General features: G+C 44.6%; 7 protein-coding genes and 1 long non-coding RNA gene across 21 annotated transcripts; 5 read left to right on the plus strand and 3 right to left on the minus strand.

The window, feature by feature from the left end:
• The first annotated feature begins 519 nt into the window (after positions 1 to 519).
• BOC (BOC cell adhesion associated, oncogene regulated) lies at positions 520 to 82932 on the plus strand. Of its 8 annotated transcripts, none has more exons than XM_043511932.1 (20): positions 520 to 1009; positions 5863 to 5969; positions 46401 to 46557; positions 47821 to 48099; positions 61158 to 61304; positions 62017 to 62160; positions 62691 to 62984; positions 64388 to 64660; positions 65285 to 65574; positions 70406 to 70574; positions 71707 to 71817; positions 73187 to 73393; positions 73979 to 74160; positions 75417 to 75522; positions 75853 to 75975; positions 77538 to 77759; positions 78110 to 78318; positions 79020 to 79093; positions 80337 to 80530; positions 82198 to 82932. In XM_043511932.1, the coding sequence occupies exons 3-20, from the start codon at positions 46473 to 46475 to the stop codon at positions 82380 to 82382; spliced, it is 3294 nt and encodes a 1097-aa protein (XP_043367867.1). In that variant the 5' UTR covers positions 520 to 1009; positions 5863 to 5969; positions 46401 to 46472; the 3' UTR covers positions 82383 to 82932. The 8 variants fall into 8 exon arrangements, with proteins under 8 accessions (XP_043367867.1, XP_043367873.1, XP_043367881.1 ...); XM_043511942.1 differs by lacking the exon at positions 520 to 1009 and adding an exon at positions 1145 to 1265; XM_043511938.1 differs by lacking the exon at positions 5863 to 5969.
• CFAP44 (cilia and flagella associated protein 44) lies at positions 82920 to 160814 on the minus strand. 2 transcript variants are annotated; one of them, XM_038412824.2, is made up of 38 exons: positions 160750 to 160814; positions 159481 to 159600; positions 156949 to 157101; positions 152386 to 152541; positions 150881 to 151006; positions 147086 to 147211; positions 145946 to 146114; positions 144478 to 144640; positions 143034 to 143136; positions 142532 to 142748; positions 139163 to 139277; positions 138651 to 138815; positions 137106 to 137261; positions 136637 to 136684; positions 135536 to 135635; positions 134133 to 134227; positions 127551 to 127760; positions 126950 to 127060; positions 120104 to 120256; positions 118051 to 118272; positions 117323 to 117468; positions 115884 to 116154; positions 113164 to 113219; positions 110969 to 111131; positions 110165 to 110295; positions 108807 to 109000; positions 108148 to 108328; positions 106662 to 106839; positions 100632 to 101135; positions 99751 to 99954; positions 98452 to 98647; positions 96201 to 96311; positions 93366 to 93496; positions 90068 to 90184; positions 88840 to 89041; positions 87910 to 88070; positions 86669 to 86803; positions 82920 to 86096 (listed from the first exon to the last, which is right to left on the minus strand). In XM_038412824.2, the coding sequence occupies exons 1-38, from the start codon at positions 160778 to 160780 to the stop codon at positions 85914 to 85916; spliced, it is 6003 nt and encodes a 2000-aa protein (XP_038268752.1). In that variant the 5' UTR covers positions 160781 to 160814; the 3' UTR covers positions 82920 to 85913. The 2 variants fall into 2 exon arrangements, with proteins under 2 accessions (XP_038268752.1, XP_038268774.1); XM_038412846.2 differs by lacking the exon at positions 152386 to 152541.
• A 5416-nt stretch (positions 160815 to 166230) lies between these two features.
• Positions 166231 to 184733, plus strand: ILDR1 (immunoglobulin like domain containing receptor 1). Its single transcript, XM_038409568.2, has 8 exons — positions 166231 to 166515; positions 171613 to 171783; positions 173197 to 173346; positions 174253 to 174372; positions 174522 to 174668; positions 178797 to 178928; positions 180706 to 181535; positions 182580 to 184733. Exons 1-8 carry the CDS (start codon positions 166461 to 166463, stop codon positions 182619 to 182621), a joined length of 1647 nt encoding a protein of 548 aa, XP_038265496.1. The 5' UTR covers positions 166231 to 166460; the 3' UTR covers positions 182622 to 184733.
• Positions 181450 to 187238, minus strand: LOC122459554. Its single transcript, XR_006280324.1, has 3 exons — positions 187204 to 187238; positions 184724 to 184882; positions 181450 to 181584 (listed from the first exon to the last, which is right to left on the minus strand). It is a non-coding gene; the product is annotated as an uncharacterized LOC122459554 (long non-coding RNA).
• Positions 187239 to 190287: 3049 nt separating this feature from the next.
• LOC119853527 (apovitellenin-1-like) lies at positions 190288 to 195079 on the plus strand. Its single transcript, XM_043505885.1, has 4 exons — positions 190288 to 190300; positions 191188 to 191277; positions 191755 to 191917; positions 194689 to 195079. Exons 1-4 carry the CDS (start codon positions 190288 to 190290, stop codon positions 194795 to 194797), a joined length of 375 nt encoding a protein of 124 aa, XP_043361820.1. The 3' UTR covers positions 194798 to 195079.
• A 17543-nt stretch (positions 195080 to 212622) lies between these two features.
• Positions 212623 to 216590, minus strand: GPR15 (G protein-coupled receptor 15). The gene is made up of 2 exons (XM_038387144.2): positions 215331 to 216590; positions 212623 to 212919 (listed from the first exon to the last, which is right to left on the minus strand). The coding sequence occupies exon 1, from the start codon at positions 216587 to 216589 to the stop codon at positions 215375 to 215377; it is 1215 nt and encodes a 404-aa protein (XP_038243072.2). The 5' UTR covers position 216590; the 3' UTR covers positions 212623 to 212919; positions 215331 to 215374.
• Positions 216591 to 222182: 5592 nt separating this feature from the next.
• Positions 222183 to 231678, plus strand: CLDND1 (claudin domain containing 1). 5 transcript variants are annotated; one of them, XM_038387145.2, is made up of 6 exons: positions 222183 to 222375; positions 223746 to 223824; positions 227918 to 228213; positions 229832 to 229939; positions 230394 to 230531; positions 230648 to 231678. In XM_038387145.2, exons 3-6 carry the CDS (start codon positions 227934 to 227936, stop codon positions 230866 to 230868), a joined length of 747 nt encoding a protein of 248 aa, XP_038243073.1. In that variant the 5' UTR covers positions 222183 to 222375; positions 223746 to 223824; positions 227918 to 227933; the 3' UTR covers positions 230869 to 231678. The 5 variants fall into 5 exon arrangements, with proteins under 5 accessions (XP_038243073.1, XP_038243074.1, XP_038243075.1 ...); XM_038387147.2 differs by having other exon boundaries at positions 222223 to 222375; positions 223770 to 223824; XM_043511976.1 differs by having other exon boundaries at positions 222274 to 222375; positions 227921 to 228213.
• A 19859-nt stretch (positions 231679 to 251537) lies between these two features.
• On the plus strand, positions 251538 to 275618 carry LOC119861142 (phospholipase A2-like). 2 transcript variants are annotated; one of them, XM_043511986.1, is made up of 4 exons: positions 251538 to 252033; positions 258707 to 258872; positions 272703 to 272809; positions 275386 to 275618. In XM_043511986.1, the coding sequence occupies exons 1-4, from the start codon at positions 251799 to 251801 to the stop codon at positions 275532 to 275534; spliced, it is 657 nt and encodes a 218-aa protein (XP_043367921.1). In that variant the 5' UTR covers positions 251538 to 251798; the 3' UTR covers positions 275535 to 275618. The 2 variants fall into 2 exon arrangements, with proteins under 2 accessions (XP_043367921.1, XP_038271700.1); XM_038415772.2 differs by lacking the exon at positions 251538 to 252033 and adding an exon at positions 254818 to 255219.
• Positions 275619 to 287291: the final 11673 nt, after the last annotated feature.

Raw genomic sequence — 287291 nt, forward strand, 5'->3', positions numbered from 1 at the left:
TAAACATCTATCCTTTACAGCTGATATATCTTAGTTTTGTAATGACACAAACTTTCCCCAACTGCTCTTCAGTCTAGCCATCATACAGTGTAGGATACAATACCACTACATGTGCAATCTGGAGCAGCGTATAATAAAGAAAAATAGGGCCACTGGTTGGTTTTTCACGCAACACACACACTTTTTCCATCAGCGAGGCTGTAAGTTCCAAGAGAGAGCTTCTTTCCTGCCTAAAGGTTCAGTGTTGTGTGTAAAGAAAAAAGTCACTTTGCTGCAACAGCTCCAGTCTCTAACTCCCCCCCCCCCCATGATGAATAGGGGGTCACTAAGGACCGCCACATACCAAGTCCTCAAGACAAGGGGTGGTGGAGGGACCCTCCTTCTTTTGCCAAACTTTTCAGCTCAACTTTCCCAGCTTCCGCTGCTCTGGGGACGGGGGGGGAAGAGCACCAGGGCTGCTGCTTTGTGCGTGTGAGTCTTTAAATTCACCCCAAGTGCTGAGAGATGGGACAGAGAGACTCTATCTGATGACCATTATTAGTATTTGGGGAGACTATTGTTTGTTACCTTCCTTTGGGGAGTTATTTCCCCCTCTCTGACGTCTTGCTCCTCCTCCTTTCCCTCCTCCTACTAAGGGGGAGGGGGGAATGGGAGGCTCCAGAAGAGCCGCAGGACTGGTAGCAAAAGAAGGGAATTGTTTGAGAGTTCAGTCATCCAAAAAACCTTCTTCCATGTGGCTGCCCTGATTCCAATGTCCCTTTCTTCCTCTTGCAACAACTACCTTCTCCTCCTCCTTCTCTGAGTCCTGCAGAATCCCTCCGCCCCTAAAATTATCCCTAAAATCAACCACCACGAAAAGAAAGTAAGTCCAAAAATCAAAAACCCCAGACCCTTTTGCTGAGTTCCAGATCCGGCCTGGAACTTCCCAGCCCCTGGACATTAGCCTCTTTGTTGCTTCTCATTTTGTGTATCTTTGTGTTTCTCCTTCCTGCTCCATCAGAGATCTCCGGTGAGTGAAACAGCTGGGGGTGGGGTGGGGAGGTTAAAAAAAGTTTGCTTTGGAGAGAGAGAGAGAGAGACGTTCTGGGGGGTTGTGGGCTTTCCCCCCCCCCTTAAGCTCCTACGTGTAGGAGCCGCAAATCTTTCGGAGTTTGGGAGGGTTGTTTGCTGGATGCTTTTAGGGGAAATCTCTGTGTTTTTTAATGCAATAAAAATAGCAAGAGAAGAACAGTTTCCCCAGCGATTCCCTCGTCCCCCTTTCCATGGTGAGTTTTGTTTTTCACCGGGCAGGTGGGATTTGGGGGCTTGTTTATTTCACTCTGTCTGTTTCTCGGCATTAATGGAGGGCCCTGCACGCACTCTGTGGGTACTGCAGCTCCAATGCCCAAAACTTCCCCAAAGATCAACTCAAATGCTCCCTTCCCCAGGCAACAAGAGACAGGAGGGGGATAAAGACGATTTAAGAAATAGATTTCTTTACCTCCCCCCCACCCCATCTTTCATTAAAAAAAAATAGTGGATTTGTTTTTTAAAATGATGGGAGTTTGCAGAACAGACAACTAATGCAAAGGCATCTTGGCTTGTGATTATGTGGAGGGGTTCCTGTTGCAGAGAGAAGCGTGGGTGGGTTTTCTGTGAGTAAAATGTTTGTTCGCTGCCTGCATTTTCTTGTGCAATTGTATATTTTAGTCCTTATGCGAAGGTGATCAGTGAAATAGATGGAGGGGGTGTTAAAGGAGAGTTGGGGGGGAATCGCCTTCCGCTGTGGTGATGTGGGACTTGATATGTGGTGGCTGTTATGCCTGTGTATCTTGGTATTTGACTGTAACTTTGGCAGGTCCTTGTAACATCGCCTTTAAATAGAAAATGCACTGATTATTTAGGGGAGGGAAGGGTTCAGGATTTATAGCTGCATTCAAATTACTTTTTTAATTAAGAATTTTGAAGAACTTGCTAATAATATAACATAATAATAATAATAATAGACTAAGCAAGCACCTTTCTTGATAGCCCCCCCCCAAAGGGTAAAACTTATTTAACACAAACATTTTATTTTTGACTAAAACTTTTGCCTGTAGAAGGACCACAGTTCCCCAAGTATATTTCAGTGAAGTTGTGGAAGAGGTATTTCAGGATCTAGTCAAGTTGGTATTTTGTTTTGTTTTTTTTAATGAAACTCTATTGCCTCTACACATTCTGGTTTATGTGAACAGGAGAGTGAGATTCTATATATACAGACTGGGTGTGTGTCTGTGTTCACATACAATTTCTTGCATATCTTAAATTGTTTGATTTACTTGGTGACCAATTCTCTTAATTTCTGCACAGCTACCAAGCAGCACTGTGCGATGTTGTTTTGATATGTCCGTCTGCAGCCTGTCAACCTTCATTTTCCATGGTTTAAAAAACTTCTTCATGGAAAATTATTAAGAGTCTGAGGGTTTTTTGTGTTGGTGGTGGGTTTTATTTTGTGTTTGTTTGTTTGAAAGTAGGGTTTTATTTTGGTTTTCCTATCCTTTTGGACTTTCTCAGTCTGCCTGGATTTGGAAGAGAGAAAATTTGTTACACACACACACACACACACACACACACACACACACACACACACACACACACACACACACACACACACACACACACACACACACACACACACACACACACACACACACACACACACACCCTTTAGGGTGGGTTACATATTGAGGTTTATGGCTCTGGGAAAGGTTTCAGGAGAAATACTGTGGGGGTTGCAAATGACGGGTGTTTTGTTTTTTAAATGACCTAAATAACTGAATGTAAATAGCTCCCCTTGCTAATAGGAAGCACCCTTGAGTCTGTTGAGGAAGATGTAATTTAGGGAGAATTATGATTTTCCCATAGAATGGATGGATTTATGTGTGGCAAGAAATCAGTGGAGTTTTGCTTCCCTCACAATCAAAAGGTCTAATCCTCCAGGTCTAAAGCAGGCTAAACTCCCAATGGGTGTTTTCTGTTAGGGCTGAAATCAGACCTAGTGCTACCCTCCTTGCTGATGGAGTTCTACTTAGGAAAAATAGGGCATGTTCACATGAGGGAAGCACAAAATGCTAATGTACAAAATTGAGGACCAAGTTCATTTCACCCTCTCAAAAATAACTCGCCTTTTGAGAGAGATCTCAGTGAAAACTGTAAAGATGGCAGCATCCACACATTGCCCTCTCTTCTGCACTAGGCGTAAAGAGGATACATTACAGGTGGCTGTGGCTGCTAAATTCTAGGATGTACATTCTCATGGTCTCTCTCTACTTCCTTAGGGATCGGAAAGCACCGCTTTTCCTCATCTGTTTGTTACTGTGATGTGCTGGGTCATCTACCTGACACAAAACAGCACTGTTTCACCTCGCTAAATGGGACGTTTAAGTATTCAGAGTTTTTCTAGCCCCTTGGGTGTCAGACCCTCTCAGCTTTTCCTTTCCTGGGGGTTGTTTGGCCAAAGAACAGCTGAATAATTGCCCAACTCCCCTTGCCTCCTGAAATTCCTTGCACTCCTCCCTCCCCACCCCAAACCCTCCAAGCTTCACTATATTAACCATGGAGCTCCGATCCAGGGGTGCAACTCCCATTCACCTATGTTACTGAGTGTGGCAAAATTCAACCTTAAGGATCTAACTTAAGTCCCCCAAAACAAGGAAAGCTGCAGCTAAGGTTGTAAACCCATGGAATCCTCTGAGCCCACTTCAGAGAATGGTGCAAAGAAGTAAAGCTCTTTCCCAGCCTATGAGGGTGTGAGATCAGTCTGACAGCAGTCAGAAAACTCAGTTTGTGGAGCTCCTTGTTTTTCTCAGTGATACTGGATCAAATGTGCTTGGTTTCCAAGTCAACAGATTACTTTACTTTTCTAACTGCCAGTGCCACCTGGGTTCTTCCTGCATCTCTCACCCTGAAGAGTGAGGAAGGCTGACAGTTGGATTAGTGCTCACAGAAGAGATTCCTGCTCACACTGTTGTGGCTGTCTTAGGGAACAGTAGAACTAGGGGCTGAAGGATAATCTTCAGGTTAAAGCACAGGGCTGGGATCAGGAGACTTGGGTTCTATTCCTGGCTGACAGAGACTTCCGGTGTGATTTTTGAGGTATGATCCTTCATCCCTCTTTGCCTCAATTTCCCCATTATTAAAATTGGTCTATTACTGACCTAACTCATGAATGGAAAGCACTATAGAATTGCAAATATGATTAATAATATTGACACTTCAGGGCCAACAAATATAAACCCTTGTTTCTCTTGGTAAAGCGAGGCTAGACATTGGATGCATATAGTGATATCCTCACCCCAGTTCTGCTCCCTGTATGGTGGGTAAAAGAGCTGAAGCAGCATAAAGGGGATGTAAAAGGATTCCCTTGTCACAGGATCTGAGGAAGACTGCCACAGACTGCTCTCTGAGGCCCCCTGGCAAGCCTTGAGGGGCATGTGTAACAAGGGCATGTTTGGGGACAGCTATAGGCAGCAAGGATAGGGTGCTGTAACTTAGACAGGCCTGCAGGTGTGTCCAGGTTACAGTGGGGGCCATGGGATGGCAGAGGACTGGGAGGAAGCCACCTTAGTTTCCTGTCCACCTGGGCAGTGAGTGCTGCTTTGCACCATTAAGAGGCGTAGCACAGAATCTCACCCCTAGGAGTAGTTGTGTTGAAGAGGCTGAGCTAGTTTCCTGACTACAACCATAGTTGAGGCACATGAACCTTCAAGATGACTTCAAGGTGACTAATAACAAAACATTTAGTTTAACCTTCGGGCCAAAGGAAAAAGGCAAAGCAGCTAAACCATATGTTTAAAGCCACCCTCCCGTTATTGCACGCTGATGGCCAGATTGTAATGCATAACTGAGCAGCTGAAGACCGAGGAACGTCTCTGGATTTAGGCTGGTGTAACAGATAGCCCCAAGACATTGGACCTACCGCAGACAATGCGGGTTCATCGTTGGCCTTGCTCTGCTCCCATGAGAGTCAGTGGGAATTTTGACTTGAGTGAAAGAAGAGTTAGGCCAACTCTGAGTGGTTTTGAAAATACCACCTCGGACATGTTCTAGGAGAGGTTTGCGAGGTAGAGCTTGTTGAGGTCATTTGTTCAGATCCATCATGTTAAATGCCTGATTTTGCTGGCTTGTAGTTGGTGCGTTATGGTCAGGGGATTGCCAATCTTTTGGCTCAGGTGATTCCCATCCTGGGTGGAGCTTGTTCAGATTTAAAGCTCCTTCAGAAACGTTAGCTGGAAATCCTGTTGCATGTGCGTGTTGCAGTAACCAGCCATTGTGCTTTGGTGATTATAGTGCTGAGTCAGCCCATTGCTTGTGGAATCGCCGTTCTGAAGATGCATCAGTTTGGCATGGTTATAAATAGGCTCGGAAAGATCAGATTTTTTTATCTGTAAATGTCGATTTTCCTGTGCACTCCAAAACTGCTGAAAACACATTTCTGACAACCATGATCAAAATTTACAGATAAGCAAAGTAACAAAAATGTGGCTTGAGAACTGGTTCAAATTTGATTTAAAGGATATTGACTTTGTATTTTGACATGGGGTGTTTTAACGAGTTTAAAGCTTTAACTTTATGAATCTCAATGTCTATTATTGTTAAATAATTATCCGACTCTTCCCCCCCGCCCACAAATTCCCTCAACTGTGAACTTTTAAACAGATAAAAATAGAAAAAAATGCATAAAAATAAACATCAACATCTGTCAAAATTGTAAAGAAATAAAATTCAGCTTCTGCCAAGTGTAGTTATAATGAAGCCTGACTTAAAGGCGACTGTTTCTCTTAGTCAGAACAAACCCCCAAAGACTTTGCAGGTGTTTTAACACCGGTTTGTTTCTGTCCTAAGGACTCTGGTTGGGACGTTCTCTTCAGTTATCCTGGTGGAGTCTTGTGGTCACAATCAGGCAGCACACGCGGTGCTAGTATTCACCAGAGTGACAGTGCAGCACAGGGGTCAGTGAGGGTGCCTAGCAGCATGTGACTGGCAGCGTGGGTGTGGAGTTCTGGTGGATACTGGGAAGGTGCCAAGCAGAGCTGTCCCTTGGGGAGGGCAAATCGGGGCAACTGCTCCAGGCCCCACGCTTTGGGGGCCCCCGTGGACTGCTGTGGTTGGTCCCAGAAGAAACGAATCCGTCACTTCTGCCTTGGGCCCCGCACTCCTAGGGACAGCCCTGGTGCCAAGGTTCATTAGGATGGGGTGAAGCATTCTCCTAGTCTCTTTGCTTCTCAGTATCCCTAGGTGGGGAGGTGATGGTCAGAGCCATGCTGATCACCTGCAAGTACCCCCTACATCAGTACTCCTTGACATTGAGCAACTGTTTGATTAGGAATGGTGAGGTGGAGCTGTGTTGAGCACAGAGCTCTTCTGTACTCACAGTGCCTACTGCCACCTCCACAGAGACAGAGTTTAAGGTTTGGTGGGAGTGCAGTGTGGAAGACATTAACTTACCCTTGCATTTCCTACTTCTCATAGATTGACCATTAGTCACCCACCAGGTTCCAGAAGCAAATGAAGTGGCGGTAGGCAACCTTCATTCTGCATTTACTATGGGGTTTTGGCAGATGAATGTAAAATGACCCAATCCCAGGTCCCAGTGAAGTTGATGGCAAGATGGTTGTTGACTTCAGTAGGCTCATATAAGTTTTGGATAAACATTCTGAAATTTCGGTGGCTATTCAGGCCTTCTGGATCTGTAACAATGGGCTGGGGGACTTTCACTGAGCTATATATATAGCAGGATCCATGCAGTGAGTTACTGTGGGAATCTGGGCTGCTATGATATTGTGTGGCAAGCCAGGGTGTGAAACTCGCCATGTGGGCAAGTCCAAATATTTGTGTTTAAAGGCTTTTCAGTACTTGCCTACTTTTATACATGCCATGGGCATGCAGAGCTCTACAGATAACTAAGAAATGACACATCCCTGCTCAGAGGGTCTTAGATACTAACTCAGCTGGAACCAGGAAGCAAAGAAGTACAAAAATGTAAAAACAAGTTTTAACTACAACAAATGTAGCCATGTTTATTTTTAAACACCACCCCTCAAAATAAAGTGAGCATCAGATGGCGTTTTGGAGGATGGGTTGGATTACTTTTAGTTGACTTCTTAATTTTATTTTTATTCACATTATGACAGTGCAAATTGTTGTTTTTCCTGTAAAAGAGATGGCATTCCATACGCAGTTTAAAGGCTTAGTTGTCCTTGACAGTCACATTTGTAAGCTCTTTGGGGGAAGAACTGCCTGTCCTGAGTTTGTACCACCCTAGCACAGTGGGGTCCTGTCTTGAGTCTGGAACTCCTAGTTGCTACCATAATAGACAATAACTGTCCTGAGTAAGAGGTGTTTCAGAACTGCTTGCCCACAGCAGGAACTAAGGGATCTTGTTTCAGGGAGTATGTGGGAGCTGCAAAAATACTGCACCCCATTATTAGGCAGAGTGCCAGTGCCAAGAAAGAGACAGACCTGGACCCTGCTCTCTTCTCAACTGGTTCAGAGCAGCTTTCAGCTGGTGGGATGTGGGAGGAGATCAGTCCCTGAGCTCCTCTCAGACGTGAGGATTGTGATTGTGCTTTGTCGTTGTGTAGTGATCACAGGCTTCTTGGGCTTAATCCAAACCTCACTGTATCCTCCTAGTGTCTGACTTCTGTGGTGTCAAGGCAATATGGGCTGCAGTAGGTATACGCAGACTGTTGTAAAAGTTCAGTCAGGGATTGAAAGTAAATCACCTTCCTCCCACTTAGTCTGTCTGCCCTCCAGGAGTTCAGCTATTTGCCTATAACAGCCAGTAAGTCTGTCACCCAAAGCTCACTGGTGGGAATTCCATTTTGGCAACCCAAGGTCCCATCCAGCAAAGGGATCCGCAGGGTAAGGGTCTTGGTGCGTGTGGATCCTTTTGCCGGGTGGTGAAATATATTTATTGGATTCAGGGCCAAGGATTCTAAACTGATTTTAGGCACGGGTCTGCATGTCATGGCAGTCCCCAGTCGCTCTAATGACACAAATATGGGAGAGTGAGACGGCTATCCCTTTAAGAACTCTAGCATTAACTTTCTAACCTCAGACCAGAAGCCTTTAGGTTATTTTTATTTCTCCAAGCCACTTCAAATTGCCTGAAATTAGAGGCTTTCCGCAATGGAGGGTTGGTGCCATCTGAAAGCTGGCAGGCCAAACTGTCAGGTGAGATAGAGCCCTCTGAGCCATTGCATAATGGTAAACAAGGCCCCATATATATTAAGGAAATTTATGCAGGTGTAACTCCAGCAATGTAGTCACACTGGTATGACCCCCTGACCTAGGTGCATTGCACTGGCCCAAAGCAGGGTTTACCCTGGTACAGCTTAATCCAGTGAGGCACTAAAATAAACTGCACCAGCATCGCTCCTGCTTTTCGTTGCTGCAGTGTGTCTAATTACGGGTCCACACTGATGTAGCTTCCTTAATGTAGACAGGGTCTAAAGCTGATTCAAAACAAGATAGGCACTGCCCTCCTGCCCTGCACTGAGGAGTGCTGAGATGAAGGGTGGCCTGGGGGAGACCCAGGTTTAATCCCCTGTTCTACCAGACATCCGGTGTGACCTTGGGCAAGTCAGTCTGCCTCTCGGTGCCTCGGTTCCCCATCTGTAAAAATGCACTTGCCTACCTCACAGGGGCATGGTGAGGATAAATTCAGTAAAGATTGTGAGGTGTTATGATTCTGGAGGCCACAGATAGGAACCGCAATTGGTTTAGGATGGAAATGTAGCATGCCTCTTCAAGCATGGCAATGTGGCGAAAGGCTTGTACTGGGTGGACGGGATGCTTTCTGGGGGCTCTGTGCAGTGCTTTGAGATTTGGAGAACAGTCTGGTGACCTGTTATAGAAGACCTGTTAGCTGAGTGAAAAGAAAAGGAGTACCGGTGGCACCTTAGAGACTAACAAATTTATTAGAGCATAAGCTTTTGTGAGCTACAGTGTGACTGTCAGGGAGTATAGTGTCAGTAGCAGCACTGCAACAGATTTATGGCTCTAGCCAATGGTGGTACAGAGAGACCACTGTAATCTTATGTTCCAGGCAGCGTGCATCTCCACAAGCAAAATGACTCCCACCTTTTCCCTCCTCTCCTCACTTCTAGTTTTATGAAGACAGCCCCCTCCCCCGCATGCGATTGAAAATTTGACCTTATCTTCAAAGAAGCCCTCTGATGTCACACTTTGAAAGTGGAGAAAGAGGAGGCAAGAGAGAGACCATCACATCCACTAGGAGCCCAGTTGCCAGCAAAAATGTCTGAGAACAGTCTGATGTTTAACAGTTCATGTTTAAAATCCAAAGCCTAGATTAAGTCCATGCAGAGGCCTTCTCCCCAGAGAGCACACTGGCAATACTCCATGTAGCAAGGGTTTTCTCTCGCACACAAGTGGACAGTTATTTGGAAGCCAGGAGTATTTTGAATGATGACTAATATTTTTACATTCATCTGGGGCCTTTCATCCAGGAGAGCTCCAAACTATAGATAATGCATAGAGGGTTCTCTTCACTCCACCCCTTCCAATCAAAGCCACTCAGCTCTGGGGTGGGAGGATGGCACTCAGTCAGTTTTTGGCATGGCTGCATGGCTCTGGGTGGTATGGGCACATTTTGGCCAGCTGCTATCTGAGCCTGCCGTCACTAGCAAGCACTTCCTTTGGGCCCCAGGCAACTGGCACAGGAGTTTAAGGAAAGCTGTTAGGTCAACAAGTCTGAGCTGTGTCAGGCCAAGAGGGTGGGACTGAGTTCCAAAGCTGAAGCATTCTCTTGAAAATCGCTCTGGGTGGGATTTTCTGAAGCAACGAAGTGATTTAACATAAGGCCTGTTGAAAGTCAGTGGGCCATATGCTCCTAAGTCACTAAGGTGCTTTTCAAAATCCAAATAACTCCCCTTCCTTTAAAATCAGGGCCTTGTTTTCTTGAGTGCCCTCGCTGATCCTGTGTGGTGGTGTCATCCAGGGAGCAGGGTGGTTTCTCACATAGCTGGGTTTCCACCCTGTTAAGGTTCAAACCGTCTAGCTCCAAACCACCACCTTAAGCCATACCTGGAAACTACTTGGAAACGGACTATGAAGCATCAATGTGATGTGATCTCTGTGCGAGGCCCGGCTTACTATGTAGGGTGTGCCAATCTGCGTGATCCCATGGTGTAGTTCCAAGGAGAGAGTGTTGCATTAGTCTAAACCTGACAGGTCAAAGGCCTGGATTTCTGTGGTAAAGATGACGATCTCTGAGAAGAACAGTTGCACCCTTCTCAACAACAAGCACAGATGAAAGAAAGCAATCTTGGCCATCTGTGTGTACATATGTGGCCCACATCATCCTAATAACTAAGTTCCTCACAAACATTGAGCTATGATGTCTTGCATTTCTAAGGATCTCTCCATCTAAGAATCGCACTGTGCTTTACTAACTAATGAATTTAGCCTCACATCATCCCTTTTTCCTCTCGGCCTTATCTTGTAGTACTGGGGACTACTCATGTGCATGCCAAACAGAGGCCAGAAATCCTCTATAGACAGTAAATTGCACTTACACACAATACTACAGATTGTGTTGGCTCTGGCTTCCACTTAAATCAATATCAAAACTCCCAGTTATTTCATTAGGAGCAGGTACAAGCCTTAAGTATACAACAGAGAGTAGTAATGAAAACGTGCTGGCCTCACTTAAATTGGCAGTTGACATGCATTTAAGGAAGTCTATGCTGCTTGCTGGAGGGGCGGGAGATAGCTGGAGGGTAAACAGAATGGCATTTATACACATACCGTGTTTGAGATTGCAGAACCAAGTGGTAAGTCATATTTATTATGCACCTTTGGCCACCTCACCTGCACTCTGCCCACCAATCCATTTCTGCTGGGACTGCTTTCGATATCCCAATCCCCTGAGATATTTCAAAGAGCCACTGTTTACAAAAATACTAACCAAACAAGCGCACACACATTTTACCAGACCAAAAAAATGTGAGCATAACCCGGTTTGATAGTAGAAGGGTTAAGCCAAGAGGAGGTTTGTTAATGTGACTCTCTAGATGAGAGCCTGAGAAGAGCCTCTTGCTCCCCTTTTACTCTAAATCCTAAATTATTATTTGTATTTCTGTAGCACCTAGAGGAATCAGCCAAGTTAAATTGGAAAAGATGGGGATCAATATGAAATTGAAAGGTGGATAAGGAATTGGTTAAAGGGGAGACTACAGCAGGTCCTACTGAAAGGTGAACTGTCAGGCTGAGGGAGGTTACCAGTGGAGTTCCTCAGGGATCAGTTTTGGGACCAAGCTTATTTAATCATTTTATTACTGACCTTGCACAAAAAGTGGGAGTGTGCTAATAAAAGTTGCGGATGATACAAAGCTGGGAGGTATTGCCAATCTAGAGAGAGACCGGGATATCATACAGGAAGATTTGGATGACCTTGTAAACTGAAGTAATAGTAATAGGATGAAATTTAATAGTGAGAAGTGTAAGGTTATGTATTTAGGGATTAATAACAAGAATTTTAGTTATAAGCTGGGGACACATCAATTAGAAGTAACAGAGGAGGAGAAGGACCTTGGAGTATTGATTGATCATAGGATGACTATGAGCCGCCAATGTGACATGGCCGTGAAAAAAGCTATTGCGGTCTTAGGATGCATCAGGCGAGGTATTTCCATAGAGATAAGGGGGTTTTAGTACCATTATACAAGGCACTGGTGAGACCTCACCTGGAATACTGTGTGCAGTTCTGGTCTCCCATGTTTAAGAAGGATGAACTCAAACTGGAACAGGTACAGAGAAGGGTTATTAGGATGATTCAAGGAATGGAAAGCCTGTCTTATGACAGGAGACTCAAGGAGCTTGGCTTGTTTAGCCTAACTAAAAAAAGGTTGAGGGGAGATATGATTGCTCTCTCTAAATATATCAGAGGGATAAATACTGGAGAGGGAGAGGAATTATTTAAGCTCAGTACCAATGTGGACACAAGAACAAATGGATATAAACTGGTCATTGGGAAGTTTAGACTTGAAATTAGATGAAGGTTTCTAACCATCAGAGGAGTGAAGTTTTGGAATAGCCTTCCAAGGGAAGCAGTGGGGGCAAAAGACCTTTAAGATTAAACTCGCTAAATTTATGGAGGAGATGGTATGATGGGATAACATGATTTTGGCAATTAATTGATCTTTAACTATTCATGGTAAATAGGCCCAATGGCCTGTGATGGGATGCTAGATGAGGTGGGATCTGAGTTACTACAGAGAATTCTTTCCTGGGTATCTGGCTGGTGAATCTTGCCCATATGTTCAGGGTTTAGCTGATCGCCATATTTGGGGTTGGGAAGGAATTTTCCTCCAGGGCAGATTGGAAGAGGCCCTGGAGGTTTTTCGCCTTCCTCTGTAGCATGGTGCATGGGTCACTTGCTGGAGGAGTCTCTGCTCCTTGAAGTCTTTAAACCACGATTTGAGGACTTCAATTGCTCACACATAGGTGAGTGGTTTTTCTCAGGAGTGGGTGGGTGAGATTCTGTGGCCTGCGTTGTGCAGGAGGTCAGACTAGATGATTATAATGGTCCCTTCTGACCTTAATGTCTATGAATCTACATATCTAAGTTCTGAGCCATATTGTTCTAGGTGCTGTACATACGCATAGTGAGAGAGAGAGTCCCTGCTTCAAAGAGCTTGCATTCTAAATGGAGAAGACAGGCAAAGGATGGGAGGGAAAATCAAGCGAAGTGACTGCCCCAAAGTCACCCAGCAGCTCAGTGCCAAAACGCAGAGTAGAACCCACATCTCCTGACTCCCAGCCCAGTGCTCTATCCATTGGCCCACACTATCTTTCTGAGGAGGATGTCACAGCTGAACACTTGGGTTTTATTTTAGCTAGAGAGGTAGAGAAGAAAAAGGGGTGTTGTAAGGCTAAATTCAGCAGATGCAGGCATACTTGCACTAGTTTGGATTGAGCTAACTCGCTAAAAATGTCAGTGTAGCCGTGGTGGGATGGGCTAATTATCGCATATGTGCCTTTGGAGCCAGACAGGATTCTACTTGGGCAGCTAGCCCATGCCGCCATAGGTACACTGCTATTTTTAGCAAGCTAGCTTGATTGAAGCTAGCTTGGGTACGTCTACACAAGCTGCACCCGCCCCGCCCAATTGCTATGTAGACGCATCCGTAGAGTTGTCTATGGTGCCTACCACTGCAGTGTCGAAGCGCCTGTCAGCCTAAAGAAAGTTGAAGGGAGCTCCACTGTGATCTTGGGGAAAGGGCAGGTGAAAGGAAAAGTGCAAGGCCAGCCTAGGGGAAGGGAAAGAACCAGTTCTATATAAGGGAACAAGCTAACAGGAGAGAATTAGCTGAGGTATGGTGACTTACAAGCTGGAGAGTAGCTTGCTATGGCTGCTGCTAGTTGTGGGCCCCTTAGCTGTGCTGTGGACTCAGCCAGTGGAGGGCAGCATCACTTGCATGTATCCATATAGTCAGTACAGGAGTATTTGGTGTTGCAGGGAAGTAAGGGAGGGGTCAGGAAGATGGTGGTTTGAGGTGCATCATGGGAGGAATGGAATGATAAAGAGCAACTCATCATTCTGAGCGCTTTGAGGGATAATTAGACCTGTGGGGGGAGAGAGAGAGTTATGAAGGGACCTCACAAAACTGGGTGAGTGGGCAACAAAATGGCAGATGAAATTCAATATTGATAAATGTGAAGTAATGCACATTGGAAAACATAATCCCAATTGCATATAAAATGATGGGGTCTAAATTAGCTGTTACTGCTCAAGAAAGAGATCTTAGAGTCATTGTGGATAGTTCTCTGAAAACATCCGCTCAATGTGGAGTGGCAGTCAAAAAAGTGAACAGACTGCTAGGAACCATTAGGAAAGGGACAGATAATAAGACAGAAAATATTATAAAGCTGCCATATAAATCCATGATAAGCCTACACTTCGAATACTACGTGCAGTTCTGGTTGCTCTATTGCAAAAAAGATATATTAGAATTGGAAAAAGTACAGAGAAGGGCAACAAAAATGATGAGGGGTATGGAACAACTTCCATATGAGGAGAGTTTTAAAAATACTGCAACTGATCAGCTTAGAAAAGAGACAATTAAGGGGGGATATGATAGACATCTATAAAATCATGAATGGTGTGGAGAAAGTGAATACGGAAGTGTTCTTTATCTCTTCACGTAACACGAGAACCAGGGGTCACCCAATGAAATTAATAGGCAGTAGGCTTAAAACAAGCATAAGGAAGTACTTCTTCACCCAATGCAGTCAGCCTATGGACTTGTTGTCAGGGGATGTTGTGAAGGCCAAAAGTATAACTGGGATCAAAAAAGAAGGAGATACATGTTCATAGAGGATAGGCCCATCAATGGCTATTAGCGAGGAGGGTCAGGGATGCAACCCATGATCTGGTTGCACCTAATCCTCTGACTACCAGAAAGTGGGACTGGATGACAGGATGGATCACTTGATGATTGCCCTGTTCTGTTCATGCCCTCTGAAGCATCTGGCAATGGCCATTGTCAGAGACTGGATAGTGGGGTAGATGGGCCATTGGTCTGACTCACTATGGCCATTCTTACTTACCTTAGCATCATCCTTTATGCCCTTCTATTTTTCCACTTTCCAAACCCAGGTTGCATTCAGTGTACCAAACAGATTTCTGAAACACCAACCTAGCTGGACCAAAACAAAGTGGAAATGTTGACTCGGTTGCTGGGGTGGGATGTAAGGAGAGGTCATATATGGAGATGTTTGGAAAATTAGGTCCCCCTTATTCATCAAGAAAATAACTTACCTCTCTCCCAACACAGGTGTATGTGCATGCACACACACAGACACCCCTACCCCTCTCAATTTACCAGCAAAACTTGTCTCAGGATCATTGATGAAAAAGATTGTGGAGGGAGGAGAACAAGATGTTATACTCAAGGAGTAGGTGTGCTTTCTCCCTGAGGGCTGACGAGCTTATGATCAGAACCAGTTGGGTTTTCTCCCTGCCCAATTTTTTTATCTGAACTCCCCATGTTAGGACCTCATGCCATAATTACTGTTGCAAGAGCTAAGAGGGACTCATTGTGGCTCATTCCTTGTTCTCCTGTTAACAGTGCTCCTGAATAGTCTGAGGGAGTCAGTCAAGAACGACCCAAGGTGTTTCCTCCCAGGTCTAAACATACTACCTCAAAAGTGCTCCCAGCCATCCTTGGCCTGGGGACAAGAGACCAATCCTGACATGCAAAGGCTGGTTCCATTGTACAGCAGATGACGGGGGATTGCCTTTATTCCCTGGAATTGAAAGCAGAGGGTAATTCTGGTGAATGGTTATTCTTAGGAGATTTTGGCCCCATCCAGACATGAACATAAACCCCTTCCAGATTTGATTCAAAGGTGTGTGGAGGGGTTAAGGAGGTGTCAATTTGAATCTTGGGATTTGAATCCAAGCCTTTGGTTATGGTTTTTGACCCATCTCTAAAATTAAACGTAGGCAGGGAAATGACTCGCCAGGAGGCAAATTCACACGTGGCATAAGCAAATGCAGCTCTGCTGAAGTCAGCGCATGTACATGGTCTGGATTTGGCCCAAGAAGTTTATCTGTCAGTCTAATCAGTTGGCTGCTACATGTCAGTGCTGCCATTGCTTTACTGAAGAAGTTGGTGTAATAGCATCAGAAGGGGCGAGAGTATCCTAGGTAACATGACAAGGACTGTATTGGTCAGAGAAGGGACTAGGGACTGTGGCTACAGCATGACATGTCTTCTTCTGAAACTATTGGATCAGCCCTATAGCTTTTGGCGGCTCCCACGAAAAATAAGTGATAGTGAGAAGCAGGGAAGGGAAGATGACGAAGTATGTGTGGAAGCCTTATGCTCTGGATGCTATATAAAAAAGAGACAGACTTCACCTGGGCAGGAGGCGGGGAGCGAGGGAAATTATTACGGTTTCATTATTGGATTTGTTGCAGAAATGTTGTAAGGTGTGTTTTGCACCTCTGTCATACCTTATATTTGTGTAGCTTATCTTTTTCATTATTGGGCACTAAAGCACTATAAAAATCATAATGTATAGGAAGAGTTCGCTGCAGCTGTTTAACTACCCAGAGCAATGCCGTAATGCCATTTCCTCCCATTTTAATATTGCATTGACTTACATTGTAAGCTTTTTCGGAAAGGGACTGTCATTTTGTTCTGTGCTGGTACAGTGCCTGGTATGATGGGGACTTGGTCCATGACTGGGGCTCCTAGGTGCTACGCTAATACAAATAATGCATAATAATTTTGTTGCAAAGATCTCTAGCATTTTACAAACTATTAGATAGGCGAGAGCTTCTCCATAGTTAAGAGTGAGACTGGATTTGCTTCCCTCCCTGCTTAAAATCCTCAAAACACTCTTTTCCTTTTTGCTTCAAATTTTGCAGGAATGGTCTGTGACAAGTGGACACTGTTTGGTGTAAATTGGAGGTGATGTGATTCTAAGAGTCTTGGCCTGAAACCTGACTGGAAGGGGGCCTGAGATAGTGGCAGCCGCTAAGTAGATGGAGTGGGGACAAGTTTTGGGTTAGCTGGCATAGAAATAAGAGAGTAAAACTGGATGGGAGTTTGCATATATGGTTTGCATACACTGATAGTTTATTTTTCTAGTGGTAATTGGGGCTACTGAATATGTGGCCGATGTCCCTCCTCAAAGAAGTTATTGACATCCTCTATAAGTATTTAAGTTGTAAGCTCCTTGGAGCAGAGACTGTCTTTTATTGTATGTTGGTACACCACCTAACACTATGAGGCCTTGGCCCTTGTTGGGGTCTCACTACTACTAGAGTAGTACAAATATAATAGGAATACCAGATGCTCTTGACTCTCCTTCATTAGCCAGATAGAGTAAGAAGAGCTCCGTGTAAGCCTGAAAGCTTGTCTCTTTACCGACAGAAGTTGGTACAATAAAAGATATTGCCTCACCCACCTTGTACCTCAGAGAGCGTAAGGATCAGTCGGATAGGTGGGGGTTTCCTGTAGTGTTCCTCAGAGTTCCTCATATGTGAGTGAGATAATATCTGAGAGGGATCCTATTTTCTCAGGCCTCTGCTTGGCCAGTGATTCTAGAGATGCCATCTTGGATGGGGACGCACTTATCCATTAAGTAGGCTTGATGGTATCATGCAGTAAGAGCTGCTCTGTGGCATCATAGGAAGGCATTCTATGTTGAGAAAAGAATGCATGATCCTAAAGGGTTCACGCTCCTTCTATGATGTAGGAGAAGTAGACCCTCTGTGCATATTCTATGGCCAGGGCGTACGTAGGCTTGTAAGAATTTCTTGTCAGAGGATATATGTGTGTCTTCAGACACTGGTATTTTATTCTTTCCTGCTTCACTGTTGCAGGTTATCCAAGAACCAGTGGTCAGTGATTGATAGTATGCCACTGAGGGCTTGTCTTCACATACAGTGCTACAGTGGTGCAACTTAAATGAAGATGCTACTACACCAATAGGAAAGCTTCTCCGGTCAGCATAGATAATCCTCAAGAGGCTGTAGCTATGTCGACAGAAGAAGCTCTCTCACTGACATAGCGTTATCTACACACGGGGATAAGTCAATATAAATGCGTCACACAGGGGGTGTGGATTTTTCACACCCCCGAGTAACATAGTTATACCAATATAGGTCTGTAGTAAAGACCTGGTCTGAGTCTTCTGTTCTTTGGCCTCTTGGTTGGGGAGAGTTTTCTTTAAGGATTTCTTACTATTTAATTGTTCAGTGACTTTTCACCCAGGCACTAGAGCTGGACACCTCTTCCATTTGTCCAAAGGGTCAAAACAATCACCTCCCAGTATCCTGAAAATGAATTCCTATGAATGGATTTACAAGACAAGAGGAGCGTACTTCCTGAGAATTGTGGGCCAGCTGATGAATTTGGGGATAGGTGAGATTACTCTTGTCTGAAGTAACTTGGTCATGAGTTTTGTTCCCTTTTTGGTTGATTTGTGGGGGATAGGTGAGCATGAAGGAGAGGGAAGCCCAAAGTTATTAGTGATGGGCTCTTAGGGGTGAGTGAGGTAAAAAGGGGCCCCATCCTGGTAAAATGAGAGAGCCTCATGGAAGCAGGCACTGACTGTTGCTCTATGGTTTTGCAGTGTGGCCCTGTTCTCAATAGATCCTGAGGCATTACTGTAATAAAAATGATTAAAAAGCTAGGTAGCAACACCTTTCTGAATGGATTTCCTTCTTATCCGCCACTGGGCAAAGAGCAGGCCAGATGAGCTGTGGGATCACCTTCCATATCAGACCCTGCCAGATGGGGAATTATTAGTTAAATTGGAGAAGATGGGGATCAATATGAACATTGAAAGGTGGATAAGGAATTGGTTAAAGGGGAGACTACAACGGGTCCTACTGAAAGGTGAACTATCAGGCTGGAGGGAGGTTACCAGTGGAGTTCCTCAAGGATCAGTTTTGGGACCAATCTTATTTAATCATTTTATTATTGACCTCAGCACAAAAAGTGGGAGTGTGCTAATAAAAGTTGCAGATGATACAAAGCTGGGAGGTACTGCCAATTTGGAGAAGGACCGGGATATCATATAGGAGGGTCTGGATGACCTTGTAAACTGGAGTAATACTAATAGGATGAAATTTAATAGTGAGAAGTGTAAGGTTATGCATTCAGAGATTAATAACAAGAATTTTAGTTATAAGCTGGGGACGCATCAATTAGAAATGACGGAGGAGGAGAAGGACCTTGGAGTATTGGTTGATCATAGGATGACTATGAGCTGCCAATGTGATATGGCTGTGAAAAAAGCTAATGCGGTCTTAGGATGCATCAGGAGAGGTACTTCCAGTAGGGATAAGGAGGTTTTAGTACCGTTATACAAGGCACTGGTGAGACCTCACCTGGAATACTGTGTGCAGTTCTGGTTTCCCATGTTTAAGAAGGATGAATTCAAACTGGAACAGGTACGGAGAAGAGCTACTAGGATGATCCGAGGAATGGAAAACTTGTCTTATGAAAGGAGACTCAAGGAGCTTGGCTTGTTTAGCCTAACTAAAAGAAGGTTGAGGGGAGATATGATTGCTCTCTCTAAATAATCAGAGGGATAAATACTGGAGAGGGAGAGGAATTATTTAAGCTTAGTACCCATGTGGACACAAGAACAAATGGATATAAACTGGTCATTGGGAAGTTTAGACTTGAAATTAGATGAAGGTTTCTAACCATCAGAGGATTGAAGTTTTGGAATAGCCTTTCAAGGGAAGCAGTGGGGGCAAAAGATCTATCTGGCTTTAAGATTAAATTCAGTAAGTTTATGGAGGAGATGCTATGATGGGATAACGTGATTTTGGTAATTAATTGATCTTTAAATATTCATGGTAAATAGGCCTAATGGCCTGCGATGGGATGTTAGATAGGTGGGATCTGAGTTACCCAGGAAAGAATTTTCTGTAGTATCTGGCTGGTGAATCTTGCCCATATGCTCAGGGTTTAGCTGATCGCCATATTTGGGGTCGGGAAGGAATTTTCCTCCAGGGCAGATTGGAAGAGGCCCTGGAGGTTTTTCACCTTCCTCTGTAGCATGGGGCACGGGTCACTTGCTGGAGATTCTCTGCTCCTTGAAGTCTTTAAATCACGATTTGAGGACTTCAATAGCTCACACATAGGTGAGGTTTTTCAAAGGAGTGGGTGGGTGAGATTTTGTGGCCTGCATTGTGCAGGGGGTCAGACTAGATGATCATAATGACCTTAGTATCTATGAATCTATGAGGCAGATGTTGTCCTTGCAGCATCGACATCTGAAACATTACATTAAAAAAAGTGGGGGATATGGTTGGTAGGGGGCACTGAGTCGTAAATCCTTTCCAGCTGCCCTGGAAACTAGTCATTAAAATCTATAGGGGACCTTGTGGTGGTGAGGGGCTACCTAAGGGGAGAGGGGGAAGATCGTGGGATGAGGAAGGGGAGTGGTGGTTTGGAGATGGGATTGAGGGATCAGTTTTGGGGTAGGGAAGGAAGGCCTGGGTAGGCTTTGGTTCAGGGAGGAAGGTGTAGTCTGTGTTGGAGAGGGAGAAGGGAAGGTCTTTGGGTGGAGACCAGGATGGCTCTGGAGCTGTCATAAGGGTTTGGGGAGAGGCAGAGCTGTTGACCATGTCTTAGGCTTCCCAAGCAGCACTGGCACTAGATTTCTTCCTTCCTCAGCTGGCCCCAGTCTTCTGGAAGAGAGAGAATTTGGTGCCTATATACTGGAGAGATGTGATGGGTGCCTTTATAAATACCTCAGATAGAGAGAGTGACAGAATGTGGGGTGGTCTTCCTTCTCTCCAAGTACACCAGAGTGAGGGGCATGCTGGCGTATGAGGAGAAAAATGAAATTCCTATCATGGAGGGAACAAAACACCATTCCCGCCCCTGGCTCAGATTTCTCTGGATTCAGCATTGACAAACATTCTTAATTAGACGGTTTTTGTTCTTTGAGAGTTTTCTGTGTCTCCTCTGGGAGATAGAAGAGCCAGTCTGTACACTGACTGTCACATGCAGCTTCTCCACAGATTGTGTATATTCCTCCTGCCTCATGGTGCATCTGCACCAGGACTCTTTGCACCATTGCCTTAGCACTGGTGCAGTTCCTCCATTGGTAGCAATGGCAGACGCACTAGCGTAGGCAGGGCACTTGTGTTTGATCAGTATGTCATCCAACCCTATGTAGACAAGGACTTAGATAACAGCCATTAGTTTGGTGCCACAGCAGTGAGAGGGACTGTAGTATCCCAGGATATTGAGGTTGTGGCATCCTAGGACACTGGGATTAAATGGGGATCTGGCATCTTTGGCCACAAGGGCTAAGTCAAGGGGGAAGGGCATCATTAGGACACACACAGATGGGGGCTGCACACCTCCATATCACAGATTCCTAAAGCCTTGCAAGATGATGAGACAGACTCCAAATTGAGTGTGGTAGAAAGAAATCTGGAAAATGGCTGCTCTAGCTGGCTGGCCAAGAGTTAGCCATGCCTGTGAACTGCATGCTTCGTTGGTGCATCACTGCAATGCCACAAGTTGTTTTTGCTAGTGGTAACAGAAAGGGCTAGGGGAGGGAAGCACAGGGAGAGCTGACTTCTTAATACTCCTGACTCGTCCTTGGTCTGTGGGGAAACTCAGCCATCTTATTTTCAGCCTCAGGAATGATCAGCAGAGACAATGGTCTGTGTTCCTAGGAGTGGGGGGTCAGCATAAAGCGGGGGTGCTGATGTGGTCATCCTCCTGCACTATAGAATCTAGAGGTAAACAGAGAGAGAGAGAGATGGAACTCAAAGCAATAAGATGCTGCTGTTGTTGATAGGGTGACCCAGCATGGACCTGGGAGTGAAAGCAGCTGGGTTCTGGCTGTGGGAAGAGGAGGATCGTCTGGATAATGTACAGTCTCCTGTGGCCCATTTGATCCAGGCTTCAAGATAACATGAGATACTCAGGAAAATCTCCTCTCCCCACCATTTCCTCCCATGGCTAATGGATAATCAAGACACAGTTTTAATACCCTTCTTTTCCCCTTGCCCCACACGTGCATGTATTTTTTGTGTGTATTCTCTTGGCAGGAGCTAAAAAACACAAGAGGAGTTTGGACCAAGATGTTGGGCAGCAAGAGGCTTTGTTCTGAGCCCTGAAAAAAATGGGGGAGAGTGGATGTCACTTCCCCGATGGGGACCTTGCCAAAGTTGTTCTTGCTTGGAAAGGCAATGTATAGTTTTGAGGTTGTCTCGGAATTAACACTTGGTCATCCAAAGTAAGAGTCACTCGGCTTCTCCATCTCTACAAATGGCAATAATGCTACTTCCCTGCAGTTTTATAAAATGTCTGTAAAGAACCCTTATATACCCCCTGCCCTCCAAGCATCTCAAAATAATAATATTTTGAATAACTAGACAGAGCCACATAAAGCACTGCACAGTCTCCAGCTTATTAGGACAGCAGTTCCCATACTGTGGCCAGCAGAGCACTAGCTGGTGGCTTGGGGAGGGCTGGCTGGTCAGATGGTGCTGACAACAACTCTCTGTTTTCAGCTGCTGCTATGAGCCCCAGGCTCTTCATTGCAACCCTGTCAAAACAAAGACAAAACACTTAGGGAAGTTTGGATACATTGTTAACGGTCTTGAGTCAGATGTACCACCTGGCACATAAGTCATTGCTGTAGCTGCTACAGGGATGTTGCACAATCACAGGCTTTAGGGGGGAGTTATCCATGAGGCGCGCTCTCTATTAAGATGTATGCTATGCCATGAAGAGTTGGAGTATCCTGCCTGTGTTAGGAAGTCATAGCAGCTCGTGCACTTCCTAATTTAAAAAGAGTGATTGAGCTCTGGTGTTGGGCTATTTGTTTACATGGGGAACCCCCTCCTTGATCTGGATGGGATTCTCCCTAGGAAAACCATCCCATCTCCCTTAGAACTCAGATCTTTGGGGGACCCATGTTGCATACATAAAATATGTTAAAGTCCTTTTGTGTAAACTCAGGCAGAGTCTCCATTCACTGTGACAAATCTGGGACGCCCCCCTTACAGAAACCAGCAGCTTCTCGGACTGCAGAGCCTGCCAGCTCTCAAAACTCCCACAATCCCTTTGTTCCCTTACAGGGAAAACAGCTTCCTTAATCCCCTGCATGTACATCCAGAACATAAACACAATCCCCAGCCCCAAAGAAGGTGTCACTGACCTCAAGCTGGAGACTGTAAACTCCTTCCCCTCCCCTCTGATTTCTACTGCAGCATGTGAAATTTAACCTCTTGTGCTGATGGAAACCTGCCACACACAAGCCAAGGCAATGAGTTGTGGCTGCTGCAGCGTGATGGACAGTGACTAACATAGGAATGTCGCCTTGAACGCTGGCATTGACATACACCTTGTGTTCTGAATGCTTCTTTCTAATCAGCTGGAGGTAGGATTTACTAAACCTGGGTCCTGGTGGATCAAAAATGCAGCGCTCCAAAACTCATTCTTTGGGAAGGAAGAGCAAGGGGAAGGTAGAGGCATGATCCAGTGGGCAAGGCACTGAACTGGGAGTCAGATCTGGGCTTCTTGTCCTGCCTCTGCCATTCACCTGCTGTGTGACCTTGGGCAAATCACTTCATCTGTTAGTATCTGGTTCCTCTCCTGTCCTTTGTCTGCTGCTTACTTAGATTGAAAGCTCATTGGAGCAGGGACCATCTCTCTCTGTGTTTGTATAATGCTAATACAATGGGGCCCTGATCTCATTTGGGGCCTTTAGGCACTACTGGACTACAGCTAATTTAATAGGTAACATCCACAGTTAAAGGCGGTGTGTTGCAAAAGCTATTTATTGTGGTGGTGTCCCAACGGAGCATTTCAAGCATGAAGCCTAGATCAGATTATTCATGCCACCTCCCTAGGGAGGTAGTTTTAGAGCACACTGGCTGTGGGAAATTCCCACTGCACCCACAAGTGGACAGACACCCCCTTTCCTGTCTGAGCTGTTTATATGTTTGGTTGTAGAGATTCTATACTTGCTGAAAAGACCTTGCAGGCACAGGTTGCCACCTGGGCAGCTAGTTATGGCTGTGTCACCCATTCCTTAGCGTATAAGCACGGATGTGATATGACTGGTTGGGGGAGCTGATCATGTGACATTTGCAAATGGTACCATGTTGCCGTTACAGCTCCACTGTTTGCATCACTCTTGGCAGCTGGATGTCTCTCTGTTTGTTTGACAAACACTTTCTCTGGAGTCTGTGATTACCAGCAGTTTAGTCTGACAAATCCTTGTTAAATTGTCTCCTCCTTCATTGTCTATAATTCTCCCCCCCCTTCTGTCCCTGTTAACCAAAATATTTTGAGTGCTCAGAAAAATTATTTCTCTCCATTGTAATCAGCCTGCCTCTCCTTGCTTGATTCATTCAGTGAGGCTGCAACCCCAGAATGCTGACAGTTAGGATTCTTCAGATTTACTAATCCAGAAATCCTGGGGCTTCAGGGAACCAGTAAATACAATAATGCTGAGAATCTGAGAATCTCAAAGCGCTTGACTGATGTTCAGCCTCGCAGAACTCATTAGGTTGTTCTTTATTATTATCCCCATTTTACAGGAGCAGAAGCTGAGGTAGAGGGAGGAAAAGTAATTTGCATAAAATCACACAAGAAATCTGAGAGAACCAGGAATAAAATCCAGCCATCCTGACTCCCAATCCCCTGCTCTGATCACTAGGAAACATTCCCTTCTTGTCTTGAGAGAGAAATAAAATACCTTAGAAAGAAGGGGTGCCAGATGCAGTTTTTAAAATGCCATCTCATGAGTAATTGTAATGGCATTTTGGCATTACTGTAAACTCAATCCTGAAAACTAGGGTTGTGGAATTACTCCAAGGTCACTGCATTCCCCAGTCATGATCCAGTGTTCATAACTATCATCCTTCCCATGAATCATGTTAAGTGACCTCTTGTTTTCAGCCCTGCAGTATTTTGGAGCCGTGCTGGGGGAGAAGAGCCCGAGAAGAAAAAGCACATGTCATGGATATTAACTAGCAAGGAACAAAATTCTCTCCTGGGGCGGGCCCGGATAGATTCTGGCATTCTGCTCCCCCTCTACGAGGATGATGGGAACATTTTGTACCAAGACCGAATAGAACATCTCTGGCTTTGCTACCATCCCCAAACGCAGCTGAGAACCTTTTGAGGTATCTTGGGGCCAAGTTATGGTTTGGGGTGGAAACCACATGGAATTTAGCCATTTCACGTGGTTTCTACTGCAAACTAGGCAAACTACAAGGGTTTCAGTTCGGTTTCACCACAAGATTATTTGCGGGGAGGGGGGAAATATGGAAGAGAGACCATGCGAATCCTTTGTGGAGCCAAAACTGATGCAAAGTTAAATCGTCGCTGGAGTGCCAGGCGGCGTGGGCCAGGCAGCGCAGATGGACGCTGACCCCAGCCCCACCCCTTCTGCCCAAGGCCCTGCCCCTTCTGGGGGAGGGGGGCAGAGCAGCCCCATACCAATAAGAGCTCAATTTTACTTTCACCCCTGAGGAGAGGGACCGAAACCTAAGCCCGCCTGAACCTCGCCACCCGGGTGCGGGGCCAAAGCCAAAGCCTCACCACCCCAGGCAGGGGGAGGGAGTGGGGACAAAGTCAAAGCCCAAGGCTTCAGCCCCGGGTGGGGGACCTGTAACCTGAGCCCCGCCACCCAGGCCTGAAGCCATCGGGCTTTGGCCCCGGGTGGTGGGGCTCAGGCTTCGGCCCCAGACCCGAGCAAGATATGGGGACCCACAGTTTGAGAACCGCTGGGCTAGGATTATCACCTTTTGAAATGCAAAAAAATCAGCAGCCAACCCCCAACCACAGAGCAACCCACTCCCCCTTCAACAGCCACTAGGGAGAGAACGCATATAGATAACATTGATAACATCACGGTATCTCCTCACTCTGTCTGACTCAAGCCCTCTTTCATACAGATGTGTGGTGTGCTTGCGTGTTGGTGGGCAGACAGCTGCTACATTTTCAACAGTTTTGATCTGCTATCGTTTAAACTGTGGAAGTGGGAACATTGCAGCATCTTTAGCTGGACCCAGAAACTTTTAACATTAGATGTCCCAGTGTATTGTGATGATGATGCAAATCTTTAGACCCACGTAAAAAAAACCCTGGCAGATTGCATTATTTTTCAGGCAACTGGCAAATCCATAAAAAAACCAGCCAGGTTGGTCAAATAGAGGGTTGCCAGGTGTCTGGCAGGTGTCCGATCGCTGGCACAGCAGGGCTAAGCCTAGGTTCAGGCTAGGCCAGTGCCTAGATTCAAGTGAGATCAGGGAAGCTCCGGCCAATGGGAGCTGCAGGGGTGGTGCCTGCAGGCACAGGCATCGCGCACCAAGGAGAGCCACCTGGAGAGCAACCCTGTGCTTAGAAACTAAACATGACGGCCACTTCTGGGAGCCGCGTGGAGCCAGGGCAGGCAGGGAGCCTGCCTTAGTCCCACTGCGTCGCTGAGCGGGAGCTGCCTGAGGTAAGCGCTGCCCGGCTGGAGCCTGAATCCCCACCCTGGCCCCAGGTCAAAACCCCTTCCCACACCGTAACTCCCTCCCAGAGCCCATACCCTAACTCCCTGCCCCAGCCCTGAGCCCTCTCCCACACCCCTACCCCAGCCCTGAACCCACTCCCGGACTCCAAACCCCTCATCCCCAGCCCAGAGCCCTTCCCACACCTCATATCCCTCATCCCCAGCCCAGAGCCCCCTCCCGTACCCTGAACCCCTCATTTCTATCCCCACCCCAGAGCCTGCACTCCCAGCCGGAGCCCTCACCCCTCCCACACTCCAATCCCCTGCCCCAGCCCAGTGAAAATGAGTGAGGGTGGGGAAGAGCAAGCGATGGAAGGAGGGAGAACGGAGTGAGTGGGGGACGGGGCCTTGGGGAAGGGGTGGGGCAAGGGTGGTCGGTTTTGTGCAAGTAGAAATTTGCAATCCCTAGTCAAATACCAGCCAAGTGGTAACCCTAGCATAGGCCCATCTCTGCTGGAGGCATAGATCCAGCCATTTGTGTCCATATGTACATGTCCCTGCATGCGCTGGGGCTCTAGAATGCAGTAAAATCCTTCCAAGTCCCCCCTTCCTCGCTCTTCTCCTGTCCTGCTTGCTTCATTCCTTTTGTAAAGAGCTCTGCCAAACCACGGGTTTGTTTTCTGTGCACGTGCAGCTCTTGCCAGCTCCATTGCACTGGAGAGGGGAAAAAAGCAGGGGCTGGTAGGGAGAGAAACTGAGAGCAGGCTGCTGCTTTCCAAACTCTTATTTGTTTAAAGCTTAAAATTGTTTGAGAGAGCTTTTGGAGCGAAGGGGAAGTGGCAGGAGAGGCAGGGAATGAAGAAAGTAAACTGGCTGTCAAGGAAAGCAAACTTTCCAGCTGGAACTGTTGCCTGATGCTTATTGTGTGAAGACTGGGGAGAAGCAGCGCATTTACAGTCTTGCTCCTTGGATCTGTCCAGACAGCATGCAAGTGTAAAGAGAGAAGAGGGGGGAAAGCTAGGAGCCAGGGACTGAGTCATGTGGGACATCCTGTTAAGTGAGCTGTAGCTCACGAAAGCTTATGCTCTAATAAATTTGTTAGTCTCTAAGGTGCCACCAGTACTCCTTTTCTTTTTGCGAATACAGACTAACACGGCTGCTACTCTGAAACCTGTCATTCTCTGTAAGCTGTCTGAGGCAGAAACTGTGTGTGTGAGTGTGTGCATGTGTGTGCACACGCGGTTGGCCAGCCCTGGCATCCTCATGCTAGTTAGAAACCCTGGATGATACAGTAATGGTGAATATTAAAGAATAGTATTGTCCAGAGGTGCTTTTATGACCAATAATGTTTAGTAGATGTGCTTGTTAAGACAAAGGGCAAATCTCACATTCTGGGGCCCTTGCCCAAAGTCACACAGCAAGTCAATGGCAGAAGAGGGAGTAGGTTTCCTGATTTCTATTCTAGTGTCCCAGTCCTGGCCCAGACCATCTCCCAGACATTATGAAGGTATTTGCCATGTGGGTTCAGCACTATAGAATTGGTTAGCGTTATTTGTGGGAGGGAAGATTTAACTTCATCTATCGTAATATTTACTTGAGGAATCAGCGACTGGCAACGAGACACTGAACTTGGTTTGAATGTATATGGCAGGAAAGGATGTTGGATTTGACTGTCTGTAAGATACTTACATGGCCCCCACACCCTTAGTACTTCCCATTCTTTAATGTGTCTATCCTCACAACACCACTGTGAGGAGGACAATGTTGCTATTTCCATTTCTCATATCAGGAGCTGAGACACGGAGAGACTAAGTTACTTGGCCAAGGTCACACAGGCAGTCTGGGACAGAGCAGGGAATTGAACCCAGGTTTCTGGAGCTCCAGGCTACCACCCTAACGACTGGATCATGCTTCTTCTCAGATGAGTGGTTGGATCCAGTATGTCAAATCCTACAGTATGTTTCTCAAAGTTACCATCCCTTCAGGCCTGTATCTGAACAGGTAAAGATGGAAGGGCCTGCGAACTATAGCTATTTACAGATGTCCCCTTGACTGAATCAGTAAAGGCAAACTGTGACAGGAGATAACGTGGGTGTGGCCCACATTGGACTCCAGAACTCCATAAAGCAGCCCAGGGGTCATCAATAGAAGGAAGCGTCATAGGTTGCATCCGTGTGCCACCACTCGCTATCGGCCCCCATCCCTCACTGGCAACAGAAGAGGAGGTGGCTACTTGTGGCCTGATGGCACACACAACCCCCCAGCAGCTTCAGACCCAGGTCTTGTGGAGGGATAAAGCCCAAAGTCAGGGAGCAGCCTTGCTAGTGTTTGTGAACATTGATGTAGTGTTTGTGAGCAGATGTGGTGACAATGCTCCCCGTGAAACTGGACAGCTGCTCTCCTAGTCAGTCTGTTGACCTGCCCTTCCAATGTGACTATCACTAAGGTTCTCACCCTGCCCTTGTTTCAGCTGCTATCCTGAGTGGGTGATTGTCTTCAGGGGAGCCTGAGCTGAGCTATGAATAGCTCTGCGACTAAGGAAAAGGCTGCCCACATTTGAGTCAGTCTTCACCTGATCATTGGTGAGCGGGAAATCTATCACCCTCTTCTGAGAACTCGCTGTCACCTCCAGCCCTTGGAGCTTCACCTTAGGACCATCGCTCACAGTGCCTTGTGGAGCAGGCTGCCATGGCAGGCCATGAAGTTCTAGATTTTTAAGGCCAGAAGTGTCTATTATATCACCGGGACTGACCTCCTGCATAAGACAGACTATAGAACTTTCTCCAGTTATTCCTGTATTAAGTCTAGTAGTCTATGGGTTAGCTTGGTCCTAGCCCATTCAGGGGGTTAGAGCACAGCGATGGCATTCTGCAAGTAAGCCAGAATTGGATCAGGAGCCGGGGAAGAGGCCAAAGCACTGACTTCAGGCAATAATTTTTCTCTTCTCTGTTGGTCTCTGGCACTGACAGAGCTACATCCCATAGGGCTCTTTCCCTTGAATGTTACTGACGTACCATTTCAGTGGGAAACTGAGCATAGTAGAGAGTCAGACAAGCTCCGTTTCTGCCCACAATTTTTTCAGGTTTTCTCAATTTAAAAAAAAAAAAGTGATTTAGTGCTGCTGAAAAGCATTTGCCTGATAGCCTTTGGAGATTGAAATCCTCTATTTATTCCCAAACAAAAACAATCATTAAAAGTGATCTGCAAAGGAAAATAAATTTGGGGGTTATGCTCTTTTTTTGCTTCTTTATGATATATTCTGAAGGGTTTATTTTTCTCCCCACAAAAAGTTGTGCTTCATATTCAAAATTCTTGCCTAACCTTAGTTTTTCCCTGGAAGACTCAATACACGAGTAGGTTTATGACTAGAACTGTGTGAATAACCATTTTTTTTTTTCAGTTTAGTGCTGAACCAAAAGAATAAAATATTTCACTTTGGTAAAGCCCAAAATGAAAAATGTCCATTTTTTGGTGGTGGGCAAAATGAAAGGGTGAAAATATTTAATTTCAATTTCAAGGGTTTCTTTTAAAATGTTTGTTTTTAAATAAAATTAGTCAAACTCAAAAACAAAAAATATCTTTCTAAAACAAAAAGTCAAAATGTTTAGATATTTCCAACTGTTTTTCTAACAGAAACAGTTTGCCAAAATAGACCTGAATTCGCAAATTGCAGATTTGTGTAGACCCAAACATTTTTTTGTGAAAAAGGTTTTGCACAGGTCTATTTATAACATCACAAATACTAAGAAAATGAAAACTAAGCAACTAAACAAAGACGGATTTCTGGTCAGAATGGTCATATTTTGATAATATCTATTTAATTCAAATGCCTGATAAACCTCTGTGAGGAAAGATCTCATTGTTAAAGATTAAATATTGCTGCACCTTCCAGAGAGAACTCCCAGTCCACATCTCTGGTCCCCTAGGAGAAAACAGGGAAGACTAGAAATATCAGGAATGTCAAATCTCATGTTTTTAAAAAACAAAACAAACAAAACCCCACCACCATCACTCAAACCAAACTCCATGCGTGTCTCTGTGAGAGCATGTACATGCATGCTTGGGCGTGCTCACACAGTTTATTTGGAACAAACCTTCCAGGCTTTCTCTAGTACATCATAAAGAAGCAAAAACGACACTCCCTCAAACCCCCCCCCCCCCCCCCCCCCCGCCGTTCACCTTAAAAACTTAACAGCGGACCACTTTTGGGACTGACCTCACACTGCACAGGTTGAATAAAATAGCATCTGAGCTACAGGTCAATGATGGAGAGAGTGCAAACTACTGGCAGTTTTCCCTGTACAGTATGTGATGGGGGATGCCTCCAAAGCCAGTCAGCTGGTGATTAAACTTTGTATTGATTGTACCAGCAAGTCTTTTGTCCTGTCTGCATTGTGCACCCTTTCGGATTTGATGTTAACTGGGTTAAACTAGCCTCAGACTCGTGGATTGGAATTTCTGGGCCTGCTTCCACTGAAGCCAAGGCAAAGGTCACCTTGACTTCAGATGCATCCAATGAAGTGAGCTGTAGCTCACGAAAGCTTATGCTCTAATAAATTTGTTAGTCTCTAAGGTGCCACAAGTACTCCTTTTCTTGACTTCAGTGGCAGCAAGATCAAACCCTTTTTATAATCTCCTAGAAATGTTACTGCAGGAAATCTCTGGTGGGCCATTGGATTACAAAAGTTTGGTCAATTCTCTCTAGATCAAATAACTAACTCTAGAAGGGACTCCTATGCTGACTGTGTGATGTACTTGGTAAGATTGTATATTTTAAAAAAGCTGAAATATTTAAAAACATCTGTCCAAGTTTTTTTTCTGCTTTGTGGAACAACCTATTTCCTCACTGAGACAGAAAGACACTGGTTTATCACTTGCAAATTCTTTGTTTTGCCTGTAGCTATTTCCTGGTGTGACCTTTGTTTTCATTATATTCTTGCTGCCAACTCTATGCTGTCTCAGAACTACAGTTAAAAAATTACCACCAAGACTGTCAAAAATAGGACTCTAAAGTTATGCTCCTTAATCCATATTTTGGCATCTGAATAAGTGGCCTGATTTTCAAAAGCATGAATAACTGTCATCTCTGTGTAAGCGGGGAGATAGTCCTGCTATTGTGGGGAACTTTCCTGGTTTCTGCACTACCCTGGTGAAGTAGGCTAGCGAAAGGATCTGAATCCTTGCTCCCACTTCCTTTACCCAGTGGCCTCCCTGCCCTTGAGGACTCTCCTTCCACTCTCCTGTCTGGCAGAGTCCTCGTAACCCCGACAAGGCTGGGCCCAGGATTCCTAGGGGGCTCGACCCCCAACCCTGCTGTGGTCACCTAGGACAGGGGCTAGGGTGTCCCCACTCCGGGGGACTCTCTCTGCACTGGGCACTTCTCTGACCCACTGACCATTACATACAAGTTAAAGCAAATGCAAGTTATTTAATCAACAGTTAATTTTAAAAAGAATAAGGAAAAATGGGAAAGGTTAAAGGGAAACATCACCCCGCTCTGTGGCAGGGAACATCAAACAGTGTCTCTGGAATGTCAGGGCAGTTCACAGGCTGTTCCTTGTAAGTCCCAGGCCTTCTTCTCAGGCCCTGGCTGTGCTGCAGGGATGCTGTGGGTTGGACACCTGCTCTGGTGGTGGCCACATGCTCTAGGTGTCAGGGCCCTTCTTCCCAGCGTTGCCCCCGCCCTGTCAGGGTTACTAATCCCCCTCCGAGTCTTGTCTGCAGAGCCTCTTGGCTGAGGCGTCTCCCTGTGCTGGGCCCACTGCCCAGGGTGTCCCCTCGCGCTCCCCAGCCACTCACAACACCGGGCCCCGGACTGCTCCAACCCCAGCTCCAGCTCCACTCTGCCTCAGCACAGCTGCTGCTCTGCCTCCAGCTCCCTGGGCTGCTTCTCTGGCCCCTCTGGCTCTGGTTGCTGCAGCTCTGCTCCCAGGACAGGTCTGGTCTGCAGGCTGCTTCTGTGATTCTGATTCCAGCACTGACCTGCTTCCTGGGCTGCTTTTCTGGCCCCTCTGGCTCTGGTTGCTGCAGCTCTGCTCCCAGAGCAAGTCTGCTTTCTCGGGGCTGTGCCTCTGGCTGTGGGGCTGCAGCTCTGCTCCCAGGACAGGGTCTGCTCTCTCTGGGCTGCTTTTCTGGTCCCTCTGGATCTGGCACAGCTTTGCCCCCCAGCTCAGCTTGGGCCCCTGATTTCTCCTTAGCTCGGCCCCACTCTGTCTGACTCAGACAATTCCAGCTCAAAGGGAGGTGGACAGGACCCCCCGGCCTCCTGACTCCCTGATTAGCCTGCCTGCCCTGTCGTTCATGCTGACCTGGAGTATTGGCTTCTCCCCATTGTTCCTGGGGACTGTCAGTCTCAGGGTCCTGATTTACCATCAACCCCCCTTTTAGTACTGGGAGCTAGCAACTAAAACAGCCCCACTGAATGTTAGTGAGGGGGAACAGTCCCCTTACAATTGAATCTGAGCGCACTGCACAATAAACTGTTTTGAGAACAAGCAGTTCTGTAATCAGAGTCAGAGATGGTAGTTATTGACAGCTGTCCGGTACTCCGACCTCCATGTTCGACATTTCTAAAGTATTTCCATGTGTTGATTAACTGGCTGTATTAGTTTGTGGTAGTGGAGTCTTTGGTTTTGTGGTTAATAATTTTTATTTGCATTTGTATTTTTGTTTTTTTAAAGAGAGGAAATTGTATCAGTAGCTATTGGAGTGAGTGGATACTGTGAAATATATTGTCAATGTGTACTGTAATCCTGACCCATATAACATGACTGAGACGTGGAAGAAAAGATCAATCTCTTCCCAGCTTTCCGTCACATCCTTATTACGCTATGCAATCCTCCTCCTTTGGAAGACTGTAAAGCAGTCAGCAGCCCATTCCATGACTATTGAATCTAGACCAGGTTTTAGGAAAGGCCGGTGTGGTGACACTAGGTATCTGTCAGGTTTCAGAGTAGCAGCCGTGTTAGTCTGTATTCGCAAAAAAGAAAAGGAGGACTTGTGGCAGAGACTAACCAATTTATTTGAGCATAAGCTTTCGTGAGCTACAGCTCATTTCATCGGATGTGTATTCACCAGGTATCTGTCAGTCTGGGACAGCTTCAAAAAAGAATCACCTTTTCAGTCAGCACAATGGGGTCCTGCCTCTTTATTGCCTCACACCCTAGTGACTGGTGTGAGGCCTTTCTGGGCAGGAGGGTTTTCTTGGGGCTCTTTTGGGGATATGCATCAGATGGGGAAGGCAATGAGAAAACAGCACTGTCTGATCATTGCTGCTTGAACCTCTCTAGCAGTCAGGGCAAAACACAGCATAGTGGGACCTGCCAAACACCATCTCCAACGTCCATCCCTCCTTAAACCCCTCTTCTCTGTTTTTCTCCCTTTCTGCCTCCCCAGCTCCCACCGCCTCTGAAACCCTTGGTCTTTTGCCCAGCATTGTTTCCTTTGCGTCTGCCTAGCCTGTCTCCTTTCAGGCCTTCCTCCTGCCCAACAGGCAATTACAGCCCCGGCCCCAGACTTCAAATGTTGTTTTTTGTTAGGAAAGGATGAGAATGAAAAACAAACTCAGCGCCCGGAGTAACGTACCCAAGCCACAGGCACATCTGTGTCTTGGGGACTCCCGGCAGAGGAGCATCCGCTCTTCCTCTGCTCCTCTCTCTGGCTGATATTCTGTCAGTTGGTTTGGCTCAGTAAGAAAACCCCAGGGTTCAGGGCTGGGTTAAACCTAATTGGGGCCTAGACTCAAACAAGCCAAAGCTCCTTCCATCCCCTCCTCCTGACCAATTGTGGAACCGTTGGCTCCCTGGCTTGCCAACGCTACAGACTCTTCCCCAGTCGTCCTGATGAATTCCAACATGCTGGCAGTGCCCCGTCTGTTCAGTGGATCTTTTGGTTCAAATTGTGTGGATCCATAGGTCCCCCTTCCAGGCCAGGGCCCCGATCCTGCCATATTCCACACTGCTTGTCTGGGATACAATTATTTTTGCCTTCTCTTTTAAACCAGTTGAGGATTGTTGCTTTTTTGTGTATGGTTTGATTACTTGTTCTTCTTCCTACAGTAGAAGGCTGTGATTGTGTGCTACTGCTCCAGGAGGTGCCGTTCACCTAGCCACTGCCCGGGGGATAGGGGACAAAGATGGCTTTAAAGTTACCTTTGCCCTCTTCTGATTCTGGGCTGGTTGGGGACCAAAATGGCCACTGACATAACTTGGATAGCCCAGGAAGCTTCTCTGCATTACAGCAGCCCTGCTTAAACTGTTTGTGGGTAGCTGTGCCACCCAGGATCTCTATTGTGCTACATGTTCTGGGCCTGCCCTGGTATGCCCCCTACTCCAGCATGCTTGAGGCTGGCGAGCGGCCTGTGCAGGCTGGCCTTGGGCTGATCATGCAATGCCTACACTGAGGGAATCCTCCTTTAGCTAGTTAGGAGGCCAGAGCAGAAGAAAAAATCCCTCCTGAAATTGTTTACCACTGTTGCAGTCTGAAGAAAAGGAGTACCCGTGGCACCTTAGAGACTAACAAATTTATTAGAGCATAAGCTTTCGTGAGCTACAGCTCACTTCATCGGATGCAAGTGAGCTGTAGCTCACGAAAGCTTATGCTCTAATAAATTTGTTAGTCTCTAAGGTGCCACGGGTACTCCTTTTCTTTTTGCGAATACAGACTAACACGGCTGCTACTCTGAAACCTGTTGCAGTCTGTCACTCTCCTCTCACTAAGTGTGTCTGCCTCACCTGCCCATGCTCCCCCTCCCGTCCCTCTCTCTCTCTCTCTCTCTCTCTTTTCTCCCTTTGACTACCACGTCCCCCTGTGGAGACAGAGCAGGAGAACTGAATAGTGGAGAGAGAAGGAGAGACGTGGAATGCAGTGAATTGAGGGTGTTTAAGTTAAACAAAAACAAAGACACATGTCACTGATTAGTTGTGGCCTGTCATCTAGGAGTAGGGTGCCACTTGTTTGCCCTGCAGGTCAAAAAATACTGCAGCGGGATTTGAAAGGAGGAGATGGGTGAGTAACTTCATGAATCCAGTAATGTAACACATCCTAAAGTGAGAATAATCCCTGTAAATTACACTATAAACACTTTGGGGGCAGGGATCGGCTTTTACTATGTGTTTGTACAGCACCTAGCAGAACCGGGCCCCGACCCTGACTGTGGCTTTTGAGTAATACTATAATGCAAATAGCAGATCAACTAGTATTCTGGGGTGGCAGAAGGTAGGATGCTGGACTAGATGGGCCAATGGTCTGATCCAATACAGTAAATCCCTTGCTTCTAAAATCAATGTATTAACCCATGGTATTCTGACACTGTTTTTTGCATCTCCACATCACACTGTTGTCCATGTGCGACTCTGTCCCCTGTATGTCTCACATCTCAATACTCTGTGCAGATGCAATGTTTTGTTGCAGAGTCCAAAATAAATTGAACCATGTAACTGTTCAGTGAGCTGAGTTTGCAGCATCCGTGGGACAAACCCACAAAGAACAGGCTGGGGGAAAGAGGCTATCTCATGGTCTGCCAAATAGGTAGCAAATCTCCATGAGCAGAACAGTGACGTCGCTGTTGGTTTTACAGGCTGATCCGTCTCTGTTCTCCGAAAGCTTGTTTGGGGTGCAGGGCAGGTTGAGTTGCAAAGCAGAGGACTGCTGCTTGGAATCTCACAGGATGATACTATTAAGAGGTGTGAAAGGTTCATTGGCTCTTTGAGATTGTCCCTTATGCAACTGCTGGAAATGTCCTGTCTCTCTGGGGACTGTCAGGTATTAAAGTGACACTAGAGTGGCTGTTAACCAAAAGGCTGGAATTTCTGCAGATAGATCAAGGAGGAAAGGGCTAGAGAAGATGGTGAGGGAAATCCTCTAAAGCCTGTTGGCAGCTTTCCTTGGTGGGAGTTGAATTTAGGAGGGTTGTTTGGTTAGGTGTTTCGATCCCTGCCTAAGTGGCTCAGAGAAGGAGCAGGAAGAGGGCAGCAGTTCTGAGCTTGACCCCGGCACAGCTTCTGCTTTCTTGGAGCATTTTATTTCTGAAGAGGTTTCGTAGCTCAGTCTGCCTAGGCCTTTTCAGCAATCAGGGCTGCGCTCAGCAGACAAGGGCCGAGCCACTTGGGGAAAGATGGCTCCACCAGAAGGACCCCAAAGCCACCTCTACGCCAACTTGGGCTGGATGTTTGCCCGAAGAGCGGGCTTGGGTTCCTCTTGACAGCTGGCCCACTTTATGCTTATTCGTTGCTTTCTTCTCCTTCGTCTTCAACCACCTCTCTTCTCCCCCAACCCAAAACTCCAGCCCTTCTCTGAGCCCCCAGCCTCTCCAGATTAGAGCTCTCCAGGGACTTCGGCCTTTTGAAAGGAAGAAAGAAAGAAAAAAGGGAGGGGGGAAGGAAGAAAGAGGGGGAACAGAAGAATGAAAACCGACCCAAGGGGCAATAGTCCCTCGAGCCATCTCACTGCATTACAATGAATGTGGACTCTATTAAGCTCCGTTCTGCCTGTTAGTGTTTCCCAGGGCAACACAGCTCCCATATGGCAAGCATGCAGCAGATTAGGGTAAGCCTCTAGGCCTCATTGAAGGCCTGAGGCTTGACTGGCAGTTGAACCCCCTCCCCGCTTCTCCTCACACTTGACACTGCCTGTGTTTATCTAAAGCAAAAGGGGGGGAAGGGGCATTTGGAAGGTTATTGTCCTGGGCAATGAGAGATAGGAGAGGAGAAGGGCTGAGGCAGGCAGGGATGGAGAAATGGATGTTGGTGGGGGGCGGGAGATGAGGTGCAGTAGAAGGGGGCTAGGAAAGCGAGGGGGGGGGGGATAAGGAAGGCCTCATAAATATTCAAGAGGGGTGTTGAATGGGGAGAGGAGAAATAAAGCAGATGGAATTCGTGTTAAAGAACAGCCACAATCACCCTCCAAAAGCAAGAAAAGAAAAGCGCACGGTCTTAAAGGAGCGTAGGGAGTGGCGTTTATCCAATTAGCAGGGTTGTCAAATTGAATTTATACAGAATGGAAGGGGGAGTTGGGGGGGGAAATTAAGTGTGTGGGATGCGGGAGTGGGGTGATATAGCGAAGAAAAGATGCGAGTTTTCTTTTTTCTTTACACTTTGACAAGGAGGTTTTATCCTTTAAAGGGCTGAAGCCATTGTCGGGGGGGCAGAGGGTAGAGAAACTCAGACGATTAGCGTTTGGTGCAAGACTCCTTTTTGGGGAAGGGCGATGGAATAAGGAAGGTTACAGAAAGAGGCACAAGTCTGGGATGTGACAGGAAAATTCAGACATCCCTTTTGCTTGCCTTGTATATTTGTAATGAATTTAGGGCTGGTTAAAGGTGTTGGGTTTTGGCAGCATGGAGAACCAAAGTCCTCTATGCACAGGACAGGTACACCACATGGCAAGCTTCCCTCACATAGTGCCCCCTATCCATCCATCCCAAATCAGAAGGACCACTTCTCAGTTGAGCGGGAGTCCAGATTCCATAGCCAATTCAGCCCTTGCTGTGCTGCTGAAACTGCTTAGAAGGCGGCTTACTGGCATTGCTGACAGCTGCTCGCTAGAAAACGATACTCATTTCACATAGGCCACCAAAGAGCTGTCAGATATGACTGATATTCTCTCACTAGTGACCTAAGCCAAACTAGCAATGGAATGCTTTCTATCCCATTCCTATCTTTGAGCCATCCAATCTCTCTATAGTGGTACCATGGGCTCTAGTAGAATAGAGTTCTGAGTAGCAATAGCCTCCTATTAGAGGAAGATGAAATGGCTTATAACAGTGGTTATGTATTTGGTTTTGTTTTGTTTGTGTAACAGTTCTGCTCTAAGTATGTGGGTTATTTTCCATTGTGGGCCTACTTAATTCTTTCTGGGGGGTACTTCTGCCTCTGTACTCAAAGCCACTTTAAGCAAATTTCTGGTCTCTCCCTGCAAAGTCTTCTGATACACCCCCTCGCAAGTATGATCCACCACTTCCAAGGCAGACTTGCTACCTTGCAAAACAGTGATGCTGTGCTCACCCCAAATTATGTTCAGGATGCTTTAACCATCTGAACACCGAGGATGAGTTTAATCTGATATTTCTGTGCTTCCATTGTTCCTCCTTGACTGAGATCACTGGGCCAGAGTCTGGTCTCAGGAACAGCCAGCAAGAGCCATAAAGTTTTAGAGACTGAGTGTTCCTTTTTTCATTTTTTCCTTCCTGCCCTCCCTCCAAAAAAAATCATTTTAAATTTTTTTAGGAGAAAGGAAAAACAAAACAAAACAAAACGTGGATATTCAGTACAAAAAATGGCATTAATTGAAGGTCACGGAGTTAATCATTCCAAAGTCAGAGAATGCCAATGTTAAGATGAAAGCACAATCTTAATTCTGTCTCTATATGCCCATATGCATTATGATGTAGTATTGAGAATTAGTAAGGACTGTAATACAAATATCACACAAATATTTGTCTACTACTTTAGATACACCAGTCAGTTTCCCCCCTCCCACAACCCAGGTTCTCCCTAAATAGAGTCCACTGAGTGTGCAGCTACTGTTAAATGTTACTGTTAAATTTTGTCACCACTACAGCTATCTCACTCTTGAAACTTCTCCAGGAGAGTGAGCGTACTAACACTGTGACTTCCCCAACAATGTCAAGCTCTAAAATTAACCCTGTTTAGACTCTCTGTTGTGGGGGCAAGTGGTAGCTTACCTCCTAATGCTACTTAATATTTCAGTTTCAAACTAGCATGGCCTAGTATAGAGTGGTTTGAGATCTACAGAAGAAAAGTACTATATAAGTGCTGCATGTTTGTTTATTACGTGTGTAATAGTAGTGACTAGTGGGGTCCCAACTGAAATCAGGGCCCCATTGTGCTAGGCACTGTACAATGTAAGAGACAATCCCTGCTGGATAGAGCTTACAGTCTAAATAGACAAAACGGACAACAGATTAGAGAGAAAATATCCCTATTTTACGGATGGGGAACAGAGGCAGAGAGAGATTCAGTGACTTGCCCAAGGCCCAGAAGGTGTCTGTGGGAGTGCCTGGAATTGAACCAGATCTCTGGAGGTGCCCAGTTCAGTGCCTTAACCACAAAACAATCCTTCTCTTCCAGATATAATTATTTCTCCCCTCCTCTGTATCCAAGAAGTAACCCACTGTCTAGCAGCCTGGAACAACCAAAAATTTAGTCCTTAGCACAGCAGCTGTGCTGCTATCGCATTTTAAGTGTAGACAAGCCCTAAGTTTTTATCTGGATCTAGAGCCAAATGTCCCTACTGTTTGAAGCCTGGATATTCAATAGGGATGGTCTCTCAGAAATCCAGTGTGCACAGATTGGTACATCTGACCTGATGCTGACAATGCAAACTGGCCTCCTGCCTCAACTTCCTTGTAAATGTCACCAAATAACAGAAGAAATGGATGGTTTACTCTCTTGGACTGTCAGTGTCATTAACTCCTCTGGCCCCTCTCAGCCAGTGGTGGCCCCTACTATGTGGGAAAAGAGCACATGGCAAATTTATGTGTGCGTCCCTACTAAAGTGTGGTCTGGGGCACAGCTGTTCTGAGGTGGTAGATACAAGGATCCTGGGGCAGGAGTCCTGGTTTTCATATTCAGCTTCAGCTCTGACATGCTGGGCAGTCAGTGCAGCTAGGATTTTTAAAGGCAGCTCGGCACAGCAGCTTGTCGTCAAGGGCAGACAGCTTGGACCTTCAACACACACACAAAATAGTTATTTTATTTTTATTTTTTTAGATGATTCCATCTAACTACCAATCACAGTGAGGCATCCATGTTTTCTTATCTGACAGCTGCCCTGAGATCCAGATTATCCTTGGAGAAGTCCCTTAATACTCTTTCCTTGGCCTGCCCATTCCTCCCTCCGTTTTAGTATATCTGGTACCCATACCACTGTAGGCCAATGGGAGATGGCTTAGCATTGTGCTAGCCCTGATCTCAGCTCAGGTTGTGCTGGAGGATATAGGGAGAGCAAGAAATAATTTAAAAAATAACAGTAATACTTGGCACTGCTGTTGCACTTTTTCTCCTCAGAACTAAAGCTCTTTAAGAAGGTGGTGGTATCCCTATTTTATAGATGTGGAAACTGAGGCACAGACAGGCACAGTCGCTTGACTAAGGTCACTGAATGAGGCAATGGCAGGGGAACAGAACCAAAGCATCTTCATTCCCAGTCCTGTGCTCTAATCACTGAATCACAAGGCCAGCCCATGCTAATGCAGTCCATAGTCCAAGAGATGTGGGGGAAAAGAGGGATGTCAGAGACAGGGTACGCTCTCCTGAGATTCAGCATTTTTCCTCCTGGTCCGTTCTGGCTTTTCATTTTTCCTTCCTCACAGGCCATTCCCCCTCCCCTGGAGCTGTAAAGGGCATGTTGATGCCCAAGGGTAGAAAGGGGCTGTTTTCCATTTGGGACCCTCATAAATTACAGGCAGTGTGGTAGTAACAGGAATTGTTAGGCTGGCCCTCGTTAAGCAGGAGGGGGCCTAGGTCTATGGGCAGCATTTCCTCAGTAAAACCTTCAGCTTCTAATCAGCAAACACTTCTGTTGCTGCCTGTGTTTAATGCAAAGTGTGCTGGCCCTCGCTCCATCTCCTCCTCACATCTCTCTTCTGTCTCCTACTCTCTTCCCTCCCCTCCCAACCTCATTCTCTCTTGCCCCCCTGCCCCCATCCACTCCACCCCCAGTGCAGTGTGTGTGGCAGGGAACTAGGCTGACAGCTTTTTCACCCCACACATCTGATGCAGCCCTTGTTAATCTCACTATGCTAATGGCCCAGTTCTTTGATTTACTGGGCTGTCTGAAAGGGACTTGGTACCTTCACTGCACTGACAGGAAATTGTTATTTTAACCTGACAGGAAATAATTAAGAAAGAAAGAAAGAAAGAAAAAGGTCTTTTTTCTTTTTTTTTCTCTCAAGGCCCCCCCCCCGGCCCCCTGACTTTAACCCTTTCTTTCCCAGGACAGTTGGTGAGTGTGAAGTTTTGATAGTGTAGGGCTCACATCTTGATGGAAGGAAAAGGGATGTTTCTCAGTGTAGCTGCCTTCAGGGGAGGAGAAGAGGAAGTTAGCGACATTTTGAGTAAGGTCCCGCTACACATATGGGTAGAAAGGTGGAAATCGTTCCCGTGGGACAGCAGTCCTATCAGCGCCTAATGCTAGGGGAAACATGTACTAGGCATGCAACCTCTGGGCATGCAACAGAAATCTAGCTGGGAGACGGGGACGTTTCAGGGATTGAGCTGCTCCATTCTGCATCTTTCCCCTTCCCAGATACAAAGAAAGCCAGGTTGGTTACTGGAACGCTATTGAGATAGAAGTCAATCTACTTTCTTAAAATTCTTGCCTGTGTTACTGCCACCACCTTAGGACTAGAATTTTCATTTGATATGTTGGGAGCTGAGTGCTTTCGACAATCTGGCTCTGATTGTGAGTGCGACTGAACATATGAAAATCTGGCCCTGGATATTAACTGTTCTTTCCGTTTTAATTATTTCTTTCATTTTCCCCCCATTTATGCTGCGTGTTTACTTTTTACACTTGGCTCCCAGCTATGAAAGGAAAGGTCATTATTTAGTGCCACGACTCTGACTGGGGGCTTGGGGAAGTACCACACCCTTACTGTGTTAAATGTCCTGCTCTTCTCTTTCCACCAACAGCACCATTTAATCCATCAAGTGCCAAATGAATGGATCAGTCTCAATTTTCTGCCACCTGTTGCCCTTCACCTTTCTTCCAATGTTGGCAATCAGTTTTGTAATTGTGTGCACATGGATGGTCCTAGCTGGGAAGGGTGCATTGCACATCTCTGCTTGTTGCCTCAGTGAAAAGCCTCTGGCAAGGGGGTTATGGAGGCCTGCAGGGAGGTCCTTCCCTGCAGCACATACTCCAAGAAGCACCTCTTTTTTCCTTCCAGTATTCATTCCTCTCTCTGCCAAAGCCATCCACATGGGCAGTGAAACTGAGCTAGTCTGTTTCACTCGGTGTAGGCTTCCAGCACTGCAGGGGAAAACTTAAATCCAACCCACCAAAATTGTATTGATTATTTTGTTTTAATTTCCTGAAAACGTTTCTGTTCTTGTTAGATCTTATAAAACAACAACCCACATTTTAGGCCTAAGCTACCTGACAGATCTTGTCTACGCTAGTATAATTAGTACCTGTACTTTAGCAACTTCCAGCAATAGCACAGCTGCATCACTGATGACAGAGGCATAAGCACTTGCCTAGAAGGGGCTCAGGCATGTGTATTGCCATGCTTTGAGCAGGTTTGGAGATAGCACCTCCTTAGTCCTGTCTACACTAGGGGTTTGGCATCAGTACAGCAGCAATGTTGTTTGCATTTATTGACATAAGGATATTACTTTTTCTAGTGTAGATGCACCTTAAGGCAATAATTAGAGGTTTACAGTGCAGCAGTTGCATGGGTGAGTAGGTGATACTCTTGGCAGGAAGAGTTTCTGGGCCAGTTGTTAATCCTCGGCTGTGGGAGCATGGGAGGATAAGGAGGATGGGAAATAGTCAGTATCCTTTTCTAACTAGTATCCTATGGAAGCTTCCCATGTGTAATGGAATTGGGTCTTATCCTCTGTATGGTGCAGTCACTAAGAGTGACTTTACCTCATCTCTCTGCAAAGCACCTATCACTGTGGTATCATATTGTACATATCAATTTATTATGCATGTCTTAATTAGATCCTTTTGGTCTCTCTCACCAATCTGAGACTGGCTTTTGCTTTTTCCCTACCTTCTTTCATTCCTCTTCCCTCTTGCCATTTTCATCTGCCTCAATTACTTATTCTGTGTAGGTTCTTATGTGGCCCCCACTGCTGCAGTAGCTGAGCATCTCACAGTCTGTATTGCATTTATCTTCACAACGCCCCTCTGAGGTAGGGAGTACCATTACCTCCATTGTACAGATGGTGAAATAGGGCTGAGAGAAACTAAGTGACTTGCCCAAGGCCACTTAGGAAATCTGGGACAGAACAGGGAATTGAATCTGTGGGTACTAGCTACTGGATGCCCTTGCTACTGGATCATCCTTCCTTTCTCAGCTTCATTGTAAGCTGATCATGGTATAGAAGTGAGATAGAAGTGAGATTGAGTAAATCTTGGTGTAAATATAGTCCAGCGTGTCTCTGTCTGCACTCCTCTGGGAAGGGCCTGCACAGCTGGCATGGAGAATCCATAGCTCATAGAGAATCCCCACACTGCTAGGGACTGAACCTGGCCTCTTTTGCTGCATTGTCACTGTGGAGTGCAGCTGTCTTTGAGAGCCTCAGCTATAGTGAGGTAGTCCCTGAGGCAGGCCCTGCAGGCCGTAGCTCATGTATGGCTTTGTAGATTAGGACCAGGGCTTTCAATTCAACCTGGAAGTGAAGAGGATGCCAGCAGAGCGAGTGGAGCACTGAAGTGATGTGCTCACAATGATCGTGCTAAATGGGTTGTAGCTTCTGTGTGATGCTCCTGCTCACACCCAAATAAAGAAAGATGTAGTTGTCTTTCCTGGAGATAACAAAGGCCTGGATCACAGCGGTATGGTCCTTGTTGGACAGAGAAGGGCACAATCTCCTGATCAGCCTGGCGTATCCTCCCCACCACTGCAATCTGCGGGTGATCACACATGTTCAATAGATCTCAGAACTATAGCTGGCATATTCCTGAAGTTACAGATAATGAAATCTTTTGATAAAATAAAAGTGAGTGGGAATTTGTGTAATAGTTGAAGGGCTTAAATCTGCCATGAGCCACTTGAGGGCAATGTGAACACACTCACTTGGGCTGGGCTGGCAGTGTGTCCTGTGTAGAGCAGTGCTTCTCAACCTTTTTGATACCAGGGACTGGTTTGCTGCCTTTATAAACTGTGTCAGAGAGATCTGAGGGACTGGTGTCAGACCACAGACAGGTCATTGAGAAACACTGCTGTAGACAGTTTAGAGGACATTGTGGGACAGACAAAGTGAGCATGTTATTATATAGATACTGATAAATAAGGGGGCTGATTCTCATTTATGCTAAGCCCTCTTCTCACAAATCTGGTAATGTAAACAAGCCTGAAAGTGGGTGTAAATTATTTTTAATATAAATGTTGTTATATTTACATTTACTTTAAGGACTCTTTATATTGCGGGAGTGACAAAAAGGAACTGTAGCGAAAATGAGAATCTGGCCTGATATATTTATACACTAAATTAATTCAGAGTGATCCCATAGCATGCTACACACTATCACTTCACCCACTTCTGAAAAGCAGCCACTCTGAGGTGGAATTTGGCAGCTGTTTAACAACATACCTCAACACTGCACAATAGTTTAAGATAGGAATTGAAAAAGAATGTCATCTACTCATGGAACTTATCCAGTTGGAAGGCATCCATATATTCCATTTGCTATGTATTTATTTATGATATGTGAACTGGAGGAAAGAAGCCTGAATTGGCTTGTAGAGGTTGAATTCATCAATGGCAAGATCTACAGAAAAGCCCTTTCTTTTGAATTGCCTGAAGAATACCTTCTACCTCAGCCCTTACCCACTTCCTAACCCCCTCCCGCCAAGCATGGCATATACAAATACACACCCAGCACTTCCTGGCATGTAAGCACCCTGGAGTGTGAAATCTCCAGTCCTAACTCAGGAACCCCCTTTGTTAGAGATCTGATATTGCCAGGCCTCACGCCTGAAGCGTTCATGGTATAATTTTTTTTTCTTTTCCCTTTAACTGAAATGGACATAGAAAGGTACTGTGCCAGCTGTGTGTGCTAAGCTCAGCATAGGCTGCAGGAGTGATGACTGTGGTGTAAAAGCCTAGGGGGATAGCACTGCTTTGCAGAATCCAGACACCAGGAGGATGCTAGTAGCAATTCGCCAGCTGATAATGCGGCTCTTCAGATGGCCAAAAAATGTGGATTTCTTTGGTACTAATCGTCTCCTTTGTTGGCCTCCATGGTCTAGTCCGTCTTTGGCTTCTCCTCTGACATCTCAAACAAGGGGACCAGCCAGCCAGCTAGTGCCAGTAATTAATCCTTCTAAGTAGCACAGCCCAGCTGGCCATTTCCTGCACTACAAATAGTACTCAAACCTCTTGCACGTATCCCCACATAATACAGGAGGAATGTCTCCTTTCCTTAAATCCTTTGCCTTTGGTTGCAGGTGATCCTGACTTGACATGCAAAGTTTCCCTGAGCAGAGCTGGGTGGAATGCTGTTGGCAACAAAACCTGAAGCCACCCTACACTGCTTATCGGGGGCTCATTCCAAATTCAGATTAGGTTCATCACAAGGGTGTCTGAAGTTTGTGACTCTTGCAAGCAGTGCTGCGATGTTCTGAATCCAAATTGCATGAAGTTTGCTGGGATGCAAACATAGCCGGCACTCCGAGCTGTTAGGTCCAACTTTTCTCCTTTCAGCGTTGGATTCCTTCAAACCTAAAACGTGCATCAAATGGGGAAATGTCTGTGAATTGGAGCTGGAGACATAGATCCAGGGATGACATAAAAATTTCTCCACGTAGCCTGTGATAAATGCCATTTCCAAGGAGACTGTGTGGGCCCCTTCACTGATTTTTCCCAGCATTTAAACCAAAATGCTGTCTTATAACCACAGCCAAGGAGGGAGGCAATAGCATCTGGCAAACAAACTTCTTAAGCAGCACTTAGCTGGAAATGTTTGCTTTGCTCCTGAAAGAGGTATCTTGTACACTGATAGCCTAGCACAGTGTTCAGTGGGTGTAATTTGACCTGGGGAGTGTGTAGTGTGTAGCCATATACAGAGAGCTGAGGATGTCCTCCCTAGGGAGATTTTGTATATACCCGAGACTTGATGCAGTGGCTGACCGGCTGTGTGACTTTGGACAGGTCACTTAGGGCCAGGCTTACAGAAGTGCTGAACATGCACTTTTGCAGTTGGAGTCAATGGGAGCCGCTGATCGGTTTACCCCTGAAAATTATACCCTTAATCTTCCTGTGCCAGAGTTTCTCTCTCTAGGAAACAAGGGTGATAATACCCAGGGCTTTTGTGAAGCTTCATTAATGGTTGTATAGCTCTTTGAGTGACTCCTCTGGTGGAAAGTGCTAGAGAAGTATGATGGTTCATAGGCCCCTTATGCCACTACTGCTCCCGTAAGGAGGGTAGGTGGTACTGGAGCAACATAAGGCATTGGCTTGCACCCTTCTTCCTATAAAGAGTCCCTTTAGGGAGGCAATGAAACCAGAGGTGCCTACAATATCCTCCACTTCCCAGGGAGGGGAGTTGGAAAAGGAGGCACCACACATATACCTACCTCTGTCCATCCGCTCGGGCCTTCAGTCTCAGCCATTGCTGGGGTTTGTGGGCTCCTCTGTTGAAACTGGGGAAGGCTGGTTGAGGAAAAAGCATCTGAGAATCATGTTTGATCATCTCCCTCCTGTCTTCCGCAGGAAGCCACAGGCCCTGAGGCGGCTTATGGGAACGCCGCCTGGGTCCTTCTGCCCCAGGCTGTGCTGCACAGGATGACAATGACCCCGGGACGGAAGAGACCAACGGCTGCCGTCACCTGCCTCATCCTAGCAGCTGCTGGTTGCTTTGCTAATTTGGGTGAGTTTACTCCTTACCCATTTTTCTACTCTGCCTTGAAATAACTGCAGGCCCTTAAGGTCTCGAAGGAATGGACCCTGCTTCCATCTCAAAGGGATCCGCCCCACCCCATCCTAAAGGGACAATCTTCCCATGCCCTCCCCACATACAGGCTGCAGGGGGCGTTATTGACCCCACTGCTTCATTAATGCGACGAACAACGCCCACCCCTGAAGGGAACCCCACTTCCGCTCACCTGGTCCAACAATCCATCCCCCTTTTGGGGTGATTATAGTATCCACAGTCCAGATAGCCACTCCCACACAACCTGCTCCTTCTTGCCGTTCCTTGATAGTTGGTGGCAGTGGAGAAGCATGTCACGGGCTGGGGAGGGTCTCCAGCACTCAAGAAGTTGTGTGACAACTGAGAGCTCCAGGCTGCCTTTCCTTCTGGAAAACTGCCCTAGTGCAGGGGAGGGTTAAGAAAGGACCCTTGAGATCAGCGGGCTCCAGTTCCGCACTTGCCGAATGCACAGTGCGCCGTGGATTCCTGCTGCCTGACTGTTTACTGCCAACATAGGATCCAGCAAAAAGGAGATAAACCGTGCAGTTCAGTGTACTGCCCACAGCTCAAGCCACATCAAAACGAGAGGAGAGGGATCAGGAGTTGCATGTCTGTAGCTGAGCCAGGGTGAGTGGCTGTCTGCAAGGGACAGCATGTTTCATGAGCAGGCAAAATTTTGGTGGCTCTGGCCCCAGTGTAGTCTTTAATCTACCTTTGCTCCAATGCCTGGACAAGCCTAGCCTGCCTCCTGCATGCTTTGGACACCAAGTTCCTCTGGGTCCTTCTCCTAGAAGCTAAGCAGCTCTCTAGGAGCTCAGGTTTTTCAAGTGGTCTGTTATCCCTAAGCAGAAGAGCTTCTCCGTCTCATTCTTAGCCACTGCAGCAGCCTCCCAGTAGTGACTTAGAGATGAGGGTCTGAACCAGAACTCTGAATAACCCAGAGGTTTTGAGAGCAGAATTATAGCCCCAGCTTTATGATGGACCAAACCAAATCCCTGGATCCAAATACACACTTAAGCTTTGGGGTGTCCAAAATCCAGAGCTGGACTTTCCAGCTTGGGCCTCTCTCAACTTGAGACTGAGTCATTGTACAGTTCCAAGAATTGCTCTGCGTGGGGAGAGTGGCACGGGGTATGTAGTGTGACAGTGGAGGAGATCTCCCTCTGCTCTTCTGTATGCTGATGCTCATGTGGAGATCTTGTCCTTGCCTCCACCATGCAGGTGAATCTCTTCAGGTCACTGTCCAACCTGCTTCCGCCGTCCAAAAGTATGGGGGCTTGGTGAGCCTGGGGTGTGTGGTACAGCCCCCGAAAGTCAACGTTACCTGGAGGCTGAATGGGAAGGAGCTGGTGAGGTCGGATGAGGCGCTGGGGATCCGCATTGAGCTGGGGAAGCTCATCATTATGGCTCTCAACAATCACACTGTGGGCCGGTACCAGTGCATCGCCCGCATGCCGGAGGGAGTTGTTGCCAGCGTCCCAGCCACAGTGACTTTAGCCAGTGAGTAGCTTTTGTTTTCTCCCACCCCACTACTCTGCATTTGATCCCTCTCATTGGTTGGGCCTCTGTTTGGGGGCTTGGCAGCCTCTGAGACACAGTGGAGCAGGCTGCTCCCATGGTGCCACCAGGCACCCCTGCTCATGCTGGGATCCACAGTCTGATCCCAGGCTTCCGGAATAGTCCCTTGGCCTGGGCTGTTTTGTAGCATATTTGACACAGAGGCCTGCCGTATTCTACTTTAGCGATAGGCAAAGTGATCCTTGTATGTGATAGACTGCAAGCTCGTATCATGATACCTTCTAAGAGTAACTGCATAAACCAATGAATAACGTAATATTTCCCTGTACCTATGTCTGCACTTGAGATTGAGTGATTTATTTTTCTCCATCTGCCTGGTTCTCTTGCTGTGTCTCACGGTATCACTCTTAGGCTTTTCTAAGGCACCTAGGTATCATCATGGCATCTGACTTCTTGGTTGAGACTATATCAACAAAAAATCTCCTGGAATCTCTCTCTCTCCACCCTGTGGTGACAGGGTGAGTACAGCTACGGGCTACGTTATGGGACACTGCAAGCCACATCACCTCCTGGACTGTGTAACCTACTGGTCAGTGTGTGTTACCTGTCTCTTCCTGTCCCCAATCCACAGAGGAGGAGTCTGTTAAAGCTTTCACCTATGGAGCTGTGCTCTTTAGCGCAAGCTGCAGTAGCCCTGCTTTTTCAGCAGGAGCTCCCCAGTTCAATTCCTGGAGTTTTGGCCATCACAGCTGCACCACGGATCAGTGTTTTGGTTGGTCACATGGAAGGTTTCTCTTAAGCCCCCCTATTATGAAGCTCTCTAAAAAGCAGTCCCTTACGGTGTCATATGGAAGAGTTAAGATCACCCACGGAAGGAGGGGTAAAGGAGAAGAGAAAGGAAGGGGAGCGGTAAATAACCAATACAACCCCAACAAATGCTCAGGAGAACTGAAGAGAGGCTTTGGGATTGCCTCCTTCAGATTAAAAGGAAACCCTGCTATTCCATGCCAGAGAGAGGAAGGGCTCAGAGGGGTGCTCTTGTATTGTTTAGAGAGAGGCGGTGTTTGCATACAGCCAACAGGGGTAGGGAGCCGGGCTCTTCTTTGAGCTCCTCTCATGTTGTGGGGGAAGTACATTCATTTATTTGGGGGCATGATCATACTCGGATGCGTCTTGTATCAAGGCTTGTCTCTCTAAGCGGAGGTGTTTCGAGGTGCCGTTGTTGACATCAGAGTGTCTAATATGTTGGGGTGTGCTTTCCTTTCCAGGGGGCGTTTCTGACTCACGTTGCAGTGTTATTTGTATGGAGGGTCGGCTCTTGTATCATGGATGCTTGGGTTGGGGAGACCTGAGATCCCGGAGCCTCATTAATTTTGGTCCATGTGTCACGCTGTGGGGCTGCGCTAGTACTTCAGGGTATATCTCCTCTCCGGGGGCTACCCTCATATTTGAGTGTGTCTTGTAGGAAAAAGATTCATAGACTCCAAGGCCAGAAGGGACTGTTGTGATCATTTAGTCCGACCTCCTGCATAATACAGGCCAGAGAACTTCCTCCACATAATTCCCACAGCGGATCTCTTAGAAAAACTTGGAAACTTGACTTAAAAATTGGTCAGTGTTGGAAATCACTCAAAATGAACCCTGGTAAATGTGATGGGGGGCACATCTCTGACAGGGGTTCTTGTTTCAAACTGGGTTCTACACTCAAGTCAGAGGGTGTGCTGAGTTATGGGTGCATCTCGACTGGGGCAGCACACTCAGTTTGGGTACATCCTTGGCAGTGGAGGCATTCACGTTGGCATCATGAAGCCCTCTCCATAACTCCAAATCCCTTGGCCCCACCCCCTAGCCTGGAGCCTTCTACTGCAGCCCAGAGCCCACACCCCCAACCAGAGCCTGCATTGCCCCTGCACCCCAACCCCCTGTCTCAGCCCAGTGAAAGTGAGTGAGTGTGGGGGAGAGTGAGCCACCAAGAGAGGGGGAATGTAGTGAGCAGGGGGCGGGGTCTCAGTGAAAGAGTGAGACTAGGGCATTCAGTTTTGTGCAATTAGAAAGTTGGCAACCCTAACTGAGGTGGGGACATGGTCTTCTTGAGATGCTGATGCTGGGGAGAGGGGTGTTCAGAGGTAGCACTTCTGACAGGGCATGTCTACGAGGAGAATGCCATTATCCGTAATAGCCAATGGACAGAGCTCCTTCCTAAACTCCCTCAGATGGTCCTCGGAGGAGGTAGGGAGGGAGCTGGGGAAGGGGATATGTCTAAGAAATTGAAGGAGCGAAGATGTTTGTGCAAAACGGGGGCTGGCTTTGTGTTAAAGCCAAGAACTATTGGCTTGTCATCAAGACATTAATCAAAAGTGAAATGTTTAGGTCGGGCTGGGTAGGAGGAGAAGGAGAGGGAGAGTGGAGTGGACCAGCAGCTCTTGCTCTCAGAGGCTGGATGGGAGGGGGCTGTCACTGGGTTGAAGCCATCGGGGGATTTGGCCTGGGCTTTGCACTTAGATTAAGTTTCGGAGAGCGCATTCCAGAGCAGAATGGGGGCTGTGTTTTGCCGGTGGGCTCGCCCAGGAGGGGAGCGGAGAGGTGGATGGGATTACCAAGGGCATGGCTTTCATTTAGGAGGGATAAGGAGACCAGTGCATGCACGCTCCTTAGTACGGTTGTTTGCTTTCAGGCCTCTCTTAAATGTCGTTGCTTGGACAAAGCCATCGTTGTTCAGTTTACCTGGGTGCTGCCCTCCCCCTCCGGCTCTGGTGACTGAGGAGAGACAGGCTGTGATCGAGCTGCTAGTGTGCAGGAAGTCCCCACCATCCTCCCTGAGACAGACTCCAGCTATAATCAAATCCAGTGCTGTAGTGGGGCCCCAGAAATTGATTCAGGCCCATGTATACTCCATCCGTGCCCTCACCCCCACCAAGCCAGAGAGAACTTGGGGTGAATTGTTATGCCTGGGGCTTCCAATTAGCACGGGCCTACCAGTGTGACTGAATATTAATAACAACATTTACAAGGCCTGACACAAGGTGTAGAGATCAGGTAGATAAATGGTCCTTGGCCTGGGCCACTGAGCTGGTATCAAGGAAGGGGGAAGATGAGACCTCCCCATCACCTCAAGTGTCTTGCCGCTGAGAGGAGCTAGGAGGATCAGATGGGTTGCAGAAGGAGGTTGAGGGCTTAATGGGCTTTGTTCCCACCACTAGGGGGATGGTTATTAATGCCATTGAATGGGTCTTGTGACCTGAAGGAGAAGGTGGGTTAAATAAGTGAGGGACAGTAACCCATTGTGAAGCCCTCTGTGCTACATGGTTTGTCCCCTGAGAACTCATGTCTTCTTCCCACACCGTCAAGTTTCAGTACCTTTCAGGGTAGCTGCTGGGCCCCGCTGAATCATTCTCTGGGGCACCTGGCATTGGCCACTGTGGGAAGACAAGATACTGGGCTACATGGACCTTTGATCTGGCCCAGTATGGCCGTTCTTATGTTCTTAGCCATGTGCCAAGATGGTAAGTGGGCAGCTCCCACCATGATCCCTGCTGTCTTTGGGGAGAGAGCGCCATGAGAGTGGACAGAGTGAATCCCACTGCGGGGCAGAGAGAAGCTGGGGAGCCCTGGAACAGATCCCACCTTGGGAAGAGCCCCAAATGGGAGAGGGAGAAGATGGAACTGAGGGTGGGACATGAGTGAGACAAGCAAGGAGCAGCATTTCTCGGGGTATGTGATTGATTGGCATTCCTGAGCCGATCTGTGATCAGCCTAACTCAGAGGACTGATTGAGACTAGCAGTTAATTCCGGCAGTAGAGTTAAACCTGGCTATAGTTTATAGCCCCCAGGAAGGGAGAGATTTGTGGAGGGGATGGAGGTGGAGTTCTTAAAGCAACAGAACAAGGATCACTTCGCCAGTGTTCAGCTCAAGTCTTCAGACATGGTACAGAAGATTTCTTGGTGTATGTGGCTAGGATGCTAGAAGGGTAACTTACTGGAACTGGAGTGGGCCCCTGTCTCTCCCGCCCCTCCCCAACAGCAGCCCAGTGTATAGGACAGATGGTAATGACCTTGATCACTTCCATCCTAAGATGCATTGGAGCAGGACATCTAGAGAGGTTCCATATCCAATTCCCAGTCCCTTAGACTGTTCTGGATCCTAGCCCTTTGCTGAGAGTGATTGGAATCCAGGGAAGTCTAAATGGGGCAGTGCATGGTCACAGGGGCTGAAGGATGGAATGAAACTCTGTAAAGGCTACCTGACTTTAAAATATATGGTACAGCACTGGGCATATGGATATAATCTGTTGCTTCTCTTTGCCATCACTCCCAGCTCCCCTTCCAAGCCCCTTTTTCTAGTAATCTCCTAAGAACGAAGTGCACTCTTCACTAAGTGGGTGTGACTTCCATGGAATGCTTTGGGAGGGACGACAACAGTGGTAAAAGTTGCATGTTGCTGAAGTTTAGTCATCAGGGACCCTATCCTGCAAAAGACTTTAAGCACATGTTGAACTTTAAGCGTGCAAGTAACCCTGTGGAAGCCAATGGGATTGCTTGCATGCTTTAACTGAAACCTGCTTTGCTGGATGAGAGTGAGTGGATGGAACTGGCCAAGCAATGGAACATGCACTCTTAAGCAGGTACACAAAATGAGCATAACTTACACAAAAAGACTGATGAGGGGGATGTAGCAGGAAAAGCCACTAACACAAAGGTCAAAGACAGTACTTCTGTAAGCTAGAGCAGCTCGTGGGGACTTCAACTGGAGTTGCACCTATTCATGCCGGGACTGAATTTGATCCCACTGAATACCAAATGGAGGTGAGTGGCAATTACATTCCCGTTGAATGCCTAGTCAGAATCCTCCTTCCTCCCTACCCCCCGAACAAGCACTTGTGGGAGGAGAGGAATATACTAAACTGGGTTTTCTCCATGTCAATCACCTGGTTGCAATGGAAGAGGAGATAAAGGGGTGCATACATATTGGAAACACTCTAGGACCTGAGAGGGTCATTCCTTCATGCCCTTTCAGCTTCTAGAAACGAAAGTAGCAGAGCAGCCCTCAGCTTTGGCTAAACACACGGGAGCAAGCCTGGTGTTGTTGCAAAGTGCCAGTGGGCAATGACCCCTGCTCTGGGGCATGTTTGGGGTCCCTTAGGAATTTGCAGCTGTCTTCTAAAGAGAAACTCATTCATTTTCCTTCTGCCTGGGCCTCTCAGCTGATGACTCCCCTGACACAATGGAGGGGGAATTTCATCTCCATCTTGAAAAAGCATTTGCTCGCTTGGCTCGCCTCCGCCAAAGGCCTCTGGCTACAAGGCCAGGGGTGGTGTGGGGCGGGGGGGAATGAAAACACAGGTGGCGCTTCCTGAGTCAATCACCAGAAGGGAGGCATGTTGGTCATGATATGGCACGGAAACAAGCTTGGAATGTGGTGGTGTGGGGGGGGGCGTGGGGACATGATAGGACGTTAGCATACGACGAGGGGTGCGTGCATGAGGAGCTGTTTGAAGGGGATCTGACCGCTGCTGCTGGGAGGCTTGGGGGGGGACTGTGAGAGGACAGACATGCATGAAGGAGGTGGGGAGAATGGGATTGTGCGCATCTCTCCGTGGCACTCGGAGAGGGCTGCATCTGTTACTCCTCAAGGGGAGGAGACCGACAACTGGGACGTGGCTTAGTGCAGGCGGAGAGCTCTAACCCCATGGGGCTCTGGCAGCCAAAATGAGGATTAGTGAGGAATAACTACCCCCTTGCTTTGTGCTGGAGGATTCTCAGACCTTGCCATTTCCTATTCTCAGAGGCCCTACTTCCCTCAGTGATTCTTCTCCACCCCGGCGTGAAGGCAGTAGGGAAGGCTTAAGCCCTTGGGGCCTGTACTTTTTAGTTCCATATGGTCTCCCACTTGGGTCTGATACGATCTGATCTGTCTAGTCCATGTACTTACCTGGCCCCCTTGCTGTAGTACCCAAGGGCCTTAGTTCCTCCAAACGAGGGCTCTCCTACTAGTCCTAGGATGATTCTTTGCCCTGCCCATCGCCGTGCCAGCAGGGGCATGAACACACAGGCACAGACAGAGGCTGCCTTTCTCTGTCCACAGCCCACCCTAAAGAGAACAAGAGCTAACCCCATTTTTCTTAAAACGGTGGCTTCAGCACAGTTGGAGCTCAGCCATCCCCAGTGCCCTCCATCTGATGGTCTCAAAGCTCTTCACGGACAGTGATGAATTGGGCTATCGCAGCTCCCCAGTGAATTTAAGGTTAAGGTCCCAATGGGAAACCACAGTGAGTAGGGACATAGAGAAGTGGTAGGGTCTAGCATGGGATTTGGGGATAGGGAAGGCAGGTAGGAGCTGGCCGGATGTGGGGAGTAGAGCCAAATACAGATTGTCAGTGAGTGTGGGAGAGAAGCTGTCGCCCGCAGCTTCTGCTGGTCTCAAAATTCCCCATCTCGTCTGCCTGCAGAAAGGAGTCCTTGGGGTCCCTCCAGCTCACGTGATACCCCCACCGGGCCAGGCCAGATAGGTGCAGTAGTACTGGCACTATCTTTGCATCAGCACCTTAGCCTAGATATGACCACACTGCCCCTCTGTTTGCCAGACCTGTTTGTATGTAGGTTGTGAGTGCACTTGGGTGCAAACATGCCCCAGGGGGGCAGGTTTGAACTCCAGAGGCCTGGGTGGAAGCCATTTACAAATACAACTAAACATTATTTGTGGGGTATGGTCATTTACGGGAACAATCTGGCATTAAACTTTTGAATAACTGATAGTCAAAATAATATATTCTGTGTCCTGTACTTTTAAGTTCCTTATCTTTCCCTTCTCTTCCTCTCTTGGTGCCTCTCTCCTTTCTCTGCTTGCCATAGCTCCCCACCGCCTCCCCATCACTGCTTTTGGCTCTCTCCACTTCCGCCCACTTCCTCACCCTCAGCTCCCCCGGAGACCAGGCTGGTGGGCTGAGAGATGCAGGGAGGAAGGAGGGGTGGATGCCCCTCTTCCCTGGACTGGCAGACTAGCTGCTGTGATATCAAAGGGTCGTATTCCTGGAGGTCTGGGGGTGGAGGGCCCCACTGACGCTTGCCCGTCTCACCGGCTTTTGGCTTTGCACTCTCCTGTGTGACGGAGATATTATCCCCAATTTACAGCTGGGGGAAAATGAAGCACAGAAAAGCAAAGCAACTCATTGAAGGCCACGTACCGAGTGGGTAGCACAAGCAACCATAAACCCCAGGAGCCCCAACTCTGAGATCTATGTGTTAACCTCAAGACCATCCTATGACAGGTCCTCCCCCTGGGGTGCCACCTAGAACTGGGGTACCACTGAGCTCTCTGACCCACCAGCTTGGGCTCCATCTCTCACTGTGCTGCTGTGACAAGCTGCAGACCCGCTCCTGGTCGTACACTTCCACAGCATTCACCCAGGTAGGGACACACCCAGCTGCAGTTACATGCAGGCTCTCTAACCAGCCACTGCATGAATCAATAATGGAAGGGCTACAGCCAAGTTAACTCTCAGCTCCCCAGGCATGCACCCCCTCTGAAGTATAAAGCCAGAATTATACTGTCTGCACTGCACAGGGATTTGTACAGTGTAAGATCATAGAGTCGTGCATCCCCGCCCTTCTTCATTGTTGTACTAGAAAGGCTAGCTGTGGGCGTCACCCAGAGTAAGAACGATTGAAATACAGAGATATAGTCAATATTCCTAACTTTAGATACAAAAATGATACATGCATACAAACAGGATAATCCTAGTCAGCAACTCATAACTTTTCCAATGACACCTCACATGACCTGTCTTGTACAAAATGCATCATCATTATGCCCTAATCATATCATCATAATATCACTGAAGAATATGGGGTGCAGTGTCCTACTTGCCCATCTCACCGGCCTTTGGCTTTGCACCCTCCTGTGCGGCAGCGAGATATTATCCCTGCTTTATAGATGAGGGCAAATAAAGCATAGAAAAGCAAAGCGACTCATTGAAGGCTGCATACTGAGTGGGTGGCACAAGCAACCATAAACCCCAGGAGTCCCAACTCTGAGATCTAGGTGTTAACCTCAGGACCATCCTTCCCCTCTATACACTCAGCTCAGTGTCTGAAACGCTGTCTCTAATTGCAGGAATCTCGTTGTTATTTTCCATGTCCTAAAGAACTATGTTCACTGGTGAGCTGCTCTGCATCTGAGGTGTTGGTCTCTTTCTTTCTCCAAGCTCACTGGCTCCTAGGCCTCTCCGCTCTTCTGGGTCTCTGTGTTCATATAAACCCCTGGCAGCACTGCTGGAGCCTGGGCCTTGGCTCAGAGATCGTAATTTGGCCGTGATTAATTCAGACCACCAGGGTGCACGTTAATTTTCCTGATGCTCGTTTATATTTTGATGATCAGAGAAGTATGTGTGATATGGATAGGCAGACTTCTGCTTCTCTCCTTTTCTCCACCCCCTTCTGTTTGTGTCTCTTCCAGTTTAATCCCTTGATCAAATGTCAGAGGAGAAAACACCCAGCACCCTTCCCCTCCCCCAGGGTAACATTCATTATCAGAGGAACAGAATGAGCTGCATGTTAAGAGTTAACCTTCATCTGGCTTTAATACTCAGTGGAAACATGGCTCCCCTTCTCCACTTGTCCTAAAGGATTAATCACGTTTCTGAAGTTCACTCTTATTCCTGCTTTTTATTATTTTTAATTGAATGATGCCAAGAAATTCTTGAAGTCTTGAGCACATTCGCTACAAATCATTGTTATGACATTACTAAACCTCTCCTTGTCTTTTCAACCTTCTCCCTCCCTGCTTCTCGAATCTGGGCACTAGAACCGTCTCCAAACAACACGCCTGACAACTAATACGTTTGGGAGGGTTTTTCAGTACATTGCCAAGGGAGCTGGTTTTTATTTAAAATTAAGAAGAATCTTGCTTTAATCAGAAAGTCTGTTTTGAGACATTTCATGTCACTTTTCCAGGACTGTGGGTGGGAGAACCTTGGAGCCAGAGTTGTCTTTGCTGTTGGAGAGCTGGTATAAATCCCAGAGAATGAAAACACATTTTTCTACTCTCCCGGTCTGCCAAGGGAAGGTCATGTGTAGTCTGCGATCCACGAGCTCTTCTGATCCCTGCTCTCTGAGCTGCTGAGGCTGTGCGGGCCTTGGATTTGTATTGGTTCCAAGGAAGAAAATAATTGTTTGTGATAATGGCACAGTGCTGCACAAAGTCGTGGTGGTGTAGGTCATACTGTGTTGCTGTTACATAATGCTTTGAAGAGGCAATGTGGTCTCATTTCAGTGCAGGGTCATGCCACTCTGAAGAAGTGTGTCAATGCTAGGTCATGCTATGGAAGATGCAACTTTAAGTATTGTTGCAATGTCATAGCATATTGCTGCAAGGTGCTCAAGATGCAGGGTCCTCAAAACACAGTGCCATTACCTGCTTGACCTAGTGTCCCAATGCAAAGACGTGGCATCACCCCACAGCAGGTGCTGCAACCAAATTCCTGAAATAAATGTTCATCTCTTTTTAACATTCTTGTGAGCTGGGCTTGCAGGACTCGGGAAACACTTGCAAATGTTTGCTAGAAGAGCCATGTTCTAGTTTACTTGCAGTTGGTCAGAGCATGGATTGATTTCATCCACACTGTCTGGTCAAACTGTTACCAGGAACCAGGGTAGCTAGCACTTTGTTTAAAGCACTTTCAAACAGATTGGTTTCCAAATTGCTTTAAGGACTATAGTAGATGCATCTCCCTGCCCTATAAGTGAGTTGAGATGCACTGGCTCTCAATGCTACTGTGTTGTAGTGCACATATAGGCTTACAGGAGCATACCCACTAGGAATGGGTTTGGAAATAGGTCTCCTCGGTTTACTTTTGTTTATCTTCTAGTCTTTGATGATGTGGGTTTGACAATCCTGCCACTACCAATCTGGGACTGGAATTGTCTTAGACTCAGCTGCATTGCTGCTCTCAGCTTCTGAGTGGCTGGCATAGACCTGAAGCGCTACCTGACTCAGGCCATTTCACCTTGGTATCTGCTCTAAGTCTTCTGAGTAGTATTAAAAAATAGAGAGAGAGAGATACTTTCCTGCTTTCCATCCCCACCCCCAATGGGAGCAAAGTGTAGATGGTTCATACTGAGTTCATCTGAGTCCTAATGTCTTGTTACAGAGACATTTCCATGGTGAGGCAATGGCCCAGCTGGTGTGTCTCTGAGGTCACTGAGCTTTTCCAGGAAGGGTCAGCTGTGCAGGGTGGTGGAGGAGCAGGTTCTGATGAGAAGGGGTCAGTCAGCTCATAAAGACTAGCAGAGAGTCATTGCAATGTTTCCATTATGGCCTCTAACTCTTTGCCTCATGTGGAGCTGGTTGAGAAGTGCAGCTGGAAGAATGTAGACAGCAGGGGAGAAGGAAGGTGGAGGACTGTACTGGCGGGTGGGGCGGGAAGGGGGGCCTGAATAGCTCTGTCAAAACATTCTCTCCTAATGGATTTCTCAAATGTACCAGCAGGCAGGTGTCACGTCAAATGCCTTCCCTTTTGAAACCTGATCTATTCCTCTTGGTCTGGTACTCTCATTCTCTCTTAAAGGCATCCTCTGTTGAGTTTTTTTAGCCCCCAGGAATGTGGTGTATGTTCAGGGCATGGTGTGGGTAACTGGTTCAGCAGACGAAGGAACTTGGCCAAAATCCGGTTCTTAGCCAGTCTTGAGAGCCTTTCTCCTTCTCCGGTATCTTTAAAACTGATTTTGATTTTTATGTGAATAGTTGCATGTAGAGACCAATTTCATTCTGTTTTTTCTGTGACCCCCCCATCCCCTCCAACATCTCCCCAAACAAACTGGGGATGGGGGAACCTTAGGAAACAATAATAATCTAGTGGTAAGCCAGCCTGTGGCTGTCGAGCATTTGACTCGTGCAAGAATTCCCTGCACGGAGATGCTTAGTATTCAGGCAATCAAAGAGTTTGAAGAGGTGGTTGTGGTCACAAAAGTGGACTCTGAAAAGGACTTTTTCCTTCCTGTTCCATATTAATTCTTCTCCATTTGCTTCCAGATCAAATCTTTCAAGTCTGCGAGTTGAAATAAGATCTTTTTTCCCCCTCTACCTCCAAAGTTTGCCTTCTAAATCTCTTGAATCTATCTATCTACTCCTATGCTCTCATCTGTCTAAACCAGTGGTTCTCAATCAGGGGTACGTAGAGGTCTTCCAAGGGGGTACATCAACTTATCCAGATATTTGCCTAGTTTTATAATAGGCTACATAAAAAGCTCTAGCAAAGACAGTATAAACTAAAATTTAATACAGACAATGACTTGTTTACACTGTTCTATATACTATACACTGAAATGTGAGTACAATATTTATATTCTAATTGATTTATAACTATATGGTAAAAATGAGAACATAAGCAATTTCTCAGTAACAATGTGCTGTGATGCTTTTGTATTTTTATGTCTGATTTTGTAAGCAAGTAGTTTTTAAGTGAGATGAAACATGGGGGTACCCAAGACAAATCAGACTCCTGAAAGGGACACAGAAATCTGGAAAGGCTGAGAGTCACTGGTCTAATCCATCTGTTTGGGATGTATAGCATGAGAGGATGCATAGCATTCATCACCATATTATCCAGAGGCTGAATAGTTAGTTTAGATCCACAAAGCATTGTCCATAGTAACCTTCACACTTGATCCTGCTCTTTGCCTTTCCCTGGTGTCAGCTAAGAAAGCTCTGCCCACTCCCACCCCCGCTTTGGTGCACACCAGCTGTCCAGAGATGGCAATGTCACTGAGGACATGTGAGATGAGAGAGAACCCAGAACCCAACTTGAGTCTTTCACAGTTGTACAATTCTTCCCTCAGATGCACCCCAGCAAGTTCCTAGTGAAGTCAGTAGGAGTAGTGAATGCATAATTAGAGGTAGAACTGAATCCAGAGGAGGAAGATCCGGGCAGCAAATATTTTTACCCATTTCCAGCACCTTCCATCAGAGGATCTCAAAACACCTCACAGACATTAATGAATTAATCCTCATAGCCCCCACATTTTCTAGTTCAAGACCGTCCCCTCCACTTATGAGAAGGGGATGTCATTTTCTAACCGTATTTGAGGTGTTCAGGTGAAGTCAAAGGGTCATGATGATGTAATCCTCTCTTCTGTATTACCCAGCCTTTGAACCCTGTCCGCACAGGCTCGGCTCACAATCTTTGTGGTAGCTTTTGGGCAGCAGGGCTACAGTTATGTTTGAAATGGCACTTACCTTTCAAATCTCAATTTTCAGTTGCTCAGTAAGTTACCTTTTAGGGCTGGGATTTCTCATGTTCATACACAACCCAGGAGCAGTTTATTTGCAAAGTTTCTTGATGAGCCCTTTTTGGAGCCAGTAGATGATAGAAAGGAGCGGCGTTCTGACACCAGCCCAGTTCCCCTCATCACTGAGGGCACCCCTTCAGTACCATCCATTGCCAAGATGCACTAATCTGGGTCCTGACTCCAAACCTGAGGTGGTAAAGGTCAGACAACAGGAAGATGATACTCTTCACACCAAAAACAAGATCCAGAGCGTGACTAGCTTTGTGCATTCATAGAATATCAGAGTTGGAAGAGACCTCAGGAGGTCATCTAGTCCAACCCCCTGCTCAAAGCAGGACCAATCCACAATTTTTGCCCCAGATCCCTAAATGGCCCCCTCAAGGATTGAACTCGCAACCCTGGGTTTAGCAGGCCAATGCTCAAACCACTGAGCTATCCCGCCCAGCCAACCTAATTTGTATGGACATGGAAGACCTGCTCCATGGGGGTGTCAGGAAGCCGAATCAATATTTGTAAAGCTCTTTGAAGTTCTAGGATAGAAGGTCCCAGTATTAACTATATGCATTGTCTTGTTCCCCATTGTGTGCTTTAGTCCATCTTTGGAATCTAGCTGAATTACAAGTTTACATACTGAATATACCTCAGGTTATTGGTTTTGTTTGTTTGGTTGGTTGGTTTTTGGTTTTTTTTACTACTTTCCATTAACTCCTGAATTTCCCACTCCAGTGCTAACTTACTGTTACTGTCCTCTTAACAGAGATCAAAGACTTCAAATTTGATGGCCAGCATGTGATTGAAGTGGATGAAGGAAACACCGCTGTGATTGCATGTGACCTGCCTGAAAGCCACCCCAAAGCCCAGGTGCGCTACAGTGTGAAACAGGAGTGGCTGGAGGCCTCCAGAGGTGAGCTGCATTCAGGGAGGGAAGGGTCCCTCTTCTCTCTTTGCTACCCAGTACTTCTGTCCCACCAAGCTCTGTCACATCTCCATATCCACTGGCTCTGCCTTTACCCTTCCCTCTAGTTCTCCAGTCTTGCAGAGAATAAGCCCTCTCTGCCCACTGCCTGATGTATGTCTCCCCCACAGCTGCTCCTTTCTGAGCTGATGCCTAGTCTCTCTGATGACCCCAGGCAGCTGTGCCTGCGGGAGCCATGCTCAACAACAATTTGCAAACAGAAAAAGGAGGGGGCATGAGTTGAATAAATCCTAAGTTTAATTTTGTTAAAATTAATTATTCGCCCATGTGACTAAAGATGGGTTAGAACCAAAGCCCCGGCTCTGAACCCCTATGAACTCTTGGGAAGTTTTGAAATCCAGGTCTGAATGTTGCCACTTAAGCCCATTTGTACTTGTGACCATTTAACTTCACCAGAAGGTCCATTCATCTCCCTCCTACCCAAATCAATTCTCTCCTTATCCCAATTCTGAGACTGAATCAGCTTATTTCCAGGAGAACCCTGCCTGTGATGTTGATGTATCCAGCTCTCTTTCCCTCCTCTTTGCCTACCTTCTCCCTTTCCTTTGCCCAGGCACGTTTGAAACCTACTCCTGAGATGTTATCTGGCTGGTAGAATAGCTCCTCACAGAGAAAGGTCCTTTCTCCTTTTCCCTTACAGACAACTACCTGATCATGCCATCTGGGAACCTTCAGATAGTCAATGCCAGCCAGGAGGATGAAGGAACGTACAAATGTGCTGCCTACAACCCCGTGACTCAGGAAGTGAAAACCTCTGTCTCCAGTGACAGACTCCGTGTGCGACGTAAGATGCCTCCCTTTAAACGTTTTGGGTTCCTGGCCTCCAACCCATCCCTCTTTGCATGTGCGACGTTATCTTTGGCACCTCTTGACTGTTGAGTGTTTACTTGTGCAGCCCCCATGTTCTATTATTGTAGCTTTATGTACGGACTACCAGTATTCGCTCCTGGAAAACTTCCCTTGCAGCAGATGGTGGGAGGCTGTAGTTTTCACGGTAGAAGGTCGAGAGGTCTGTTCTCTGTGCTGCACATGCATGCGCATGTGGCTGCCCTGTGGAATTGTTACACCCTCTGAGGAGCATGTAGACCTGGGAGCAAGGCTCTGAACTCCACTGCTTGACTGGGTCCTCTGCACATTGGTCCCGTAAGAACTACCAAGTTTCTCAGCCTGTATGGTGTGTCCATCTGTCCTATTGTCTGGAGGAAGCAAGCATTCTTGGGGTGCCGCTGCCCCAGGTCAGTGCTTTGTACAAGGCACTGTTCCCATTTGTAGGAGCTGCAGTGTCTGATTCTTTTTCTTCTCCCACCTCACCAGGCTCCACAGCAGAGGCGGCGCGGATAATCTACCCCCCGGAGGCTCAGACCATCATCGTCACCAAAGGTCAAAGCCTCATACTGGAATGTGTGGCTAGCGGGATCCCGCCTCCCCGGGTCACCTGGGCCAAGAACGGCTCCAGTATTTCTGGCTACAACAAGACCCGCTTCCTGCTCAGCAACCTACTGATCGACGCCACCAGTGAGGAAGACTCTGGCACCTACAGCTGCATGGCTGACAATGGGGTGGGCGAGGCTGGAGCCGTGTTCATATTCTATAACGTTCAGGTGTTTGGTGAGTACTGCTGCAGCTTTCCTCCCATCTCCCCAGACAGAGTCTGAGCTTTCTCCCAGCACCTGTTTCAGGGAGAAATATCTGCCCCACCACTCTCCCACTTCCCTGGTCCTTCTTGCATGAACAGAGAGCAGCCAAGTCCGATGTTTGAAGGTGCAAACAATTCAATGATTATTGGGGTGAACTTCCAGCAAGCTTAAATCCAAGTTCCTTTTTTCTTATTTTGAATCCCAACTTACTTCCTGTTTGCCCCTAATTGATATAGTAATATTCTTAGCTATACCTTAACCAATCATTCTACTGAAATAAACCTAGGGTTGTGAGTTCAATCCTTGAGGGGGCCATTTAGGGATCTGGGGCAAAAATTGGGGATTGTGCCTGCTTTGAGCAGGGGGTTGGACTAGATGATCTCCTGAGGTCCCTTCCAACCCTGATATTCTATGATTAAGAAATTTACCTAACCAATCCTAACATATTGTAACATGATTAGCTAGCCAATTGTATCCCATCACCTTAATTAGTGTACACCCAGCAAAATTAATTATACAGCAGACAGAGACAATCACAGAACCAGACAGAGACCATGCAAATAAACAATAGCAAAGTGGGAACTATAATACAAAACAATACAGAAGTAAGGATTTCACAACTACATCTATAAAGACATAAGGGTTTCCCAATTGTGACTATTAATAAGTGAGTTCTTACCAGACAGAAAACTATCAAACTAAATTTCCTTTTACATCTTCTAGGCTCTTCCCTTTCTCTGGAGGTGATAGATCGGATCATCTTCCTAACAGCCCCATATTGACTAGTTTGGAATGTGAGGATGTGACCGGTCGCTTCCCAGCCTCTGTTGCTTAGCCAAAGGTCTTAACCTAAGAACAGGGCCTCAGACTGTCACAGTGAGAGAAGGCCCTTACACAGGTTCTTTCTTGTATACCTCTATTACTAGCTAAATGATAAACATATACCTAAATTCTTAAAGTATAGGCTTTTACAGACAGGCCTGAATATCTATAGCCTAACAGGCATTAGCTGGGACTTGAACAGGTTTGGTTTGAGCCAGCTGTATTTCATCCAAGCGCTGGTCTCCTGTAGGCATTAGGACATCCTTGTAGTGGCACTGGGGAAAAATGGGATACACAGCTGTGTCTCATTGACATACTATTGACACTGGACATGTGGCATCTCCCCACCTCGCTGAGTGGTCTCCTGTGGAGACTGGAGAGGAGGGGTGACAGGGTGGATCCCTGGGGGACCCCATCAAGGAGGAGGACTTTTCTTGGTTGAGGCTTAGTTTTCCAACCCCTCTCTACTTGAAGTGAATGACCAGTCATGGTAGTGCTGTGCTGTCTGCTAGAGCTAAAGCAAGTTGTTGTTTCATGGTTTTTGCTCAACAGAACCTCCCGAGGTCACCATGGAGCTGTCCCAGCAGATCATCCCCTGGGGTCAGAGTGCAAAGTTCACCTGTGAGGTGCGAGGGAACCCCCAGCCCTCAGTCATGTGGCTGCGCAATGCCGTGCCTCTCTCCTCCAACCACCGGTTCCGGCTGTCCCATAAGGCTCTGCGAGTGATGAGTGTGGGGCCTGAGGATGATGGGATATATCAGTGCGTGGCAGAGAATGAAGTTGGCAGTGCACAAGCCATGGTGCACCTGAGGACTGCCCAGCCTGGTGAGTCTTCAGTAGAGTTCACAAGTTACCTTTCCACAGACATCGGTGCTTTAATTCAAGGGACTAACGTACAAATAAGTCACTGGAGTATGAAAGGGCTGATACCTCCTTTCTTTCCTGCTTGTGTTTCAGCTGTCCTGCTCTTCTAGTAGCTTACCTCCAAATTGCTAGGGCACCCCCAGCTGGCTCCTCACCCTAGGATCTCCATGTCTCCTGGTAGGAGCTGGCTATGTTACAACAAGTGCCACTTGTCTCCGAGTTTTATCATCACAGGAAGGTGTGGGGCCTCACCGGGCCTATATGTGGTAAGAGGTACTACAGAGCTATAGAAAGCTGCCCTCTCTGCAATCAGCCCCGGTATCCATGTGCCCCATTGTTATTGTGGGAGAGATGGACGGGTATGTTATAGATATATGTGATGGAGAACGTCGTTCAGACAGAGTGAAATGGATGCAGCAGCCTAACAGCTCTTGAGAAGCTTGGCTATGGTTCCTCTAAGGTTCATGGCACCAGGGCTAGCAGTAGGATTGAGGTAGCTTCTTACTATCTCTGCATTTACTGGTGATATAAAATGGCATTTGTTCTGTCTGTCCCCACTCCCTCCACCCCCAATTCATATTTCAGGAACAACTATGAAGCCATGGCGAGACTCCAGGTCAGGCTCAGCTCAGTCCCCCACGCCGCCGTCCAGCGACAAGGCTCTGAAGGAGAAAGCCATGCTGCAAAGGCCTAAGCCTACTGCACTGGAAGCATCTCTCCAGTGCGTGACTAACAGAGGGCCGGTGTCTCCGGCCGAGGCTCCCATCATTCTCAGTTCTCCCAGGACGTCCAAGACGGACTGCTACGAGCTGGTGTGGAGACCACGACATGACGGCAGGGCCCCCATCCTTTACTACACTGTGAAGCATCGCAAGGTACCCCCACGCATGCTGCTTCCGTGTTTCCATCGCTGACGTTCTGTAGGTGAATTTGTGACTGCGCTGAGCAGTTACCTAACAGTGCATTCCAAGTGCACCCACTCACCCCATGGGGACAGTCACTCACCCTTGCAATCAGATGCGCCTTAGCTGCAACATTTGGTTTCTTCCTGCTTTTGTTGCTGGGATGTCCTAGGTTTCTGAAACTAAGTCTCTAGGGAAGAGCGCACATTGACTCGCTCCGTAATGTCCTGTGTCTGGGCCAAATCACCCAATGACAACCGACTGCAAAGCCAGAAAGCACTCCTCTGCCACTCCTTGGTGCTATGGTAACATAAACAATAAATAATAATTTAAAGGTACAGAATGCAGGCAACAAAATTACAGTTCCTTTTCATTTGCAAAGCCCAACAATGGTAAATGCATCCACCCCATTCCCCCACTAACTAAATGGTGTTTTCCAACAAATAGCAAGGCTGGGACCTGATGTGCAGGATTGCTATGCTGACAGGTACGGTAGCTGTCCTAATAATCCTAAATCTTCAGGGAAAGTCCCAAACTACCTGTTTTTCTAAGCTTTCTCCTGAAAGCCAATACATGACAAGATGGTGAGTACACTACCTACTTGGTGGTGTGGAGTGAGCTGTTATTGCTCTGGTAACTATCCTTGCTTTGTTTCAGGGATTAACCCCTTGTAACATCACAAAATGTCTTTGACCAAACAAATCACTCATGATGCTCCTCCTGGTGTGAATCATTGCTGGGACTTTCAGACGGATAGGCCAGAGAAAAATTTCCACCGCTTGCACCCTGGAATGTTGTTTTAACACATCAGGTTATAAGTGTTAATTAATATTCAGAATGATGAACCTCAAATTTTCATCCTGAAACACAACTCCTGTTCAAAATGCAAATATACATGTTCCTTATGTTTGTGTGAGTTTAACTCTGGGCCATAAATTTCGATAGTGCCCACTGGGCTAAGGTGCTTCATTTTTGGGGGGAGGTGTCAAAAACTGCAGAGCCCAAAATCCGGCAGCCACTTGGAAATGTTGGGATACTGTCAAGATAAAAATTCTCCCCCCCCCCCCTTTTTTTAATCAAAAAATTCCTTGCTAGTTTTAATAAGTTAGAATGTTGGGGGTATTGTTTTGTAATTTACGGCTGCTAGTCATTTACTTGTTGAATTTCCTTCATCGCAGACAGAAAACCAATATAGATTTCAGGTTCTAAGACGCTCCAATTCTGATGTATTTGGAGGAATTCAGAATTTCAATTACATATATATTTAAAATGTGTCTATTTTCCCAGAAAATGCTTAATTTCATGAAACCATTTCTAGTATAAGACTTTATAACCCCTGAGAACATCCTTGCTTTTTCCTAAACAAAGCTGAAATCTGGGGCTTGGGGCTTTAACCATGTCTCTTTAAACAGCCATTTAAAATAAAGACGTGAGATTTCGGCATAAGATCTAAGAGAGAAAGGAGATAAAACTACTGGATCATTGAGTCTTTCCATCTGCAAGGGCAAGATGCAGCCCCCAAATAGCATATCATGGAATGAAACCAATTCTGCATGTGATCTTAGCTTATGGGCTGTAGTTTGTTCTTGTTTTGTTTGTTTTTTCAGTGCTTTACCTGGAAGGTCATTAGGGCAGAGAAGGTTGCCAAGGGTCACTGCAGTCTGCACTAACACATTTTCAGTGTAGTCCAAATTCTCAGTTGGAGACTCTTCCTTGTGCCTCTTAGGTCTCTACATATGGGGATGAGCCCCATTAACCCTTACTTTGCTGTCATTTCTATGACTGCCAACACAAGGGATGTTTAGAATTAGGTTTTATAAAGATCCAGATTAAATTAAAACTAATATGAATAGAAATATTTGTTTCAGAGTAGCAGCCGTGTTAGTCTGTATTCGCAAAAAGAAAAGGAGTACCGGTCTCTAAGGTGCCACCGGTACTCCTTTTCTTTTTGAGAAATATTTGTGTGTATGTGGTGGTGCATGGGAGGAGTTATTTCAATTTTAAAAAATTGTGTATATGAGAGAGAGAGAGCACAAGATCTACTATGTTGGAAATCCATATACGTCAGAGCGGCACTAACCTAGGATCTGATTCTCAGCCATTCTGAATACTTGCAGTTCCCATTGACTTCAACTGGAATTGTGTGTGCTGAGTGCCTTTGAAATCAGGCCCCTTATGGTATGAGAGTGAAACTGACCAGTCAGCTGAAGGAAGTGCAAAAAAGGAAATAAACAGCACAAATTGTGAAAAGCAAATAAGATTGTAAAGGTTCTTTCTGTTGTGCTAACTTCAGCTGCTATTAATGATACAGAGACTTTTACAAACAGTATGCGATTTATATCCACCCACGTTTCTCCACTCTATAGACACGGGAGCAACTACTCTACTGTTCTACAGCTTAAGGGAAGTCAGCTCCTACCCCATCATTTATCTCTGTTTTTAATATTCTTCTTTACACCCCCCCGCAGCTCCTGCTTTCTTGAATGTAATAGTCCTGAGGGACCTCTCCCTGGCTTCGCATTACCACAGACTTTGTAATAAAAATAAAACAGGGTAGACGTTAATCCATCAGTGTCAAACGCTCAGGGAAGATAAATTACATTGCAGAGGCTTGGCATTTCCGTTTCATCACATTGCCTGCACTGCTACTGCTCCTCTCCATACACGGTCACTGAAGTGTCCCACCTGCTTGCCTGCACAATATTATCCTTGCAGTTGCAGGTTCCCCTTTTTTGGTTGGGAGGAAGGAAAAGAGAAAGACCCCATTCTCTCTCTCGTATGCGGCATCTAGACCTGTCTGTTCAATTACACTGAAAGATGAAGCAGTGTTAAAAAACCCTTTGGAGGCCATGACCATATGCTGCATATTCCATGAAGTACGCTATGTTGAACAAATATTAAGGTTGCATGGTTAAGTTCTCAAAAGTCAGGAAATACCAGAGATCAGGCCACAACCTTAACTCTGCCCCCTTGTTCCTACATGTCTCCTCCGTTCAGTGTTAAACTAGAGGGTCACATAAACTCATGTAATGCAATATAGCTTTAAATAGCACTGACTCTCTTTGCCATGTTCTAGGCAGTGTGAGAATGTCTCTCCTTAGCCATTGGCTGGGTGTTTCCAAGAAGCCTAAGGGAGTTAGGCACCCAACTCCCATTGAATTTCATTTGACAAAGCCCAGCCTTAAAATCTCCTTGTGCAGACAGTTTTGTTTTGTATCACTGGAGCTGACCCAGCTCTCTGATGTTCTCTTCCTTGTTGATGCATCAGAGAGGCCATCAGCTACAGTGTATGCAGCACTGGGAGGTGGATTTAAAATCCCACTTCTCCTGCTGAGGGTATTGCATTGTATAACACCGAGTCCTTGTTAATGGGCACTCCCTTCCTGCACTAGCAGGACAGGTCATTTTAAGGGTCCAAGGACTGTAATTGTTACTCATTATGTGCCTAGCTAACAGGGGGTACTCAGCATTTCACACACTGTAAGGGGAAATTATTGCATGGTATTTGATTTTCCCTGAATTTCTTGATGACTGAGTAACAGATGTAAAGAGCTACACCCTGATATTTGGTATCTGAAGGCTGATGGCCATTGGGTAATGGCTTGTTGACACTAAACAGAATGGATTGCCATCTGCAAACTGATAGCTATGCACTCTAGCCTGCAGGGGCAGATCAGCCAAAAAGAAAATCTAGGCAACTTGCACAGCAGGGAACATGATTGTGGGTAAAATCCTACTTTGAAAAGTGATGTAGGCACTTAGGAGCCTAAATCTCAGAGAAAGTAAATGGGACCTAGGCTCCTAATTCACTTAGGCACTTTTGGAAATTGTATCCTTTGTGTTTCAGTGGGAACCTTCCCACAGCAAATATAAATGGCACTGGTTATGTTTGTCCAGACACACAGAGCAACCAGCCCTTCTAATCAGAATGACCGTTGTTTTATCTTAAGTGAAACATCAAAAGGAGAAAGAACAAAAGTGAGAGAGCACAGTGTGTGTGTGTGTGTGTGCGCGCGCACACAGAGGTGCGGTCTGACAGCTTGCTGAATTGAACACAAAATGGTAGACAGAAGAGTCCTTGGAGATTTAAACATGCAGTACTTGGGACAGAAATGCATAACCATTACACAGCTAAATACCCTGCAGCATCTATTAAGGTGGGGTGAGACTAGAGCAGTGGTTCTCAACCAGGGGGATGTGTACCCCAGGGCATACACAGAGGTCTTCCAGGAGGTACATCAGCTCATCTAGATATGTGCCTAGTTTTACAACAGGCTACCTAAAAAGCACTAGTGAAGTCAATACCAACTCAAATTTCATACAGACAAAATGAGGAAGTAAGCAATTTCTCAGTAACAGTGTTGTGACACTTTTTTTTTTTTATTTTTAATCAAGTAGTTTTTGAGTGAGGTGAAACTTGGGGATACGCAAGACAAATTAGACTCCTGTAAGGGGTATAGTAGTCTGGAAAGGTTGAGATCTCCTGGACTAGAGGGTGGATAAGCTGTGGTAGGGTCAGAAGAGCATCCTGAGACTTGGAGGCTTATCCTAGACATATTTGAACCTCTGGGCTTTGCAAAATTGGGCTGGAAAATCGCACTCCTTTACAGAAAGCCAAACAATGGCTGGGAGAGACAAGTGAGACAAACTTTTTTTCAAACTTTCCATGCTTCATTGCAAGTTTTAGCCAAATGTTCAAGTTCATCCTAAAAGTAAACCAAAGCCAGCATCCCTCTTCCCCTCTCCCTCCCGCACCCTCCCCCGGCCAGGCCAGTGATCTCTGTGCTTGTTCTTTGTTCTTCAGCAGATTATGAACTCTTCAGCCAACTGGACGGTCAGGGACATCCCTGCGACTCAGCACCGCCTGACTCTGAGCAGACTGGATCCTGGCAGCTTGTATGAGGTGGAGATGGCAGCTTATAACTGTGCAGGGGAGGGACAGACGGCCATGGTGACCTTCAGGACTGGTAAAGGTCAAATCTTTCCCTAGATGCTTTGGTTTAACTCCCTGAGGTCCCATCTCCCAGCCCTTGATAGCAGGCACCATTCTGGAGTTAGCCTCTCTACCTTGTACCCTGCAGGTGACTTTTAGCCACGTGCTGTGTTTTGGTTCAGTGCCTGTCAGGTGGAAAGGCAGCTGCCCCCACATTCAGAGTCACTGCCCATTACAGGAGAAAATAGGCAGGGTGGTAGACGGTGTGCTGACAGGACAGGATGGGCGAAATCAGGATTCCTGGGTTCCATTCCTACTTCTGCCAGTCACTGGCTGGGTGACCTCAGCAAAGTCAGTTCCCCTCTCTGTGGCCCAGGTAGGCATCTCTCTACCAATGGTTACCAACTTCTGAGGTTCAGCTAGTGTGGGAAATGGTGATGGATTTTTCAGGAAGAATTTAAAAATGTTTTTAAAAGGCAAAAAATGTAGCTGAACATTTGTAAAGAATCACTTGGGCTTCACAACACCTCTGGGCCTACAGCCTGTTCATCAATGCTTAAGGCCCTACTTCATTTGCGATATTGCAGAAATTGCAGGTCCCGCAATATTAGGCTTCCACTGCAGTTTTGATTGTAATTAGCTTACTTTGCACAGTCCACAATTTTGCATACATTTTGATGTTTGCAACATACACATTTCCCCATTAGTACAGTAGAACCCCATTTATTCGAGCTGATAGCGGATGGGGCTCGGGCTGTCAGCCCTACACATTAATGTCCGTAATATAATTGCAGCAAAGTGTCTGGTTATTTAAAAAAAAAATAAAAAACTAGCAGGCATAACATCATAATTGAGTGTTTATACTGTTCCAGCAAATTTATCTTAAACAAATAGGTCTTTTCTAGCTTTTCCAAGTTACCACAATTAACGAAGGTCCGTTATCACTTTTCTGTGATTTTCCATGCCTTGCCTTGCAACTCAGCCACAATTATTTGACAATCATCCCTCAATACAAGTAGGACCTTATCAATGCTGTGAAATCCTTGGGTTCTGTAAGTGAAAAGTGCTACTATTCCCATGTAGTGGCTGCGAATTTCCAATGGGAAATAAACACCAGTGGATAACCGTCCATCACGCCTCATCTTCTCTGACGTCATTTCTCTCTTGGCTAGGCCGACGACCAAAACCCGACATTGTCGCCAGTAAAGAGCAGCAGATCCAAAGGGACGACCCAGGCACTAGCACTCAGAGCAGCAACCAATTGGACAACAGCCGCCTCTCCCGTAAGGCCCTGCCTGAGTGGGGAGGGGGGAGTGCCACAAGTGTTGTGGGGATCCAAGGCCAGGCTACATCGGGATCAGAGTCAGTCCATGGGTAACATTAAGCTTAGTTTATGGGGATTTTTTTGCTCATTACTAGTCAAGCATAGAGCATGTGTGTCACCCACAGAACTGCACATTTGTTCCCTTTTCCGATCCCCAAGGAGACCATCGGACATCTACCCTGCTCTTTAACTGAATTTCATGCTTGTGAAGGGTGTAGTATTCCCAGCCAGGGAGACTACAAGTCACAGAACCAGTGCAACATGGTGAAGGGATCACATACATTTTCCACATTCCACAATGCCCTGGAGGGACCCCTTCCAAGGACAAGCAGGGAGTACCGGCTTTGTAGCCTGTGAGGTTCTTGGCCTCTCAACTGAGCCTGCTAACAGGGGGATGTTTAATGCCAACTCTAGGGATGGTTTTGTGCAGGGCTGGGCCTTGGCATTTTGTTGCAGACAGGGAACATCAATATGAACCCAGCCCAGCTTGTCCTGTTCATCATGTCCCATCCCATGTTTGACATGGGTATTGTTTATTGGGGCCGTTACCCTTCCTATGAAGTTCTCTCTTAATTGTCTGTTTTCCCCTTTGTATTCATTCTTCTTCTCGTTCCCCTTCCTTCACTCCTGTTTTCTTTCCATGTCCTGCATATCCGCCCATCTTTTCCGCCCACTATTTTGATGGTTTTCCCTCAAACTTTTTTTCCCATCATGTATAATTTTTCCATGTTTCTCTGTTGTCTCATTTCACTTTCTCTCTCTCTCTCTCAATCAGTTGCTGTATCTGTCTCTACCATCTTTCTTATCACTCAGTGCCTCTGCATACCCCGTCAATCAAACTCTCTTCTCTATATCTATCCTGACACATGCACACACCCTTCTCCCCAACACACAGCCCGTTTCCCTCTCTAGGCTCACAGGTGTACAAGACCTCTGCCCCACCTGGACTACACACATTTGCTTGACGCTGAGATGGTCCTTCTCCTGGGTGGGAGCCATTGACTGAAAGGTGCTCTTTCCTGACATGAAAGAGAGAAATTCTTAGCTGCGTCCACAGGTTGAGTGTGCTCAGAGCCAGCTGAGCCCTTATCAGTGGCTTTGTTGGAAGTGGTGGAGCAGTACATGAGGGAGTTGCAAGCAGAAGGTAGAAGGAACTCACTGAGTTTTCGGGGAGCAGCAGGGAGTAGGAGTAGATTGGGATTGGTAGCACAAGGATGAGGGAAAGAGAGGGGGTCAATCAAACTGGTACCTCTGATTCACCCTAAATTTGCTTTAGAGAAGGAGAGGCAGAGAGAGAGGCGTTTCATGGTCTACCCTGCTCCTCACAGCTCCCGAGGCACCAGACCGTCCTACCATCTCCACAGCGTCGGAGACTTCTGTCTACGTGACCTGGATCCCCCGCGGGAATGGAGGGTTCCCCATCCAGTCTTTCCGAGTGGAGTACAAGAAACTGAAAAAGTTAGGAGACTGGGTGCTGGCCACCAGCGACATCCCCCCCTCTCGGCTCTCAGTGGAAATCACAGGCCTGGAGAAAGGTAGGATATGTGCTCCTCTCCCCGGTCTTTCTGTGGGACATGACAAATTGTCCTGCTCCGATACGGTGGTTCCCATCTATTACGCCATGCTCAGTGCTGTGGCGTTTGAGCACCTTCAAGACTTCCTGGAGAAAGTCTTCCCAGTCCTTTCTTTGGACACGTGGGGAACTCTTCAAATGTTGCCCTGAATCCTGCTGCTGGCATGCAGAGATCGAAGCGGGTCTGGGCTTCTTTGAGATGGGAGGGGGATGGTCTTCTCCCAGCTGTTTCCTGTCAAGGTGGTGGAATTTCACAACTGTGGCCTGTGGACCATCCAGACAGCTTCCTGGAGAGAAAAAGTGGCCTTGGTCTGGGACACAATTAAACTCAGGCCATTAGTTTCTTTGATGTCAAGGGCTGGGAGCCCCTTCTTCGCAACATCTCTCCGTGCCATCCAGTAGGGTGGTGTGGGGCTGAGCTGACTGGAAGAGAGAGAGAGAGACAGACACCGCTTTCCTCTTTTAGGTGCCATGCTGGCTATTGGGCTTGCAGGAGGCACCAATCCTCTCTTAATGCCATTGTTTCCAACCCATCTTTCCCACCTAGGCACCTCCTATAAGTTCCGCGTCCGAGCACTGAACATACTTGGGGAGAGCGACCCCAGCACTGCATCTAAGCCATATGTTGTGTCGGGATACAGTAACAGAGTGTACGAGCGCCCCGTCACCGGGCCTTACATCACCTTCACCGATGCCATCAACGAGACCACCATCATGCTGAAGTGGATGGTGAGGGAGGGAATCTGTGTCTGCAGGGAGGGAGGGATGGGCACTGATTGGGTGGCTTAGAAGTTAACATCTCAGGTGGCTATCAGATCTCACCAACTACAGCAGGCTAGGCGTCCTCAGTACTTGGGTGGGGAAACTCCAGTCATCTAGGAAGTCCTGCTGGCGATGCATTAGAATACTCTTCTTCCTCGGTACCAGTACCGACGCAGTAACCCGCATGGTGCTAGGGGATGTGCACCTAGACATGCGGTCCTCCAGGGGGGATGTGATGCTGGGGCCATGACCATTTTGCTCAATAGATTCGCGGAAGTGGGGTTGGTAAGCTTGCTTCTCTAGCCTAATTCCTGTTTGATTGATTAATGCCTCCTTAAATTTCCCTGCTGTTTCAATGGGATACACTGTTCATCTTCACTTCCTGTGCTCATCTATTGGGTGGCATTGCTGGGTGCTGCTAAACAGCCTCTACGCTCTGCCCCAGAGGTGGCTTCTTCTCAATTTTGGGTGGGATCCTTCAGGCTCATGGATGCTGTCGAAAGGGCCGTTATTTATTAATCGATATGCATGAATTAACAAGGGCCGAGGATGGCATCCTCCTTTCCTACCTGCACAGATCTAAGGGCTTCCACTAGCCCAGGGTGAGCCATAGAGATGCTTTCCCCACTTCCCAGCCAGCATCTTCTGGCCACAAATCCCCATGGGGGCTTCTTGGCAGCGTTTCCACTGTGGGCTGCTTTTCCTTTAAACATGGAGAATCATATCTGAAGGGGGCTGGATGAGAGCAAGGAAGGTGAGGTCTCACCCAGCTCTGTGATGAAATATCTTGGGGAAAGCCAGAAGGAGCTGATGGCTAGTGGCTGTGCTGTCAGCCAGTGGGGTGAGGAGGAGAGGTCGGTCGCTCTGTGTCTCTCTCCTGTATGTGGCATGTGACCACTGGATCATTACACGATGCAGCTTGTACAGGACATCTGAGCCTTAGTAGGGTAAAAACAAAGGCCATGGCCAGGCGCATCACTGTTGGGACTGGGGGGTGGGTCTGCTGTTCCTGGCAAATCTGATGGCATCCCAGCTGTTACCCAGGCCCCCACGGAAGGGCAGCAGGTTGGGATACAATAGCAGGCTCTCTTAGGCCTCCTAGAGAAGCCCCTATTCAAGGGCAGCATGGGGAGATGGTAACATCTCTGCGGCTCCTCTCCGGCGAGAAGTGGTTTGATCAGCATGGACACCTCTAAACATTGCCTTCCCCTTCATCTCTGCAGTACATCCCAGCCAGCAACAACAACACCCCCATCCATGGCTTTTACATCTACTATCGCCCCACTGACAGCGACAATGACAGCGATTACAAGAAGGACATGGTGGAAGGTAAGAGGCGCAGTGCGACTGGCTCCAGCTGCCGTGTGCTGAGTGGTTTCTCCATTGAGAACGTCTGTTGGCAAGAAGGAGCAGCTATCGCGATGCCTAGGAGCCATGTCTGCCCAGGCATAGCTCAGCTGAGGCTCTGTCCAGCGCGACAAGGCGAGGTGGCAATGGGAAGCCTGTGTCTGGCGTACCCCTTTGCCCTTGCTGGGGTGCAGAGACAGGATTAGTGAGTCCGAATTTGCCAGTGGCCTTTGGGCAAAGGCAGTGAGGCTTCGCTTGAGTTCCGGGGCAGGGAGCTAACGGAGCCGTGTGTTCGTTCCCCCCACCCCTCAGGGGACCGATACTGGCACTCCATCAGCCACCTGCAGCCAGAGACCTCCTACGACATTAAAATGCAGTGCTTCAACGAGGGCGGCGAGAGCGAGTTCAGCAACGTGATGATCTGCGAAACCAAAGGTATCCGGCACCTCTGGGTGGGTCGGCAGCCGCCTGCTGCCCCCTCATTCTCTTTTCGCAAAGCATGGGGGTGATTCGACGCCTGGCCCAGAGGAGCCAACAGTCTGGATTAAAGATAAGGGGCGGAAATGAGGAAGGGCAGGGTTTGCAGTGATGCCATCACGCTGGTATTAGGTCTGTGCACAGTTCAGTGGGTTCTGCCCCATTGGGCTGGGCACTGTACACACATGCCAGGAAGAGACAGTCCCCACCCCTAATCTGGGTTAACGGCGAGATGTAAGAGGTGAATGAAACAAACAAGCAGGGGTTTAGGGGGGCTAGGAAGCGGTCAGGAGAATAACAGCACGACTTCTGGTCAGAGCAAACTAACTCACTTGGCGTGGGCCCTGTGGAGGAAGCCTTCAGCTTTCAGGAGGATCTTCATTGTGGGGAGGGTAGAGGCTCAAGAGAACAGAGTAGCGAGAGGGGGCACCATGCACAGAGAAAGCTGATCAATCAGGCAGCTAGGCTGGTGTCGGTGGTAGGGCTGGCACACGGTGAGAGGAAAGACTGGCCAAACAGAGAGGAGTTGTGTAGGATGTGCAATGTGAGGACAAGAGGGTTGCACCTAGGTGCAGTGGAGAAAGCAGGGCCAATGGAGAGAGTCCAAGAGGTGGCTCTTGTGTGCCATGTCTGAGGAAGCAGAATTTAGGGGCTCGTTTTGGAGGGGCTGGAGAGGGGCAATATAGGTGCCAGGGAGGAGGCTGCAGTGATGAAGCTGGGAGATGATCGAGGCCTGGAAGAGATTTTGCTGTCAGGTTAGAGGAAAGGGGCTGGCCTTTTAAATGGCTGGTGTGCAGAAAATGGCAGGATTTGAATGCAGCTTGGATGTGAGAGGGGAGGAGCCAAAGATAATGCCCCGATTGTGGAGCCGAGTGCAGAGAGGCTGGTGGTGGTGAGTGACACAGAACATGGGGAGTGGAGAGGGTTCAGGGGGAAAGTCCAGCTTCACTGTTGGCTATATTAGCTTTGAGTTGCTGGTGAGACATGGAGGAGGAATTGTCAGAAGAGACAGGCTGAGCTGCAGGATTGGATGGAGGGAAGCAGCTCAGGAGTGGAAAGGTAGCTGTGTGACTCATCTTCACACTTAGCAGTTGAAGCCATGTAAGTGGATGAGGTTGCTGAGGGAAAGGGTGTCGTGGGAGAAGAGAAGGAGACCAAGGGCTGAGCCCTGGGAGACCTCTCTGCAGAGCAGGAAAGTGATAATTACCTCTGCCTCCCTTAAAATTCCCCTGCAGCTCTTACTGAACACAGGAGTCCCCTTCGCTTCCTGTCCTGAGCTGCTGGGTAGTGTTTTGGGGTGATGGTAAATGGCTGCCCTGTTCTATCCCAGCAGCAGCAGCTACATTTCCATGTAATATGATTATTATAACGATCAGTAAGGAAGGGCTCTACCCACCAAGCCACGTGGACCTAGAGAGCCGGTGGTTCTGTGAATCATACACAGTATGTGCAGCCCCCCTTTAGCTGCCTGTTGTCTTGGGTGACATGTCCGCTTCTAACTCCCTGTCTTTCTGTTGCAGCTCGCAAGTCTCTTGGGCTGCCTGGGCGCCTTCCGCCCTCAACGGTGCCCCCACAGCAGCATCCAGCGCTTAGTGGTGGGCACAGCGGGCTGGGGACTGGTGCCATGGTGGCCCGCTCCAGTGATCTGCCCTACCTGATCGTAGGGGTAGTGCTGGGCTCTATCGTCCTCATCATCGTGGCCTTCATCCCCTTATGTCTGTGGAGAGCCTGGTCCAAGCAGAGTAAGTGGCTTCACTCTGAAGAGGAGAGAGGGTGCTTGTTAGGGGCTGGCGTCCCGATAGAATAGCTGGGTGCAAAGATCCTGGCTATATTGGGGGGCAAAGTCCCCGTGAAAGCTTATGCAGGTAGAGGCCCAAGCTTTCTCCCTTGTCCAGTTTGTCAAGCCAATAAAGAGTCCTGAATTTTGGAGTCCATCAGGCAGAGCCCCCCCTCCAGTGGAAGGGCTGGATCATTGTCCCACCTGACAGGCGTGTTAGCAGGTGGTACAGCCCAGTGTGCCCACAGGATCCTTGCAAACAACCATCAGTATTTAGTCTTCTTTCTCAGCTGCCTTTTTCTTCTCCCTCTTCAGAACAAACCATAGACCTGGGCTTCACTGGAACGAGGCTGCTGGTGTCCTCCTGCCAGTACACCATGGTGCCCCTGCGAGGGGTCCCCATTCCTCGAGCCAACGGGCAGCCCTATGCCAACAGTGTGCACCTGAACGGCAGCTGCCCCTCAGGTGGGACAGGCTACCCGAGCACAAAGTCCCGAGACTACAGTCCAGATGAAGTTCAGCAGGTACCTTCTCCCCCTGTGTTAACAACCAACATGTTGGGAGCTGGATGATGGGGGTGTTTCAGTTAAGCCCGGTCTGGCCCATTGGCTACTTGGGTTAGAACTCGCTCTGAGATTTCTATCTCCAGTCACTCCCTCTCCAGAGCTGGGGTACAGGTTGGGGGAGCAGTTTGCCAGGCACAGTGCCCAGTTAAAGGAGGCAAAGGAGGTTGGGAAGGGAAGTCCAGTTCTAGTTAACTTTGGATGGAAACACTAGGCCCCTGTGCCACAGATCCTGAGTCATGGGCAGAAGGGGAATAGGGAGGATCTTCATAGCTCCAGTGATTAGACAGAGGGGCCCCTTGAAAGGCCGGCTGGAGAAGTTAGCAAGAGATCCTGACTTCCTATCAATAAGAGCTCCTGGCCCAAACCTTGGCAGGGCATGCTGGGATTGTACAGGGGCTAAGATATAGGAGACCCCAGTCCACTAGTGCTGTTACAGAAATGTCGTTATCTGATGGTTCCGTGCCCAGTGTGAAATGAGTTTGTTGGTGCTCAGTCCAGTTCGCAGCAACAATTCTGCCCTCTCCCATCGAGAGGCAGGTTCATCACTGGCTGCCTCCATTGCATTGGTTCTGGAGTCCAGACCAGCATCCACCTCTTAAATCTGGCTTGGATTCTTGCTCTTCTAAGATGCTTTTTCCTCTTTCTCCTTCCAACCACAGGATGAGACCAACACCTTACTGCAGGGGAGGGTGCTGCAAAATGGGACTGTCCAAGGACACTATCAAACCTCCAGGTAAGCTCTGGATCATGGGACTCCAATGAGGGTTGTGCAGACAGGATATGCAGACATGGGACTTAGCAATGGAAAAGAGCTAGTTAGGTCAACTTCTCTGACATGCAGGATCGTTCCCACAGCCTATCCTCCAGGGATCTCTCCAGTCTAGTTTTAAAGTCCCACACCCTTCTCCTACCACCCTTCCCTTGGGAGACTAGTCCACACCCTAAAACATCTCACTGCCTAGGATTTTTTCCAGTCTAAATTTTCTCTCTCTGAATTCCATCTCATCCCTCCTAGAATGTAGAGTTGGCTGGCCTCATTTTGGAGATGACCAAGACCCACTTCTCCCCCTTTTTTGTGTCCTGAATGGGGATGGAGACTCAGACAGGTTAACAGGATTAATGCTCACATCCTCAGTGTTGATGAACTCCCTCAAAAGATGCCATCAGTCCAGTTCTAGGCTCACTGTAGCAATGCAGTTCACTGCTCAGATGTCAGATTATGGTTTCTATCACCCGTGACACTCCCTGTTCCTGCCATCTCCTCTCAACACCCCTGTTGACCAGGCTGTGACCAGAGCAGATTCGAAGACTCCAGGTTTTACATTAAAGTTAGAACCGGTTGCGAATGATTTTCTGAGGGAAAATTCCATGTCTGCAAAAATTAAAAATTTCCCCTTGTTTCTGGAATATTTCGATTTTGCGTTAGAATTCTTTTTTGTCTCAATTGGTGATGACATTTTTTTCAAAAATTTAAATTTTTTTGTGGGAGGGAAATTCAGTTCTTCCATCCAGCTCTAATAAACCCACTCCCCCACAAACACGCCCTGAAGTAGAAGGACAGACTGCACTCAACGTATCTGAAACCAGACATTGGGCCTGCCAGCCCTTGAGCTCACACTATTGTTTTGAGTTGTGTCTTTAGCCAGATGTTGGTTTATCAGATAAGGGTGTGTATCTCTGCCTAGTCTTTTTGATGTTTCATGAGCATCTCAATTCCCACCCCCTAACACACACACATTCTTCCCCCATTTGGGAGTCCTCACTTTGTTATTGCATGACGCTGATATTGTATTGAAACGCAGCCATATGGAAGGTGACATTCAATACAAGTCCGCTGTCCACCAAAAGGGAATCCTCTCGTAGCCCCTTCAGTTGGTTGGAATGCACCAATCACCATGTCCCTCTAACAGACTTCTGGGAAGGAGTACTTAGAGATGGGTACAGACAGTACCAACCCTTATCTGTCTTTCTATCAGGCTCTCTGATGCTAGACCAGAAGACAGTTCCTTCCTCTGTAGCCTCCCAGATGACTCCACCAATCAGCTGCTCCAGCCGCATGATGATTGCTGCCATCTTCAAGAACAACTTGTTGGCCTATATCACCCAGTGACGGGAAGCAAGATAGGAGGCCCCAGTCTGGAAGCCCTGCGAGATCCCACGTTCCACAGAGGTCAGTGGGCAGGAGAGCTCAATGCTTGGTGCTGCTATACGTGTTTAGGTTGATCTTGAAAGAAAAGTATCAGTCTGGGAAGACTTTTCCAAGGCTCTTGGAGGGCAGGGCTGAAGGCAACCTATCATTTTTAATGCTCAGCACTATTTTGCTAGAGCAGTATTTGAATGTCACAAAGGGCATAAAAACATAAGAACGGCCATACTGGGTCAGGCCAATGGTCCAGCTAGCCCAGTACCATGTCTTCCAACAGTGGCCAATGCCAGGTGCTTCGGAGGGAATGAACAGAACTGGGTAATTATCGAGTCATCCATCTTGTCATCCACTCCCAGCTTCTTAGGGACACCCATTCATGGATGTAACCTTCACAAACTTATCTAAATCTTTTTTGAACCCATTTATGGTTTTGGCCTTCTCAACATCCCCTGGCAACAAGTTCCACAAGTTGACTGTGCGTTGTGTGAAGTACCCCCTTTTGTTTATTTTTAACCCGATGCCTATTAATTTCATTGGGTGACCCAGTTTTGTGAGATCCCTTTGTAACTCTTTGCAAGTCTATTTTGGACTTAACTATCTTGAATAATTTTGTATCATCTGCAAATTTTGCCACCTCACTGGTTACCCCTTTTTCCAGATAATTTATGAATATGTTGAACAGCACTGGTCCCAGTACAGATCCCTGGGGGGCATCACTATTTACCTCTCACCATTCTGAAAACTGACCATTTATTCCTACCTTTTGTTTCCTGTCTTTTAACCAGTTACTGGTCCATGAGAGCACCTTCCCTCTTATCCCATGACAACTTACTTTGCTTAAGAGCCTTTGGTGAGGCACCTTGTCAAAGGCTTTCTGAAAATCTAAGTAAACTGGATCACCCTCGTCCACATGTTTGTTGACCCTCTCAAGAATTCTAGTAGATTGGTGAGGCAAATTGGTGAGCTGTGTTGACTCTTTCCCCAACAAATCGTGTTCATCTATCTGTCTGATAACTCTGTTCTTTACTATAGTTTCAACCAATTTGCCTGCTACTAAAGTTAGGATTACTGGCCTGTAATTTCCAGGATCACACAGCAACGTGAGGGGGCCAGAATAGCAGGTAGAGACCATAAAACTGGCCCAGCATACTGGAGGATGGGGCATTTATTTAGCGGAATAGGGGTTCCTAGCACTCGCTGATTCTCATTGCTCTGAGACCTTACACCCAGGGAACTACCTGGTCTGCACCATGGCAGGTACCTAACCTGGCTGGAGATGTACCTGAGACATGTACTCGGCCACTGCGGTGCCTTAATCCTTCCAGTGCTTGCACTTGCTAGACTGTCAGTCAAATAAGTACATGGGAAGACACACAAGTTCACAGTTCATGAAAGGTTAGAGTGATCCATTCCGAAGGGGGCTGATCCACTAAACAATTCTTCCTGGTGAGGGAAACAGGTCAGTCAGTGTCAGGTGCCTGGTGGAGGAAACAGGTCAGTCAGTGTCGGGTGCCACAGCTATCCGCATAGCAACTGTGTTGAGAACCAAGCACCACATCACTTTCTCTTTGCCAATAGGAGCCGTTGTTAGAAGGTGGTTTGGAGGTAGCAGCTCTCCTGGCACGTTCATGCGCTGGTCAAAGCTTTGTTTTCTTTGGTTGTAATTGATTCTTGCTCCCTTCTCTTCTCAGGTACCCCTTGCTGCCTTGGCCTGGTGCCAGTCGAAGAAGTAGAGAGGCTAGATTGCTGCCAGCTCAGAGGAGAACGGTGTCCCCAGAACACAGCCATCACTTGTTTGGGGCAGGACCCAAGGAAGCATCTGCGCAGCAGCCCTCCAAGGCACATGCCCTTTGAGACTCCTCCTCCCACCAGTTAGAGACAAAGCTGCCTTTGCAAAAGACTATTGTTCTAAAGAGAGAGAGACTGGGTATTTATTTTTGTATAACAGCCTTATTTATATATTTATGCACTTGTATATAGATGTATATGTGCCTTTTATAATGCTATTGAGACAGAGGGGAGCCTGTGCAAGGTAACAAGGAGGAGACAAGAAACTGGGGCATCTGCCAGCGATGGCATCAGGCTGTTTATCAGAACACAGCCCAGGAAAGACAGCCTTCTGCTCAACACAAGCACAAAAGACATCACAGGACATTGGGCCAAGCACAGCTGCGAAGAGGAGACTGGTCTAAGGTATTTTTTTTGCAGCAGGGACTAGGTGAAAGATGAGTGCAGAAAAGAGGGTCCCTTTTTCTCTCCCAGCTGGAAGGGATCTCCTGGCGACATGCCCCTCAGCATGGATCGAAATCGTATACAATACATATTGGCATTAACAACCCTTCACATACACGCCATCTGTAGTAGCGTATCTGCAAAGACAAACCCCTGCTTTAACAGCTAAAATAAAGGCTTTCGTCTTCTCTGTGGTCTGCTGTACACTAAATACTCCTATGCTGAGCCCAGTCTCCTTCCTTGACAAGAGCAGGGGAGGGGAGATGTTTTCCATGAGTTACTGCTTTACACAGGGCCTCCAGCTGGTTCCTCTAAATCCAGGAGTCGGCAGAAGAGGTGAGGCCCAGTCTGGCTCCAGGTGAAACCCGGACAGAATGCCCATTGAGGGAACAAGGTCGGACCTTTGAAGGAGCTGGAGAGGTGGGGGTTCTATCTCCATCTTTGTGAACAGAGCTGCACAGAAAAATGTATCTTTTGTGCAGACTCTCCCTGTTTTCTTTTTCATTTTCCTTATTCCAAAAGCCTTTAGCATCTGTGTCCGTAGGTAAAGATGCCCTTTTGAATGGTAGCTGAAGGTGCTCGGCCCTGTCCAGGAGAAGGCCTATAGGCCACAAGCAGACAGTACAAGAAACACTAGTTGTATTGTTATGGGTGCAACTGCACTACACTTGCCCAACTGGGATCTTTGCTGTTCTTCATTTCTGCTCACTGGCTCCAACTGCTTTACGTTATTTAGGACTGAAGCTTCCCACGCTCTGTTCTGTCATGCTGTTGCTTTGCTTCTCCTCCAACCTGAGAGTGGTTTGCAAGTTTAATCCTGGTTCAATTTACACAAAACACCTCACAAAGAACAACCTGGGACAACCGCAAAAGGGGCAGAAAGCCCGGGAGGGTTGATTGGTTGATTGAGTTTAGTTGGTTCAAAAAGGGCTCTGGACCACTAACGTCTAGGACTGGGCTACACCTGCCTTAGAATGAAACCTAACCACTTGATGACCAAGGCAATGAGATAGCAGGAGTGCGGTAGTCCATAGTTAAAGAATGACCAGATTCCAGGAGAAGGGAAAGGAAGAAGAAAACAATGACACATCCAGCCTAATTCTCCTCTAACAGGCTGGACCAAGTCCATAGTTACCCCAATGTCAAACCAGCATAAGAACAGACTGAGGCCTATCGCTGCTAAAAACACACCAGGTGCACTTTTCCCTAACACTGACTTCAGTACCTCAGTTCATTGCAGTGTCTTATTTCTACTGAGCCGAGGCAAATAGCAAAGTCTGTGATTTAGTCATGGCCTTCCCTAATTTGGGCAACATTTAACCCTTCAGACCCTGAAGAAGTTCATCCACAGTGTACAGCATACTTGTCTTGGGCTCCTCCAAATACCTTATTCCCCCCTTTCACAATGTGTCCTCCCCCCACCCCCGCAGAGTGGGCAGGAGAGCATCTGTGGTATTGGGCTAGCCTACTCTTCAGCAGACAGCCGGTGGAACATGCTTCTCTCGGAATACGTGCCCAGTTGCTCTTTGACAGGACATACTACATCACAAGTTGCAACTTTAAGAAACCCATTAACTACACCTAAGTACCAAAGATAGAGCTGAGGAGTGCAATTTCCAGTGGGTAGATCTCACACATCAAAAATTGCTCCCATTTGAACAAGGGCTAAGAGCACATCCAGCATTTGTTCAATGCAAATCACTGTAGCACATCACTAACACTGTTCAATGATTGTATCTGGAGCACTACCTAGCCTCTTCTATTGCCAAGACTATGATAAAGATTTAAAACAAGAGGAATGAATGTGAGTTGGGACTCCATTTTTACCCTCTTTCTTACCCCCTCCTTTTCCTTTATTACCTGTATGTACTATTATTTAAAATTTGCACCCAACCAACAGTGTTCTGACTGCCCAAGATGACCAGCCTCCAGTGCATTCTTAATGTCTTTCTTTCTTTGCAGGTTAACAAGGGTTACCCTTTGTAACTAGTCCTAGCTGTCAGGGCACCCACTATCAAACCAAAACAAAACTTTAAGGAAATCTTTTTAGCCTTGCATTGCCAGCTATGATACTAATATAGGATACCAGAAGGCTGCTTAGTCCACCACCCTAAAGCATAACAAGATCCAATGGCTGACAACTGAAGTCAGGGAAATTCTCTATCGCTTTAACTCCAGATTGGATGGCTTTCTAAATGCTATGCGCCAGTTCAACCACAAGTGCTTGAGTTTGATGCAAGGATCAGCGGGTGACATTTTATGCCCTGTGTTATGCAGGAGGTCAGACTAACGGTAACAATTTCAAAAGCCACCTTAGTGACTTAAGCATTTAGACGCCTAAGTCACTTTTGAACATTTTATCCTACATAATCATAATGGTCCCTTTTGGCCTTAAAAAAAATCTGTGTGTATACTAGCCTCCAAACACTCCAACCTACTTACAAACTTTTATTATCTACAGTATGATGCCAGCTTCAAAACTGACTTTACATATTTAAAATCCATGTAACTCCTTCCCATTCTTTATGCATATTATCCTATAAGGGTATGTTGGTTAATTAATAGAGTTAAGAATTAGCCATGACACTCAGCAGAAGAAGATACAAAATGGACCATGTTTCAAGAGACATAAAAAGGAAGATCTACCCTGCTCACTGGAAGACAAGGAAGTGAATAGGTGACAGCAAGATACTGGGCCCTTGATTAGTCTGGGGCAAATGAGCTGTGCACAACTGTACCCCAAGGCAGGTCTGACTGCTATGAAGAATAGCTTGTAAAAGCCATGGGAGCATAGAATGGGTCCTTATTGCAGAAGTGCAGACTTTGCTTAAAGGGTCCATAAGACTGCATCTAATCAGGATGTAAACACAGCCATTTGCTGCAGCTCACCAGATGCAGCCTGTGATGCTCTAGCTGGCTCTGAATGGAAGTTCAAAAGGGAGCATTGCATACTGGGATCTGCAGTGTTTACAGTCCCTCTGTATTAATGATGCCCTATGGATGACTGGCAATATGGAACCCCATGGGAGAGTGCAAACAGGAACAAACCTTTGGCCCAAACTTTGACATCCTGCATGTTATTGGGACTGGTGCTGGTTGCAGACCGGGCCTCTCGCTGACATATGCCCATCACCAGGGAAATGTCTAACACATGAGGCTAGTGACAGAGGGAACTTTAGTTTAGTATCTTGGTATCAGGTGGAGGCTGAGGTGGTGGGAAGATGCGCCCATCTTTTCTGCTTAAGAGTGTGATTTCCTCCTTGAGTACTTCTGCCTCCTGGGCCTGGAGTTGGACCAGTGTAATCAGCCTCTTTCTCTCCTGGATCTCAGCTTTCCGGGGGCCTTGGAATTCTGCTCCCTGTAGGAAGAATGAAACAGAGCTCCCTTTAAGCACCGGGGAAGGCATGGCTTCACTTCAGCTGGGAAAGCAAAGCCTTCCCCTCACCAACCCAGGCTTAGGACAGGTTTACACCTTCTCCACTCACATCTGACGACCACTCGGTAAGTGACAGTTAATTCAGTGCTGGGCCTTGGAGCAGGCACCACAGATAGCACGGGGGAAAGAACACATGTCATTTCACTCAGATCACTCTGGACAATGGACTGGGGTGGACTTGCTGAGAGGAAAATCCCATCCAGTCTCCTTCGATCAGAAATATGGTGGTTGCATTGCAGTGGTAAAAGGATGGCACGGCCTTAACAAAGGGAAATCTGGGCATGGCCTGTTCCAGCAGGCATATGGATGAATGCCACCCTGCTGCAATACAAATTGGAGTTGCTGCTCAACTTTTACCATGAGCATCATTACTCCAGATCACTAAATGCTGATGGCAGTACCAGGAATTATAAAGGTGTCCTAGTGGGAACAGACAAATGCCTGTTACTAAACTGTCATGACCAAGGCTTAGGCAGAGCATCAGGAAAGTTTACCAAGTTATTCTGCAGTGCGTCCAGCTTCATTTCAAGTCCCTGCTTTTCAACACAGAAGCTGTTCAGCTGCTGCAGCTTGCTGGTGTTCTCTTTCATCAGCATCATCAGCCGTTGCCGCAGCTCAAAAATCTTCTCCTGGGATGGAGGAAAGTTGAAGGAAACCCTCTTCTTTTTTTAAGTGGTAAATACCATAATATTTGCAAGGAGTAGATGTTTCATAATGAACCTGCTCCCACTGAAGTCAATGGCAAAACTCCCTGGGCCAGATCCAGATCCGAGTTACACCGATGTAAACTCAGAGAAACTCCAGTGAAATGTAGTGAATTACCCCTATCACATCTGAGCCCAAATTCTTGCCCAAAGACAGTTTTGCCATTGATTTCTTTAGAAGGAGGTGACAGGAAGATACAATGTATCAAAAATACATATGTAGGCTTGGATGTTTTATTGGGCACTTCTGGGAGAAACAACAACATTCTGGTCAAATACCTTACAATTAAAAGCAGACAAGAGTGTGTATGTTTATATGGGAGGTTTTCCATGTCTCTTGGCCTTTGCAATCACTCTTAAATTTGTTGCACATGTTCCCTATGGTTTTCATATTTTTTAAATGACATAAATAACACCTGGGTATTCTAACAATAACTGGAAGGCGGTTGCAGTTTACAAAGTAATCGCTGGGTCTCGGGCTGAATAAATGCTTAGATGTAGAGGGCAAGCTCTTAGTAGCAAGTAGGCTGAGGAGTTTATTAGCCCAGGAGATGGTTGGGGACTTATTAGGAAGTATTTTTTTAATTATTTGTATTCCTGTACCACCCAGGAACCCCAGGCATACACCAGAACACAAAGACTGTACCTACCTAAAGCACTTATGAGCTAAATTCAATATTACAGCTGTGATTTTCAAAGGAAACTTAGGGTATTAGGTTCTGAATATCAATTGAAAGTCAATGGGAAGGACACCCTAGAAATACCTTAGAAAGACAGAAACTGAACTCAGGAAAATAGTGACTATATGTCCTGATTCTCCAGTACAAAACAGCAAGTGTAACAGCAGTTTGGGGCAGAAGCAGAAAGGATTTGGGGATATGGGAGGGAATAGGGTGTGGTGAAAAGGGGGAAGAGAAGTTGAGAACCCCCACTGAAGAGACTTTTATGCAGCTATTCAGTTTCTAGGCAAGTGACTTCCTTGTAAATGCAGCTGTATCACTGGCCTGGGGACCTCTGTCCCTGCTCCTTACCTCCCACCTTTTGAGTTCCTGGGCTTGTATGTGCTCTTTCTCCATCATTTTTATCTTTAGCTCTTCCAGGTTTGTGTTAACAGAGAGTGTCTGCAGGGCTTCCAGGTCCACCACCCGGCCAAACTTCATCAGCATCAGTTGATTACAGTTCTCTTCCAGTCCTAACAGAACAGTCATCACATTTAACATATGTATTCGGAAACCTTTTTCATAGGTGAATAATAAGAGCTAGCATATCTGTGGGGATGTAGTTGCCTAGTGGATAGAGCAGGGTGGACTGGAACTCAGGAGACCTGGGTTTAGTTCCCAGCTTTGCTAGTAGCTGATCTTGAGCGAGTCACATCAATGATACAGATTCCTTCCCTTTGTAAAGTGCTTTGAGATCTACTGATGAAAAGAGCTAGATATTATTATTATTATTATGGCTTATTTCATCTGAGGGCCTCAAAGCATTTTAAATACATGTAAAGCCTCAAAAAAAACCCTACATGATAAGTATATGTTTTTAAACAGAGGAGGAAACTGGCATAAAGAGGTTAAAGTGCTTTCCTGAGGACCACAGGATTCAGAGTGAGAGGCTGGAATAGTAGCCAGGAGTCCTGATGCTCTAACCAGCACTTCTTCGTATCATTCATTATCAATGTATATCATTGAAAAGCCACTGATGCTCTGAGAAACAGTTCTACCGCTTATTTCTGCTGTGTGGTCATTATGACATCAGCACCATCTCCACAGTAGCCCACTGGGATATCGGTGTCGGTGCAGGAAGCAGAGGTGAGAAAGGCAGCTATTGAATTAATTCACAGCCAGCAATGCGTATACATTAAGCACAGATGCATGCAAGATGAGATGCCCATCCCTATAAGGTGGAAAGAGACCTAAAATGCCATACACACAGCAGATAAGACCAAACTGTGCTTAGGAACTCACGCTGGATCCTTATCTCTATCTCCCTCCTGTCCCGGAGGAGCTCCTTATGCTGCTGCCGGGCCCGCTTGTAGAGCTCCCTCTGATCCAACTTCTCATGCTGCAGGACCATGATCCTTTGCTGCAGATACTCCAAGGACTGGTTGGTAAATACCAACGTCTGGGACAGGTCAGTGGGTAACTCCCCATTTACCATGTACTCCACCTGCCAGAAATAGTCACAGACAAGGCTGATGACTGCATGTTACTGGCGTTGGGAACTCAAGTCAGCGGTCTGGTTGGCGGACAAGTGATTATGGCACAGCCATTGTGTGAGGACAGCATGCTGTTTTAAACACAACTGGCAGAGTACAGCCTAAGGAAAGCCCATTCCCAACAAGGCAGACCCCAGCATGATCAGAGCCTGCTTATAGCCCTGCATGGACTCCAACACAGATGCTCGCTCAGGTTTCCACCTTTGGCAATTGGAATGGAGCTGGGAGGCAATTCTTTACCCAGCTGCCGGCACGCTCCAGCAGCCTGGGGTCTGCAGAGCTATAAGGCCAGTTCTGACACATTTCTGTCCTTCATTTCTGACCAAAGAGCTATTTTAATGAAGGAAGAGAAAGCAGGCAGGGGAAGCAGGGACTGCCCCAAAGGCACCTGGGCGAGAGCCAGCAGGGCCTGTCCTATTTTTTCAGTGGCCTCTGCGTAAACCTCCAAGCATGACACAAAATAAAGTAACAGCAAAAAAGCACCCAACCCAGAGGAAAAAGTAACACTGTGTCGAGTTTGTCTCCCTGCTTTCAAATCACCTCTGCTGGGACAACATCTGTGAATTAATACATTGTGCCCAATCTGCCAGTCTTTACTTGCACAAAACTCCCATTGTCTTCAATGAGAATTTTGCCCACATGAAGACTCCAAGATCAAGCCCTTAGCAGACTTCTGACCACAAACCTACACCAGACTTGACATGGTCACTCAGCATGTCTGGGCTGTCTGGCCTTACTACTCAGCGTATTCCTTTAGTGGTCCAGCAGGAGAGGGGCAAACAATTCTACTTTAACAACAACTAGATATTCCAAGTCAGGCCAGGGTCCCATAACGCTGAGAAGAAAAACTGCAAGCAATGAACTGTGGAACGATGAGACTAATACTGCTACTGTCACAACCTGGCCTATTTTCCATCTGCTTGGAATTGTCTTGCTGCTGCTAAACCAAATGCAGCGCGCACACACTCTTGCATCACCTGATGTAGCTTCAGAGGCACTACAACATGTAGCTCATTCAGTCTCTGCTGTTTCTCCCGTTGAAAGGCCTCCAGTTCCCCCTCAGCTGTGTCCAAGCTGGCTTCCACCACTTTCACCTGCAGAGATGCAAGCCACATACTGATGTGAGGACTTCATAATTTGGACCTAAACCAGCCACCATGGCAATGGTGATCGAGGGCTGCTCTGGGACTGGCTAGAAGTAGGGTCCCAATTCATCAAATTTGTACTGTTTGGTTACATGTTAAAGTGAAGGCAACTTTTGTCTAGTTTAAAGGTAATGTGATATGGAAGGGCCACACTATTTTGTTCTGTCTTGTTATCTGTAGTGAACTTCCCTGCCCAGTAATAGGATCATCTCCTTTCTAAAGTGAGGTTCTATGCTGACTGTATTGATGCAAAGGTGGCTTTCTTACACCGTAAATCCCCTTCACTGTGCATATCAGAGTGACATAAGAACGGCCATACTGGGTCAGACCAAAGGTCCACCTAGGCCAGTATCCTATCTTCCGACAGTGACCAATGCCAGGTGCCCTGGAGGGAATGAACAGAACCGGTAATCATCAAGTAATCCATTCCTTGTTGTCCATTCCCAGCTTCTGGCAAACAGGGGCTAGGGACACCATCCCTGCCCATCCTGGCTAATAGCCATTGATGGACCTATGTTCCATGAACTTATCTAGTTCCTTTTTGAACCCTGTTATATTCTTGGCCTTCACAACATCCTCTGGCAAGGAGTTCCACAGGTTGACTGTGTGCATTTGAAAAAATATTTCCTTTTGTTTGTTTTAAACCTGCTGCCTATAAATTTCATTTGGTGACCCCTAGTTCTTGTGTTATGAGAAGAAGTAAACAACACTTCCTTATTTACTTTCTCTACACCAGTCATAATTTTATAGACCTCAGTCATATCCCCCCCAGTCATCTCTTTTCAAAGCTGAAAAGTCCAAGTCTTATTAATCTCTCCTCATATGGCAGCCGTTCCATACCCCTAATCATTTTTGTTGCCATTTTCTGAACGTTTTCCAATTCCAATAATCTTTTTTGAGATGGGGCGACCACATCAGCAAGCAGTATTCAAGATGTGGGCATACCATGGATTTATATAGAGGCAATATGATATTTTCTGTCTTATTATCTATCCCTTTCATAATGATTCCCAACATTCTGTTCTCTTTTTTACTGCCGCTGCACACTGAGCGAATGTTTTCGGAGAACTATCCACAATGACCCCAAGATCTCTTTCTTGTGTGGTAACAGCTAATTTAGACCCCATCATTTCATATATATAGTTAGGATTATGTTTTCCAATGTGCATTACTTTGCATTTATCAACACTGAATTTCATCTGCCATTTTGTTGCCCAGTCACCCGGTTTTGAGAGATCCTTTTGTAGCTCTTCGCAGTCTGCCTGAGACTTAACTATCTTGAGTAGTTTTGTATCATCTCTAAATTTTTCCACCTCACTGTTTGCCCCTTTTTCCAGATCATTTATGAATATGTTGAATAGGACTCGGCCCAGTACAGAACCCTGGGGGACACCCCTATTTACCTCTTGCCATTCTGAAAACTGACCATTTATTCCTACCCTTTGTTTCCTATCTTTTAACCAGTTACCAATCTATGACAGGACCTTCTCTCCTATCCTATGACTGCTTACTTTGCTTAAGAGCCTTTGCTGAGGGACCCTGTCAAAGGCTTTCTGAAAATGTAAATACATTATATCCACTGGATCCCCCTTGTCCACATGCTTCTTGAGCCTCTCAAAGAATTCTAGTAGACTGGTGAGGCATGATTTCCCTTTACAAAAATCATGTTGACTCTTCCCCAACAAATTATTTTCAGCTGTGTGTCTGACAATTTTGTTCTTTTCTGTAGTTTCAACCAGTTTGCCCAGTACTGAAGTCAAACTTACCGGCCTATAATTACCGGGGTCACCTCTGGAGCCCTTTTTTAAAAATTGGTGTCACATTACCTATCTTCCAGTCATTTGGTACAGAAGCTGATTTAAATGATAGGTTACAGACCTACAGTTAGTAGTTTTGCAATGTCACATTTGAGTTCTTTAGAACTCTTGGCTGAATACCATCTACCCACTTTAGTGACTAAAATAATAAGCTTTTACTTCAATTAGTCCTGCAGAGTCCACAAGCTAGGGGAAGGGGGCTGGATTCTATTCTGGCTCATGCATCATCAACAACCTTGTTCTAGTAAATTCTGCTTTGAGGATGTTGATGCAATGTGAGAAGAAAAGAAAGAACCCAGCTTGATTCTCAGATCCCAGGGTGAATGTGTGGTGTTGAGATTAGAAAAATCTTTATCAAACAAACATACAAACTCATACTGAGCACACTGGATTGGGTATCCTTGAGACACAGTAAAAATGGACCCTTACACAATGCTGTTTTTTGCAGAGTAGTTTTTCAAAACAGAATCTCACTTTAAATTAAAAAAAAAAACATGTTTTTGAATTAATAAAAAAATAAACTCCCAGATGAAAAAAGAGCCCAAGAGCTCAGAATGAGTTAATGTTAAAAGATTAAATCAAAAAGATTGCAAATTACATTTAAATAAATTTAAGGGTGTGGGATTTTTTTTTAAATAATATTTCAACAAAGCTGAGGTTTATTTGTTAGTTACTATTGTGATGGGTGTTCTAGAAATACCTAAGATGGGGGAAAAATGTTGAATGATGCAGCAAAGTGATCCATATCCTCAGCTGCTATAAATCAGTGTAGCTCTACTGACTTCAATGGAGCTATGCTGATTTTCACACTCTGAGAATCTGACCTGATATCTTTACACTGGGACCAAACACTAAGGGAAGATGCATAAATTATATAGTTTCAGATGTATCATGCAGTCAAGCTATAAAACAGAGACAGCAAATAACTGCTGCAAGAAATTTCATTTCTCAACAGTGATGCGTTTTAGCTCAAGTGCATTACATGTCACTTCACCCGCCACTCACACAATGGAATATCGCAGCTGTGTAGCACAGCAACACTACATACCACTTTATGACAGGATGTGAAGATCAGTGTATCAAATTGCTATTAAAAGGAGAATTTATCTGGGCAGAATGTAATCAGCCTCATTGCAATTTTGCCAGGTCTTTGCCCAAAAATCATGCCAAAAGTGCCAGTGTATCTTCGATGACTTTGAGAAGTTAGGCCCTTGGTTTTAAGTCTCAATGAAAAGATAACAACTCGAGTACCATGCCTTTCCCATCCACACATAGCAAATGAGCCTTGCTGGGAAGTTGAGAGCCTACTGTACCTTTTTAGCCAAGGCATCATATTCCTTTTTGAGATTATCAATAACTTTCTTCTCCTCCATTAAGGCTTCCTCAATGTCTAGCCGCTTCTCCCGGAGCTGAAGAGTGTTTTCGAAGAGTCCCTCATCACAGTCTGAGAAGGAAGGTAGCTTGGAATTAAACCCGAGGGGTGGCAGCTTTGGTTTAGTTTTGATTTCACTATATTTATAGGTGGGACTAGTAGCCCCACCTAAGATTGCCTGACATTTCCCATTATAAGACCCGGTTTTCAGTTTCTATAACATTGCCAAGCTTTAACTCTTTTGGGCTGAAATTTTCCATCCCAGGAGCCTGCCTCATGCTGACTCATTTGGGAGAATTTCAGATGCAATGCTTCAGCCATTTCCAGGAACAAGACTAGGGAAAAAATCTTGTTTTGCTATGTTAAATTCTGGAAGTCTTTTTTTTTTTTTTAAAAAAAGATTATCTAGCACCCCCTTGCATTGAGCAAGAACCTGGAATTTGATATGGGGTGACCTTTGTGTCAGGGATCTAAATTCCCCAAAGATTCCATTTGTACTGAGCATGCACCAGCCCTGGGCTAAAAGCAGGGCCTTCCCTGCAATTGCATCTAAGGACTGCTGTGAGCCATTCCAGGTCTCAGCACCAGAACTAAGAGCAAGAAGCCTATCTCTCTTGTGTTTTCAATGATCTCCCGCACCAGGCTGAGGCAGCATGAGATAGGAAGCTGTCTGATTTGAACAGAGGGGACAAGAGCTGGATCTGCAGGGAGAGATGGGGAGTACATTGGGACAAGCAACCTGGGAGGGGGAAACTGGGGCTGGCTGGGCTAAGAGATGGATCTGGGAGCCAGCAGGGAAGTGGAGGGGGGAACTGAGATTAGATGAGGAGTGGGGGGATACTGGTAGTGGATGGGCAAGAAGACTAGAACAGAGAACCAGTTGGGTGGAGAAAGGAGTGGGGAGGGAAAAGAGATCTGACAAGGAGCCAGGGTGCATAGGGAGAACAGGGACTGGCTGGGCAAAGAGACATGGACAAGGAATTGATGGGAAGAGGGCGATCACCTAATATTGGACAAGGAACACAAGAAGGGAGATTGGGACCTGGAGTCACTGGGAATGGGGAATATGGATGGATTGGGGAGAGAGACAAATCAGAAGGGGAGCCAAGAGGTGGGAACGGGAACTGGAACTGGCTGGGCAAGAAGACGGGGGACAAAGAGATGAGAGTTGCGGGGAGGGGACTGGGAATGGCTAAGGAGAGTGGGACCGAGATGGGGTGATAAGGAGTCCATACTATCAGCTGAGTGTGTCAATTAAAACACTGCGCATGTGTGAAAGACAGCAGACTTCACTTCAAGTCAAGTAAATGTACAAGACAAACCCCAATAAGAACACAAGCAATTAAAGATAAAAACGCAAATTCGATTATCTACCTTCTCCTTGCATCAATAATTTGTATTTTGCAGAAGATTTTAACTGTCTATCAGGATTCTCCTCCCACCACAGTATAGAAGGAAAGAATATGGATAACAATACAGTTATCAAACTGACAAAAAACAGTTATAAAAATAGGGCAAGGCAATTTGCTAATCAATTCTAATTAAATCAGAAATAAACCAGCCTGAAAAGCAGCCTTTTAAATGGTCATAAAAATACACCAGGCCAAGCTCAAACATTTACTAAACATTTACTAAACTAATGGTTTTACTCACTCAACAAAATAAGTTACTTGCCTTTGCTGACTGGGTGGGTATGATTTTACAAAGGTGCTGAACAGACAAGTTTAAAAATAAATAAAATCTTTAATCTTTACTGGTAAATCCAAGAAATATGGCTGGCGATGAGCAATTATGGCCTCTAGATGGCAACAAAGAAGTTAATTTACACTCCAAATTAGGGACCATTCAGGATTTCCATGGGACGAAGGCAAATCATAGCAAAAAAAGTTTATTCTTCGTGTTTCCATGGTAGGAGCGTATATTACAGGCTCCAGTTCCACCCCTCAGAGAAAAAACAGTCAGGGAATGGGAAATAGTCCTTCACTCAACAATTAATTCATTGCACTTTGTATTGTACATTTAGCTGACTTGTGTGTGATGATCATCACCACACTCCTCTGCAATAAGTATTATACTACAGAGGGGAAAAGACTCTCAATGAGTGTCTACTACGTAGGGTCTCTCACTAGGTTAGTGGCAGAAATGGGAAGAGAACCCAGATCTCCTGGTATGTTGTCCCCCGTCCATAAGTATTTCAGTGTTGGCAACAGATACATAATGTTTTGAAAAAGAAACCTACAGTATTGAGTTTTTTGTTCCTTTTTTTTCACAAATAAAAAATTGGAAACAAATACCAGTGCAGCCCCACTGGCTCTCACCAGATCTTGTTTAAAGTTAGTTCCCTTTTAGATTTTTAAGAATTAGATTTTTCCTCCACTTACCTTCTCCCCAGAGATGATAATTGAGGTCCCCTAGGCTATATGTCATTGCACTGCAGCTATTATAGGTCGATGAAGCAAGGGAATACTGAAATGTTTATCTATGTTTATCTATTGCAAATGGTTGCTACTCCTCTTTACAAATAACCAATTGCTATTTAACACACAGGCCAGATTCTGTCGTGCTTACTTACATTGAGTAGTACTCTTCTCCATAGTGGTCCCATCTGCATCACTGAGATTACTTAAGGACCAAGGTGCTACTCAACAAGGGAGGGGAAGAGTCTGGGCCATAATAATATTATTAAACCTAAGAAAAAAATCCTGTTTTTGAATTTAAATTCACAGTGTTATCCATAAAGCTAAACAAGTAGAGAGCACCAAAATGGCTCACTTACTCTTTGGGCAAACAGAGTCATCAAAGACTTCATCTTCAGATCCTGAATCTTCTTCATCGCTCTCCAAGCTAGACTCATCATCACTCTCTTCATCACTATTCTCCTCTTCATCTGGAAAAGGAAAGCAGTATTGTTAGCACTCAGAAAACCCTGGTTCTAATCTGTGACAGGCCTGCTGGCTGTACAGCATGCCAATGGAACCCTAATGAGCAATACCATACTATTGGCTTTCAAAAGCTAAATACATCATTTAAAGAGCACCACCGATGGAAACAGTGCTTTACCAAGCACTGAGACCATAGTCCTACAACTGACAGCAGATGGCCAAACTGCTGCACCTGCACAAAGCCCTGTTGAAGTCACAAAGGCTCAGCAGTCCACCCAGACACTGCCAATTTCAAGATCAGGGCTTCAGATCCATTCCAGGCCCTGAAGAGTTTGTAGTCTAAGAATGACACAGCAAATAAACCCTTCAAAGTAACTGGAAAGAGCTAGTTTCCCAGAAAGGTGGAAATTATATATTTTGAACAAGACAAAATGGTAACTGGCTACTGCTCAAGGATTCTAGTTTCCCTGTTAGATACATTGATCTCACTAGCATAAGCCCAGACTGGTACAGTATCTCTCATTTATATACAGAATCTTACCTATACAAAAAGTTGTCCTATTAAAGAAATGTATACTGAGTTGAAAGCATTCAGCGGAAGTTAATTAATGCTGGCATTTACACACAGCAGGTATCAGGCAAGAGAAAAGGTGACAGTATCTTGTATTATAGGGTTATAGTAGGGACCCTAGAATTATAGATGAAGATGGATTTTCATTCTTATAAACTATTTAAGGATGCTTAAAATCTTTTGTAAAATGACTCTTTGGACTGAATTTTCTTATACTTGTACACAACCCATGAGTGAATTTTTGGGAAACTGGTAAAATGTCATTTGGCTGGTTATTTTTGAGTATCAGAAGACAAAGAAAAAACTATTCTGTTGTAAAAAATGTCAGGTTGGTTTCTTTGCACTCAGATCAGTGACTCAAATAGTTTTATTTTTGAAGTTCATACCTGCCATGGAAAGGTCACTTACAGCAATAGGTGTTCTTCTGGTATGTTATTTTTGCAGATCCCCTACTTATGAGATGGGAGAACAGTGTCCATTGAGTCTGAGTGAACACATCCCCCAACAATTCAAATGTTCTGAAAGAGGTTAGCAAAGGGACATGTGGGCCCAACCACCTTCAGTCCCTTCCACTAATTCAATGAATCCACAGGACAAAGAAGTGGGGAAAGGAATTAACAGATATTGGTACATGCACAGTTAAATAAAGGTACCTTCTTTCTTTCTTTTTTGCATTCCTTAATGTATATATCCTTTTTTTAATGTATTATAGTTATTCTGAATTGAAACCTTGGGGTTCAGTCATCTTGTGGGTTACCATTCTGCTGAGGAAATTAACTAACTAAAAAGGTGAACTGAGTGTTGTTATTGCCTACATTTGCTGCCAGTTCATACTGTATATGATCACCTCCTAGAAACCAAATGCCAAATCAAAGATAAAGAAGAAATATTTCAGATCAATAGTACTGTCTAGTATTAAACAGTTCTGAACCTATCTGCTGAGGAAAATCCAATAGACTGAGTTCTTGGAATTGATTATTAATTGATTAATGGATGATTACAGGTTGGGTCTATGATTACTAGGGTTGCCCACTCTCCAGGATTGTCTGGAGTCTCCAGGAATTAAAACTTAATCTTTAATTAAAGATTGTCATGTGATGAAACCTCCAGGAAAACATCCAATCGGTATTGGAGACCCTAATGATTACTCATTAGTCAACGGATAGATTGAAAGGGAAATTTAGTGTACGCAGACGCCAAACTGACAGCTGTCCACAGATCAGGTACAGCATAGGCAGCAGCTGTATAAAACTCCCTTTTTCCAATCAACACCTACATGCCACAACACTGATTTGAAGGAACCAAATTTTAAGGTCTTTTGACATTACACATACAATTGTGCAAGGGATGCGGTTACAACACTATTATCCCTCATGATGGTTACAGAACAGTTTGGTCTTGTAGTATAGATTGGACCTAATCATATGTTTTGTTTATGACCTGGAACCAGGTTAAAGCCTCATATCTGCCCAGGGCTTCAGCCAAGTTTTGGGATACAGTTCAGTGCCATCTCTACATTACAAGGCTGAATTGTGTAAACAAATACATAACCCTAGAGAAACAATGTATCCAACCTCTGTCTCTTTCCACATCTTTCTTCTTGACACGCTTGATCTTCTTCTTCAGGACCTTAGTGAGGAAGCTGGCAAATTTGTTGTTCTCTCCAAGGGATGCTTGGAAAGTGGCATAAAGTGCCTTCTCGCATTCCTGAAGCTTTGCAATCTCATATTTTTTATCCTCCATCTGTGAGAGGTAGTTGTCTAATTTCCACTAAAAAAACAAAAACAAAATGTTTGTAATGTAAAATGTAAAACAACTCAGTACATTAGACTGATAGAGAGCTGTAAAGCATTAGCCTTTTACACTGTTGTCAGCACCTGTTAGATCTTTTTAGCATATATGTAAAGGCAGCAATTCCTAGTAGTGAGAAAGGGATTGGAGGTCGGGCTCTCTGATTTCTACTCCCAATTCTCTGCCAATCACTTGCTATGTGATGCTGGACAAATCACTTCCCTTCTCTGTGCTTCAGTTTCATCATCAGTAAAATGAGGATAATGATACTGACCCACTTTATAGTGAAACCCACTATATAAATGCTAATTATTATAATTTATGCATTTCAGTTGTTGAATTAAGAACAATTTATCTGTCTAAAGAGAGAGACAGACAGACAGACTTGTTGAAATTGGTAGCTTGAAATTTGATTCACTTTTTTTTCCTTCTTCCTTAATCTGGGCCCCAATCTAGCAAAGCACATAAACATCTGTTTAATTTAAAGAACATGGTTCCACTGAATTCAGTTCTTCACTGTTAACCAAGTTCCAACTGCAGAGGCAAATTCTCTGTGAAGTTACACTTGTGTTACCCATTTGAAAAAGGAAAGGGTGACACAGATGTAACCCTGGGCAGAATTTGGCCTGAAGAATCTGTTACTGAAGAGCCAGAAAGATCCCAGCTTGAATCTCAGATCCCAGGATGAGTTAGTAGGCCTTGGAGTTTGCAAAATCACCTTTATATTTGTAAAGAAAGCAAATCTGATCTGGCGTCACTGAGAATCAATAAAGGTGGAGCTCCATGATGCTATTTTTACAGTCACCTTCCAAAGGAGAACTGCATATTTTAAAGTAGGCTATAGATTTTAATTTCACACTTCCAATGGTTTATAAAAATACAAGCATGAAGGGAAAGAAGAATCCATATTTAAAGTTAAAAGGACTGCCCTTATATTATCACCAAATGTTTCTTAGAATTCAGCACTAAGAAGTTGGCTGGTGCATAAGGACAGCAGAATGACATTCCTGCCTTTTTTTGGGATGTTTATTTCCAGGCCCACCAGTTGCAGTAGTAACAAATCAGATGCGTATCCTACATACTTGCATCTCTTCCACCTCATTGGTGAGGCTGTTGACACACTCCTGGAGAGTGTCCTCATGTTTCTCAAAGTTTTTAAGGAGAAGCAGCTCCTCAAACCACGTGATGTGACGTAGGTCAGCACACTTCATCTGTGTGTCCAGCTTCAGCTTCTGGTGCCGCAGGAGGTGGAGCTCAGCATCAAAGGTGACCACCAGTTCATTGATCTGGAATGTGGGAAGGGGCAGAAGTGGAGTGGGAAAAAAAATCATGAAATGAATCTAAATATGCAAGGCAAGAGACAGGAGCAAAAAAGAAACATCTCCTGCCTGTTAAACCAACAACTTGCCAGCAACATTTATTATGAGCTACTTTGGTATTCAGGATAACATTAATCCCTGGGAATGTTTTTGATATCCATGGAGCAAATATAAGAATCAACAGAAATTCCACAGATGTTTCAATGCCTCCCATCATCCCCAATTAATCACTTTTCTATGCTGGCCTACACTTCCATGTAATCTCCTGCCTGCTGCAGCGGTAGACTCATGTTACTGACCTCCACCTCATCCACCCTCTTGCAGAATATCTGCCAACTTCTTCCTTAGGCAGGTACAACAGTTTCAGCATCAGTATCTGCCAAAACTAGATTAATCACAGGTTTTCTTTCAGAGTCAAGGTAATACCCACAATGGTGTTCTAGTGCTCTCTCTGAAGTTTAACGCACCAGCTGCACAGTTTGTTCTAGTGGACCCTCCTGGACTTCCAGAAGGCAATGCAAAAGCCAAAAGATGCCACAGCATCAGTGGGACAGATGTAAAGAGAGGTCTGTGAACTGGTTTTGTTTTGGGCATGGTAGGGGCAGTCCCCTGAAAACTTGAAAAGTTCCCTTTTATTCTCCTACCCTCTTGATCAAGGTCTCCTGAAGGTAAATGTTTCTGATCTTCTCCTGTTTTAAAATTTCCAGTTCCATTTCCGTTGGCTCTGCCTTTTCAATCTCAAAAACCTTTGGTTGCATTGGGGTGACTGAGGATCCTATTCTCATTGATCTCACACTTGAGGCTCTTGAGGAGGAGTCTATTTCTTTTAGAGAAGGTGCATGAAGGAACTTTCCCCCAAACACTGTAAATGATGCATTCTCTTCCACCTGCTCAGAGAGCCTCTGCTTGTTCTCCTCCTCTTGTTTGAACTTCAAGAGAATATTATTGTCATACTGGAATTTTTTTTCTGGAGTCTCCTCCAGGTGTAACTGAGGGATCGGGGGAATAGGAAGTTGTTCAGATGCATCCAAGGCTGATTTTATGGATTTCAGTTCTTGGACCAGGCAGATGATCTCTTCAATAACAGCCACCTTGAGGTCCCTAAGGGAGATGATCCATTTGTTCATGGTCAATTTCTTTTCATGGACCTGCAAAGAGGAGGAATTTTAGTGTGACTTGCCAAGGACACTTCTACAGCATAAAATCTTCTCTGACACAGGACTCTGATCAGTGGTTTGTCTAACTTAAACAATCCTGAAGGGTTTAAATGCTTAACACAATAGATAAAGAGAGGTTACTTATCAATAATTGTTGTTCTTCAAGTGTGTCACCTCTGCATATTCACACTTATGGGATTAGCACGTCCTGGCACTAAACTGTGGAATCTTTCTAGTGAGAAGGATCTGTTGGGGCCACGCACACTCTTTCCCTTGCAGAAGATTCCGTGGGTATCAAAGGAGGAGTGGGGCCCCAACCACACTTCAGTTCCTTCCAGAGGCGGCAGAAGTTCACTTTGAATGGGGGCAGGGTGTAGGCAAAGTGTGGGGACAGCAGAACAGAAGGAGGAAATTGGGGTCTCTCTCTCACCAGCAATAACTGCTCCTGGTCCTGGTCCTATCACCCCATTTCTACATGCTTCCAGGCCTTATCCCAGGTGCCACAACAGCTGTTCCAGTCTCTCTTGGTCCTGGTCTCATCTCCGCCCCCAGCAGCTGCAGAGCCCAACCCAGCCTGAGCAGCTGCACAGTTTACGAAATGCTAATCTATGTTTCTGCAGAGGCAGAAATATAAATCAGCTCCCACAATATTTCAGTTGCAGGGGAACTAGCCCCCACCACTATCCTGGTTCTACAGCTCTTGGTTTCTTCCCTTATTTCAGAATGCTTGATCTGAGAAGAGGGTTAGGTGGACAGGGAATGTAAACATGCAGAGGCACCACTCTGAAAGAACAATACTTACAAGTAAGCAACCTCCTTTCTTCTTTGAGTGGCCTCTGTATATTCCCACTCATCAGAGATTAGCGAGATTAACAAATTAAGTTTTCCCACAGGCATCCTCACTACATGAGCACTCAGGTTCAAGTACATTTAAAACAATTTTAGGCATCTGTGCCTGAAACAAAGTTACCTGCTAAATTCACCAGAGGATGAAAACCCAAAATCTTCCTAACATTGCAGCAGAACAGGTTCCAGGACTAAAGCATAAGACTAGAAGTAGCATCAAAGGGTCCAATCTAATTATAACCAAGACCTTTGGTGCCAAGGCAGGGTGATCCCAGGAGTGGCTGCCAAAATTTCTCTCTCTCTCTCTGTATTGCTTCCCTGAAGTTTGGAGGATGTTAATGTGCAGTTGAGTCAATAACAGCCTTGGACATTTTCAAAGTCAGAGCATCAGCATCAGATTAGAAGTCTTAGTTATTTTCAGAGACAACAGTGGTATAGCACTGAATGAGACTCAGTAGGTACCAGAGCTATCTCAGTCTGGGCCTGGGAAGGCGTTTCCAAGGTTTCAGAGTACAGAGAATGTCTCTCCACTCTAGGACATCTCTGTTAGGGAACCCAAAGGAAGGGGTCAGGACCCAATAAAGGGAGTTTGAGGTCCTACTCAGAACCCCAGCCTGGAAACATGGACTGTTCTACTGATTTTATCTGGAGGAATTCCCACACAAAGAATGCCAGAGCATCATCTGATTATCCTGGAGATCTGGGTATTGCTGACCCTAGGTACTAATCTACTTTGACAAGTGGCTTACCCAAGAAAATGGTGCTCAATCCTTGCCACCAAGCTATACTGGCTCAGTTGGATCTATGTATCCTAAGCCACTTGAGTTGGGTGCAAAATCACTTCAACTAAGGTTGACTTTAGCACCAGGTACATTGTACACCAAGCCACTTAAAGCAAGTGGCTCACCAGTGTCAACTGCACTGGATCCTCAGCACTAGACCTGGTCAACTCAGAAGGATCCAGAGATCTAACACCTCTTATACTGGCGCTTGACCACTTCAGGCATGCAGTACACCAGCTAACAGTGCTTAGCACCAGCCTCAGATGACCCAGAGGGGAGAACATAAATGCCATGTACAGTGGGCACCAGACTACATCATCAAGTGGTTCACCAGGATCCATGATACTGGATCCTAAGCACTTTTTTGGTTAACTGAGATGAATCTATTGATGTCCATGGTGTTAGAACCTTGGTGCTCAACTAGATTGACCTGAAAGGACCTGGGAACCTCAGCAAAATGGTGATGATGCCAGGATGTCAGCGCTGAATTCAGTTGATCCAGATGCACTGATAATTCTGGAACCTTGGCTCCAATAGGACCCAGGGACTGCAGGATCACATTGACACACTGAGGACCTAAGTGCCAGATTAGCTCAGCCTGGAGGAATATGGGGTCCTCCGCATCAGGCTCACTCACTGGGAAAAGATCAGGGAGATGGATGCCACTTAAAGAGGTCACAGAGCCACTTAGGCTAGCAGACGTATAAAATTGATGCTGGACTTACACATTACCAGACTTAGTCAACTGGGCCTGCGGAGTTTCCCCGATCAGCAGGGGTATGTGAGGAAGCCCTCCTATCCCTGTAGGCCACACAGACAATTCCCAGGCCTGACAGGTACTGTTTTTTCTTGAAAAGAAAGGCCGACATGCACGAGCTGAAATTGTGGAAAAGCAGCATCGCTTACCCCATAACCTCAGCCATGCAGAACACAGTGCCATCCACAGCCTCAGAAACAACTCTGACATCATAATCAAAAAGGCTGACAAAGGAGGTGCTGTCGTCATCATGAATAGGTCGGAGTATGAACAAGAGGCTACTAGGCAGCTCTCCAACACCACTTTCTACAAGCCATTACCCTCTGATCCCACTGAGAGTTACCAAAAGAAACTACAGCATTTGCTCAAGAAACTCCCTGAAAAAGCACAAGAACAAATCCGCACAGACACAACCCTGGAGCCCCAACCTAGGGTATTCTATCTGCTACCCAAGATCCATAAACCTGGAAATCCTGGACGCCCCATCATCTCAGGCATTGGCACCCTGACAGCAGGATTGTCTGGCTATGTAGACTCCCTCCTCAGGCCCTTTGTTACCAGCACTCCCAGCTATCTTCGAGACACCACTGACTTCCTGAGGAAACTACAGTCCATTGGTGATCTTCCTAAAAACACCATCCTAGCCACTATGGATGCAGAAGCCCTCTACACCAACATTCCACACAAAGATGGACTACAAGCCGTCAGGAACAGTATCCCCGATACTGTCACGGCTAACCTGGTGGCTGAACTTTGTGACTTTGTCCTCACCCATAACTATTTCACATTTGGTGACAATGTATACCTTCAAATCAGCGGCACTGCGATGGGTACCCGCATGGCCCCACAGTATGCCAACATTTTTATGGCTGACTTAGAACAACGCTTCCTCAGCTCTCGTCCCCTAATGCCCCTACTCTACTTGCGCTACATTGATGACATCTTCATCATCTGGACCCATGGAAAAGAAGCTCTTGAGGAATTCCACCATGATTTCAACAATTTCCATCCCACCATCAACCTCAGCCTGGACCAGTCCACACAAGAGATCCACTTCCTGGACACTACAGTGCTAATAAGCGATGGTCACATAAACACCACCCTATATCGGAAACCTACTGACCGCTATTCCTACCTACATGCCTCTAGCTTTCATCCAGATCATACCACTCGATCCATTGTCTACAGCCAAGCGCTACGATATAACCGCATTTGCTCCAATCCCTCAGACAGAGACAAACACCTACAAGATCTCTATCATGCATTCCTACAACCACAATACCCACCTGCTGAAGTGAAGAAACAGATTGACAGAGCCAGAAGAGTACCCAGAAGTCACCTACTACAGGACAGGCCCAACAAAGAAAACAACAGAACGCCACTAGCCATCACCTTCAGCCCCCAACTAAAACCTCTCCAACGCATCATCAAGGATCTACAACCTATCCTGAAGGACGACCCATCACTCTCACAGATCTTGGGAGACAGACCAGTCCTTGCTTACAGACAGCCCCCCAATCTGAAGCAAATACTCACCAGCAACCACACACCACACAACAGAACCACTAACCCAGGAACCTATCCTTGCAACAAAGCCCGTTGCCAACTCTGTCCACATATCTATTCAGGGGATACCATCATAGGGCCTAATCACATCAGCCACACTATCAGAGGCTCGTTCACCTGTGCATCTACCAATGTGATATATGCCATCATGTGCCAGCAATGCCCCTCTGCCATGTACATTGGCCAAACTGGACAGTCTCTACGTAAAAGAATGAATGGACACAAATCAGACATCAAGAATTATAACATTCAAAAACCAGTTGGAGAACACTTCAATCTCTCTGGTCACTCGATCACAGACCTAAGAGTGGCTATCCTTCAACAAAAAAGCTTCAAAAACAGACTCCAACGAGAGACTGCTGAATTGGAATTAATTTGCAAACTGGATACAATTAACTTAGGCTTGAATAGAGACTGGGAATGGATGAGTCATTACACAAAGTAAAACTATTTCCCCATGGTATTTCTCCCTCCCACCCCACCCCCCACTGTTCCTCTGATATTCTTGTTAACTGCTGGAATTAGCCTACCTTGCTTGTCACCATGAAAGGTTTTCCTCCTTTCCCCCCCCCGCTGCTGGTGATGGCTTATCTTAAGTGATCACTCTCCTTACAGTGTGTATGATAAACCCATTGTTTCATGTTCTCTGTGTGTGTGTGTGTATATAAATCTCTCCTCTGTTTTTTCCACCAAATGCATCCGATGAAGTGAGCTGTAGCTCACGAAAGCTTATGCTCAAATAAATTTGTTAGTCTCTAAGGTGCCACAAGTACTCCTTTTCTTTTTGCGAATACAGACTAACACGGCTGCTACTCTGAAACCTGTTTTTTCTTGGTTCTTTTAACTTAAGAAGCATGTTTTGACTAACTGCCAGTCTAACTAATTAAAATGAAAAAGCCCCCAAAGGGCAGAAGAAAAGGAAAGAAACTGATGAGGAAAGCCTTGAGAACACTGCATGTGCTCCATGCTCACTGCACCTTCAGCAATTAAAAGGAACTGAAGGGCAGGTGGGGCCACACCCATTTTATACCCTCAGAATTTTCCACACGGATGGGAGGGGTGAATAGCCCTAATGGACCATGCTTACTAGAAAGATTCCACAGCTCCATTGCAGGAGGCACTAATCCCACAAATGTCAATATGCAGATGCCACATAAAGAAGAACTGTTAATTCTGTTTTTATAATGGTGCAACATGGTGGGGGAGGGGGTTAGGTCACTGAGTTTCTGGAGAAAGTTTATTAACCTCTGCATGGTAGTGTTTTTGGAATTATGCAAAAGATTGATGTTTCTATTAAAGGGCGGGGGAAAATCAATTCTCCTGCTTAATATATCTGCTTGGTCAATGAGGGCCATTTGAGGATTATTCTAATGGGTATGGATTGATGTAACCTTGGGCTAGATGAAAAACAAAAGCTTGGCAAAATGACCACCAATGTGCAGTTAAAATTGACACCACACATGGTCTGTCCTTAGCAGTCCTCTATCGTGTCACTTTCAAAACATTTTGCAATTGCTCATTTTCTAGATAAAATTTTTTTCCAAAAAGGGGAATCCATTTACATACCGCCACCTCTAACGACCTAAGCTGCACCTTCTTCTTCTCTGCGTTCATACGCATGTGCTCCGGGATCTTGTAGTTTGTGGCTGTCTTCAGTTTGAAATCCCCCATGTTTTCCTGAGCCTCTTTGATGTCCTGAACATCCTTGGGGTTCTCATAGTTGTCACTGGGTTTGCTCTTGTATCTGCCAAACACCAAAACCAAGCTGAAATTCTAAGGCTTCCCAAATCTCCCACCTCTGTGCTTACCTTACCCATTGATAATGCCTGCTTTGTGCAACAAGGCTTAGTAGGAGAGGCAGGTGTCAGTGGAAGACTAAGCACTACTTACAAGGAAATATCAGTTGTTTGGAAGAGTTTATCTATGTGTTTAGCGGGAATGTCAGAAAGTGATCCATACCTGGGGACGAATGTCTCCTTCAGTTTTGAAGAGAAAAACAAACATGCATAGGAAGATGTGATTTTTAAAAACTAAACAAATACATGATGTAGCTCTGCCATTAAAGGACAGATTCAAATAAAACCCTTGAATGAGGCTCTGGGCTCGGAGAAGACCCTTGTATAGCAGTGAGCAACAAATAGCATTCTATAAAGCCGATTTCAGCTGACAAAACACCAAACGAAGAGGAGACTGCACCACCATCTGTAGTGCCTCCTCTGATTCAATACCTCAAGCCATGTTAAGACCCAAGGAAAGGGTAGGGCAGGAGAGGGGATAGGAGTTACATGACTAATTCCACTGATGTGCATAGCACATGCTGCTGACTTTCTCAGAGAGGTGGTTCGCAAAGTTCTGCTTGGCTGCAGCATAGAGTACAGGGCCTGATTGTACAGTTCTTATCCAGTCAAATTCTCATTGACTTCAAGACTTTCTTTCTGCCTCCATTACTGGCTCCATTCATGCCAATAAGCTATACATTAAGTTTGAAGAGATTCCTGTTTTCCATGCATTTTGAAAGACTCTTGTCATTTTCCATTTTAAGAGCAGAACCAGCAGGGAAAGGAAAGGGACAGGGTGACATGTATGTACACACATGCTAACATAATGTTTATGATGTTAGTGCAAGTGGCTCACCCACACTATCGCTGCTCAAGGGGTTAATCAAGGGCTGACCCAGAAGTCTTGGTGGCCCCTAGCCAAGATGTAATTGGATACCTCCAATAAGTACTCCCTGCTTCCTTTTCCATCACCTCCCCACCTGTTTGAGCAACCTACCTGGTCATTGATTGTGTCATTTAGCCCTCCTCATTGATATTGCTTTAAAAGAGGAGCCGTGGCAGCCAGCACAAAAAATTCTAAGGTTCACTTGAGATTCAAGGGCACCTGCTGTCCATAACTGACATTTGGAGCTAATTAGTTTTTAAACTGCCCCCTTAGAATAATAGGGAATTATACAAAAATATAACAGTAGCATGTAAGAGCTAAGTACAATTATTTGACCACAGACAAAGGCAGGACAGTGGAAAGATGCACTTTGTGATTCAGGACTTACAGTTCATCCCACTCCTTCCTTCTTTGCATAATCTTAGCTTTGGCCCTGTCTGCTTTCTCCATAATTTTTCTAACTTGTTCAAGTCGGTTTCCACCAAAACGTCCTATAGCACCTTGCAGCTGCGGCCTTTTCTTCAGCTTGTCAGCTTCCATCTCCTCTTCAGTAACTCCAGCAGCCTGACCTAAAAAGAATGAAGTGGGTGTGTAAGCATTAGGTATTTTTATGTGACCTAAAAGCAAGTCAAGGCTACTGTAAGCCATACTGGGCCAGCTCCTCAGCTGGTAAAAATCAGCATAGCTGCAGTCAATGGTTCTTCGCTCATGCCATATTATCAATCAGTGAAAAAAACTAATGCTGTGCAACCTTGTCTCCCCTTTGGGGTGATGGGTTTTTGCCAACATTGACTAGAATGTGGAAAACATCTGGTTCTAAACGGCACAGGGTAACCGTTGACTGAGAATGCAATGTGGTGACGGAAACAGAACATGAAGATAACTCTGTGACCAGCTTCTATTGCCAAGTTTCTTTGCTTAAAAGTGATGTGATATACTGCAGTCTCTTCCATTCAAGCTCAAGAAAATAAACAAGGTGAAATGAAGGTTGGAAAGCACATTATGGTAAACAGAATGGCAGCATTTAGGCCTTTGCATATGTCTTACTTGTCTCTTTCTGGCTTTCTCGCCTTTGCTCTGCTTCTTTTCCTAATTTGCTTGTTCTCCTTTTCCCTGTTTGACTTTGTTTTCTGGCTTTGTAGTACCTCTCAGAGATTGCCAGGAGCCTATATGTAGAGATTTGATGATTACTTCCTATAGCATGAACGACCACTGTGTCAAATTCCAATGTGTCCCGAAACCTAAGGAAACAAAATAGAGAACATTCATTATTGTCTGATTTCTGCAGTAGCAGTATATGAAATATTTTCTTTCTAGCCTATATTGCTGTCCCCAGAAGGCTTAAACAATGCATTATACTAATTAAACATATTACACAGTCATAGTATCTGCAAACATAAAACAACAGGTATCAGTGCTATGACAGAAGTACTGTCCACTGACATCATGAAATCTAGAAATGGACCTGCTCAAGAGTGGGCAGGGAGGAATAGCTCAGTGGTTTCAGCATTGGCCTGCTAAATCCAGGGTTGTGAGTTCAATCCTTGAGGGGGCCATTTAGGAATCTGGGACAAAAATGGGAGATTGGTCCTGCTTTGAGCAGGGGGTTGGACTAGATGACCTCCTGAGGTCCCTTCCAAACCTGATATTCTATGATTCTATGTCAACAATACCTCATCCACCAAAATGGTGTCTAAGGCATCTGACAGATCTAGTTGAACCAACATAGATAGTTGATCTTTGTCGAAAACCAGAAAAATCACTTAGCAGAGCAATCTCTATATCAAATTCAGGCCTAAAACTAGACTGGACAGGGTGAAGGAAATCTGAGGAGTCCAGGAATCAACAGAATTTTATCACTACAGCATTCTTCCCCACAAAAGGAGATTCCCAATAGGGTTTTAATTGGTGAGATTCCTCACATCAGGAGATGGTTTATTGAGCAGTGGTCAAACAATCTGTTCTTAAGTAATGCTGGTACACTGTCCTCCTAAAAGGAGACAAGAACCATCTCTTCCATAGCAAGCTCAGTTTGTCCCCAGCTGCACTTCACCACACATGAAGGACATGGGTTCACTACACAGTTTATTCCTCAAAGTTCCACCAGCACTTCTAGAACCCCAGCAAATGTCACTGGCTGAAACTCAAACAGAGCTGTTCCCCCAAAACCTGGCTCTGATGCCATGGAGGTGGATAGCACAGTCCTGATTCAGTAATAACCTGATTTGCATATCAGTGCTTCCCTAACCTGTGTATGTTTCAGACCAAATGAGAATACAGTCACAAACAGGACATAGATACACTTTAGTTTATGAAGAAAATGTTCCTTTGTTCCTCAAGGCAGATGGAACTTAGTTAATGAAAGATCTCAAAATGGAGGAGGGTGAAAGAAAGGCAGTCCTTACCGACTCTGCAATTTCTGCAGCCCAATGCGGTGCTTCTCCTGATCCCAGGCCAACTCTTTCTGCACTAGTTGGATTCTCTGTGCTGTCTGCCTATCCATCTCCTCACGGATTCTGTGGTCCATCTCAAATTCCTGCAGATAGATGGGAAACTGTGTCATGGCATGCTGAATGCTAGGCTATGACAGTAGCAGTGGTTAGGTTTAAGACATATTTTTGTTCAGACATAGGAGTTGATGTGTATCGACCCAACTGCTCACTCCAGCAGCTGTTCACCACAGTGGAGAGAACCACGTTCTTCCAAAACTCTTCTCTAATGTCACCCAGCACTAGGCTCCTGGCATATTAAAATATATACATACACAAACACCCCTTCTTCCAATCCATCTGAAATTGAAAATCAATGAACTTCAATGCTTCTCCATAGCAGGAATCAAACACAGTGTGCAAGGGCAAATCAAGGCAAATCAGTACTTCCACCCCTTGCTAGCTTTACTACTTTCACTCTCTTCAGGGTGGTTCTCTATCATATTTACATTCCCTTCACGGTAGCCTTTAAAAAGTGACAGGAAGTCAGCAGCATTGCTGCTTGGTCTATAGGTCTTACAGGTACTTCTGAGGCACTAACTTCTGCAGCACACTCAGAAATGCCAGTACCATGGGGAAGCAGTTTATTTAAGGAGCTGGAGTGGGAAGATGGGTTGGTCATATTTTGATTTTAACACACTAAACACAGCTCATTTTAAAGTGGCAGCCTAATACAGAGATACACCAATCTCTGGACCTATACACCAATCTGATGTGTACCTCTCTGTGTAGCTGCATGTGCTTTGGCAGCTCCATGTTCCTTTGAAGCAGGTGATGAAACTCATGCCTAAGGATGATCAGCTCTTGCCTCTTTTTGTATTTTTTGTCCTCTGCTGCCTTCATTATCTGGTCATATTCCTTTTTTTGCTTGGCATTCTCAAGACTGGAAATGCATGAAAAAGGAAGCGGCATTATCTGGATGGTGGCAGGGAGGAGAGAGAGGAGACACAATAGTGTAGCCTTCTAGCCAGGAACAAACATGGATCATAATTCTGCCCTCACTGATACTCATGCAGCTCCCCTGAAATCAATGAGGCTAAAGAAAAGTAGAATGAAACATTAGACTGTAAGCTTTTGGGTGAAGGGATTATATGTTTGTACAGTGCCTAGCACCAGGGATCTCTGGTTTAATAGGCCTCTGTCAGGGTTCCTTCCCCACTCTGAACTCTAGGGTACAGATGTGGGGACCCGCATGAAAGACCCCCTAAGCGTATTCTTACCAACTTAGCAACTTAAAAACTTCCCCAAGGTATAAACTTTGCCTTGTCCTTGAACAGTATGCTGCCACCACCAAGCATTTTAAACAAAGAACAGGGAAAGAGACCACTTGGAGACGTTTTCCCCCCAAAATATCCCCCCAAGCCCTACACCCCATTTCCTGGGGAAGGCTTGAGAATAATATCCTAACCAATTTGTTACAAAATCATCAAAGACCCAAACCCCTGGATCTTGGAACAATGGAATAATCAGTCAGATTCTTAAAAGAAGGATTTTATTTAAAAAAAAAAAAAGAAAGGTAAATATCATCTCTGTAAAATCAGGATGGCAAATACTTTACAGGGTAATCAGATTCAAAACACAGAGGATCCCCCTCTGAGCAAAATCTTAAAGTTACAGAAAACAAGAATAAACCTCCCGCTTAACACAGGGAAAATTCACATAAAACAAAAGATAAACTAATCCGCCTTGCCCGGCTTACCTATACTGTTTGCAATATTGGAGACTTGGATTAGGATGGGTTGGAGAAGATGGGTTTCTGTCTGGCCTCTCTCAGTCCCAAGAGAGAACAACCCATGTAAACAAAGAGCACAAACAAAAACCTTCCCCTTCCCCAAGATTTGAAAGTATCTTGTCCCCTGGTCCTTTGGGTCAGGTGCCAGCCAGGTTAGCTGAGCTTCTTAACCCTTTATAGGTAACAGGATGTTGCCTCTGGCCAGGAGGGATTTTATAGCACTGTGTACAAAAAGGTGGCTACCCTTCTCTTTATATTTATGACAGCCCCTATGTACTATCAGAACATATTGTGACAAGATCGGGCCAGATGGCTATAGGAGAGTAATAGAAGGCAGATATATTAGCCCCAGGCTAAGTAGGTCCCTTTTCCCTGGTTAAGGTAACAGGGAAGGTTCCAGAACAATCAGGAACCTTCTGGAGACAATTAAGACAGGCTGATTAGAACACCTGCAGCCAATCAAGAAGCTGCTAGAATCAATTAAGGCAGGCTAATCAGGGCACCTGGGTTTTAAAAAGGAGCTCACTTCAGTTTGTGGTGTGTGTGTGAGGAGCTGGGAGCAAGAGGCACTAGGAGCTCAGAGTGAGAACACGGACTGTTGGAGGACTGAGGTGTACAAGCATTATCAGATACCAGGAGGAAGGTCCTATGTGAGGATAAAGAAAGTGTTGGGAGGCGGCCATGGGGAAGTAGTCCAGGGAGTTGTAGCTGTGGCACAGCTGTTCCAGGAGGCACTTCCACAGGCCCTTGGGCTGGAATCAGGAGTAGAGGGCAGGCCTGGGTTCCCCCCAAATCCTCCCAACTCCTGGTCAAACACAGGAGTCGTCGACCTGGACTGTGGGTTCAGAAAAACGGCCAAGCTGAGGGCTGCTGTGAAGCTCCAAGGCGAGCAAATCCGCCAATAAGCGCAAGACCCACCAAGATAGAGCAGGAAGTTTGTCACAATATACGTTAAATAATGATGTCAGAACATCATGCTAAAAAAAACAGGTGGATGAGATGGATGTCTGCATAAAGGCTGCACAGGCATCGAAGGCCCCGTGTGTCTTGAGACAATGGCCCAACTTTCGAGTGAGCTACTGCCTTCTTTAAAAAGGCAAAACAGCTGGGCCACATGACCTCCATATGGAGGCAGAGCTACCAGCAAGCGCGGCCTTTCTCACTTTCATCAAGCATGCCTTACCTGTAGACACTGGGATCCTCAATATCTTCTGCAGTTTTCTCCTTTTCAAGATCTACCTTTGAAGCAAAAATATAACCTTTTTGTAAACAAGGAATGACACTCAATGGCTCATGAGGCTGTTCCACAAATTAAGGAAGAACCCCACACTGCTCCTCACAAATCAAGTGATGTTTGTAAAGCCAGTTGAAACCTTCATGATGAATGACACTACAGGGTCACTAAATATCAGGTTCTAATGGTTCCTCAGGCAAAAAGGGGCAACTGCAATAGTTACCAATGAACACACAGGGCCAAAATGATCCATGATGTAACAATTAACTTCAGTGAATTTGAGTTTGGCCCACTATGAATCCCATTTATGTCTAAAGGTAGCGACAAAATTTGAAAACTCTTCCATGTGACTAAAACTAGAATAGACACTCCCTGAAGAGTTACTTTGATAAGAAATAGCACTTTTAAGATGGACATAAAACAATGCTGTCAACCTAGACTATGGAAATGATGTTATAAAGATCATTAGAGCCCTGCAAATCCGCGGGTATCCACTTTATATCCGTGGACCATTTCTGCAGATAGCAGCGTGGATGCAGATCCAAATTTTGTATCCGCGCAGGGCTCTGACGGTAAGAGCCAGGCGGTCAGCTGTGAGAAACCACAAAATGGATCCTCCACCTGCCCTGGGGAACAGGGACACTGGATGGGGGGCTGCTCAAGCCCCCCATCCAGGGCAGGTGGAGGTTCCGCCATGGCTCCCCATAGCTGCCCACCTGGCTCTTACTGTGGCCAGGCTGCGGCTCCCAGCTGCAACTCCCTCCCAGGTGGAGCCGGGTTGGGAAGAGCCGTGTTGGCAGCTGTGGGGAGCCTGGGTCTCTCCACCTGCCCTGGGTAGAGGGACTGGGGGGCAGGGACACTGGGCGGGGGGAACTGGGAAGCAGTGGCACTAAGTGGGGAGGTTTGGCTCAGGGGCTGGAGGGCAGGGACGTGGGCCAGGGTTTGCTTGGGCTCCCCGCCCAGGGCAGGTGGAGGGTCTGCTGCAGCTCTGCACAGCTGCCTGCCCAGCTGTTATCATGGCTGGGCTGCCGCCTTGCCTAGAGTCGGGTTGGGGAGAACCGCACTGGCAGCTGTGGGGAGCCTGGGTCCCTCCATCTGCCCTGGGCAGGGTACTGGGATACTGGGTGTGGGGCTGCTCAGGCCCCCCCACCCAGGGCATAGTCCACAGCAGCTCCCCACAGCTGCTAACGTGGCTCTCCCCAACCTGGCTCCAGCTGGGCAGGGGACAGCTCAGAGCCGCAGCATGGCCACGGTAATAGCCGGGCGGGCAGCTGTGGGGAGCCGTGACAGACTCTCTACCTGCCCTGGGTGGGGGGCCCAAGCAGCCCCCAGGCAGCTCCACAGGTCTGCTCCCTTCCCCCAGCCAGGCCAGCGTAGAGTCCAGCCAGGGAGCTGTGGGGAGCCACAGCAGACCCTCCTCCTGCCTGCGGTGCAAGGGTATGGGGGGCTGAAAGCAGCCCCCGGTTGTGTCCCTGCCCCCAGGCTCCTCACCCGGCCAAGTACAGGTGGAGAGTTCACGACTCTCTGCGGGCTTCCCACAGCTGCCCATGCGGCTCTCCTGACCGGGCTCCAGCAGGGGGGATGCCTTGGAGCCTCAGCCTGGCCCCGAGTGTAGAGCCCTGTAAATCTGCAGATATCTGCAGCTATCTGCATGCGCGGATGTGGATATCCACAGATAATTTTTGTGGATAGCAGATTGGATGCAGATACACATTTGTGTATCCGCACAGGACTCTAGAGATCATCAGATTTTTACAAAAATATTTTAAAGTTCAATCTACTCAAAAAATGATTCTGTCGAGATAGCACTTTTTTACTGAACAGACCTCCCTTTCTTTTGAAGTCAGATCTGGTTACTTCAGTGACTCATTAAGCTTTTATTAATTCCTTCTTTACTTACAAATTGAGCAACTATGGTACAGAAGCCACTAATAAAAAATAAATATAGTGCCTTTATGGTACCATATTTTAAGTCTCTATTCAGAGTAGAACTGCACTTTAATAAAAAGAAGCACAGAATAGAGAAAATCTGTCAAGTCTTTGTTGTTCTCAACACACAAACACGAGGTGATGATTAACTAAGGTGTGCCATAAGAAAAGGAGTACTTGTGGCACCTTAGAGACTAACAAATTTATTAGAGCATAAGCTTTCGTGAGCTACAGCTCACTTCATCGGATGCATTGTAGCTCACGAAAGCTTATGCTCTAATAAATTTGTTAGTCTCTAAGGTGCCACAAGTACTCCTTTTCTTTTTGCGAATACAGAATAACACGGCTGCTACTCTGAAACCTAAGGTATGCCATGTACATCAACAGAATAAACAGACCTTACTTACACTTTTAGAGGGAAGAAAAAAAGCATTGAGAGGAGAAAGAGAAGGAGCAATACAGACATAAAGACTATTATTACATTAGCAGACATTTTGCATGGGCTCAGATTCGCAAATTGCTTTGAAAACCCTCAGTTTTTGCCATGAATGACCCACAATGTGAAAAGCCTGGGTGTTTTTTGCACAGAAGCCGTAACAGGCCCAGCAATACTCAGCACTAGGGGGTACTCTGGTATTCATAGATTTAGACATGTCCTGGAGAATGAATTGTAATGCTTTTACCTATGCACCAGAACACAATACAGAAGAATTAAGGAATGTCTTCATTCAATCACTTACTCTTGGAGAGGGCACTTTCACTTTTAGCTCTCTTTGAATGTCCTCTGGAGACAGGATATTGAAGGTAAAGATGTTGCTATCTGCTCCACAGGTAACCAGGAACCGGTCATCATAACTAGAGTAGATCGCCTGGATTTGGCCATAATCATTGTCATGCATGTTGAAGGACCAGTATCCATTCATCACGTCTGCTGACAGGTCTTTGTCCTGGAGAGGATAAACTCGGACTGCTCCATCCTTCATCCCACAGAACATCAACAGCTTGCTGGTGCTGTAAAGCGAACAAAAGCTAAACAATTCCAGGTACTGATCTAGAACAGTTAAAGTTGCAACAGCAAAGAGCCAATGACACTTGTGAACAAAAGCTAAATTAACACAATGGGTGAAATTCATCCAAGTATGAAGGGCTGGAGCAAGGTTCTTTCACCCATACCACTTATGTCCTGCACAAGAGATGAAGGCTGTTGGCAAACTAAGTGACCGCACAAGAGTGTCTATGCACATTCTGTACATCATGGAACAGGCTTCGGAATTGGGTCATGGGGTGGCAGAGAAAATCAATATGGAGTAGACAAGGTATGGGCTGGGGAGGGCTTTGGATCTGGATTTGCATGGCTCCATTGGGCTCCAACATCCTGCACAACAGGTGCAGATTGGTTATTGCCCACAGCCTGGATTAGCAGCTAAAGAGGGGTTGCACGACTGCCACACAACCTGGTTCGGGGTTGGGAGGTGACTTTCACCTCCCCATACTCCACCCAATAGAAGGAGAGAAGAAGACAGATGTAAATTACAGTTTTTATAACCTAAAACGGCTTTCTTGGGGTCAGATCAGGCCTGGTCTCATGGGGTGGGGAGAGCACAAGGAGCTCTCCACTACACTTGTGCAGTCCACATAATGTCCAGTTCAAGCTGCTGGCCTGGCACAATGAAAGTGTGAGGATTGCTCCCTCCATACTCTCCTGGGGAGCAAAGAGCACCCTAAAGGGGGTGAGGGATGGAAGGAGGTAAGGCCATGACTCCATCCCCCTACCCACTGGCCAAGTAAGCACCGAAATAGTGGACTGCACCCCCATAGGAAGTAGCAGCATCCCAGGGCTTCCCCTGGGGAGAATTTCCCAATCCAGGGCTGTGTCTTAAAGGCACAATTGAGCTTTGAATGCTCAAAAAAGTGGGCATTTTCAACATGAACATTTTTGAAAAGAAATAATAATGTATTTTACACAGCTGTGCTCACAAATCCTACCAATCAGGAATCCTAAGGCAGGTAACCAACTAACACTAGGTACCAGGGAATAGAGCAGAACTCTTCTTGAACTCTTGCACATGGATATTGATCCACACAAGGAAAGAAACAGCAGAATATACCATGATATCTCCAAAGTCCAGTTCATCAGTTTAGTACAAAACAGTAAGTCATAGTGCATAAGCACTTTTACCAGAAAGAGATCCTTTGGATTGGGTTGTCATCTGTATTCTCCATAGGAATCACCTCAAAGGGCTCATCTTGCCTGCTTTCAGGGGATATTTCATGATGAATCGGGGAAAATGCACAGTGGTAGAGGTACCCAGAGTCATAGCCACCCTAAAGAAGAAAAGGGCCATGAAGAAGACATGAAGAAAGGATGCTGATGCAGGTGTCCAGGAAAATGCAGTTTCATGAATGATTGCTCTTTTCTTAAATTTCTTTTTAAAAATGAATTAATTGCAAGTGAAAGATGCCAGACTAAAAACCCCTGGAAACTCTGTTTATCCATAGAATAAGTCCACTATTGTCAGTGGAGTTACAAGCATTTGCCATTCCTCTCTGTCCCACCAATGTGCCTCAATTATGACCACAAGGGACCACCATCTACTAGTGGGGAAAGAGTTTAGTCCTTGGCCTCTCTGTGAGACCACCAAAAAGAGTGCCATTTGTTGTGAACTGGAATGACACTGTAAAACCATTTCACAAAGACCACTGAGCACTCGCATCAAGCACTTGGTCTTCTCTGAGCACTTGAATATCTTCAAGCATGGGGCACATATGACCTTGTGTCCTAGAGGCAAAAGGCTTTTATTCCAAATATGTTCTCTACGCCATCTAATCCCCAAGTCCATGAATCTTATTGTCTCTATACTTAACAATCCCTTTCTCAAATCAAAAATGAAAGAATATTTAGTTTACCAAAGACAGCCAGAATTTCCCTGGTGCTGAATAAAACCCGCAGACAATGGGGCTGGGCTCCTGTGGGACGTAGATGGGTGGCAGTGGCTCCTCTTTCTTAGGCTCTGCCTCTGGCTCTTCTTCTATCTCATTTCCCATCTCCTGCTGTTTCTTTATCCACTGCAACCTTGCCTTCTCCTCCTCCTGTTTCTTTTTCTCTCTGCGCTCAATCTCCTCTTCCCTCTGTTACAGAAAGCAGTGGAAAATGAGTCATGAAACCAATGCACCATTGACTGAAAGGATCTCATGATAAAAATGCTAGAAATTAGGGAAGTATTCCTCGCAACTAAGCAGAAATCATGAGTGTCTACACTACCCCACAGTGCAGACTATTGGGGTGTGAAATGCAGCACATACTAAAATGTTGTGCTGCAATTGTCCATACCTGCCCTACTAGCACGAACTAAAAGGTACATGTTTCTCGTTAACATAGTCCTATTTGAAACGCGACTGCATTAACACAAACTAGGTACCTTTTAGTTCAAGCTAGCAGGGACTACATGGAGTAGTTACAGCACAGCACTTTGATGCACTCAGCAATTCAGACTCCCGTAGTCCACACTGCAGGACCTGTGTAGACAAGCTCCATCATACCTCATTTGAATCCTCTCATTCCCTCTTCCTCTTATACTTTGCCTCCAAGGACTAACGAACAGCAAGCACCCTCCACCAGAGACATGCTAAATGCAGCTTTTCCCAAGCCAATCAATCCTTGCGTTAGCCAGAGGATTTGCTTGACTGCAATGGGAGGTTCTCTATCAACTCATGGACTGGACGAACTACTTCTGCAGTGCCCCCGAACTCTGTCCCTTACTTGCCCAAAAGTAAAAGGGACCATGCTGTAGACTTGAATTCAGATTCCCATGTGGCATTGTATTGTTTGTACTCAAACATAAGTTTAAAGTGAAAACAAAATGTTTGTAATGACCTTCCTTCTGAACACTGAATTGAGGAGTACTGCCATTGCCAATTTATACAATCTTTAAAATCTTCATTTTATTAAAACTTATCTTAGCATACATAAATAAGTGTCAAATATCACACTATCTTTTCCCAGGGACATATTAGCTTTGTAAGGTAGCCAAAGACATCTCGTCTTCCTGAATACTGAATTCCTCTGGTCACTGTGTATGCTGGGGCTTTGCCAGATCTTTAACAAAACATCGAGGTAGTAGTTATAAATCTTTGAAAATATGGTTGAAAATGGAAGTGCCATCACTCAAGAGAGGCAGCTGTGATGTGCTAGACTGAGCACTGATGCTTAGAGTCAGGTAATCAGTGTTCTAATCCTGAGCCTGCCACTGAGTGCTTTTCAGTTTCCTAAAATACCCACTGGTGAAAGAGTGTGTAATGCCAGTGCTATCTAAGGTGTTGCCCATATTTATACCAGCAGTGAATTTGGCCACACATATCTTCAAAGGAGCGAGTCCTCATTGAGGAATACATAAACGCAATGCTGACTTTTTTTTTTTTTTTTTTTTTATAAGAGTAGTCCATTTACAGTTATCACAGCACACACAAAAAGTATCAGAAAAATTTAACTGGTGAAAAACCACCATTTTTCATGTTTGATTAACACAAAAGTGACCAAATGCATGTTTATGAAACTGTTTAAAAGAATTTCCTTTGAGGCTGGGATCAAGCATGAGAAATTACAGCTGTAAGGATAATTTTTCTGAAAATTAAGTCAAAAAATATATTTTTAGAATGGAAGTCACATATTAACTTTAACTCTACTACCACTAGTATAATCCTATAATATACATACATTATAAGGTACGTTATTCCTCAGCTCCACTTTTTATTTCCATGAATTAGTGTTGCAACATATATTTTCCAATTGATGAAGCAAAGCCAGGAGTGGTCTGTGCCTGGTCATTCCTTATGAATGGTTCAGCTAGAACCCTGCATTCAGCATGACACAGACTAGCAACTTGAGTGGAGTAGTTTTGCACTCTAGGGATACTGGTAATTGAAGTATGAGAATTTAATTCCTCGCAGGACAGTTCTTTACCTTGATCTGGGATTTAATGCTGCAGAAATGGAAATACTGTGTGGGCAGGTCTTTGATCTCATAGGTGGATACTGTGTCCTGTTCTCCAAGGATGGGTGCAGGAACCTGAAGAGCAAAGCCATTTTCACAGAGCACAAGCAGCATGCTCTCTGCCTGTAGAATAGCACATAAAACACAACCATTAGACAGACATATGGAACTGGGAGAGAGGAAGAGTAAAGCTAAAGGTCAGAAGTTGTTAAGCCACAAAGTCAAAGGCACTCCAGTCAACATTCATTTTATGTGATTATTTCAATGGACGCATCACCACCAGAAATCAGAGAATATCATTTTAGACTGAGAGCAGCATGATGATGTTTAGTGTCACAAGGAGGCTTGCCCCTTTAAATGAAGCAGGTACAGTTCCTCTGTTCAAGTATAGGTGCTCCCAGTTGGCCAATTAAAAAGACAGAACAGCACCTGGTGCTATAAAGGATCAGGGAGAATTAGAGAGGGAAGAGGCTTGTAGGGATGGCTGGGGTGGGTTTTGTTAGCTGACCTCCCAAAGGCAGAAGAGCAGCAGAGGGCATTGTATGCAGACTTCTAAGCCAGAGAGCTGAAGCTGAAAGGGCTGAAGTTGGGAACAGTGGAAGTACCTACCTACCTACCTACCTGCTTGCCTGTCTGAGCTGGGAGGTTAACAGAACAGGGGAAGCAATGGATACTCCACTGGTGAGGATGAACTCCCAGCAGATGGTTTGGGGGATGAGGGTGTCATTCTTCTAGGAAGAGTGGAGATGCACTTGACCTGTAAGGCTTGGGTGGCTGTCCTGGCAGAAGGCCAGCAGAGGACAGAAGTAGACCCCAAGGGTGGTGGAGGATGCCAGAGTATGGTATGTGCTATGTTGATGGACTAGCTGTTGTGGGGTTATAAGAACTAGATGCACTGGGGGTGATAAAGGGACTATGTTTTGGGACTTCTGTTATGGATTATTTGCTCTATGTTTTTGTAATAAGCCAGCCCCAAGGAGGGGTATTACTGAGGCAAGAGAGACTGTGGGGGGTGGGGGAAGTCCCTAGGAGCCTGAGAGAGGAAGTGGGACTGAAGACCAGGTGTTAGGGTGCCCTGCTGCAAGAAGGTACTCAGGGAAGATGGGGAATCATTCACACCTTGTGAGCTTGGCTTCTTTGAAAGATGGTGTGATGCATGACCAGAAAGGGTTAAGCATCCTGCAGGATAAATGACTCAGATTCAGCCCTTAAAGACATATGGGGAGATAATGTTTGTGTTTTTGTGTATTTACATATATATTGGTAGTGGTCAATAATGTAATCAAACAGTTCCTGTCTATGCTGTATTCCAGGGATTGGCAACCTTTGCCATGCGGCCCATCAGGGTAAGCCCCCTGGCAGGCCAGGCTGGGTTGTTTACCTGCCGCGTCCACAGGTTTGGCCGGTTGCAGCTCCCACTGACTGCAGTTCGCATGGGTCCAGGGATGTGCTGGCTGCCGCTTCCCGGAGCCCCCATTGGCCTGGAGCAGTGAACTGATGCTAGTGGGAGCCATGATCGGCCAAACCTGCAGATGTGTCAGGTAAACAAACCGGCCCAGCCCGCTAGGGGGCTCACCCTTGTGGGCCGTGTGCCAAAAGTTGCCAATCCCTCCTGTATTCTGTTAATTCAGAGATCAAAAGAACATCTTAACATTTAAATGAACTGTAAACATAGGATGTTGCTGTATTCATCTCTCTTTGAAATGTATAGCATATCATCTGCAAATGGTGGGAAAACAGGCAATTGCCTTATGTTAATCTGTATGAATAATTACCGGGAGATAATTAGGAAATGAGGGTCTATTGTTCGCTGAGGGACTCCAGCCTGTCAAAGAAGGCCTGAATTGTATAAAAGATGTTTGGGTCCCAATTCTTTTTATCTCAGATCTGCTTAAACTTCACCAGGGGAAGTTTGAGTCGCAAGATTGAGATCCCAGTTCTAAGCTGGAACACCCTGACTATGATATTGGACATTGGATTAAATTCTAAAAGAACTCTTTGCAACTACCGAGCTCACCATCTCTACTACGAAACTGACCTAAGAACTTTATTCATATCTGTATGTACAAAGATATTTTAACCAATACTCTCTTTTCTTTTTTTAATAAATCTTAGTTTAGTTAATAAGAACTGGCTGTAAGCGTGTATTTGGGTAAGATCTGAGTTATTCATTAACCTAGTGGGTAATGTGTCCAATCCTTTGGGATTGGTAAACCTTTTATACGATGAACAAGATTTTCAGTAATCCTCATCATATCTGACTTGGCTATCTGGGTGGAGGCCTGAGGCTGGGTTACTTTAAGGGAACCGTGTTGTTGGTTTCTGGGCAACCGGTAAGGTAATAAAGAAGCTGTTTTGTGCTGGCTTGGTAAATCTAAGTATTGGAATATCCACCAGCTTTGGGGATTGTCAGCCCCATTCTTTGCAATTCACCCTAATTGAGTGATCTCAGCTGGTTCCCCCGAGACTCCAGTTACAGATGGGTCTGAACCAAAAGCTTGTGTCAAAGGTTTTGTCTGAATAAGCAGCTGAAAGTTTAGGTGCTTTATTTGTACTATCCGTATCTCTTATGTCTTTAAGACTGGGAAGGAAATCTTGGGGGGAAGAAACCTCCAGCTATCTTACAGGATTTCTGATCCCTGCTAGATCCCTGAAATGCCAGCATCAGAGGAATAACTGAGGTAGGAGGAAGAATTATCCAAACTTTTTAAATTGCAATAAAAGTCAAGTTTGCATATAGGTGTTTTTCCCCAAAGGAGGCCTCGGGGATGGGGCGGGGGATCTTTATTTTATCTGAAGTAATCCACCCAGCCCTAACATGTACAAAGGGAGCTAGTTGCAGTTGCTGTGGGAATCAGAATTTAGAATTATATTGTTTTTGTGCATGTAAAATCTGCAGCTAAAAGTTCCATTCATTAAATGTTCATCTTTTAATATTCTTCTTTGCTTATATTAAAGTGAGAAAAATGAAGATACATTTGACAGTTAGAACTTAGAAATTATACATGCAAATAAATACACTGTTAGAGGGTTTCTGCACCTAGCAGCAAGGTTGGGATAGATACTTGTCGCTGGTGGGCAGGAGGACAATCAGAAGAGCCTGACAAGCCAGAGGGAGAAGACATACTGGCACTTGTCAGGTAAACAGGGAGCAGTTTATCATCATAAAATGAATCCAAGAGGGCAGCTATGAGCTAATTCCCACGGTTACTTAGGCCAGGTCTAGCCTAGATAGGGTTTGCCAGTACAGCTATACTAGTATGTACAGCTATGGTGGCAGTATTGCCTGGCAGAGAAACAACTTATACCAGCAAAAAAATCCTTTTGCTAGTATAGCTTATATCAGTTCCCCAAACAAAACAAGCTATACTGAGTAAAGGACTTTTTTGGCCAGTATTACTGAATCTACACTCATGCTAATAGAAATCAGACGAGATCTCCTGTAGTTTGCTATTACATTACTTCTACATTATGATACCCTGTAATTAAATAACCCTAGATCAAAGGTATGTTAATTTGAGATGGTAGTCACATGTTAAAACTTCATAAAAACTAATGAAATGTTACTTGTATTGTTTTGCTTATCTATTTCTATTACAATGTGATGGCAGGTAATTACATTATGTATAGTCTTGTAACTAAACCTCCTAAATGCAGATGAAGCCTTGGGGAAATGCAAACAAACAAAGAAGAGTGCTAACTTCAAAGCAAGGGCATTGTGTTCAATGGGAAATCACAGACTCAGTCTGTATTTCTTACTCATCAAAACTCATGTGGGTGAAGACACTGTTCAGATTATTTTCTGGAGAAGTTTAAAAATGGATTTCACGGAAAGATCCTGTATTTCTGAACTCTTTGGACACCTACAGGGAAGCATTCCAGATGCAAGGCAGAGTTCCCCAGTGTTATTCTGGGTGACCCTGAGAGACTTTTGGAAAGCTAGCAATTACTACATTTGGATTTAAAAACTTTGACTCACCTGTTAATGTATTTTACCTGCTTTAACCTCTAAATAACTCATTTTTTTTCTTAGCTTATAAATCTTTAGTTAGTTTACTAGAGATTTGGCTACCTGTGTGATTTTTGGGGTAAGGTCCAGAGTTCCAATTTATTTGGGGTAAAGGACTGTTCCTTTGGAATTGGGAGTAACCTAATGTGATTTTTGGTTTATATAACCTTTTATCACAAACTCCAGTTTGTCTGGATGGCAAGATGGGCTGGAAAGCCTAGGGAAATTCCCTGTGACTCCTTGGTAATACTGGTATAGTGATCCAGGAGTGCACATTTGTCACTGGCTTGGTGAAATCTAATTATAGAATGTACCATCAGTTTGGGGTGTCTGCCCTGTTTTCTGACAATCTGACCTGAGACTGGCACTCTCAGTTGTGAGCCACTCCAGACAGCATGACAATCTACGCTAGGGCTTTTTGCTGGTTTATAAAATTCATAAAGAATCACATATTCCCAACCAACATTATTACCCTGGCAGAAGTTTCTAGGGTGGACCTGGCCTTATTAAACTTTTGAAATCTTTGTTTTTAATAACAAAATTCTATCTGAATTAGTCATGGACAAACATCAAAGGCACTGGAGCTTGAGTTCAGAGAAACACCCAAGGGTTTGCTTTTGGTGCTTTGAAAGCTTTGTTTACAATTGCATATGCCTATTTGAACATGGGCAACAGGCACAGTCAGTGTTCAAACCAATGCTTTTTAAATGAAAACTAAGCCTTAAAAAAACAACAAGGAGTACTTGTGGCACCTTAGACTAACAAATTTATTTGGGCATAAGCTTTTGTGGGCAAAAACCCACTTCACCAGATGCATGGAGTGGAAAATACAGTAGGAAGAGATAAATACATAGGACGTGAAAAGATGGGGGTTGCCTTACCAAGTCTAAGGAGACAATTCAATTAAAGTGGGCTATTATCAACAGGAGGAGAAATCACTTTCGTAGTGGTAATCAGGGTGGCCCATTTCAAACAGTTGACAAGAAGGTGTGAGTAACAGTATGAGGAAAATTAGCATGGGGAAATTAGTTTTTAGTTCTTGTAGTGACCCATCCACTTCCAGTCTTTATTCAGGCCTAATTTGATGGTATCCAGTTTGCAAATTAATTCCAGTTCTGCAGGTTCTCGTTGGAGTCTGTTTTTGAAGTTTTTTTTGTCAAATTGCCACTTTTAAGTCTGTTATTGAGTGTCCAGGGAGGTTGAAGTGTTCTCCGGCTAAAGTTTTTGAATGTTATAATTCTTGATGTAGGATGTGTGTCCATCTATTCTTTTGCCTAGAGACTGTCCAGTTTGGCCAATGTACATGGAAGAGGGGCATTGCTGGCACATGATGGCATATATAACATTAGTAGACATGCAGGTGAATGAGCCTCTGATGGTGTGGCTGATGTGGTTGGGTCCTCTGATGGTGTCACTAGAGTAGATATGGGGACAGAGTAGGCAACAGGGTTTGTTGCAGGGATAGGTTCCTGGGTTAGTGTTTTTGTTGTGTGGTGCGTAGTTGCTGGTGAGTATTTGCTTCAGGTTGGGGGGCTGTCTGTAAGCAAGGACTGTCTCCCAAGGTCTGTGAGAGTGAAGAATCATCCTGAAGGATAGGTTGTAGATCCTTGATGATGTGCTGGAGAAGTTTTAGTTGGGGGCTGAAGGTGATGGCTAGTGGCATTCTGTTACTTTCTTTGTTGGGCCTAACAGAATGCCACTAGCCCTTTGCCAACTCTGTCCACATATCTATTCAAGGGACACCATCATAGGACCCAACCACATCAGCCACACCATCAGGGGCTCGTTCACATATACATCTACCAGTGTGATATATGCCATCATGTGCCAGCAATGCCCCTCTGCCATGTATATTGGCCAAACCAGACAGTCTCTAGGCAAAAGAATAAATAGAGACAAATCAGACGTCAAGAATTATAACATTCAAAAACCAGCCAGAGAACACTGCAACCTCCCTGGACACTCAATAACAAACTTAAAAGTGGCAATTCTTAAAAAAAAAAAAAAAAAACCACTTCAAAAACAGACTCCAACGAGAACCTGCAGAACTGGAATTAATTTGCAAACTGGATACCATCAAATTAGGCCTGAATAAAGACTGGAAGTGGATGGGTCACTACAAGAACTAAAAACTAATTTCCCCATGCTAATTTTCCCCCTACTGTTACTCACACCTTCTTGTCAACTGTTTGAAATGTACCATCCTGATTACCACTACCAAAGTGATTTCTGCTCCTGTTGATAATAGCTCACTTTAATTGAATTGTCTCCTTAGAATTAGTAAGGCAGCTCCCATCTTTTCATGTCCTATGTATATTTAGCGCCCTATTGTATTTTCCACTCCATGCATCTGATGAAGTGGGTTTTAGCCCACGAAAGCTTATGCCCAAATAAATGTGTTAGGCTCTAAGGTGCCACCAATACTCCTCTTTGTTTTTGCTGACACAGACTAACACGGCTACAACTCTTAAGCCTTAAAAGTTTCACTCGCGGATGCAAAGGCTTGTTTCTCACACAGGAGCAAGTCAAGGTGGTGGCCAAGTTTTTGATGGCTTCCAGGTAATCCTGCACTCTGTTGCTCAGGTCCAAAACACTCTTAAGTGATTGCACTGAAGCACAATTCTATTTTAGTAATAGCTCTCATCCTGAAATGGCATGAAGCTTTTGGCAGCAAAGTGTCAGTAATGCATTGCTTAGATGAGGATTCTTCATCCTTAAGATAACAATGTAGGCTATAACATCAGTGTGTTGAAACAGCATCTTTTAAAAATAAGATCCAAGCACCAGGAAAAACATTCGCCACTTACGTGAGAAAGTGGAGACCACTGTAATGCCTGCACAGGCCCAGGGACACAAATGTATCCAATTGGCTCATATTTGTCTTCAACAGCAAAGAAGAAGACTGTTTTGTCTTTACTCTGAGAAAGAAAAGAAGATAGATAACAAAAAGCATGCATTTCAAGGCTCTCTAATCATTTCACATACTTGCCAACTTCAAATAAGGGCTGCACATACTCCTCACCTCAAGGCCGTGCATTCCCAATATTTGTCAGCCAATACAATTCCCTACTAACTGGATAGATAATCTACTTAGACCCATCATAGATACAGAAAATCAGTTAATTCTAAGCACTAGTTATCCTCTCCCAAGTGCTTTGGGATCTTTTCTCCCTGAGCCTCTCCTGCTTTTGCAGGTGTCTTACCCTGTAGTCCATACAACCCTTGATCTCCATGGTCCACGTGACAGCAGTTGCTATTTCCTGCAATAGCTAAGAGGAGATCACAAGAAAAGCCTCCTTGAAGCAGGTATGATTGGATAAATCAATAAATAAGCACAATCATGTCACCTTAAAATAGATTTATATTTTTGGCTTAATAAAAACAATTCAGTGAATAAGTCAGACGTACCCCTGTGGCAAGTACTTCCCCATTTCGTTCATATGCCAAGGCTGTAACTGCAGCAGTGTGGGGTTTAAAAGCTTGTTTCAGACGTAGCTCCGCATTCCCTACATTGGTCCGTCCTGCAACAAGGGCGAGTCCCCTGGGATCATAAACTTCAATAATGCGAACAACGCCATCTTCAAACCCAACAGCAATTAGACCTCCTTTGGGATTTACCTGTGCGTAATGAAATTAAAAAACACTTGCATCTTCAGGCAAAAGAAAAAATTTTTAGACTCCAAGGCCAGGAGAGACAAATGTGATCACCAAGTTTAAGCTACATACCACAGACCATATCTTCCTCAAAATAATTCCTGCTTGAACTAAAGCATCTCTTTTAGAAAAACACCGTACCTTAATTTTAGCCACCACAAACCTTGGTAAATTGTTCCAATGGTTAATTACGCTCATGGTAAAAAATGTACCTCTTATTTCCACTCTGAATTTGTCTAACTTCAACCTACAGCCATTGAACCTTGTTATAGCTTTGTCTACTAGATTGAAGAGCCCACTATCAAATATTCCCATAGCAGTTGTACCAGTGCCAAATACAGAAGTAATATAACCTCTGTACTCCTACTCAATATTCCCATTTATGTATCCAGGGATTGCGTTAGTTCTTGTTACCATATCATCACACTGTGAGCTCAGGTTCAGTTGACTATACACCATGACCCCCACGTCTTTTACAGAATCACTGCTTCTCAGGATAGAGTGCCCCATCCTGTAAGTTCATTCTTTGTTCCTAGATGTATAACCTTACATTTGGCCATATTAAAACACATTATTTGCTATCAACCAGTTTACCATTAGAACAACATAAGAAAGGCCATACTAAGTCAGATCAATGATCCATCTAGCCCAGTATACCATCTTCCAAAAGTGGCCAGAGGTGCTTCAGAGGTAATAAAGAGAACAGGGCAGTTATTGAGGGATCCATCTACCCCCTCTCCTCCACCCTCTGGCAGTCAGAGGTTAGGGACATCCAAAGCATGGAGTTGCATCCCTGACCATGTTGGCTAATAGCCATGGATGGACCTATTCTCCATGAATTTACCCAATTTTTTTTTTAATCCAGTTATGGTTTTGGCCTTCACAACATCCCATAGCAACAAGTTCCACAGGTTGGCTGTTTAGTTCCTTAAGTTAGTTTTTAACCTGACGCCTATTAATTTCATAGGGTGACCCCTAGTTCTTGTAATACGTGAAGAGGTAAACAACACCTCCTTATTCACTTCCTCCACACTATTCATGATTTTATAAACTTCTATCATATCCCCCCTCAGTCGTCTCCTTTCTAAGATAAATAATACAAATCTTTTTAATCTTTCTTCTCATGGAAGCTGTTCCATACCCCTGATAACTTTTGTTGGCCTTCTCTGTATCTTTTCCAATTCTAATATACATTTTTTGAGATGGGACAACTAAAAGTGGACGTAGTATTCCAGGTGTGAGCACACCATGTATTTATATAGTGGCATTATGATATTTCCTGTCTTACCTGTTCCTTTCCCAATGGTTCCTAACATTGTTAGTGTTTTTGATGGTCATTGCACATTAAGCACATGATTTCAGAGAACTATCCACAATGACTCCAAGATCTCTTTCTTGAGTGGCAACAGCTAATTTAGACTCCCATCGTTTTATATGTAAAGTTGGGATTATGTTTTCCAAAGTGCATTACTTTGCATTTATCAACCATGAATTTCATCTGCCATTTTGTTACGCAATCACCCTGTTTTGTGAGATCCCTTCGTAACTCTATAGTCTGCATTAGACTTAACTATTTTGAGTAATTTTGTATTGTCTGCTAATTTTGCAACCCCATTGTTTGCCCTTTTTTCCACATAATTTATGAACATGTTAAACAGCACTTGTTCCAGTACAGATCCCTGGGGGACACCACTATTTCTCTCTCTATTCTGAAAACTGACCATTTATTCCTATCCTTTATTTCCTGACTTTTAACCATTTAGCGATCCATGAATGGACCTTTCCTCTTATGACATAACTACTTACTTTGCTTAAGAGCCTTCTGGGGGAGGGACCTTGTTGAAGGCTTTCTGAAAATCCAAGTACACTATATTCACTGGATCACCCTTGACCACGTATTTGTTGATCCCCTCAAAGAATTCTAATAGATTGGTGAGGCATGATTTCCCTTTACAAAAGCTGTGTTGACTCTTTCCCTACATATCATGTTCATCTACGTGTCTGATAATTCTGTTCTTCATTATAGCTTCAACCAATTTCCTGGTATGGAAGTTAGGCTTACAGGCCTGTAATTATCAGGATCAACTTTGGAGACTCTTAAAAATCAGTGTTAGATTATCTATCCTCCAGTCATCTAAACAGAGACTGATTTAAGCAACAGGTTACATATACCACAGTTGGTAGTTCTGCAATTTCATATTTGAGTCCTTCAGAACTCTTAGGTGAATACCATCTGGTTCTGATGACTTACTACCATTTAATTTATCAATTGTTCCAAAACCTTGTCTACTGACACCTCAACCTGGGATAGCTCTTGAGATCTGCCACCAGAAAGAATGGCTCCAGTGTAGAAATCTCCCTCACATCCTCTGCAGTGAAGAACAATGCAAGAATTCATTTAGTTTTTCTGCAACAGCCTTGTCTTCCTTGAGAGTTCCTTTAGCACCTTGATCATCCAGTGGCCCCATTGATTGTATGACAGGCTTCTTGCCCTTCCTGCTTCTGACATACTTTAAAAAAAAATGCTGTTATATTTTGTGTCTTTTGCTAGTTGCTCTTCAAATTCTTTTTTGGCCTGCTAATTATACTTTTATCCTTGACTTGCCAGAGTTTATGCTCCTTTCTATCTTCCTCAGTATGATTTGACTTCCAGTTCTACCAGCGATCCAGATCACTTTGCATCAGTGACTTGTATTCTTCATTATTTACCACTCCCCTAATCTGTGTGTCATCTGCAAACTTTCTCGGTGATGATTTTGTTTCCTTCCAGGTCATTAATAATAATGTTAAGTAGCATAGGGCAAAAACTAATCACTGTGGGGCCCCACTAGAAACATACCTTCTCATTGATGAATCCCCATATATAATTATATTATGAGACATGTCAGTCCACTATTAATCCATTTAATGTGTCCCATGTTCATTTTGTATTCTAATTTTTTAATCAAAATATTGTGCAGTACCACGTCAAATGCCTTAATGAAGTATATTATATTGAGACCATTGCCTTTATCAACCAAATATGCATTTTCATTAAAAAAATTAAGTTAGTTTGATAGGGTCAATTTTCCATAAATCTATGCTGATTGGCATTAATAAATCATTAGAGGATAATTTAATTTAATCAAGTCCCATATCAGATACTCCATTATTTTACCTGGGATCAACATCAGGCTGATATTGAGAAACTATATAGCACACAGCTCTAGAGTTCACATATACTCCATCTCATAAATCATTCTATAAGGAGTTTCTGTTGTTCACATCCATGAAGGAAAGAGTCACATGGAGAGAACATGGTTTAATTTTAAAAGCTTAGTAGTCTTTAGCGATGCTACATACCACCATGGAAAATGAGCTTTGATTTTGATGTCAGGCTAGAGGGGACTCACATGCTTGTAACTCACAGGACAGTGGTGTAAGAACATAAGAACAGCCATACTAGGTCAGACCAAAGGTCCATCTAGCCAAGTATCCTGTCTTCTGACAGTGGCCAATGCCAGGTGCCACAGAGGGAATGAACAGAACAGGGCAATCATCAATTGATCCATCGCCTGTCGCCCATTCTCAGCTTCTAGCAAACAGAGGCTAGGGACACTATCTGAACCTGCAGCAGCTTCTAATATTCTTTTTAGGGAGGAGATATTTAAATGATCCTAGACAAATAAATGGCTCATAGCATATGATATAAATTGACTTACTTTCATTGACTGGCTACTTGCAGTAGGAACTTACATACTGGGCTCAGTCCTTTTATCCATCTAGCCAAGTATTCTCCCTCAGGCAGTGTTCAGATACCAAAGGAAACTGAATGAAAATGTTCTAGGATGCACTATGGGCCAGATTTACTAAGGTATTTAAGCACTTAAAGATGCAGAGAGGCACCTAGTGGGATTTAAACATAAGTAGGTAAAGTGCCTAATTCCCACTGACATTCAATGAGAGTTAGGTACCTAGCTGCATCTTTAAAAGTATCTGTTTACCCTTGTAAATCTGGCCATGAGTATAGTGCTGTATATTTGTAGGACCCAATCAGCTTACTCCATAAGCACACAGTTGATCACCTATAATATAGTCATAAGATTGCATAGCACAAACGCTCTTGAAAGCATAGTGCTAAAGCCACCCTACCCTTTAAAAATAAAGGTACAGTATTTCTCTCTCTGACTTCCCGTATAAGGGAACTCTGCAGACTTACTATAAATGTTTCCTCAAAAACATGTCAACTCAAGAGTTTAACTCAAGTTAATTGATTGCCAGTTAATTCACGTTATCTAATATGTTTTTAAAAAGTAGTATAGACACTCCACAAATGTTCAGTCCTCGTCACAATCATTTGTGGAGTGTTTAAACCTGTAAGCTAACTCAAGTTAATTGGCAATTGTGATGGGGTGGACTAGGCCCTGAGGCCCCCTGTTGGAGGCCTTGCAGCTTGCCATACCCCGCCCCAGAAAAGGGCAGTGGAAAGAGTCTCCAAGCTGCCTAGAGAGGCTGCATGGGACACAGCCAATCAGGGCCCAACAGGCTAGTATAAAAGAGCTAGAGTGAGTGCAGTTGCTGCCTGGAGCCAGAGGAGGGAAAGTGGTGGTCCTGGTTTGCCAAAAGACCTCGGACAGAGCAGTTGTTGACAGGGACCAGAGGAGAAAGAAGGGGCTCCTGGCTGGCTGCTGGGACTCAATCAGGAGAAGGCCCTGAGGTAAGGGTGAATAATGTGCTGGGACCATGGGGAGGTAGCCCAGGGAATCGGAGCAACACAATTTAGTTAAAGGGATGTGGCGGACGGCTGCTACCTGTAAGATCCCTGGGTTGTAACCTGGAGTAGTGGGCAGGCACAGGTCCCCACACCCATTCACCACTGGGAAAGTAGCCTGGACTTTGATGCACCCCAAGAAGGGGAACCGAACTGTTTAGTGTGCTCAGAGAGGGCAAAGATGTTACCTCCATGGAGGGAGCTCTGGGGGAGTTTGATATCAGGGCCAAGACTATTTAAAGACTGCTGGACTAAATAAGGACATGAGCCCAGGAATGGCTACCAAAAGACACTGACCAACCAAGGAGTACTGGGATAGGCCCCTGTTGGACTTGTACCATGAAAGGGGTTTATCTATCTGTTGTTTCACATACAGACTGTGTGTGACTTAGCCAGAGGGCTGAGTTGCTGAAGACTCAACGCAAGGCAGAGAGAAAGTGCAAGCACACACACTCTGCCAAGAGGGCTGTGATACAGGGCCAGCAGGCTAAATGACCCAAATTCAACCTTTAGAGATTTGTTAGAAAAGTATATAAATGGTAATTAGGGTCACTTCATGTTTGATAGACTAGAGCTTTGAAATGCAAACCTATATTGTTAGAGAATTAGAGGTAATACTGATTGTATGTGTTTACTTATATCTTGTTAGATGTAAACAGATGGTTCCTGTCTAGTACTATACCCATTGATTCAGAGATCTAAAGGGAATATTAACATTTAGATGAAACTTGGGTGTAGGAATGTCATTGTCTATATTTCTCTTTGAAGTTTGTAGTAAATTGTCTATGAACTGCTTAATGGATAATTACCTTATGCTGATGAATGCAACTAGTTACTTGTGTATACATAGGAAATAGGTAGTTTTACTATGAAGCAGCTATTCTTCACCCAAGGGATACCTGCTGTCAAAAGGCTATCATAGCCTGCCAGTGATCTATATAAAGAAATCTTGGGTGCTGATCCTTTTATCTCAGATCTGCTTAAGCTTCATCAGGGGAAGTTTGAGTTGCAACACTGAGGTATCCAGTCCCATCTGGATCACCCTGATATTGGACATTGGACTGTAACCTATGGACTAATTCTGAAAGGACTCTTTGCAGCTCTAAAGCTCATCTCTACTATGAAACTAACCTAAGAACTTTATTCATAGCTATATGTATAAAGATCTTTTAACCAATACTTTCTTTTTAATAAAGCTTAGTTTAGTTGATAAGAATTGGCTGTGTGTATTTGGGTAAGATCTGAGATATTCTTTAACCTGGTGGGTAATGTGTCGGATCCTTTGGGACTGGTGGGACCTTTTTATACGATTAACAAGATTTTCAGTAATCCTCCTCATATTTGACTTGGCTGTCTGGCTGGGACCTCAAGGCTGGGTTGCTTTAAGAGAACAGTATTTCTGGCTTCTGGATAACCAGTAAGGTATTGTGGAAGCTGTTTTGTTGCTCGCTTGGTGAATCTGAGGGCAAGTTGGCAAGTAATTTCATTAAAATCCTGCATCATGAACATGTGTGATTGCTATGAAATAGCCACATTATGAACCCTTTGTGAATCCATGTTAACACACTGCAATAGGGTAAACTTACCACTCGGGGTGCCCAAGTCAGTGCTGTTCCTCCCTGTTTAAACTTAATCTCAGTCAACTGGCAATTGCCAATGAAATCATAGATACGCACTGAGTCTGTATAAGACAGATTGGGGGGGGGAGGGTGGAAAGGAGACAGGTTAATGCAGACAATTTTTTCTTGAAAGACTACTTGTTAAGATTTATGGACAAATTTCTGATGCATCTTAATGAAAGGTTGAATGGAAGGTCAGTAATCTTTCATTTCACATCAAAAATCACAACTGCAAGTACCTGGCAGATGGTTATGTAGTACTGTAGCTTTCTGGACTACCACAAAGGAAACACTAGCTTTATTAATTTTGACCTAAACCACTCCCACCCAAGGGTAATAGGGGCTGAGACTGTTGTGGAAATAACCTATTCAGCTCTGAACAAGGAGGAATGAGCCTCCTTGGCCAGCTGGGGGTCATTCTCGAGTAGTCACAGGAGCAACACTGACATGTACTAAAGGAAGTCCTGTGCTGACAGCATAAGAAAAAATTATATGATGATACTTGAATTTGCCTTTGAGGAAAGTGATTTAAATGGAGAAGAATCCAGATAACAGCCAGTTTCACTCTAGCTGGAATTCATGGGATGTGGAAACACCTGTTAGTGCATACAGTTCAATAACAACCAGGAACCCTCATAGGTGTCAGTTTGGCTCAATTGGTAGGAATTTTGCCTTCAGGCCACAATGCATGGATTCAAGTAGTACACCATACACAATAAATAGCTGACAAGGTCAAGTTTAAGACTCTGTGGCACTTTCTGAGAAGCATGAAGGATAACATCCATGAACTCGCCAATATTCCTTCCCTGTCTAACAAATGCTAAAGTGAAGTGCTAAAAGCTTGCTCAGGCACACTTTCATAAATTAAATAAATGTCCATAGTCCGAGCTAAACTATTAATGAGGACATGATGGCTGTTGCAATTGCCAAGAAAGGCACAAGTATTAATACTCAGAATTGTTTATACAGTGCCTAAATGTATATGGTGCATTATAAAACACAGAATAAAACACTGTTATTGAGCCACTGAGTCTGGAATATGAAAGCTGTTTAAACAAAATTCTCCCCTTTTTTGTTTCACAGTGAACAGAGTTTATAAAGCTTTACAGTGAGACTTTCTTTATTTGAAAACCTAGTTCTCGAGATCAGACACTCCTGGCACTTTACTTGGCTTCAACCCATTAATGATCAGTTCTAATTATTAAAAAAAAAAAAATACTGTCCCCAGGAATAATGACCAGCTGGTAGGTAACTTTACAAAGAAAAGACACACTTCCACTACATCTGTGAACTAAACACATTAGTTTAAAACAGAATAATTCCACAATAAGCCTGACAGCTGCAACCCTGCCCTTACAAGTTGTACTTACGGTCAAGTGCAGTAGTGGCCATGAGATATGTGACAGGAGAGACACCCATGGCTTCAATCTTTCCAGAGTGAAAGGTAAACAGGCACTCTGGATCATGGGTCTACAGAGAAATCAGAACAGAGATCTGCTACATTCAGAAACTGAACACATGGCTTGCAATGCCTCATCAACATTAAATGGACACCTAAAATATGCACAAATCTACCCTAAACCTATTGCTTACAAAAATATGGTACCCATGAATACAGTTCCCTTTTTGTAGCTGAAAATGCTCATTTTGATTGTACAACAGGTGCACGAGCAATTTGTATGGGCATATTAAGCACCTGCATTTAAAAATATGGCATCAGATGTGTAAAAATAAAGGCAAATAACGTATTGTATTGAGAGGAACGATGCCTGGAGATCAAATTTATAATAGAAAACTATTGCTCTGAAGGCTGAGAAAATGACCTTAAGCCAAGGGCTTTATATTTCACTGGAAGTCTTTTTCCAACCCAAGGAGGAAAAATAGGTTTCCCTATATACTCATGTATTTATTACACACTTTATACATATATTTTTGCCATACTAGTGCTGCGGCTTCATTTATCTGCTGCTACAGGGTCTGCTTGATGGAATTTTTGATCATATACTAAGTGTCTGTGTTAACTTTTCTGCTCACGTGACCCTCTCCAATAGCAGATCTACAGCAATAATAGTAGCAATCAGTTTGATCAGATGTACAGAGATGTGAATGTTGTCCTCCGTGTCATTTAGATGCAACACTGATAGGTATTTCTGAAGTGCCCATCTACACAGGTTGTAGTAGCAGCTCTCACATTAACATTTCATATTAATATCCGTCACTCCCCACCCTTTGAGAATCAGGCCCCTTTAAGGTAACTCCAGTTTAGCAATCAATAATTAAGGGACTCAAAATCAGTAGTTACCTTTGAAAATCTTAGCCAATAACTAATCAGTGAAGATAAATCCTAAAGATGTGCCTCATAATCATAGTAAATCCTCAACTGTACAGTTGGTCAAAAATTGGATGGCATTGTGAGGCCACACAGTGTAATTAAAGGAACTTAAAAAAAAGGGAGTGGGAATAGAACTTACAACATTTGAAAAACTCAGATCAAGCTTCCAGATGGCTCCATTGGAATCCTAGAGAAATAAATATTTAACACCTGAATGTTCTTTCAAATTAAGTTTGAAAATAGCATCAGTCCTTGTAATGCCTTACAAATACTGTAGGTAAGAATCTCAATCATCTGGAAGAAACAGGATTTAGACTTCAGAGAGTGTGATGTCAATTTCAGCTGGTGCTCAGCAGCAGAACAGGGCAATGAAGCCTGGGAACGACACTTTCAAATTCTCCCACTCCCATGTAGCTCCCGCTCTCAAAGCCGGAAGAGAGACTCAAACATTGTTCTACTCTAAAAATAATCCAGGGAAGACAGGGTACTAGTTCTACAAAAAAAATCAGATTGCTTCACAGAGCTTCACATTTCCTCTGGCAATGCATCACCACATGCTTCATCCAATATTGCTCCACAGAGCTGATAAGGATGCAAATAGGTCTTACCTGAGCATACCAAATGGGCTGTCCAAGTTCATGAATTTTCACGATCGAGCTCAAATTGACATTCTTGCCAATGAGAAGTTCATTCATATGGTCCATCTCTAGTAGACCCGTGTCATCCACAGAATCAGCTGCATCTATCGTCTCATAGTCCCACACCTTCAAGCAGTTGGAAGCGAACAGATCAGCCTTCATTAATCCAAATGCCAACACCTCTCATATTAACACGCACAATGGCAATATAAAATCAAATGATAAGAATCCAAGGGAATGGGTGGCTCAGGATATAGAATAGGGAGCCTGTCATGTCCACATCACTGGCTTGAATATGACCTGGAGCAGTGACAATCAGAGGCTGTTACCATCTAGCATCTGTTCAGTGACCCATGTAAAATGTGTTTATAGGTCTCAATCCAATTCCTAAAGGACAATTATCCATATCCCGAAAATCATTAACTACAATATGCACTACTTAGTACCCATGTTGGCAGTGTCACAACGAGGAAGAGTAAAATTGCCTCCTAGAGATTGTCCCTACTGAGATAGTGTGGAAGGACAGCTTGCACCTCCTCTGTCTGCTCTGTGGATAAAGAGCAGCTTTTGGTTTCCTGATCTGCCAGTCCACACCCTTTGCCAGGATGATATTTACATAAAGAATACCATCAATGTTTAAAAAAAACCCAAAAACCTCATCTGAAACTTTTTTCCCTACAGCTGTAACCACTGCCTATAATTTCTATAACTGAAAGATTAGTTGGAAAAAAGACTTTTTTCACTTTGTTAATTTTGAGCATTTAACAGTAATTTGTCTGCTGTCAGTTTCCCATTGTTTGGGTCTCTTGTGCAGCAATAGGGGAGGAAACTAAAACTAAAAACAAACATAAAACAGGAAAATGATTGTAAAACCCACAAACTGGCAAGTAGAATCAGAAGCAGACATAGAACTTGAGACTACTTTTAACTCATTTTTAAAAATTGGTTTGATTTTAAGTTGAGGGTGCCACATTATTTATTTTTTTTTAATAGGGGTTTGTTGCTCAGTTGAAATGGATACGTCTTTGAGATAAAATGACAGAGGTGCTAACTAATGCCTTAAGCGTTCACATGATCAGAAATAATTTCAAATACCACTGTGATTTATCCTTTGAAATAGTATGTGACATGTTAAAAAAGCCTGAAAATGACTAACATAAACCTAAGCTACACAACCCCCCATCCCCAAAGTTAGAATGTGGGGAAAAATAAAACTTGTTAAAGATATCAAAATTTACTCTGATCTATTAGTGCACATAAGGGATTTTTGTAACATTAGCAGGCACAGAAAGTTATTTAAATGTGATCTGATCCAAACATCTACATTGTGGAAGGAGATCTGCTTCTACCAAGTTCCTTCTCAAAATTCATTAAGACAGTGATTACGGAGAGAAACTCCCTCAATAGGTTACTCCCATTACAACATATAGGCTAACAATTACTTCCCTTTCCACCTGTTAACAAGACTCTGTATACCAAATATGCATCCAAACTATTAAAGGAAAAAACACTCACCCTAATGTAGCCATCTCCTCCAACAGTGACCAGCTCTCCCTCATCCAGAACTAACTGATTAACAGGGCCATTGTGACAGGGTCTATGTCCAGTTCGACAGAGCTCTACTTTGATAAGGCCCCCTTCCCAAAGCAGCAAGTTGCCCCATTCAGATCCAGAGATAACCTTCCATGCAAGTGAAGAGGAATACATTAGTGTTGTAACATATCAATGTGCAGATATTGGTGAGAGACTGGTGAATATCTTAGCTCACTATAGCCTTTACTTTAAATTAAGAAAGCTCATTTGTCTGAGAATCACAATAATAATGGATACTTTTAAACTGTTAAATAAGCCAATTTATTGCCAATTAATGTCAATATTAGATTCACAGCTGCATATTTGATTGTATATAGAAGGCCTAATCCAAAGCACTCTGAAGTGAATGGGAAGACTCCCATTGACTTCAACTGACCTTTGTTCAGTCTCTGAGAGGGAGAAAGAAAACAGTTGTACTCATTCACTCTACTTACCTTCCCATCAGGCAGTTCCACATACCCTACAATGTCAGTCACAGCTGTTTTACCAAACCTTCCCAATGCTCCCTGTAGTTTGAGCCCAGTGAATGTATGGGCCATCTTCCAGAACCTGAGTACAGAAAACAGTCTTTGGGGTTACACCTGACATTGTATTTAGAAAGTACTGTATCTCAGGCTCTAAGGCCATCATATCATGGGTACATCCAATCTGTGGACTACTCATTTAATATTTAAATAAGGGTTTGTAGTTTTTAAAAATTAGCCTCATTCAGCACACAAAGTTTTATCTATCTAGTTGCGGTTTTTTGTTACTGAGTGGAACTGAAATGCCCCAACAAGATGACTAGGTCACCAAACCCACCTTGATCCCAGTCAGGTGTTTATTACACACAACAGCCATCCTCCCCCTGTCCTCCCCCCACCAAAAAAAACCCCAAACTTTCCCTTCATCTACTTCTATGAAAAACCTAGAAAAATATGGCAGGAGAAGATAGGGAGACTAATATTTAAATAGGCGCTAAATCAATTTATATATCCATCTTGCAATACTTTCCATACTTACTTGATAGGTTTCAGAGTAGCAGCCATGTTAGTCTGTATTTGCAAAAAGAAAAGGAGTACTTGTGGCACCTTGGAGACTAACAAATTTATTTGAGCATAAGCTTTCGTGAGCTACAGCTCACTTCATCGGATGTATTCGGTGGAAAATACAGTGGGGAGATTTATATACACACAGGCAAAGAACAAGAAACAATGGGTTTTTATCATACACATTGTAAGGAGAGTGATCACTTAAGATGAGCTATTACCAGCAGGAGTGGAGGGGGAGGAGGAAAACCTTTTATGGTGATAATCAAGGTGGGCCATTTCCAGCAGTTAACAAGAACGTCTGAGGAACAGTGGGTGGGGTGGGGTGGGGTGGGGGGGGAGAAATAACATGGGGAAATAGTTTTACTTTGTGTAATGACCCATCCACTCCCAGTCTCTATTCAAGCCTAAGTTAATTGTATCCAGTTTGCAAATTAATTCCAATTCAGCAGTCTCTCGTTGGAGTCTGTTTTTGAAGCTTTTTTGTTGAAGGATAGATAGCCACTCTCAGGTCTGTAATTGAGTGACCAGAGAGATTGAAGTGTTCTCCAACTGGTTTTTGAATGTTATAATTCTTGATGTCTGATTTGTGTCCATTTATTCTTTTACATAGAGACTGTCCAGTTTGACCAATGTACATGGCAGAGGGGCATTGCCGGCACATGATGGCATATATCACACTGGTAGATGCACAAGTGAACAAGTCTCTGATAGTGTGGCTGATGTGATTAGGCCCTATGATGGTGTCCCCTGAATAGATATGTGGACAGAGTTGGCAATGGGCTTTGTTGCAAGGATAGGTTCCTGGGTTAGTGGTTCTGTTGTGTGGTTGCTGGTGAGTATTTGCTTCAGGTTGGGGGGCTATCTGTAAGCAAGGACTGGCCTGTCTCCCAAGATCTGTGAGAGTGATGGGTCGTCCTTCAGGATAGGTTGTAGATCCTTGATAATGCGTTGGAGAGGTTTTAGTTGGGGGCTGAAGGTGATGGCTAGTGGCGTTCTGTTATTTTCTTTGTTGGGCCTGTCCTGTAGTAGGTGACTTCTGGGTACTCTTCTGGCTCTGTCAATCTGTTTCTTCACTTCAGCAGGTGGGTATTGTAGTTGTAAGAATGTTTGATAGAGATCTTGTAGGTGTTTGTCTCTGTCTGAGGGGTTGGAGCAAATGCAGTTATATCGTAGAGCTTGGCTGTAGACAAAAGATCGTGTTGTGTGATCTGGATGAAAGCTAGAGGCATGTAGGTAGGAATAGTGATCAGTAGGTTTCCGATATAGGGTGGTGTTTATGTGACCATCGCTTTATGTTTACTTGAGGAAGCCTACTTTTTTCTCTGGTTGGTCTCCAATATAGGATGCTCACCTGTTGAAATCCTGTGGATAACTTCTCCACTGGATTCCATTTTGTGTAACACTGTGGACTTCAATGGGGTTGCATTAATCTAAATGAGCCAGAATTTGTCCCTGTATCTCCCAAGTTACTTCTAACAAAGCATGCAGAAATGTTACACAGATATAGAAATACAAGAGAATGAATCCATTGTAGACAAACTATCATCTCCTATTTTAATTAGAGATGGTCCAAGTTTGTGGTATGTGGATCAGGATCCAGATTATATTTAGACTGTCTTGGGACCATGCTATAACTGAGGTCAAATCAGGGCTAGGGATCAAGTATGGATTGTATGGCACTGAAATATTTCAAGCTGTTTTTAATGACATTTTAGCTCAAAATGGAAAAATCTCACCAGACATCTTACTGTGTGAGATTTCAACCATCAATAAATTCTCATCAGTTTAGACCTTGGAAATAACCCCTTCTGGGCTTAGATCCATTTTGGAACCAAATTGCAGGTATGGGTTTGGATCTAGAGATTTTTATTTGATTCCTCTGTAAAATTCAAAGGTATTTGGATTCATCATTGTTAGTATTTATTATTTGTAACTAAGTACCACACCTGTCATCTCTTGTACTTGGTACTGTACAAGTAGGACAAAAAGATGGTCCCTATCCCCAAAAAGCATAATGCTTTGGTCCATTTTTAATTACAATAAGAACCCAAATTTACCTATAAAACAGACTGTATCTTAAAGATCTTTCACAATTTGCAAAGAATATTTTTAGTAAGGCTCCCCTTGCTGTTCCTTTCTGGCGCTCTCATGGGCTGTTTTGAAAATGCTTTGTGATTAGTTCTTAAAACTGACCAAACAGCATGTGTCAGCCCACTTCACAACGTCAAAAAGAGGCCAACAGGCAAGAAGCCCAGAATTCAGAGAAGAGCCATGTGCTGACCCAACAGCTAGAACAGAGATTGATATATAAATATTTCTTTTATAAATAGTTCTCCACATTACCAATGCACTTTTGAAGATCAACATTGGAGCAGTTTATTGGGCATTCCATTACACCATTACCAAACAAACAAAAAATCTTAACTGTCAGGGTAGTTAAGCACTGGAACAAATTGCCTAGGAAGGTTGTGGAATCTCCATCACTGGAGGTTTTAAAGAACAGGTTAGACAAACACATGTCAGGGACGGCTTAAATACTTAGTCATGCTTTGGTGCAGAGGACTGGACTAGATGATCTATTGAGATCCTTTCCAAACCTACATTTCTATTATCTCTTTTGGAAAGCAGAGGTTTCAACATTTGTATTGCTAAGCAGAACACTGTTCCCCATTGTTGTGCACCTGTTAATCATATTCTTATTAGTCAATCATTTTGTAAGTTTCATGATTTTTTAGTTACTTCCCATCAACTGATGTTAGTGAACCAACCTACTTGATGTGTCCTGATCCAGAAGTGGTGAGTTGCTCTTCATTTTCAGGAGAGAATGTGACCTTATACACATCCTGTGAAAAAGCCTTTGACCTCAGCACAATCTTTTCCTGTTTCCAATCCCAGATTGTCAACATGTAGTCAGGGCTGCTCCCAATGCTGGCCAGTAACGTTCCATAATGGTTAAAATCAGCAAATGCATAAGCTTCCTCAGTCCCACCTGAAAGGAGAGATGTCCACAAAGAAAGGTTGCTTAAAAAGAGCTCAGTTCTCATTATTTGGCTAGTGCTGAAGCAGACTCAGCCAACAGTTGGCTATTTTCCACACACCCAGAGGGCAAGGACAACCACTTACAATCAGTTTTCTGTATTTGATTTTTCAAGTACCGAAAGATTATACATTATACATTTTAGATTTTTTTACTAAGTATAACATTATTCCACTTGCGGGAGACTATAAACTCTGCTGTATCCATGTAATACCAAAATAGTCCTATTTAACCTACCTCGGAGTATTCTGTATGGCTTTAGTGAAGGAAACTCATAGATGATGATGTTTGGCTTCCATCCTTTTTCTCCTACTGCAAAATACTGCTTACTAGGATGTACCTAGAAAAAGCAAAGACTGTGTTACATACTCCGATATCCCCTTTGGCTGTCCTCAACTAAATATCAAGTTGTATACCACTACACAGGTTGTGGAACCATGCAATAATTTGTATTTATCCTGCATCTTTGATCATCTCTCCTGCATTCAGCCCACCAATCCACCTCCCCCTGGACAGCATTTAGGGCACAGCTATCCTTCTACTATTGGACAACAGGAGCAAACAGCACATTCAGGGGCTGTTCCACAGTAGTGGAATTGAGAAAATAATTGATTTTTTTTTTCACTTATGTGGCCAGAACAAAAACAGGAAAAAATTGTTTTGGGTTGAACACAATGTATCTTTTGACCCAAAAAAATTTATTATTTTTTGGATGTTTTTATACCCTTTCAAAGGTTTGTTTGTTTGTTTGTTTTGCTTTTAGAACAAATTTAGCTAAACTTCAAAGCAAACTGTAATCTTGCAACAAAGTCTACATATTTCATTTTAAAAATGTCAAAACTGTTTAAACTTTTTTTTCCATTATTTTTATTCAGCCAAAATTATATGCCAAATTTGACCCATATTTGCAGATAGTTTTGCTCGATGGAAAAATGCATTTTAGATCAAATAATTAATTTGCCCGGAAAAAAACATCACCCAGCTTTGTGCAGGAGATGTGAGGACCTGACGTGATTCTCCAAGAAATGTTTAAAACATAACAAAACAGCATAGGACCAGATTTTGATAACCTTACTTTCCTGGAACAGTATCAATTATCCAACAGGACTATTTGTGGAATCAGATGGTGATAAACCAGAATAAATGTTTCATAATCTGGCCCACAGAGAGAAACTTGCTACAATGAAATTGGACAACATTTCACTGTACTTGAAATTCCAAATTTCAGAACAGATGAAACATTTAGCCAATATTAACTGTAATAAGGATAGATGATGAATTGAACAAAAGCAGTATATACTATATCCAGAGCATTTTAACAAATAAAATTTTAAAACAACAAAAAGTGAAACCCGGTTGACTCTTGTCAATTCTTGTAAGTACCTTATTAGTATGGCCTGGAACCCGGACCTATTTAAGATATTCAGCTGTTTGTTCCCTGACTATTAAACAAGTAGATTCATATAGTACACCTTGATGGATTGCTACTGGTCACACATCTGAGATTACTGATTTTTCCTTTCAACCCTTTAATAAATTCCATTTTTTCATCCGAGGCCAAATATGTGGCAACTGTGGAAATCTTCCATGAAACAACTGAGACACCCAGCCTGTTTCACTACTATAAGTTTTAAACTCCAGAAAGGGATCTTCTTCCTAAAGTGGGAAATAAAAGCCATACCGTGATAATGCCAATTCCACCACCGCTGCTACTCCGGAGATAACTCTGATATTTAGTTTTCAGGTCCAAGAGCACCAGCTGGTTGCCTGCTACATAGAGGAGTGTTTGACTATCCAGCAACTGCAGGTTTGCCCTTTTGGTGCAGTCATAACCAAAAGAGTGTCTGTGAATAGCTCACTAAGGAGGTTTATTTCTTCCAGGTAATAGCAATAAAGGTATCAATACTAAAACTAGAGAAAGCTCAGGTGGGAACACTGACTTGGGTGGTTGTTACTCTGTTGGTCTGGCTTTGGTTTGTTTTAAGACTAGTGCCATGATGAAGCTAAAACCCATTAAGGTATCACAAATAATTGGGGAAAATACAAATGAAATATTTAAAAGATTAATGTACCATCCCTCCAACTCCATGTCAGACTCCATTTGTTATGGCCTATCCTGATCTCTGGAGCTCTCCTAAGAATTCATATTCTATTGTCTTAACGTTCTCTTTTCAAATAAAATATAAAAGAAATTGATCAGATTACAAAGTGCACTGTATGCAAGAGACAGAACCAAAGCAATGTCTCAGGGCTTTTCTATATGGAGAAGTACTGTGTATTGTGGAAGGAGGAGTGATTTCTAAAGCACACTAGTGTGTTTCACATTAATTGGTCATGTAGACCCTCCTGGTGTACACCAAAAGTTCTCTTGTGCACTTTAACATAGTGCACACCAGCATGGTCTATGTTAAATGCACTAGGGAACATTTGGTGCACACCAGCAGGGTCTACACAACAAATTAAGGTGCAACACATTAGTGGGCTTTAGAAATCAGACTCCCAGCAGTACACATTACTGCGCTGTGTAGACAAGCCCTCAAGCTCACTCCCTCTGCCAGTCTGAGGCCTGGTCTGCACTATAGTTAGGTCAACATAAGGCAGATTACATCGACCTAACTCTGTAATTGTCTACACTAAAATGTAGCTCCCACCAATGTAACTTGCCCACTACACCGACTTAATCATTCTACCTCCTTGAGAGGCATAGCACTTAAATCAATGTTGTTAGGTGGATGCAGTGTCAGTATCACTGTTGCTTACATCGATTGTTGCTGCCTTTCAAAAACCACCCCCCATGCCCGATGCTGGCAGTTAAATCAGTGCAAGCACTCCTGGTGAGGACATGCAACATCAACATAAGGAGCGTAGTGTGGATGAGCAAAACTAATTCAATTACTGCAGTGGCTGTATATCAATGTAATTTAGGTTGACTTAATTTTGTAGTATAGACTTGCCCTAATGCAGAAAAGAGACAAAGAAGGGTTTCCTCACAGCATCTTCACTGAGCCCCAATGGAAAAACACCTGTGCATCTGAAAATCACACATTGTTCCCTGTTCCTCCCTTATACCTAGAGGAAATAATATACTGCAGCTTTTAGATAAGAAAACCCTAGATCTAAGCCTATACAATACTGCATGAGGAGGATACATGAGAGTGAGGAGGTTAATTGGTATCCCAGAGTCTGATGTCACAAAGGGTTGTGACCACAAATCTTCATAGTTATAGAAGAAGGTCTCTGAGATTTTCCTTTCTAGCTTCTCAGGCTTTTTTTCTGGCTCTGGGGGTTTCTCAGTATCATCCTCCTCCTCCTCTTCATCTGTGTTTCAGAAACAGTGACACACAAAAGAGCTTTTGTCAGATAGGAAGACATGTCAATACCCTAACTGCAAAAGTGGATTATTCATTAATTCTTTCCTTCCTCCAAAGAAATGATATGCACTCTAGTGTCTAAAAATAAATCTATCTTTGTACTATGAAACATATCCTGTGAATAGCCTTGAATGAATAGCATGTGCTTTTCTAAGATTAGAAAAATCTGGGTTCTAAAAAACCAAGGTAAGAATATTTTGAAAATTCACTGCCCCATACACATAGCAGAAAACTTCCATCCATATTTGTAAGATGAGCCATCTTTACTGACTTTAAAACTTGAGACTTTAAAGCTACTGGGACAGTTTTATTCAAACATTGCTTGATGTTTAGATCTCAATTAGATTTAGAAAACAAGCCAAGTTTGAGGCTTCTTTCTTCAGTAGATATTGAATGCATAATATTACGCTGACTAATCAGTACAAACACGCAGCACTTTGCTCCTTCACATAAAGCAGGTTGCCCTGGAGACATTGTGCTAGCAAAGGCTTTCTACTAATGTGCTGCTCTAGATAGTTCCTCACTGGAGCTTAATGAATTGAATGGATATTGTCAACTGGAATTGTACTCTCTTATAAACATGAGTTTCAGGTTCTATTCCTTAATCTGAGTCATTTCTGTCAATTCTTATTGTTTTACAGTCAGATTCTTTTTCGTTAACATGTTTGTCTCTCCCTGTTATGTGATGCACCAATACAAACAATCAAGGGGGCAAAGACTGTCCATAGGAAAGCAAAATGGACTGCTTGTTAAGTGCTGTGAAGTGAACAAGCTGAAAAGTAATTGTTTGTTTAATCTTTGTCGGTTACAGTGGCCTTATGTTACTTCTAACCACAGTAGGCAAACAAAAGAAATTTCAGGATGCAGTGGGATTTTTAAGTTGACATCAATGATCCTTAAGGAGGGGGCAATACTCACGGGTACTGCTGCCATCTGACTCAGCACCTTCCACTGGCTTTTCTACTCTTTCTGTCTGTCCCTCTGGAATTGGTGGTACCTCTCCTTCACCAGGTGGCTTCTTTGAGGGACTACTTTTGCTTTCCTCTGAAAAGGAAAATTGGGATAATTTTCACTTCTTCGGCAATCCAACAGGGTATATTTCTGTGTTTTGCTCACACTCGATATTTGAATAATGGAGCATCCACAGTCTTGGAGCATTAAAATTCCTTCTATCCTACAATGGATTTCCTGCTCATGCAGAGTGAATTTCATTGTTTAAAACTGATTTAGGACTTAAGAGAAGGAGAGGAGCACATCTTGGAAAGGAAAAGTGCGTTAACAGAAAGCATGGTCGTAAAGCAGTTTTTAAACTAAGGGCTGGGGGAAAGCCAACGGGTGCGGAGGAGCACATGGTTTGGATATCCCTTAGGGGAGGATCTATTAACAGAGAATCTCTATGTCCTAGTGAGGATGAGAGGATCAAAAATGATCAAATACAGGCAGGGTCTGATCAGAAACAGTCAAATAAAGAGTCTTATTCAATTACATCATGTAATGGTAGACTGCTAAAAGGAGACCAGTTTTTAAAATGTTTATATACCAATGCTAGAAGTCTAAATAATGGGTGAATAATAAAATGGGTGAACTAGAATGCCTCGTATTAAATGAGGATATTGATATAATAGGCATCACAGAAACTTGGTGGAATGAGAATAATCAATAGGATACAGTAATACCAGGGTACAGAATATATTGGAAAGACAGAACAGGTCGTGCTGGTGGGGGAGTGGCATTATATGTGAAAGAAAGCAAAGAATCAAATGAAGTAAAAGTTGTTGTAAATTAATCAAACTGTACCATAGAATCTCTATGGATAGAAATTCCAAGCTCTAATAATAAGAACATAGCAGTAGGGATATATTACCGACCACCTGACCAGGATGGTGATAGTGACTGTGAAATGCTCAGGGAGATTAGAGAGGCTATTAAAATAAAAATCTCCATAATAATAATAATAATAATGGGGGATTTCAATTATCCCCATATTGACTGAGTACATGTCACCTCAGGACGGGATGCAGAGATAAAATTTCTTAACACCTTAAATGATTGCTTCTTGGAGCAGCTGGTCCTGGAACCCACCAGAGGAGTAGGGTGACCAGATGTCCCGATTTTATAGGCAATACAGGCTTGTAAACCTGACTTCAGTACTGGGAAAACTGGTTGAAACTATAATAAAGAACACTATTGTCAGACATATAGATGAACATAATTTGTTGAGGAAGAGTCAACATGGTTTTAGTAAAGGGAAATCATGCCTCACCAAACTACTAGAATTCTTTGAGGGGGTCAACAAGCATGTGGACCAAGGGGATCAGGTGGATATAGTATACTTAGATTTTCAGGAAGTCTTTGACAAGGTCTTTCACCAAAGGCTCTTACGCAAAGTAAGCTGCCACGGGATAAGAGGGAAGGTGCTCTCATGGATTGGTAACTGGTTAAAAGATAGGAAACAAAAAGTAGGTATATATGGTGAGTTTTCACAATGGAGAGAGGTAAATAGTGGTATCCCTCAGGGGGTCTGTTCTGGGACCAGTCCTATTCAACATATTCATAAATGATCTGGAAAAAAGGGTAAACAGTGAAGTGGCAAAATTTGCAGATGATACAAAATTACTAAAGATAGTTAAGTCTCAGGCAGACTGCGAAGAGCTACAAAAGGATATCTCAAAGACTGGGCAAGAAAATGGCAGATGAAATTTAATGCTGATAAATGCAAAGTAATGCACATTGGAAAGCATAATCCCAACAATACATATAATATGATGGGGTCTAAATTAGCTGTTACCACTCAAGAAAGAGATCTTGGTGTCAATGTGGATAGTTCTCTGAAAACATTCACTCAATGTGCAGTGGCAGTCAAAAAAGCGAACAGAATGCTGGGAATAATTAAGAAAGGGATAATAGGACAGAAAATACCATGTTGCCTCTATATAAATCCATGGTATGCCCACATCTTGAATACTGTGTGCAGATGTAGTCACCCCATCTCAAAAAAAGATATATTGGACTTGGAAAAGGTTCAGAAAAGAGCAACAAAAATTATTAGGGGTATGGAACGGCTTCCGTGTGAGGAGAGATTAATAAAACTGGGAATTTTCAGCTTGAAAAAGAGACGACTAAGGGGAGATATGACTGAGGTCTATAAAATCATGACTGGTATAGAGAAAGTAGATAAGGAAGTGTTGTTTTCTACTTCTCATAACACAAGAACTAGGGGTCTCCAAATGAAATTTATAGGCAGCAAATAAATAAAATAAATAATACAAATAAAAGGAAGTATTTCTTCACACAACGCACAGTCAATCTGTGGAACTCCTTGCCAGAAGATGTTGTGAAGGCCAAGACCATAACAGAGTTCAAAAAAGAACTAGATAAATTTATGGAGGATAGGTCCATCAATGGCTACTAGCCAGGATGGGCAGGTCTGGTGTCCCTAGTCTCCGTTTGCCGAAAGCTGGGAATGAGCGACAGGGAATGGATCACTTGATGATTACCTGTTCTGTTTATTCCGTCTGGGGCACCTGGCACTGGCCACTGTCTGAAGACAGGACACTGGGCTAGATGGACCTTTGGTCTGACCCACTAGGGCCATTCTTATGTTCTAATGAATTGAAGGGCCAAGACTCAGTGTGCCAAAGTTCTAACAAAATATCCTGCAAAGAACTAAAATAGACTCAGTGCCCTGAATGGTGGGTGCCAATATTCTGCTACAAAATACTCAAGCTCTAAAATGGAAGCTGGACCCAAAACACCCAGAGAACAAGCCTATCAGAATGAAAGTAGCAATGTATGCTATGACTGAAACAAGTTGAATGAGTTGACATTCTCAGGACTAAGTAATCCAGAGCAATAAGAAAGGCACCACAGACCAAAAACTAAAGGAATTTATTACAGTTCTGACAAGTATGGATTGTCAAAGGACAGACAGTGGGCCAGGAGAGAGCTAGAACAACAACCACTGAGGACAGTACATAGCTTCTGCATGAAGAACCATCACCGACCATGGTTAAGAAGGAATTAGCTGGAAAGTTTTGAGGTGATTCACATTAATCACTAAGAGATGGGTGTCTTGCATACTGCCCACCACTACTTTGCCTAAAAAGGTCAAAAATCTTAAGAGCTTGGGGAGTTCTACAGCATCTCACACTGGGAGCATAGGGCCTAAGATTGAGTCCCATGTGTATATATTATGCCTGATTTCTCTACCTTGTGTAGACAGACTAATGCAAAGTAGGTGTAAAATGCTACCAGATCAGAATTTTGCAATAATGTAAATTTCTAAACAAGGTGCAGAGCAATAGAAAGTCAGGCCTAGTATTTTTAGAAAAGATTACTTCCTGTGTTTTCAAGCCTAAGCAGTGAACCCAGAATACACAGAACACTCTTCGGGCCAGCTTCTCATCAACACACAAGAAGAAGCAGATACACTCGTCCACCATGGACATCTTTGTGTGTTGTACAGCACACATCAATCAAAGGCTGACATCTTACCTTGGTTCAGCATGGAATCAACCCTAGCCCCGGGATGCCCACAACAAACACCGGTGTGAACTGGAACCATAGTTCCACTTCACTGCCCGCCTCCTCACCCATCCCTTTACCCACCAACCCCCACCACCAAAAAAAACCCAGGGAACTGTCCAGAATGCAGACTTAAGACTATCCTAGGGTCATTACTGAAATCTCTGTGTAATGGCAGGGAATACTCACGGACACTACTGGTATCTGCCTCTGCACTTTCCACTGCCTTCTCTACACCTTCCTCCTGTCCTTCTGGAGTGGATGATACTTCTCCTTCGCCAGGTGGTTCTTTAGGGACACTACTTTTGACTTCCTCTGCAAAAGAAAATAGGGATAATGTTCACTTCTTCTCAATACCCGCTTAAGTATATTTGAATTCCCAAAGGGTGGATTTGTCTCACTGGTTTGTATGCTACATATCGGAATAATGCAACGTTGAAGTTCTTCCTATCCTGCACGGGATTTTCTACTATGCAGAATTAAATCCATTGAATAATACACTGCATTCCTTCAAAAAATAAAAGTAAAAAGACACTTCCTTTCTGCAGGTCAGGTTGAATATTCAGGCTGCAGGACTTTACATACATTTCTAGACAATAATCTCAATGACTTTCTTTTAAACATGACTTGACCTGCAAAGGAATTTGATTTGCACCCTTTTTTGCTTCTTTATGATAACTTTTTAGTTGTTTTTTAAAAAGGAGGCGGGGGGATGGTTTTGTTTGTTTTTTACCTTAGAAATATGAGGTATGTCAAACTTGATCTTTCCTTCTTTTGCTGAAGGACATTTTTTGAAAGTCTCAGGAGATGTGCATTATGAGGTCTCTCACATTAACTTAAGGGGTAAGGCAACAAATGAAAGTTTTCAATAGGCATTGCAGTTAAGTAGGTATAATAAAAATGAACCAAAAAAACCCCAAGATTTTAAACAGCCTGACTATATATCCTTGCCCTAACTGTTCTTCAGCCTTCAATCTTTTGCTTCGCATGATGTCATAATTGCATCAGTTCTCCAGCAGCCACAGTCTTCCAGGGGAGACAAGACCTGAATTTCTAACGTAAAAAACAAGCAGCAATGTTTGTCTTTTAATTTAAAAAACTTTTTGATCCCCAAACTACCTCACAAATAAGTAAACAAATAATTAAGAATAAAGCCTTTTTCCCCCTTCATCTCCTTTGCAAGTTACCTTTACCTTAGTCTCAATCTTAATTTGCTTTGTCTCTTGCTTTTTTTGATTTCATGTATCTATTCCCAAACAAGACACTTTAAGATGGAGTTAAGATTGAAAGTATATATGAGCAATTTAAAGATTAAAAACAACTTTCAAGAATATTGTAGTTTAAAAAATAAAAGTATTAGAAATCCAGAAAATTCAACATAAAAGAAACTTGAATATTTGAAAGAATGGAAATGCACAGTTAATGGCTAACTGGATCCCCTTTGTTTTCTGGAACCAGGGCTTTCAAGCCAAGAAATAAATTCCTAAGGAATAAATCCCTAGTTTCACATTGGATAAGAATCTATGCTAGGAAAGATCACTTTGGGGGTTCCAGTTTCAGGAGAGCGGAAATATCCAATGGAATGCAGAGTGCTGACGAACATCGTATCACAGGTCCAGGATACTGGAGAATGGAGAAGTTGTTATATAACTGGAATGTATTCGATCTGCAAACAGTGGAAAAAATCCACCCACCTTCTCCTAATGGTTCAGGGATCTTCTCAGTATCCTGCTCTCCTGCATAATCTTTTGAAGAGTCAAACTTTTCCACATCTGCCTGATCCTCCTGATCCGAACCTTTCCTAGGTTTGTTCTCATCAGAACTCTCGTTCTCTGGGACTTCCATTTCTCCTTTATAAACAAGAGCATGTCTTACAGACAGATCAGTAATAAGAATCTGTCTACATTTATGTATTGTTTGATTACATCCCTCATGATAAACAATTAATTAAACCTATTAGTCTGTGCACCTATACTTTTCAGATGGCCTCCTACTTACATTATAACAGCAGTGTTGCCGACTCTGGGAATTGTATTGCAAGTTCTGTGATATTTGTTGTTTTTTTTCTTAACGTGCCAGTTCCTGGAGTCATGAATCTCAGCTTTCATTTAAAATAAAACGTATGTTTCTAGCCCTCCATGATTGCTGAAAAAAAGCTTGAAAACATAAATTCTGAAGGCTCAAAACCCAGAAGATGAAAAGAACCCTAAATTTTTTTTTTTTTTTTTTTTTTAAAAACAACTCAGGATATTTAAGCCAATCTTGTGATTTTTAGATTCCTGACTCTTGATTTTGTACACTTGGGGCTGGTAATACTGGAACAGAGGTCTACTACCAGCATTACAGTTAGTCACAGATATAGCTGCAGGCAAGCTGAATGAATATAGGGTAGGGTGTCCAGAGACCGGAGTTCTTCCAATCCCAAATCTGCCACTGTCATCTTGTATAAATTTGAACCAGCCACTTAACCTCTCTATGCCTCAATTATCCCATGAGTGAAATGAGAATAACAACCCTTATCCATCTTAAAGTGTTTTGATATCTATGGCAACAAGTCCTATTAAAGTTCAAATTATTGTAATTAATTAATTAATAAATCATTATTAAAATTAGGGATGTGTCATTATAAATCTACTCAGTTTCCATCATAAATCTACTCAGCTCTGAAAAATGCTTCAGGCTGAAAGGTGAGTATGAAGATTTCAATCTGAGAAACATCAAGGGTCTACTGGCAGCATGTTGCTGCAGTTCTCAGTGTTTGTAGTACAGTGGTGGTGTTTGTGTACTATGCCACAGGGATTGAAAGTGCTGAGGAAGTTCAGAGATCAGAATTTTTGTCTTTGATTCTCATTACCAGGCTTTCACACTGACTAGTCCAGGAAGCATTTGTACTGGTTCATCAGCGAGGTGTCTTTGCAACAATTGTTTGTCAGATGAATTTTTAACAGCATTTCCTAAACTGCTAGAATTAAGGAGTATAGATTGTTACTGTATTTGAAAACCAAGGTCTCAAGCTTTCAGATGATATAGTTCAAGGAGTTCAATTTATATTAGTTCTGGACATAGTGACCACTAAAATCATGTCAGAATTCAAATGGAAAAAAGGCAAAATGTTAACCAGAATATTATTTTTAGATTCAATGTTTCACAATTTGCCAGAGCTGGAAACTAATGCTGTTCCTTTCAGTCCTACTGGTTCACAAGTTATTAGTCTATAAAACTACATCAGGCCTATACTGGTCTCTCAGCCTTGCTTTATTGGCACACATCCAGGGTTAAAACCAAGTTTTCTTTCACTTTCAGCCACCAGTGCTTTTAGGCTGTGGAGCTTCAAAGAGGAGCTCCACATTCTCTCAAACTACCTTCTTCCTGGCCATGCTGCTCATAAGCCACATCCGGTCTCAGGACAGGGAGATACAAGCAGACGTGCCTCTCAGTCTTATCATAAATAAGTTGTTAATCGGCAATTTTGCTGACACAAAGGAGTCCCACAAGTCGTCAGTAAAGTTGTCAGAAAACAGAGCTCGGAGCGCTTTGAAAATGCAAAGTGTGGTGTTATTGTGGCTTTAGAAGAAGGAATAGGGTGACTAGGTGTCAGGTTTTTGACTGGACCATCCGGTCACAAAAGGATCCTGGCAGCTCCGGTTAGCACTGCTGACTGGGCCATTGATTGTCTGGTTGGCGGCGCCACACAGCAGGGCTGGCAGGCTCCCCGCTAGCATCCACTCCACACAGCTCCCGGGAAGCAGCCTGCATGTCCACCATCTAGTTCCTACGTGTAGGGCAGAGGTGGACAACCTAGGGCACACGGGCCAGATCTGGCCCCATGGTTAACTTAATCAGGCCTGCGGCACCCCCACAGGGCAGGATCCAGGAATGTCGGCTTGCCCCATTGCTGAGGGGGAAACGGAGCCACTGCACCAGCTTGTCCTGCTGTGGGGGGAAGTCCGAAGCTTTGCACCCACCCCCCACAGGGCTGGAGCCACAAGTGCCAGCTTTGCCCCGCTGCAGGTGGAAGCCCTGAGCCTTCGTGCTCCCCAGGTCAGAGGAGTGGACCGCGATTGATTTTTTTTTTTTTCCTGTGGGTCAATGGCCCATGACAGAAAAAAGGTTCCTCACCCCAGAGCCCCCACCCTCCCACGCCCAAACCTCCTGTCCCAGCCCTGATCCCCCTCCTGCCCTCTGAACCCCTCAGTCCCAGCCGGGAGCACCCTCCTGCACCCCAAACCCTGCACCTCCATCCAGAGCTTTTACCCCCCCCACACCGTAACCCCAAGCCTACAGCCCCCTCCCACACCCCAAATCCCTCATCCCCCAGCCCCACATCAGAGTTTGCACTCCCAGCTGGAGCCCTCCTCCCCCACACACACCCCAGCCCTGAGCCCCTTCCCATACCCTGAACCCCTCATTTCTGGCCCCACCACTGAAACCACATCCCAGCCCAGAGCCCATACCTCCTCCCACATCCCAACTCTTGTCTCAGCCTGGAGCCCCCTCCCATACTCCTAACCCCTTGGGTTCCCCCACCCAGCCTGGAGCCCCCTCCTGCACCCCAAGCCCCTTGTCCCTGGGCCCACCCAAAAGCCTGCACCCCCATGGGGAGCCCTCACCCCCTCCCATACCCCAGCCCCCTTAACCAGCCTGGTGAAAATGAGTGAGTGTGTGACAATGGGGAGAACGAGTGACAGGGGGTGGGGGTGGAGTGAGCAGGGGCGGGGCCTCAGAGGAGGGGCAGGGCATGGCAGGGCTTTGGGGGAGGGGCAGGGCAGGGGTGGGGCAAGGGTGTTCAGTTCTGTATGAGAAGAAAGTTGGCAACCCTAAAAATGAATAGAATCTTCAGGGAATGGGAGCTGACAGCTGGAGGAAGCAGTTTGGTTTAGGTTAGACTGATGGACTGACCTGAGTTCAGATGCTCTGTATACATGTTAATTATGTATCCAATAAAGACTATTAAATTACTAGCAATGGGTTATTATTAAGACTAGTGGATTACCTAAATATAAAACAACATACAGAGCTGCCATCAGGATCAAATGATGCCTTTATCTGAATGTGGGATAGATAAACCGTACATTCAGAAGCGTCACAGTGCATAACCCAATGCAGAGCTAGCATCTTTCTTTCTTTGCAATTTGTACTCCTATATTTCCCCCTTTTCTTTATCAAAACAAAATGGTATTTCAATGCACAAGGCTACATAAATGTAGTGCTGTGGCTGATATTTTAAATGTATAAAAATCAGGAAATTAAATGATGACTAGAAAATATTTCACTGTTACATACTGGAGACCTTGGAAAGGGGCATATCTAGTGGTTAGGGCAGGAGACTGGGAATCAGGAGAACTGAGTTCTATTCCTGGCTTTGCCACAGACTCCCTTTGTGACCTTGGATGATTCACTTCACCTCTTTGTGCCTTTATTTCCACATCTATACAATGAGAACAATAATGCCAAGTTTTGTTCAGCACTGTGAGAGACTCAGAAAAAAAGGAACAATAACTTCAAAATGTAATTATACTGTAATAACTAGTGATGAGCTAGAGGTGGGGTAGAGCAACAAAACTCTAAATCACTGGATGATTTGTTGTGTGTGAACATGGAAATAAAATCAGCCAACTTTTGTAGGAAACTTTTGGGCCCCACAAGCCTTTCAGCAAAATTGAAACTCGTGCTATCTGTGGATAGGTGTGAAGTATTTGAGGCTGAATTTTGTGCTTTGATAACAAAAGTTTATAACATTGATCTGATTATATGATAACTGGATTGTTGAACACCCTCTTCCCTGTCCCTTTTCCCCATGAATGAGGCTAAATGAAAAATTGCTGGTATTGTTCTGAGTTCCCCTTTGAAAATGGCAAGTCACGCCCAGCTCTAGTTATAACCTTTTCAGTTCAGAACTTTCAGCCAATTATTGCACTTTTCTACAGCTTTGATTTTGAATTTAAAGCCACTTTTTTTTCTGGAAAAGTGAGTTTCACCTCACTCGTTCTTTTCTCCAAGATCAACTGCCTTATATCCCATTCCTTTACATTGTTTGATTTCTTTCCACCTGGGAGAATTTGCTCCTTTCCACAACTATCCTATCCTTTCTTGATTCCTTCTCCATTTCTATCTAGCACAGTAACCATGAACAGTAAGAACATAAACATATCATATTCTGCCCACCCCTGACTTTTTAGACTGTTGAGTTAATGGAGACCTTCCATGATGACTGAAACATTAGACTACCGTTAAACTTGGATAAAACCTCTACTCACCTTCTGTTGTGGACACATTTGGCTTCTTTGTGTCCAGCTCTGTTTCAGGATCTTTGGAAATGTCAAACTTCTCTCCATCTGCCAAGTCTGGCTGGCTTAAGTTGTCACCAGGTATAGTCCCCTCAATACCCTCTTTCTCCGATTCTTCCTTTCCTTTATAAGCAACAATATGACATTGAGACAAATCTGTGTTTCTCTTAGCCTGCATCTTTTTTCATAGAACTATTGCAATACTTGCTCAAAATACTCTTGAGAGGGCTAGCAGGTGCAAGCATATGCAACAACAGTTCAGAATTAAATTTTCATTTAAAAAAATGAATCTTCTTATCATTATGATGACAAAGAAAATATTCCAAATGTGAATCAAATATAACGCAATGCAGCATTGTTCACAGTTCTAGTACCTCTGCTGTTGCTCATAGCTTTGCCAAGCTGCAACAGGGTAAAATTAACATGATTGGTCAATTTCATCACTGCTATTCAGAATCCTGGGGATGGCATTATTATTATTCACTATTTCTATCACAGTTTAGTTATGAAGCTGTCTATTTCCTCCTCCTGCTGCTGCTATTTGACAAAACATAAATAATATTCAGGGGTACTGGGAGTTTTTTGTATTTTGTTCTACTGTCTCTTCCTCTTTTCTTTAGAAAAACAAAAAAAGATAATCTGTGTAACATTACATAAATGCAGTGCTCTGGCTGATATTTTAAATGTATAAAAGTCAAGAAATTAAATAATGACAGAAATATATTCCACTGTTACACTGTTGGAAACCTTGGAAAAGAGCATATCTAGTGGTTAAGGTAGGCAACTGAGTGTCAGAAGATCTGGGTTCTAGTCCTGGCCCTGCCACAGACTCCTTGGGTAACACATTTGGCCTTGCTGTGCCTCAGTTTCTACATCTGTAAAATGGGAATAATAAAACCAACTTTTTTCAGCACCATGAGGGGCTCATAAAAAAAGGAGCTATACATGCAAAATGTAATTATATTGTAATGACTAGTGATTAGCTGTGAAACCCTAAGCCATGTCAAACTTGGCTGATTTCATTTTATGTTCACACTCGCAATCAGCCAACATTTGTAGGAAAATTTTGGACTCTACAAGCCTTTCAGCAAAACTGAAACTTTCACTATATCTGGATAGGTATCGAGCATTTGAGGCTGAATTTTGTGCTTTCATAACAAAGTTCATAGATTCACAGAATGTAAGGCCAGAAGAGACCACTCTTATCTGGATAACACAAGCCACAGGACTTCCCTGAATGAACTGCTGCTTGAATTAGAGCATATGTTTTAGAAAAACATCCAAGCTGGATTTAAAAATTGCCAGTGATGGAAAATCCTCTACAAACCTGGGGAAATTGTTGCACTGGTTTACTACACTTGCTGTTAAAAAATTTACATCTTTATTTCCAGTCTGAATTTGTTTAGCTTCAACCTCATGACACTGGATTTGTTATGCTTTTCTCTGCTACATTGAAGAGTACATTATCAAATATTTGTTCCCCATGTAGGTATTTATGAACTGTGATCAAGTCACCCCTTCAATTTCTCTTTGTTGAGCTAAATAGGTTGAGCTCCTTGAGTCTTATCACTACAAGGCATGATGGCTCTGTTCTGAACTCTCACCAGTTTATCGACATCCTTCTAGAATTGTGGGCACCGACACTGGACACACTATTCCAGTAGTGGTTGCACCAGTGCCAAATACAGAGGTAATACAACCTTCATATTCCTACTTCATATTCACCTGCTTATACATCCAAGAATTGCATTAGCCCTTTTGGCCTTAGCATCACATGCAGAGCACATGTTTAGCCAATTACCCACCCAGACCCGCAAGTCTTTCTCAGAGTCTCTGCTTCCCAGGATAGTCTCCCCCATTCTGTAATTATGGTTTGCATTCTTTGCTCCCAGATGTATAACTTTATATTTGGCTATATGAAAACAAATATTGTTTGCTTGCACCCAGTGACTCAGCTCAATGAGCAATCCAGATTTCTCTGTACCAGTACATTAACAGTTGATCTGATTATATGACAACAAGATTGTTGAACACCCTCTCCCCTGTCCCTTATCCAATGTATGAAACAAAATGAAATATTGCTGGTTATGTTTTGAGTTCCTCTTTGAAAATGGCAAGCCAGCTCTAGTTACAACCTTTCAGTTCTGAACTTCCTGCCAATTATTACACTTTTCTACAAGTTTTTAATTTAAAGGCACTTTGCTGGAAAAATGAGTTTCACACCACTCATTCTTTTCTTCAGGGTCAGCTGCCTTATATCCTGTTTCTCTTTACAGTGTTGGACTTCTTTCGACTTGGGAGAACTTATTCTTTTCCACAACTTTCCTCTACTTCCTTGATTCCTTCTCCATTCCTATCCAGCAGAGTAACTAGGAGCAGTAAGAACATCACTACATCATATTCTGCCCACCACTGTCTTTTTAGACTATTGAGTTAATGGAGATCTTACACAACGACTGAAATATTAAACTGTCATCAGACTTGGAGAAAACCTCCACTCACCTTCTGCTGAGGACTCATTTGGCTTCTCTGTGTCCAGCTCTGTTTCAGGATCTGTGGAAATGTCAGACTTCTTTCCATCTTCTAAATCCACTTGTCTTGACTCCTCTGACTCTTCCTTTTCTTTGTGAACAAGAGTATGGAATTGAGACAAATCTCTGTGCTTCTGTTAGCCTGCCTCTTTTATCATAGAACTACATGATACTAGCTCACCGTTCTCATGAGAGGGACAACAGATGCTAGCATGTGCAACAGCAATTCTGCAGAATTAATTTTTTTTAAAGTTAATCTTCTTGTACTTATGATTATTACAAAGAAAATCTTCCCAATGTGAATCAAGTGTAACTCAAGGAGTGTTGCCTTTTGTTCTAATAGTCTTCTGTTGCTCATTGTTTTGCCAAGCTGCAGCAACGTGAAATTAACATAACTCATTAGTTTCATGGCTGTTATTCAGAACTTTAGAAGTATTATTAAGTATTATTATGTATTTATTTGAATTGCAGATTAGTTGGGAAGCTCTTCATGTCCTGCTGCTGCAATGGAAAATTATTAGTAACGGAGGTGGGCACTGGAGCTATTCACAGGGGAAGAGAACCCAAATTATGCACTGTAAGGGAGAGGTATAGTAGCAGAGAACTCCTTCCTCTCTTCTCTCTCTCTCCCCAGCAACAACCAGGATTCTGAGACCCTCTTTCTTATAGTACTTATATGGTTCTGGTGGGAGAAAAGATAGAAAACGCTCTGCCTCCAGCAGGTTGGGGGGAAGCTTAGTCAGGGACTGGTATTCAAAGATAGGGCTATCAAACAGGGTCCAGGCACAGTCAGAGCTGTCCCTGGGGTAGGGCGAATTGGGGCAACCGCTCCGGACCCTGCGCTATGGGGGTGCCCCACGGTCGGTCCTGGAAGAGACGAGTCCATCACTGCCATTCTGTGCCCCACACCCCCGCTAGGGATGGCCCTGGGCACAGCACCCTCTCCCTTCCCAGCATGATTTGAGGGCTTCAGCCAGAGGTCAGGGGGTCTATTACAGGAGTGGGTGGGGGGAGGTTCTGTGGGCCCCCCCGCCGCCACCTGGCCCCGGGGCTCCAATCCGTTCTCGGGCAAGCTCCGTCTCTACTCTCGTTACACGCGGCTCCTCTCAGTAACGGGGGGCGTTGGGCCCTGTGCTAAAAGAAAGCCCAGAACAGGGGTGCCCCCGGCACTGCCGCTGCTCATTCACTGCCCCCAACAGCTGGAGACGAAACCAGGGGAACGTGCCCCCGCGCTCGGTACCTGACGCGGCCCGCGGCCCCTCCGCCTCCATCTCTGGTTTACCCGGTTGCTAGGCAGCCGCTTCCGGGGCCCGGCGCCTCCTGGGAATTGTAGTTCGAACGGCCGCGCCGCGGGCTGGGGCTCGGGCTCCGAACGAGGCCCCGGCAAGGTGACTGGAGCCGGGCAAGCGCGCGCGGGCGCACGCGCAGAGCAGCCCAGAAGAATGTGCCGGGGTAGGAGCTGGAGGTTTCCTGGTTCTGTGGCCGGCCAGGCTTGTGTCATAAACAGTCCTAGTGGTTGCTATTTTACAGAGGCAAATGCATCCGATGAAGTGAGCTGTAGCTCACGAAAGCTTATGCTCAAACAAATGCGTTAGTCTCTAAGGTGCCACAAGTCCTCCTTTTCTTTTTGCGAATACAGACTAACACGGCTGCTACTCTGAAACACACATGCGCACTGACACACACACCGCTTTCTTGAGGATTTTCAGGGAGGGAGGGGACTGGATTGGCCACGTGAGTGATTTTTTTTTTTTCAAAACTAACAAAAAGTTGTTTAAAGGATTGTAACATTTCAACCCCTCGATTGTCTTTAACATTTTTTTAAAACTTTAAAATAGTTTTTTAAACATTTAAAATAAATCTTTGTGCTTATCTGGGTTTCTTTTTATTATTATTGATAAACAAAGTGGGGTGGTTGATCTTTAAATATTCAGGGTAAATAGGACTAATCTCCTGAGATGGGATATTAGATGAATGGGATCTGAGTTACCCAGGAAAGAATTTTCTGTAGTATCTGGCTGGTGAATCTTGCCCATATGCTCAGGATTTAGCTGATCCCCATATTTGGGGTCGGGAAGGAATTTTTCTCCAGGGCAGATTGGAGAGGCCCTGGAGGTTTTTCGCCTTCCTCTGTAGCATGGGGCATGGTTGACTTGAGGGAGGCTTCTCTGCTCCTTGAAGTCTTTAAACCATGATTTGAGGACTTCAATAGCTCAGACATAGGTGAGGTTTTTCGTAGGAGTGGGTGGGTGAGATTCTGTGGCCTGCACTGTGCAGGAGGTCGGACTAGATGATCAGAATGGTCCCTTCTGACCTTAGTATCTATGAATCTATGGTTGTGTGGCCGTAAAACCTCTTTCATGTCTTTAGCTTCCATGATCCTAGGTAGTAGGTAGGGGTATAATCTTAACTATTCCCTTTAAACTGGAGTTGGGCTCAAACTGCAAAATGTAGATTTAGATGTGGGTTCAGTCAGTGTGCGCTCCTGTGTTTACCCTTTTTACAAGACTATGATACATTTTGTACAAAGTAAGCCTTGTGAGACATATTTCAAAACTCAAATTTGCTGATCATAATTGTCCTGGTAAATATGTGGCAACATATCTAAAGTTATAAGATTCTGCTGTATGACATTATGACTGAATGCATCCGATGAAGTGAGCTGTAACTCCTTTTCTTTTTGTATGACATTACTAAAGCTATGTCTACAGTGCACAGCTTACAGTGGCACAGCTGTGCCGCTAAAGCCTTGCCGCTGTAAGGTACGCAGTGTAGGCACTCTTTGTTGGCAGGAGAGAGCTCTCTTGCTGACAAAATAAAATCACCTCCAATGAGGGGCGGTAGCTTTGTCGGCAGGAGAGCGTCTCCTGCTGACAAAGCGCTGTCCAGACTAGCACTTTTCATCGATAAAACTTTTGTCAGTCAGGGTGTTTTTTCACACCTCTGAGCAACAAAAATTTCACTGATGAAAGTGCAATGTAGACATCGCCTAAGACATGTTCCAAGTCTGGAAAGCAGTCATAAACCAGTTCCCAAAAGACAAAAGGCTAGCCGATGCCTCAGCAATCAAACTGGCCATCACCTGGTTAAGTGGTCATTCATCAGTCCAGATTGTACCCTGGGTAACGTTACACCCATCCTTGCTTTAAAGTTAAAAGGGAAGACACTCCAACTCTTTATATGCTCTCAAGTTATCACAGAGCAATGTTCGCATGAAGCATTTTGTACTATCTATACCCTACTATGGGACATGAGCAGCATTATATTCCTAGAAGTTCCCATGACTTGCAGCTCCTGAAACTGCAGGTTTGGCAGCAGTATCTGAATCAGCCCTGAGCAAATCTGGCCCTGGAATGTGCAATATCCATTCCAGGCTCAAAAATCATTCTAGTGATCCAGTCAGATTACCATAATAGCTAAGATTATAAACTAGTTTTCTATAATATGTTGCTGTTTTCATATGGTCATAACTTTCCAGAACATTCATTTTTCAGACTTAAATTTTTCATGCCTGGCCTCCACTGGTGAATTATTTTGGAAGGTTTGAGCAAAATCTCTCCAATCACTTTTATATTATGTGTTCCTGGAAAAAAATATTATTGTGGGTTGGATTAAACCTCTTTTAAACTGTTGGGTGTAACCACCACCCTTCATTTAAGGGAGCAGTAAGAGACATCTAAAATATATGTGAGTCTGCCCAGGAATTAGAAGTGTGTGAGTGCAGGGCTTTGATTAGTATGGGTGGGGGGGAATGTTGTTTGTTTGGCAACAGGGAGAGACAGGCAACACCAGGGGAGGCACCACACAAACAGAAGAAGCAAAAAGATCCAGACACTGCATGGATTGATGGTGAATGGCCCTTTGAGAAGTCTTAGAGTGAGGTTTTGGGTAGGAGTACTGGTTGAAAGGTTTGGACCTATGAGTAAAGAAACTATCTCCTGCTGTTTGATTTTTACTGTGTTCAGGGAAACAGGACTTTATGTATAATCTCTGTGGATAAACAAGATTGCATAAAAAATCACTCTATCATCAGTTTCTCTTCCTAACTGTAACAACCCACAACACTCCTAATTTAACTAACTACTCGGATAAACATTTTTCTCACTATAAACGAAGTATAATCACACTGTTTTGAACAGGACTATGCCAAAAATGGTTGAGCTTTGAAATTGGAAACTTGAACTGGGTAATATTCCTAACTAAGGACTAGAGAGTCTTTGCTTGGCATAGATTTACCAATGGTATATGAGCATTTGAAAACTGCACACTGAATATGCACTTTAAATTCTTTCATTAAATCCACAGGTGTTCAGCTAAGTCCTGATCTTGCAGGCAGGCTGCTATGCCTGTAAAGGTACCCTTTGAAGTCAATTAATTTGGTTTCTATACAGGGAGGGTAATGACTTTCTTTTTGTGCAAGAGACAAGTTAGGTGAAGTAATATATTTTATTGGACCAACTTCTGTTAGTGAAAAAAGACAGGCTTTTGATCTTCCACAGAGCTTTTCTTCTTATTTCAGAGTAGCAGCCGTGTTAGTCTGTATTCGTAAAAAGAAAAGGAGGACTTGTGGCACCTTAGAGACTAACAAATGTATTTGAGCATAAGCTTTCATGAGCCACAGCTCACTTCCGATGCATCCGAGGAAGTGAGCTGTAGCTCACGAAAGCTTATGCTCAAATTTGTTAGTCTCTAAGGTGCCACAAGTACTCCTTTTCTTTCTTCTTATTGTTCAGCACACAGTGTATTGTGTTTGTGAGAGCAGGAATGTAGGGTAGTATATGCCAGTAATTTGCAATTATAGAAAAAAGTTGCTGAAGCTGTAGCAAAACGACTCTGCATCTGGGAGTAAGAAGTAAATGGAGGAATCTTTTTCCTGTTCGTTTGCTTTCTCTGATGCACGGAGGAAAAAAGAAGTGATTTGACTCCAGAAGGAAGGAATGCAAGCACAGGGGCCTTACTTTTCATGGGGAGGGAACTGCACTGGCTCTAGGATTTGTTTGTTGTTGAGTTGGAATTGGAGAAGGTAGCTATAGCAGAAGATGAGCCAGGCAGGGGAGGAACAACTCTAAGGTTTGGCTGTCAGGCATAGTTAGGGAGAGAGGAGGAAGTTTCACAGGGGAAGGAGAAACAATAGCTTTAGATTTAGTACATGCAGTACTTTGCCAGTTGCCACCCTACTACTGAAATTTTGCAAACAGGTCCTCTACAGAGGACATTTCTCTATGCCTCAGTCCTGTGAAATGGGGGCAGTAATATTTCCTTACATCATAGAGTTGTTGTGAGGAGACACAATAATATTTATCAAAAAGAACAAGGAGTACTTGTGGCACCTTAGAGACTAACAAATTTATTTGAGCATAAGCTTTCGTGGGCTAAAACCCACTTCATCGGATGCATGCAGTGGAAAATACAGTAGGAAGATGTATATAGATATAGATATATATACACACACAGAGAACATGAAAAAATGGGTGTTGCCATACAAACTATAATGAGAGTGATCAATTAAGGTGAGCTATTATCAGCAGGAGAAAAAAACCTTTTGTAGTGATAATCAGGATGGCCCATTTCCAACAGTTGACAAGAAAGTGTGAGTGACAGTGGGGGGGGGGGCAAGGAGGAAAAAAGCATGGGGAAATAGTTTTACTTTGTGTAAAACCCATGCACTCCCAGTCTTTATTCAAGCCTAATTTAATGGTGTCCAGTTTGCAAATTAATTCCAATTCAGCAGTCTCTCGTTGGAGTCTTTTTGAACATTTTTGTTCTAATATTGCAACTTTTAGGTCTGTAATCGAGTGACCAGGGAGATTGAAGTGTACTCCGACTGGTTTTTGAATATTATAATTCTTGACATCTGATTTGTGTCCAGTTTTTTTCTCCTGCTGATAATAGCTCACCTTAATTGATCACTCTCATTATAATGTGTATGGCAACACCCATTTTTTCATATTCTGTGTGTGTACATCTTCCTACGGTATTTTCCACTGCACGTATCCGATGAAGTGGGTTTTAGCCCACGAAAGCTTATGCTGAAATAAATTTGTTAGTCTCTAAGGTGCCACAAGTCCTCCTCCTTCTTTTTGCTGATACAGACTAACACGGCTACCACTCTGAAACCTGAATAATATTTATGATGCACTCAGAAACTATGGTGGTAGGGGACACACAAGTACACAGATAGCTAAGATAGATGTTCAGCCCCCCACCCCCGCAAAAGTGCCTGCATTTGTCTGCTGTGTGATGTTGCCTCCCTCCTTGTTTGTAGTTTTGAGACAACATGGGAAAACCAATTCACGGTTCCAGATTCTCTCAGCTCACCTGTTTTTAAGTAAATGAAGCCAGGGGAAATGAGGTTTGTCATTTGAGGAGGGGGAAATTTGGAGGGAGCCTCCGGTTAAAAGATGAGCACATTTTAAAAAAAACAACAACCCCAAGCACTACGGTGACCAGTTGCGTTTTTGTGCTGCGATTTGAGATGATTGTACCAACTTTAACAGGTGCTGGATTGTCAGTGTCAGAAGGGTGCGACATAGGAGCACATGCTAAGAGCCTGGTGTTTATTTCCAGCAGCTCCTGGGCCCCTCTGGGTTGTAGCTCAGCCCTGCGCTGAGAATGGATTTGCCTGCCGGCCTTTTAAAGGGAACTGAGAGGGCGGCGTCTCCCCGGCTGTCAGGCGGGGGGAGTGACTGGTTGGTTTGCCAGGGAAGGCAGGTGGCAAGGAGAGAGGGAGCCCCCCCCTGTAGGGCTAGTGCATGGCAGCGGTGAGAGGAAGGGACAGGAACAGGAACAGCAGGTGGAGGAGGAAGGCGGTGGGGGAAGGGCGCCCGGTCCCTGGGGGAGCTGGCGGAGAACCGCAGAGGGCAGTGGGGCGGGGGCGGAGGCGGAAGGAGGCACAGGTGGGAGTGGGGGTGGCTGGGGCGGTCGCGGTGACCCTCCGCGGAAGGCGGCGCCATGGCCCGGAGCTGGCGGTGGCTGCAGGGGCTGCTCCTCACCTGGCTCCCCATAGGTAAGTGCGGGGGAGCGGGAGCCGCGGCCGCACAGGGGCCCCGCTCCGGGTCAGCGGAGTCCTCCCCTGCCGGGGGCTCCGAGGCCCCTCCCCGCAAGTACTTGGACTCTGGCTCCTCCCTTTCCTGGAGCAGTTCTGGGCTCTCCTCCCTGGGGGCCCTGCCCCCCTCCGGGCTGGGGTTCATGCATCTCTGGAGAAGAGGCAGCTGGGCTCTTCCCCAGCCGAGCTGGGCACCCACGGGGCGGGGAGGGCGAGATGCTGGGGCTCAGTGGCTTTGCTATCCACGTGCCCCCTGCCAGCCGGGAGCAGCCTTGTCCCTAAAGCCCCTTGGGGTGAGTTCCCTGGGAGAAGGGGCGAATGGGGCTGGGCTGCTTTGCAGCCTCCCTTGTGGTTTCACCAAGGGTGACAGTGCTGTGAAGATGGCCAGACATCCCGAAAAGGAGGCTTCGACAGACAGGGCTCCTCTCTTGAGAAATCGCTGCTCCCAGCCCTGACCCCTTTCCTGCTGGCTGGAGGCATTGACGGTAGCATTCTTGGTGGGTTGCTGGACAGTCACTGGGTGATTCAAAGATGGCCTCATGATTTTATTAAAGAACCTGTATTCATAGGGAGCCAGTGTACAGAGCAAAATACAGAGGTGTGTGTGCTCATTGATTGTCTTGTCTGAGAGAGACACTGCTATATGATTGTGACGTTCCCCTGGTGTTATCTGGACCGGTGATCTGCTAGATCACGCCAATCCTCGACACTGGGAGCCAGCCTTACCCTGTCTGCTGTGAGAACCCCCACTCCCGGGCTGTTCACGCACAGCCTCTGGCGTGTAAGCTGCTTGGATTGTACAACCAAATGACACTAGCCAATGTCTCCAGCCCCAGACACAACCCTGGGAACCTCCGTCTTGCAGTGTCCAGTTATGCCTGCTGGACGCTGCAAGTTTATATGAGTTCGTCAATTTAACAAAGAAATTGATCTGTACCAGGCTTCTTATCCCAAGGGGAGTCCCTGGCACGCTTCAAACCAAATGCACTGCTTCAGGTAGAATAAACAAACAGATTTATTAAGTACAAAGAGAGATTTTAAGTCATAGGCAAAAAGTTAGAGTGGTTACCAAAAGAAAAGAAAATATAAGCACGCAGTCTAAACTCTCAATGCTGTTAGACTGGGCAACGTCTAGATTAAGCAGTTTTTTCTCACCACACTGGATATTGCAGTCCTTTAATATACAGGTTTGAGGAACAAACCTGGGCCAATCTCCTCTGTTGGAGTCTTGTCTTCTCAGTGTCTTAGTTGCTTGCAGTGAAGGTGGGGGCAGGAGAAGGGCCCAGTATGTATCCACTCTGTCTGTTTTATACCCTCAGTCCATGTGCTTGGGGATCACAAATCCAGGCATGTCTGGGGGGCATTGCTGAGTCTCTCCAAGCAAGGTTGAGCAATTCCCCTGGTGGGGCCTCATGCAGGTGAGTTATTGCATTGTAGCTCCCTTGCTGGACAATGGCTGTTGATGCGTTGTTTGATACCCCACCAGGGCGTTGGTTACTTTCCTTGCTGTTACCTCCGGGGAGCTAATATCTGGCTGATCCCCCAATTTACAGAATATTTTAGTGACCACCATACAACACAATTCTCATAACTTCATATGCATTAACGATACACATATGTGGATAGAGAAATTACTTTCCGCAGATTTTAACTTTTCCCTTGATACCTTACAAGGCATGCTTTATATGTAAGATCACAATTATATGAAAAAGAGGAATATGGGGGTTACAGTACGCTCCCCCAAGGCATAGAATGTCACAGTGATGTTCTAGCTAAAATTTCCATACGATAGTCGCAGGTGAGACCCCAGTAAAATGCATTGCAGTGGTTCAGCCTGGATGTGACAAAGCATGGATTACCATGATTAGGTCTATATCTGAGAGGAAGAGGCTATTTCCTGGCCAGCCAAAGATGGGAGAAAAAATTATTTCTGATGACCGTTACTATGTTTCGGGTCATAGGAGTAGCCACTGTTCCCATAAGAATTCGAAGACTTTGTGCAGCAGTGGCAAACAGAGGTCAGATTTCCCTAATTAGAGGGTGTGGTTTATCTAAGGACTTCTCTCTGCCAGCATCGCCCCACTTCATCTCTGTTAATCTTGAACCAGTTGACTTTCCTCCAAGTATTGCTTTCATTCTAATATTGGGGTACCAAAGTAATGCCATTGTCTGTCTGCTCCTGAGGAGCAGAAAACCTAGTTGTGGGTGGCACCTTAGCCCTTAGCATCTTGCAGTCTCCTTCATGGCTTGACAAAGGTCTTGGACAGAAGAAGACATGAGATCAGGCCTTTGGGAAGAAAGGGTGTTCGTTGTGACCATCTCCAACCTATCTGAAAAGAATGAATGAAGCCTTCTTAAGGTTTGTACACACTAGCACTTACTTTGATATAACTTAAGTTGCTCAGGAGTGTGGAAGAGCCCCCACCCCCCTGCAATGTAAATTATGCTGACTTAAATGCCAGTGTGGACAGCGCTATGTTGGTGGGAGAAGCTCTCTTACCAACACAGGAACCACTTGGGGAGATGGAGTAATTATGCTGACGGGAGAGCTCTCTCCAGTTGGCATAGAGCATCTGCACTAGCGGTGCTACTAGCATTAGTACTGCTTTAGCAATTCTAGTGTAGACTAGCCCATCAACCCCTGAAGTTCTTGCGGGTGAACTAGTAGTATCCTGTGGCTAACTGTTGAAATCAGCCAGTACTTCTATGAGTATCAGCATGGACATTTGGCCTGGGTATACGGCTGTAAGGAGATGGATCAGCCAGTGCCATCATTGCTGTCTCCCTGCCATATCCAGCTTTGAAGCCTGGCGACTGGGACTGATACAGAATTTTCATAGCGGTCAGATGCTGCTGGAAGTGGTGTGGCATTAACTTCCCAGTAACTTTAGCAAGGATGAAAAGTTACAGAGAGAGAGTTAGTCTGCAAGTTCATTTGTGCCTAGTAATGGCTTCTTGAGAATGACCTAAACTGTCACATGTTTTACGGTGACAGTTAGTTTCCACTCTTGGAGGCAGACGCTGATGAACTTGATCAGAAGTAGGATCAAGTGTTCTTCATTTGATTTCACCAGTCATCAAGGGCAGTGCTATTTCACCAATGAATATGAGATCTGAGGCTTCAGTAACTAAAAATCTAGCAAGTGTTCAATCTGATGTCCTCTTCCAGGCAGGGAGAGAGACAGCAACTCCTGTACCCTACTCACTAGCCTATAAAGTCAAGGGATTCTTTATCTAGCTCTGCAACTGACTGAGCTAACTGACTCACCAAAGGTTACGCAATGTTTCAGAAGTGCAGAGCACCTGCAAGTCCTATCCATTTCCATGGGAATTTCTTGCATCTTTGAAAACCAGGATACATACCTTTGTGCTTCAGTATTCCCCTATGTAAAATGAAGGTAATAACATTGACCCATCTTTGTAAAGAGCTTTGATCCATAGATAAAATGCACTATATGAATTCTAGGTACCATTTTATTCCTGCCTGAGCGACACTGTTAGAAATAATTTATGGGAATGGGATGCTGTGTTGCTTTGATTTGAACCTTAAAGGGGATATGCCTCCGAGCCTCTAAGGGTCTAATCAGCTCAAGATTTTGCCAGGTACAGCAATATCTTTGCTGGGGAGGGGGGTTTACAGTGAGAACACTGGCAATATGGGATTATGGAGGAGCTCTTCAAAGATGCAGTGGAAGTTAGATGGCTAGCTCACAATGACTTTCTGCTGGAGTAGGGCAGTTAGGTATCCTTTGCCTTTGAAAATCTCTCCAAAAACCTATTTCATCACACCCTTGCCATATCCTGTCCTGTGTGTGCTACTCGCCCCTTCAACAGTGTTTGTATTGGGTTATCTAAGGGTGCTGGTGATATCTTTGTTATTATTAATGAAAAGCACACCCTTTTGTGTTATCTTATTTACCCTTGATAAGGGAATGCTGGAGTGTGACTGAGCTAATGTATTGTTTATTGAACCTTCAAACCTTGGGGGGGCCAGTAGGAGCTGCGATCGGCGGAACCTGCGGATGCGGCAGGTAAACCAACCGGCCCAGCCCGCCGGGGGCTTTCACTGAACAAGTGGCATCCCAAGTCTGGGAAACACTGATTTAAAGAATTGATGTTTATATGAATGTGTAGAACCACAGATGCTATGCTCATTAGGCTAACAAGTCTAAGGCCATGCTAACTTAGGTCTGCGTATAGCAACCTCAGTAATTGCATCGCTTGTGCATATCTACACTTTGCTCCTTGTGTCGGTGGTGTGCATCCTCACCAGGAGCACTTGCATCAATTCTACTGTCAGCGTAGGGAATTGTGGGACAGCTATTGAAAGCCAGTAAAATGCAGCATCTACTCTGACACTGTGTTGACCTAACTACATTGACCTTGACTCTATGAGTCTCATGGAGGTGGAGTTATAAGTTGGTGTAGTGGAGCAGTTCCGTTGGCGGGAGCCAGATTTTAGTGTAGACACGTACGTAGTTAGGTCAACGCAGGTTGATGCAAGGCAGCTTAATTATAGTGTAGACCAGGCCTAACAGCTCCTACTTGTACTTCAGGGGACAGTATGGAGACAGGACTAGATGCCTCTTGAGGTCCCTTCTATTCCTACGCTTCTATGATTCTATGGTTACCATGCTTGTTCAGGATGACATTTTCTTCCCATGGGATAATGATGCATAGAAATGCTTTTATAGGATGCATATTGCATTCTTTGAAGCAATCAGTCCTGGCCATTGTCTGACAAGAAACCAGACTAGATGGACTAATGTGTATGCTATGGGTCAGAGATGGGGACTGGGAATTGGAACTTCGGAGTTCTTACCCTGCCTTCGCTACTGACTCAGTGTGTGACCCTGGGCAAATTTCCTTATCTGTAAAATGGCTATCATGATACTTCACTTGAAGGATTTTGTGCTTTCCCTTAGTGTAGCACTTGTGAAAGGCTAGGAGTGAAAATTGCTATAGAAGGGCAAGGTGGCGGTGCTGCTACTGCCGAATGGCAGCTCTTATGCAATGTCCATTCCCACTGGCTGGTGCTTCTTGTGTTCTCTCATGCAGGCTGCCTCTCCCTGCTTGTGATAGTGCAGGATATTGAGCGATACACCACCTTATTTGCTTCTGTGATCCTCAAGTGTGACTACAGCACTTCAGCACAGCTGCAGGATGTAGTGGTGACATGGCGCTTCAAATCCTTCTGCAAGGACCCCATCTTTGACTACTACTCTGCCTGTGAGTGCTGTACTCCTCCTCCCCAGAGCCTCTACAATGGGCAGGAAGGAGGAGACTCATTAGGGGGCGGGCAAGCCTTTGACCCTGTGTTGCCCACAAACCAAACAGTATGGTAGTATTTCCCACAGGCTCTGGGCTGGGGAAACTTGTGGTAGGGATAGTCACTGAGGGGAGTGAAGGCTTTAAGATTCCACCTCTATAGAAGTTCTGGCCAATAGCAGCCCATCCTCCTCCTCATTGCATCATCACTGGTGTGCATGGAACCCAGAGCTCTGCCTTTATGGTCAGAAACAAAGGCCCTGTGGGCAGTGACAATGGGCAGCAAACAGACTTTATAGCTGAAATCTCCTGCCTCCATGGGGTCAGGAATGAAGGCCCACATGGTCACAACTGGCTGGCAGTGACCAGGTATTATAATTTAAGGGGATTGGAGAAAATGGAGAAAATGCCTACTTTGGGGGGGCATGAGCCATAGCATACTAGTGCCTGTGATAGCCTCTCTTGATTAAGTATCTTGTGTGTGGTCCTTTGGACTGACTTTACGGACACGCAGAACAGCGAACCTTTAACATCTGCTCTCCTTCTCCTCCCCTTGATGTGATCACAAGGGAATACCTGTTGGGGCTTAAAGAGGGTTAAGGTTGGTGGCTGTATGTACATATGATTTACCTTCCTTCCATATGCCCCCCCAAGTCTCAGCTCACCAGACACCTGGAAATTGAGGATTATGCTGCTAGCTTGCTCTCGTGAATAAATCACATTCCCCCTCATCCTCTAATAATTCCACTGGATCCACTGTCCATCTCCAGACTCTAGATTCCATTAGTGCCTACAACATACTAGACTGTCCATGTACACAGAAAGACAGTCCTTTCCCCATTCACGAGACAAGCAACATGCAAAAGGTGGGGAAAAGGGAGACAATCTGTACAATTCTATTCACCTCAAAACTCTATTTAAGAAACTAATATTTTTTTAAATGGTTGGGATTTGTTCCACTTGTCCCATGGGCTGCATATCTCTGGTCACCTCATGGTTCCCTCTACAGATTGAGAAATGGCCTTCTTTTTGCTCCTCTCTGCCATCTTCATCACTGTGGGAGCAAGAGTCTTCTCCTCTGCAACTTCTGCGTTCTCAAAGTCTCTGCCTCACTGACTTTCCATCTCCATTCACTTTCTAACTCTAAAAGATTTTGTCCTCCCTGTTATGCAGTATGCTTTGTATTAAGGACTCAACACACTTTACTTTGTATAAACACATATTCACTCACACCCAGATACAAGGGATTAGTCACACAATTTGTCAGTAAGGGACTCCCTGCCCTTTCTGAGGTGATAGCATTTGGGGTTTCAGATCAGGGCTTGACTCAAATCCTTGCTGTGATCTAAGTTGTGTTTAATGGCTTATTTGTAGCCTACCAGGCTGGGTTAGCTCTTGGCCAGGACCCATCCAATGACTGTAATGACAACCAGCGAGTGGTGCGCATCGTCATTCAGAGACGTGGACAGAACGAGCCTGTGCTAGGCATAGAGTACAGACAGCGCAAGATCACCATCCAGAACCGTAAGTAACCACTGGGGAGGAGAAAAGGCATGAATCCAATAACTACCCAACATTCTGCCTGTCATCGCTTCCCAAAACATGAATCTGGTCAACTCTATCTGTGACTTACAGACACTATGAGCAAGGCCTGCAGCCAGATTCCTGTTGAATGTCACCACTGGAGGATGTTTGCAGTTTCACAAGCTAAAGCTGAGATAAGGGCACTTGGATATCATGCAATCACACAAGCTGGGCACCACAGGGGTTAGGAAAGAATTCTGCACCGTATGTGGCAAGTGACCAGGTGCATTATATGGAGTTCACTTTCCTCTGAAGCAAGGTAGTAGCTACAGCCAGACTTGGGTTACTAGACTTGATAGAATGATGTGGTGTGATCAGGAGGTGGGATACCAGACTTAATGCATCAATGACCTGACTTGATGTGGACAGGTGGTGTGATATTGGATTCAATCTGATATGATAAATCCTAGGGATATTTTTCTTACTGTGCAATAACATTCTCTGATGTGGCTGACTGATTTTCCTCTGGGAAAATAATAGGATGACTCCTTATTAGGAGGAGAGAAAGAAGTGAAAGATAGAGGGATGTGTAAAGGTTTCATCATATTTTGCAGAGGACAGGGCGATGTAGTGTACTATTTGTAAGTAAGGCTACCCTCCAGTGGCTGAGTCCACAAAAGGGAAAAAGGACCTGCTGCTGCAGCTGACAGAGGGAGCTCTTGGTTAGCTCGAGTGGCAGTCCTGTATAATTTGCAGATGGAAAAACCAGGGTTCTAGCTCCCCAACAGAGGAAGGAGAGGTGGTGCAGCACCTGTCTGTGATCAGTAGCGCAGGAATTTGTTACACTGGGGTCTGAGAGCAGTGCCTGTCCCAAACTGCCCTCTGCTCACTGTTTTTCTTCCCTAGGGGCAGACCTTGTGATCAGTGAGGTGATGTGGTGGGACCATGGAGTCTACTACTGTGCTGTTGAGGCTCCAGGAGACACCTCAGGCGACCCAGACAAAGAGGTTAAGCTCGTTGTTCTGCGTAAGTGCCAGCGCTCTGTTTTTCTACCCACCTGTAAATCTCTCCTGTCATTCTCTTTTCTCTCTCACCTAAAAGTCTCAGGGAGATGCTCAGTATCTACCTGCAGAAACATGCAGTCGGGGTCTCTTAATTCCTCTCCTCCTCCTCAGATTGGCTCACTGTGATCTTCATCGTTCTTGGTGCTCTCCTCCTCCTCATACTGATCGGGGTGTGCTGGTGCCAGTGCTGCCCCCAACACTGCTGCTGCCATGTCCGTTGTGCCTGCTGCCCAACCCGCTGCTGCTGCAATGAGGAAGGTGAGGCACAAATGGGGCGTGTATATCCCACATATTACAGCTTCTCAGATATGGAACGTGTCTCGCATGACTCAGTGTATGAGGAAAGCAGGGCTTTTTAGTAGCAAGCTAACCTATGACATTTCTCTGGCTAATGTTACCCTCAGAACAACATTTCTAAGATGAGAGATTGGGGTCTAGAAAACATGGTCCCCATCCCCTCTCTCCCTCTTTGTCCCAGGTCCAAAGGAAGCAACCCCCACCTCATGTCTCTCTCCTCCCCCCCTTACACCGTTTTCCTCACATGGCTAGCTCAGTGTCATTTCTTCCCTATCCCACTGCAGTTCTTCTACCCCAGCAGTTGAGGTAGGCAGGGACTGCCTTGTCCCAGGCATCATGGTAGAGACTCTGCCCTTAGGCTCATTAAGAGAGCTACAATCCTTAAAGTGAGGTTCTGCTCCAAAGAGTAGTTTTGTAAAAGCTGAATGTTTGTGTGTCACTATGGCTAGCTCTAAACTGTTACAGTTTACAGCTAGGGCCAGATTACTTCATCTCTGAGCCTTAGATAAACAGACACTTCTGCTTGAATGTGGAGGGGAGGCCCTGGGGTGGGAGGGGTTGTGTGTTTGGAGAGCAAGCCCTTGTGATGTAGTATGGGAGGTCAAACCCACCACCTGCAGCGGTGGCTCCTGTCCCACAGGGCAGGGCCTGGATCCCTGCTCCGGGCATTGCAACCTGGCAGGGGGTTGCAGGACCACTTAGGTTTGGCCCAGTTTGGGTGGCCAGGGGCAGAGGTCAACTTTTTTGTTTGCCTCTCCACCTTCTTTCTCTGATTCCTTGATTGTAATTTGTGCTCTTCTCCAGTCCTCTCCATTCTTCCGTACTTTTCCCTCAACTGCATGCTGGGATTTATGTGTGTAGAAACCCTCCAAGCAATTCTTCCTTTTCTGCCTCTTTTCTGAGGTCCTTATAGCTGTTGCTCTGCTCCATTGCTCCCTGACCCAATTCCTTTTGGTCTTTATTATTATTTTTGAGCATCCAGAAAGCTACTTGTCTCCTCCCAAAGCAAACAAGGAATGGGATGCTAGAGGCATCTCAAAGTAAGTTCCTGGGATAACAGGACGTTGTATGGAAAAACTGGGACAGTCCCAGTACAGCCAGAACAAAGCTCTTTAGACACGCACGTCCCTACACATACAGTATCTTCGCTTAGGCCACTAGAGGGCGGCCCACACCATCTGAAGCAAGAAAAGCTGCCGCTGATGTCCAGGTAAAGGTTAAGGACCTGGATTTTGAATCTCTTATGGTGTGTCTACAACACACAGCAGTGGCGTGTAGGGTACCTGTAGCTACATGGCACAGTGTAAACAGGTTGTAGCCACACTGTGGTGTGTAGCCACATGTGTCAGTGAAAAGCTATGGCAGAGGGGAGCAGCCAGAGCTTTTCCCCGCTGATTCCTCGCTACCACAGCCTTTCCCTGTGGTGGTGAGAAAAGGCTCCTGCAGCTTGACACTACGCTGCTAAAAGTCCCAGTGTAGACATGGGAGGTACTGCTTGGGCATGTAGAGTCATATAGGGTGTATAGTCACAGGAATCGGGCATGTCTTACTCTACTCATCTAAGCAGTACCTCATAAATTACACTGCTATTTAGACCTGTGTTAGGGGAGCATGCATCTTACATACTCTACACACCTCCATAAGGAGTATGCAGTGCAGATGTGCCCTTACTGATGCTGGTTTTGATTTTGGTAACAAAACCAGGTGGGTTTATCTTGGTTGGGGTTTGCATTACGTATATAAACACAATGCCCAGTGGACCAAATTCATCCCTAGTGTAAACGGGTATCAGTGCAGAGGAAAGTTCTGGGATAAACTCATTGGTATAGACCAAGGGGGACCTCTGTGTTACTCCCTCCTGTCAGCAGCTTTTCCTATACAAGCCCCTGCCACTCCATTGGTCTGTAAAATAGGAATTCAGCAAGTGTGCAGAAAAGTGTAATCAGCCTAAGAGAGTTAGGCTATTTTACCACTGTGACAGGTTGTCTTTCCCCCTTCCCCCCCCACTTTTCTGGGGTGCCACCTGAGGCACTGGGGTCCACTGAGCTCCCCCAACCCACCAGCCTGGGTTCCCTTACTCCGTGCTGCTGTGACCGGCTCTCAAGCTCCCTTCCAGCCCATGCACAGGCGGGGCCACGCCCAGCTGCAGAAACACACGCACACATGCTGAGATTAGCTCTGTATGGGAAAGCTCAATTTGGGAATTGCCCAACACTCAAGTGCCCATCCCTTGTGGAATACAAACCCAAAATTGTATTGTCTTGTGCTGCACAGAAAACTGTACAGCATAAGCTCATGAAATTCGCACTCCCCTTCCCCTCCAAATGTGGAGGAAGATATGCACATATTTTTGCCCCCTAGTTATGAATTACACAACTGGATTTAGAATAAACAAAACAAGTTTGTTAAGTACAAGAGGTATATTCTAAGTGATAAGGGATAGCAAACAGATCAAAGCAGATTACTGAACAAAATAAACAAACGCGCAAACTAAGCTTAATGCACAAAAGAAATTGGTTACAAGTAGTAATTTCTCACCCTAAATGTTGTTTTAGGTAGGTTGCAGAGTTTCTGCAGCTTAAAGTTCCAGATATTCCTTTTCACAGGCCAGACCCCTTTCTCCACCTGGGTCCCAGTCCTTGTTCCCCAGATCAGTCTTGGGTGTTTTCAGCAGTCCTCCTGGGTGGGGATTCCGTGAAGAACCAGCAACCTTGATTAACTAGCTCCCCAGCCTTAAATAGGATTTACATATGGTGGGAATCCTTTGTTTCCCAGTTTGATTCCCCACCCCCTCCTAGTGGAAAAATACCAGCAGTCCAAGACGGAATCCAGTACCAGGTGACATGATCACATGACCTTTCGGTGCCAAAGCAACCCATGAGACAAGATTTATTTGCAATGTCCACAGGAAGGAACTTCAGAAAGATGGGAGATCAGCATCTTCAAAGACCCATTATCTTTCCTAATGGCCCATCCAGGCTCATTGCATAGGGTCTGGTGGGCATTCCCCAGGTGTAAACACTGTTGTAATTGTTAGTCAATATTTCTAATTTCAGGTACAGAAATGATACATATATACAAATAGTATAATCATATTCAGTAAATCATAACCTTTCCAATGATACCTCACATGCCTTATCTTTCACAAAATATATCATAGTTATGCTATAATCGTATTATAGCCATATTTCTATGAAGAATATGGGGCGTAGTGTCACAACCAGAGGCGCCAACTTCCCCTCTTTCCTGTGGGTTCGACCCCTGCCCTGCCTCTTCCCACCCCCATTCCAAACCCCTCCCCAAAGTCCCCACCCCAACTCCACCCCCTCCCAGCCCCTATTTCAACTCCTTCCCTAAATCCTTGCCCCAGCGCCACCTCTTCCCCGCCTCCTCCCCTGAGCGCGCCACATTCCTGCTCCTCCCACTCCCTCTTGGAGCATGCTAACGCTGCCAAACAGCTGTTTCGTGGAAGCCAGGCTGGAAGTGCTAGGAGGTAGATGGAGGAGCAGGGGGGAGGGGGAGGAGGAGGAGGTGAGGCGGCGGGTGAGGGGATTGCCAGTGGATGCAGAGCACCCACTAATTTTTCGCCGTGGGTGCTCCAGGGTTGTCAGCAACGATGGGGAATAGAGATGTTAAAGAGGGATTACGAGGAAGAAGGAAGTAAAGTGCCTCTCACTGTGTGCAAATCTCCATCTTGAACTGCTTCACAGCCCTGCCCCTAGTGAAAAAACAGGTCGACCCTTTACATTTAAAGGCGCATTACATAATGGAACCATACTTCACAAGGGAACTCTTTCCCAGCTACCTTAGATGGTTTTGCACCCCAGCAGAATTCCTCTGTTTCCATTTCTAGCAACTGCTCTAGACCTTCTCTTCTTTCCTGGGTCATGCTCGTTATTCTAGAATCTCCCTGTCTCTGTTTCAACTTTGTCCCAAGCCAAAGAGAGCCCTTCATGTGGCTGATCTCCAGTAATTCTCTATTGCTCACACTCACATGCTGCCATATACCAAGCAAAGTTTGTATCAAGAGCGATGGGCAGGCAAGTGTCCCTGAGCAGAGATGCTGGAACTGTGTCTCTTCTTGCCTAGCCCTGGAACGACATCGGTTCGTGAAGCAGGCTCGGACACTCATGCCATGGATGACACACCACCCATTCTATGTGGGAGGTGACAGGAACTCCCAACTCTCTTCTTACCAGCTGAACCCACTGCTGCAAAAAGGTGAGCCCTTGGGTATCCATGCAGGGAAAGTAAAGCTGACACTTGAGTCTGGTAACTCCTTGGAGTCTACTAACTTGGTTGTGCTTCCTCAGCCACTGTGGTGATGAGATGTTCCTACCATGACTCAGTTATATTGTACCATAGGGTAAAAGGGGATCCAGTCTCTCTGCCCTGGAGAGGGTGCTACAGGGGTTATGCTGTTCCTAGTCAACTCCTTATAGTCAAAACTGACACACAATGAATAGAAGGTAATTCGTTTATGCTGCTACCAGTCTGTATAAATGACTGAGGACAAATGGTCCTCAATACCTGTATTACAACTAACAAAGAAACAAGGGAGGATTCATGTTGAGCTTAATTCTTCCCTGTTATTGGTTCCTTATGTCCATTTCCAGGCCTTCTCTCCCCCTACCCACCTACCCCCCTCAAAAAAGTAGTCAAAGTTGTAAATGAGAATCAATAACTTAAGGAAAAGGTTAAAAGACTGTTGTACAGAGATGAAGATTAGCAAACCAGAGTAGGATTTCTGATAGGAAAACTTTAAAAAAGCAAACACTGGAAAATAGGGAAATGGATTTCAGGATGTATTATAAACTGCTTATATGCTTATTGCTGGAAGACCTCCTAATCCGTGATCTCTTACAACTAACTGATATTGCCCACTATGCTTCTGTGCATGCTGTCTTTTTGTACAGCTAGTTCCGATAGCTGCTGACATCTTAAGCTCCATTTTCCTGGCCCAACTGCACATCTTGGCCTTGCCTACACTACAGGGGGAGATCGATCTAAGTTACGCAACTTCAGCTACATGAATAATGTAGCTGAAGTCGACATACTTAGATCTACTTACCACGGGGTCCACACTATGCGATGTCGACTGGAGATGCTCTCCCGTCGACTCCCCTTGCGCTTCTCGTTCAGGTGGAGTACAGGAGTCGACAGGAGAGCGATCTGCAGTCTATTTAGCGGGTCTTCACTAGACCTGCTAAATCGACTGCCGATGCATCAATCACTGCGTGTCAATCCCCCGGTAAGTGTAGACAAGGCCTTATTCTCATTCTGTCTGAAAGTAAATGAGTTTGAGACTGAGCCACCAAGGCTGGCACGGTTTAAGATGTGGTACTCTGACGCTTATCTATGACACATGTCCGTTCAGACAGTTCACGCTGGCAGAGGACAGGGGCAGAGTTAAGGTGGTTTGGAATACCATAAGTCTGTGTATTTTCGTACTTCTCAACACTGTTGCTCTTAAGTTTTCCCTTATATTATAGTTCATTAGTTTGCTACTCTTTATGCTAATCTTCAAAGTACTTGTTTTCCTTCATAGTATTAAGGTCACAAGTATGAATCAACTCCAGCTTCACAAAATTTTGCATGTGAATTTACATTTGGCTTTTGACGAAGTTGGCAGGGAAAATGAACTGGTGTTCCGGCCATACAGAATAATTTGTTCTTTTTCAAGCAGATAAATTAGAAGAACGCCTCCTGAACTGACATTCCTGGTTTGCTGGATGACCCTGTGACCTATCACCTCTAAGTTCCCCAGAACACTCCAGCCCACTACTAGCTTGGCTTCGGTCCTTGCTGCATGTGGTGTTGGGGTTGGGTGGCTTTGTAGGGACCCCTTTGTCTAGCAGGCAGAGAGGGAAGAAAGTATCTGGTAGCTTAGTTGGGCTTCTTTTTGACTCAGGGGAGCCAATTTGCTCATTAGCAGGGATGGGGATGTCTCCTTATTGCCTCCCCCTGACTGCTACTCTCTCTTGTCCCCTATCCTTAGATGTCTCTCTGCAGAGCAGTCTCCCACTGGTGCATTCACAGGGCCAGCTGCCCCCACAAAACAATGTCCTGGACTATCTGGAGTCTGAGATCCAAAACCTCAACCTATCCCAGCCCCTGCTACCCTCCCACCACTTTGGGGCCAACCAGCATCCCAGCGTGCTTTCCTCCCTGAGCTCAGAGATTGTGGAGCGCAGGGTAATCCAGCTGCCTCCCATCACTGAGCTCATCCCATCCTCACAGAGGAGCAGTAACTTGTCACACCTGCAGCGAGCTGGCCATGCTGCAGAATCCTGGGGCTCCACAATAGAGGATGAGAGGGAGGACCGGAGAAGATGTCAGCCCTTGAATGGAGATTCTCTATCCAGCTTTGATCAGGAATCCTGGGACAAGAGGCGAGACCAGCCTCCTCAGAGGCAGAGGGAGGGCAGCTATGAGGGCAGGCACCGGAGTTCCAGGCGGGATGTATCACCCACACACCGGCCAGACCATGGTAGGTATGATGGCATCTTCTACCCTGAGGAGGCCAGGGAGCATTCAGGCCGCCGTTTCAACCCCAGGCAGCAGCCTTTGGAGAGGCAAAAGTATCAAAGCTCCAACAGAAAGGGCAGCAATTCAGAGCAGCGGGGGCGCCAGCATCGCAGCTATTCTCCTCCGTCATGGCGAGAGTCGTGGAGCTCGGCAGAAGAGCACAATCGCTTCCAGGAGAACAATAGGCAACGCCACCGTCGCTCCCCAGGCTGGCCAGAAGACAAGCCACCCAGTTACCGCTCATTGGAAATTATCCCAGCAAAGGACAGCAAACACAGAAGCAGTGTGGGACAGCAGTCGGTGAGTCAGAGTTTCTCACTGCTCTCTCTGATGGGAACAGTTAGTCCCTCTGAGTGTGGGAGAATGGGTATCAAATGCGGACTGGAACCAGATGTATGTCAAGGTGGGTGGGGGTTAGGTGCAAAATGTCCCACACAGCTTGGTTGAGGGAGGTGCTGAATTCTCCCCCATCGCATGCGCACACAGCATAGTTATGGTGTGTCAGTGTAGGAGGGGTATCAAATTGTTCGGCTGACTCTCAGCCTTTGGAAGGGGTGTCTGTCGCCCCAGGGCACAGGGGTGTTTTGTTTTTGTTTTTTTTAAACTTTGATTAGTTCCATTTTTAAAAAATTTCAGTTGGCTTGTTACTTCTATAAGTCTCCACTATTTAAGAAAATTAACATTAATAATTTTGTAAGGAGCAAAATATACCTTTATAAATATCTGTATCTAATATGGCCAAAACTTTCAGACTTGAGCACCTAAAGTTAGGCACCTAAGTCCATATTTAGGTTCCTAAACTAGTGGCCTGATTTTCAGAGGTGCTGAGCAGTTAGTGCCAATTCTGCTGCAGATACCTGGACTGAGAACTGAACTCGCTTCACACTGGACAGGGATTAGCTGGGAACAATTTTTGGGAGCTATCAACCTGGGGCAGTATTTGACCTAGCAATACGGGGGCAAAATTCCCAACCTCTGAGTTATCCAGCCCACCACCTATGTCACCTGACTTTTTTTTTTTTAATACATCCCAGTTTTTAGGAGGTGTGGGGAAAAAAGTGACCTCCAAGTCCCTCAGATGTAGGATCTTAAAACAGAGGGCTCTTGTCAAAAGGCTCATGCCCAACAGCAATGTGGTATTCCCCTTCTCTCTCCTCTCTCCTGTCAGAGCTACAAAGATAGGTTTCTCTAATGGAAACCCAGATCCAATTCTAACTCTGTTGCTGGTACAAAGGTCCTTGCTGCTTTGCTACAGAGTAGGGTAGGGAGACATGCTTTCTATGTTATCCCCACACTTGTGATTCTTTTTTTTTTTTTTTTTTTTTTTTTAATTTTCTCCTGCAGGAAAAAGGAAGTTCCCGCAGTGGAAAAAGCGTGGTCATTTAACATCATGGTAAAAGGACTGAAACTCCCAATGGTTCTGCTTTGGGGCTCCCTTTTGCCCTCCCACTGTGTAATTTGGGATGGGTACTTCTGACTGAACAGGAGACCTGCAACAACTGGATAAAATAAAATGTAGTGGAGACCAGTGAGGAATCTGTGAGTAGGGGCCAGGAGATCAGTGGCTTTATAACATCTAAAAACCTTCTTATTCCTTCCTTACTCTAGAGATTTTGGTTTCAAACAGACCATGGTTGTTGCAAGTGGTCCCTTTGAGAGCAGAGTTTCTGGTGGCACTGAACAAATAGCATGTCCTCCCTCTCTGACTTTGAATCTCACCAAATGTTGTGCATGTGGCCCTGAGATTCAGCACCAAACATTAGAATGTTTGCCGTGACTAACAAGTGGTTCTTTCCTTTTGCCTCAGTGAGTTTTTGTCATACCACCCTAGATGAAACTGTCAAGCAAACAATTCACTGTGTGCCAAAGGAAGCGTCAGAATGCTACATGCACATGTGAATCTAAGTGCACTCTCTACAAGAGCGCATGGCAACTTCTGTGCTTGGAAAAACGCCTGAAAATTGCCAGTGCTTCCAGTTTATATTGACAGATACCTTAATAAGGACATGGAGAGGCTCTGTCTGGCCACTTGACCCAGACTTTAGTGTATTCATGAGTTCAAAGTACTAATCTACAAGGTTCTGTTACCATAGGTTGATGCTGTTTTCAGGGGCTGAGCTATGGGTAACTGCCATCCTGGCAACAGTGGGCCTGATTTTCATGCTCATTTTAAGTCAATGGGAGCTTGGTGATACCCTGTCACCTCCAAAAATGATGATCTCTGTGGATTTATTTTTTTTTGAGGAATCAACCCTTTCCCCAACAGCTCCTGTGCTCTCCTTTCCTTCTTGGCCTCTGTCCTCCTGAGGTGCATGAATGGGGAAAATGGGCTCTAGGAGACAAGTCTTGTCCCCTGCTTTGCTCTTGCCCTTCTAACATGTTGTTAGGGAGCTGATCTTTACCCTGAACACTGCATTTTTCCTAAACTTGTTGCTCAACAGATCTGTGGTTTGGTTACTATTGGATTAAGGTGCCTGCCTATAAATTACCCTATAACTAAAAGCAAAGAGAGAATTTCCTTTGGAAACCAATTGCAATAGCAGGTCAGTCTGTTTTTTCTTGGCTGGAAGAGACGAGACAAAAGAATCCTTTTCTCTGGATGTTGAGATAAGAGGCTTCTGATCACCGTGGTAAAGCTGCTCTCTAAAGGCATTTTGTGAACTGCTGACAGTAGGGTTCAGCTCTTTGTGTGGAGCTTTGGGAATGGCTTGTATATTATTTTGTAATTCGCAACACCTAAAGGTTGGTCAAAACCTATTCTTACTTCATACAGTCCATTTCCCAGCTGGCACAGGATTGCTCTCTACAGGACATTTTAAAACTATCAGTGGAATGCTTGCCACTTCCTTTGGGAAAACTAGCTTACAGGATTGATTTTTGAAAATGACCCTTTCTTGCACTCTTGTGGGGAACCACCCTCTGGAATTCATATAAAGTGCTTTTTCTCCTTCCCTAGGGCTATGTGTACACCAGATAAATGAACTCCTGGATGGTGCAAGTATCAATGGAGTAGTGTTGCCACACTAGGTGTGTTCTTTGTGCTTGTGGTTTTTCCCTTTGCTCACATTTGGGCAATACTGCAATGTCATGGTAGCTGTGCTTTCTCTGGGTGTCCTATCCCACAGTTCCCAGCACTGCTGCCTGAAGCAGTGGCTGCGAGTGGATTCTGAAAAGCTGTCTGGTAACCTAGGGCCGCTGTGAAAGAAGTAAAATTCCCACAATTCCCTGGGAACTAGTGCCATTTCTTAGTTCTTCTCTCAAACTTGGGGCCAAGGATGAACATCCAGCTCTCTCTTACTGCTCTATAAGAGGGTTGTTTTTTTTCTGGATTATCCTGAGAGGGTGGAGACCAAGGCCAACAGCTGATGGAACATCTTACGTAATGGCCACCATCTTGGCCAGCAGAGCAGGGATTGAAATGGGGACCATTAGAGCTAAAAGCTTGAGATCCAGATCCAGGCTGTACAGCAGGAGACTAACAAACTCACCTCTTCTGTGGATTGGGGGATGTGTAACTTGCATGGACTACTAAATCACAGGTGCCCCACACCTGGAATAGCTGACTCCATACAGAACTTGAGGATGAGGTTCTGCTTCTAGGTCTGTTCCACGATCGCATATCTGTGTAACCAAGTTCATCTTGAGACCTGTGATGGACGCAGCAGGGACTGTCTAATTTTATGTTGGAGAAGACTTTTCTGTATTTCCATTGTGAGCTAGCCCTGACATTGCAGCAACCAGAATATAAGGATGAGGGCTCCATTCCCCATGGAAAAGAGAGGCAATTGCTCTGTGGAATCTGGCTACCTTGGATGGATCTGTGAAAATTTTTATTTAAAGATGAGATTTTAACGATATGTTGGTGGTAGTGGTACTTATGTAATTCGGATGGTTTTAATACTTTTCTCTCTGTGTGTGGCTGGCTAATGATTTTGTATTCGTTGTGAAGAGTTGATGGACAACTGAATTGATATTAAAGAACAGCATTATTGCCCCTTCTTCCCACATCAGCATCCCATTCTGAGGGTATGTCTACACTTAAACCACTACAGCAGCCCACCTGGAACACTGCAGCTTTGCCACTGTCTATACTGCATCAGGAGGGGTTCTCCCATTGGCATAGGTAATCCACCTCCCCAAGAAGTCTTCTGTCAACCTAGCACTGTCTACACTGGGGGTTAAGTGAGCACAGTTATGTCTCTCAGGGATATGGATTTTTCACACCCTGAGAGGTGTAGCTATGCCTCTGTAAGTTCCCTGTATAGACCAGTCCTGACACTCAGCATTGCCCCTCTGCTGAGCAGAAGCAGTTGTCTGGGGCTGAGCAGGTTGACTTCCCAGAGAGGAAAAATCAGTAATATGGATTCTGGGTATATTCAGTGTAACTTGCTTTATCTACATGCACCCTAGTTCTGAAATGAGATGGTCAAACAGCATGCAGGATAATCCCTTCTCTTCTTCCTTCTATCTCAGCCCAGACCAGTGCCCAGCTCCCAAGGAGCAACTGTGCCCCATAAACTGATTCTAATCAGAGCCCAAGGCAGATAGTAAACTCCTGCTTTTTGCACAGCTATTTCTTCCCCCAAAGCTGCCTTTTCACAAAATCTTATATAACTCCAGCCTAACACAGCATGTCTTCCCAAGAGACAAAACTTGTTTGCATGCTAAGGCTGGCCTAAACTGAAAAGTTGCATCAGCATAACTACGTCTCTCAGGAGTGTGAAAAATCCACACTCCTGAGAGACCTAGTTAAGATGACCTAAACCTTACTGTAGACAGCTAGGACAACAGAATAATTTTACCTCTACCTCTCCCAGAGGGAGTAGTTTACCTAGATTTGAGCAATGGGAGAACCCCTTCTATTGCTATAGTAAGTGTCCACACTGAAGCACTATAGTCATGCAGTTGTGTTGCTGTAGCATTTCAAGTGTAGACGTAGCCTGTGGAAAAAGAACATGAAGATTATGTGTAACAATGCTATTTGGTGATGACTACCAGAATGGTATGATTGTATTAATGACACAGCTTGGGGCACTCAGGAAGTGAGCTCTCTTCTTCCTTTTCCCCACGAGCTCTGTAGTAGAGCTGAAGAAATTATTTGTGAATAGTTCATTAATTCTTATTCTGACCACGTTTAGGCCCCTATTTTTCACTTTTTGGTAACGTTCACATGAGCTAAATTCTGCTTGTATGAATGTTTTTGGGAAAACTAATTTCAAACCTATAGCTGAAACATTTAATTTTGTGATTAATGGTGGACAGTAGTAGTTTAGATTATCCAGTTGGGGACTGGAAACAATACTATGTGGTTTAACAAAACATGCAGCTCAAATATTAAATACTCTTACTTGCATGGAATGGAGTCAGAGACATCCACAGATTGCAGTTTGTTTGTACAAAAGTTTCTGTCAGGGTTCCCTCCCCACTCTGAACTCTGGGGTACAGATGTGGGGACCCACATTAAAGACCCCCTAAGCTTATTTCTACTATCTTAGGTTAAAAACTTCCCCAAGGCACAAATCCTTCCTTGTCCTGGGATGGTACTGCTGCCACCACCAAGTGAGTTAGACAAAGATTCAGGAAAAGGACCACTTGGAGTTCCTGTTTCCCCAAAATATCTCCCCAAGCCCTTTCACCCCCTTTCCTGGGGAGGCTTGAGAATAATATACCAACCAAATAGGTAAACAAGGTGAGCACAGACCAGATCATTGGGTTTTTAGGACACTAAAAACTAATCAGGTTCTTAAAATCAGAACTTTATTATAAAGAAAAAAGTAAAAGAAGCACCTCTGTAAAATCAGGATGGAAGGTAATTTTTACAGGGTAATAAGATTTAAAACACAGAGGATTCCCCTCTAGGCAAAACTTCAAAGTTACAAAAAAGAGGAACTAAACCTCCCTCTTAGTATAGGGAAAATTCACAAGCTAAAACAAAAGATAATCTAACACCTTTCCTGGCTTTACTTACAATTTTTGTAATTTTAGATGCTTATTTCAGACAGGGTTTTAGCAGATGTTTTTTTCCTGCCCTGGCCCCTCTCTATCCCAAGAGAGAACTAAAACAAAGAACACAAACAAAACATTTTCCCCCCTCCCCCAGATTTAGAAGCATCTTCTTTCCCCATTGGTCCTTCTGGTCAGGTGCCAACTAGGTTAATGGAACTGATTAGCCCCTTCCAGGTAAAGGAGGGATTTTTATGACCATTTCAAATAATTACAAAGAGCAAACAAATTCATAAGTCAATGAGCTTGTGAATAGGTGGTAAACTGGATAAATTCATTTCCAGTTGCTGATTCAGTTCTAGTCTCTGTGGATCTTGTTGAACAGTCAAAGGAATATCCCTTGCAAACAAGAAAATTCCTGGTTTCAGAGTAGCAGCCGTGTTAGTCTGTATTTGCAAAAAGAAAAGGAGTACTTGTGGCACCTTAGAGACTAACAAATTTATTAGAGCATAAGCTTTTGTGAGCTACAGCTCACTTCATCGGATGCATTTGGTGGATTTTCCACCAAATGCATCCGATGAAGTGAGCTGTAGCTCACGAAAGCTTATGCTTTAATAAATTTGTTAGTCTCTAAGGTGCCACAAGTACTCCTTTTCTTTTTAAGAAAATTCCTGTATCAATAGATTTGAAATGGGTGCAAAGTGATTATGCTGTAACAAGACCCTTTCTTGGGGGTAATGAGTATGCGTGAACCTCCCATTGCAAGCTCTCCTGGTCTGCAGGGTAGGCAGATATTGATCCTGGCAACTGCTTTCTACTCATTGCTATAGAGCTATGAGTGGTATAAAATCTTCTGTTCTCACTGAACAAGAATGGACCCATGTGCCTGGCTATCTTATGCATTTGCAGAGCTCCTATCGCTGCAGTAGGTAGACCCTATTCCAAGACTGGAGGCCAAGGGGTTGCTTTTTGTGTAATCGCTGAGTTGTTCAAACAAAGGTAAACAATCACATATAGACTGTTGGCAATCGAACAACCCATAACTGAGAGTGCAAAAAGGCCCAGGAACAATCTTAGAGCTTGTCTTCATTGCAGAGGTAACTTGTGCTCACTCAGCTCAAGTGAGAGTGGCCACACAGCAAAATAACTCTCAAACAGCACAGTGTGTTTGTGGTAGCAGCACAGTGTAGCTATGTCCCCATTGCATTATTAGACCCAGCAGCACTTGAGCTTCTACCCACACCCCCGACAGGCCAGCTAACTTGAGTTTAAAGCACCAGTTAACCTGAGCTAGAGATTTTTGCACGTGCATGGGAGTCAAGTTAGGGGCAACATTCAAATTATCTTGAGCTAATGCTGCAGTGAAGACAAGCCCTTTTGTAGTTCTGCATCTTGTTTAATCTCTACAATGTGCCTTGTACTATTTTTTTACAATGTCATTCCACTATGCCAGCTGTACAATGAAAAGCCAGATGGTAACTCATGTTTGTATGTTTTGTTTTTTGAGTGATTGTCAAATGTATGATTAAAATAAATGAGAACTTCTAGCCATTTGTATCTGTGGTCTGTCCTTACTACTTAGACCAAGAAATGTAATCAAGTGCTTAAAGCAGAAAAATGGGAATCAGAAAATCTCTGTTCTAAGAGTGACTCTTGAACTAACCTTATCATTAGAGCTGCTTGGAACATGTTATCTCTACTTCCCCCTAGAAAATTTTGACTTTTTGTCAAAATGAGAAAAATCAGGGGGTTGGCCAGAATTTTTCAGTTTTCAAATGAAAAATAGAAATTTTTCAGGGAAAGCAGACACTTAGACCGAGATCCACAAATGTTTTTCCCATTACTCCTATTGAGGTGCCAAATTCCCAGTGAAATCAATACCTTTGAGGACATGGGCCTTGCTTTTGTTGTAAATGCAATCTCCATCAAGAAATAATTTTGATGGAGAATTTTATGACCAGCCCTACTCAAATTACAGGACTTTAATTCAGTCACTTTACAAATCCCTCTGTCTCAGTTTCCCTCAGTGTCTGTCAATTGAGATAATGATACTTATCCTCTGGTTGTAAACAGCTTTGAGCTCATAAGTGACAATAGTGGTAAATAGTACTATGATGTGTTTATTAATTGGGTCTTGTTTGAAAATGAACCCTCTTTGCTTTTTCCATATGCAAGAGAAGCACCTACTAAATGACTGACTTGTTGTCATTAGAAGTACAAAATACATAGTGTAAGAAGAGGAGAATATAGCTGCTGTTTGTGTAGGTGCTTAGTGGGAATGTGGGGGTAGGGTATGAAGCAAACACTAGCTAAAGGCTCAGGATCTACTCTCAGCTGGACTGACCTTCCATTACCAAATCCCACTCTGAGCAGGACTTGAGATTCTACCTCCTGCCCATCCCACTCATCTGACCCTTGTTGTGAAAGAGCCAATATGGAGCCAAGCATGACCTCTGACCTGCTTGCTATCTCAAATTAACTTTGTGTAAGTGCTTGTGTTTCAGGCACACTTCTACCCCTGCCTGTGCCAGTGAGAGAGAGAGCAAGGTAAGAACAACATTCCATCTGCCGTTTCCAGCTGTGCGAACCTTGTAACTGATTGGTGTCTATATGGAACGTACAGGAGGGATTAGAGCAGGGAGGCTGTTTATACCTAATTTCTCCTTTCAGATCAAGGGCTGGATTCACCCAGACTGGTAGCCCACCACTCCAAGGCAGTAATGCTCCTTGGAATGGGGGTGCACTGGCAAAAACCATCTGCAATCCCTGTTCCCACTAGGGACCTGGAGTCAGCTAGCACGTTTCCAAAAGCTGGGTAGGGCCAACACAGGAAGAGGTGTGCTGATTCAGTGCTTCTCCCAAGTAGCCTCCACCAGCGTAGCTCCAGGCTTTAAAGAGGAGAGATTCTCTACCCCTTCATGACCAAAAGGATGCTTATTATACCTTACGTCTGTAGGGGTGAATGTGGCTCCAGGACTAACAGAGAGGAAGCTACCTAAGCAATAGCTGTCAGAGTGTTAGCTAGTAACCAGCAGCTGTCTGATTGCCATCAGCAGCAGAGCTTCCAATGTGGACTAGGAAGGTGCTGTGGAGAGAAGCATCCTTAGGTATGCAGACTAACGGTGAGAATCCCCTGGTAGCCACCTGGTGTTAGCTTAGCAAAACTTGGCAGCCAGCAGCCTTCCCTGCCATGGGAGTCCTAGCACTGAAATGATTCAATTTGACTACAGGTGTTGTAATTTACAGTAATTTAAATCAAAACATGTTAACTTTCAAGTTATCTTCCAGCATGTGCCCTTTGAAATCCTCCGTGTTTTAAAAGCTTATTTAATTTTCCCCCCATGGCTTGGCCTCGTATTAGCTTTTCAGTTGACCAAGCAGAAAATAATGTCCAAAGAAAGAAGCTTGGATGAGAACAAAGCAGGATTTGTGCTTAGAGTGTTAACTGCATAAACAATGTGTTTTGGTCTTAATTATCCCCAGCATGAACATGCCAAAAGAAACTCTTTTGGACTTCCAGGCAGGTCATTTCTCAACCATAGGAATACAAACAATAGATCAGTTCCGGCCATCTGGTTCAGTATCCTACAGCCAACAGTAGCCAGTACCAGATGTTGTTTTAGAGGAAGGTGCAAGAATATAGTGTACAATTTAACAAGTAACCTGCTCATGAAGGAAGTCTCTTTCTGACCCCTGTGTTAGGTTAGTGGTTGGCTTTACCCTGAAGCACGTGAATTTAACTCCTATATAGAATAAAGCATTTTTGCTTTAACATATCTAATGTATGCTTGGGTGTTCTTACTAATTATGCATATTCATGGTATCATATAGGTGAAATAACTTTAGCTTTTTGTATTGAATGCCCTCATCTTTTAAGGAGGTAAAGGATATAAAGCAAGAATGATCTTGATGTCTCTCTTTGAGTTGTTGCCTGTTGTTAATTCGGGGTATATTGTTCTTCTCTATTCAGTATCAAAGTGATTAATTGTGCCTCTGGCTGGTTTCTGAGGGTACTGCATTGAGCTTGTGCTACAAACCGTGCTTCAGTCGAGGGCTTTGGCAATGGCTCTGATTCTGCTCCTCAGCACCAGTCTCTCTGGTAAGTCTTAAAACCCTTCAGGCTGGTGGAGATATTCCTCAGCTTTATATGCACTTAACCTGCTTTGCACAAGTGTGTCCTAGCCATGAACTAGGATTAACGCCTGGTAGTACAGGGTAGAGTGCATGAATTCATTGTGACTGGGAGTGTGAAGCCAGTTACTAGTGGATCCTCCCACACACACGGCTTAATGGGGAGTATCGTAGCACTGTGTTCTGCTGTCTAAGTCCCACTGCATGCATAGGTATGTGAACATTGGCTGTGCTGTTCCAGTTTCTGCTACATTTAAAGACTGAAGGTTTGTAGCCTAGAACCATGGATCCTACACTTGGACACTGGCCTTTGAATCCCGGGGAGACTCTGAATCCTACTACAGTCTTCCAGCTGGTCTCTTTCCACTGCAGCTCTTGGGAGAGCTCAGTGCAATCATGGAAAATGATCATTAAAGATGGTTAATATTCTCTTCCTCCTCCCCAGAAGTGGGTGCTAAGGCAATCTCAAAGAGACACGTCCATCGTGACTGGCTGATCATACCGGATTCAATTGCATTTTACATGTACAAATCTGTGAACAAAGTGTCCCTGAAAGCTGGTCAGTTCTTGGAGGAAGCTGTTCAGACTCCAGTAATCCTTGAGATCAGGTACGAAATGGTTTCCTCAATTCCTGGGGTGGCTTGTGAGGGAATGTGGAGTATTAACTACATTTCCATTCAGAGATATCTTTGGGACAACAAAAAGAACTACACATCATGGAGTAAACATTATGAAACCCATATACCAAAGCATATTTCTCCTCTTCCCCTCCCCCCCCCCCCCACATTGCATACATACGTTTGTTGATTGATCAGCTTCATTGGATATGTCTGGATTCAGATAACCTGATACTGTCTGTTTAAGAGGGTCTGCGAACTGTGATTCTGGAAGGAAATCCCAGAGTGTAAATCAGGCTAGAGATTTTTGCATGTGCGTGGGAGTCAAGTTAGGGGCAACATTCAAATTATCTTGAGCTAATGCTGCAGTGAAGACAAGCCCTTTTGTAGTTCTCCATCTTGTAACTGATGTTTGTATGTTATGTTTTTTTTGGAGTGATTGTCAAATGTATAATTAAAATAAACTTCTAGCCATTTGTGTCTGTGGTCTGTCATTATTACTTAGACCAAGAAATGTAATTAAGTGCTTAAAGCAGAAGAATGGGAATCAGAAAATCTCTGATCCATTGGTGATCTTCCAGAAAACACCACCCTGGCCACTATAGATGTAGAAGCCCGCTACACCAACATTCCACACAAAGATGGACTACAAACCATCAGGAACAGTATCCCCGATACTGTCACGGCAAACCTGGTGGCTGAACTTTGTTAATTTGTCCTCACCCACAACTGTTTCACATTTGGGGACAATGTATACTTTCACATCAGCGGCACTGCTATGGGTACCCGCATGGCCCCACAGTATGCCAACATTTTTATGGCTGACTTAGAACAACACTTCCTCAGCTGTCGTCCCATAACACCCCTACTCTACTTGCGCTACATTGATGACAACTTCATCATCTGGACCCATGGAAAAGAAGCCCTTGAGGAATTCCATCCTGATTTCAACAATTTCCATTTCACCATCATCCTCAGCCTGGACCAGTCCACACAAGAGATCCACCTCCTGGGCACTATGGTGCTAATAAGCGATGGTCACATAAACACCACCCTATACCGGAAACCTACTGACCGTTATTCCTACCTACATGCCTCAAGCTTTCACCCAGATCACACCACATGATCCATTGTCTACAGCCAAGCTCTACAATACAACCGCATTTGCTCCAACCCCTCAGACAGAGACAAACACCTACAAGATCTCTATCAAGGATTCTTAAAACTACAATACCCACCTGCTGAAGTGACGAAACAGATTGACAGAGCCAGAAGAGTACCCAGAAGTCACCTACTACAGGACAGGCCCAACAAAAAAAATAACAGAACGCCACTAGCCGTCACCTTTAGCCCCCAACTAAAACCTCTCCAACGCATCATCAAGGATCTACAACCTATCCTGAAGGACAGTCCCTCACTCTCTCAGATCTTGGGAGACAGGCCAGTCCTTGCTTACAAACAGCCCCCCAACCTGAAGCAAATACTCACCAGCAACCACACAACAAAAACACTAACCCAGGAACCTATCCTTGCAACAAAGCCTGTTGCCAACTCTGTCCACATACCTATTTAAGGGACACCATCATAGGACCTAATCACATCAGTCACACCATCAAGGGCTTGTTCACCTGCATATCTACCAGTGTGATATATGCCATCATGTGCTAGCAATGCCCCTCTGCCATGTACATTGGCTAAACTGGACAGTCTCTACGTAAAAGAATAAATGGACACAAATCAGACATGAAGAATTAGAACATTCAAAAACCAGTCAGAGAACACTTCAACCTTCATGGCCACTCAATTACAGACCTAAAAGTCACAATTTTTTTTTTTTTAAAGAACACACCCCAACAAGAAACCGCAGAACTGGAATTAAGTTGCAAACTGGACACCATAAAATTAGGCTTGAATAAAGACTGTGAGTGGATGAGTCATTACACAAACTAAAAACTATTTCTCCCTGCTAATTTTTCCCCTACTGTTACTCACACTTTTTTGTCAATTGTTGGAAATGGGCCATCCTGATTATCGCTACAAATTTTTTTTCTCCTGTTGATAATAGCTCCTTAATTGATCACTCTTGTTATAGTGTGTATGGCAACACCCATTTTTTCAAGTGTGTGTGTGTGTGTGTGTGTGTGTGTGTGTGTGTGTGTGTGTGTGTGTGTATGTATCTTCCTACTGTATTTTCTACTGCATGCATCCGATGAATTGGGTTGTAGCCCATGAAAGCTTATGCCCAAATAAATGTTAGTCTCTAAGGTGCCACAAGTACTCCTCATTCTTTCTGTTCTAAGAGTGACTCTAGAACTAACCTTATCATTAGAGCTGCTTGGAACATGTTATCTCTCCTTCCTCCTGGAAAATTGACTTTTTGTCAAAATGAGAAAAATCGGGGAGTTGGTCAGAATTTTTCAGTTTTCAAATGAAAAATTGAAATTTTTCAAGGAAAGCAGGGTGGTTCAGATAGTAAATATCTGTTCCCGAGGTAACGGATGATGGCAGACAGAAACAAGAAATGTGCACACCTGGGAGATGCACAGTTCCATGTTGCTACTCACAGCCCCACACCTATCTTGCCTCCTGAGTTGAATCCCTACAGAGCAGTTCAAGAGTCCTACAGCCATATTAATGGACTAATTTGTGAGGACTAATTTGTCCCACAGGTAAATATGAGAGAGTGGCAGCCTTATGAAAATAGAAACAGAGGGTATCCCATTCAGACATGTACCTTACTGATATGTTACTGTCACCTACAGGAACTTCCTAATGAAGGAGACCTCTAAAATCAGTGTGCTGGCAGAACAGCTGATGGAAAAATTAACGGGTCTGTGGAAGAAGAAAGAGGAAGCCCCAGCCCAGCAGTAGAATTGAGACAAGTCACAAGGCCACTTGACATGAGTAATTAGGATGTGCAGCATACCCTCTCCTCATGGACTGAGATCAGCTACTATCATAGAATTGATGTCCCTGATGATGTCTCTAGAAGGGGTAAGAATACCACCTTCAAAGAGCGGAGAACCTGTCTCCCTATGGGGGAAAAATACATTATCAAAGTAGCTGCTGGATGTGGGAAAGGAAATAGAAGGAAGACAGATTCTGTAGTTGAATCTTGAAACCCAATTTCTCCTTCAACATTTGGCGACTTGACCTTCCCCCTCAACCCAATAAAGTTTTGGATGTGTTTTATAGTTCCATTGTTTCGTTCCTTGCATTAAATGTTTAAGTGGATGGTGGTTTTATAACCTCTGGTTCTGCTGCTATGAGAGCTGATATGATGTAAGGGAAGTGATAAGGCTCAACTGTTATCGGTGATACTAAGCATCATCCAGACAAGTGTAAACAAAATCGGACACTTCCCCTCACCACCTTACTGCTAAATGATGAACTAGCACTCGCCTGAGCCCTCAAGGGATAACACATTGTTAATGTAACCTCACACTCTACAAAGTAGCACAAATGGAGGGAAGGGAAACAGCATGGCAGAGAGAGACAGACACACACCGTGTGTGTGTGTGTGTGTGTGTGTGTGTGTGTGTGTGAGAGAGAGGGAGAGAGAGAGAGAGAGAGAGAGAGAGAGAGAGAGAGAGGGAGATGTGCATTGCCCCTTTAAATATGCTGATCCCACTCTAAGTACATTGCCTTTTTAAGTAAATCAGTAAGCTGAGACAGAAGCTGCTGCCAGCAAGCTTCTTCCATCCTGAGCCCTGTGTGCTCTCCCCCACCACCACCACTCTGTGGAGATGGAGAAAAGGAGTGGGAGACAGGAGTGGAGGAGAGGGGACACCCTGACATTAGCATCCCTCTTGTCCCACCCTTGCACAGCAAGCAGGGGGCTCCTGGCAGCAGCTCCAAGGCAGAGGGCAGAAGCAGCACACGGCAGTGGGGGGAGGGACACCTGAACTGCCTGGCAATTGATAGCCTACTGGGCAGCTGCCACCCAGGGAACTTAGGGGAGTTGATAGGGGGGCTGTCGGCCCATCCTGCTTCCAACCCCCCACCAGCTAGCTGCAAAGGGCTGCTCTTCCTGCAAGCAGTGGACAAAGCTGGCGGCTGCCAAACAACGTTATAAGGGAGCATTGCGTAACTTTAAATGAGCATGTTCTCTAATTGATCAGCAATGAAACAGTGTTAACTAGGATGACTTTAAGTGAGGAGTTACTCTATGTAGTCCTAAAACTTGTAGCCTGGCCCATAGACAATAATTAATAATGGTATTTGGCCCTCTCAACAGAATGAGTTTGACACCCTTGATCTATGGATCTCTATCACCTTGGAAGCATTAAAGAAAAAGTGTCCTGCTCTGACAGAATGGTACTAACTCTTGATATTTCTCTGTGTATCGGGGAGCCTAAAAGAGTCTGTGACCCTTTTCTCCTCTTCTTCTTCTTCCCTTTCTCAATGTTGTGTTTAAGCACCACAGGCCAGAGGGGCTTGCCCGAAACAGTGTCTGATACTTCCAACCCTCCCTCAGTGTCCTCTCACAAAGTCTCTGCCCCTGAGAACAGGCTCCCTCCAGTGGCTTGGTTCTCACAGAGCAACTTGGAGGGTTGTAGGGGGTATGGTGGGTGCTCTCTGCAGAAATAACACCCCCAGTCCATTCAGAACTGTAATTTTTGAAGTACCAAAAGGACAACCTACCAAAACTAGCCCCTTATTCAGCTGATCGTTTGTCTGAGGTAATAAAACTCATCCCACCTACCCCAGATTACAGCAGGCTGACTAAGGCTATGGACAGCAGCTTGGAACGAATTTCGCAGATCTCTAAACTACCTCTGGATCTTTTCCTCTACAGCAAAGCCATAAACTGTGCTGTGCACTTCACTGTTTTAGTTCTGATTGCACTACTTCTCTTTTGAGGACCTGTTTTGTGGATTTCTTTGTTGCTGTCATTTAGATTGAGGCTTGCTTGGCCAAGTAAAAGTGTGCGCAAACATGTATGTGTGTGAAAATATGCTGGTACATACGGGAAGATGTAACAGGGTTCAGTTTATCTTGGTGCTTACCACATGAAAAAGTCTGAAACTTCAGCTACTTTCATTATGAAAACACCCTATATGTGTGTGATATCTCACCCTGTTTTTTCTCCTTCCCTCTTGCTCCGCTTTCACTAGTTTTTATTCAGTAGTCTAAAACCATTCCTTGTCTATTGGGTCTTTAAACGACCAGGGGATTTTTCTCTGGGTTGTGCTTACCTGTTGTCCTGCATAAAAGAGGAAGTCGCTCTTTCTTCTAGGGCTAGGAATCCAGGGTCTGCAGGAAAGAGCCTGAATCCACCAACAGAGCTTGGTGTCCAGCAATGCTGGCTGAACTATGTTTCAAATATGTATCTTGTTTTGTTTAGCAAATTGTTCAGGAATGAATCCTGATTTCTTCTGAATATATTTGTACATATTTGCCAAATGGGTGGACAAACAGTTTTTGAACTAAAAGTTATTCATGACCTTTCCATTTCAGCTAGACGCTATTTGTTATGTCATGAGATTTAAGATACCTATGCAAGATAGTGTTGTTTTTCCTCTTTTTCACTGAATAAGAACATGAGAATGGCCATACTGGGTCAGAAGACCAATGGTCCATCTAGCCCAGTATCCTGTCTTCCAACAGTGGCCAATGCCAGGTGCCCCAGAGGGAATGAACAGAACAGGTCATCATCAAGTGATCCATTCTGTTGCCCATTCCCAGCTTCTGGCAAACAGAGGCTAGGGACACCATCCCTGCCCATCCTGCCAAATAGCCATTGAGGGACCTGTCCTCTATGAACTTATCTAGTTCTTTTTTGAACCCTGTTATCGTCTTGGCCTTCACAACATCCTCTGGCAAAGAGTTCCACAGGTTGACTGTGTGTTGTGTGAAGAAATGCTGGATGACTGAAGCAGGCAAATCACATGCTTCCAGTATGAATTTTCAGATGAATAATCTGTGCTAAAATTGTGAAGTTTTTGATGTTCACAAACATCCTTAGTGGCAGCTCACCAATTCCTCTCAAGTAATAGGTCACCCCTGCCCCCCCCCCCACAATCTTACAGCTAGGCCATGTCTACACTAGAGACCTTACAGCAGCACAGCTGTACCACTGCAGCTGCGCTGCTATAAGGTCTCTGGTGTAGCCACTCTATTAAACCACCCACAACAACCAGTAGAAGCTATGTTGGCAGGAGATCATCTCTCACAGACATAGCACCAGAGTGGACAGCGTTAAGTCGCTGTAACTTGTGTCGCTCAGGGGGGTGGCTTTTTCACACCCCTGAATGACATAAGTTATATCGACATAAGTGATAGTATTGACCTGCCCACAGTGAGTAAATGTTCATCAGTTATTTCTGCTATTTAACTGATTCTAGTATATGGGTAAATCTCTGAATAAGCCCAAAGATCTTTGTGTTTGTATTTGAGTTGCCTGGTCAGTCTTCCATTTGTGTGTGTGTGTGTGTGTGTGTGTGTGTGTGTGTGTGTGTGTGTGTGTGTGTAAAAAGCAATGGTTTGCAGCTCCATTAGCCTGCTAATCTTGAATAGTCTGCAAGAAGCAAAGATGTGGATGCCTCTTGCCTCCATGCTTCTGGCCAGCCCCACTTGCTCAGATCATCTGTTGATATAGTTAAAAAGCTGGAGAGATGGCTAAGAGAGCAGTCAGGGACAGGGGAAGGAGAAAAATCTGCTCCCAAGTTGAAACAGTAACTCAATGTCTATTAGTAAAAACACCGAACTGGGATCCTATATTTTATTTCCACAGACTCATCACACGCAACTCTGAGCAAGTCATTTGATGTCTTTTTGTGATTGTTTCTGTCTGTAAAATGGAGATGAAAACACTTTTCTGACTCAACTACTAATTTCTATTAAAGTTCATGAAGTTCTTTGAGATCCTTGGATAGAAAGTGCTGTAAAAACAAAGCATTATTGCCTCTCATTTACTGGCTTTGGGAAAGTTTGGGGTACAGCTGGTTCAACGGTATTCATGAAACTAAAATTTCAACAAATTTGCGTGAGGCAAGAGTGTGGTGGGTTGGATGGATGAATTGTTCCTGATTTCTGCAAATACCCCTTTTATTTCAAAATATCCACCCAAAATAATGATGAATAATTTTCAGAATAATTTGTAAACTTTTCATGAGCTGTTGAATTTGGATTATTGATAGCATATGCTCGTTCATGGGGTATACTTCTTGGGCTCTGATTGTATGACTGAAATTTTGGGGAGGATGAAGATTGACTGACTAATAACGAATACATTTCCAGTCTGCATGAGTTGGGGTTGCTCAGCATTTTTGTGACTAATGGTAGCTATACACAGACAATGGCTGACATACGGTGAATAGCAGCGAAGTGAAAGTCATTTATTTGCCAAAAAAAGATGTCCAGAGAATGGAAAAATACTGTTGTGAAAAATTGCAACGTTTTGAAGTTATTTTTGGTTCATTGTGTTTGTCGGAGTTTTTGGTGACATCTTTAATAGAAAATATTATCAACATTTGTCTTAAAATCGTTATCAAAAGTTTTCACTGCCTGAAAACCCAGGTTTTGGTAAATGAAAATTGTCTATAAATGATTTGGATACCATTTTTAATGAAAAGCCTTTACCAAAATCATCACAGAAAAAGAGGGTAAAAATGTTTTTGAACAAAAAGGCCACTTGTAATCAAAGCTTGACATGTGACAAATGTCAGGCAGGTCTCTTTAGAACCATGGCATGCCTCGGTTTTTATTATTCCGCTAACTGCAGCTGTTGGTGCCCTGCAGCCTCATTTCTAGGAGACACCTGCGCCCCGCTCCTGGCCCCAGCTCGGTGGGGGGGGGGTTAAAAAGTTTGGGGTGGGGTCGGGACCTCTAGCTTTCAGCACCTCCCCTGTACAAAACGTTCCAGCGTCCCTGTCCTGTCTGTCAGCTGCACTGAGCTGCCTGCCGGCAGCTCTCCCTGGATTCCTGCAGCACCTTTTGCTGCCCCTCAAACAAACACCGACCCAGCGGGAGTTGTGGACTCTCAGTACCGCACTCACGGGGCCGGTTGTTTAGGAGGGAAACGCTGCAGCTGTTTAGACTTGCTTCAGAGATAGAGATAAATACAAGTGCTCACTGCCACTCAATCTGATCCTTGTCTTGCAGCTTTTAACCCCTCCCCCCCCGTGCTTTTCCGGTTGTTTTTTTTTTATCTCTCTGCCTCCCCCACCTCCCGCCTTGTGCATTGCTTTTTTTCTTTTTTTTTTTTCTTTTTTTTTTCCCCCTTCCCCTTGCACGCTTTCCCTGCATCTCTCTCGCGATTTCTCTGCCGCGGTTAGCTGTCTTTCGTATCTGCACTTCTCTCCGTGCCTTGCTGCTCTCACTTCCCAGCTGCTCTGCTGGAGCCTACCTGGACGGGTAGGAGTTTGAACTGAAACTGCCGGAGACTCTCCTTGGTTTCTTCCTTGAGCACAAAACCTTTGCGTGCAAAGGCTCGGGGAGAGAGATCAGTCAGCACCTGTCTCTTTCGGTCCAGATTTCACCGATTCTCTCTCAGTGGGTGAGAAGTGACTCAGACCAAGCACGACTGGCCTTGGGGTTCTTCAAAGCTTGCACGCGATGCTACCTCACTGAGCAGCGTGCCAGGGGGGAAACCCATAAATCTTTCCTTCTTTGAGTTCTAAGCACGCAATTTCTCCCCCCTCCCCCCGCTAATCTCTGCATAATCATCGGCTATTTCATTGTAATCATTAAGCACTGCGGGAGATGGCCGTGCTGTACCTTCACCCTTCAGGTAGGATTTAAGACTAGCCAGAGTTTTTGCAATGGTGGGCTCAGGGGTTGGTTGGTGGTCTCAAAGGCCTTTCCTTGATTGCTTCTCGCAAGGCAGTTGTGTTTTTTATAGGTGCAGATGCAGATTGCAACACTTTGAAAAACAACCTCCAGTTCAAGTCCTCCATTAGTCTCTGGGGTTCCTGATGTGCTAGGGAAGCACACCACCCTCTATGATTTTGGTTGCTGTTTTCAATTCATCCATTTCATTCACAACTTTTACCCGTGGGGCTGAAATTCTCCAGGTCTGGCCTCTGCTTGGCGTGGTGCTGTGTTCTGGAAAGTTTGAACAAAGGGAGGCGGGAGAGACAGGAGTAGCAACTTTTCCTTGTTGTTGTGTTTTGGTTTTTTTTGGTGTGTATATCAATCTCCCCTCTGTATTTTCCACCAAATGCATCCGATGAAGTGAACTGTAGCTCACGAAAGCTTATGCTCTAATAAATTTGTTAGTCTCTAAGGTGCCACAAGTACTCCTTTTCTTTTTGCGAATACATACTAACACGGCTGCTACTCTGAAACCTCTCAATAGGATATTAAGCTTTCACCGTTGTAAGCTTCCAAAAGTGAGGAAATGCTGAAGTTTAAGGTTTCATGTGCAAATTTAAACCCATCACCATGAAAGTATGCAGTATACAATCTTTAATTATATGATCACATACTATTTCCCAGATGACCTAGTATACAATGGTTTCTACAACATTTAGTGTTATATGCATAGCTTCTTGTAGTAGAAAGCAATAATCTGGGCATCCCAGGCAAAGATCGTCCATGCAAATCGTTTATACCAAAGGTACCCAGCAAACTCTATTTACACAACCTACTATAGATTTTAACAATGCAAAGGAGCAGTGCAAGTGTGCTGACATATATAGGCCACCTAAAAAGGCAGATAAATTATCTGCATAGCTGCTTCACCCCGAATTGTAATGGGGGGAGAGAGAGAGAGAGAGAGAGAGAGAGAGAGTGTGTGTGTGTGTAGATGAATTACAGCAGTTCTCAAACTGTGGTTTGGGACCCCAAAGTGGGTCGTGACCCTGTTTTAAAGGGGTCACTAAGGCTGGCTTTGACTTGCTGGGGCCTGAGGCCAAAGCCCGAGCTGCAGGGCTCAGGTTACCGGCCCCCTGCTTAGGACTGAAGCCCTTGGGGATGGTGGGGCTTCGGCAGGCTCAGACTTCGGTCCCCCCCCTCCTGGGGTCGTGTAGTAATTTTTGTTGTCAGAAGGGGTCACGGTGCAATGAAGTTTGGGAAACCCTAAATTAGATTAATAGTTAATGGCTTCATTCACAGAGTTGCACATAAAGAGAGCTGTTGATTGAAAAGAAAATGTGTAAGACATGGACGTTAAGAAAACTTTTGAAATAACTGCCTGGAGAGGAGAGAAAAGAAGTTATCATATTTAAAACAAAACTAAACAAAAAAAATTCAAGGCTAGATCATCCCTGGCATTTGTGCAATGTGAGAATTAATCAATTTCCTACTAATGGTGACATACGTTTCCTATTTTAGTATTGCAAGAGTTCAAAATTTTGAGGGGTGTTCTTTCTCTTTTGAAGTTTAAGGCCTTTTGATGACACAAGTGCTATGGCATACTTAACGTAAGGCATAAGAACAGTCATCTATCTGATCCACCTAGAGCCAAGAATGATCTGTTTTGCATTCAGCATAACTCTGAAGAGGGCTGGCGCTGGGGGTAGCAAGCAGGGCAATTGCCAGGGAGCCCCACAAAGCTAAGTTACATCATATCTACAGAGTTCCTGTGGTAAATGTAATGTGAGTATTACAGTAATTTGATCTCAAAAAGTGGAAATAAATCACACTAAAGCAGAGGTTTTCAAATGGTGGTATGTGCCCCCCCTCCCCCCAGGGACTCTGGAGGAACATTTGGAGGAGTAAGCGGCGACGGCAGGCAGCTCAGGCTTCAGCCTTGGGTGACGGGGTGGGAGCCCACTCCTTAGTTTCTGCCGTGGGCTCCAGTGAGTCTACTGCTAGTCCTGACTCTGAAGTGCATTCTTAAAAAACAAAAATCCTTTTAATAATACTGAATCAAATCCTGAGGTTCTTTCTCAATTTTACTCATTGTTTTAATCAAGCAAACTGCCACTGGAGTCACTGAGTACGTTATCTTTCTTAGGCCAGGTCTACACTAGAGACTTCTGTTGGCACAACTGTGTCAGTCTTGGGTGTGAAGAGGTGCGATCTCTGACAGACACAACTGTGCCAGCAGAAGCCTCTAGTATAGATGCAACCATACAGGCAAAGCTGTTTTGTTGGGGGTTTTTTTTTTCCAGTATAAATTGTTTTCCTTAATGGGGTTTTGTTTTATTCTATCAGTACAAAGTGTAGCTTTGCCGGCATAGCTCTGTGTCCACGCTAAAAGTGCTCTGCTGGTACCATATACCTGTATTCCTATACTGGTACAGTACTCCTTGTGTAGATATGGCCTTAGGGGTAGGTACTGCCAGCTATCACCATAGCATCTGAGCATCTTTTACATAAATCAATAGAAATAGTGAAGTCCTTAGTGGACTTCATGGAGCCTCTAGCATTTCTCCTTTTGGGGGTCAAAACTCTGTTTGGAGACAGAGATTTTGGTTTTGATTTTTTTTTTCTTTTTTAAAGATTTTATTAATTACCTTTGTTATTGTTGGTAGGGGCGTAGGGTTAGAAGGAGTCAGAGTTGTGCTAACGAGTAAGGATATTGGTCCAATAAAAGGCAAAATCTAATGTTACAAGATACATTATCAGATCTCCTTGAATGCTGAGATCAATCATTCTAATGTCAGGTTATTCTTTTTCAAACTGAAAGAATTTTTAGGATTCCACAAAAAGCCAGCACCCTATCTAATCTAATATAGCATCAAATGCATTTTGCATGAAGTGTTGTTTCTAAAATATATGGTACAGTGACCGACATTGCCTTCAAACAATCACAAATAGCTTGACTCTTCAACAGTTATTATAAATCGAATGGGATTTCAGAATATACTCCTGCTTTGCTATTAGCTACTGTGCCAGATTTTCTGCTAGGAAAAAGCCAGTGTTGTAAAAAGAACATAAAAGGTCAGCTTCTAACTGTGGGAAGGGATCTGGGTCATAGTGGATTACAAGCTAAATAGGAGTCAACAATGTAACACTGTTGCGCAAAAAAAAAAAAAAAAAAAAGCATCATTCTGGACTCTATTAGCAGGAATGTTGTAAGCAAGACACAATAAGTAATTCTTCTGCTCTACTCCGAGCTGATTAGCTCTCAATTGGAGTATTGTATCCAGTTCTGGGCACCACATTTCAGGAAAGATGTTCTTCTCCAGAGAAGAACAACAAAAATGATTAAAAGACTAGAAAACATGACCTATGAGGGAAGACTGAAAAAACTGGGGTTGTTTAGTTTGGAGAAGAGAACCCTAAGGGGGGACATAACAGGTTTCAAGTACATAAAGTTTTTACAAGGAAGGAGGAAAAAATGTTCTCTTTAACCTCTGAGGATAGAGCAAGAAGCAATGGACTTAAACTGCAGCAAAGCCGGTTTAGCTGGACATTAGGAAAAACTTCCTAACTGTCAGGGTGGTTAAGCACTGGAATAAATTGCCTAGGGAGATTGTGAAATCTCCATCATTGGGGATTTTTAAGAGCTGGTTAGACAAACACCTGTCAGGGCTGGTCTAGATAATACTTAGTCCTGCCTTGAGTGCAGGCGACTGGAGTAGAAGACCTCTTGAGGTTCCTTCCAGTCCTATGAGTCTATGATTCTTTTTCCTGCTTAAATTCTATGTTTTTCTTTTCATGATTTATGGTAAGTGGCAGATTTAAAATCTCTGCTTCAGCCCTCAACTCCTTTAGTGCTTCCAGTTAATCATTTATTATTGCTTAAGAGTAAGTTTAGAATAGAGGGGGCTTTTGTCCTGTTTTAACTTGTTTATTGATATTGGTATTTACTGATACAAGTTAATTGGCCATAGGTTAACCCAACTTAGCTAACACTCCACAAACACTTATTACAGGAAATACACATTTGTGGTTTGCTGGTTTTGTCCTGGCTCTAGCCCAGCTTTTAGAAACTTCAGCTAATTTGAGTTAATTGACCATGTGTTGCCAATTATCATGATTTTATTGTTGTTCTCCCAGTATTTGGTGTTTTCCTTAAAGCCCAACTCCTGGAAGCAAGTGATTGCATGAGAATCTCATTTTACCTTTTTTTTTTTTTTTAAATTAAAGTTTCTAGCCTTCATGATTGCAGAGCAAAGCTTAAAAATGTGACCCAATCATAACTTAATGGCTCAAAGGCCAGAAAGCAAATAAAAAGACCTCCCTGCCTTTTTATAATAATAATTTATAATATTTATTATAAATTTTATTATATTTTATAAATAATAATTTATAATAATAATAATCTCATGATTATTTTGTGGCCTGCACTGTTTTTGAATGATTGGCCTGACAATCTGTGAGTTAAACAGGAACAAATACTCTAGTCTTGATGTAATAGGATGTAAAGGAAAAACATAAATGTCATCATTTTGTCTCCTTTTACCTTGGATAAGGTTCTGTCAACACTGGTGACCTCTAGTACTTTTAGTGCCAAGCAGCGCACCCTACCACCATCATGTTTTCCAGATGCGTTCAGCGAAGTGCAACACCCTCTTATTTTTCTCCTCCACCCTTTCCGCATTTCACATAGTAACCGACTATATTAACCTTGTGAGAGAATCCTTGTTGTAGATCTCTTAACCATCACAGCATGGCCACTTCCTGCTATGCTTGAGTCCAGCTCACAACAAATGACATCCGCTTTTAGTTTAGCAATAAGATGGATAGCATCAACTCTAGTGTGCGCTCTGTAGTGGAGATCCTGTTTCCATTCTAATCTCCCCTTTTCAGTGCCTTGGAACCTAATCCGAGAGCTTGATTTTTGGGTCTGAGATTTTAAGGCTGGGTCTCGGCCCAAAGTTTGTTTTTTTTGGGGTTTTTTTTTGTTTTTGTTTTGTTTTTTGTTTTTTTGAAAGTCTGAGCAAAATTTGTGTCTTTCAGCTTTGTCAACAGGAACAAATAGGCTGTCCCCACTGACAGTTTCTGCCTGATAGTTCTGTAAGGCAGAGGAAGGGAGGGTTGGTAACCTGCCGCCCCTCCTCCCCCATATTTGGTAGGGGCTCCGACCTTCCAAACCTGTGGAATTCCTGTGATTCACAAGGCTGTTTTGCCATGAGGAAGGCCCTGTGCTTGGAGCATATCGGCCTCAAGGAGAATACTGTGGTGTCATGGGCTGCCTTACTGACCAATTCCCATATTTTTTTTTAAAACTGGGGGAGGGAGGATATTAATAGACGCATTAAATCTCCACTTTCCCCTGATTGAGCATGCTTTTCTCAAGAGGAAAAGCTATAGTGCAGCAGGACATGCCACACCAGAGGTGGTTACGTTTCAGTGATGGGGGAAGAGATCTGGATTCTATCTGTAATGCATTTTGGGGATCTTTTTGAATTAAGGGCAATACCCAAATGTTAGAGTAAGGTTGTTACTATATTTCCCCTCCCGCTGCAGTCTGCGGCAAGAATCTCTGCTGGAATTTTCAGCCTAATGCTGAGTGTCCTGGCTCGTGTTTCCCTCAGACCTTGAAAGTTGGTTTCTGATAGATGTTTTTTGATACTTTGAGTACAGTATCTGTGGTGTGGTGTTTGAATTTGTTGGTGAGTCATTCCTTTACCACAGCAATATCTTAGTAGAGAGAAAAGAGACTATGAAACAGGCAACCACAAGTCACCAAAGAGAAAACAAATCAGGGACCCAATTCAGCACTTGTCAGGAGAGGCCAAAGCTTTCTGAGAGCTCCTCAGCGAGGATGAAAGGGACTTCCAAAGTAGGCAGGTACCAAGAGAACATCAGTAACCTTCAGTCATTACACGGGGTGTTGTGTGTGTTGCCCATGTCCCTCTTTTATGTGAGGGCAGCATTCAGCTAGCTAACAGCCAAGTAAACCGTGGGAGCCAAATCCTCAGGTCTGGAGTGTAGGCTGGGATCCACATATTAAGGGGGCCCTCCTAATGTGGATTTCCCCTTGTAGGTGCTGAAGGCACCCTATGACACAATCTCACCTTCCTAGTTACCCTCAGAAAGCACCTTTTCCCCCTTCTCATGAGTGCTGCATGCCAGTAGGGCTCTGCAACAGACTCGAGACTGAGAGAGGAGCTGTCACACTCCATTCCCACTAATCCCATGGATGTGGGAGTCAATGCTTACTGAGCAGTGTGAACTCCCCCTGACACCGGCCCTACAGTTGCGATTGCCAGCAAGGATCCTGACACAGTGGAGCCAGGAGCAGTCAGCAGTCCATGTGAACGGCTCCTCTCTTTACAGGTAAAGGGGGGCGGGGGGCATGCAGGTGTGCAAATTTCACAAGGTCCCAATTTCCTCCTCATTGAGAGGAATGGTTAGTAGGAAACTCTGCATGGGGACTCCATGGACTTTTCCATCTCTTTATGCCTGGCCTATAGGTTTCTCTGCCAGAGAGTGAATGATCTGGGGCTTAGATTTTCAGTCTTACTTTAGCCCAACTGCCATTGATCCTGTTAAAATTAGTTGTATAAAACTCCCACGGTTTTCAATGGGACCAGGATTTTGCCTGTTGACTTCAACTGGTGTTTGCCGAAGCAAAAACGGGGGGGGGAGGAGCTGAGAGTGTGATTTGTAATTCTTACCCTAATTATACGAGTCTTGCAGCATGAGCAGCACAGGTGGCTTTCTACAGCTCCTTTTGTATGCATCCAGGTATGCTAGAGGAGTCACGCAAGAACAAAATGGATATGGACTCCATAGTGACTCATCAAATGAGGCAGCCACCCTGAGTTTGGCAATTACTCTCACAGAACCTTGGGCATTAGCAGCTATTTGATGATGAGGAAAAGGTTTGTCTAGGACACTGCTCATCCCTCCCTGGTGTCAGAAAGAGCCAGGCTAAGTCTGTCCATCTCTCTTCTCAGTGGCTATGCCCTGTTACATTTCACACATGCACACCCCAGTGCCAGTTGAATTCACTGTTAGATGTTGATATTCTGAGTCTGTCTTTTGAAACCTGTTTCACTGTCTGTATAGAAAAGCTGCATCTCCAAAACTCCCTCATTGTTTTGTTAGCTTGTTTAAGTATTGAACATTTTTGCTTCTCAGTTCTTTGTTGTCTTGATGTTTCCTAGGGATATCAAATTATTTAACTCTTAGATTCTAGAGGTAATGAGAAGCAGTGTTGGCCAGTGGACTGGAAGTCCATGAAATTTGGGATTTGTTCTTGACTTTGCCACTGATTCGCTATGTGACCGTGGGCAAATCATTTCACCTCTCTGTGCCTTTGTTTCTCCTCTCTCCCTTTTGTCTGTCTTTCTGTGAACTCTGTGGGACAGGAACTGTATCTTATGCTGCATGTGTACAGTACTTAGCATAATGAGGCAGTGCTCTAAGATGAACAATATTACGCCCAAACAACTATGTTAACCCTTATTCAGGTTTCAAAATCAAGCACTCAATCTAGGAAGTGCCTGTCACATGTAGGAGCTGTGATGTGATGGAGGCTTTGGAGCAGGCTCAAGGAGGATGGAATCTTCAGAGATTTCGGCTGCTAAACACTAGAAACTCTCTATTGTTATGTGCAAAATGTGATATTTTTTTTTTCCCAAAGAATTAGAGCTGGTCAAATTTGGGTGGATTTTTACAGGGATGGCAAAAGGCACATCACTGGTACAAAGGCCAATCCCAGGCCCTATTTGAAGTCCCTGCCCCAAAGCATGGGGGTGCTAGAGAATATCAAAGAAAAGGTTCTCAGAATTTTTGAACATGGGCAAAACAATATCTTTTTTTTCTTAGGCTCAATCTCAGAAATGGCTGCACCATTTTGGCTGAAATTTTCTTTTTAAAAAATATCAGACTGAGGCAGACACCTGGCAGGGAAAATTTCAGCCCAAAAGGTCAACGTTTTGCAAAGTTCTAAGCAATTGAAAACAGGGTCTGATAATGGGAAGTGTCGAGCATGCTTAATGTGTCATTCTTAAGTGAGGTCTGTCCTTAATATCCCATTTTCTATAATTGGTTATAATTATGAAGAAAGGTTAGACAAATATGTTTATGCTAGGAATCTCAGTCCTCTGTGCTCTCTCCTCCAACCCTCTTTTTTTCACACACACATTATTTTTGTCCTTACTTCTACCTGTCAAAGTTGTCAAACCATTTTGCCCAGAGTACACATATATATTTGCCCCATTATCTGAGTTTTTTTCTGTGTGTGTAAGGGTGTGGGTAGCTGTTTGTGTGGTTCTGTCAGGGAGGGGTGATGTGGGTGACAGGAAGTGGGTGTTGATGGATGAGCCTGTGGTGGTTGTGCAGCTGTTTAGTCAGTGCCGGAGGGGGAGGGAAATGTGTGAGAGGGTCAAGCAGGTGTGTATGCTACTATATAGGGCAAATGTGCGTTGTGTGTATTTGTAGACAGTGTCCTCATTAGAAATATTGCTGTTGCTTTTCAAGACCTACTTTCCAGACCAAATTATCTATTTTGGGGGCAAACTCATGGTTTGAATTGAGTTTGAAACCACTGACCGAGTTTCATTCTCTAACTCACCAATGTGCCACATGGGTTCACAATTCGGTTTTCCTCTGCCTCAGATAGTGGGTAAAAGAAAGGCCATGCCTCATGTAATCTCGGATCTGATATTGTTAATATGAACGAACTACCTCCCAGGTTTCAAAGATTCAGCAGATTAATTTAGGCAACAACCATCTTACATTTTAAAATGTGGTGGTTGCTCATCACTTTCTTAAAATCAGTCCTCTCTAAAGCATCACAAGTTGGGCACTCAGAAATTGAGGCATCCAAAATAAATAGTCGTTTTTGAAAATCTTAGCTTAGGACCCCACATAAAAAATCAGCAATTCCAGTTTTAAATGAGAAAAATGTTCTCCACTGGTTGTTGGCTTGCCTGTTGCACAATCCCACATGCTTTAGGACAGGGATCGGCAACCTTTGGCACGTGGCCCACCAGGGTAAGCCCCCTGGCGGGCTGGGCCTGTTTGTTTAGCTGTCGCGTCCACAGGTTCAGCCGATCGCAGCTTCCACTGGCCGCAGTTCACCACTCCAGGCCAATGGGGGCTGCGGGAAGTGGCGGTCAGCCTGTCCTGTTGAGGTGCTCACATTTGAAAATTGGACAGTTAGTTGCTGTTGAACCTTAAGTGGCAATTATGGTACAATAACTGGAGACTTGTATGGTAATGATTATATTATCACTGGGGATAATAAAGGATAGATTCTGTTTTTTTTTTTTCAAGTTAGATTCCAGGTAACATGGTAATTACTTTTGGATCCACTAAGAGAAATATCAAGAGTTGGCTGAGTTTTTAATTGTGTTTAATATGCATTGTGAATTTAGTCCTTTTTTCTGTTCACAAACCAATCCCAGTTTATTTGAACGGCCATGTTACTCCTAAGTATTCAGTAAATAGTTTATGCGAATGAATTTAACATTGTAAGCAAACTGTTCATTTGGACTATTTGTTGTGCAATATTTGCAATGTCACATGGAGTTGTTCCCTGCTGAGTGATGGAAACATTTTACATAGGCGAGTAACAAACTCATTTTCCTGTAGGAATTTTTGGATGTGTAATAAATTGTGCTTAAATTCCTGATTAACTTTCAAGATTTTCAAATGTTTTAATGGCTATCTGCTGGGCTTCTGAATACTCATGAATAACATGATCCTACAAATTTAGTATTTATTATTTGTGTTATGATAGAGCGTACTGGTATGTGTACTGGTATTGCAATAAAAAAACTCATGGCTGCACAGACACTAAGTGGCTTGCTGCCTAGTGAGTTTGTTACAGAGCTGGGACTACAAGCATGGGGTGAGATTCTGACCCTATTAAAGCCAACAGAAGTTTTGTCATTGACTTCAGTGGAGTCAGTATTTCACCTCCAGTCTCACGGAGCGCCAGCCAGCACCTTAATCACCAGATTGTCCTTCCTTACTCAAATAGTAGCAAACTAACCTCCCCACTTCTACTTCTGAAAACAATCTTCAGTCACCATTTGTATTTTTCAACCAGTGCTATAATCGGCTGGAAACTTAATTAGTATTCCATTGCTGCATATTTTCCAAAATTAAGTTGCCCTAAAATGAAATGGCAGTTGCACAAGATCTTTAGCCATGTAACTGAAAATGCTTCCCATTTGTTTGGTTTAATTTTAATCGAAAAGAAGAAAAAGTTAGGGTTAAAAAATTTCCCAGTCTTACCAGGTCTGCTTGCAGGTTTCCTGTTTCTTTATTTTAAAATTACACAAATGAAAAACAAACAATTAAAATTATTTTAAAAAGTTGTGGCTGGGGCTCACATAGCAATTACATCATTTCCAAACCACCCTGTAATCACTTCTCTCTCATAACAAAGATCAAATGTATTACTTATCATAGCTGGCTAAATAACGTTTGAAATCACTATCATTTATACATCACTATAGGTCGGGGTGGGCAAACTTTTTGTCCCAAGGGCCACATCTGGGTATGGAAATTGTATGATGGACCATGAATGCTTATGAAATTGGGGGTTGGAGTGCGGGAGGGGGTGAGGGCTCTAGCTGGGGGTGCATGCTCTGGGATGGGGACAGAAAGGAGGAGTTCAGGGTGTGGGAGGGGGCTCCGGGTTGGGGTGCAGGGGTGGGAGGGCTCCTGTTGGGGGTGCGGGCTCTGGGATGGGGATGGGGATGAGGCGTTGGGGGTGCAGGAGGTTGCTTGGGGCTGGGATGGAGGGGTTCGGATGGCGGGAGGGGGATCAGGGCCAGAGCAGGGGGTTGGGGTGAGGGAGGAGGTCGGGGTGCAGGCTCTGGGTGGCACTTACTTCAAACAGCGGCATGTTCCCCTCCAGCTCCTACGTGGAGGCACAACCAGGCGGCTCTGCACACTGCCCTGTCCACAGGTGCCACCCCTGCAACTCCTATTGGCTGCAGTTCCCAGCCAATGGGAGCTGCGTACAGAGCCCCCTGGCTGCCCCTACGTGTTGGAGCCAGAGAGGGGATATGCCGCTGCTTCCGGGAGCCACGTGGAGCAGGGAAAATCCTTGATCCCACTCCCCAGCTGGAGCAATGGAGCGGGGAAAGCCCCGGACCCGTTCCCTGGTGGGAGCTCAAGGGTCAGTTTAAAACATCCGGATGCAGCCCCCAGGCTGTAGTTTGCCCACCTCTGCTATAGGTTTACATGGCGCTATGAAAACTAATAAAAACCTAACAGCTCCCTACCTATAGGTCCTTACACTCATGATTAGAAATAAGCAGAAATAATGCACAAGCAAAATTGCCATTGTCATGACTTAAGGTAAATATTGTTTAAGTGGAAAAAAACATATAATCAACTTCACACACTGTCTGAGTGAAATAAGCATGCTCAAAATGTATTGTTATAACATGATGGCTTGTGATCAATAAAAATACAAGTGTAAAGTGTTTTGTTTTTCTGGATTAGTTTTTTTTTCCCTTTTCCCTTTTATATCCCTCTAAACTAAGCTTTCACTGTGGCTTTTGTGAAAGACCCTGCTCAACTTTTGTAATGTTTTGTGACCTCATTCAGTTGTATTAGAGGCAGATGCTACATTGACTGGGGAGGCAGCCATGGTAAGATTTTGTAGGCAGAGTAGATTCAACTCTCACATTTTTTTTTTAAAGCTTTCAAGAGGAAAAAAAAATAGTAACCTAAAGTTTAAAATGATTAGAGTTATTCTTAGTCTAATTTTATTCCACAGAGATTGCTATGCTTCATGTGGGTAAAGAGGTGAAGGGAAATAATTGGTATTGTTGGGATCTGAGATAAAGAATTACCTGTATTGATTTTTTTTAAGGCAATCCTCCTTTAAAACATCACCCACACTTCTTGTGGAATATAAATAATGAATAGACTTCCTGGTCTAGAGATTTCAGACTTTTCTTTTTTTAATAACAAATTACATCATTTAATGAGTTGATAAAAGCAGGGGTATTGTTGAGAAATCTGGTCTGGTCTACTGTTTTCATGCTTCTACATTTGTTCCTTGTCTTGGGAGAGTCATGCAGTGAGGTAGAAGGCTTGTTTAGATAAGAGATGTGGTGCTCTCAAGGAATTTCTGATGTGACGGGATTAGAATCTGAAGGGAAGCTTTGCCTGATTTTCAACCGTTGTAGTTTGAAAATAGAGAATAATAGGGTTCATACTCGTTCTGTGTGGGCCTGAAAAAGGGAGCCAGGGGGAAAAAATCAAATGCAAAGAATAGGATGCAAAATGAAGTAATTGTGGGGAGGGGAAAGCACACAGAGAAAGAGAGAATGTGTGTGGTAGGGAGGTCAGAAAGAAGGGAAGAACAGAGAGACAGATTTTAACAGAAAAAGAAGTTGATTCAGTTGTTTGTTTTTCAAAGTTGTCTAGGGGATTTAGTCATACATCTTCTATTAAAATTAATAGAAGATCTATGGCTTAATCCCCCAGGCAACTAGATCACACTTTTGTACTGGCTTAATTTTTGGCATGCTTTTCCATTCCAGTACCTAGCATAAATTTCCCTTTTAGGGAGAAGAAAACTATTTTTAAAAACCCAAAACAAATAACTTAATGACTACTACCCCATTGATTACAAGCACTTGCAGCATAGCAGAGGATTGGAATAGAAACTGTTGTTTTTAAACACGTCATGTGCAGGATGATTTCCTCCCATAGCAGAGCTACATCTCTTCACTTTAAATAGTTACCAATATCTGTAAGATCTCTTCACTTATATTGAAAATCATGAACTGCAACATGTTCATTTTATCACATGGTGGTGATTATCAAATGATTTATGCCCTCAAAACCCTATTGTGAGTTTTGCAATAACTAGTTTTGGATCTAGAAAGGCCAAATGCAAAAGGGGAAAAAAAGGAATAAAGAAAGGTAAAATTGTAAAAACTCAGGAAATTCAAAAGTGAAGTTTCTAATCTTTCAAACAGCAATCTCTAAACATTGCAAATCCTAGATGCTTTATGGTATAGATTTATTATTTTTATTACAAGCAATGGTAGATTAAGCTACATATTTAACAAGTAAAGCAGGAGTATGGGACATGTTGTAACACAAATGAGTTAACATTTCTAGTAGAACCTTAGTTCTCAGCATTTTAACTGTATAAACCTAACGTTGGGCTACCATTTAGGGGTGAGTATTTACATGACTGGAATTTTTAAAATTGAAAAAGGGGGAGAAAATGAAAAAACATGAAATTAGTTGGCTTTACAGAATTTATAGTCCCAATCTGTGGAATTTACATGCTCCTCCAGTTTTGCCCATAGTGATAAAAACCATCCCATTTGCCATCAAAGCTGGCACTATCTGGACAATTAGTATGTTTGCAACAGCATATCAAATGTACAGTTTGGTGTTTGCCATAGGCATTTCTAAAAGATCACTGGTGGTTCAACCACCAGCAAAAATAAGAACCCTGCAATTGCTGCAAACCTGTTTTCTGTGAATATTCACTCACCTTTTTAACAAACTAACTTTTGTGTTCCCTTCTATGAACATTCATGTGACTGAATCTTGCTAGCACGAACGCTTACAGAAAACAAATTCCAAACTCAAGCATTCAAATACTTGTGGGAAAGACATTTTAATTTTGCTTTCCATGAACATCTGCACCAGAAACCTGACTGCAGCACCTGCACTCCTTCGATCTGAGAAGTGTAACAATACCAGGTGACTGAAATGATTAACTGCAGTAAGCAATGCAAGCTGAATTTTGGATTTTGAAAAACACAGCATTGCCAACTCAAGCATTCAAAAATCATGAGTCAAGCCCCAAAATATCATGGTTGTTTTAACAATCAATATTTTATGAAAATAATAAATGTTGGCATTTTTTTCTTTGCCATTTAGCTTTTAGCCTCCAAGTTACACTTGGGTCACATTTTCCAGCTTTTCTCTGCAACTGTGAGGGCTAGAAACTTATTTTAAATGAAGTTTAGGATTCTCTCATAATTCCATGCTTCCAGAACCTGGGGCTTTAAGAAAAACATCAACTATTGTGAGACTCATGATAAAAATGTGAGAGCAGGCAACACTGGAATGAATAAACAAAATTCACAAAATCAAAAAACCTCAACAAATTTTGAATAATAAATGCATGTTGAGAAAATCATGACTACATGATAGATTTTCCACAAACAAAAAAGAAGGTAAACTCAATAAACACATGATTCTTTCTGAATTATTTGCTTCACTCTAATGAGAACCTATGCATTTCCACTCACAGACTTCCTCAGTGTGATAAGCTAGTTCTGAATCTGGTGAGTTGCTCTATAGTTTGTAGTTATTTGTGCAGAGCATTGGAATTTTGATTTTAAGCATTTGTCTGTTTTTCTCTGTAGGCTAGTTTTAGATCTGCTCAATGTAATTACACAGTAATCTGCAGAACCCTGTAGTTACCTTATAGTTACAGTGTTATATTCCAGTTATAACTATATAATAAAAGGAAATTAACATGATATTTTCCTCTGTAACTAGAAATGCTACCATATTATACTCTCTCACTCATTCTCTCTCTACCCCTTTCACTCTCACACTCTTTTTTTGCCTTCATTCTTTTTTCTGTGGACCTTTCTTCCCCCATCACCTCTCCATTGGAAGAAATGTCTCCTTTCAAAGTCCCCGCTCCTCTCAGAATGACAGAGAGCGCCTCCGTTTCCTAATGGTATCCTTCCCATGAATAAAAGTGGACACGGAATGGCTGATGTGAGTGTTCAAGGTGTCAGAACTGCTCCCAGTGCTATGGCCCTTCACCCATGGACACAGGCACCGCAAGATGTTCCTGCGGATATAGCCATCAAAGCAGTAGTAGATGAAAGGGTTGGCACAACTGTTGGCAAATGCAAAGGGGCTGCTCACTTCCATGCCCGCCTGGGCAAGGACATAAGGAAGGCAGAAAGGTGGCTTCAGGTCCTGGAGCCCAGAGATGAGAGCCAAAAGCTTGAAAATGTTGTAGGGAATCCAGGAGAAAACAAAGGCAGCCACTACAATGAAGACAATATTGATAGATTTCCTCAGCTTTTTGTCACGTTTCCCAGATTTCTGGTAATGCATGCAGAGCTTCTTGGTGATGGAGCAGTAGAAGGTCAAGATGCTCAGCAAGGGGAAAAAGAAGGCCAGAATTAACATTACCAGTGACACAATCCGTTTAGCGGGTGTGAGCTCCACATCTATGCAGTAAGCCTGGCCATTATATTGCCTCAGTTCTCTGGACAGAAGGGTGGGAAGCCCCAGGAGGCAGGAGAGGAGCCAGACACAGATGCAAAGTCCATTAGTGTAGAACCTTGTTCTGACTTTCCTGGCTACACGGGGGTGCATGATGGCCAGGTACCGGTCAGCACTCATGCAAGTGAGGAGGAAGATACTGCAATACATGTTGACTGAGATGATGTACGAACTGCCCTTGCAGAGAAAGGAGCCTGAACTCCAGACCCCCAGCCAGATCTCCTTATGCACCCAGAATGGCAATGTGAGGAGGAAAACAAAGTCAGAGGCAGCTAAGTTGAGGATAAAGATGTCGATCATCCTGTGGACTCGAAATTTGAAGACCAGGGCTCCCATCAGGATGGAATTGCCAACGATTCCCACCAGGAACACAGTGGCATACAGAATAGGAAGGAAAATGCTCATATGTGGCATGTACAGAGCGTGGCAGTACTCTTCAGGACTCTCCGTGGAAAAGGAATATTCATAGCTATCGTTATAGATGAAAGTTTTCTCAGACATCTTAAAGAAAAATCTGATCAAACTGTCTCTGGACGAGCCGTCACCGCCCTTACTCTTATTATCAGAGACAGCAGAGTGCTGATCTTTTCTTCTTTTTTTCCTAAAGATCTTAAGAAACATCTTAAAACAAAAAACCACCACCCCCACCCCACTCCACCCTTTGATATTCACAATTCTGCATCTCTCTCAGCCAATCATATAAAGACAAGCAAAGGGACGGTCTGATAAGTCAAACCCACACAAGTCAGATGTTTTGTAGAAGTCGATTGGGTTCAGATGGGTATTTTTGGGTAACTGATTTTTCTCTTCATTTTGCATTCGACCATGATGCCTTTTAAGGTTTTTATTTTGTTGTTGTTGTTGTTTTTTAAGGTTCTGAACTGTTTGGGTAAGGCTTTTTCCTTTCTTTCTCTTTAAGTGGGATATTATAATGGGTGAGAAGGTTTGAGGTGATGGAGAGAAACCAGGAACTGGTTAATTCAGCATTATGTTCTTTTTTTTTTTTCTCTCTATCTCTTGGCTAAATTGTTTGTTTGTCTGTTTATATATTTTTCTGAGACTTGGAGGTTTATATCTTGGATTATTTTGTCAACTGATTTTCTGGTTAGAGTGACTATCACCTATATAAATGCGACTAGGGAAAAGCTGTTTAAAACAGTGCCTTCTCCATTCTAACCTGTAGCAGCAAATCCTGCTATTGCAGTCCTTGGATCTGCACACGGAGTCTTGTCAATGCATATCAGTCTTGACCTTCAGCACTACCTGCTATTCCATTTCTGGATTCATCTCCATGTGGCTCAGAGTCAGAAAGAGTCCTTGTTTCCATTTTCTGCTGTAGTTTCAAGTCTAAAATTGCTCTTCCTTCCCCATCACCAGCTCGGCCTAAGTACCTCACTCCTGACCTCCAAAATGCCTGTTTATTCCAGTCCTGACTCCCCCCGGCACTACAAATTCCATGCAGTTCTGGTGCATAGCTCCTATGATATTCCCTCTTGCTGTCATACTGAAAGTTTTGCCAATTCATTTAATCTCTGATCTGCAACATCTGCTGCTATTCCAATTCTGAGCTACCCCACGTACAGCCCGGTCAGCATTGCTTAGTCTGGATTTTAAAATCTCTGTTTTAAAGGCCTTGATTCCAATACAGCTTTGCCAATGCCAGTATTCTTAAACAGCAACACATCTGATTATTCTATTGTTGGTCTTCACCCTTTCCAGCCAATAAACCTTAGTTCTGATTTCCAGCCACTCTCCCCCATCTTCTTCCAACATTCTCCTCCACTCATCCCTGCAGTTTTAGATCTGCAAACTCCCCAGCTTTTCCAGCCCTGCGCTACCACATAACTCTGCCAACACACCTGTCTTGATGACCAGCACCCTCAAACCTGCAGCAGCCACGTGGATTCTGAAATTGTCTTTCAAGAGAAATGGGCTAGGCTTCAGAGCTTAGAACATTTAAAATTATAGTGTACAAACTCCACAAAGTATAGTTACAGTGTAGTGCCTGTCCTTCCCCGGCACAAGGATAGACGAGATTTATGAATCATTGGTCCACTGAATGAAAGATGTTGAGAGCCAACTGATTTGGGATTTGGTGTTTTTTGGATATGAGGTGGTCTGTGAAAAGATCTCTGTTATGAAGTGATCGTAAAATAGAAAGGTTTGAGACCCCTTGGACCGAACAAGATAAAAGATCTTTCCCATTTCTTATTTCTGTGATTCTGTGGCACAGTGACTAGAAATGGCTGAAAAATAGGAATAATTTTCGCAAAACTTTGTCCCCGTATTTCTTTTAAATATGTTTAAATTCAGAATTTTCAACCAGCTCTAATAGTGAGTTGAGAACTGGGCCAGTTTCGTTTAATTTCTATTCAAAGGAACTTTTTCCTTCAAAAATCACTTGCAAAATTGTATATCCGGATGGGATGGGCATTTGTTTCCCTTCAGTCACTGTGTCAGGAAATATGCTAAGTTAAAATTAGCTCCAAAATAATTCCAGCACGCTAGGAAATACATATGGTATATTCCTCTATAGTGTATTTAGAACTAGATTCAGGGGAAGCTCATTAATATATGCAGGGCTCTCTCCCCATCTCTCATCATTAATGATTTAATAGCAGTTTCTCCTTAAGATTAACTTTTTCCACAATTCTCACAAGAAGTGAATCAGTCATAAATATTTAAAAAGACCTTAACTGAGTCATCAAGATATGCATGTGCCCTAATTGAAAAACTACGTAGTGGTACCTTTGTAGTTTCACAGTCCATCCCTTCCTTATAGCTTGTTAAACTTATTTGTTTAATTAAAAATTAGAGTGTACGCTGTTTGCAACAGGGCTCATTTCTATTTGTTCTATAGAGTATCTAGCATGCTTTCTGGGTTCTGTAGTGAGTTACCATATTACTAACAATTACTTTTCAAATAATTCAGAACATTTACAAGTCCAATGTGAAGCATTATCATAAATAATTAAAAAGTGATCTATAATTGTCAAAAAAGCAGCAAAAAAGTATCTTGAATACATTAGCCTTGCTTTTGTATTGTGTTGATTTAGTAAGGACTCTGAGTCATGTAGGGCCAGATTTTATGGCATCCACAACTACAAGCAGGTTTTCAATAGACTTTTACTCCCATTTATGCACTTAAATTAGGACCAGATTTTTCAAATGTGCTCAGTACTTCTCAGCCACCATTGTGACGAGATCTGTGGCCAGATTTTCAAAAGGCTCAGCTAAGATCGTTTGAAAATGCAGCCACATGGGAGCTGAAGTCTTCTGAAATCTGGCCCTAAATTCAGTCTTTTCTAAGAGCTAGTTTGAATTAGCACCATTCTCCTTTAATGGTTATATTTTTGCAATGTTCAAAAAGGCATCTTGGGACAATTTTACATACGTTTGTCATGCTTAAAATGAACTCTAATTGCCTTAGATATAGAACTGATATTACCTCAATATGTGCAGTATTCCTAGTCTTCCCTGTGGGAAAAACCAAGGTAATTTAAGGCAGAATTAGGACGCTCTTAAGCATGATGGCTGTAAGTTGAAGTGTAATTGTGTTTCCCCTAAAGCTGCAGCAGCTTTGCAGAAAATAGCGATCATACCAGATGATTTCCTTGGTCTCAGTGCTGAAAGGTTGATAGTACATTTGTGATACTAGCCTTCTGATTCTGTGACAAACTCAGAAATGAAATACACGGCCACACTATCAGCATAGGAAGTCTAAGGCAATATTAATTTTAATTTCTTGAATGCAAATAAAGTTTTCTTAGATAAAGGAAGCAAATAAAGTAATCTTAGATTCACGATTCAGCATTTCCAACATCAAAATTTTTAATCGGCTGATAAAAGTCTCTCTGTTTATATTTACTTATTAAATGTATTTTTCTTGTAAGTTTTACATGTGCCGCAAGCTTTTTGCCCGAGGTGTTTATATAAAATGAAATAATAAATACATCAAATAAAAAGTGACAGTAATAAATAGTGAGATAATATAATAACTGAGGGGGAACAGAGGTAAATTTGGATATAAAACAGAATGCAATAACTCATAACTGGGTACAGTTCAGAAGCCTGCACTAAGGAAAAGAAGCAGGATCTGCCCACCCATTAAAGAGGAAAAAATTTATAGTCTTGCCAACATTGACTATGGTAAGTTTGCAGGCACCCAGCTAATACAGGTTCCAGCCTGGGGTCTCTCTAACACTTGTCATTGTAATAGCAAGAGGCATGCCAGCTGAGTGGGGTCATTTTCTCTATCTGGTACCAGTTTAGGATATCTGAAATGCTGTTTATGTCAGATGTAGGACATGTCCTCTGTAGGGTCTTGTAGCAATGGGGAAGCTGTAACACTAGTTAGGGTAAGAACTGCAGGCACTGAGTCAATTTATAGGCAAGGGGGTAATTTTGTAGATGGAAGGTGGATGGAGGTGACAACCTGGGCTATTCTTCAGGAAGATTATGGCAGATGTAGGGCACGTTCTCCCCCCGTTGGGTTTTTCTCCTAGTGGAAATTACCGTTGGCAACTTGGGTTTGGAAAAACAGAATCGATCTGTTGGTTGGCTGGGTCCTGGGCCACTGGTTTAAAAATAAATAAATAAATAAATAAAAATAAAGAGGGGTTTAGGGGCATTGGAAATGCTACTCATTAGAGTGGGTTGCAATTTTTTAACCAAAAATTTTAATTACAAATGCTCTTTGTACATAGATATTTGTTTAAAAAATCTATTTTTGCTATTTTTTATAAAACTGTTGAATTAGCCTTCATTATCTTTCCATTCAAGTATTAACAAATCTTATTCAGAACCAGTATTTATCTTTAAAAGACGAATTTTTGCAAAACTTTTAATCAATATTTATTATAAAAAAATTTGTTGCCTATTTTTAAAATAGCAAATTTTCCAAAACAAATTTTTATTTTTAAATACATTTTTAAAAAATCCTGCTATGTGGATAAAATGACCAGTCAAATATTATACAGAGGGGAAAGGGGAAAATGAAAAACAGAGGAGAAAAAACTTTTTTTTATTTTTTTTGTGGTCATCTGTGTAATTTTTATGTCATCTTAATGACATGATGTGATTTTAAAAAATGTTTCAAAATTTAAATTAAATCCTTTTTTAAAATTTCCATTTCAAAAATGAACAATGCTAAACGAAAAATGTTTGAAAATAAATGGTAAAATATTGAAACAAATGTGTGTGAAAACTTTTGAAAAACAAAATTATTCTAGTTCAAATATTATTTTGAAATATCTCTCTCTCCTTCCCTCTTCCCCCCCCCCCCCCCCAACAGCTTTCTGGGTCATGTGGACTGTGGAAAGCTTTCCAGCTGGTCAAGAGGTGGAGTTGGATGGGATTGTCCTATGGAAAGAGATGCAGAGAACCAGGATGAAGGGTAGGAAGCACATGCACTGTTGATTTGGGAGGCAGGGGGGAAGAATTTAAAGATTCTGGTGATATTCGGCGGCATTCAGGGTAGAACACACAAACTCTGGCAGAAATCCTGGGGGCATCTGACTTCATGTGCTGCCCCTCCCACACGGCACCTCTGATGGATGGAGGGTTCTGTTTTAGTTTTGCACAATTTTGTAAAACCAAAGCTGGGAGTGGTTAGACTCTGTGTTTCTAATCAAAACACACTTAACATACGGATTCCTTTGCCCCTTTGAGGCCCCTCATTTAACCTGTGCAGGATGTGTAGGAGGGGTGGGGATTTTATTAAATGGGTTGGGGAGGTAATTATTGTCAATGTATTGCTGGTCTCACACACTTTGTTGTTTCCCTTAAAGCCCCAGCTCATGCAGCCAGGGCATTGTGTGAGAATCTCAGCTTCCATTTGAATGGGGCAGGGAACATCTGGGAGACCTCTCATCTAAGGAAGGTTTTAAATAATTTTTGAATTATGATTTTTACCATGCAGGCCCCTGACTGGTGAGTTGGAGGCGCTCAGCCACACTTGGGGATTGCACCCCACCTGGCACAAGAGTTGCTCTCTTTCCTCAGGGCTGAGGAGAAGAGCCAACCAGATGCATGTGAGGAGGCCCGAACTCTGCTTTGCCCAGGCACAAATGTAGCTGTTGTGACCCTCGTCCAGGGCCTGCTCCCTGCCCCACCAACGCCTAGGGGGCGCACAGCCGAAGCAGTGACAAACTACAACTCCCGGGGTGCCGAGCGCCGTGCAGCCTAAACTGCTAGGATGCGCTGCGAACAACAAGTCCCAGGATGCCCCGCGCCGGCCCCGCCGCCGGTGCCGAGGAGCCAGCGGGGCACTACAAGTCCCAGGATGCCCGGCGGCTGGGGGGGGGGCGGATGAGCGTTTCCGGGCGGCTCCCGCTCCCCGCGCGGTGCGGGGGTGGGAGACGGAAACGGCGCTGCGGAGTGGGAACGGGGGTATGAGGAAGGGGACGGTGAGTGCGGGGCGAGACGGGGGCAGTTGGGGGCACATGGGGGGCAGGGCACGGGGGGGAGGCTAGAGGGAGAGGGGGGGCAGGGCACTGGGGGGGTTGGGGGGCAGGACACTGGGGGGAGGCTAGAGGGAGGGGGGGCAGGGCACTGGGGGGAGGCTAGAGGGAGAGGGGGGCAGGGCACTGGGGGGGTTGGGGGGCAGGACACTGGGGGGAGGCTAGAGGGAGAGGGGGGCAGGGCACTGGGGGGGGTTGGGGGGCAGGGCACTGGGGGGAGGCTAGAGGGAGAGGGGGGCAGGGCACTGGGGGGGTTGGGGGGCAGGGCACTGGGGGGAGGCTAGAGGAGAGGGGGGCAGGGCACTGGGGGGGTTGGGGGGCAGGGCACTGGGGGGAGGCTAGAGGGAGAGGGGGGCAGGGCACTGGGGGGGTTGGGGGGCAGGGCACTGGGGGGAGGCTAGAGGGAGAGGGGGGCAGGGCACTGGGGGGGTTGGGGGGCAGGGCACTGGGGGGAGGCTAGAGGGAGAGGGGGGCAGGGCACTGGGGGGGATGTTTTTTTTCCCCTCTTCCGCTGATTTTGTGCCTTATCGATTTTTATTCCCTTTAAAAAAAAATTTTTTTTTTCACTCTCTTGAGTCACACCCCTTCTCAAATCCCCACAATCTTCTTGTCTCAGAGGCTGTGCCTGTCACGTTTCTCCTCCCGATCCTCCCTCCGTGCCCCCCCCCCGGCCAATTAAATATAATGAAATACCCCTCAACACCACTATCGCCCTTGCTAAGGGCGAGTGGGAGATAAAGGAGCCTGTCAGGTTAAAAGTCGTATTCTCTCCTTTCGTTAATTTTCATAAAATTCCTTACTGGCATCACTGATTATCTGAGAAAGCGTCACAAAGGGCAGAATTTGAGGAACTTAACTATTCACCCACTTGTTTATGGTTCACGGATCTTGGTCAGTGAAACTGGACTGGCTACTTTCACCTCCTGCTTCCTGGGTGTGAGCATGGTGGTGCAATGTTAGGACTACACACAGGAATTTTTGCATTCAAGCAAATGTTTTTATTAATTTTTTTTAATTAACAGCTTTGCAAGGTTAGTTATTTAACATAAAAGTTAAATGGTAGGCTTAAACTGCCTCATTTATGCCCCTCTAAATAGATCATTTTGATGGTGTATAAGAGAAAGCTGAATCAATGGAGCCATTAGGGTTAATGGGAAATTTCCACTTCATTTTTCTGCTTGCTACAAAAAAACAAAATGCTCTGTATCTTCAATAAATAAGTTGCTCTGCAGTGAACTCAGCTGCAATGATCCCAGGGCAGTTCAGGGGCAGAATTTTAAGTTAGTTTTCAATAACCTTCCTTCCTCTCTGAACAGTGCCCTGTTTTCATCCTTATACAGAGGGAGGATCATCACATTGTAAGACTTCTGAGGAAAGTAAAAAAGAGTGAATAAGGTATTCTGGGATTCTTCTCCCTCACTTCCAAAAAGAAGCACATTTTGTGTAAATTGGATGCTGCAGTGTGAAAGAGGCATGCTGATTTTAGTGCAATAGAGGAAACAGGAGAAAGTTAATAATTGGAGGCTGGGGGGAGGGGGGGTTGATATTCATTTGAGTTCTTTCATTATCTGCCTTGAGTTAAATTCTCTGAGTGCTATTTTCCTGGATTTTGGTCCCATGAGATTCAGTGCAGTCTGTCACAGACTCACAGGTCGTGCCCACTCTTTGCCCGTATGGTCCCTGGAGGGAACCCCCTTCAGTGTGACACCCCTTTACAGGGGTCCACTCTCTCGGGATTAGACCCCCTCAGCTTCCTGAAACCACACCTCTCTGAGCCTTAGAATGCCTGTCTTTTGCCATGGGCCCCCTTAGAGAGTCCACTCACTCTTGACCCTCAGGGCCTCCACTCCCAGAGGGAATAATGCAACCCTGTTCCCTAGACTGGAGTGATTCTCAGCCAGCCTAAAACACAACGGTTTATTAAGCGCCTGAACACAGCATAGGAAACTCTCAGGGCCCTCAGGCCTGGCTGCCCTCAGCACAACACATCTAAGGGCATGTCTACAATTGCATTTTATAGCGTTCTAACTTGCTGGCTCAGGGGGGTGAAAAATCACCCCCCGAGCGCAGCAAGTCTGAGCGCTTTAAAGCACTAGTATAGATAGGCTCCGAGCGCTGGGAGTCGTGGAGATGGATTACCAGGAATGCTGGGAGACCTCTCTCCCAGCGCTCATGCGCAACCACACTTGCACTTCAAAGCACTGCCGTGGGAGCATTCCCGTGGCAGCACTTTGAAGTTTCAACTGTACACATACCCTGAGTCTCTCCTGCATCCAGGTGGACTCTGCCTGCTATCCCTCTCCAGTCCCGAGCCCCTGTGCTTTTCAGCTGGACATCTGATATGACCTCCCGCAAGCCCCCCCTCTGTCCATTGTCTTCTATCCAGGTAAACAGGGTCGCCTGGACCTCCTCTCCTTTCAGCCATCCTTTGCACCCCTCTGGCTGGAACTGGCTGGTCAGGTCACCGGGGTCCTCGCTTTGCAGCCCATTGTCCTCCCACTGGCCAGAACCAGCTGTGACTCCTGAGCTGGGCCACCTGGTCACCAGTTGCTGGGGTATCCATTCTTCAGGCCATTGACTGGGGTCCCAAGTTCCATCGCTGGTCCTCTGTAACAACAAACTCCCTCTCCCATCACCTCGTTAAACCAGTAACACCCAGGGAAACTGAGTCCCACCCCTTCTGGATGCAAACCATTAAAAAAAACCAAGAGAACCCCCCACTTCGTCACACAGTCACTCTCTGACTGTTGTGTTTTGTTAACAGGTCTAAAACTAAGGCCCTGATCAATACCCAAGATATTTTTCCCTAGTGTCCTGAGCAAATTTCAGTTAGGGCATTTACATTCTCCCTATTTGAGTTGGATACATTATTTACTCCTGGGGGAATTCTGCACCAAAAAATTAAAAATTCACACAATATTTTAAAATTCTGCATATTTTTTTTAAAATGACACAATATAATCATACCAGTTTCAATTATTTTGGTAATTTATTTCAAAATACCTGTCAGCAAGTATGTCTAACAGTACAGACAACAAAAAATATTTAGGAATGTTTTTTGACAAATAGATTCTTTAACAGGACTATTAATACAGAACTTTGAGTAATAATTAATTTAAACTACAATACAGAAATGTATTTCCCGCACCCCTCAGAAGCAGTGCAAAGGCATGGAAGAGTCAGGAGTAATGGAGGAATTGAGGGAGAGGGAAGTAATTGCTGGGAAGGAGCCTGGGAGTGAATCTGGAGGGTTGTTGGGTGTGGGTGGGAGAAATATGGAACAGTTTTTTGGAGGGGGGAGGGATTTTTAGGGAGTTGGGGAGCCTCCCCCATGCAAACCCTAGATAACCCCTAGTCTCTCTCATTCAGTCAGGCATATCTGCACATGTTTCCGTGTGTCCCTGCACTCCCACTCATCCACTCTCCCATCCCCGTGTGTCCCTGCACTCCATCCCCTGGCCCCATCTGTCCCTGAACCCCCAATCTCTTGCCTCCCTGTGCCCATGTGCCCCTGCACCTCCACTCCCATTCAGATCCTGGCTCAATGCTGTGTCTCTACTAGTTCTTTTGCCCCCGCCTGTCTCCCCGCCTCCAGTCTTTCTGAACTCAGTCTATGTGACCCCCACAGCAGCCCTGTTTGACCTGCGTTGTCTGCTCCCCCCTATCCTGCCCTCCATCCCGTGCCTCCTCACCTGGTCCCACAGGCAGGGCGCTGCAAGGAAAGCAGCCTCTCCTCCTCCCGCTCTGTGACTGGCTGCTCCAGCCTGGAGCTTGCTGCCGTCTCAGCTGGCACCACAGCAGCTCCTGGTGGGCAACAGGTATAATTACAGCACCTCCCCAACAGAATGTATTTTCTGCGGGGGGTGAGGGGGGAGATCTGCAGGGGCATGAATTCTGCATAGCAGTGCAGAATTCCCCCAGGAGTAATTTCACTTAGAACCCTTCTAGGCTGTGAGGCTGGTTTCACCTCCTCTTTGGTCTTGCATGTTCCCATCTTTCCTATCCTCCAGTCCTACTAAAATGTTTTTGTAAAATTCTCTTCCTTTCTTGTTACTCTGACGGTGACTTCCCCCTTTTTTCAGCTCTCTGTGATGACTTTCCCTTTTCTTCTGTATGAAATGTAAACTGCTTCTTGCTGAAAGCTTTCACTCCATTCTTTACTTTATCACCTCATCCCCAATTTCATCACTTGCTGCTGTGAAAATAGTTTTTTTCTTGTGTGCGCTATCTCCTTCACCTACTCCATGCTTTGGGCATTCTCTCACTTCTTATTTTTGCAATCAATGTACACCAATCTCCCTCCCTTTTCTACTTTTAATAAAAACACATAAAAACAAAAATATTTGACAGAGCATTCATGCTTCAGGGTCCGTATGCTGCTGTATTGCAGTGCTTTGTGTCCATCATAGACTCTAAACTCACTTATTACTTGTTTGCCACTACCCAAATTGTATAGAACCAAGAACACTGACAGACTCACTGCTACTAAATATACCTTCTGTAAAGCAATTTTAGATCCTTGTGGACAAAAGAGAAAAATGTGAGACGTTATTACGAAGCTTTATAAATCTTAATAATTCCCTCCACTCTCCCAGTCACTGAGAGTATGTCTACACTGCAGTTAGACACCCACAGCTGGCCCATGCCAGCTCATTCGGGCTTAGAGGGCTCAGCCTAAGGAGCTGTTTGATTGTGATATAGATATTCAGGCTTGGGCTGCAGCCCAAGCTCTGGGACCCTCCCAACTCACAGGGTCCTAGAACCTAGACTCCAGTCCAAGCCTGAACACCCCCACAATTAAACAGCTCCTTAGCCCAAGTCAGTTGGCATGGGCCAGCGGTGGGTGTTTAATTGCAGGGTAGACATATCCTTAGTCCCTTCCCATCTTTAAATCTCAATTTAAAGCACTTCCTATATGCTTTGGTACGTAACTGACACTTTGTAAAGGATTTTATGGTATGACATAAATATTTAAAAGTGTGCATTGTACTACTCCTCATGTTCTCTCCCAAGCAGTTATTTTACTGTCTCTGCTTCCTACTCCTACTGAGTCTTGCCTGGGGCAAGAAACATGACTGTTTCTTTTATGTAAATGAATACACCTGTGGTAATTGAGCATGAGTGGATGTCTGTTGCAAATGAAGTTGCATTGGGTGTGGGCACTGTAATGGCCCGACAGACAAGTGAAGTAGGATTACTGTGGTAGAAGGGACCTTGGTTTATATTTCATCTTAAATGTTCACTGAATACTTGAGCTATTTATAATCAGCGGAGGGTTCAGGATTTCGAAGGAAACATTGCTCCTTCATTGTCGCATGTTGAATGTGAAAAGGAAGTGATGTTTTTATGCATCCAGGAAGGGACTGGTCGTGGGATAAAGGGACTAGTTTATCCCAGCAGGGTCAACCTTGTGCTTGGTCTCCGGGGGGGTTACCATTATTATTAATTGAACCTCAATGTTTCTCACCTTTCTATTCCCCCCCCACAGCAGTTGGGACACCAGGATGGATAACCGCTTTGCTACAGCTCTAGTAATTGCCTGCGTGCTCTGCCTCATTTCCACCATTTATATGGCAGCCTCAATCGGTACAGATTTCTGGTATGAGTACCATAGCTCAGCTGGAAATGCCAGCGAATTTGGCAGGAGTATTTTGGAGGAATTCACCAGTATGGACGCAGATGAGAAGACTTATACAGATGCACTGTTCCGGTGCAATGGCACAGTTGGATTGTGGCGGAGATGTATCACTATTCCCAAAAACTCTCACTGGTACAGTCCACCAGGTAAATTAGTGCATCCTCCAAATAGCGTTTTCCTCCACCTTCCCTGTTCCTTCCTGCCTTGAGCTGCAATTTAAGGGTTGGATATCAAACAGTATTTCCTCAAAATGGATCTGTGTCACCTCACTTTTCCAGAAAGCTTCTCTGGTTATTAAACAATTAGGGCAAATATAAAGTTTTAAAGATGCAAAAGGAAAGCCTTATGCAGCTGCTAGTGAGTGTTTAGAGAACCAGGATTTGATATGTTAAGGTCTTGTCTATACTTACAGCGCTACAGTGGCTCAGCTGCACCGATGCTACCTGTGCTGACAGGAGAGCTTCTCCCATCAGTGTAGGTATTCCACCTCCCTGAGTGGCGGTAGCTATGTCAACAGGAGAAGACCTCCTATCAACATAGCGCTGTCTACATTGGGGTGTGTGGATTTTCCTCACCCATGAGTGACGTAGTTATACCAACATAAGTGGTAGTGTAGACCAATCCGCAGTTTCATCTTAAAGTGAGTCCAGTGTAATTTGTTTTTTTCCTGCACTTTTTCCAACTGAGAGAAATGTCATTGTTACTTTTTCTCCCTTAGAGCTTAAAAAGTGAGAGTAAATATTACTTGCAAAAGTGAAAATATTATTGTTTGACAGTTTTTTAAGTAACTTTTTTAATTGTTTCCACAATTTTTTAGAGAAAATGGTGTGGTTGAAAAGTTGGGCATTTTCTCACAATTTCTAAATGAAAAATTTCAGGAACTCACAATTTTTAAGTTATTCAAAATTTTTCATTTAGAGACTGTTTTTTTGAAAAATGAGAAATTGTCTTAACATTTTTCCATGGAATCATTTGGATGTCTAATTTAAAGAATGAAGAGCACTGACCACACAATATTTGGGTATCTTGCATCACACTTATTTCAATCTGTTGTATCAATAAGTACTGGTGCAGACCTCTCTAGATTGCCTGGAGGTGCTGCCTATTTTAAGTTTGTCACACGTTGAAATAAATGCACAATACATTTATTTTAATGGAATATCAGTATAAAGAAAAAGTTATAGTTGCGTAGTTAAGCACTCACTTTAATAATTTGGTCAGCACTAGTATATTACATACTTTATTTTCAACTACCCCGAGAACCTTCCTTGAGTGTCATGCAAGGGATGACGCAGTTGGTTATGAAGCTAGCTTTACACAAAACTTGGGTGACCTGTATATGCCAGCAGTTTTTCAATATTCCTCTCTGATGCAATACTTAATCTATAGTAAATGCAGTTTACTATTGTAACTCCTAATAATGAGACTCATTAAAATGAGTCAGAGTATGACAGAGTTGTTTATCCTTCTGACAAGGGGACACAGTGCTCTTAAATCAGGAAAGAAATGAGAGTGGTGAACTGTGAAGGAGTTATTTATTGCTTTGGCTGTAAATGTGTGATGTGAATTGACACAGGGAAACAGAGGAATAAGGGGGAGTGGCTAGTCTTTATAAAGATTACTTCTGAGAACTGTTCTCACCCTAAAAATAGCTGAAGGGATTTCTCATGTAAAAAGAACAGCAGATGCTGGATGGGAGCAGGATTGTCAAATGAAAATAAGGAATAAAACTAATGGTGGTTATTGCATTTTTCCCCCCTCCAGAAACTGATATGGTCAGAAGCTGCATCAGTTTTTCCCTCTCTGATCAATTTGCGGAGAAGTACATAGAGCCTGGGAACCACAATAGTGGTAGTGACCTGAACCGGACCTGTAAGTGCCTTTCACCTCTGGTAGGTAGATGTGGGAGATAAAGGAGGCTGGGAAGGAAAGGAAAAGAAAAGAGAACATTTCCACTTCCAGATTCAATCATTAGTGAGAGAATAAGGAGAGAAGTAATTCTATTTTGATCTGCCCACCTCAGCTAATGCTTCATATAATAATACCCTGGGTATTAGTCATGACTTGAAGGCAAGGGTACGTGATTTGTTTGTTTGCTTTAGGAAAGGGTTAATTCAGAGAACAGTGTTGTGGGAAAACTCAGTAAGTGAACACACATTCAAGTTCCTCCCTCTCTTTTCACAGGAGGCAGTGGTCCTTCCTAGCTCAGGTTGGAGGTCCCTGATGAGTAGTGTATGAGAATGAACATAGATGGGCAGGGAGAATGTCAGACACTGACATGTCTTTAACATATCTGTGGATATCTCTCTCTCTCTCTCATACACAGATCTTTGGCGTTTGCAGTTCCTCCTGCCCTTCGTCAGCCTAGGGCTGATGTGCTTTGGGGCTTTGATTGGTCTTTGTGCTTGTGCCTGTCGCAGCCTCTACCCTGCCATTGCCATAGGAGTCCTACATTTCCTTGCAGGTGGGTCCTGTTATGTGCTCCATCCCTCTTCCTCTCCTAGCAGTGTGACTTCCCTGACCATATCAGCCAGGGCATCTGTACTATAAGCTGATTGTTCCGTACTTTTTATTCCCCAGGTCTGTGTACGCTGGGCTCAGTCAGCTGCTACGTAGCTGGAATTGAGCTGCTCCACAAGAAGCTGCACCCACCTGATGATGTGCAGGGTGAATTTGGCTGGTCCTTCTGCCTGGCTTGTATGTCTGCTCCTTTACAGTTTATGGCAGCTGCCCTCTTCATCTGGGCAGCCCGCACCAACAGGAAGGAATTCATGCTCTTGAAAGCGTACCGTGTAGCATAAATAGGATGCTTCATTCATGGCCAGTTGCTGCTTCACAGTATTTTGTTTCAATATCATAGGCCTTTTTCCCAGTCGTACCCCATCCTTCTTTTGGTCAGGTATCTGCTCCATGCGCTGCATGCTTCTTGCCAGATGAGTTTCAGTGGTCTGCAGGTTTTGAAGACAAAGGCCTCTGGGCCAAATTACCAAACTTGAAAAGATTTCCTTTGCCAGAAGTCTGCAGAATTTTAACAGACTTTTACTGTATAATTTTTTAAAAAACTTTTATTTGTGGAAGTAGTCTTAAGAGTTCATCCCCTTTTTTAATTATACTACCCTAACTGGACACTCACATCTAAATCTGCTTTGAAAAACAGGAGAGGCATTGTGGGGCAGAGAATGAATAGGGGAAGAAAAGAGGGAGATGCAGGAGAAGAATGAGAGAACTGCAGAGTGTGAATAATAGAGAATTTGGCACTACATGTTATGAGATCCCAGCAGGTGATGCACTCTAAGAGCACCAAGCAGAGATGGATGTGCAGAATTGTATGTAGAAATGTTATAGCTACATCTGTGTTGTAATCTGGTTTTTCTTTCTCTCTCTTACTCTGATTAGTTTCTCCTCTCAGCCTTTTATGACCAGACTGATATGATTGGGGCAGTCAGCTGTAGCTTTTGTGCCTGCTGTAAAATCGGGCCCTTCCTTTACTGTATTGAAGGGGCAGGCCTCATGCAAGGTTTGGATTTAATTTGGTTAACGTGTGTGTGTATGTATGTATGTATGTATGTATGTATATATATATAAATAAATCTAACTTTTTGTAAAGCTTATTTATTTACCCAAGGTAGCACACAACAGGTTTTTTAAAAATGTGCTGCTTGTTTTCCACCTTGCCCCACACCTGTTTAAAACACACAAATAAACCAGAGTAAAGGCTCAGAAATTTTATCAGAGTTGTTGTGAATTTGATTGAAAAAGGGAATGGCCTGACACAGATGAATATATTCTTGTCTGGTCATTGTTGTTCATAGTGCTCAAGTATGGGAGAGGGATGACCAGTTTCTATACAAAACCTTTTTCTCTTTGCCTTAGGGAGTCTTTAATGGAGGAAGAGAGTGGGGTGGGTTTGTTTTTTAAAACCACTTAATTTTAAGAGTGCCTGTTCATCGTCACATTTTTGAGTGAGATGTGGAAAAACCTTAGTTCCCAGTTAGCTCATCCTGTATACAAATCTGCCCTTCAGCTGCTCAGAGACCATCCAGCTTTTTGTTGTACGTCTTGGAGGAAAACAAGCCCAACATTCAGAGAGTAAATAATTCTGTTCCCAGTTGGTTAACAAGTTTTAAACTCCTTCCTTTCTTGCTGCTGGTTTGATAAAAGAAACATCTCATTGAGAGTGAATTGAGTTGTAACAACTTTCTGAACAAGAGTACCCATCAGGGTTGCATTTGGTGACTCAGCGAACGACACAGAACCTGATTCTCCTGTCTCTCTCACCTGTGTAAATCTACAGTAATTCCATTTCAGTAGAGTTGCTCTGGATTTACACTGGTGTATCTGATAGCAGCAGAATTTAGCTCCTGTACCTTTGTTGGGCAGACTGACAGTTGCTATAAGAGTAATAGCAAGATTCTAAGTATGAAGAGATGAAGTTATTTTGTGTTCATTAGAAGAAAGCACTTCGGCAGAAGAAAGTATAGTATTTAAACATGTTTACACTGATGCATCCTGCTACTTAAAACTGGCACGTGCTGAGTAGCAGTGTGTGTCAGCTTCCACCCTTTTGGAATTAATCACAGTTGTCTCTGCTCGAACCAAATTACTGTGTAAAGGGATAAATTAAAAAAAATAAAAATGACAGTTGGAAGGACATACTGATCATGTGCAATACCTTATTATGCTGTGATACACCAATATCAAACCAAGTGCTAAGGAGTGCCTGTATATAACTGTGTATACTTCAGCATCCATACTTCTATCCAAAGGTACCATACACCCAGCATGAGTGTTCACCATGGAGTTGAGAAATGGACAGAGCATGCTTTGGAATTCTGCCAGCCCTTGCTAAGGATGGTATCAATTTCCAAAGCCTCTTGCAGCAATAATGTTAACACGTAGTACTCACAGTGCTTCATGGGTGCTAATAGAACAGCCATTATGAGAGATTGAACTAAAAATCTGTGATATAGTCGCTAAGTTAGTGCTGTGTTGTAAATTTGGTGCTCTGATCCTTGCACCTGTGAGGATGGTGATTTATTATCAGTGCAGGGAACTTTACAAAATGAAAGAAGGCAGATATGTCTGTGATACCAGAAAGCCACAATCAGCCTAAAGCCAACAGCTGAAATGTCAGCTGCTGCATAAAAGAGAATTTAGCACCCTGTTGTTTGGTAGTTCCTTTCCCTCTGTTCCGAAAAGATCTAGAATGGTGATGCCTCCTTCCTTCCCCAAAATGTCCCAACAGAGCCAATATCTACCCCAAGAGAGTAATGGATTCTTCTGTGCAGAGCTAAGAGTAACCAGGGAGCTTCTAGTTGCTAGTTTGTGACCTGATCTGTGTTTTTCAGACGTTAGTTTCCTTGGTGGGGTGATCTTTTCCCTGATTGTTTCCTTCCCCTTTCCTCTTAAAAGCTAAGGCATTTGAATCCTCACCTGGACATTTGTCTGCTTGGGTCAAAAGGAAAGAAGATGCTGCTATTCTCCCCCATTGAAAAGGCAGAGGAGCTGCTATTGCCTAGAAGTCTCTACCTAGTTCTCTCTGTGTTCTTACTTAATAAATAGTTAAGGAGTACTTGTGGTACCTTAGAGACTAACAAATTTATTTGAGCATAAGTTTTCATGAGCTACAGCTCATTATGCTCAAATAAATTTGTTAGTCTCTAAGGTGCCACAAGTACTACTTTTCTTTTTGCGAATACAGACTAACACGGCTGCTACTCTGAAACCTGTCATTAATAAATAGTTGATACGATAGCTCTCAGCTTTCCTGTATTCGGTCCAGGGCAGTTTACAGGCAAGCTAGCTTTTTTGTTTCAATCAGATGATTGTCAAGGTTCTGGATCTTTGATCCCCTTTTAGCCTAAACCATGGGACCCTTCTCTCTTTTTGGAGCCACTTTTTTTTTCCCTCCTGAAGTGTAAATCTGTAGTTGTTTCTCAAATGCTGAAGCACTCTTTCTTTTTTTTTTCCCCCCCCTTTTTCTTTTTTGACAGTTTGTTGGGGGTGTCCACCCCACAGAAGGCCTGAATGAGTAAATTAGGCCAATTAACCTATAAGCTGCACCTAGAGGAAAGCCAAGGAGTGCTAAGGCCTAACTGGCTGAGGAAGTCCAGCTCAGGGAGGAGCTGTGCCAGATTTATAAAGCCAGGAAGCTGGCACCAGAAAAGGGCTATAGGGAAGTAGTCTGCAGTTACTCCCTGGGAGAAGGGAAGTGTGGTTGGGGCTACAGAGGCAGGTAACCTACAGTTACTCCCTGGGAGGTGGGAGCTTGGCAAACCCAGAGGAGTGGGAGAGCCAGAAGGTATAGAAGCAGCTCAGGGAAGGGCAGCAAGGTTCAGGAGGGATCAGATGACTGTTGACTAGCGTCCCTGAGCTGGAACCTTGAGTAGAGGGCAGGCCTGGGTTCTGCTACCAGCCACTCAGGAGTGGTACCTGTGGCAGTGAATGGGAAGGTTGCCTAAGACTGCTGACAAGAAGAGACTTTGACTCACCCCCAGAAAGGGAAACAACACTGACCTGGCCGGAGGCCTGAGTCACAAAGTGGAGGCTGCAGTTCCTGGAACTAGAAAGGAGAAGAGATGGAGTGCTGGATGGTGTTGGCCTGGCAGAGCTTATCCCCAGAACCACCACAAGGCAGTACCATCTACCAGTGAGTAGAGCCCTCTGTCACACACTCATTACTAGGGCCTTACCAAATTCACGGTCCATTTTGCTCAATTTTAAGGTCATAGGATTTTAAAAATCGTAAATTTCATTATTTCAGCTATTTAAATCTGAACTTTCAGTGTTGTAATTTTAGGGGTCCTGACCCAAAAAGGTGTTATGGGGAGGGCCACATCAGGGTTCCGAAACTGTATGGAGGGCTGGGTAGGGAAGGCTGTGCCTCCCCAAACAGCCTGCCCCATCTGCCCCCTCCCACTTCCTGCCCCCTGACTGCCCCCCTCAGAACCCCTGACCCATCCAACCCCCCTGCTCCTTGTCCTCTGACTGCCCCTTCCTGGGACCCCCTGCCCCAACCCCCCCACCCAGAACCCCACCCCCTAACGCAGCCCACCTGCTTCCTGTCCCGTGACTGCCCCAACCCCTATCCACATCACTGCCCCCTAACAGGCCCCCAGGACTCCCACACCTATCCAACTGCTGTCTGTCCCCTGACTGCCCCCCAGAACCTCCACCCCATCCAACCGTCCTCTAGCCCCAGACTGCCTCCGGGGACCCCCTGCCCCTTATCCATTCTCCCCGCCCCCTTACCATGCAGCTCACAGCACCAGGACTGGCAGCCATAAGTAGTACACCATAAATAGCACATTCCTACAGGGAGCAATTTAATACACTACACGGTGGTTCTCGCAGTTGTGCCGCCCAGCAGGAGCTCGCAGCCCCGCTGCCCAGAGCACTGGCGGCACAGCAAGATGAGGCTGTGGGGGAGGGGCTGGGAGCTCAAGGGCAGGGCAGGACAGGACAGGACAGTCCTGCAGGCCAGATGTGGCCCGCGGGCTGTAGTTTGCCCACCTCTGACTTAAATCCTACTTTTCATACTTAATAAAATCACTTTTGTTTATTAATAAACCCAGAATAACTGAGTAATACCTGGGGGAGCAAACAGCTGTGCATACCTGTCTATCAGTGTTATAGAAGGCGGACAATTTATGCGTTTACCCTGTGTAAGCTTTACACCGAGTAAAACGGATTTATTTGGGGTTGGGATTCCATTGGGAGCAGGGTGCTGGAGACAGGTGACCTGCTGAGCAGTTTTTGGTTAAAGTCTGCAGCTTTGGAGGCGTGGACCTGACCTGGGTCTGTGTTGAGTCCGACGTGCTAGCCTGCTGCAACAAGGCAAGGTTCTGGAGTCCCAAGATGGCAGGGGCGGAGCTGTGGCTGAACAGGAGCGGGAAGAGGTGGGGTAGGGTAGGATGGAGGGGGTGGGGCAGGGGCAGCTTTCCTAGGCCCTGCTATGCGCAGCCCATGAGGGGCTGGCTCAGCTGCCTGGGGGATCGGGCTGGCTCCTGGACCAGCATGCATCTGCATAGGGCACCAAGAAATTTGGGGCAATTTAGTGCCCCAAATTTCCTGGTGCCCTACGCAGCTGTGTAGTTTCTGTATGGGTAGGAACGGCCCTGTGTGTACCCCCAATGTTTTTTGTTAGCAATTGAGAAGAAGATATTTTGAAACTCTTTGAACCTGGGGCTTTTTTTCCTGTCAGCACAGAGAAACCACTAGGAATACAGAATTGCAAGGGATTAGCAGAGACCTGTACAAAGCAGGGAAGTGGTTAAAATAGACCGCAGCATTTAAAAGCAACATTTCTCCTTCAGTGAAATAAACATAAAGAGGGGCACTCAGCACTGCAGGTGAGAATTAATCTTTATTAATGCAGTCATGCAGAAATTCCCCATCAGTGTTATAGGAGAGAGTGCCCAAAGCAGAAGAATCTGTAGATCACAGATCACTCACAAAAATCTAGAGACCAAAAATGTAAAAATCTTGAGAACAAACTCTGTCCCGGTCTTTGATTCTTCTCTACCATTTCTTCATTATTTATCTATGGCAATAATGGAGAGAAACCATTAAAATGTATTTAAGATTCAGTAAAGAATAGTGAAGTTATTCCTTGGGGAAATCTATGGGAATTATCAGCTGCCTGTCAGCTTCTATCACACACTTACAGGTCCTTTTGTCAGTGTAAATAAATCATTCTTAAAAGGGAAGCTCATCTTCTAATCTACCACAGAATGTGTCAATCATAGGAGACAAATTGGAAAAAATAAGGCACTGCACCTTAATTGGTAATATTGGATAAACCAGTGGAGATATGATCATTCATACCCTTTTAAGAAATTAGTATTTGAATATGGAGGAGACCTCTGGATCATCAGGTCCATCTCTCTACCAAGGTTTCCCACAGGTCATTTTCTTGTGTTTTGTACCATCTAAGTGTAGATGTCCCAGAGGCATTCACCTTTAGCTTTCCATTTCTGAATTTCATCCTATTATTTTTAGAGTTTAAAGACCATACAATCTCAGTGTGAGACCAGCAATGGCCATTCCCCTCCTCATCAGTTTTTATATACTATATTTGTCTGGCACATCTAACACCAAGTTATACATCGACTCGCAATCTGTTTTACCATACTCGGGGCAGGTCTACACTAGAAGCTCTACACTGGCACAGCAGCACTGCTGTAGCGCATCTGGTGAAGATGCTCTATGCTAACGGAAGAGCGTCTCTCACTGACATAACACTGGTGTGGACAGCACTTAGGTCGCTGTCACTTGCATCGCTCAGGAGTGTCTTTTTCACACCCCTGAGTGACGTAAATTAGATTGAATTAAGTGGTAGTGTAGACCTGCCTTTGGTCAATTCTATGATTTAGAACAATGAGTGTTGAAATGAGCGTCCTTTAGTATTATGTGAACACATCTACACCTATTGTTTATCGTGACAATCTGAAATGAACATCCATGACTTATATTGTCTTTACATTTCAGATTCTTTATCTCCTTATATGTGTGTTCCCTGCTAGTGTGATTTGTGTATTTCAGCAGATAAAGATAATATTCCCTTTCTTTAATCTACTCATTCTTTTCTCTGTTGAAATAACTGCAACTTGGAGTAACATTTGCTCTTATTATTATTTGAATTACTGTGGAACCTAGGAGCCCTCGTCATGGACCAGGACTCCATTGTGCTAGGTACTGTACAAACGGAACAAAAAGGTGGTCCCTTCCCCAAGGAGCTTACAATAAGACAGGAGCTCTTGAGTTTTTACAGCAAGGCTCCCAATAGTGTGTGAGGGGAAACTAGGATCAGAAGTTGTTCTTAGATATTGTCACAAAACCCTCTTACTGCAAAATTGTTACTTCTTCCTCTATTTTTAAACTGGAGCTTTCAAAACCCCTAACTTACATTTCTGCATCAGTACTAGCCTTGGTGGGAAATAAACTCTGTAATTATATAGCTGTACAGACACCACATATGTGGCAGTGAGAGCCACATGATAAGTATAATTTATCCCATGGGCTCTGCAGTTTATCAGGAAAATTTTTTTACCAACTTTCTTTCTTTCTTTCTTCTCTACCTGTTTTAAATGTTGTGTTATATTAAATGGATGTATAATATTGCCCCGTGTGTCTTACTGTTTGCAAAAAAGATAAACTCTCACTGTATTTTGTATCATTTTTATTTACAAAGGAAAAAAAAACCCTTAATATATTTTCTAACAAACCAATCTTTACAAATCTATGACTTTAAAACAGTAAACATTTTAAAAGTATTTGAAATCGTCACCTAAAGAACAAGATTGATTGTAGTGTATCCTTTTGGAATCCATTAGTGGCTGGGGTTTGCCACAGCATATGTAGTGTTGGGTATTGTGCAGATCTTGCTGCTGTACAGCCCGTTGAACCAGACCCAATAAACTTGAGCTCTGGCAAACACCTAAAGCACTAGGTGGCACTGAAAATCACAATTGTCAAGGAGCCTTTCTGTGCCTCTTATCTCCCACAGCTGTCTGTATCCTTAATATTAACCTTCTTCACTGTTAGCAGTATCCTATATATTTGAAATAGAACTTCTTGTGTGATGGGCAGAAAATGTATGATCTGTTAACATGAATCCCAATCTGGGACCATTCACCAGTTATGATTTTACCTTTATTATCTCTGGGCTTAAAGGGTTAAACCATAGAGTTGCTAAACCCTCCCATTCTGAGAATCGGAAAGCCCTGGGTTAGGGAAGGAGAGAGTGGATGTCATGCTAGAAGGAGCTTCCTGTGCCTGCCCAGCTGCCTGTCCCCTGGAACCTGGTGTCTGAGCCTTATGTTTACACTGTAGCTGGAGCAGGTGTGATTTACCATGAGTGCTGGTGGCAGCTGGTGTCCACCAGGGGATGGATCCCTGTCTCTAATGGAAACAGCCTGCTGTGCACAGACCACAAGGAAATCAATGCACCCGCTCCCAGTGTGCTGATAGTAGGAGCGGTGAGTCTGGGCGAGGAAGCAAAAGGAGAAGGGAAACTAGCCAGCAGCCTAGGAGGGGAGGGGAGGTCTGTTTGCTTCAGCCACAACCGGGGGTAGCACAGGGGGAGGAGTGAAGTGTTTCTGCTGCAGCCCAGCAGGGACCACTGCCCTCCAAATCAGCTCATGGAGGGGTCTGTGTAGCTACAGGCTGCTACCAACCAGCCAGCACAGAGACAGCTTGCGGCGAGATGGGGGTAATCCAGGGCTTGTATAGCAGAGGAAGCTGTGGGTCTGGGCTGTGATGCCATGACAGAGCTGTGAGGGGAACCAGGCCAGCTTGTCTAGTTTCCAACCCAAGAAGCGGGGTGTTCCCTCCCAGACCTAATGCTCTTCTTGCTGTAATGAGCACCAAAAAATAAAATAAGACAGTCAAGCAGGGAGACAGTGTAGGCTGGATCTATGCTACAGAATTTCCTCCCATTTGAAGGCAGTTGAGAACAATCACAATAGCTGACCAGTCAATGTAGACCAGGATCAATCACACTGAGCATTACATCAGCTAACCATAATTAAGGGCAGACCAAATTGTGTTCTTCATCTTGCACCTGACCATGATTTAACTCCAGGTCTAAGCCCAGTTAGCCTATGTCGTGCTGGACACAGTTTTTCTTGGTCCACACAGATCACATAGTCATGTTCAGACTCGTGCTAGCTAACTTGGTTTTTCCAATGTATGTTCAAACACAGTAACATTTTGTAATGAAGACAAGCCCTGGAAGGGCATTTTCTACCTTGACTGGTACGGGCAGTTGGCATTACAGGCTTGGAGAAATGTGTAGGTGAGTTGCCGTGGGACCTTTCTGTATTGACTGGGTTTCCTGATTAATCCTCCAAGAGTCACCTCTTGCTCCTAGAAGTTTACCTGCACAAATAAAAATGCAAGGGCAGTGGCTAATAAGTTTACACTGACCTTGATTTAGTCATTGATTAAATCTACAATTTAATCATTGAAAAGACTTTACATATATTACAGAAACTTGGCTGGATGATACTGGGGGGGCTGGCTGGTAGGAGTGTGGGCAGTGGGGCACTAGTTGCTCAGCTGGTGCTGCATATTGGCTGTTTGCTGTTTAGTTTCAGGAGGCATCTTTTCAAGAGGCTGCAGAACCATTTCCTCAGCCCCTTGAAATGGTGTTTTTTTACCTTCTGGAGCTGAGCACTGCATGGATGGGTGGATGTACAGAGGACTCCCTTAAACCTACGATTCCCTGGTTAATGAACTTCTTGTCTGGCCTGCTGTTACAGTCACTGTCATTTATTACCCTGAGTAACTTTAATGGTGTGGACAATGACTCTACAAGTGAGATGGTCTGGGCTGTCTCCATCAGTATCTGGGTAAAATTCAGCTCCATTTTCCCTTCCCCCAGAACTGGAGGGCAAAGTTTCTGCTTTCCACATATCTCTCCGGAGTTGTTGCACTATGCTGCTTTTTGCAGGCAATGAGCTTAGTTATATTTTGATGTGTTGATTTCTTTAAAATCTGTATTTATGTGCACCAAGGGGTTGTGATAAATGCACTGAAAAATAAATTCATCCAATAAATAAACCTCTGGTTTGTGTAAAGGTTTTCAGTCTCTGGAGTGTCACTCACAGGTCCATAAATGATTAGGGCATCCTAGATGGTATCACCTGCAGGATGTGACTGGAAGTGTTGACCCAACTATGGGACACTAAGGTATACATCCAGAGGTTGTGATCTGCACCATTTCACTGTTGACCCCTTTTTCCAGATTATTTATTAATATATTGAATAGCAAAGTTTGCAGAAGATACAAAATTATTCAAGATAGTTAAGTCCAAAGCAGACTGCAAAGAGTCACAAAGAGAGCTTACAAAACTGGGTGACTGGGCAACACAATGGCAGATGAAATTCAGTGTTGCAAAGTAATGCACATTGGAAAACATAATCCCAACTATACATATAAAATAAAGGGGTCTAAATTAGCTGTTACCACTCCAGAAAGATCTTGGAGTCAGAGTCTTTGAAAACATTGGCTCAAGGTGCTGTGACAGTCAAAAAAGCCAACAGAATGTTAGGAACCATTAAGAAAGGGATAGATAATAAGACAAGAAATATCATAATGCCACGATAAAAATCCATGGTATGCCCACACCTTGAATACTATGTGCAGTTCTGGTTGCCCTATCTCAAAAAATATAAATTTAGAATTGGAAAAGGAACAGAGCAGGACAACAAAAATGATTAGGGGTATGGAACAGATTCCATTTAAGAGGAGATTAAAAGGATTGAGACTGTTCAGCTTGGAGAAGAGATGACTAAGGGGGGATATGATGGAGGTCCATAAAATCATAAATGGTGTGGAGCAGGTGAATAAGGAAGTGTTATTTATCCCTTCACATAACAGAAGAACTAGGGGTCATCTAATGAAATTAATAGGCAGCAGGTTTAAACAAACAAAATGAAATTCTTCACATAATGCACAGTCAACCTGTGGAACTCATTGTCAGGGGATGTTGTGAAGGGCAAAAGTACAACTGGGATCAAAAAAGAATTTAAATAAGTTCATGGAGGATAGGTCTATCAGTGACTATTAGCCAAGATGGTCAGGAATGCAGCCCCATGCTCTGGATGTCCCTAAGCTTCTGACTGCCAGAAGCTGGGACTGGACGATAGGGGATGGATCACTTGATAATTTCCCTGTTCTGTTCATTCCCTCTCAAGAATCTGGCACTAGCCACTATCAGAAGACAGAATACTGGGCTAGATGGACCATTGGTCAGACGCAGTATGGCCGTTCCATTATTCTTATGTTCTTATTCTCCACCTGGTATATGACTGAGGTATGGAGAGGTGATGATGAGAACACAGACCGAAGCTCGAATAAGGCAATCTCCCAGAAAATGATAGTGGCCACAAAGCATGAGCTGAGCTTCCAGCCACAGGCTCTGTCAGACTCGATGGAACAACCTAAAATAAATGTGAAGGAGCAAGGTGAGGTAGGCCCTGGCCCAAGAGAGGAATGGAAGTGAAAAGGAAAAGCACTCCCTGCACTCCATTCTGGGACACTCAGGGAATTACTGAGATGACTGGCACCACAGCATGACGAGAACGAGTAGCAGCAGGGGGAAAGAGAACAGCATCAGTGGCAGGACCAAAGGAGCCCTCCTCAAGCTGTACCAGCACTGGCATCCCCATCTGCCTGGGGAAAAACTGAAGCTGTTACCAAAACAACAGAGAGTGATAGTCAGGCCTATCTCACTTCCTTCAGATGAGTGGCTGAAACCTGCCACTGGCCTAGAGGAGTACCACTTGTCCCATAACTAAATGGAAAAGCCCAACAGGCCTATAGCAGCCGGGATGCCAGGGAGGCAGATTAGTGTGGTAATCCTCCAGTGGTACAACATCAGCACAGAGATACCGCCAGCACCATAGGCGATTCTGCTATCAGGAGGCCAAAGGACACACAGAGATTTACAGCCGATTCCAGGAACTTTCCCATCGGTGGCTGAAGGCAAAGATCCACAAGAAGCAGCTCCTGGCAATCCTGCCTGAGCAAATGCAGATCTGAGTCCAGGAACAATTTCCAGGGAACAGCAGCTAGGCGGCAGCCCTAGCAGAAGATTTTCAGCTAGTCCATCAAGCATCCAAGGGACACAGGCAACAGGTAAAAAAACCATTAACCCTGATCGTTCAAATGAGGATGACAAGGAGGGTGTGTAAGACAGGGTCCTACTCTGTGGGAATTGTGGGGAGATGAGGGTATAGTGCCCATTTTTGTGTTGTTTTATTGGTTAGCACATTCTTTATAAACTGATAGGCTGCCATCTTCTGGCCAACTGAACTGTTGCTCCCTGTTGCAATCAGGCAAGGTGCCCTTCCCTTTCTCTGCCTCTCCATTTCCTTTACTCAGATGCTTTTCTCTGTCCTCTCCCGCACTTTCTATTCCCTAAAACCTCTCTTCTTTCTGTTCTCCTGCCCTTTTTCTTTCCCTCTCATCCTTAGCTTCCACCTGTAAAACAAACCCACAAGTATCTGGAAGCACCATGTACCTTTGGAGCATTAGGAATACTATTCACGTGGCCCAGATGCTGCTGTCTCTGGTAGCTGGGCATTTCTCAGAGGCAAAGGGGGCTCATTTGGATGAGCGGTCCTGGAACCTCTGTGGTGACATCATGCAAGAGAATTTTGAGATTCTGGTCTCCCTAGGTAAAGATGATTCATTTTTTTCCTCATTTTTTAGCAGCAGTTGATGGTCTCTGAAATACCTGACAGGTTTCAGAGTAGCAGCCGTGTTAGTCTGTATTCGCAAAAAGAAAAGGAGTACTTGTGGCACCTTAGAGACTAACAAATTTATTTGAGCATAAGCTTTCGTGAGCTACAGCTCACTTCATCCGATGAAGTGAGCTGTAGCTCACGAAAGCTTACGCTCAAATGAAATACCTGAGCGTATTCAGTTCAGCATCCTTCCATGGTCTCCAATAATTCTTAGAAGATCAGCCAGTAGAATTCCCAGAACCTGCATGGGAGGCCGTCACCCCCATACATCCTCCTACTTGAAAGGAGATTTTCAGCAGAGAGATTGTGGGTGGGGTTTTCAAAAGAGCCTAGAGGAGTTAGGCACCCAACCCAAATCCCATTGAAATTGGGTACTAATTGTCCCAACCCAATGCCCAAGTCTTTTTCACATAGGGAGAATGGTTGTGTTTAGGTATCCATGCTTACATGCACGCAGACATAGAATCATTTTCTTCCCACTTTCCCCACTCTTGGCCCAGGGTCATTGTCCCTGGCAGTGGCTCTGGTCTCTGCATTTTAGAAATGCGTGAGTGACCTGAACCAAACAGTTTTCATCCCCATAGAGTTTTAGTGAACCTTTCCCCATCTATTTGGATTACACCTCCTCCAGCAAAAAGAAAGACATGAATTTAAAAATACTTCTTACAGAAAATGTTCTGTGAATTACTTAACGCATGATATCACCTACTCTCTTTCTTGTGAGCAGGATTTCTAACTCCTGAAACTAATGTGATCTCCTGGGTAGAGCAAGGGAAAGAACTACATGTTGCTGATCCCCAGAACCCCAAGGAAAGGAAGATACTGAGAGGTACCTACAGTGGTGAGGAATAAGTTGAACCAATTGAGACACCAACCCTGTGGATTTAAGAAGATTTCCAACAAAGCTTAATGTTCTCCCTCAATTGATTATGGAGAAAGGCTAGCCTCTTCACAGCAAAGGGTGTAGTTAGCTTTACATTAGAAGCCTGATTATCTCCCTCAAATCTTCACCAGAAGAATCATAGAATCATAGAATCATAGAATATCAGGGTTGGAAGGGACCCCAGAAGGTCATCTAGTCCAACCCCCTGCTCAAAGCAGGACCAAGTCCCAGTTAAATCATCCCAGCCAGGGCTTTGTCAAGCCTGACCTTAAAAACCTCTAAGGAAGGAGATTCTACCACCTCCCTAGGTAACGCATTCCAGTGTTTCACCACCCTCTTAGTGAAAAAGTTTTTCCTAATATCCAATCTAAACCTCCCCCATTGCAACTTGAGACCATTACTCCTCGTTCTGTCATCTGCTACCATTGAGAACAGTCTAGAGCCATCCTCTTTGAAACCCCCTTTCAGGTAGTTGAAAGCAGCTATCAAATCCCCCCTCATTCTTCTCTTCTGCAGACTAAACAATCCCAGCTCCCTCAGCCTCTCCTCATAAGTCATGTGCTCTAGACCCCTAATCATTTTTGTTGCCCTTCGTTGTACTCTTTCCAATTTATCCACATCCTTCCTGTAGTGTGGGGCCCAAAACTGGACACAGTACTCCAGATGAGGCCTCACCAGTGTCGAATAGAGGGGAACGATCACGTCCCTCGATCTGCTCGCTATGCCCCTACTTATACATCCCAAAATGCCATTGGCCTTCTTGGCAACAAGGGCACACTGCTGACTCATATCCAGCTTCTCGTCCACTGTCACCCCTAGGTCCTTTTCCGCAGAACTGCTGCCGAGCCATTCGGTCCCTAGTCTGTAGCGGTGCATTGGATTCTTCCATCCTAAGTGCAGGACCCTGCATTTATCCTTATTGAACCTCATTAGATTTCTTTTGGCCCAATCCTCCAATTTGTCTAGGTCCTTCTGTATCCTATCCCTCCCCTCCAGCGTATCTACCACTCCTCCCAGTTTAGTATCATCCGCAAATTTGCTGAGAGTGCAATCCACACCATCCTCCAGATCATTTATGAAGATATTGAACAAAACGGGCCCCAGGACCGACCCCTGGGGCACTCCACTTGACACCGGCTGCCAACTAGACATGGAGCCATTGATCACTACCCGTTGAGCCCGACAATCTAGCCAGCTTTCTACCCACCTTATAGTGCATTCATCCAGCCCATACTTCCTTAACTTGCTGACAAGAATGCTGTGGGAGACCGTGTCAAAAGCTTTGCTAAAGTCAAGAAACAATACATCCACTGCTTTCCCTTCATCCACAGAACCAGTAATCTCATCATAAAAGGCGATTAGATTAGTCAGGCATGACCTTCCCTTGGTGAATCTATGCTGACTGTTCCTGATCACTTTCCTCTCCTCTAAGTGCTTCAGGATTGATTCTTTGAGGACCTGCTCCATGATTTTTCCAGGGACTGAGGTGAGGCTGACCGGCCTGTAGTTCCCAGGATCCTCCTTCTTCCCTTTTTTAAAGATGGGCACTACATTAGCCTTTTTCCAGTCATCCGGGACTTCCCCCGTTCGCCACGAGTTTTCAAAGATAATGGCCAAGGGCTCTGCAATCACAGCCGCCAATTCCTTCAGCACTCTCGGATGCAATTCGTCCGGCCCCATGGACTTGTGCACGTCCAGCTTTTCTAAATAGTCCCTAACCACCTCTATCTCTACAGAGGGCTGGCCATCTCTTCCCCGTTTTGTGTTGCCCAGCACAGCAGTCTGGGAGCTGACCTTGTTAGTGAAAACAGAGGCAAAAAAAGCATTGAGTACATTAGCTTTTTCCACATCCTCTGTCACTAGCTTGCCTCCCTCATTCAGTAAGGGGCCCACACTTTCCTTGGCTTTCTTCTTGTTGCCAACATACCTGAAGAAACCCTTCTTGTTACTCTTGACATCTCTTGCTAGCTGCAGCTCCAGGTGCGATTTGGCCCTCCTGATATCTTTCCTACATGCCCGAGCAATATTTTTATACTCTTCCCTGGTCATATGTCCAACCTTCCACTTCTTGTAAGCTTCTTTTTTATGTTTAAGATCCGCTAGGATTTCACCATTAAGCCAAGCTGGTCGCCTGCCATATTTACTATTCTTTCGACTCATCGGGATGGTTTGTCCCTGTAACCTCAACAGGGATTCCTTGAAATACAGCCAGCTCTCCTGGACTCCCTTCCCTTTCATGTTAGTCCCCCAGGGGATCCTGGCCATCTGTTCCCTGAGGGAGTCAAAGTCTGCTTTCCTGAAGTCCAGGGTCCGTATCCTGCTGCTTACCTTTCTTCCCTGCGTCAGGATCCTGAACTCAACCAACTCATGGTCACTGCCTCCCAGATTCCCATCCACTTTTGCTTCCCCCACTAATTCTACCCGGTTTGTGAGCAGCAGGTCAAGAAAAGCGCTCCCCCTAGTTGGCTCCCCTAGCACTTGCACCAGGAAATTGTCCCCTACGCTTTCCAAAAACTTCCTGGATTGTCTATGCACCGCTGTATTGCTCTCCCAGCAGATATCAGGAAAATTAAAGTCACCCATGAGAATCAGGGCATGCGATCTAGTAGCTTCCGTGAGTTGCCGGAAGAAAGCCTCATCCACCTCATCCCCCTGGTCCGGTGGTCTATAGCAGACTCCCACCATGACATCACTCTTGTTGCACACACTTCTAAACTTAATCCAGAGACACTCAGGTTTTTCCACAGTTTCGTACCGGAAGAAAACCCATCTGTGCAAAGTTTCACATGATTCATCTCATAATGGGGTAGAATTTGTCAGGAAAGCCTACAGCAAATCAGACAATGTGCTTATGAGATACAAGTGTTTAAAAAAAAAGGGGGGGGGACCTCAACTTGTGTAAGTCACAGTAGCTCCATTGATGTCAATGAAGCTACAACAATTTACACGAGCCAAGTATCTGGCCCAATGTGTGTTTTACTTATATAGACTTTCCTAATGTTTTTGGTTTATCGTATCTCAACAATTTGAGGTGTTTTGTTGTGTTGGTATCAGTGAGGCCTGGCAACCTTGACTACCTTTGAAATGGGAGTGTTCTTGGTTAGTTTCCTGGGTCCAGATTCTCAAAGGTATTTATTTAGGCTCTGCTGAACTCAGATGGGAGTTAGATGCCTAAGTACCTCTGGGGACCTGGACCTTAGCACTTGCTCCTGCTCCTACTGAAGTGAATGGCAAAATGTTCATTGACTTCAACGGGTGTGGAACTAGGCCTTTCATTGTTAAAAGTTGTCTGTGGGGGAACACGAGGGGACGGTGTCATGTGGAGAAATGGAGTTGGCAGCCAGGACAAGAACCCCCAGAGTTAATCCCTATGAAATGTAAAAATCCCTGCACAGCTTGCAGACTCCAAAGGGACTCCTGTCACTGATCAATTCATAACATTTTTTATAAATGGAAGGAAACTCCCAATGTACTTTAAAGTGGAGTTAAGGTTGAAGGTAAGTAATAGTAATTTAAGGGGAAAATATCTTATAGGAGGTAGTAGCAGATTCACATAGCTATGATGTATCCAGGGTTGCATGTAGAATGGACCTTTATCTTGAACAGTCCCTTGCAAGTCTTCTTTCTTCAGCAAGAGTCAGTGTGGGAGAATTTGGGCTTTTTAAATTCCTCAATATTACATCTTCCAACCTCTTTCATGGTCAGCCTTGTGCCCTGCTTCCGTCAACCTCAGTGCTATAAACCTTCTGTAAAAGCATACCTTCTCCTGTATGTTGGACGTGACCCCACCACTGCAGCTGTCTTGTTCTCAACTGGTGCAAGATTGCAAGTTGCTGGGATCATCTAAGTATCTCCTTGTTGGTGACAAAATCAAACTGACAAGCGTTAAGAATACACCATAACTTCTGACACTGAGTACTGTCCAGTTTCCTCTCCTCAGCTCTTTTTTTAACAACCCATGTTTGTGATCCATACAACAGGGTTGTCATCAATACCACACCGAATACTCATATCTCAGTTATCACATACACACATCTTGTCACCCAAACAGGTCTTTGAAGATGCTGAAATGTCATTGATGCAAGACTGATCTGATGTGTGACTTCTTTGGTTATAGAGCATCCTGCTGCAACTGACTGCCCAGATAGATATACCCTACACATGTGTGGAGTGTGGGAAAAGCTTCAGCGTGAGCTCCAAGCTCATCAGGTATTGAGGAATCCACACAGGAGAGAAACCCTACCTGTGTCCTAACTGTGGGAAAAGCTTCAGCCAGAGCTCATTCCTTGTTCAGAATCAGAGGGCTCACATGGGCTAGAAAGCCTACAAGTGTCATGATTGTGAAAAAGCTTCAGGAACAGCTCAACCCACATTAGGCATCAGAGAAGCCACACAGGAGAGAAACCGTACAAATGTCCAGAATGTGGGAAGAGCTTTAGTCAGAGCTCAGACCTTATTAAACATCAGAAGATCCACAGGGGAGAAAAGCCCTATACCTGTTTGGAATGTGGGAAAAGTTTTAGCCAGAGCTCCCACATTAGTAGATACCAGAGAACCCACCTGAAAAGGAAACCCTAATACATAAAATAGGAGGAGTGGGGGGCGTAGGTGGCTAAATCCCAGGGACATATAGCACCATCAGGGAAACCCTATAATTGCAGCAAAGGCAGGGGAAAGTTATGGGAGATTGAACACATCCTTAGGGAAAAAAAACCCCTCTCTAAGGGCCTGATTCAACTCCTGTTGTGGAATTCTTGCCATTGGAGGTTTTTAAGAACAGGTTCCACAAACACCTGTCAGTGGTGGTCTAGGTTTACTTGGTCCTGTCTCAGACCAGAGGGCTGGATTTTATGACTTCTCAAGGCCTACATTTCTAGCATTTGATAATAGTAACAGTCCAGGGGCTAGGGCACTGGGATGGTAGTCAGGAGAACTTGGTTTTATTCCCAGCTTTGCCACTCACCTCGTGTTGGAGCTTGGGCAAGTCATGTCCTCTCTCAGCATCTCTTTCCTCATGTGTGAAGTGGAGATATTTACCCTCCTTTGAAAAGAACTTTGAGCTCCACAGTCAAAAAGCTGCTAGAGGCAACTGTTATAATAAAATAACTTTGGTATTAGCACCACTGCACACCACTAAGGATAAAAGGAATCTGCAACTGCACCTGTGGGAATAGGAATAATGGGAAAGGGAAGTCCTGAGGGGCACAATCTAGCCATAAGATACTCGAATCCCTAGACATCATGCAATCCCATAGCCTATCCCTTAGCTGGGGTGAATATACAGACTATATTTCAGACTAGCAGCCGTGTTAGTCTGTATCCGCAAAAAGAAAAGGAGGATTTGTGGCACCTTAGAGACTAACAAATTTATCTGAGCATAAGCTTTCGTGAGCTACAGCTCACTTCATCGGATGCATTTGGTGGAAAATACAGTGGGGAGATTTATATACACACAGAGAGAATGTGTGTGTATATAAATCTCCCCACTGTATTTTCCACCAAATGCATCCGATGAAGTGTGTGTATATAAATCTCCCCACTGTATTTTCCACCAAATGCATCCAATGAAGTGAGCTGTAGCTCACGAAAGCTTATGCTCAAATAAATTTGTTACTCTTTAAGGTGCCACAAGTATTCCTTTTCTTTATACAGACTATAATAGCAGTGAGGATATTTCCTCTCCAGCCTTCAGGAAGGATCTGGCAAAGCAGATCAATGTTCCCTGTAATTTTTTCTATCCATGTTCAGAATAAATTTTGTTATGTGCACCGAGGTATTTGCAGATGTGTGCCACCAGTAGAAACAATAAACCTAGATATAATATATATTTTTTAAAAGCTACCATAGGCATAAGCACTGACTCCGTGGGTGCTCTGGGGCTGGAGCACCCAGAGGGAGCCCTCCTGGCAGCCCCCCAATCAGCTCCTACCCATCCAACCCTAGCGCCCGCTGATGGGCCCCATGGATCAGCACCTCCCGTCTGCCGTGAACAGCTGTTCTGCGGTGTTCAGGAGGCTGGGGCGGGGGGGAGAGGGGAAGGAGCAAGGATGTGGTGTGCTTGGGGGAGGGGGCGGAACTGGGCGGGAAGAGGTGGGGTGGGGCCCTGGGGGAAGGAGTAGAGGGGGGATGGCCCTGGGGTGGAGCGGGGCGGTCGAGCACCCCCCAGCACTTTCAAAAATTGGCGCCTGTGACCATAGGGATAATTACTACAACCAGGACAGATTAGGCATTTTAGAACTCACTACTCAAAGAATTAAATTTAAGTGTAAGAGAAATAAAAATTATGAAATGCATAGACCAATCAAAACTCTAAAATAACACACTTTGAAGGAAAAAAATTACAAATATATGTGTATTGCAGGAAGTACTAAGAAGTAACAACAACAATAATACAAGTATGTGTTGGGAGGTGAGAGTGAAAGAAACAGAGAGAGAGTGTGTGTGTGTGAGAGAGAGAGAGAGAGAGAGACACTGTGTGCTGGCTGCTGGGGAAGTTTCTTTAAGACACTCACTGAAAGCTCTCCTGTTCTGTCCTGAGCCCTGTCTCCCCTGCCCTCACTCTGTGGAGATAGAGTACGTGGGCAGGGGGCAGGGGGAGAGACAGAGAGAGAGAGAGAGAGAGAGAGAGAGAGAGAGAGAGAGAGTGTGTGTGTGTGTGTGTGTGTGTGTGTGTGTGTGAGAGAGAGAGAGAGAGAGAGAGAGAGAGAGAGAGAGAGACTGTGTGAGCTGGCTGCTGGGGAAGTCTCAGAGACAGTGCCCTGTCTTTTTAAGAAAGGCACTCACTGCCCGGAAGCTGGAGTCTTCAAACCTCAGACGGCAGCAGCTCCAAGTTGTGAGCCAGGCTGCCCCCTCTGCCCTGCTCTGTGGAGATGGGGTACAGGGGCAGGGAGTGGGGGACACCCTGACATCAGCCTACTCCCACATCAGCAATGGGCTCTGCACAGCCAGCAGGAGGGTCCCGGGAGTAGCTGCAGGAGCAACGTGGCTACAAAGCAGCCTGGGGAGGGGCACCTGAACACACACTGCTAGATGTGTGCGGTCTGCTAATCAGCTGCCCAGCACTTGAATCTCTCCTGGGTGGCCGCCCAACCATGCAGTTTACAGCGAACACAGAAGCAGATCTCTGATGGGGTGGAGTACATCCGGAGGACCCCTGCTGGAGGCTTTGTGGCCCTGCTTCACCCCACCCCAAAAAAGAGCAGAGGAGAAGTCCTCTAGGAAGCTCAGAGTGGCTGCTGGGGATGCAGCCAATCAGAGGGGCTGCTGGAGTGGCCAGTTAGGGGCCAGGAGGGCCATATAAAAAGGAGCAACGGGAACAGAGCAGTCAGTTGCTGCCTGGAGCTGAAAGAGAGAATACCAGGTTTGTGGCGGGTGGGGGGGGAAAGAGAAGCAGGACCATGAACAGCTCAGTGTGGACAAGACTAAATCCAGGAAGGCTGTCGAAGACTGGGGGAGCTAAGAAGGAGCTCCTGGCTGGCTATGGAGATCAAGCAAGGACTGAACCCAGAGCCTAGTCAGACCAAACAAAGGTCCTATAATGGGCCCTGCTGATCTGGTTAAAGACTGAGCCCAGGGAGGGCTGCCAAAAGGAACATGCCAACTGAGGGTGCCATGATGGGCCCCTGTGGGACTGTTATAGAAGGCAGTGTCTCCAGGGACGAATTCTTGGCAGTACAGCCCCATGCCGGGCTGTGGGAAAGAAAAGACCGTATACCCAAGAAGGGATTTTGTTTGTTCCATCTACAGACGGTGTGTGTGAGTTGGCCAGAGGACTGTGTCACTGAAGACCCGTTGAAGAAACTATCTGCCAGAGGTGTGCTCATGAGAGGTGGGTACCACCCCATTTCAAAGCAGAGAGATTGTAGACACATCATTGGCCAACTGGGGGCTGCTCATGAGAGGCAAGTGCCTACCCCATTACAAGATCTTGGAGAAAACATCATTAGTAGGAGGAAGAAAATATTATTTCTTCAAGGGAACATCATCATCATATGGTAGAGCATTAAACAAGTTGCTAGCCAGGAATTCACTCATCTAGAGAAAAATATCATCAAAGATGGGGGGGGGGAAAGAATAGTAAAATCTGTTGCATTCTAAAATATTAGTTAAAACATAAAATTTATTAAATGACAGAATAAAATATTTCAGATATTTAAAACCAAATGTGGTTGCTCTGTGCTGCAGACAGCAACATTTCCCAAGGACTCAGCGGAGACCATCTCGGCTCATCCACAATTCCGAGGACGCTTGTCATTGACAAAGTGTGTTAGTGACTGGTGCAGCTGAACCCATGTTAAGCATGGTCAGGATAGATTAGGACAATGCGTTCAGCCCCATTTTAGTCTTTGTGGTTTAAGGGCACACATCACATAGGCCTCATTTACATTAGAGTACTTAATCAATGGTGCGTCATTTGGGTGCATTGCACATTCAGTAGCACTACTGATTGAGTGCATCCAAGCTACTCACTTTAAATCAACGCAAGGTTTACACGTGTGTCCACATAAGGCTACCTTATATTGATTCAGTGATATCTTCTTCAGACTTACTACACATTGCTTAGAGCCCAATTTCTTGTCAGCACCCAGTGTTTTAGGGATCCAAACCAAACTGCAGTGGCTCAGTGCTACCAGAAACCACAGCAGCTCTAATCCACACAACCAGCTTGGTTGGATTTGTAGGGTTAAACATTGACTAGCAACTGCTAAAAGTAGGGTAAAAAAATATTTTTTTAGAATTTTAAGATGGAATTGCTGGGAAAGAAGTTATGGTTCTGCTGACAGACAGACTGCATTTGAGGACAGATGGAGCTTAAACTACAGAAAAGGACCATTCAGCCAATTTTTGGTTCTGCATAAGGGACATGTGCCCCACTGATTACTGCTTTGGAATGATGTTCCCCAGTGGTTACTGCTTTACATAAGAACAGCCAAGCTGGGTCACACCAAAGGTCCATCTAGCCCAGTATCCTGTCTTCTGACAGTGGCCAATACCAGATGATTCAGAGGGAATGAACAGAACAGGGCAATCATGAAATGATCCATCACCTGTAGTCCAGTCCCAGCTTCTGACAGTGAGAGGCTAGGGATATCTATAGCATGGGGTTGCATCCCTGATCATGAGCCATTGTTTCAGAGAGCAAGAGTGTATTTACAGCATCGTGATTACACACACACAATCTCCCAAGAGTGTAGAATTTCAGCTGCCATTAATAAAATCCATTTTAACCAACTCTCTGTGCTGATTGCCCCACATCAATAAAAAAGCCTGTTACTTACAATTCCACACAGACCTACGCTGCAAAAAATATTTACACTTCAAAGCAACCTGTTCTCAGTTTAAGGCAGCACTCTGATGGCTCAGTGACCTTTGCTTTGACTACAGGAAGCAAGCAAATATTCTGAAACAATCAAACAGGGTGGTACTGGTTTACGTAAGAAACTTTTCTTAGGGTGCTGCTGAAATCTGCCTGCATTATGAAACTAAGGATGATTCTAGTTGACCCATGCAGGAGCGTGCAAGGAGCCTTCTGATACTCCCTGCCCCGCAAATGTTTGCACTCCACACAGGCCAGCCACAATTGTAGTGCCTGCACTTCACTGTCTGGACCACCACCTGAAAAGTAGGTGATGATCAGACTACAACAGGGAGATGTTTATTATATCCCTAGTGTCCTTGGAAAAGGCAATGGTTAGGTCCAGGGTGCATCTAGCTGTGTGAGACCCACTTGGGATAATCCTCATGGTTATCAAGTGGACAAGAGATCCTGAGCCAGCATGCTGGAAATGCCCTCCCTGAGGATACTGAAGTCCCCCAAGGCTATGGATGCATGATATCTGCTTGCCCATGTTGTGACAATTGGGCCTCTAACTTTTTGCCCACGTGAGAATTAACCATGAAAAGTAGGTCAAGATATCTTCAGTCAAGAATACTATAAACAGATGCAGGCAAACCAGACAGAGAGAGTGAACTAGTCCAAATAAAAAGGCCTAGTGATATAACTCAAGGACTGGGTTAAGATCTTGGTCAAGAAGAAGATGTGGATATGAAGCTTAATTGGTGGACAAAATAATGGAGTGAATTATGCCCCATCTTATGCCCTGCTTTTTGGGGTTATTAAGAAAGGACTTTGAAACATCGTCATGGCTTCATTTCCCAGCTCGACTCATCTCACCCAAGCTCAGCTCATCTTTCCCAAGACAGTAGGCGCAGACTATATGGAAGGACTTTCTTCCTGAGAAGCTATGGCTTGTTCTTGTGGATGAAGGGTGAATGTGGATAGCACTGAAGAAATGAGCTAGCTAGTTAGATCAGTTTAGAACAAATGAGCTGGGTATATATTTTGCTGCGGCATGGTCCAGAATAAACTCAGTTTGTTTATATTTAGACACTTGCCTTTAATGATATTTCAGTTGGATTTTATAGTTTTATAATTTTTTTACATGAAAAAATGGTCGGTGTTAAACAAAAAGGAATTGTCTGCAAGGAAAAGCCCCTCCCCACACACACTGTGCTACACCACAGCTATCAAAATCTGAAAGTCCAGGACACAGTAGCCAGGACTCCGACTTCCCCTGTGAAGCAGCTAGGAGGTTAACTGGGGTCTGTAGGCAAACAGCTTAGAGAAGGAGCACAAGCTTAGAGACTTGTCTGTAAGAGACTGTGCCAGTCTAATTCCCTTCCAGCAGCCCCTCCCTACAGGAATGATATGCAAATAGAAGCACAGAGCCCTGCTGGCAGCAGGCTCAGCGCACAGGGCACTTGGGATTTCAGAGGAGAGTGTCTTACTTTTGTGTGTGTATGTATATGTATACATAAAACTTTGGAGCAGATATGGGAGCAGCAACCTAGGAAGAGTGTTATACACACCCATGCCTTAGTTCACCTGGTATACCAGCTGAGAGCCGCTCAGGCTGAGTGTACAAGAGACTGTTAGAAAGAGAGAGGCATACTAAGCACTTACAACCCTCTAACTTCCCAATGGGGCTGCTGGTGCTGCTGGTGCTTCAGGCAGGTGAGTACAAATTCTGTACAGTTGCAGTTGCTGGACCCCTGGGAGCACCTATAGATCTGCCACCCTCCTGCTTCTCCCACTATGTGTGTAGGGCAGCTTCCCCCTTCACTTTGGCGGCCCATGTACTGTATTAGCCTTGCCTAGTTCTACTTGCTCAAAGCAAATCATTGGCATTTGGACTGGTGAGATAACTATCATTCATTTTCTCATTATCAAGGTAAAGGAAGTCTGAATATATTTTGTGCCTGGGCTGATTCATTTCCATGGTAATTCTGTAAGACTGTAACTGTAGGAACATGTTTTATTTTCTCTTCTAATTTAGACAGTTTCCAGTTTTATTCTGAAAAACCTCACGTGTTGACTTTTCTTCTCTGAAATATTGTTTTCAGTTTCACCCCTTTTCTTTATACCAGTGACTCTTGAGCAAATTGTTTCCAATTGATCTAATGTTCAAGGAAAAAAAAAAGGAATTGAAAAAGCAAATCCTTTTATAAAAACACAGTTGTATTCTATAGCACCTAAACACTGAGGTAGCACTAAGGCTTGTGATCATTAGTGCAGTACAATTCGATTAAGTACAGAATCCTGTATTAAGGCAGCATAAAGGCTGACAATTTAAACACTGGAAATAACAGGAAAGTTTAAGCTGTCAGATCCATCTTAACTCAGCCTGATTTCATATACAAGATAGATGAAAGTGAACAGTTAGTAGTACTCCAGATGTGTCATTTGGCTAAATTCAGATTGCTGTGGGGTTTCTCCTACTTTTCCAAGGATCTTACAGCAGTGTTGACTCATTGACACATAGAGTTATTTCAATTACTATTTAGGTTGCTAACTGTTCAACTGAATGTATAGTGCACTTGCAAGGCAAGCAAGTTAGAGCTGACTTTGGAACCTTAAAGGGATACTAATGTCAAATTGAAATCTAATCAGTTAAAAAAAAAAAAAGTAACATCAGATACTACCCTGGCCCCCGCTTTGTTTTCAACTCAGGGGGAGCGTAGATTCTAAAGCAGCTCATTCAGGCTCAGTTCACTGGGGTTCTTTTTGTCCCCCAGGAATAACTGTGATGTTGCTACGGTTAATAGTTTCTCAGGGATGTTCCTCTGGGATTGGATGCATATTTCTGAGAAAGAAACAGCCTCCCTCCGATACATGCTGGATATGATCTGGATATAGGTTATCTGGGTGCAAAGACAGAGGGAGTTGCTAATTCCAGTAGAATTACTCTGGATATACTCCAAGGTAACTGAGAGAAGAATCTGTCTTTTATCCCCATTCACTTGGCACTTATAGCAGGAAAATAGGGTCTTCTCTATGGTTTCTAATAACGGAGCTGTTGTTTGCTTTTACCAGTTAAAAAAAAATTTAATACTCAGGGTAGTGTTTAGTAAAGGGAAGTTGTTACTTTTCCAGGAATGTGTATTTAATCCCTGAGGGAATGGCATGAGAAGCCTATGTAAAACACTGTGACATCAGTGCATGGAATTCCTCCGAAAAAGGCTGCTACATTTCACCTAAAATGCTGGAAAAGATTGTGTGTTGTTTTCCTTGTTTGTGCTTATGCTGCTGTTGCACTTTTTTCACAGGGTTCTTGATCATTTTAATGCTTAAAATTCTGTTACTTTGAGGTCGTTTTTTCCTCTGAAGAAATGAATCTCTGACTTTTCATGACTGGGGAAAGATTCCCATTGACTTCAATGGGCTTTTGAATCAAGCCCTTAGAGAAAACTATGGCATATGATACACGCAGGGAAGAGGGATTAGAACTACAGGTTTTAAAAGGAAAGCAATGGTCTTAATAATAGCATCTAGTCCCTACCTCACATGGATGGTTTAGGGGATTAGTCAATGTTTGCACAGCACTTTGAAGATGTCAAGTGTATTCAAACAGCAGGGAACAAATGGCCAGGCAACTTCAGCCTGGGGTTCTTCGTTCTGCAATATGATCCCACTCTTGAGTCAAGAATGCTGAAAAAGTCCATCAATTTATTTTAGCTTTTACCTTAGGAGTGGGCTGAGTGGTTATGAATGGATGGGGAGAGAGAGGTGAAAACTGAAGAACAGAGGAGCTGGATGGAAAGTATGGCTAACTGTTCGTATGATGCACTCACACCAATGGATAGGTGCACTGATGCATCACAATACGTGAAAATAGTACTAATTGCTGCTATTGTTATCATCATGTTAGGCACCAAAATCCATATTTAATCATCTAAATAAGAGGCTTGATTTTCAGAGGTGAGTTCTCTCCGCTCCCACAGCAGTCTATGAGAAACACAACTTTGAATAGGAGGGATACAAGATAGAAATAAGTGTTTCACATCAGGGTATCATATTCATAGATACTAAGGTCAGAAGGGACCATTCTGATCATCTAGTCTGACTTCCTGCCCAGCGCAGGCCACAGAATCTCACCCACCCACTCCTACGAAAAACCTCACCTATGTCTGAGCTATTGAAGTCCTCAAATAGTGGTTTAAAGACTTCAAGGAGCAGAGAATCCTCCAGCAAGTGACCCATGCCCCATTCTACAGAGGAAGGCAAAAAACCTCCAGGGCCTCTTCCAATCTGCCCTGGAGGAAAATTCCTTCCCGACCCCAAATATGGCGATCAGCTAAACCCTGAGCATATGGGCAAGATTCACTACCAGATACTACAGAAAAATTCTTTCCTGGGTAACTCAGATCCCACCCATCTAATAGCCCATCTCAGGGGATTAGGCCTATTTACCCTGAATATTTAAAGATCAATTAATTACCAAAATCACATTATCCCATCATACCATCTCCTCCATAAACTTATCGAGTTTTAATCTTAAAGCCAGATAGATCTTTTGCCCCCACTGCTTCCTTTGTAAGTCTATTCCAAAACTTCACTCCTCTGATGGTTAGAAACCTTCGTCTAATTTCAAATCTAAACTTCCTGGTGGCCAGTTTATACCCATTTGTTCTTGTGTCCACATTGGTACTGAGTTTAAATAATTCCTCTCAGTACCAATGTGGACACAAGAACAAAGGCCTGCAACTGAAAAATGGTTTAAGGAAGTTGCTTCAAACTATGCAGGCACATTCTCCTTTGCCTTTAGAATAAATCTGAAATTTTTAAGGCCAAAATTAATGGGGTGGCCCCAAAATAAGGCTTTATAATGGAAGGTGGATATAACCTTTAATATTACCTTAATAAAGCTGCCACCTATTCAAAATAGGCAATGGAATGTTATTGTATGTACTCAGTGACTGTTAAATGACGCAGGCCTTCCATTGCTGATAAAGGTGTAACTTTACGGTCTGTGTGGCTTGTAGATATTACTCTGATACAACGATAATAAGGAATCATAAGGAAAGTGGCAATGTGTTTGTGCACTGGGCCCAAACGCACAATAAGGCCTAAAATCTGCAGTGGGAATTTGAAAGAAATCAGCAGTGAAAATCCTTAAAGGTGTTGTGCAAACCCTGTGTGAAACAACATTCTCTCTTTGCAGTTTGGAAAGGTGCACTGGGGAAAACCCATTCTTTGCATACAAGAGGACTCATTGAATTAGCAGGAGCCATATCCTGTGGCACAGGACGCAATGCTTTGGCATATCTAGGTTACGGATGCTACTGTGGTCTGGGAGGACGAGGTTGGCCTAAAGATAAAGTAGACTGGTAAGAACATCACTTATATGCCCATGTACAGTTCTGGTCTCTCCACTAAATTCTTTCCTCAGTTACATCGATATATAGGGTTGCCAGATGTCCAGTTTTCAACTGAAACACCTGCTCAAAAAGGGACCCTCACAGCTCCAATCAGCACTGCTATCTGGCCCGTTAAAAGTCTGGTTGGCAGCACAGCGGGGCTGGCAGGCTCCCTACCTGGCTCCTTAGCCCCTTCCTGCACCCCAAACCCCTCATCCCCAGCCAATGCCCTCACCCCCTCCCACACACCAACCCCTTGCCCCAGCCCAGTGAAAATGAGCGAGTGAGGGAGGGTGGGAGAGAGCGAGCGACAGAGGGAAGCGGAATGGAGTAAGCAGGGATGGTGCCTCGGAGAAGGGGTGGGGCCTTGAGGAAGAGGGGGAAGGGGCGGGCAAGGGTGTTCGATTTTGTGCAATTAGAAAGTTGGCAACCCTATAAAACCCCATTCACCCCTTTGCCAAGTGCAAACCAAAAGAAAATTAGGTTTGAGACCAGGAGCTTAATTTAAAATGTAAATTAAATGTAAAATGGTGTACAGACACCACTGTAAGTGTATGTCACATGGACATTGATAGTGGCATTGCCCAGCATAGTCATGAGGACTTTTAACCTCTGGTGAACGGTGGCAAAGTTCCCTGGAGACAAGGACTCCACTAGGGGTCCAGGTTGTGGCCACCCAAAACTGCTGCAACTTCACTTATTGGGGGTAACCAGTATAGTGGGTGGCGCTGACTGAAAAGGGGTCACACCCAAGGTGAGTGGATGCTTGGCAACACAGGAAAGGGCAGTAGTGGAAACACTGCTTTTCCTCTCCTATAGGAGAATCCCATATTGGTGCAGGAGCGACTCAAGCTCCTTGCCTTCACCCCACGTCTGTTTGCTACATTAAACCAACAGATGATGTTGGCAGAACAGTATATTGTAATGGAGTAATAGTCTCTCCCTTCTCTGGCTTTTGTATTTGTTGAGAAGATTCATAGATACTAAGGTCAGAAGGGACCATTCTGATGTTGAGCTATTTATTTTCAAAGCAGGAGGCAATGCTCCTGTTCCACTGCAATACTTTTACTTCTCTTACATAATCTGACTGGTGAATATTTAATTATTTTGCCTGAGTGACTGTGAGCTCTGATCCTTTTGCTATAGAAAGACTGCATTGGTGGCAAAAGTTATCTCTACACCTTCAAGTTAGCCACACAATTCCATCTGCTTATCTAAAATCAATAAGCAGTGTGGCTCTTACACTTACCTTTTCCTTTCTTCAGGAAAGAAGGCAGGTAATATCTGCCCATTTAATAAATACTTCACTGTGCTTTACCAACATATCCAACAGTTGCAGACACTTGCAATTTTTCTATAAAGCTTGGCCACATGGAAATCAATGGGAGTTTTGACATTGACTTCAGTGGGGCCAGCATTTCACCCTAAGTGGCTAAAATCAGGGACCCAACAAGTGGAGGCACCCAAAATTAGTGGCCACTTTTGCAAATTTAAGCTTAACCCTTTAACTACAGATATTAATGCCCCTTGACTGCTTTACTTGGTTACAGAAAATTATTTTTTAGGCAGCCAGAAATTCTGGGTCTGATCCTCAGGTGGTATAAACCAGCTCCATAGCTCCACTGGATCTGGCCCTAAACATTTTCCTTCTCATATTTGTTGGAGGAATCTTCTGGGGTCCTCTCTCTGATGACACCATTACAAAAATCAACACGTCATGCTCTGTAAGTGACGATGAACATGGTTTTTGCAGTATTTTCCATTGTAAATACGAGTACTGTGGTAAAGCCAACTTCCTCGAGCAGTAAATGTTTAAAATGACTCATCGTTTAAACATTTCTGCTTTGCTACTGACACCATTATAAAAGGTATGATTTTATTTTCCTTAAATCAGTCTTCTCTGTCTAGATAGTTCAATATTAAAGTAGGTCTATATATAGACTTTTTTTATTCTACAAAAAGGCATATTTCTGGGCAACTCGTTTAAAAATGTTGGTTTCAAACACTGGCTTTGTTGTGGTATTCTAATCATTACATTTTCCCCCATCTCCTTCCATGCTCTTTGTTCTTGCAGTGAAATGAACAAATAGTGCTCATCTCATTCCTTTCCCTATCACACTCTGCTGGATATTTTGTGAATTTCCCTGAACTTCAGATATCGCTGTTTGAGCTCAATGAGCATGCAGAGGACTCGAGTCACAGTCACCTGATTCTGTGAGATGCTGATTGAAATCCATGGAAGTTAGGAGAGCCTAAACCCCTTTGAGGATCTGGGCCTATGGGAATGAGCCAGCTAGCCTTCTGCAAGACACAAAGAGAATGAGATTTTCCATTCTCAGTGAATTAAACAAAAGGAACAGAACAGACGATGGTGTCTGTTCCTCTAAAATTGCAAACAGAACCTATTGCCACAGTGACATTTGCTCATTGCACTTTTCTTCTCATCTCTGGTTGACCTGGGCAGGGAGTTAGCCGGTCAGAGCTGCTTATATCCTTAAGTGCAGGTTTTCTAGCACATACTTTATGAATAAGCAGTTTCCAACTAGTAGAGGTTTGTATTAATCTTTCATTCCTGTTGCCCAGCCAGCCTGTAATCTCGCTGGCTGAGACTGATTGCATTTGGTACCATTAAGCAATAACCGGTGGGAAGGAAGGGCATTTCTTGACAGTGAGTGACCAGCTGAAGTTGTTGAGGGGAAGCCTGGGTGTTTATTCTCTTCTCTCCAAGGTACTACTTCGGGGGCATCTGGAGGAGATTTTGCAAATTCTGAGCCTATATCCTCTCACTTTACACTGGCATAAATCAGGAGTAAGTTACTCCATGGAAGCTAATGGGGTTATATCAGTGTAAGACTGGTGTCACTGAGAGCAGAATAAGGCCCTCCTAGAGTGATGCAATCCTTCCATTTTTTACAAAGCCAGTTTAGGAGCAGCCACTCCCCACAGCCCGCTGGTTCTTCTCATTAGCCCTTTCTTTGCTTTCCAGCTTTCCTGTGCTCTGCTCCTTCCACTCCCTCTGTGCTACTGTTCTAGCTCCTTCCTTTTCTCTGGCTCTCCACTACTACTCCTTTTCTCTTGTCCTCTGGCTCCTTACTCCCCCTCCTCCTCCGTTTGCCTGCTTCTCTCCTGTCACTCAGGTCAGGCCCTCCACCAATGGGCTGTTCCTCCTATCCTCACTGCTCCTGAATTACTACTCGCCCTTTCACCTCCACCCACATGGCCATCACCTCTCATCCACCTCCCAGATTGCTAATTCTTCCCTCCCTCTGATCTTGGCCTCTGAACTTTCAGAAAGAAAACCAGGAACAAGGTGATCTGAAAGTAGGGAATAATTAACCCATGACTCATCATCACTACTATAAACCCAATAGAAACTTCCTTCTCTGTGTGTTGTATCGTGGGGAGCATAAGTTGTTTTGCTTAGCTATTAGCAAGAGCTACAGTATCCAATGGGAAAACAGGACCTCAGTCTGAATGTTAGGTTAGATTTATAATGTAACAGGTGACCAGTCACATTCTAATGTCGTTTAGGTGTTGGGCTGCTGCTTTTAAATTACGTTTCTAGAATTCTGAATGTAGCAAATCTTGTGGTCATCATTGCTGATGTCATATAGGCAAGCTCAGAATAAACCTGGCATTTATCTGGCAGACAAATCTGTGGGACGAAATTGCTGCTTTACTAAATTGGGAGTGCAGATGGAAGAAAAGCACTCTGGGCTAAATTCAGCCCCTGTATAGTCACAGGAGGTAAACGAAGGCTGAGTTTGACCCAATGGGCCTAATTCTCTTCTTGCTTTCACAAGATTTACCCGAGTCTAGCTCCATTGACTTCACTGAAATTATTCCAGAGTTACCCCGGTGTGGGATCCAAATCAAACATGTTATCTTTGCTTCTGATTACTTATGAACATAGGTGTGATGTGTGGCTAGGCTAGAGGGGGCTCCGCCACCCGTAATCTATCTCAGCCTGCCCAGCTCAGCAGGCAAAGGCCTGCAGCTGGTGGCCCCAGGGCCAGGAAGGGAATAGGACATTGTAGAGGAGGGGCCCTACCTGTGTGGGGACACATGCATCCTGTGATGTGGTGAGCGCCTATGAATTCTGCAAGTGGAAAGAACCAACAGACGGGCCTGGGGATCCAGACCCAGACCCTCAGGACAGGAGCTGCCACAGCAGGGTGAGTGCGGAGTGAGCTTGCTCTCCAACCCCACCTTCCAGTCCTCCCTTCCACACCAGGATAGGGTAGAGAAAGTGACCTACATATGCACCAGAGAGCAGGGCTTGACACACACACATATCCCACCCCCAGAGATCACAGTAGTTATTAAGTTTTGCTTATCCCTCCAAATATTTTTACCAGCTGTCTATGCTTATGGACTATCCCCATTTCAAGAAACCCAGTCTTCTGGGCTATCTCTTGTCAAATGACATGTTAGTACTCAAGGCCATAAAGCAGTTTCCTCTATCTAAAATACGATCAGTTGTTTGCTTGGTAGATACAGAACTGGTTTTAAGAACCAAATAATCAAAGGGAGAGAGATTTTTTTCTGTCTTCAGAATATGGCTAGGCATAAGGTCAGAACATGCATAACTTCTGTGAATACTTACTGGATCTCATCCTGTAATTCTGTTCAGGAATTGAACTTCCCATCCCATTGCTCTGAGTCTGGATCACAGCAATTGTGAAATCCACCAGAGAAGCCATATGAGCAGCAAAAAGGGTAGATTAGATCTAGTCTAGTCTAGAAGTTCTTATGCCACACTCATTACTATAGTGTCTGAGCGCCTTCCAGTACTGCAGTATGCAAAAAGTGACTAACATCTGTCATGTATTGTTTTGGCATCCTCTTGCTAGAGGGAAAATTGTGCACTGTGGGGCGTTTTGATTTTTTTTTTAAATGAGAGAGGGAGAGAGATGTTGCTCTGTATTTATGTTAGAGAGGGCAGAGTCAAAGAAATGCATCTTGCAGTTAGAGGAGAAGGTGGTGAGGTTTGTGATGGCCCTTAGTTGTTGGGCGAGTTCATTCCACTGTCTTGGACTGGCCCCTGAGAAAGTTCTGTCTCCCGCACAGGCTGTACTCTTACTATACAAGTTCCATTGTGCCAGAGGAGTGAAGTTATAAATCATGGTCTTCATCTCAGAGCAATAATTGATCTTTTAGGTGCCCTCGGCCCTGGCCATTGAGGGCCTTGAAGATAAAGACCAAGACTTGAACTTGATTCAATGTTCTATGGGAAGCCAGTGTACAGAACAGAGGATAGGTCTGATGTGCTTGCAGTAACCCATGTTGCTGAGTAGATACGCTGGAGCATTCTGTATTAGCTGGCATTTCCTACGTGCTGAAGTCTTCATGCCCAGGTATATTGCATTGCTGTAATTTAGCCAAGAAGTGACAAAGGCATGAAGAAGTAGAAAATTTCTACCAAATGTGAAGTGAGTGAGACAAGAGGATCCTGACCTGTTACACACTGAAATAGAGAGGTTCATCACAGAGATGGCTTCTAATATTTTTTTTTACTATTTTGTTGTGTGGTGTATGCAAACACCCCAGAGATAAAACCAGCATTAATGGACTCCCCTCTAAGCTGATATCTGTCCCCTGGATGTCTCCCCAGTCAACTACAAAGGAAGAAGGCAACAATTATAGATGAGGAAAGGGGAAGAAGGAGACATGAACCTCTGTCAGATACCTCACCTGTCTGAGCAGATAAATAATACATAATTGCACACATTTTGTGTGAAATCTCTCTTCTGAAATGTCTGGATCTAAAAGTAATTACATGACAGAGTAAAAAATGACAGATGCACTTGAAATGTCATATAGGGATCTATACTGTTGCTTGGTGAGTACTTACTGTGACGGGTTGGGACACAGAAACCCCCTTAGGACTGCTACCTGATGTGCTGAGAGTACCTCTGAGCCCATTTCCCTGGAAGCTTGGGACTTCAGTACCCTGTCTTGTTGAGCCAGACACACTAGCCTGTTATAAACACAGACCCAGGTCTGAACCACATCCCCCAAAAGCTGCAAACTTAACTGAAAACAGCTTAAGAAGTGCTCCTGTGTCTAGCACCCAGATACCCTGTTCCCAATGGGTCCAAACCCCAAATAAATCCATTTTACTCTGTGTAAAGCTTATACAGGTAAACTCGTAAATTGTTTGCCCTCTAGAACACTGATAGAGAGATATGCACAGCTGTTTGCTCCAGGGATTAATTACTTGCTCTTGGTTAATTAATAAGCAAAAAGTGATTTTATTAAGTATAAGAAGTAGGATTTAAGCGGTTCCAAGTAATAACAGACAGAACGAAGTAAGTTACCAAGCAAAATAAAATAAAACACGCAAGTCTAAGCCTAATAGAGTAGGAAACTAAATGCAAGTAAATCTCACCCTCAGGGATGTTCCAATAAGCTTCTTTGACAGACTAGACTCCTTCCTAGTCTGGATCCAGCAATCACTCACACTTCTGTAGTTATTGTCCTTTGTTCAAATTTCCTTCAGGCATCTCTTTGGGGTGGACAGGCTATCTTTTAAGCCAGCTGAAGATAAAATGGAAGGGTTTCCAGGGCCGTATATAGTCTTTCTCTGGTGAGTGGAAACCCCTTTGTGTAAAATCATAGAATATCAGGGTTGGAAGGGACCTCAGGAGATCATCTAGTCCAACCCCCTGCTCAAAGCAGAACCAATCCCCAACTAAATCATCCCAGCCAGGGCTTTGTCAAGCCTAACCTTAAAAACCTCTAAGGATGGAGATTCCACCACCTCCCTAGGTAAACCATTCCAGTGCTTCACCACCCTCCTCGTGAAAAAGTTTTTCCTAATATCCAACCTAAACCTCCCCCACTGCAACTTGAGACCATTACTCCTTGTTCTGTCATCTGGTACCACTGAGAACAGTCTAGATCCATCGTCTTTGGTTTCAGGTAGTGGAAAGCAGCTATCAAATCCCCCCCACATTCTTCTTGTCTGCAGACTAAATAATCCCTCTTCCCTCAGCCTCTCCTCATAAATCTTGTGCTTCAGTCCCCTAATCATTTTTGTTGCCCTCTTCTGGATTCTTTCCAGTTTTTCCACATCCTTCTTGTAATGTGGGACCCAAAACTGGACACAATCCAGATGAGGCCTCACCAATGCCGAATAGAGGGGAATCCTCTCAACAAGATGGAGTTTGAAGTCACCTGGGCAAGTCACATGTCCATGAATGATTCAGCTTTTTGCAGGCCGATGCCATTGTTTACATGTTAGTTTGAGTGTTCCCAGGAAAACTCAGATGTGGATTGGTGTCTCCCAAAGTCCATTGTCAGTTAAGTGTTTCTTGATTTGGCACTTACTGAGAATAGTCCTTTATCAAGAAGCTGACCAAATGCTTCATGGAGGCTACTTAGAATCAAACAAATACATAGCCAATACTCATAACTTCAAATAAAAAAAATGATACACACATACAAGACAGCAGAATTATAACCAGCAAACTACAACTTCCCATAGACACCCCACATGGCCTCCTCTGTATAAGAACTGGTGCAGCCGTAGGACCCTGGTTGCCACAATGATCTTTACGGTTGCATTTTATGTCAATAACATCACACTTACAGTTGGGTTCTTCTCAGAGTCCTGATCTAGTTCCACATTCTGAACAGCATTTGACAAAACAAGTGGAGGGAATCCATACCCCTTGTTGTGGGGAGGGGAATAAATCTTCCTTATTAGCAAAGGCTAGATCTGAGTGACCATGCATAATTTATTTTGATGTTGTATACGCTCACTGCATATTGTAAGGACATGTCAGGTTCTGATACAGCTTTTGGTGCATTAACTTGCTTCTTTCCAATTTGGGTGTGACATGACTGGTCATTAACATCATTAACTCTTCATGTGCCACCTCTCAGGATTCATGTAGCGCAGGGGATGGCTTGTGAAGGATCAGCTAGGCTTCAAGGTATCATCTGCTTACCTTTGAGCAGTTCCAAGGTATTAGGGCCATGCTAGGTCATTCAGGACAAATGTTATTCTGTCCTTAAATAATGACACAGGCTGCCTTGGTTTGTTCCTATGGAGCATCCCCTAAGAGCACAGCAGAAGGGAGGTCACCCTTTAAACTCACTGCTCTTAGCCCTGCCTCTCCTTCCTAGCTCAGTAATACCTGACCCTGCACTTGTAGGTGCAGGAAATCCCCTTAGGGGAGGGGCAGCATTTATTCTGGCTGGGTCCAGCTCCTTTGCTCCATGGATCTTTCAACCCCAGGGCTTTCCCCTGTGAATTTGCTGCAGTGACCCTTGGCTGGCCCCTTTGCTCTCTGAGTTGAGCAATTCTATGGTAAATAGCCCATTGGCTGGCCCACCCAGCGCCTTTCCCCCTTTATCCCTGTTTTACCCTTACTGGGGTGACCTGGAGCTGAGCTGGGTTGTGGACTCACTGGGTCATCACTGTGTCTGACCCTGTGTTCTCCCTTCTTCTTTCCTGCCAGCAACTCAGGGTCTCGTGGACACATTCCCCTCGGCTAGTGCGGCTGCCTCTAGGCGGGATTCACACAGAGGCCTTCACAACACCCTTTGGGAGATGCTTTAGGGGTTGTGTGTCCCTCATTTCCCGACGATGTCAGCTTGCACCAGCTCCACTCATTGATTAAAACAATTGCTCCTTTGTACCCTTAGCTTCACCAGCCCCTTCTGGGGGCAGCCATTGGTCTGGCCAGTGCCATTTCATCTCTGGCTGAAGCTCTAGTCACTGTAGCAATGTCCCCGTGTCACCCGGCAATGATGACTAAATATAAAAACACCTCACGCTATACTCTTTCCCAAAAAATTTTATTACACCAAATTGTCAGCATAAAATCCCAAACCAAGCCAATTATCCTGCAAAATGTGGAGTCCTCAGAAGACTAAACTATCCTTAGTCACAGCCAGACAACAGGCAGGGCCAAGGTCCCACCAGAGCCTGAGGACCCTGTAGTGAGAGGAAGCTGGTTTTTGTGCAATAGGTCCAGGTGATCCTAGCAGATGAACCTACTCAATGCTGCAGAGGAAGGTGAAAAACCTTCAAGGTTTGTGCCAATCGGAACTGGAGGAAAAGTCCTTCAGACCCCAAATCTGGCCAACAGTTTAATGATGAGCCTGTGAACAAAGATCACACAACTAATCTGGGCTCAGATGATTTGTTGTTATTGTCTCAGACCATTAGTCCATTTGGGCTTGTGTGCTGCCTCCAGTTGCAACTAGGATCGGATGCTTCAGGGGAAGGAGAAAAAAACCCCAGACAGTCCATTCAGCCAGTTGTGAATTGGGGTGGAAAATCCTTCCTTACCCCAGCAGAAAAATCAGCTGAAGCTCTGAAGTATGAAACTGGATTCCCCTAATTATCTTACCATCATGGATACAAGTGTGAATGTTGTGTGGAGAAAACTAAGATGTGGACATGAGAGATAGAGGAAGGAGAGGGATGGAGGAAGAGTGTATTGTCTCTGGGAAATGTTTGTGGGTTTGTTCTATTTACTCTGCGAGTTCCTCAGGTCAGGGAAGCAGGTTATCCATGTTCTGTGAACTTCAGTACTGGTAAAAATACTGTCCCTAGCTCTGTAAATATGCATTGTACTTTAGAGAACCCAGATAAATCAAGTCCCTGTCACAAAGAACTTACACGATCAAATAGCACAAGATAAACACTCTGACTTCCTGCTTCTCTGTGAGCTGTGGAGGCCTTTTCAAACTGCTCTGAGAGGCTTTGGGACCTTTGCTAATGGGCTCAGGTCTTTTGCTGTAGTGCTCTGCCTTCCCTCCCATTCTGCCTCTCTGTAGGTTGGAGACGTTGCGCATTGTGAGACCTGTGGAGAGAAGTTTAATTATTACTGGAGCCCTGCTGTGTTTCCTGTGATTGTGCAGCTACAATCTTGACTGTAGAATTTGACTGTGATGTACTCCCCCCAGGGTGCCACCTGGAACTGGGGTACCTCTGACCCGCCTTCCTGGGCTCCTTCTCACACTGTGCTGCTGTGACAAGGTGCAAAGCTCTCCAAGCTTGCACTTTCACCAGCATTCACACAGGTAGGGACACACCCAGTTCCAGTCACATGCAGGCTCTCTAAAAAACAGCCTAGGACCCCAGAGCAGTACCATCCTGTCCTGGTCAAATCTGGCCAGTATATGGGTTTAACACCTGGTCCACCTCTCCCTCACTGTGAAGAGGACCATATGCACTTGTGGTAACCAAGATGAGATTTTCCCCAGACACCTTAGTCAAACACACACTAGTTTGGATTAAAACATAAAATAAGTTTATTAACTACAAAAGATAAATTTTAAGTGATTATAAGTGATAGCAAAGAGATCAAAGCAGATTACCTAGTAAATAAACAAAACCGCAAACTGAGTTTAACATTCTAGATAGGCAGGATATGAATTGGCAAATTCTCACTCTAAGTGATAAACAGGCTGGCAGATTCTTAAGGCACAAGCTGCCTTGGCTTTGCAGCTTGGGTTTCCCAGGTTTTCATACATAGGTTAGTAATCCCTTTAGCCTGGGATCATCACTTCCCCCAATTCAGTCTTTATTCCTCAGGTGTTTCCAGGTGTGTTGTTGTAGGGAGAGTGAGGTATCATCATGATGTCATTTCCCCTTTTATATCTTCTTCCCCCTTGCTGGAAAGCTCTTCTGCTATGACCTGGGTCAAACAGTTTCCACTGTGTAGTGCTCTCTATGAGAGGTTTCTATTGTACATAGTTCCTGGGGTAATCCTTGTGCCTGTGTGCATTTCCTCAATGAGCCATTAACATTGTTTTGCTTTTTATACTGTTGTACCTGAAAGGCTGCTTGTGGGTGTTTTCAACCTCACAACGTGTTTCAGTAACACATACAATGCCAAACTTCATAGACGATAGCACATACAATACAACGAGATATTAATATCTAGCAGATCAAGACTTTTAGAATGATATCTCACAAGGCACAGTTTGTACAAAACATACCCTAATTACATGACAGTGGTGAATATTGGGGTGCCAGGGTGTCACAGTGACATTTGGCCTAAATTGCACCAAGTTCAGTGGTGCTGCTCCAGAGGGCCCGTGGCACCTCTGTACAGTAGCCAGGGGTCCAAAGTTGCATTTTCTGCCTGTGCCTTGTAGCTGGCCACTGCTCTCCAGCTTTCCTCACAAGGGGAGTTAGTGGGATTATGGTGCTTACTCCCTGCACTGTTCCAGGGAGCTAGGCAGCAGGAGATAGGGGAGACACAGAGAGAGTCCACCTTGCAGCCAGGGAATAAGGAGAGCTTGGGGTGTAGGCTGTGGGAGAAGAATGCCTGGACAACAGGCAAAGAGACCAGAGAGATGAGCTGCAGAATCCCTCTCCCTTTCTGAGCCAGGCCACTTGGAAACTATAGCAATAGCCGGATCCAGGACAAGTAGAATAGTGCCCCTGGAGAACATGGCAGGAGACAGATGCAGGGATGGGGCTGGGCCCCTGGAGGTCATGGGGGTCCTGTTCATTACTGAAGATATTCATGAATGAAGTTTAAACCTACGGGTATTATTGACCTTGGCCGATCGTGGAAAATACTCATGGACCAAAAGCCCCTCAGTGAATATTTCTTGCAGTGATTATTTCTGACATTGGATTTCTTTGCTCTGTTCTCCCGGCTGCCAAGCTCCTCTTCCTGACTTCACAGGCCTTGTCTGGAGCCATCCTTGCTGGTTTATTACAATTGCTCTCAGTATTAGTACATTTCCCCCATGTCTCAGCTAAATGTTTGTCTCCTTAACTTCAAGACATTGCTTCTGATTCTGCCACCATGCAAGGCTGTGAGAAATCCCCATTCTCACTTATACTGTTCCCTGGCAGACACTTACAAGCAACATCCTATCCCCGCACACCCTGGGCCTTTTCTCGCCTAAGTTACATAGATTTAGCACCCTTAGGACCCAATCCAAAATGCACTGGAGTCAACAGAAACAATTCCGTTGACTTCAGTGAGCTTTGGATCAGACTCTTAGTTCCCAATCATGTCTCTTATTTTCTCTCAAGAAGCATCATTTCAGCCAGTATTGGCTGATGGGGGTCTGGAGCAAATTCCTGGATCCAAAGACCCCCAAGCTCTGGGGAGGGTTGGAATCTGAACCAGGATTTGGCTTGGAATATCAGAGCTCTTCCTCCTCCCAACCCATCTCCTGTAATGGATCAAACCCAAACCTGAGATCCAGACACTGGGGCCTTTGAACTCTGGATCTGAATTTAGCACCTCAGCCCTGTCTCTATCACGCAAACAGGCAGAGGGAGTGAGCACAGAGCAGTTGGGAATGGGCAGCCATCCCCATTAACCCATTCTAAGTACCGTACTGAGACTCATTGCACTTACCTACTGGAAGATCAAGTGCTTTGCTGACAGCCCGCACCACCTTGCTCTGTTGTTATCACTGTATCAATTAGACATGGGCCTGAACCAAAACCTTGGAACCCAGCACCCCCTTTCTTTGGGGTCAAAATCCTGGTTGGGATCCAAATCTTTTTGCTCAGGCCCATCTCTATCAGTGACAGAAAGTGGCTGGAACACCCTGGTGGAATTGGGAGAACTGACACTGAGGGGCAAGGACTGGCTCTGACAGAACATAGTGGAGAGATGAGGTCATCAGCACTGTGACTCCCAGAATGATCTCACCCACTCTGATCTGCTGCTGATCAATGAGATCACTGTATTTCAATTGATCTCACAATCAGGATGTAGAGTAGAAGGAAGGAATGAAGTAGTTCCTTTCCCTTCTCCTCCTCTCCCTCTCTTGGGCTTGGGAGGCCCAGCTCCACCCCATCGCCGCCTGGTGATGTCAGGACTCACCAAGGAGGGAAATCGGAGGAGGGAGCAGTAGGAGGAGCTGGAGTCTGGCTGGGGAGATCCTGGGGCTCCAGGCATTTTCTGACTATGGGTGGAACAGGAACAGTGGCGGATGGGGTAGAAGAGATGCCCAGCTGGGCGTCCCCTGTTCACCTCCTCTCCTCACTCAGCTGGCTCCCCAAAACCTATTGGGAAGAGGGGAATAGGGACAGACCCCTGACTGCCTTCCCTGCCCTGCAGGGGAGAGGGGATGAAGTAGAGCAGATCAATAATCTGTGATAGAGACTCTGCTGAAATGTCCTGATCTAAAGTACAAGCACTGTCACGGAAAGTGTCACATTTCACCTGGTAGTATTCTGGTCCTGACTGATGGCCTGCTTGGCCATTGCCGTAAGTTAGAACAGCTCTTGAACTGAGAATACTTGGTGCATATAGTGCTCTGGCTCTACTCTGCTTTCCGATTTCCTGCAGCATGCCACCCAAACCAGGAGTGCAAAGGCATCTGGCATAGAGCCATTCCACCAGCTCTTCACTGACTAGGAAAGCTTCTTACACTGTAGATGTTCCCCAAGGTGGGAGATCCACTGCCCTCAAGTAAAAGAGAATCAGGTCCATGTCCTCCCTAAGTCTTAGCCTGGACTAAGTAGTCACAGAAAGAAGTGTTGATGACACATGTTCATCAGCACCTGCTGTAAGTGTACGCGAGAAAGGGGAGCACAGCCTCGTGTCACTCCTCTGTTTGCTCCATTAACATCTGTAGAATATTAATAACAAACTCTGAAGCATTGTTGATTTTCACTGTAATGATCAAACACTTGTCTGAACAACAGAGAATTTCCCCTCCAGCCTAGGGAAATCCCCCTGTGAACAGAGACAAAAATAGTTTTGTGTGGCCACATAGCTCCTGCTGCATACTGGGAAATGCCCTGAGAAAAGCCCACAGAAAGTAACAGACAAAACTCAATCTCTTTGTTGCGGAAAGGTGTTGCCACAAGCATGACTGCTGCTATGACAAGGCAGAGCGGGAAGGCTGCAGCCCCAAGATGCTGAGATATGAATGGACTTGTGAACACAATGCTGTGGTGTGCGGTAAGGAAATGACTCCACTTTTCTTGTGTGTTTTAGATTTATTCCATTCCCTTTACATTAGGAGCACAGACTGGCACGAGCACTTCACATACCATAGATTTAACACTGTGTATGCTGAACTGGGTTTTAAACTCATTCAGGTCACTTCTATTTAAATTTGTTTTCCTTGTGCCCTGAAAACGGAGCAGGAGCATTTAAAAATATTTTCTAAAACCATGATTCTCTCTCCATGGTTTCAACTCCTCCCAAACTCCTTTAATCCCTTCCCTCCAGCTCTTCAGCTATGGAGGGACTATCTTGATGTATCTAGTTACGTTCAACCTCAAATGTGGGGGACAGAGTAGTAGCTACATTCAGGTAAAAATACCTGTGCCTTGTCTCTACTTTGATTTTACTTCTGGTTAGCTGTCTTGATTTAAAAACACACCTATTTTTTGCTGTGAAAGAATAGCCATAGCGTGGCTGTGAGACACAGCCATAAGTGAACTAAGCACAGGTTTGAATGTTGTGTGAGGATGCACTGATTCATGGTCACGACACTCACACGACAAACATGAGTTAAATAGAACTGAGCTAACTCTGTGGTAAGCCAAGGCAAGGCCGGTGACAGCCTCCTCTAGCCCTTCTCTAATGCAGCAGCTAGCAGCTGCCCTCCCTCACATAACCCCCAATGCAGATTAGCAATGCAAACACTGCATGCCTTCTCCAATCAACTTCCCTAACCTAGAACACAGCAGTCCTTACTGGTCCAGGGAGATGTTATGGCTGACTCAATACCAATAAAAGGGAAGAATGATTTAATGCCAGGAAATGCTGGAGAGGTTTATCTGAACAATGGAAATGGAAATTAAAAGTGGAGCTGTTTGCATTGTGCCATACTTGGGCTGTGGATAAATAAATCACTTGTTGTGAGCCGCTGAGTCATAAATACAACTATTTACAGAGGAACGAAATGGAAACTCCTTTTACAATGGGACTTATTTTTTTCCCTTTTTGCTGCTACCATGCAATTTTGTTTGCTGAACGAAAAATGGAGATACGATTTGCTTCCATTCAAACATGCTTCAGAATGTGCTTTGTTCTGTCTTCTGCCCATCTGCATGTCAGAATCACATTCCATAAACACTCAAAATGTATGAAATACTGCACCATGCGAGGCAGGCTCAAAGGTAGGAGTCCGCTCTCGAGGCAATAAGTGCCAAACCAAACGCTCTATGCACAGTAAGCTGAAGATGCTGGGCATGCTACAGAGAGAACTCGAGAAGGGAAGGCAAGGCGAAAATAGAAAATTCCGAGGTGGGTCTCCCTCAGTCGTTCCTGTTGGTGTGGCACTCTGGATAACTGAAAGTCATTGGAGTTCGAGAGTGAGAGAGCCCAAGCATGAGAACGACTCTGTAGCCTGGTGGGCTAAGCATTCACCTAGGATACGGGAGACCCAGATTCCAGGCCTCATACTCCAAGTACTCATTAAGTATTTATCTACAGTGGAAAAGTTTCAACAGCAGAGACTGAGGGAACACCCACCCCCAACACAATAGTGCAGTAGTTAGAGCATTCATGTGAGAGATTCAAATTTCTTCTCCTCATCAGATGGAAGGGGGACATAAACTGAGGGTCTCCCACATCCCAGATGAGTGCCCTAACCAGAGAACTAAAAGTTATGAGGGAGCTGCTCCCCATCCCCACTTCTTGCAAAAAATGCCTTATGTGCCCACCTCCAAAGAGGGTTCACAGCTGAGATTGGCTAGCAGAGATAGATGCTGATCTGCATGAGAGGGGCTTAGAGAGCTTGTGGATCACATTCTAAGGCACCTATTTCTCTACATGCGTTGTATTGGGAGCCTGGGTGCCTAAATCAGGCTTTGGAGACTGCAATGTGTTCCTGTGATTTTCTAGGTGCCTAAAAGTTTGGTGATGTGAACTGAATGTCACAGCACCTACATACCTTTGTGATTCTAGGCCTAAATTTTTACTGAGTTTTATTCTGTACCCTGCAAAGCCAGGAGAGCTCTGGAAGAGGAAGCAGGGTTCCACTCCTCCTTGAGCACCATCAATGGAATTGCTTACTAAGTTCCAATCAGCAACAACAAAGGGACTGTACAGGGGGCCACTGAAAGTCTAATTTCAGCTCCTTTATGACCAGTTATGGTGTTTGTGTGAAGGAAAGAACTCACCTTGATTCTCAAATGCATGTTGAATTTCCTGGGCTGAGAGCTGAGAAAAACACCTTCTTGTAAATGGAGTCACCTTTCAGAACAGAAGCAAAGTTTAATATATGCAGCTTTTTGAGAAGTGGTGGAAGAAGAGGAGTAACAGCATTACAGATGCTTATAATAAGTACAAAGTGAAAGGCTGGTTAAAAAAAGATTTAGGTGCAAATTTTCAAAAAGGGTCACTGAATTTGGGTGAAAACTGAGGCGCTCAACCCTCATGACCACTTAGGAAGATGTGTTGAACATGTATTCAGTGGGTGTCACAAGGTTGTCACCGTTTTCTAGACACTGACAATTTGCCGCTAGCTATTATTACTGTCTGATGCTCTCGATCTGATTTGAACTGTTCATTTTCTTTTTCAGATACTCTGACAGATAGATGCCAAAAAATGGTGTGCCAATGTGACCAAGAAGCAGCCAAGTGTTGGGGCACGGCCTCTTATAATCCACACTACGTCCTCTGGCCAGATTTCTTATGTGGACAGACTACTCCTATGTGTAATTTTAGTTAGATATTGGAGGGCAAAACTAATCTTCCAGGGACATTTTTCTAATTTCTAAGATACTGTAATAAAATTGTTCACCTTTGATCAAGACTGATAATGGTGTTAGAAAATTTCTGGCAGCATGGGGATGCAGAGGAGAAGAGGATTGGTTAGGCACCTTCTTGGTCTTTGGAATTAAGGATCAAAACCTGCCCCCCATCTCCATAGTTGAAGAGGCCAAAGGCATCTAATAGCACACCACAGCAACTCCACACTGCAGTTGTAGATAGAAAGAAAAAGTGTCAACAGCAGCCATTGGCATGCAGTCCTTTCACATTGCCTTACATTAAGCCCCTATAAATTTTGGAAAGCCTGGGGGTGCTCTGTTTGGCTGTCTTTAATTAATTCCCACTGATGGCTAAACTGTCCATCAAAGACTCAAAATGGCCCATTCTGGAAGTGCAGAAGTCATACTTTAAGTATGGGAGCTCCTGGAGATGGGTAGATAGGCGTCCTCATTTTCTCTATCAAAGGGTGCAAGCTGCCAAAGGGCATGGCCACTTCTCTTTGAAAAGGAATCGGGACTCCTGGCAGAAACCGTGGTCAGGTCAAGAACTGAACGTTTATCAGATTTTTGTCTCTCTGAAAGTCCTGACCAACAGTCTCTTCTTTTTGTCATTATCTAACTTCACACAGCTGAGAACACCTCTGAGAAGAACCTCAGAGGTGAGAAGAGAGTCACATTTTTCTTTTTCTGTTGTATGGGCAGTAACCACTCATGGCTTCTACTCATAGGCTCATCAAATCCTGGACACACAAGAGTGTATAGTTCCACTACTCCACATTTAAGGCCCTGATCTGCTTCTGTCCTGTACAGATCTTAGCTTATCCTACTTTCTCTGCTGTATATGATTGCTGTCAGAAATATTAAATCATGCAGCTGAGCTGAGGTTGTAGATAGCATTATTCATGTTAAAGCAATCAATTCCACCTCATTTAAAGTTTCTCATTCTACTCTTAGTTATGTCCTTTATTTTTGAGTCTCTATCCCACGTTTGAGTTGTAGCCCCAGAGAATGGACATGATGTCAGCTTAATCTCATCATCCAACATGAGGCTGGGCGGAACTGCAATGTGGTAGGTGGCTAGTCATGAAGGTTTTAGCAGAGTGTGATAGCCTGGGTACCACAAGAGAGACCCAATTGTGTGACTGGAGCCTGCCTGGAGATGAGGGCCTGGGAATTTGTGCCTGAGGTGAAAATATGTTCTCTTTATGCGAGACATCTCTAGGAGCGTCAGGTTGCGTGTATAAAGGATGAGGTTTTCAAAAGTGCTCCACAGGGGCCTAACTCTGCTTCTATTGAAGTCAATGATGAAATGCCCATTGACTTCAATGGAAGTGAAATTAGGCCAGTGTCCAGCGCTTTTGAAAATCCCACACAGAATCCCTACTGTGCTCCAGGGAACTCACTTGACCTCAGAGGACAGACATGGGAGATCTCCTGGAGCCTCTGAAGAGCCCTTGGCTGAATTACTCCCAGGCTTTGTTGAAGGTTCAAACTCTATCTGGAATGTTTCTGGACCACTGTAAGAGTGTTAATGTTGCCTTTAATTATTTTATTTTGTTAGAGGCTTGAAATCCCTTTGTTTTCTGCCTAATAAGTCCTCTGGGTGTGTAAAATCAACCCTCAAGAGTACTTCAATTCCTTTGGCCAGGGTAATGTAAAATGGCTCTTCCTCTACCTCTACATTCCTTCATTACAAGAGCTTATCATGACAACAAGTCAACAGAACAAGGTAAACTATACTGGGTGGTGTTGATAGGTTAGAACATTGACTTTCCTTGCTCCCCTGGAAGGAATGCATTCAGAACAAATAATATGAGTTTTATAGGGTACCAGTTAGCAATTGGTGGGACTGAGTATTTCACCCATCCATCAGTCTCTGTTGAAACAGGTGGTAGATTTTATGCAAGAATTTTGTAGCTGACAATGCTAGGTCACTACCTTTTAAAACAAGAAACAATGCCAGGAAAGATTCAGGGTGATGCATAAGAAATACACCCATTCTTCCAAGGTACGTAGTCAAGTTAACCAGGACTGTTGCTAATAATAAGGTTAACCTCTTATAAAAGGCTGTTTTGGTCTATGCCAGTGGTTCTCAACCAGGGCCCCGGGGTCCCCTGGGGGTGCCACGAGCAGGTTTCAGGGGGTCTGGCAAGCAGGGCAGCATTACACTTGCTGGGGCCCAGGGCAGAAAACCAAAGCCCAACTGCATGGGGCTGAAGCCTGGGGCCCTGAGCCCTGCCACCTGGGACTGAAGCTGAAGCCTGAGCATTGTAGCTTTGTGGGGGCCCCTGTGGCATGGGACCCCAGGCAATTGCCCTGCTTTTCCCCCCTAATGTCAGCCTTGGCTTTTATATGCAGAAAAACAGTCGTTGTGACACAGGTGGGCTGTGGAGTTTTTATAGCATGTTGGTGGGGAAGAAAAAGGTTGAGAACCCCCTGGTGCATGCTATATGAGGAACTTGACCATATTACTGTTTATGTAAAGGCAACAGTAAAGAGTCAGCATGTACCAAAAGCAGGAATGTGTACTGAGGCAAACATTTTTATTATAGCTATAGAGAGCACACATGGATAGCTCAAAAAACTGCCCCTTTTGGTTCACAGAATGTGACAAGTTATGACACACATGCAAGAAACTGTTTAGTCTTCTGGTATTTTCTGTAACCATGCAGCTCAAGCTATGCTGTGCAGGAAGGAAGAGAGAACAAGTGAGTATGCGGATATAATACAACACAACCAAGTATCCTACAACCGCTAAACTGTCATAGGCATCGTAGAAGCAAATGCATTCATGAAGTCTACCCATTCATTTGGAAGGCAAAGTCTTGAAGCAAAAGGGGCTACCACTTGGGGAGCTATTCCTAGAATCAGACAGAGGACTTAGGCAGTCACAGTGGTAATTAATACTCAATGGAGTGGAATGAAACAGAGTAGTGTGCTGACTGCAAGCCTTTTCTAGGACTGGTCATCAGGTGGCAGCACTGCTTTAGAGGAAAAGGGGTGTGTGTGTGTGCATGTGTTTGTGGAAGAGGTATATGAGTGTGTGCACACATTGCTTTGGAGGAAATGGGGTGGAGGGTGTGTGGCCATGGCCAGATTTCTGAAGTGCTCAGAATCAACAATTGGGCCAGATTTTCAAAAGAGCTCGGCTCCCATTTGGCCAAATAAATAAGATTTTCAAAGGTGTTCAGCTCCCATTATGACACTTAGCTAAGCACTTTTGAAAAATCTGGCACTTCGTTTGTTGCCTAAATGGGAGTTAGCAGCTTTGAAAATTTGGCTCTCTGTACCGCTGCGATCTTTTGCAGCCATTGGGAGAAAATCTATGTAAGGTCTTAAGTGGTTCAGACTGAAGGGGGCCAGGGAAGAGATCGAAGACAACTCAGTATTTCTGAATGGTCTGTGTCTGTTCAACGTGTATAGGGTATGTCTACACTATGAAATTAGGTCGAATTTATAGAAGTTGGTTTTGTAGAAAGCGTTTTTATACAGTCGAGTGTGTGTGTCCCCACACAAATGCTCTAAGTGCATGTAGTCGGCGGACTGTGTCCACAGTACCGAGGCAACAGTCGACTTCCGGAGCTTTGCACTGTGGGTAGCTATCCCACAGTTTCTGCAGTCTCCACCGCCCATTTGAATTCTGGGTAGAAATCCCAGTGCCTAATGGGGCTAAAACATTGTCGCGGGTGGTTCTGGGTACATATCATCAGGCCCCCGTTCCCTCCCTTCCTCTGTAAAAGCAAGGGCAGACAATCGTTTTGTGCCTTTTTTCTTGAGTTACCTGTGCAGACGCCATACCATGGCAAGCATGGTAATAGCTCAGCTAACCGTCACTGTATGTCTCCTGGGTGCTGGCGGACGTGGTAATGCATTGCTACACAGCAGCAGTTTATTGCCTTTTGGCAGCAGACAGTGCAGTATGACTGGTAGCTGTCGCTGACGTAGTCCTGGGTGCTCTTTTAAACGGGCGCCTGGGCAAACATGAGAGTGACTCAGCAAGGTCATGTCTCTTGCTTTGTTTCATGGCGATTGAGTCCTACCAGCAATGCACTGTCTTTTAATCTGCAGCCAGCAGAAGACGATGGCCAGTAGTCATATTGCACCGTCTTCTGCCGAGCACCCAGGAGGTGAAGATGGCTAGCGGTCATACTGCACAGTCTGCTGCCAGCATGATGTATAAAGATGGATGAAGTGGCTCAAAACAAGAAATAGACCAGATTTGTTTTGTATTCATTTTCTCCTCCCTCCCTCTGTGAAATCAATGGCCTGCTAAACCCAGTTTTGAGTTCTATCCTTGAGGTTTTGAGTTCTATCCTTGAGGTGGCCATTCAGTTTCTCGCAAAGCCACCCCCTTTGTTGATTTTAATTCCCTGTAAGCCAACCCTGTAAGCCATGTCATCAGTCGCCTCTCCCTCCGTCAGGGCAACAGCAGACAATTGTTCCGTGCCTTTTTTCTGTGCAGATGCCATACCACAGCAAGCATGGTGCCTGCTCAGATCACTTTGGCAGTTAGGAGCACATTAAACACCACACGCATTATCCAGCAGTATATGCAGCACCAGAACCTGGCAAAGCGAAACCGGGCGAGTAGGTGACATCAGCACGGTAACGAGAGTGATGAGTACATGGACACAGACTTCTCTCAAAGCACGGGCCCTGCCAATGTGGGCATCATGGTGCTAATGGGGCAGGTTCATGCAGTGGAATGCCGATTCTGGGCTCGGTAAACAATCACAGACTTGTGGGACCGCATAGTGTTGCATGTCTGGGACGATTCCCAGTGGCTGCGAAACTTTCGCATGCATAAGGGCACTTTCATGGAACTTTGTGACTTGCTTTCCCCTGCCCTGAGGCGCAAGAATACCAAGATGAGAGCAGCCCTCACAATTGAGAAGCGAGTGGCAATAGCCTTTGGAAGTTTGCAACGCCAGACAGCTACCGGTCAGTCGGGAATCAATTTGGAGTGGGCAAATCTACTGTGGAGGCTACTGTGATGCAAGTAGTCAATGCAATCAAAGATCTGCTGATATCAAGGGTAGTGACCCTGGGAAATGTGGAGGTCATAGTGGATGGCTTTGCTGCAATGGGATTCCCTAACTGTGGGGGGGCCATAGTCGGAACCCATATCCCTATCTTGGCACCGGAGCACCAAGCCAGCGAGTACATAAACGGCAAGGGGTACTTTTCAATAGTGCTGCACGCACTGGTGGATCACAAGGGATGTTTCACCAACATCAGTGTGGGATGGCTGGGAAAGGTACGTGACGCTCGCATGTTCAGGAATTCTGGTCTGTTTCAGAAGCTGCAGGAAGGGACTTTCTTCCCAGACCAGAAAATAACCGTTGGGGATGTTGAAATGCCTATAGGTATCCTTGGGGACCCAGCCTACCCCTTAATGCCATGGCTCATGAAGCCATACATAGGCAGCTTGGACGGTAGTCAGGAGCTGTTCAACTACAGGCTAAGCAAGTGCAGAATGGTGGTAGAATGTGCATTTGGACGTTTAAAAGCGTGCTGGCACAGTTTACTGACTCGGTTAGACCTCAGCGAAACCAATATTCCCACTGTTATTACTGCTTGCTGTGCGCTCCACAATATCTGTGAGAGTAAGGGGGAGGCGTTTATGGCAGGGTGGGAGGTTAAGGCAAATCGCCTGGCCGCTGGTTACACACAGCCAGACACCAGGGCGGTTTGAAGAGCATAGGAGGGTGCGGTGCGCATCAGAGAAGCTTTGAAAACCAGTTTCATGACTGGCCAGGCTACGGTGTGAAAGTTCTGTTTGTTTCTCCTTGATGAAATCCCCCACCCCTTGGTTCACTCTATTTCCCTGTAAGCTAACGACCCTCCCCACCTCCCTTCAATCACCGCTTGCAGAGGCAATAAAGTCATTGTTGCTTCACATTCATGCATTCTTTATTAATTCATCACACAAACTGGGGGATAATTACCAAGGTAGTCCAGGAGGGGTGGTGGAGGAGGGAAGGACAAGGCCACACAGCACTTTAAAAGTTTAAAACTTATTGAATGCCAGCCTTCTGTTACTTAGGCAATCCTCTGGGGTGGAGTGGCTGGGTGGCCGGAGGCCCCCCCACCACATTCTTGGGCGTCTGGGTGAGGAAGCTATGGAACTTGGGGAGAAAGGCAGTTGGTTACACAGAGGCTGTAGCGGCAGTCTGCGCTCCTGCTGCCTTTCCTGCAGTTCAACCATACACTGGAGCATATTAGTTTGACCCTCCAGCAGCCTCAGCATTGCATCCTGCCTCCTCTCATCATGCTGCTGCCACCTTTCAGCTTCAGCCCTCTCTTCAGCCCGCCACCTCTCCTCCCCGTCATTTTGTGCTTTCCTGCACTCTGACATTGTCTGCCTCCACACATTCGTCTGTGCTCTGTCAGTGTGGGAGGACAGCATGAGCTCAGAGAACATTTCATCACGAATGCTTTTTTTTCGCCTTCTAATCTTCACTAGCCTCTGGGAAGGAGAAGATCCTGTGATCCTTGAAACACATGCAGCTGGTGGAGAAAAAAAAAGGGACAGTGGTATTTGAAAAGACACATTTTATAGAACAATGGGTACACTCTTGCACAGTAAACCTTGCTGTTAACATTACATACATAGCACATGTGCTTTTGTTACAAGGTCGCATTTTGCCTCCCCCCAATGCGTGGCTAACAGTGGGGAACATTTCTGTTCAGCCATAGGCAAACAGCCCAACAGGAACGGGCACCTCTGAATGTCCCCTTAAGAAAAGCACTCTATTTCAACCAGGTGACCATGAATTATATCACTCTCCTGAGGATAATACAGAGAGATAAAGAACGGATGTTGTTTGATTGCCAGCAAACATACACTGGAATGCTTTATTCTACAATGATTCCCGAGTACGTGCTACTGGCCTGGAGTGGTAAAGTGTCCTACCATGGTGGATGGAATAAAACTGCCCTCCTCAGAAACCTTTTGCAAAGGCTTTGGGAGTATATCCAGGAGAGCCACGAATGCCTGGGCAAATTAATCATTAAACATGCTGGTTTTTAAACCTTGAACAGTATTTTAAAAGGTACGCTCACCAGAGGTCCCTTCTCTGCCTGGCAGGTCCGGCAGGCAGCCTTGAGTGGGCTCGGGGGGTACTGGCTCCAGGTCCAGGGTGAGAAACAGTTCCTGGCTGTCGGGAAAACTGGTTTCTCTGCTTGTTTGCTGTGAGCTATCTACAGCCTCCTCCTCATCGTCTTCCTCGTCCCCAGAACCTGCTTCCGTGTTGCCTCCATCTCCATTGAAGGAGTCAAACAACACGACTGGGGTAGTGGTGGCTGAACCCCCTAAAATGGCATGCAGCTCATCATAGAAGCAGCATGTTTGGGGCTCTGACCCCGAGCGGCCGTTCGCCTCTCTGGTTTTCTGGTAGGATTGCCTCAGCTCCTTAAGTTTCACGTGGCACTGCTTCGGGTCCCTGTTATGGCCTCTGTCCTTCATGCCCTGGGAGATTTTCACAAATGTTCTGGCATTTTGAAAACTGGAACATAATTCTGATAGCACGGATTCCTCTCCCCATACAGCGATTAGATCCCGTACCTCCCGTTTCGGTCCATGCTGGAGCTCTTTTGCAATTCTGGGACTCCATCATGGTCACCTCTGCTGATGAGCTCTGCATGGTCACCTGCAGCCTGCCACACTGGCCAAACAGGAAATTGAAATTCAAAAGTTCGCGGGCCTTTTCCTGTCTACCTGGTCAGTGCATCTGAGTTGAGAGTGCTGTCCAGAGCTGTCACAATGGAGCACTCTGGGATAGCTCCTGGAGGCCAATACCATCTAATTGCATCCACAGTACCCCAAATTTGACACAGCAAAACCGATTTCAGCGCTAATCCCCTTGTTGGGGGTGGAGTAAGGAAATCGATTTTAAGAGCCCTTTAAGTCGAAAAAAAGTGCTTCATCATGTGGACGGGTGCAGGGTTACATCGATTTAATGCTGCTAAATTTGACCTCAACGCCTAGTGTAGACCAGGACTTTCTGTGGGAGTTTGTGGGCAAGGCGATCCTTCCAAGTTTTTTGTCGGTGAATGATGTGCTACGTCCACACAGGCTGTTACATCCAGGATTGTCTGAAAAACAGACACAGACTTACATCTGTCTTTGTCACTGGATTTCATCAGGATTGTCCAGCTATCCTGTTCCTTGTATGATCCCTGCCCAATCTGGGACAACTAAGTGGCTTAATTTACAGGAGTTCTAAAGGTACTTTGGACACATGTAACATGTTGTCTGTGTTTTATGAGAAGCTCATATTTTCTTAGTAACTGATCCGAGAATTCACTGTCTCCTCCATACCTTGGTGAGGTGCTTGTTTTATGCACAGGAGATAGAAGTATAATCAGAACCACCAAGCCTCCTATACCGGCTGCCACAACCCCAATGATTGTTCCAATGGATTCTTCTATGCCAAACAACCCTGAGGAAAGAGGCACAGTGACACAAGACATATTACATGGAGCTATATGCCATGTAGGATAGTACACAGGAGAAGTTACTGGTTTCTACAGATTTCAGAGTAGCAGCCGTGTTAGTCTGTATTAGCAAAAAGAAAAGGAGTACTTGTGGCACCTTAGAGACTAACAAATTTATCTGAGCATAAGCTTTCGTAAGCTACAGCTCACTTTATCAGATGCATGCAGTGGAAAATACAGTGGGGAGATTTATATACACAGAGAACATGAAACAATGGGTGTTATCATACACACAGTAAGGAGAGTGATCACTTAAGATGAGCTATTACCAGCAGGAGGGGGTGCGGGGGAAGGAATAAAACCCTTAGTAGTGATAATCAAGGTGGGCCCTTTCCAGCAGTTGACAAGAACGTCTGAGGAACAGTGGGCGGGGGGGGGGGAAATAACATGGGGAAATAGTTTTACTTTGTGTAATGACCCATCCACTCCCAGTCTCTATTCAAGCCTAATGTAATGGTGTCCAGTTTGCAAATTAATTCCAATTCAGCAGTCTCTCGTTGGAGTCTGTTTTTGAAGTTTTTTTGTTGAAGAATAGCCACTCTTAGGTCTGTAATCTTGCCAAGGCATGCCTACTGTGTTACAGATTCTACAGATTTCTTGATGGGCAAGAAACTGCAGGTCTCTACAGCAGAGAGAGAGAGAGAGTATAGTCCACTGCAGATCATGTGGATTTATTTCAGCATAGGCAGGAAGCAGCAATACCCTATGGGGACTGGAGACGGTGTATTGTACTGCACTGCACACTGATTTGTTTCAGTACAGGGCTGTGGGCTGTACTATGGGCTGTGAGGTGATAGTGAATTATGAATCAGGCTGCATTTATAGGGATCTCCCCTGTATTCTTCATGCACTCATAGGGTATGAGCAAACAGTAAAGAATACCTGCAATATTCTGAGTATTGTAACTTTTCTGCAACTTTCCAAAGGAGACAGCACCAAAGGGGGGTAAGATCTGAAGACATTTTTTTTTTCACTGGGACATGGGGGCATCCACCACTACTTGACTGGGAGGTAGACATGTGACAGTTCCACATTCTTTGAGATCATTACATCCTGAGGTTCTGGGTCAGAATTCACTGGAATTGAGTATTGCTTGGGGGACATAGAAGGTCTCTGATCTGGGGAGGGTGGTAGAATAAAGAAACAGCAAGAGGAAGTATGTCTTTAGAAAGAAGGAAGTGAATGGGAGAACAGGTCAGGGATCAGCAGGGTGTGGCCAGACCAGACTTAAAATGGCTGCCACTATGTGATAGTCATGGTTATGGACATTTTATCTGTACATCTGAAATGCAATAATTTCCCCAATGAAACTGCCAGATTGATGCACAATCAGATGTAGGTCAGGTATTCATTACATCCCTGTTTGCTGATAAATTTACCATGCACTAGAAAATGTGGATAACATTGTTCACTGTGATAGCTGCAGGACAGATACTGAGGTCCTTACTCAGTTTTTAATAAGTCCTCAGTTAGGAAAGCTCCCACTGATATCAGTGGAAGTTGTCTGAGTAAAAAAAAACGAGACATCAGAGTCTGGCCATGATTCATCATTTCTTAAGTTAATTCCATTGATCCACTCGTCTGCTTAAAATTAAGTATCCTTTGCAGAATAGCATTAGGGTTGCTCCCCATGCTTTAAGATAAGCACCTGTTTGAATGCTTTTCTGAATCAGGGCCTACATGCAGAGGAGGCAGCTTATCAGCAGGTGTCACTAGTTTAAAGGCCTTTGCAATGGACCTCTTTTTAGAATCATGTGAAATGGGACAAAAGGAAAGCAAAGTGCTGGAAGAATTTGTCTGAAAGAACAGTCAGAAGGGCATGGAATAGTTAGAGGGAAAGGAATTGCTTAAGAGAGAGATAAGAATAAAGGAATTAAAGTGAGTTAAGGCAGATATTAGGCAAAGCTTCAGGGAAAATGTCTTAACGGGAGATCTATGCTAGGCTGGGGAAGACGCTTAAGGAAATTGAGGCTCAGGTGATCTTTAGCGGGATCCTTCCTGTTCCTAGAGAAGGGCAACAAAGGTGTGACAAGATTATGACTGTCAACAGATGGCTTAGGCAGTGGTGCTATAAGGAGGGCTTTGGGATGTATGGCCACTGGGAGGCATTCACGGACAGAGGTCAGTTCTCTCGGGATGGACTTCATCTGAGTAGGGAAGGAAATAGACTTCTAGGATCGAGGCTGGCACAACTGATAAAGAGAGCTTTAAACTAGGAATTGGGGGGAGATGGATGGGAGATGTCCGGAAAATCTCCACGCCAGATTTTAGCATTGAGAGGGAAGAAGATGAAGTAAGAAAGGATACAGCCATGGGTAGGAGAATGTATATAAGGAGCGAGGGCGGTGTGGATACTAGTCTAATAGGTTATAATGGCTGTAGAATGACTGTGCCTAATAGGGTACAAAATGTGAGCGAGGCCAAACAGCAAAAATTAAGATGTTTATACACCAATGCGAGGAGTCTAGGTAACAAAATGGAGGAACTAGAGCTACTGGTGCAGGAAGTGAAACCAGATATTATAGGGATAACAGAAACATGGTGGAATAGTAGTCATGACTGGACTACAGGTATTGAAGGGTATGTGCTGTTTAGGAAAGACAGAAACAAAGGTAAAGGGGGTGGAGTAGCATTGTATATCAACGATGAGTTAGAATGTAAAGAAATAAGAAGCGATGCAATGGATAAGACAGAGTCTGTCTGGGCAAAAATTACATTGGGGAAGAAAACTAGTAAAGCCTCTCCTATGATAGTGCTTGGGGTGTGCTATAGACCTCCGGGATCTAATTTGGTTATGGATAGAGCCCTTTTTGATGTCTTTAATAAAGTAAATACTAATGGAAACTGCGTGATCATGGGAGACTTTAACTTCCCAGATATAGACTGGAGGACCAGTGCTAGTAATAATAATAGGGCTCAGATTTTCCTAGATGCGATAGCTGATGGATTCCTTCAACAAGTAGTTGCTGAACCGACTAGAGGGGATGCCATTTTAGATTTAATTTTGGTGAGTAGCGAGGACCTCATAGAAGAAATGGTTGTAGGGGACAATCTTGGCTCAAGTGATCATGAGCTAATTCAGTTCAAACTAGATGGAAGGATTAACAAAAATAAATCTGCAACTAGAGTTTTTGATTTCAAAAGGGCTGACTTTCAAAAATTAAGGCAATTAGTTAGGGAAGTGGATTGGACTGAAGAACTTATGGATCTAAAGGCAG

This window comes from Dermochelys coriacea, chromosome 1 (assembly GCF_009764565.3).
Source record: "Dermochelys coriacea isolate rDerCor1 chromosome 1, rDerCor1.pri.v4, whole genome shotgun sequence".
Lineage (NCBI taxonomy): Eukaryota > Metazoa > Chordata > Testudines > Dermochelyidae > Dermochelys > Dermochelys coriacea.

What these genes read in the sequence shown, in the direction of transcription:
- GPR15 (XM_038387144.2), bottom strand. Translation starts at nt 216,589, where the DNA reads ATGTTTCTTAAGATCTTTAGGAAAAAAAGAAGAAAAGATCAGCACTCT.
- LOC119861142 (XM_043511986.1), top strand. Translation starts at nt 251,799, where the DNA reads ATGCCAACTGAGGGTGCCATGATGGGCCCCTGTGGGACTGTTATAGAA. An exon ending in CAGAGGTGTGCTCATGAGAG is followed by an intron (nt 252,034 to 258,706) that starts GTGGGTACCACC and finishes CTCTCTTTGCAG; the next exon opens with TTTGGAAAGGTGCACTGGGG. An exon ending in ACACAATGCTGTGGTGTGCG is followed by an intron (nt 272,810 to 275,385) that starts GTAAGGAAATGA and finishes TTTCTTTTTCAG; the next exon opens with ATACTCTGACAGATAGATGC.
- CFAP44 (XM_038412824.2), bottom strand. Translation starts at nt 160,780, where the DNA reads ATGGAGGCGGAGGGGCCGCGGGCCGCGTCAG. An exon ending in GGCAGATACCAGTAGTGTCC is followed by an intron (nt 147,212 to 150,880) that starts GTGAGTATTCCC and finishes TTTCCTTTTCAG; the next exon opens with AGGAAAGCAAAAGTAGTCCC. An exon ending in TGAAAGTGCCCTCTCCAAGA is followed by an intron (nt 113,220 to 115,883) that starts GTAAGTGATTGA and finishes TTTGCTTCAAAG; the next exon opens with GTAGATCTTGAAAAGGAGAA.
- LOC119853527 (XM_043505885.1), top strand. An exon ending in CCTCAGCACCAGTCTCTCTG is followed by an intron (nt 191,278 to 191,754) that starts GTAAGTCTTAAA and finishes CCTCCTCCCCAG; the next exon opens with AAGTGGGTGCTAAGGCAATC. An exon ending in CCAGTAATCCTTGAGATCAG is followed by an intron (nt 191,918 to 194,688) that starts GTACGAAATGGT and finishes TGTCACCTACAG; the next exon opens with GAACTTCCTAATGAAGGAGA.
- BOC (XM_043511910.1), top strand. An exon ending in CTATAACGTTCAGGTGTTTG is followed by an intron (nt 62,985 to 64,387) that starts GTGAGTACTGCT and finishes TTTGCTCAACAG; the next exon opens with AACCTCCCGAGGTCACCATG. An exon ending in AATCACAGGCCTGGAGAAAG is followed by an intron (nt 73,394 to 73,978) that starts GTAGGATATGTG and finishes TTTCCCACCTAG; the next exon opens with GCACCTCCTATAAGTTCCGC.
- CLDND1 (XM_038387145.2), top strand. Translation starts at nt 227,934, where the DNA reads ATGGATAACCGCTTTGCTACAGCTCTAGTAATTGCCTGCGTGCTCTGC. An exon ending in TCACTGGTACAGTCCACCAG is followed by an intron (nt 228,214 to 229,831) that starts GTAAATTAGTGC and finishes TCCCCCCTCCAG; the next exon opens with AAACTGATATGGTCAGAAGC. An exon ending in TAGTGACCTGAACCGGACCT is followed by an intron (nt 229,940 to 230,393) that starts GTAAGTGCCTTT and finishes TCTCATACACAG; the next exon opens with ATCTTTGGCGTTTGCAGTTC.
- ILDR1 (XM_038409568.2), top strand. Translation starts at nt 166,461, where the DNA reads ATGGCCCGGAGCTGGCGGTGGCTGCAGGGGCTGCTCCTCACCTGGCTC. An exon ending in CAAGATCACCATCCAGAACC is followed by an intron (nt 173,347 to 174,252) that starts GTAAGTAACCAC and finishes TTTCTTCCCTAG; the next exon opens with GGGCAGACCTTGTGATCAGT. An exon ending in GGTTAAGCTCGTTGTTCTGC is followed by an intron (nt 174,373 to 174,521) that starts GTAAGTGCCAGC and finishes CCTCCTCCTCAG; the next exon opens with ATTGGCTCACTGTGATCTTC.